General features: G+C 41.2%; 1 protein-coding gene across 1 annotated transcript; it reads left to right on the top strand.

Moving 5' to 3' along the window:
- Positions 1-97157: 97157 nt before the first annotated feature.
- On the top strand, positions 97158-243196 carry LRRC1 (leucine rich repeat containing 1). Its single transcript, XM_062187541.1, has 14 exons — positions 97158-97488; positions 162793-162910; positions 190570-190648; positions 193814-193903; positions 214043-214099; positions 214395-214458; positions 214850-214924; positions 217319-217463; positions 219492-219610; positions 221123-221206; positions 231071-231186; positions 238891-239063; positions 240045-240181; positions 241725-243196. The coding sequence occupies exons 1-14, from the start codon at positions 97330-97332 to the stop codon at positions 241881-241883; spliced, it is 1575 nt and encodes a 524-aa protein (XP_062043525.1). The 5' UTR covers positions 97158-97329; the 3' UTR covers positions 241884-243196.
- The last annotated feature ends 4148 nt before the right edge of the window (positions 243197-247344 follow it).

Raw genomic sequence — 247344 nt, forward strand, 5'->3', positions numbered from 1 at the left:
ACAGCCTCCAAGCCACTGGCTGCTCCAAGGGCAGCACCCTATCTACCGTGACCTAGAACACTGATTTTAATAGCAGCTTCAGTGCAGGGCCACATGAAAGGCAAAGAAAAGATCTTGTAAGGCAGATCTGAGAGTCTCATTTAGCCAGGATTCCCGAGGCTGCTCCACAAAAATTCAGCATAAGGAACCTTGTTGGGCTGGACTTCCCAAAAGTCAAGTATAGGGAAAAAAACCCAAAGCGCCTTTCCTAGAATGTGTGATGGGAGCCAGCTCCCAAGCAGACTACAATACAGGAACCCCATGTCCAAGAGGGCTCATGCCTAACATTTCTTAGTTCCAAAGAAAGCACCCAGAAGTTCGATTGGCAAAGACATGAACATTACTTACAGGAGGGCCAGATGCCAGTTGGTTGATCAGTAGTCCACACTGCCTGGCCACATTAGTGTTAAATAGTAAACAAGCACAATTGGCTCCACATGGCTACCAACTCACAGCCACAGCTGTACTGGGCTTACACTCACCCTCCCCACCAGACTCTAGTTAAGAGGGCCACCTGGAAGGGAGAGGCCTATCACAGAGGCCTCCCCCAGATCACGGGCTGCTCTTTTTTGTAGGGGGAGGGTTGCATTGTGAGCCTTCCCTACAGGGCTCTAACTCACACTGCATAGTCCTCCACAATCCCAAGCCAAGAATGTGGATAGTCGTACCAGGCAGGCAGCACCCCTACCATAACGGCCCTGGCCGAACACAAATCCACTTTTGAGAAACCACCACCAACCCAGGCATCAAAGTCTAAGCTTACACAATCAAGTTATTATTAAAACAAAACAAAATGGAAAAAAGGTCCTAACTGTCAGTTAGCTGAGATAATCTGTTAATCTGGTCTACAAAGACTTCTGATATTAAAGACAACTAAAAATAATCTGCGTGGGTGGGCTGAACAACTGATAGGGCATAAAGAGCTGGACGTTATCTGAAAAAAATTACAGACTCCTATACAAGATAAATGGAAACTATTACAGGTTAAAAAAAAAAAAGAGAGAGACCTAAAACGATCTGGAAGGAGAGAGAAGGAAATGGGGAGAGGACACCAGCTAAGAATTTTCCAGAAGAGAGGACACTCATGGTGTGATGTGATAGCCCATAGATTCAAGAAGCTCTCAGGCCCATGAACAAAATTTAAAAAACTCACTGAGGCAAGCACATCTCAGTCGCATTTTCTATCACCAACGATCAAGAAAAACCTTTAAAAAGCTGGAAAGCCAGTTACTTACAGAGAACACTGGTGGACTTCAGGGTCTGACTCCTGTGCGGAGAGTCAGCCATCAGCTCTCCTTATTCCCCCAGGACTGTACAGAGGGCCTCGAGTGTGCCCAGCGGTGCCACTCACACACAACAGAATGACACGGATGTCATCACGTTTCAGAGGAGAGTAACTGGGTCCAGCTCGTGTCTCCCCTAGAAGTCCGAGCTGAAAGGCCGGTATAAGCCGACTCTAGTACCCTCTGCTTTCCCAACAGGCTTGGCTAATGGAGATCCCTGGAGGAGCAGGAGGGAGGGAAGAGACAAAGTGAGCATTCTTACCCCTTCTTTCTCCAGCGCCATGCAGCATCTGGGGCTGGTTGCAACCCATGTCAAGCTCCTCACTCGCTGGCCTTCTCGGCATACCTGTCTCCTTCCTGGTCCCCTTAGTTTGGGGGCCCTCCTGTGGCCCTAGAGGCATGGAGTAGCAACAGCTCTGCGTTCCTTTGCGCACCATCCCCCGAGCGGCCCCTACTCCTTGCCGGTGTGTTCCTAAATGAGCCTTCCCTGAATGAGCGTCACCTGGGAGGCCTGTGCCTCCCACTGGGACTCTGACGGAAACCCTTTCCGGCTTCTCCAGCACTCTGGAAACTCTGAGAGTTAGTTTCCTTGGTTTTGATTCTCTCTTGTAGTGCTCTGTGTTCAGGGGAGAAAGTCAACAGAGGCTGATGGGAAAGCCAGCATTGTGAAACGGGAATACACAATGTGTGCTCACTAAAGGCCCTTTGTGAACAGATGGGGCTGAGCCACACTCGCCCTTACTGGAGATGTTGTCTGTGTGGACCACGCACACCTGGTTTCCTGGGCCAGCTCGCAGGTGAACCACATCGTCTGTTTCCTCCTAGAGTCTGCATGAAATCAGTGGAAGCATAGGAAGGGGGGAGGGTTTCCCAAGATTTAAGGAGGCCAGAGTGGCTCTTGAGCAGCTCACATGATCCCCGATGTGGATGTGAACTTCGTCTCTACCAGGTAACCATTGTTTCTCATGGCCTTGAAAGTCCCTTTTCTTTAAAGAAGCTGCTGACATGTCCCCTCCACGAAATCCCATGGTTAAGTTTTGCCTTTAGTGTCTATCTGTCTCCTGGAAAAATTCCGAAGCAAACTTCCTTTCCAGATACTTCACTCTATGTTAACAGTTCACGCCGCGCCTTGAGCTGCTTCAACCCTGAGCTGCCCCAATCTTGCATTGAACTGCGTCTCTGTGTTGTCCTCTAGCGGCTTAAAGGCACCATAGCAGCGGGTCTTCTGCCTGCCAGCTGCCCCAGGCTGCCTTTGAGGAGCCCTTCAAGCCCACTGTTTCTCAGCCTCTTCCATCCTGTCCATAGAGTTCTTGCATGGTGCAGCTTTCTGGCCAGAAGAGGATGAACTGTAATAGACAGCAGCTGTCTTCAGCATGGGTTTGATTCAGAGTGCCCAAAACACACAGCATCCTGTGTTGTGGAGAATGGCACTTTAGGGCACTTGGAGTCGCGGGGCTCTGCCCTCTGCCGTCAGTGTCCAGCTCAGCGCACCAGAGGAAAGAGTGCAGGCTGCCATGGAGCAGTGCCAGGCTTGACCCACTGCCTCTCAGATCTTTCTCCATCTCTTGCTACCTATGGACATGTGTTAGGCTAACAGGGAGAGGAAGCAAGCGGTGGGAAGACCTCAATGCCGCCTGTTCCACGTGCAGTGCAAGGTCCACAATGGAGGCACAAGGGAGTATCAGACTCTGGCACATCTCTCTCTGCTCAGAGATGAGGCTGGGCTGTCGAAAGGGCAGAGTGGTACCCAGGGGGTTCTGAAAGGAGAAAAAAGAAAACGACCAAAAGGAGGAAACTTCACATGCCCGTCTCAGGGGGCTCTTCAGAAATCACAAGTGGAGGGGCCAGGCATCGCAGCTCATCGAGTTAAGCCGCTGTCTGTGATATCAGAGCCCATATGAGCCACCGTCATGGCCATCTGGGGAGTGAACCAGCAGATGGAAGATCTCCCTCTCTGTCGCTCACTCTGTCTTTTCAATAATAAAATGAAGCCTTTTTTAAAAATCAAAAGCTAGTTCATGAGAAAACTGAGAATAAATACTTTGCAACACTTTCCACATTTTGTATATTCATTTTTTTACCTCCATACTATTTTCCTTTTTTTTTTTTTTTTTTTTTGACAGGCAGAGTGGACAGTGAGAGAGAGACAGAGAGAAAGGTCTTCCTTTTTGCCATTGGTTCACCCTCCAATGGCTGCCGCGGCCAGCGCACCATGCTCATCCAAAGCCAGGTGCTTCTCCTGGTCTCCCATGCGGGTGCAGGGCCCAAGCACTTGGGCCATCCTCCACTGCACTCCCGGCCATAGCAGAGAGCTGGCCTGGAAGAGGGGCAACTGGGACAGAATCTGGCGCCCCGACCAGGACTAGAACCCGGTGAGCTGGCACTGCAGGCGGAGGATTAGCTTGTTGAGCCACGGGGCTGGCCAATATACTATTTTCTTTGAATGGTGGATTTTATCCACAATTTGAAAGCACATGTGAAAGTTACATAGAAGAAGGAAGTCCAGTTCCTTCCTGGAGCTAAGAAAATGATGTTGCTCATCTCTGCAACTGGCATCTTATGTTCCCCCTAGGAAATATCTTCAGTGTACAACTCAATGGGCCTCAATCCCAACTGCCTTTTAAAGCAGCAGAGTTTCAACCAATGACTTAGGGAGGTGGAGAGAGAGCTGGCGTCTTATGTTTCTCAGAAGCTCTCAGAAGTGATTCACACAGTGCAGTGAAGTTCGCAGGTGGAGGGACTTCAGGGCAAACATTCTGTGGAGCAGTTTGCCAGCCCATTCTTCAAGGTAAGGAGAAAGCCCTCGAAATCTGAACCGGTCTTCTCCGCCCTCTAGTGGTGGCCATGCTGCAGAACACCTTTTACGTTTCACTGGGGACTATTACTACGGAAAAGCTCTGTAGAATGGTATTGAAATGCTAGTTTGTATGATAACCTGCGTCTTACTTATCCTGCTGTTATTTCTGCTTTATTTTTCCTTATTTTCTGTAATATGTTTATAGTCAGCAAAAACACCTCCGCAGGTTTACATTCAGCAGAAACACCTCCGCAGAAGAGGATCTGTGTATTTAAGAACAGCGTCTTTAGGAGGTACTTTTCTCTGAAGGGAGGAGAGAACTTCCACTTTGCCTATGACCCTGTCGGAATAAGATCGAAGTCTGCGAACCCTAAAGGCTTCCATAGCCTTGGCAACTCATGACTAGAGCCTAGGGAGATTACTGACGCCATAAACAAGAGTGTCAAATTGTTAAGTCAACAACAGGAGTCACTGTGTACTTACTTCTCATGTGGGATCTGTCCTTAATGTGTTGTCCAATGTGAAGTAATGCTATAACTAGTACTGAAACAGTATTTTTACACTTTGTGTTTCTGTGTGGGTGCAAACTGATGAAATCTTTACTTAGTATATACTGAATCGATCTTCTGTACATAAAGGTAATTGAAAATGAAAAAAAAAAAGCTTGCTTTTAAATTGGAAATTGCATAGAAAATTAATCAATTTTTTAAAAAAGGCTGGCGCCGTGGCTTAACAGGCTAATCCTCTGCCTTGCGGCACCAGCACACCGGGTTCTAGTCCTGGTTGGGGCGCCGGATTCTATCCCGGTTGCCCCTCTTCCAGGCTAGCTCTCTGCTATGGCCCGGGAAGGCAGTGGGCCCAAGTGCTTGGGCCCTGCATCTGCATGGGAGACCAGGAGAAGCACCTGGCTCCTGGCTTCGGATCAGCACGATGCACCAGCTGCAGCGGCCATTGGAGGGTGAACCAATGGCAAAAAGGAAGACCTTTCTCTCTGTCTCTCACTATCCACTCTGCCTGTCAAAAAAAAAATTATAAAAAAAATATCATGTAGGATCTCTGTCCTTAATGTGCAGTACACTGTTATTTAATGCTATAACTAGTACTCCAACAGTATTTTTCACTTGGTGTTGCTATGTGGGGGCAAACTGTTGAAATCTTTACTTAATATATACTAAACTGATCTTCTGTTTATAAAGAGAATTGAAAATGAATCTTGATGTGAATGGAAGGGGAGAGGGAGCGGGAAAGGGGAGAGTTGCGGGTGGGAGGGAAGTTATGGGGGGGGAAGCCATTGTAATCCATAAGCTGTACTTTGGAAATTTATATTCATTAAATAAAAATTAAAAAAAAAAAGCAGCGTCTTTACCGCGCTAAATCTTGGCCAGACTTCCTGCCAGCATCCCTTTGGCCATGTGAAATGTATTCTTTCTCTTATACCCTCAATGTTTGCCATATGGTTTTGGAACACCTGAGCAGATCAGGGCTCAGTGTGGCCCAGTGGTAGGGCAAGTTCTTGGTTCTTTGTTGGGTTTTTAAATCAATCATGACAACAGAAAGCTTTTGTTGCGGCTTAGAGGAAGCCATGATTACATAATCTAGAATCTCACGGAAGCCAGCAACTATTTGGAACCTTCCACTTGAGATTGGTTATAAGAGGTAAAGCATTCTCATGCTGATTCTGATCTGACCTTGCTGTTTGTTTAGATAGTGTAAATGTGAATGGAGAGGGAAAGGAGGGAGAAGAGCACCTTGCCCCCATCACCTGTGAACACCACTGTCTCCTATGGACTGTATTTGCCTTGGCAAATTGCAGACAGTGTCTCCTAATTGTAGGCACATTTTGAGTTGTGGTACAGAAAACAATTTGTAGTCCCCAGTTCCTTTACAAAATAATTATGCTTAAGAATTTCTGTAAATAGGTCCCAGAAAAATAGTATTTATTCTGTGAGCAGCAGGGGAGCCTGCACGTCTGAGTTTTAATGGACCCAGTGGTGCATTTCACTAATGCCAGGCATCCCTGGTACATTAAAGCAGCTGCCCAGGTGGTGAGTGGAAAGGACTTCACAGAAGCCGTTCACCTGGACAAACGTTGATGGCAATCTCTGCCCTAACCTAATCCGAGGTAATGTATCCATCTCTCTGTAAACCCACGTGGAAGGAAGTGGAAATTTTCTCAACAACTGTGTACAGTAAGGTTTCTAGAAATGTGCACGTTTTCAGATACAAATACTAGACCATGCGTGGTGCATAAATACAAACAGCAGCAAGGCTTAAGAGAGAAAACTCTGTTTGCAGTGCTAGATCACAGCCAAGTTCACAGAGCACTGGGAAGCTAGAATCCAAAGAGGTGGAAGCCAGCTGTCTTGCTCCACCTTGTGCTCTCTTGCAGGTTCTGGCTCCAAGGCTAACTGTAAAAAACACCTTGGCAGCCTGTGGTTTTGACCTTGTCCCAGGCCTAGGGAGATGAAAATGGTATGACAGTAACAAAAGACAACTTCACTTTGTACCTCCAAGTTGAGGGCTGAAGTCGAAAATTAACCTAAGTCACTCCAATGTGTCAGAAATGCTACAAATTCCACCTGCCCGAGTGCCCCCAGCAGTTCTTGGTAACACATTAAGCACACACACACACACACACACATTCTAAACACTTCCAGTCTTTCTAGCAGGTCATGCTTGCTTTTTGAGGGAGGCAGGTAGAGCAGAAAAAGGATTAACTTAGTGTTACTGGTCACAGAGGGGAGGGTGGTTTCTGGAACAAGTCTCATGGGTTCTTTTCCTCAGCTTAATATAGAAATAAAAAGCCAGGAAACAATTTGCAAAGAGGCAGAAACTTTTATTTGATTGGCAAGGAACAGAGAAAGTATCTGGTCCGAGAGCAGACTAGGCAGGGTGCCCAAGCAGGACACTGGCTTTGAGAAGTTCTTAAGGTGTTACTATCTGTTCATTGGGTCGTCTTATTGGGGGTGCCCATTGGAAAGGGGTTTCACATACATGTTGATTGGATTGGGGTTCATGGAGATAGTGGGGGTCTCCTGGAGGCTGTCTCCTTAGGGGTTCAGCCCCCTCCTCTGCTAGCTCTGGGTGGAAGATTGCAACTAACTTGAAGGCATGGTTTAAAACCACAAGGCCACACAAGATAGCCAGGGTCTCCTGGAGCCGGTCTGATTCTCCCCAGATGCTCAGCCCCTTCCCTTGGCCAGCTTTTAGTGAAAGCTTGCACCTACCCTGAATGTGTGAGTTAAAGCTTCAAGGTCACACACACAGCACAAGAAGCTGTAAGTGGGCAAGATGCCAGTTGGTCTGGAGACAGGCTTTCCAGCCACAGCTGGCAGTCTGTTTGTGAAGGACATTCTACCTATGTCTGAGGGACCCACAGACTCCCAGCCCCACTGGCGGGCCTCACTCAGTCGATGAAATTGACCATATTTCAGAACATCCACTCCTTTGTCAAAGGCTATAGCTAGATATTGGATAGCTCTGACATCAGTAAGTGTAGACACAAACTCAAAGTAAAGGCACTCTGAGCCCTTTGCTTCCTCTCCTTCCTGCCCTCCTTCATTACCTCCTTTGATCTCCAACCTTTACTTTCTTCTCCTTGTAGGAGAGCTGACAGTGGATCATCATCCTTCTCTGTTGGCTCTCTTAGCTTTGTGACTGCTAAGAAAGGGCTGGGGAAAGTATCACATGGATACTATAGCTTTGTGTTTGAGAGACTATAATGCAGTTGTCTGGTGCTAGTCAAAGAATCTCAAAAGATTCCCTGCCTGCCTACTTAATCTTGCCATGAAGTAAGGGAAGATCAAATGTGGGACTCCCATTTTAAAATGTGAAGTATTAAGTTTGGCAATCTACACATTCAGCCCTAAGCATTTGTTATCTCCCTTCACCTCTCAGCTTCTTCTCTACCCTCCCTACTCCACCCTTCAATTCCTTTTCTTTCCTTGCTTATTTGGTACAGTCTTCCAGGAGCAAATTCTCGGCTAGCTCTCTGTCCTACTACCATTTTTCACTCCTTCAACTGATCACCAACAAAGTCTTGAGGCACGCTGCATTTTAACAAGGGAGTTTTGCTGCTTTAATTCCTAGCAATGGCAAGCTCCTTGGCATCATGCCCCAGTAGAGGCTCCCTAGAGGTGAGTATGGTCACAGTCTCTAAAGCCCTGTTGTAGGCCTCAGCTCCATCAACAGTATAACCTGCCAAGGGTGGATTTTCTTTAAACAGAAGACAGATCGTAGTTACCTTCAGAGTCATCTCTTGTTGCTCTAATTAAGTAGCAGTTGTTTTCATGAAACACAACACTTTCTTTTTTCATATTAACAATTCCCCATCCCCTCCCCAGATTGGTTTGGGAAAAGCCCAGGGATACAAATGTCTGAGCTCTCATTCTATAGCTGCAACTGGGGCTATGTGGCCTTGAGCGAGTCTCATCCATTCATTTTACAAACGTGACATTACCTGCTTTGTGCTAGGCACTGGGATGCAACATGAGGAAAGCAGAGAAGACCCAAGAAGCAGACCCTTACAATTTGCCCTCAAGGAAGTTTGTCCACAACCCCACAACAAAGAGGAAAGAACCTGTAGGCCTGTTTGCAGGATGGTAGGGCTTTCCCCCAAATCAAGAAGAACTTCAGCTCCAGTGCTGCAAAATATGTTGCTAACTGTCCTACACTACAGCTTTTCTCAGGGTGCCTGATTCTTACTTTTTTTTAAGAAAAGATTTATTTTTATTTATTTGAAAGGCAAAGCAACAGAGAGAAGGAGAGACAGAGAGAGACATCTTTCATTCACTGGTTCAGTCCCCAAATGACTGCAACAGCCAGAGCTGGGAAGGATAGGCTGAAGCTAGGAGCCAGGAATTGCATCTGGATCTTCCACTTAGGTTTCGGGAGCCCAAGCACTAGGGCCATCATCCACTGCTTTCTCAGGCACATTAACAAGGATCTAGATCGGAAGTGGAGCACCTGGGACTTGAACCAGCACTCTGATATGGGATGCTGATGTCTCAGGTGAAGGCTTATTCCACTGGACCACAACACCAGCCTCTTAAGGCATCTGACTAATATTAAAATAGTATGTTTCATTCCTATTAGTGAGGATCCTTACCATCTGATCATGCACATGCGATCTTCAAGGTCTGAAGTTTACAAATCTACCTACCTTCCAAATAGCAGAAAGACTTTAGCACATTTCCAGACAGTAATCACCTTCATCTTGTTTTAATTGCATCCCATTTATAACCCCAAACTCACTATTATGTTGCTTCATATAATCAAGTCCCATTAGAATTATCTCTTTTACAAATTTATTTGCTTTTGTACCTCATTCTTTCCTGAGTTCAACTTTGTTCTTCCTGAATTGCATCCATTAGTAGGGTCTCTTAGGAGTCTATTATTATTATTATTACTATAATTATTGTAATTATTTTTAATGATAGTGTAGTTGGGCATAGAATTTTAGATTGATAACTATCTTCTTAACACCTTGTGCTGTCTTCTGGCCTAGTGTTTTTTTTTTTTTTACATCAATATAATTATTGTTCATTTTGGGTAAGGTCACTTTTGCTTGTTAAGATCTTTGTCTTTCATAATATATAGCTTCACTACAGTTTATGAAAGGGTTTATTTTTATTTATCTTGATCAGGACTTTTTGACCTTTCTGAATCCGATGATTTATGCGTTTCAAAAATTTAAGAAAATTCTTATGTCTTGAAATACTGACTCTTGCCCATTTTCTCCATGTTTTCCTTCTGGGCCTTCTGGTAGATATATGCCATCTGAGTATCAGTATCTCTTTATCCCTCGTCATACTTTTGATCTCTTGTCCTCTCTGTGATTAGGTTCAGATTATCCCCTAGTTTGCTAAAGCTCACTTTGGTCTCACTAATCTTTCTACTGAATTTTCAAAGCCAGTGAATGTCTTTTTCATTTCTAAGCATTGTATTTGTTTACTTTTTCAGTCATCTTTGCTGTTCTATTTTTCTCCAGATTTTTAGTTTTATTTATTTAATCATTGAGATCTAGCTATTTTGTAGTCTGTATATGACCCACCTGAAGCTTATAGACATCCAATCATGCTGCTTGTGCTATCTGCTAACTCGTGTTCATTGTAGCTTTCTTTATGAATGCAAAATTGTATACCGTGAGGAAAGCTTCCTCTGTGGGCCCTGGAATGGTGATGGGGTCCTTTGCACGGTTTTACACCTGCCTCTGTCAAATGGCCTAGGGATAAAATACTGGGATCCATCTTTACATGCACTGTCCAGATTGAGAAATCTTTTTAAAATTTTATTTATGTGAAAGGGAGGGATGGAAGGAGGGAGACACACACACACACAGTCGGGGGGCAGGAGACAAAGAGACAGAGATCTAGAGATCTCCCCCAACTGGTTCCTTCTCCTAATGCTCAAATGTCTGCAGCCTAGGCTGGGCCAGGATAGCCTGAAGCAAGGATCCAGGAACTCAATCTGAGTCTCCTACATGGGTGGCAGTGACCCAGGTACTTGAGTCATCTTCTGCATTAACAGAAAGTTAGAATCCAAAGCAGAGCCTGAACTTGAACCCAAGCACTTCAGCATGGGAGGCAGTACCCTACGTGATGTCTTGACCGCTTCATCAAATGACAACTCCACATTGGGAGGTCTTGAGCCCAAATCCATGTGAGAGCAGATCTTATTATGAATTATCAGTGAAGACATTTTTTTGTCCTCACTCAGAACCCAAACTGCAATAAACAAACCACCTGGATATCACCCTGTTAGTAGGTGGATTCATTTAAGGACCTCTCAGTCATTGAAAATCAAGTCCATTAAGGACTCCTTGCAAGAGACTCCATTCCAGTGCTCAGCATTGTGTGGAGCTGGGCCTCATCTCCTGACTCCTGGTGTCGCTGAAACGCCAGGCTCTGAACGACCGAGATGGCGATCCTTCCTGTTCCCTGCCTCTTTCCCAGGATATCACATATTTAGCTCCTCCACGCTGCAGTGGTTTCAATTTCCCTTTGTTTCAGCTCCTGAACATTTCTCATACTACCACGCAAACCCAACTATGCATTTAAATGCTTGCTTGATAGAATTGATCTATCACATGTTCTATAAAGGGAGGCACTTCAATTTGCTGTATTGTTAGAAATGTACATTCCTATCTACATTTTGAAGAAACAGACCACAAAGGATTCTTAACCAGGTTAAATCCTTTTGTTTTGTTAAAAGGTGGCCATCTTAGCTGGATAACATACTAAAGATAATTAGCCATGGATAACATATTATTAGCTTAAAAATTGGTGACAGGATGCAACAAACGCATTTTGAGGGAATAAATTATCAAGCAGAAAATAGTACAACTGAAGGAGACCTTGGAAATTAATGTTTGTTCATTCATCAGTTACTTAAAAAAAATACTTCCTTTACACTTAGTTTCTAGATTTATTTATTTGACAGGCAGAGTGACAGACACACACACACAGGAAGTGAGAGGGAGGGAGAGAGAGAAAGACCTTCCATCTACTGGCTCAGTCCCCAAGTGGCTACAATGGCTAGGACTAAGCCAGGCTGAAGCCAGAAGCCTGGAACTCCATCTAAGTCTTCTACATGGGTGGCAGAGGCGCAAGCACTGCTATCTTCCACTGCTTTCCCAGGCATATCGGCAGGAAGCAGGATCAGAAGCAGAGCATCTAGGACTCAAACTGGCTCTCAGATATGGGATGGCAGTGTCATAAGCAGAGGCTTAACCTGCTGCTCCACAACACTGGCCCCTGTCAGTTATTTATGTATGCTTTTTTGACCCAGAAACTTTGAGGGATGCAGATCCTTCTCTTCTAAAGCTCGCCTACTGCAACACCATGAACAGTGAAGAAATGATTAAGTAACATAGTTGTAGATGGTGATAAATGCCACAGAAAAATTTTAATGGTTTACAAGATAGAGACTGGGAGGGATCAACTTCCATGACGAAGTAACCATCGAGCTGAGTCCTAAACAGGTGAGGGTAGGGGGGAGGAGCCAGCATGCAGGAAGATGCTGCAATCCCAGGGAGAAGAAGGCAGGGAACTGGAGTGAAAAATCAGAGAAGTCCCAGGATCCCAAAAACATAGAAGCCCACCCTGCCAGAATTACCCTGGTTGGGGATCTAATCACACTTTCTCTTTTCTCCAGTTGCCAGCCCTCCACATACCACTAATCTTCTAGCCAACTGTCCTGATCAGACTTATCTTGAAGCAGGCTGCCATGCACCACATCAAATACTTCTAAGAGCCCACATGAGCCACAAGAATACCCAGAACACCTGCTCCAAGGGGTATTTTGGGCCTTTTGCTCCAAATCCTCAGGGATGCTGTAATTAGGGAGTCTGTGAGTTTTTGCACCTGTTGTTTTGATGCAGTTTCATGTGTGCTCACTCAGATAACCACTAATTATGCTCTGGTATAATAAAAAATTTGCTTTTAGAGTTTTAAAAAACAAAGAAAGTGCTTGCTACATTGATAGAAAAATCTCCAGCCTTAATTATACAATTTTCATATATTTTGTTGTTTGTATGCTGATACAAGATCTGCTCTGCAAGTTAAAAGTAATAAATGCACACATGTATGTGGTTATATGATAATCTTAGAAGAAAAACTGAAATTTCATTGTATCTTCCTTCCATTATTGGTTAATAATTGTAAACTCAATAGTTTCAAAATTGTCATTAACTTGATTTTACTTTATTTTCATAATAATCATATAAAGTTAGACGCATTGTTTCCGTTCTTTTACAGATGTTTTGAAAATCGACTCTAAAAATGGTACCAAGGTATCCAGGATGTTGCAACAGAATACATTAAGGGTAAAATATGCACATTAAGGGTAAAATAGCCATGTCTGTTCTAAGTAAACAATACCAACATTTGTACCTTAATTTGCATTAATTCAATATTTTAAATTGCTATCTAATTTCCTGCCATTAGTAGGAAAGCTGATGTGCATTCTTTTATTTTAAAATAAACTTTCATTGACCAAGGTTCATTTTTGAACATAATGTCAAAATTAAATTTCCATTTTTATATTTAGGTATATATGGTTTTGCTGTCTTCACTTTCTTGCTTTGAAGATCTTTCTAAAGGCAGTCAGTGCCTTCTATGAATTTTAGGATGGAATATATTTCTGAGACATTACAATAGATGGAGTTATTTTCATTAATTTTTTTGAATAGCAACTGAAAATAACCTAGAGATGAGTGTTGAAAAGATTAAGCTCTGTCATAAAAAACATTCAGTGGGAGGATCGTAGCATGGTTTATGTTTTCCTGGGGCACTGTCTAATTTAATCTCAGGGCTGCAAATGGAGCAGCTCTTTGCAATATTAGGATTTGCTGAGTGACTTTTCTCAGTAATGGTGCCTTATGCTGTCACCCTCTCATCTACCCCATCAAAGTCTTTTGGTACATACTTAAGGACAAGTTAGAACACAAACTGGGAGCTGAAAAGCTTTCTGATCTGCCTGTGGTGCATTTCATGATTTGTTCGACTTGTTTGAGTTAAGTCTCTTTACTTCTAATCCTTGATGGCCATATATTCGGGTCAATGCCAGTTACCTGCAAAATACAACAGCCAGGAAATAATCTGCTGTAGAACCACACATATCTGATTTCTAACCATGCCTTAAATAGCAAAGCTTTCGGAGGAGAAAAATCAAAGTGAAAGGAAAAATAGCCCTTCGAAGCAAAATACTCATAACAATCAGAAACATAAGTTCCCTTCTTCAGCCTTGCCTTGCTTTTAAAGTTTTAGGTGTCACAGAGCCTCATCACACTCATAGCAACCATTGCCACATTGCTGCTTGACTGAACAAAATTTTTGAAGCAGAGAAAATTCCTGTCACAAAGAAATTGGGGAAAGCAAAAGATAGTATAATTACTAGGTTGGATTGAGTGGGAAAACCAATATCCCTACTTAAACGTTTTCTCCCTTGGGATAGAATTTTGAATCTTTAACAAGGGATTAATCCTATAGAATTAAGGAATCACCTACATTAACAATAGCTAATGTTCCCTATGTGACAAGTTATATATCAAATACTTTGTGTGCAGTGTCTCATCTAATCCTCACAAGCATGACAGGAGCTGGTACCTCTATCAGCCTCTTTTCACGGGTAAGGAGCAGAGGTGGAGAGATGGTTAAGTGCCTGTCCAGCATCATTGAATCAGGAAAATATAGAGCAAGACTGGAACCCAGACATTTTCATCCTAGGGCCTGAGAGCTAAAGTACCAATAAATGGAATGTTGCTTGTCCATTAAGTATAAAAGTATAAAAGTATCTCTGAGTCTGTCTTTAGGCATCATATATTCCAGTAAGAAATAAGTCAAGAGTCTGGGAAAAGGAGACTTGATGAAAGTATGAAATCTTTGCCTAGTCCTCATGGCCATTTTGTGATTCAACTTATTTGTCTTGCCCAATCACCTAGCACCTGCCATTTTCTCTTGCATCCTATCCTCACTGTGATGTGTCTAGAGAAGCCCCCACCTTCACAACTCCATGCCCTTGTATACTTGACTATAATACATTCTTTTCCACCCCATGCAAATTAGTTTTATTTTTTAATTTGTATGTATATTGTAAATACAACATTATGAACATAGTAGTTCTTCCCACTGTATCTGACCTCCCACCCATCCTCTCCCTGCCTTCCTGCTCACTCTGTTTTATCTAAGAAAAAAGAACAAATGGAGTAAAAAACTAAGAAAACTGTTCCTCAACAGTCTATACATGGGCTGTTCTATGTTATTGCTTCTCAAAGGTGATTTCACTTTTTTCCCCCTTCCTTCTTTCTCTTCCTTCCTCACCCTTCTTTCCTTTTAGAAATTGTCTTTAAAGAAGAACCTAAGAATGATACATCTTTTGTGAGCTTAGACATAACTATAACTTATGAGGCATAATAATACTCTCCATTTAATACACTAAAAGAAAATAATTCTTGAGAACAACTTTTTCTATTAAGTTTCATGGTACAACTCTGGGGACAGAGGTCCTGTGAGGGAAGTTAGTGCAGAGTGACCCCTGTTGTTTATTTAACAAATCACACTCTTATGTATGACATCAGTAATCAAAGATCTTGACATGATCTGCATTGGCTATGGAAGCCTTTTGGACCCACTAGTTCAACAAAGCCATAAGCAAAGTGGATTGAATTGAGCTGTGATAAATATGGAGGTACAGATAGCTGTTTCATATGCTGATTGCAGTTCCTTTAGGTAGATTCCCAGGAGTGGGATGGCTGGGTCATATGGTAGGTCTATGTTCAGATCTCTGAGGTGTCTCCACAATATCTTCCATAGTGGCTTTATCAGTTTACATTCCCACCAACAGTGGATTAGGGTACCTTTTCCCTCACCTCCTCATCAACATTTATTGTTTATTGATTATGGTATGAAAGCCATTCTAACTGGGGTGAGGTGAAACCTAATGGTGGTTTTGATCTGCATTTCTCTGATGGCTAGTGATCCTGAATAATTTTTTATATTTCTGTTGACCAAATGAATTCCTCTTTTGAAAAATGTCTATGTCTTTTGCCCATTTCTTAACAGGATTGTTTGTTTTGTTGTTGTTGAGTTTCTTTTTTTATAAAGATTTATTTATTTATTTGAAAGTCATTGTTACACAGAGAGAGAGAGGTCTTCCATCTGATGGTTCACTCCCCAATTGGCTGCAACAGCCAGAGCTGTGCCGATCCGCAGCCAGGAGCCAGGAGCTTCCTCTGGGTCTCCAACATGGGTGCAGGGGCCCAAGGACTTGGTCCATCTTCTACTACTTTTCCAGGCCATAGCAGAGAGCTGGATTGGAAGAGGAGCAGCTGGGACTAGAACCGGTGCCCATATGAGATGCTGGCACTTCAAGCCAGGGCATTAACTTGCTGCACCACAGCGCCAGCCTCTTTGTTGTTGAGTTTCTTGATCTCATCATATATTCTGATTATTAATCCTTTATCAGTTGTATAGTTTACAAATATTTTCTCCCATCTTTCAGGTGTCTCTTAACTTTGCTGATTGTTTCTTTTGCAGTGTAGAAGCTTCTCAATTTGATGTAATCGCACTTGTCAATTTTGGCTTTGATTGCATGTGCCTCTGGGATCTTTTCCAAGAACTCTTTGTCTACACCAATGTCTTGTAGGGTTTCCCCAATGTTCTCTAATAAACTGATGGTGTCAGGACATAGATTTAGGTCTTTAGTCCATTTTGAGTGGATTTTGGTGAAGGTGTCAGATAGAGGTCTTGCTGCATGCTTCTGCATGTGGCAATCCAGTTTATCCAGCATCATTTGTTGAAGAGACTGTCCTTGTTCCAGGGGTTGATTTTAGCTCCTTTGTTGAAGATTGGTTGGTTGTAGATGTTTGCATTGATTTCTGATATTTCTATTCTATTCCATTGATCTGTCCATCTGTTTTTGTACCAGTACCAGGCTGTTTTAACTGCCTTGTAGAATGTCTTGAAATCTGGTATTGTGATGCCTCCAGTTTTGTTTTTGTTGTATAAGATTGATTTGGCTATTTGAGATCTTCTGTGCCTCCATATGAACTTCAGTATCATTTTTCTCTACATCTGAGAAGAATGTCTTGGTATTTTTGATTGGTATCACATTGAATCTGTAAATTGCTTTTGGAAATTGGACATTTTGATGCTATTGATTCTTCCAACTCATGAACATGGAAGATTTTTCCATTTTTTTGTATCTTCTATTTCTTTCTTTAACGTTTTGTAATTCTCATTGAGGAGATCTTTCACATCCTTGATTAAATTTATTCCAAGGTATTTGATTGCTTTTGTAGCTATTGTGAATGAGATTGATCTTAGAAGCTCTTTCTTAGCTGTGGCATTGTCTGCATATACAAAGGCTGTTGATTTTTGTGTGTTGATTTTATATCTTGCTACATTTCCAAATACTTCTATGAGTTCTAATAGTCTCTTAGAAGAGTCTTTGGATCCCCTATGTATAGTATCATGTCATCTGCAAATAGGATAGTTTGACTTCCTCCTTCCTGGTTTGAATCCCTTTGATTTCTTTTTCATATCTAATGGTTCTGTCTAAAACTTTCAGGACTATATTTAAAAGCAGCGGTGAGAGTGGGCACCCTTGTGTGGTTCCAGATCTCAGTGGGATTGCTTCCAACTTTTCCCCATTCAGTAGGGCACTGGAAGTGGGTTTGTCATATATTGCTTTGATTGTGTTGAGAAATCTCCTTTCTATTCCCAATTTGCTTAAAGTTTTCATCATGAAAGTGTGTTGTGTTTTGTCAAATGCTTTCTCTGCATCTATTGAGATAATCATATGGTTTTTGTTCAGCAGTTTGTTAATGTGAAGTATTGCATTGATTGATTTGGAAATGTTGAACCATCCCTGCATACCAGGAATAAATCCCACTTGTGGGTAGATCATCTTTCTGATGTGTTGTTGGGTTCAATTGGCTTGTAATTTGCTGAGGATTTTTGCATGTATGTTCATCAGAGATATTGGTCTACAACTCTCTTTCTCTGTTGTCTTTTTCAGATTTAGGGATTAAGGTGATGCTGGCTTCACCAGACAAAGAATTATGGAGGATTCCCTCCCTTTGAATTGTTTTGAATAGCTTGAGAACAATTGGAATTAGTTCTTTAAATATTTGGTAGAATTCAGTGGTAAAGCCATCCGGTCCTGGGCTCTTCTTTGTTGAGAGGGTCTTCATTACTGATTTGAGTTCTGTCTTGGTTATTGATCTGTTTAGGTTTTCTATGTCTTCATGGCTCAATTTAGGTAGGTCATAACTGTCAAAGAGTCTATCAATTTCTTCTAGGTTTCCCATTTTATTGGTGTACAGCTCTTTGTAGTAATTTCTGATGATTCTTTTTATTTTTATGATGCCCCTTGTTACATTTCCTTTTTCATCTCTAATTTTATCAATGTGGGTCTTCTATCTCCTTTTCTTTGATTAGCTGAACCAATGGTTTGTCAATTTTTTTTTTTAATAACCAGCCCATTGTCTTGCTGATCTTTTGGATTTTTTTTTTGGATTCAATTTTATTAATTTATTCTCTAATTTTATTTCTTTCCTCCTACTAGTTTTGGGTTTGGTTTGCTGTTGAGATGCATTTATAGCTCATTGATTTGGTGCATTTCCAATTTCTTGATGTAGGCTCCAATTGCTATAAATGTTCCTGTTAACACTGATTTAGCCTTATCACATAATTTTTGATATGTAGTATTGACATCTTCATTTGTTTCCAGAAATTTGTTTTTATTTCTCTTTTGATTTATTCAGTGATCCACTGTTCATTCGGGAGTATATTGTTCATTCTCCTTATGTTTGCATTTGTTCTGGGAATTCCTTGGTTGTTGATTACCAACTTCATTCTATTGTGGTCAGAGAATATGCTTGGTATGATTTTGATTTTTTTGAATTTGCTGAGACTTGCTTTATGGCCCAGCATGTGGTCTATCCTAGAGAAAGTTCCATACAGTGGTGAGAAGAATGTGTATTCTGTGGCTGTCAGGTGGAAAGCTCTGTAGATATCTGTTAGGTCCATTTGTTCTATAGTTTCAATTAACTCTGTTGTTTCCTTGCTGATTTTCTGTCTGTTTGATCTGTCCATTGCTGAAAGTGGAGTGTTGATGTTCCCCATTACTATTGTTTTAGAGTCTGTTTAGATCCATTAACATTTCTTTTAAATAGCCAGGTGCCCTGTAATTAGGTGCATATACATTTATAATAGTCACATCTTCCTGTTGAATTGATCCCTTAATCATTATAAAATGCCCTTCTTTATCTATTTTAATAGTTTTTGTGTTAAAGTCTATTTTGTCTGATATTAGGATGGGTACACAACCTCTTTTTTGGTTTCTGTTATCATGGATTATCTTTTTCCATCCTTTCACTTTCAGTCTGCATGCCATCTTTGTTGGTCAGATGTGTTTCTTGTAGGCAGCAAATAAATGAGTTTTCTTCTTTTTTCTTTGAACTTCAAATGATTCTTACTTATTTGTTCCTAAAGCAGCCAAATTGCTAGCAATATTATCATGTTGTATCCAAATACAAAACATCTTTCTAAAAATATTAGAGTAATAAACAAATTAACAAACTAGAGTTTGTTATAAAATACAGTGGCAGAAAACAGAGGAAATTAATGAAGCACACCATAGCTGAACTTGAATGATTGAGACTTTTAATAAAATCTCCCAAATCCCAGAAAATAATAATTCTTTATTATGTATCTTTACTTCCTACTCTTGAGGTTATAATCTAGATTCCAAAGCTATCTGAACTAGAATTGTATATACTCATCCATAGAGAGACATTTTGTCATCTGTAACAGCCAAAGTTACTGAACTGTCTTTGTTTAGACTCCAATCATGTCCTACCTCCAAAGTGACCTAAGAGACACAATGAGAACCAGGTTATCAAGGCAGTGATTCACTCACAGCTATAAAATAGCAACAATCCCAAAAGAAAGGCAAAGGATCTGAGCAGACATTTTTCAAGAGAGAAAATTCAAATGACCAATAGATACATGAAAAAATGCTCAGGATCACTAGCAATCAGGGAAATGCAAATAAAAACCACAGTGAGATTTCACCTCACCCCCATTAGAATGTCTTTCATTCAGAAATCAACAAACAATTGCTGGCAAGCATGTGGGGAGAAGGGTACTTTAATCCATCATTGGTGGAAATGTAAACCACTGTGGAAGACAAAATGGAGATATCTCAGAAAGCCAAATATAGACTTACCATATGACCCAGCCATCCCACTCCTGGGAATCTATCCATAGGAAATGAAATCAGCATATGAAAGAATGATCGGTACCCCAATATTCATTTCAGCTCAATTTACAATAGCTGAGATATGGAATCAACCCAGATGTCCATCAACTGAAGACTGGATAAAGAAATTATGGTATATATACACTATGGAATACTACACAGTGGTAAAAACATGAAGTCCTGTCATTTGCAACAAAATGGATGCAACTGGAAACCATTATACTTCATGAAATAAGTCAGTCACAAAAAGACAAATACCATATGATCTCTCTGATCTGTGGTAACTAATAGAGTACTTAACAGGTAATCTATAAGAATGAAACTGACACTTTGAGATGTGATGATTTTGAACAGCCCTTGCTTTTTTTTTTAACATTTTTAAATTTTTTTTTTTTATTTTTGACAGGCAGAGTGGACAGTGAGAGAGAGAGACAGAGAGAAAGGTCTTCCTTTGCCGTTGGTTCACCCTCCAATGGCCGCCACGGCTGGTGTGCTGCGGCTGGCGCACCGCGCTGATCCGATGGCAGGAGCCAGGTGCTTATCCTGGTCTCCCATGGGGTGCAGGACCCAAGTACTTGGGCCATCCTCCACTGCACTCCCTGGCCACAGCAGAGAGCTGGCCTGGAAGAGGGGCAACCGGGACTAGAACCTGGTGTACTGGCGCCGCAAGGCGGAGGATTAGCCTATTGAGCCGCGGCGCCGGCCCTACCCTTGCTTTTTTTTTTAAGCACTCAAACCGTTATTCACTTACTGACATAATGTTAAGAGGCAATGATGTAGGAAGCGGGATACACAGCAGACTCATAGAATGGCAGATGTCCTAAACAACACTCTGGCCTCAGAATCAGCCCTTAAGGCATTTGGATCTGGCTGAAGAGCCCAAGAGAGTATGTTAGGCATAGAAATCCAAGACACTCTGGGAAAAAAAAATAAAGAGGACCTAAATGAAAGATCTCTATGAGTGAGATCCCAGTGGAAAGAATGGGGCCATCAAAGAAGGAGGTACCTTTCTCTGAAGGGAGGAGAGAACTTCCACTTTGACTATGATCTTGTCTAAATAAGATCAGAGTTGGTGAACTTAAAAGGCTTCCATAGCCTTGGCAACTCATGACAAGAGCCTAGGGTGATCACTGACACCATAAACAAGACCGTAAACAAGAGTTTCAATTTGTTAAGTCAGCCGGAGTCACTGTGCACTTACTCCCCATGTAGGATCTCTGTCCTTAATGTGTTGTACAATGTGAATTAATGCTATAACTAGTACTCAAACAGTACTTTACACTTTGTGTTTCTGTGTGGCTGCAAACTGTTGAAATCTTTACTTAATATATACTAAATTGATCTTCTGTATATAAAGATAATTGAAAATGAATTTTGATGTGAATGGAATGGGAGAGGGAGCAGGGGATGGGAGGGGTGCGGGTGGGAGGGAAAAAGCCACTGTAATCCATAAGCTGTACTTTGGAAATTTATATTTGTTAAATAAAAGTTTAAAAAAAATCAGAACAAAAAAAAAGATTCATGCATACAAGAGGTTTTCAAAAAGTTCATGGAAAAGGGAAGTAGGCAAGATGGCGGAATAGGCAGGGAGCACACTTAGTCCGGGGGCAGAGAAAGTTCAATATAAGTGGAGATACTGCAGGGTCAAGGAAGAGTAGGGGATGAAACAGCAGAGGAAACTCTTCCGGAACTAGTGATTCACAGTGGACCTGCGTGGAGAGCGTGGGAGCCCAAGTTCGGGACACCAGCAGCAGACTCAACGCACCAGCGCTGGAACGCGAGGTGAGCCGAACCTCCATAGCCCGAGATACCAGCGGGCAAGCGGAAAGAGGAGGCTAGAGGGAACGAGGCTTGAAACTCCGTGGGGAAAAGTTCACCAGGCTAACTAGAAGAGAGAGAAAAAAAATAAAAAAAGTGACTGATACGGACACAAGTTTCTCTCTCTCCGCTCACTTCTCAAAGGCGAGCAAGACAGAGCAGGCGCCATTTTGGACATACGTCATAAGCAGGGCGACCTCAGGTCTGCACCAGCCCTGAGCCTAGCAGAAAAACCTGACTCTGTGGGGAGGGGTGAAATAACAGGAGATTAGCATCTAACTTGGCAACCCAGTGGGAGACTGCAGGAGAATTGGAGCCCACACTGAGGGCAGCACAGATTCCCTGTGTGGTCCTTGGGAAAGAGCTTCCGATCTCTGGCTCCTGTGGGTATATCATTTGTCTGCTAACTACCTCCAATTACATTCAGCTGTGCGGAATTACTTCCCTTTTAAATCAAAAAAAGAAAGAGAGATTTACCACACCTAACCTGGGAGTGTCATCTTGACACACCCTCAACCCTGAGGAACCAAACACAGCTCTCAGTCCACACTCATCTCAAGCCTCTAAGGCTCCACTGAAAGCAGACAGTCCACTTAATATAGAGCCATAGTGTAACAAGAAAAAACACCACAGTGAAGAAACCAAATATCTCCAACATGCCAAACAACAAACGCAAAAACCAAGCTAACAAGAACAAGGAAGACACTATGACGCCCCCAAATGAAAAAGACACCCCAACTCAAGATTATGAAGATGATGAGATCGAAGAAATGCAAGAAGCGGATCTCAAAAAATTGATAAGAACATTAAGAAGTTCTCAAAAACAAATTCTTGAACTACAGAAATCCTTCATGGACAAGATAGAAAATCTCTCTTGTGAAAGTGAAATATTAAGGAGGAATCAAAATGAAATGAAACAACTAGTGGAACAAGAAACTCTGATAGTGACGAGAAATCATAATGAAATGAAGAATTCAATAGATCAAATGACAAACACATTAGAGAGCCTTAAAAACAGAATGGGCGAAGCAGAAGAGAGAATATCAGACTTAGAAGACAGAGAACAGGAAAGGAAACAGGCAAACCAAAGAAAAGAAGAAGAAATTAGAAATCTAAAAAATATTGTCGGGAATCTACAGGATACTATTAAAAAACCCAACATTCGGGTTCTAGGAGTTCCTGAAGGCATGGAGAAGGAGAAAGGATTAGAAGGCATTTTCAGTGAGATACTAGCAGAAAATTTCCCAGGTTTGGAGAAGGACAGAGGCATCTTAGTACAGGAAGCTTATAGAACCCCTAATAAACATGACCAAAAGAGATCCTCACCACGACATGTTGTAATCAAACTCACCACAGTGAAACATAAAGAAAAGATCCTAAAAGGTGCAAGAGAGAAACGTCAGATCACTCTCAGAGGATCTCCAATTAGACTCACAGCAGACTTCTCATCAGAAACCCTACAAGCTAGAAGGGAATGGCGAGACATAGCCCAGGTACTAAGAGAGAAAAACTGCCAGCCCAGAATATTATATCCTGCAAAGCTCTCATTTGTGAATGAAGGTGAAATTAAGACTTTTCATAGCAAACAGAAACTGAAAGAATTTGTTGCCACTCATCCTGCCCTGCAAAAGATGCTTAAAGATGTGTTACACACAGAAACACAGAAACATGGTCACCAATATGAAAGAAGGTAAAGGAAGGAAACCTCACAGCAAAAGATCCCAGGAAGCTCAATTTCTCTTTGACATAGAATTAAACTCTGATGCTCTGTTAAAGCAATGTGTTAAAGTAATCTATTATGTTCTCTTGATGTCTGTTAAATTCTAATTGTTCAAAAACAGCTGAATTTTTATTAAGAGCTATGGGTTATTTAAATATGTGCTTTTTTCAAAAATTTGATTAATCACCTTGTAACAATGATCAAATTTGGTCTATGTTATGTCATGATTTTAAGAAATCTTATTTCAACCAGATATTTTGGATTTTGAGCCTTCTTGGCATTCTTGACAGGCATTCAAAAAATCAAAGTTTCAAACAATCTGGTCTCTAAAATTTCCAGTAAATCCTGGACTTTGGTTTTTCCAGTTTGGGCCCAACTGAAAAAATCGAAGGACCTATGTCTCTCATCTTATAGAGACACCAACTAATCAGTCTATTTGGAGTATATTAGAAGGACTGTCAAGATGTGATGTGGTACCAGACTTTAAGTTTCTATAATGGAAAATGCTATTAATACAAATGTTTGAGAATTAAAAAGTCTAATGATCTTGTGTTACTAGACATGATAGTTATCTTAATGAGAAAGCCCCAGAGGCTTAAAGGGTTAAATACTTGTAAAATCCTACAGGTGCTTTCAAAAATACTGTGAAGTAAGCAAGTGCCTCTTGTTGGTTGATGAGTTTATAATTTTAAACATGGCGACTTAAAGTCTTTTGTCATCCACAGTTATATATGATGTGCTGCTCATAAAACTAAAGCGTTGTTGGTTCTGTGTTTAGCTGTCCTCCTATAGGTTCCTATGGACTTTTTCCAGCCACTTTTATTGTATTCAGTACTTTGGGATGGCTCTGTAAACAGATGAAGCCAATAATGTATTAAGAGTACCAACTGAGAGAAAGTATGGTTAACTGAGGTTACTAAAAACAAAAAGCAATTCAAATCAATTGGCAATCTACAAAAAGAGTTAAAGATTTTAAAAGCTATTATTAAAATTGCTATATTGGTCTATTATGCTATATTATATGTGTGTACATATTGTATGTCCACATGGGGAAATTTTATTAAGAGTTTTATTTTAAATGGCTTATAGATAAGATTGTCCATAAATTTAAGCTGCTAAAATCAATCAAAGATACATTTTAATTTGTGGGACCTGAATCTGTGTATCATATGTTTTAGACTTGTTGGTAGAAAGAAACTAAAAACATTTTATATGGTTGTGCTTAAGTTTACAGGCTAAACAAACTACACCATGTTAGATATTTAAGAGGTGTTTTCAAATACATGATTCTTAAAATTTATAGAAGGCATTGGACCTTCTGGTAAATGTTTTCTTAAGTTGTTATCTAATGGTTGAAACGGTTTGCTAAGTATTCATGTGATATTGCTATTGTCAGCAAGCGATCTAGGACTTGCTCCCTCATTTCTCTATTCTAAGCCCAACTTGTTCTTTCATTTCTCTATTCTCTTCAAGGTAGGAAACTAATTCTATTATGAAGGAATCTGTAGGACGCACAATTTAATCTTTAGACCTTATAAAAGAGATGGCTAACATTTTTCTGCAATAGCATAGCCAAAATAAGAACTCAAATAATAATCTCATAGCTAGATTCACTTCGCCATCAGCGAAGTATACAGTAAGTAGAAAAAACCTCCCTTTCAGACCAAAGGGAAAGAAAGTTTTAAAGTGAGAATATAATTTTCCTCATGGGCATTGTCTACCTTAGAAAAACTACTACAGAACATGCCTGTGACTATTGACTTGTAGTTCAGGCCACCGAAGATTAGAGATGGGAAACGGGCACTCCCTTGACTTGCATCCTCTGGTCTGCTTTAACACAAACCAGGAGGAAAAGAAAGCTCGGCATCAGAAGCAATGGGTGGCAGGCCTATTCATGGCTGATCTGTACAGTGATCTGCCCTCAAGGAGACCCAACAGGCCAGTCCACTGCAGTGGCTTTCAATGTGGTAAGCCTGGGCTTCAGCAGAAGTCAGCTTGTGAAGAGCCCTGGCAGCTCTGCCAAGAGTTGGATCACTGGAAATGGACCTGCCCTGGAGTCGAAGGATGCCCAGGTCAGAGCCACAGATCTTATTGGCTCTAAGCTGAAAAGCCCTTCACTCAGCCCAACTTCCAAAGTGACCACTGCAGCTGAGGGGATGGTCAAGTAGGGTCAGCAACATTGCAGGCAGAACTGTAAATTTCTTGTTAGAGATGCCACCTGCCTTTACCAGGCCAGCTCTCCTCCCAGGCCAGCCAAGTAATGAAAGTCAACAGAGTGCCTTCCCCTAGGAGATTCACACCTCCCTTAGGATATACCCCATGTGAAGAGATAGATAGGTCTGGGCCTCTGAATTTACAAGGCCTAAAGCCCACCAGATTATTATCAAGCCCCTTCTATCAGGTTCTATTTGCCTCTCAAGCAGAAAACTTAATTGTAGCTTAGACAGCACCTTTCTTAGCTCCTCTAATAATGACTCTGTCCTTTGTTCTAGGCCCTGTCTAGTGCACTTGGGCCTCATTCCTTTGTAATCATAACCTCTACTCTACCACCAATGGCTCTACTCCCAACCTGTGTGTACTGATGGTCCTCTTCCCCACTTAATGCTGTATAATTGTTCAGACCTGGTAAATGCCACTCTTAGGATCACTGGTTACTATCCTCACTCTGTCTTTTATGACCTTGTCTAAATATGATCAGAGTCGGCAAACTTGGAAGGCTTCCATAGCCTTGGCAACTCATGACGACAGCCTAGGATGGTTACTGGCGCCATAAACTAGAGTGTCAATTTGTTGGGTCAACAACAGGAGCCACTGTGCACTTGCTCCTCATGTGGGATCTCTGTCCTTAATGTGCTGTACATTGTGATTTAATGCTATAACTAGTACTCAAACAGTATGTTTCACTTTGTGTTTCTATGTGGGTGCAAACTGTTGAAATCTTTATACTAAATTGATCTTCTGTATATAAAGAGAATTGAAAATGAATCTTGATGCAAATGGAAGGGGAGAGGGAGCGGGAGAGGGGAGGGTTGCGGGTGGGAGGGAAGTTATGGGGGGGGGGAAGCCATTGTAATCCATAAGCTGTACACTGGAAATTTATATTCATTAAATAAAAGTTAAAAAAAATGTTCATGGAAAATATATATCTTGAAAACAGTATGCATGGGCTTAAATTTTTTTCCACTAAAATAAACATTTCATTTTTTCCACAAAAAAAGAGGCAGTGATGAAGATGCTGGCTCCCCAATGTCCATTTACTTTGCCATGGAACAGCACCAGATCAGGACTAGGAATCCTCTCATTGCCCAGGAGCTTCAAACAAAATCCTCCTGCTGTTTATGGACCTGGGAGGCCAGGAAGAAGGAGAAGGGGAAGCCTAAGCATGGAAAAGTGCTGAGTCAAAGTGGATAAAAGTGTTCATAACAACAGACAACAGCCAGGCACTGCTTGTCCACCAAGTCTTGTGTGCAGAGAGCAGCTACTTGAATGAGGTCTGTGTAGCCCTTGCTTTGATTGTTGAGGACCAATGTTTTTCGTCTTTGTTTAGTTTTGTTCTTCTTTTCTTTACTTCATACTAATCGGTGAACTCTCTACTTAATGTAGGGTTAATCTCATGAGTATAAAAATTAACTGAAAATTGATCTCTGTTAAAAATAAGAATGGGAAAGGCAGAGGGAGGAGGAAGAAAGGCAAGAGTATGGGTCGGAGAGCGGTAGGTGGGGAAGAACCATCTCCTTCCCAAATCTGTATATATTAAGTTCATGAAATTGTATTCTTTAAACAAAATTTTAAAAATTCAAAACATTGGCCGGCATCGTGGCTTAACAGGCTAATCCTCCGCCTTGCAGCGCCGGCACACTGGGTTCTAGTCCCGGTTGGGGTGCCGGATTCTATCCCGGTGGCCCCTCTTCCAGTCCAGCTCTCTACTATGACCCGGGAAGGCAGTGGAGGATGGCCCAAGTACTTGGGCCCTGCACCCCATGGGAGACCAGGAGAAGCATCTGGCTCCTGCCTTCGGAGCAGCGAGATGTGCCAGCCGCAGCGGCCATTGGAGGGTGAACCAACAGCAAAAAGGAAGACCTTTCTCTCTGTCTCTCTCTCTCTCACTATCCACTCTGCCTATCAAAAAAAAAATTCAAAACATTTTTGATTTCCTAATATTTTGTTGACAATTTTTGCATCTATGTGCATCAGGAATACTGGTCTGTAGTTCTCATTCTCTTTTTTTAAGATTTATTTACTTATTTGAAATTCATAGTTACACAGAGTGAGAAAAAGAAGCAGAGAGAGAGAGGTCTTCCATCTGCTGATTCACTCCCAACTGGCCGCAACAGCCAGAGCTGTGCCGATCCAAAGCTAGGAGCCAGGAGCCAGGAGCTTCTTCTGGGTCTCCCACGTGGGTGCAGGGGTCCAAGGACTTGGTCCATCTTCTACTGCTTTCCCAGGCCATAGCAGAGAGCTGTATCAGAAGTGGAGCAGCTGGGACTCAAACTGGCCACCCATATGGGATGCCGGACTGGGGCTTTAACCCACTTCACCACAGTGCCAGCCCCTATAGTTCTCTTTTTTGTTTTGTTTTGTTTTATCTCTGTTTGGTTTTGGAGTAAGGTAATGATGGCCTCATAGAATGAATTTAGAAGGGTTCCCTCCATCTCAATTTTTAAAATAGTTTTAGGAGAACTGGTATAGTGCTTACTTAAAAGTTTAATAGGGGTTGCGGTTGGGAGGGAAGTTATGGGAGGGGGAAGCCATTGTAATCCATAAGCTGTACATTGGAAATTTATATTCATTAAATAAAAGTTTTTTTAAAAAAAGTTTAATAGAATTCAGTACTGAAGCCATCCAGTCCAGGGCTGTTACCTGTTATGAGGCTCTTTATAACTGATTGAATCTCAGTCTTGCTCATTGGTCTATTCCAGTTATTTATGTATCTGTGCTTCAATTTTGTTAAATCATATGTGTCTCAAAATCTTTCTACTTCCCTAGATTTTCCAATTTGTTGGCAGATATCTGTTTATAAGAATTCCTGCGGGAGGAGTGGCAAGATGGCGGAATAGGAAGGGAGCACATTGATATTCTTCGGCAAGACACAGGTTAATAAAAGTGGAGATACTGCAGGGTCAAGGAAGAGTAGGGGATGAAACAGCAGAGGAAACTCTTCCGGAACTAGTGATTCACAGTGGACCTGCGTGGAGAGCGTGGGAGCCCAAGTTCGGGACACCAGCAGCAGACTCAACGCACCAGCGCTGGAACGCGAGGTGAGCCGAACCTCCATAGCCCGAGATACCAGCGGGCAAGCGGAAAGAGGAGGCTAGAGGGAACGAGGCTTGAAACTCCGTGGGGAAAAGTTCACCAGGCTAACTAGAAGAGAGAGAAAAAAAATAAAAAAAGTGACTGATACGGACACAAGTTTCTCTCTCTCCGCTCACTTCTCAAAGGCGAGCAAGACAGAGCAGGCGCCATTTTGGACATACGTCATAAGCAGGGCGACCTCAGGTCTGCATCGGCCCTGAGCCTAGCAGAAAAACCTGACTCTGGGGGGAGGGGTGAAATAACAGGAGATTAGGATCTAACTTGGCAACCCAGTGGGAGACTGCAGGAGAATTGGAGCCCACACTGAGGGCAGCACAGATTCCCTGTGTGGTCCTTGGGAAAGAGCTTCCGATCTCTGGCTCCTGTGGGTATATCATTTGTCTGCTAACTACCTCCAATTATGTTCAGCTGTGTGGAATTACGTCCCTTTTGAATCAAAAAAAAAAAAAAAAGAAAGAAAGAGAGATTTACCACACCTAACCTGGGAGTGTCATCTTGACACACCCTCAACCCTGAGGAACCAAACAGAGCTCTCAGTCCACACTCATCTCAAGCCTCTAAGGCTCCACTGAAAGCAGACAGTCCACTTAATCTAGAGTCATAGTATAACAAGAAAAAAAAAAACACCACAGTGAAGAAACCAAATATCTCCAACATGCCATACAACAAACGCAAAAACCAAGCTAACAAGAACAAGGAAGACACTATGACGCCCCCAAATGAAAAAGACACCCCAACTCAAGATTATGAAGATGATGAGATCGAAGAAATGCAAGAAGCAGGTCTCAAAAAATTGATAAGAACATTAAGAAGTTCTCAAAAACAAATTCTTGAACTACAGAAATCCTTCATGGACAAGATAGAAAATCTCTCTTGTGAAAGTGAAATATTAAGGAGGAATCAAAATGAAATGAAACAACTAGTGGAACAAGAAACTCTGATAGTGACGAGAAATCATAATGAAATGAAGAATTCAATAGATCAAATGACAAACACATTAGAGAGCCTTAAAAACAGAATGGGCGAAGCAGAAGAGAGAATATCAGACTTAGAAGACAGAGAACAGGAAAGGAAACAGGCAAACCAAAGAAAAGAAGAAGAAATTAGAAATCTAAAAAATATTGTCGGAATCTACAGGATACTATTAAAAAATCTAACATTCGGGTTCTAGGAGTTCCTGAAGGCATGGAGAGGGAGAAAGGATTAGAAGGCATTTTCAGTGAGATACTAGCAGAAAATTTCCCAGGTTTGGAGGACAGAGGCACCTTAGTACAGGAAGCTTATAGAACCCCTAATAAACATGACCAAAAGAGATCCTCACCACGACACGTCATAATCAAACTCACCACAGTGAAACATAAAGAAAAGATTCTAAAAGGTGCAAGAGAGAAACGTCAGATCACTCTCAGAGGATCTCCAATTAGACTCACAGCAGACTTCTCATCAGAAACCCTACAAGCTAGAAGGGAATGGCGAGACATAGCCCAGGTACTAAGAGAGAAAAACTGCCAGCCCAGAATATTATATCCTGCAAAGCTCTCATTTGTGAATGAAGGTGAAATTAAGACTTTTCATAGCAAACAGAAACTGAAAGAATTTATTGCCACTCATCCTGCCCTGCAAAAGATGCTTAAAGATGTCTTACACACAGAAACACAGAAACATGGTCACCAATATGAAAGAAGGTAAAGGAAGGAAACCTCACAGCAAAAGATCCCAGGAAGCTCAATTTCTCTTTGACATAGAATTAAACTCTGATGCACTGTTAGAGCAATGTGTTAAAGTAATCTATTATGTTCTCTTGATGTCTGTTCAATTCTAATTGTTCAAAAACAGCTGAATTTTTATTAAGAGCTATGGGTTATTTAACTATGTGCTTATTTTCAAAGACTTGAATAATCACCTTGTAACAATGATCAAATTTGGTCTATGTTATGTCATGATTTTAAGGATTCTTATTTCAACCAGATATTTTGGATTTTGATATTGGTCTATTATGCTATGTTATATGTGCGTACATATTGTATGTCCACATGGGGAAATTTTATTAAGAGTTTTATTTTAAATTGCTTTTAGATAAGATTGTCCATAAATTTAAGCTGCTAAAATCAATCAAAGATACATTTTAATTTGTGGGACCTGAATCTGTGTATCATATGTTTTAGACTTGTTGGTAGAAAGAAACTAAAAACATTTTATATGGTTGTGCTTAAGTTTACTGGTTAAACAGACTACACCATCTTAGATATTTAAGAGGTGTTTTCAAATACATGATTCTTAAAATTTATAGAAGGCATTGGACCTTCTGGTAAATGTTTTCTTAAGTTGTTATCTAAGGGTTGAAACGGTTTGCTAAGTATTCATGTAATATTGCTATTGTCAGCAAGTGATCTAGGACTTGCTCCCTCATTTCTCTATTCTAAGCCCAACTTGTTCTTTCATTTCTCTATTCTCTTCAAGGTAGGGAACTAATGCTATTATGAAGGAATCTGTAGGACGCACAATTTAATCTTTAGACCTTATAAGAGATGGCTAACATTTTTCTGTAATAGCATAGCCAAAATAAGAACTTAACTAATAATCTCATAGCTAGATTCTCTTCGCCATCAGCGAAGTATACAGTAAGTAGAAAAAACAACCTCCCTTTCAGACCAAAGGGAAAGAAAGTTTTAAAGTGAGAATATAATTTTCCTCATGGGCATTGTCTACCTTAGAAAAACTACTACAGAACATGCCTGTGACTATTGACTTGTAGTTCAGGCCACCGAAGATTAGAGATGGGAAACGGGCACTCCCTTGACTTGCATCCTCTGGTCTGTTTTAACACAAACCAGGAGGAAAAGAAAGCTAGGCATCAGAAGCAATGGGTGGCAGGCCTATTCATGGCTGATCTGTACAGTGATCTGCCCTCAAGGAGACCCAACAGGCCAGTCCACTGCAGTGGCTTTCAATGTGGTAAGCCTGGGCTTCAGCAGAAGTCAGCTTGTGAAGAGCCCTGGCAGCTCTGCCAAGAGTTGGATCACTGGAAATGGACCTGCCCTGGAGTCGAAGGATGCCCAGGTCAGAGCCACAGATCTTATTGGCTCTAAGCTGAAAAGCCCTTCACTCAGCCCAACTTCCAAAGTGACCACTGCAGCTGAGGGGATGGTCAAGTAGGGTCAGCAACATTGCAGGCAGAACTGTAAATTTCTTGTTAGAGATGCCACCTGCCTTCACCTGGCCAGCTCTCCTCCCAGGCCAGCCAAGTAATGAAAGTCAACAGAGTGCCTTCCCCTAGGAGGTTCACACCTCCCTTAGGATATACCCCATGTGAAGAGATAGATAGGTCTGGGCCTCTTAACTTACAAGGCCTAAAGCCCAACAGATTATTATCAAGCCCCTTCTATCAGGTTCTATTTGCCTCTCAATCAGAAAACTTAATTGTAGCTTAGACAGCACCTTTCTTAGCTCCTCTAATAATGACTCTGTCCTTTGTTCTAGGCCCTGTCTAGTGCACTTGGGCCTCATTCCTTTGTAATCATAACCTCTACTCTACCACCAATGGCTCTACTCCCAACCTGTGTGTACTGATGGTCCTCTTCCCCACTTAATGCTGTATAATTGTTCAAACCTGGTTAAGGCCACTCTTAGGTTCATTGGTTACTATCCTCACCCTGTCTTTTATGACCTTGTCTAAATATGATCAGAGTCGGGGAACTTGGAAGGCTTTCATAGCCTTGGCAACTCATGACGACAGCCTAGGGCGGTTACTGGTGCCATAAACTAGAGTGTCAATTTGTTGGGTCAACAACAGGAGCCACTGTGCGCTTGCTCCTCATGTGGGATCTCTGTCCTTAATGTACTGTACATTTTGATTTAATGCTATAACTAGTACTCAAACAGTATGTTTCACTTTGTGTTTCTATGTGGGTGCAAACTGTTGAAATCTTTATACTAAATTGATCTTCTGTATATAAATAGAATTGAAAATGAATCTTGATGCAAATGGAAGGGGAGAGGGAGCGGGAGAGGGGAGGGTTGCGGGTGGGAGGGAAATTATGGGAAGGGGAAGCCATTGTAATCCATAAGCTGTATACTAGAAATTTATATTCATTAAATAAAAGTTTAAAAAAAAAAGAATTCCTAATGATTCCCTGAATTTCTGTGGTATCGGTTGTAGCATCTCCTTTTTCATCTCTGATTTTATTAATTTGAATCTTCTTTTTTTTTCTGCAACAGTGGTTTATCACTTTTGTTTATTTTTCAAAAACTAGCTTTTAATTTCACTGATTATTTGTTAATGTTTTTAAATTTTGTTTATTTGTTCTCCACTTTTTATTATGTCTTTCCTTCTACTAATTTTGGGTTTGTTGTTCTTGCATTTGGTTTGTCCTTGAGATGCATTGTTGGATCATTTATTTGATACCTTTCTAATTTTTGATGCAGGCTCTTACTGCTATAAGATCTCCTCTTAACACTGCTTTTTCTGTATCCCATATATTTTATATATGTGTTTTCATTTTCATTCATTTTAAGGAAGTTTTTGATTTCTCTTTATTAACATTTCTTTTTTAAAAAAATTATTTATTTATTTTGGAAGCAGAGTTACAGAGAGAGGGAGAGATAGAGAGAGGTCTTCTATCCACTAGTTCACTCCCCAAACAGCCACCTCAGCCGGAGCTAAATTGATCCAAAGTTGGGAACCAGAAGCCTCCTTCAGACCTTCCACTTGGGTACAGGGGCCCAAGCACTTGAGCCATCTTCCGCTGCTTTCCCAGGCCATCAGCAGAGAGCTAGATAGGAAGAGAAGCATCTGGGACACAAACCCATGCCCATATGGGATGCTGGTGCTGCAGCTGGAGGCTTAGCCCACTGTGCCACAGCGCTGGCCCTTTGATTTCCTTTTGGATATCTGCTATGATCCACAGTTCATTCAGAAGCATGTTGTTCACTCTCCATGTGTTTTTATAGTTCCCAGAGGTTCCTTTGTTGTTAATTTCAAGCTTCATTCCATGTGGTAATGAAAGATATATGATATGATTTATTTATTTTTTTAATTTCTTGAGACTTTTTTATGGCCTAGTATATGGTCTATCATAGACAATTTTCCATGCACTGATGAAAAGAATGTGTATTCTACAGCTGTGGGATGGAATGGTCTATTGATATCCATTAGGTCCATTTGGTCTATAGTGTAGATTAGCTCTGTTGTTTTTTTGATTTTTTTATCTGCTTTGATGAAATTGGGGGTGTTAAGTCCCAATTATTCTTGTATTGCATTTATGTCTGTCTTTAGATCCATTAATATTTGTTTTATAAAACTGGGTACCCTATCATGGGGCACATATATATTTTTAAAAGATTTTATTTGTTTATTTGAGAGGTAAAGTTACAGACACTGAGACAATGAGAGGGAGAGACAGAGAGAAAAGTATACCTTCCATTGGTTCACTCCCCAAGTGGCCACAACGGCTGGAGCTATGCTGATCCGAAGCCAGGAGCCAGGTGTTTTTTCCTGGTCTCACGTGGGGGGCACAGCACTTGGGCTGTCTTCTACTGCTTTCCCAGGCCACAGCAGAGAGCTGGATTGGGAGAGGAGCAGCTGGGACTAGAACTGGCGCCCATATGGGATGCTGGCACCGCAGGCGGAGGATTAACCTACTGCCCCGCAGCACTGGCCCCAGGTGCATATACATTTACTATAGTCACATCTTCCTGTTGAACTGATCTCTTAATCATTACATAATGACCTTCTTTGTCTCTTTGAGCAGTTTTTGTCCTAAAATCTCTTTTATCTGATATAGCTACTCCTGCTTGTTTTTGGTTTCCATTTGAATGGAATATCTTTTTATACCCTTTCACTTTCTGTTTGTGTGTATCTTTTTTTTTTAAGATTATTTATTCATTTCAAAGTCAGAGTTACACAAAGAGAGAATGGGGGGGAGGGGAGGAGAGGGAGAGAGGGAGATCTTCCATCCATTGGTTCACTCCCCACTCTCCGTTGTTTTCTGGCCTTCCTAGCCTGTAGGGCTTCTTTTGACAAATCTGCTTCAATCTAATGGGGTTCCTTCAAAGTTGATCTGGTATTTCTCTCTTGCAAATTTTAGGATATTCTCTGCATGTTTCTCTTTTGAAAGTTGGACTATTCCACTGCAGTGGCTTTCAATGTGGTAAGCCTGGGCTTCAGCAGAAGTCAGCTTGTGAAGAGCCCTGGCAGCTCTGCCAAGAGTTGGATCACTGGAAATGGACCTGCCCTGGAGTCGAAGGATGCCCAGGTCAGAGCCACAGATATTATTGGCTCTAAGCTGAAAAGCCCTTCACTCAGCCCAACTTCCAAAGTGACCACTGCAGCTGAGGGGATGGTCAAGTAGGGTCAGCAACATTACAGGCAGAACTGTAAATTTCTTGTTAGAGATGCCCCCTGCCTTCACCTGGCCAGCTCTCCTCCCAGGCCAGCCAAGTAATGAAAGTCAACAGAGTGCCTTCCCCTAGGAGGTTCACACCTCCCTTAGGATATACCCCATGTGAAGAGATAGATAGGTCTGGGCCTCTGAATTTACAAGGCCTAAAGCCCACCAGATTATTATCAAGCCCCTTCTATCAGGTTCTATTTGCCTCTCAAGCAGAAAACTTAATTGTAGCTTAGACAGCACCTTTCTTAGCTCCTCTAATAATGACTCTGTCCTTTGTTCTAGGCCCTGTCTAGTGCACTTGGGCCTCATTCCTTTGTAATCATAACCTCTACTCTACCACCAATGGCTCTACTCCCAACATGTGTGTACTGATGGTCCTCTTCCCCACTTAATGCTGTATAATTGTTCAGACCTGGTAAATGCCACTCTTAGGATCATTGGTTACTATCCTCACTCTGTCTTTTATGACCTTGTCTAAATATGATCAGAGTCGGCGAACTTGGAAGGCTTCCATAGCCTTGGCAACTCATGACGACAGCCTAGGATGGTTACTGGCGCCATAAACTAGAGTGTCAATTTGTTGGGTCAACAACAGGAGCCACTGTGCACTTGCTCCTCAGGTGGGATCTCTGTCCTTAATGTGCTGTACATTGTGATTTAATGCTGTAACTAGTACTCAAACAGTATGTTTCACTTTGTGTTTCTATGTGGGTGCAAACTGTTGAAATCTTTATACTAAATTGATCTTCTGTATATAAAGAGAATTGAAAGTGAATCTTGATGCAAATGGAAGGGGAGAGGGAGCGGGAGAGGGGAGGGTTGTGGGTGGGAGGGAAGTTATGGGGGGGGGAGCCATTGTAATCCATAAGCTGTACACTGGAAATTTATATTCATTAAATAAAAGTTTAAAAAAAAAAAAAAAAAAAAGAAAGTTGGACTATAATGTGTCTTGGTAAGGATCTTTACTGAGCATTCCTATTTGGGATTCCATATACTTCCTGTATTTGGATGTCCATATATTTCTCCAAATTTGGGAAATTTCCTGCTATTATTTAACTGAATTTGTTTTCTAAGCTTTTTTCCCTATACCTTCAGAAATCCCAGGACTCATATATTTGGTCATTTTTTTTAGAATCTCATGGATCCCAATCACTGCTTTTTGATCTTGCTAACAAAATAATCTTTTCTTTTCTTTTTTTTTTTTTGGTCTGATTGAGTTATATCAAAAGACTGTCTTCTAGATCTGATATTCTTTCTTCTGCCCCACCAATTTTGTTGTTAAGGCTTTCCTCTGTATTTTTTAAATTGAATTATTGAATTATTCATTTCTAGTATTTCTTTAGAAAGAGACAATATGTCTCTTAATTGACTTTCTAATCCGTACCATGTACTGATTTTTAAATGTCATTTAGCTGTTTCTCTGTGTTTTTGAGTAACCTTGCAATTGTTCTCGTGAATTGTTTTTAGGTATTTCAGCAATCTCAGCTCCCTCACAGTCCAATATTAACATATTATTGTGTTCCTTTTGAGGAGTCCTATTGCCTTCCTTGTTCACACTGCTTGTGTTTCTATGGCACTTTTAGTGCAACTGGGGGGATCTCTTGTTTCTATCTCTTCTGGAGGAGAAACACACACACACACACACACTGATTGAGGGCTTTATTCCTGAAAATGTGCCACTGGGACTTGGTGGAGCACTTAAGGCTTTCACTTGAGCTCCAGGGGTGTGTGCTGGGTGGGTGGTGCCAGGGAACTGTGGCCACTTTTTTTTGGGGTGGAGCAAGAGCCAAGAGTGAAACCCAAGATGGACACGGTATAGTGCCTCTGGCTACAGTCAGTGGGGGAAAGGGATGTTGGTGCCAACTGGAGTGTTTACAGTCCCAGCTTTTCTCCATGCCAGTGTGAACTTCTGATTCCAGCTTAGAGTGAGCTCACGGTACCAGCCCACTTCATCCACTCAGGCATGTGCACTGTCCAGAGCACCAGCTCAGTCTCCCCTGACCCTACTGTGAGATACTTGGCTAATGTGCAGGGAGACTCAGTGCTCTGCAGTCAGATTGGGCGGGTACCCAGGAACTCAGCTGCAACCTGAAATCTTCTTAGCTCTCTGGTTTATTCTCAGAACTCCCACAGCCAAAGGATACATACAGGGTCAGCTTTCTGCCTTGCAAGGTGGCCTGTTCCTGGCTCTTGTGGCCTCTGGAAGCAGCAGGACTGCTTGCTGTCTCCCAGTCAGAACAGAGTTCAACAATGGCTCCACCACAGCAAACTGAGTCTGGTGCTTTGTTGGGGGGTGAAGAGGAAGGAAGCAATGTGGCCTCCCTTTACAGAGCAAAGTAGGAACTCAGACCACTGTCAGCTTCCCAGGCTGCAATTGAAGCCAGTGAGGACTATGGAATTGTTCCTCAGTCAAAGCTGCCAGTGGCATGGGCTGTGACAGCTTTTTCCTACCTTTTCTTGGCAAGATGGCATTTCCCAGCTGGGAGCTTGTCAGGTAGACACAGGGGCGGCTGGAGGTACAACTGTTGACAGCATGTCTGTCTTCTCCCCTCATTGCTCCATGGAGTCTCTGTTCTGTGCTGTCCAATCTAAACTGAAAATCTCTCTCAATCATTCCCCTGGAAATATGGTCCCTTCTTTGTTTTCTGGAATCTTTCTGTGGCTAATGTCAGTTAACTTCTCACTATCCAGCCATCTTGGATCTACCCCATCTGGACTTCTTATATGGAAATATGGGTATCCCAAGAGTGCAAAAGTGGAAGTATTGTGGCCTCCTTAATGCTTATATCCAGAACTAGCATGATGTTACTTCTGCTGCATTCTAGTAGTTAAAACAAGTCACACAGTTCATCCAGCGTTAAGGTGGGAGAGGACTGCAGAAGGGCACCTGTATGAGGAGATGTGGTTCACCGGGAGCCATCTTTGGAGATGAGCTATATAGTCCACCTTCTGTTCTTCAATGACTCCCATTTTTTTCAGGAGTAATATGCTTATTCATACTTCCCTCTAGACTCTGAATGTCTTATTTCATATGGCATCAGCTCCAAGTCTAACATCTTGTCAATTAAATTATGTTCAAATTCAGACAGGACTTTTTAGCTGTGTTCCCTCCAGTACAGTTCTTCAGATGTGGTCCCTTGGGTATAGAGGCTGAATTGGAAGATGGTGAATTAAAAGCATAAAGTATCTCCCCAATCCTATTCCCACCGCACATACACACATACCTCTATTCTGAACTTGTATTCATAAGATAGAAATGGTGTAAACAAAATAAATACTTGTTAAAGGGGGCAGTGAATACAAGGCAAGGAGCAATCCCTGATGTATAGCAATTTCCAAATCCACAGGGCCCCCACTTTCTGCCCTGGTCTATGGATGTGGCTATCCATGCTGTTGGCTCCTCCCTCAAGGCTCTTGTCTCTGTCTTCTGACATCTTTCTCATTAGAAATGACCCATGTTTACAGCTGACACAGTTTTCTTAACATCCTTTCCCTCCAGAGGAATTTGAGGGCCCAGAGGCATTTCCTTATTTTTGATAGTTTCAGTCTCCTTCAGCCTGAGCTAATGAAATCATTTTCAAAAATTGTGGGTTTCTGATAACTTAAATGATACATCAACTCCTTTAGATAAAAGTCCCTGTCTACTCTTCTACTTCATTTATTTATTGTTCTGGAAAAAATTCCCAACATAAGTGGCTAAAAATAACAATTTAATTTTGTGATTCTATTGATTTTCTGGAAAATGCTGATAAATTAGACTATATTAAAAGATAAAGAACTCCTAGAATATCCATGAGATATAGGAAATTTAATAAAAAAGGTAGGGAAGATATAAATAAGCACTTCAGAAAACAGGCTATCTGAAAGTTAATAAATATATAAATAATGCTCAATCCTGTTAGTCATAAAAGAAATTCAAATTAAATACATCATGTGGCATGACAACATAAAAAGCTAATTATTAGCAAAATGGCTGGTAGAAGTATGCATTGGTGCAATCAATATATGATCCAGCAATTCTACTTATAGCTATACATCCAAAAGAAATGCATACAGATATGTATCAAAAGACATGTGTGTGAATGTTCCTATCAGTGTTATTTATAATGCCCCATGGTGGAAACAATCTTAAATATCCATGTATAATAAAAAATTGGTATAGTCATAAATGATGTACTGATATACTATACAGCAATGAAAATGAATGCACTCATGTATACAACATGAACAAATCTTGTGAATATAACATTAAGCAAAAGAAACCTGACAGAAACTGTGCATACCATATAATTTGATTTATATGCAATACCAAAAATTAACAAGGCAAAACGAGTCAGTGGGGAGGGTTGGTGGTTATGCTCTACTTGTTGACCAGGGTGGTGGTTACACCAATAGTTCTTGTTATAATAATTCACTGAACTATGCAGCTTGAATCAACGTTTGTTTTACAAAGGAGGAAGTGTTTTAAAATGCTGAATTTAGTAGAACACAGAAAGGAGAATAACCTGTTCTCACTGTGAAAGGCTTGACAGCAGAGTTATGAGCAGGGAGGAGATGTGCACCAGGCCACCCAGGGGCAAGATGGGATCCTGGGAGTAGGAAGCATCTAGAGGCAGGGAATGAAAATGTGAAACAGTTTGCCACAACACAGGGCCCTCCAAGCAATTTTGTATGATGGGACAGGAGGATGGAAGGGCTAGCTGAAGTGAAATAGGTATAAAAGTCCATGACAAGTGTCTCCAATTTTATTATGCTTTAGGAAGATATGCAGAAGTTTTAAGCACTGGAGGTATAGTTTCTGTTTTGCATTAAAAAAAATCCCTCTGGCCAATTGCAGCATGGGTTGGAAGGGGATGCTGGGTTAATCATGCCCACCTCCACACTCTTTATTTCAGGTTCTCCTTTCATCACTTCCAAAGGCTGAGAGAATGAGAGGTCAACCGATGGAAAACAATGAAGCTCACAAAGCTCTCTCAGCTTCACTCTGGCCCTTGATCTCATTAACACCAGAAAATCATTGGATGATCACAACTGGGTAATAGGTACAACATTCTCATTGAAAACTGCTGCACTGAGGTGTCTTAATGGTGATGACTGAATGATTGTCCAAAACCCAAAATGCCAGGAAACACCCATATACACTAAGTACCTGCCTGTGAATCGATTTGCTACAACTAGCTTTTCCTGTCCTGTATCAAGTCAAAACTAGCTGTTCCTGGCTTTTTGCTCTTCAAAACCAGTTAAACCTGTTCTAATACCTTACCTCCTATAGCTAGATTTTTAAAGACATGTTTTCCTCAAGCATGCACATTGAGAAATCTATCTTGTTTAAGTCAGACAATCGAGAATGTAATAAGCATTTAAATAGGTGTTCAATCTTACTGCTAATCAGAGAAATGCTAATTAAAATGAAGTAATATTGTATAGTTATCATATCGAGAAAGATTTAAAAGTCTGATCATGCAACTATGGGAAAATGAAAACTCTTACACACTGCAAATGAAATTGAAAATGGGTCTGACCATTCTGGAGCGCAATTTTCTATAAGTTTAAGAGTTAAAAACGCACCCGTTCATTAATTCAGAAATTCTACTTCAGGCAGCACATGGGGCAGTCAGGAAGTCCTTGGCCACGGCAAGTTGGCACCTCAGTGCTGCACTGCTGGCTGGGGTGCTGGGGGTGGGGCAGGGGCAGTTGTAGCCACTTTGCCTCTTTGACCCCTAGAGGCACCCGGATACCGCTTAGGTCCCTGGCACCCCTGAAGGTCAACACGTCTTTGACCACCCATGGGAAACCGTTACAACAGCTGCAATGCAAAAATACCCAAATCTGATGAACCCACATATGGTTGGACTGAATATACTGGACAGACACACAGACTGCACTGAAAAGTTCTATAGCCACAGACTTCTCAGCACTGAGTGGGGACTGCCTTCTATTGTGAACTCTCTTATTGGTGCAGAAAGAATCAAAATATACGTGTGAGAACATTCTGAAGTTGATCCTGTAGGTAGAACAGTGGAACTACTAATGAATCTACTAATATTTCATTTATAAATATGGTTTCAGTGGAGGAGAGACTTACATACAAATCACATCCTCAGGAGCCAGAAAAAAAAACTGTTTTAACTCAAGAAGCCATGATCACTGTGAAAGGAATCAGCCTCAGTAGTTCACCTTAAGGGATTGATGGCAAGTACAATATCTCCAAATGTTACTAAAGGTCGAGAAGCAATGGAGTGGGTAATTTATAAGTTAAATGCTGAGATTAAAGAACAGACAGCATCGGCAAGAGGAAAGATAAGGGCACTGATGGCAGAAGCAGCATTTGTAAAGAAATGATAGGACAGTCTGTATTCTCCCCCAGTTCTCAAGGTCCATCTATTTACTTATTTAAAAAGTACAACTATATTTTAGGTAAATTTTAATAAGCTGGAGTAAGACTACGTGATTTTGAACAAAATAAAAAGGTGTCAGGCTTCTAAATCAAAAGGACTATCTGAAATTAGTGTTCTCTGATATGAGTATCTTAATTCTCCTCAGGTAGAATTGAAAGATTTTCACACATTGGACCTCTACCTGGCTTTTGACCAACCCTAGAATGAAACATAGCTACCTCTTCCATACACACATTGTGCTACTACTGTAGAATTCAACAGCTTACATTAGAGAATTCACAGTAAAAGGAGAAACTGTACAGTTTTAAGACATTAATTTGTGTAAAATAACTTGCTGTGCTGAAAACCACAGTGTTTTGATTTGGCACTTAAATGATATATTTGGAGTGAACATTGAACACTATAAGAATATATGATTTTGATACATTAAAGAGTACTGTATTGATTTGCCAAAGTTTTGTAACTTAGTAAAGGTATTCCCTTTCTTAGGGAAAAAAAAAAGAAAGAAATCCTACTTGGAAGAAACCGTGCAGAGAATCTCAAACTGTCTATAATAATGAATCAAGTGTTATTTCAAAATTTCCAGGCTGCTGCAGATGGACAGTTTTATAAAATACAATAAGTATGAATTGGGATTTTTGCTGTGGATTCATTCTGAGAGGAGGAGCGCGGTGGGGGCAAGAGGTGCAGAATCACCACACAGATCCCGGGAGTCAGGTGAAAGCAGGCCAGAGGTGAGCAGCCTGCAGACTCATTTATTTCAGTTGGTACAGCATCTTATATAGCCAAGCAGCCAATCTGGTCAAGGGGCAGTCTATGCCCTGACCAATCACAGCCTGTTGCCAGGCAGTTTCTGAAGCCATCCAATCATAGCCTATTGCCAGGCAGGCTCCGTTGCCATGTGGTTTCTGAAGCCATCCAATCACAACCTGTTGCCAGTCCAGTTCCATTGTTAGTGGCCATCTTGGCATGACCTTCACATTCCACCACATTTCTCCCTTTTCATTTATTTTTGAGTAATGGGAGGCATGATTCTTGGCCATACCATTGTTGACCCCATTTCCATGTGGTCTCCATATGCAGCTGTGCCTGTCTTAGGTTTTCCCCCAGGGGATCTTACGCATTGTTGACTAACCAGCACTCAAAATGGGAGATCACAGGAGTTCTTGCTCAGATAGGGGTAGGAATGAGAAACAATGGTAATCAGGAATGGCATGACTGCATACAGGCTATGGGCCATTCGAGTGGCTGACCAGAGCTAGTGGGGTATAAAGCAGTAATGGATGTGGCTATGGGCAGTTCCTCAGGGTAGGATGATAGGGCAGGTGCATCCGCTAACAAGGTGGACTCTGTCTTGTTCAGCTGGTTCTGGTTGACTGTCAGTTGCAGGTTTGATGTTTCTGGCTGGTACCCAAATGGGCTGTCCTGCATGCTCTGGAAAGACACAAGCATATCCTTGGCCCTTGGTTAGCAGAAGCCTTTTTACAGGCATTGGAATCCAGGGCCTGAATTTTGTGTCCACTTCGACATTAAAAGCAAACATGCAGGTGGGATGGGGTCTAGTGGCTGCCCTGAGAGCCTGGGGTGCCTGGGGACTGCCACAAATGTGGGGATCCTCACTGGGTGCAGGTGGGATAACCTCACATGGGTTATTGCCTCTAGGTCATCTAAGTTCATCCTACAGATATTTGGGGGGTGGCTGAATAGGCATTGCTGCGTTGTCTGCTGTCATGTCATTTTCACTGTTGGAGCTCTCTCTCTCTAAGTCATCAACTGTTACTTGTGAGGCAGAGCCCTGGAGTGACAGGCTCTTATCACTCACAGATTCATTATGTTTGGTAATCTGTGTGGGTTTCTGAGAGGGGGGTATCTTTCCCATGTTTGAGTACTTAAGATCAGCATGCCACGCCAAATCTAGCCAAAGGAAAGATACCCACAGCACTGCCGCCATAACAAAGCAAATTCCTAGCACCTCAGCGGCTGACAGCATTATGCAGGGGTTTCCCTACATTAGACGAACAGACAGTGGTGTATCAGATTGTTAAGTATGTCCTGTGCTTAGTGGGGGACTTCTTTGATTTGTTAGGTCAAGGCCGTATGCCCACACGATGTCTCTGGAGCATCACCTCTCTCGAGTGAGGGAAGATGACTTGGTTCCGAATTCTGGGATGATCAGTCCCTTATGTGAATTTGCAGGGCGAACCAAAAGTAAAAGGAGGAGCCGAGAAGTGGCGTTACGCTTCTTGGTGGTGTGTACCTAACCTGGATTCACTTAGAGTGAGGACAAGAACAAGAAAAGGGGTGTAGGATGGGGATCTATACTCGCCCTCACAGAACCGAACAGCACACAAAACACCAAGGGGCCTACTTGCCGAAATCCAGAAGGGACCTCACCAAGTCCGACACGCTGTCTCTCTCTGTCACCAGATGTTGAGGTTGATGCATTCTAATAGGAGGAATGTGGTGGGGGCAAGAGGTGCAGAATCACCACACAGATCCCGGGAGTCAGGTGAAAGCAGGCCAGAGGCAAGCAGCCTGCAGACTCATTTATTTCAGTTGGTACAGCATCTTATATAGCCAAGCAGCCAATCTGGTCAAGGGGCAGTCTATACCCTGACCAATCACAGCCTGTTGCCAGGCAGTTTCTGAAGCCATCCAATCACAGCCTATTGCCAGGCAGGCTCTGTTGTCATGTGGTTTCTGAAACTATCCAATCACAGCTTGTTGCCAGTCTGGTTCTGTTTTCAGTGGCCATCTTGGCATGGCCTTCTCATTCCACCACATGGGATTACATCAAATTAGAAATTTCTGTACTGCAAAAGAAACAGGAAAGTGAAGAGGCAACCGACAGAATGGGAGAAAATATTTTCAAATTATGCAACTTATAAAGGGTTAATAACTAGAATTACAAGGAGATCAAGAAACTCCACAATAACAAAACAAACAACCCACTTAAGAGATGGGCCAAGGACTTAAATAGACATTTTTCAAAAAAAGGAAATCCAAACGGCCAACAGACACATGAAAAAATGTTCAGGATCACTAGCCATCAGGGAAATGCAAATCAAAACCACAATGAGGTTTCACCTCATCCAGATTAGAGTGGTTATGTACAGAAATTAACTAACAACAGATGCTGGTGAAGACGTGGGAAAAAAGGCACACTAATCCAACTGATGATGGAAATACAAATTGGTAAAGCCAGTATGCAAGTCAGTTTGGAGATTCCTCAGAAAGCTGAATATAGCCCTACCACATGACCCAGGCATCCCACTCCTCAGAATTTACCCAAGGGAAATTAAATTGGCAAATAAAAGAGCTATCTGCACCTCAATGTTTATTGCAGCTCAATTTACAATAACCAAGACATGGAATAAACCTAAATGTCCATCAACAGAAGACTGGATAAAGAAATTATGAGTTATGTACTCTATAGAATACTACATAGCAGTTTAAAAAAATGAAACCCAGTCATTTGCAACAAGATGGAGGAATCTGGAAAACATCATGCTGAGCAAAATAAGCCCATCCCAAAGGACAAATATCATATTTTCTCCCTGATATGTGACAACTGAGCAACTAAAAGGAAACCTGTAGAAGTGAAACTGACACTATGAGAAACAATGACTTGATCAGCCCTTGTCCTGACTGTGGAGGAACAGCTTACTATCTTATTCTTTTTAGTATTTTCTTTTTCTACTTCATACTGTTGGTTGAACTCTTTAATGCACAATTATCCTTAGGTGTTTAAATTCAACTGAAAATTGATCCCTGTTAAAAATAAGAGTGGGAATAAGAGAGGGAGGAGATGTGCAGTTCGGCACACACTCACTTGGACTTACCCTTAATGGTAAATCTAGAAACATGCCATAGGACTCCAAATCCCGTTAAGTTGGCAGGTACCAATACCATCTTGTGGGGGAGGCTGAATCCTGAGAGGCCTAGAGGAACTTCCTAAGCCTGCCTCAAGTTTGAAGACCTGTCTTTAAGTTTCAAATCCCTGGCAGCAAACAACCCAGCCCCAGGGTGCTTTTGCCTAATGATCACTGAGGTGGTATAATAGGATTGGCTAAAACTCTTTTGCGTCACATCAGCCCACCCCTTGCCTGCATCCGCTCTGTACAGCAGCTTTATAAACACCTCCCTTTTACAATAAAGTGAGATCCTCTTTGACTCGACTCCCCACCACATTTGATTGTCCCCTGGGTTCAGGGAGGCTGAGTGGCAGGTGGTGCACTTCCCCTCCTCAGCCAAGTCAGGCTGCAGGCAGCCTGCCTAATTCTCTAGCGGTAAAAAGGGAGAGTCACCGCACCATCTTACTTGTTAAAGTGATAAGTTTAAATTCATAATGGATTATAAAGATAGGATTAAGTGTCAAAGGGATCACATATATAAGATCAGTGTCTGCTAATAATAATCAATATAATTAAAAAGGAGAGAATGATCTAATATGGGAAGTGGGATAAACAGCAGACTCATAGAATGGCAGATGTCCTAAACAGCACTCTGGTCTCAGAATTAGCCCTTAAGTCATTCAGATCCAGCTAAAAAGCCCATGAGAGTTTCTCAGGCATGGAAAGCCAAGACACTGTGGCAAAAAAATGACCTAAATGAAAGATCTCTGAGAGTGAGATCCCAGGGGAAAGAACAGGCCAGCAAAGAAGGAGGTACCTTTCTCTGAAGGGAGGAGAGAACTTCCACTTTGACTATGGCCTTGTCTAAATAAGGTCAGAGTTTGTGAACTCAAGAGGCTTCCATAGCCTTGGCTGCTCACGACAAGAGCCTCAGGTGATTACTGACGTCATAAATAAGAGTGTCAGTTTTTAACAATAGGAGTCACTGTGCATTTATTTCCCATGCAGGATCTCTGTCCTTAATGTGTTGTACTATGAGAATTAAAGGTAAAACTAGTCTTCAAACAGTACTTCACACTTTGTGTGTCTGTGTGGGTGCAAACTGTTGAAATCTTTACTTAGTATATACTAAATTGATCTTCTGTATATAAAGATAATTGAAAATGAATCGTGATGAAGAATGGGATGGGAGAGGGAGTAGGATATGGGATGGTTTGTGGGTGGGAGGGTGGTTGTGGGTGGAAAAACTGATATAATTCAAAAGTTGTACTTTCAAAATTTATATTTATTAAAAATTTTCTAAAAAATACAGTAAGTATGAGTTAAATAAAATGTTTAAGTAGGCATTCAAAATACAAATGAATATTCTTTGCTAAGCTCAATAGACATAAAAAGATTCATTGAATTGCTGCTAAAGTTTCTAAGAACAGGTACTTAGCATAGTGGTTAAGATGCTTGCATCTCATATCCAAATACATGGGTTCAATTCCCAGTTCCAACTCCTGACTCCACCTTCCTGCTAAATCAGATGCTAGAAAGCAGAGATGATAGTTCAATAGGTGGATTCCTGCCACCCACATGGGTGAGCTGTATTGTGTCCTTGCCTCCCAGATTTGGCCTGGACCCAGTCCTGGCCATTACTGGCATTTAGGGAGAAAATCAGCAGAAGAGACTGCTCTCCCTGTCTTGGTATCTCCCTACCTCAGTCTCTCAAATAAGTGTCATAGTTTACTTGGTTAGAATACACGTAGTTGTAGAATGAGAAGCAATCATTTACTTCTGGTTTCAAAATTCTGTCTTAGAACTGGACTACATCACAGACTTAGTAAGAGCAGTGGGAAAAGCTGCCTCCTTGGGAACACAGAAAACCCCCATCCCAGTCCCAGCTTGCCAGGTCAACAAGCCTCAAGTTGCACAGGGGAACTAGGCAGTCACCTACTGTAGCTTCCTCATTAAAAACGAAACTAGCTCAGAGAGAGGTGAGCTGACCAAGGTGCATAGTCACTATTTGTGGAACTAAGAATAGGTTAGAACTTTTCTCCATTAAAAAGGGTCAAATTGGCTGGTGCCGCGGCTCACTTGACTAATCCTCCGCCTGCGGTGCCGGCACCTGGGTTCTAGTCCCGGTCGGGGCGCCGGATTCTGTCCCAGTTGCTCCTCTTCCAGTCCAGCTCTCTGCTGTGGCCCAGGAAGGCAGTGGAGGATGGCCCAAGTCCTTGGGCCCTGCACCCGCGTGGGAGACCAGGAGGAAGCACCTGGCTCCTGGTTTTAGATTGGCGCAGCGCCGGCCACAATGTGCCGGCCATAGCGGCCATTTGGGGGGTAAACCAACGGAAAAGGAAGACCTTTCTCTCTCTGTCTCTCTCTCTCTCATTGTCTAGCTCTGCCTGTCAAAAAAAAAATCACCCACAAACAAATTAACAAATAAGAACCAATGGTATTAGATTGCTGCTCTTTGTTTCTACAAGTCTTGTTTTCAGACATTTACTACAAGGAGCCCACATGGCTACTTCTTTTATTTTCTATTTTTTATTAAGATTTATTTAATTTGCTTGAAAGGTAGAATGACAGAGAGGGGGAGAGAAACAGAGAGACAGACAGACAGAGAGAGAGAGAGAGAGATCATTCAATGGCTGGTTCTCTCCCCAGATGGCCTCTAGAACTTCATCCAGGTCTCCCACAAGGATGGCAGGGGCCCAAGCATTTGGGCCATCTTCCTTAACAGGGAGCTGGATCGAAAATCGAGCAACTGGGACTCAAATTGGTGTTCATATGGGATGCATTGTAGGTGGTGGCTTCACTCACTGTGCCATGACACCCGCTCCTCACCACTTCTTTGAAAGCCAGCTGCGGGATCTTCTGGCTCCTGAAGGGCAAGAGATAAGTAACGGCTTTGAAGTCATGCAGGTCTTGGTCTGGATTCCAGTCTTGCTCTGTGCTGTGAGCTCTGTGACCTTAGTCTCTGTAAGTAAGGAGAATAAATTATAAATTGCATATGGCGTTCCTGGCACATGAGGAACATAATGGGGGGCTATAAATGTGATTGTCTTTCACTCCATCACAGAACCCAAGATGACTGCATGTTCACCTTGAGGTGGTAAGACAGACAGGTACAAATAATTGTATAATATGGACCAACCTAAATACATTCAGAGTACTCCGAGATAATTGAGTAAACAGCAAGTAACTGTTAACACTATACCCTATTGCCATTTCATATGTTTCCACTTATTCTCCTGTAAAATGATCCTATTCTTAGAAAAGGGAGGGCATTACAACAAAGTAGGTGCTCAGTGTGACTCAAAAGACCATACAAATATGAGGCATCAATACCATGTGGCAGGCTGAACAACAGCCTTTCAAAATGTCCACTTCCCAGTCCCCAGAATTAGTGAACATGTTGTATGGCCTGTAGAGCAGGAATTAAGTTAGCTAACCAGTTGTTCTTAAAATAAGGAGATCATCCTGGGTTGTGTGGGGTGGCCCAGTGGGGTCCTTTAGATGTGGAAGAGGGAATCATAGTTCAGAATCAAAGAAAGATTGGAAGACGCTACACTGCTGGTTTTGAAGTCAGAGGAAGGGACCCTGTGCCAAGGAATGCAGGTGCCTCTGGTGGCTGAAACAGGCAAGGACACAGGTTTTTCCCCCTAGTTTCTGAAGGGAATTCAGCCATGCTGACAGCTTGATGTTAGCCCATACGACCCAGGCTCTTGGCCCCCAGACCTGTAAAGTAACAAATGAGTGTTGTTAGCCACTGTTTGCGGGAGTTTGTTCATACAGGCAATAGAAACCTAATGTAAACCACAACCTCAACAGTTTGAAAATAGCAGCATGAAGAACTGATTAATGCAAAAGAAACCATAGAGTGTAAATCCTGTTTTGATTTTTTTTTAAAGTGTCATGTCATTATAACAGTGACCCATGAATTGTCAATCAGAGCTTAGATACAGCAGCATGTGGGCTTTCACTAACCTTTCTCTAGCTCTACCAAGCTTTGGTGTTAATAAGGCTGTGCTCCTCTTCATACACTAATGGACCTGCTATGTTCCATGACAGACACTGAACATGGTGCTCATAGACCAGCTCCATTCCTTCAGGACATTTCCTTTAGGCCAATACTGTGCCCTGATGTTTCTTTCTCCCTCCTGATCTTATATTTTGGAATTTTTGATCTACCTGATAAACTTCCAATTATCCCTCAGGATATATATTGAGAACACTGTCCTGTGGTAAATTAAATTTTGGGTCCTAATTCTTTACTTCCTTCAAGTACCATCCATACACGCACATGGCCTAATGATAAGTGGAGTGCCCATCGCTTGACTTTGGGCATGGCTGTTATTGGCTTTGACCAATGCAGCTTTAATAACCACAGCAAGAGCAGACTGTAGCTGTTTTTTGCATAGTGGGGCTCTTTTGGACATTAAAGACCCACTTTAGCACATACTAGCTCCAGGGGAGGTTGCTTGAGAGCCATGTGGAAAAGATCTTACTCCATTCTGCAGCTTAAATCCTAGAGTCTAAAGCCTAGTATCAAGCACAGCCCAGTGGATTGGTTGTTGGCTTGAAGACCATGAGCCTGAGGATTATTGTTTTAAGTTACTAAGTCTTTGAGTGAGTGAGTGCATAGCATTATTGTGGCAAGAGCTAACGGGTAAACCTCTGGGACAAAAGTTTTTTGAGACATCTTCTCCCAGGGAAACTAACCACATCCTCCTTTGTGCCATTGCACTGTTCCAATGTCTCCCTGACTAGATTTAAGTGCCTGGAGGATAGGTACCAGGTGTTATTTGTCTTTGTATTAATGACTCATGCATATAGTAGACACTTAATACATTCTTAAAATTTATTTTTATTTAGGGGCTGGCTCTGTGGCATAGTGGGTAAAGCCACCGCCTGCAGTGCCGGCATCCCATATGTGCGCCGGTTCAAGATCTGGCTGCTCCATTTCCAATCCAGCTCTCTGCTACGGCCTGGGAAAGCAGTACAAGATGGTCCAAGTCCTTGGGCCCTTGCACCAGCATGGGAAGAGTTTCCTGGCTCCTGGCTTCGGATCAGCACAGATCCGACCATTACAGACAACTGGAGAATGAACCAGTGGATGGAAGACCTCTCTCTCTCTCTGCCTCTCCTTCTCTCTCTGTGTGTAACTCTGACTTTCAAATAAATAAATAAAATCTTTAAAATGTGTATTTTTATTTATTTGAAAGAGAGAGAGAGAAGGGAGAGGGGGAGAGGGAGAGGGAGAGAGAGAGAGAGAGAGAGAGAGAGAGATATTTTCCATCCACTGGTTCATTTCACAAATATCCACAACAACCAGAGCTGAACCAGGCCAAAGTCAGGAACCAGGAACACCGTCTGGGTCTCTCATGAGGATGGCAAGGTCCCACTTAAGTCTTTATGTGCTGCTTCCTATGATATGTACTAGCAGGAAGCTGGATCAGAAGCAGAGGCAGGACCCTGTCCAAGGCTCTCCAATATGGCATACGGGTGTCCCAAGTAGTGGCTTAACCCACTCTGCATGTGCCTAAACACATTTTTTTTAATGAAAAGAAATAATTGAACAAATGAACAAATAAAGGAATACAAGGAACACATTATTTCCAGCCTTGAGGTGGGGACTGAGGGGGAGTGGCAAATCACCAATTTTTGAGTTGCTGCAAATGTTATCAAATACACATGGGCCAAGGTTTGTTGAGTTGGTCGAATAAATCATATTTTTCAAATCCACATATCTTTTTTTAGGTGTCTATAAATACTATTGCAATGAATGAAACAATCTGATTTATTTCAAAGTAATAACAAACTTAGAGCTGATTTTCATCATTGTGCATTTCCTTAAATGAGAGACATGAAAAACTCGTCTCAAGTGAGAAATAAGATTTGACATTGAAAATAGGCCACTTTGTTCCAAAATGTTGGGAAGAACTGTATAAGACTATTCCTTTTTTTTTTTAATATTTATTTATTCTACTTGAAAGTCAGAGTTACACAGAGAGAGAAGGAGAGGCAGAGAAAGAGACATCTTCCATCCACTGGTTCACTCCCCAATTGGCCACAATGGCCAGAGCTGTGCCGATTGGAAGCCAGGAACCAGGAGCTTCCTCTGGGTCTCCAATGCTGGTGCAGGGGCCCCACGGCCTGGGCCATCCTCCACTGCCTTCCCAGGCCACAGCAGTGATCTGGATAGGAAGTGGAGCAGCTGGGACTAGAACTGGCACCCACATGGGATGCTGGCATTGCAGGCGGTGGCCTTACCCACTAAGCCATTGCGCTGGCCCCAAGATTATTCCTTTTAAAGAAGTCATAGGGAATTCAGCATCACATCAAGTCTGTCTTGCTTGTTAACTGGTGGTCCATGCAGCAGTAACCTGACATGTCTTTCTGGTTTACTCTCTTCTGAAACTCCAGGTCATTGCACATTTACATCACATGGGCAGGGCTGCTTCAAGACACCTTAAAGAAAATTATAAGCTTTCGTTCTTTCTCCACCCTTCCTATCACAAAAGCTGTCACATCAGTGCATTTTCCAGCTCAGCCTTGGGTTGTAATTATAGTTGTTACCATAAGATTTCTTTCAAAAGAGAAGCTTATTTAATGGGAAGAAGCTCACATACACAAAAGAAGAGACTGTCAGCCTAGGAGTAATGATGGAACATTGATAGCTTAAAATGTAAAAACTAAACATTGAACATGGCAGGGAGTTTTAAAACCTGTGTCTTCCTGCCCTAAATATTTATAGTAGCAAAGAGGCGATTGTGCAACTGCTGAAGTTCTTTCATTGTCTTTAAATGGGTCTTCCCTCCCCTCATTTTAATTCATTTAAAGGATGACAGCTGTAATCTCTGGCTGGAATACGATGCAGAAAGATCAAAGCATTTGAAGGCACACTGTGAGGACTGGGAGTGGAGGTGAGGGAAAGGGAAGTGATAGACCCCTGGTAACTTTACTTAGGATCTTTATTTAGTCGCAGGCAATTTTCAGGGTCTTGACTTAGGCCACGACCCAGGCACAGTTCCCTGGGACTAATAGGAGACCCTGCAAAGGATATCTGATCACTGTTTGTTGATGGAATATGTGAGTATGTGAATGAATGAATGAATGAATGAGGAGTGTTTCAACCTAACCCTTTGCTTTCCTGCTCCCTTAATCATCCTCTCTTGAACACCCTGGGCTCCTGTGGCAGTCAGCTGCTTTCCATTTTTCCAAACATTTCACTTCCCTTTTCTGTAACTTCTGGGATCCTTTATTTCCTTGTGTAGCTCACCAGGCTCATCAAGTTCCTATTCAATTTTCAAGTTAAAATTTAAGCTTCTGTGGCTCCTTGCTCCAGCAATTCTTTATACATATGTAATGGCTCCAAACTCATTATGTTATAATTTTCTCAGCTCAAGCACAGAACTTGTGCATTTTAATCACTGCAGTCTAAGTAACTGGCTTGGTGCCTGCTACGTTATAGGTATTTGATAACTGGTCACTGAAACACCTTTATGCAATTGGATCCTCCCCACATCTTCCAAAAGCAGCCTTTAAGTTGCTACATTGCAGGATGATCTCTTCTACAATTCTCTATTTATGTGTCCCACTTCCCTAGTATATACCAGTCCTTCACTCTACCCCAGAACTGATCAAGCAGCACAGTGACCAAGACATAGTTCTAAACACTGGGAGAAACAGGATGGAGAGGAAACCCTTGGAAGACTTTTAGCTGGGGATGACATCATCAAGTTTACCTGAGAGAAAGAAACTTAATAGGTTAGAAAGAATGACATTTCAAAGTAGACAAGGAGATCATTGTAATAGTCCTGGAGAAAGCAATTACAGGTCTTAATAGGATCAGGGCACTAGAAAGAGAGAGTTGGGGACACCATTATGTATTTCAGAGATAGCACTCAAAGGATTTGCAGAGGAGGGAAGGAGTCTAAGATTACTCCCAACAGACTTTGCTTGGGCAGATTGTTTGCCACTTCAATGAGGAACAGGAGGAATAGTTCACCACCAGAAAGGAGGAGAGCTCTGAGGAAAGTGTGACTTTTATCCCAAGTGAGGAACTCGTGGGACATCCAGAAGATAATTGTCCACTAGCTGACAGCTGTTTTGGAGCTCGGCAGAGCAGGGTGCAGCTTTCAAAGTCATTGGCAAAGGGGTAGAAGTCAAAATTCATTCTGTGACTTATTTGACCTAGGAGTATTACATGGAGCAGAAGTTCTGGAGGCCTGATTAGAAAGGGGTTACTTGGGAATTTCTCTTCCTGAAAAAGACAGCGGGTTGACTTAAACCACTTACCTTCTAAGTACTCGGGCCTTCCATGGCTGAACACGTGCAGTAGCAGCTTTTAAAAAGTGAATTATTGAGAGTCTTGCATTCTGTTTCTGGGGGTGACTATATAATATGAAAAGCTTCCTCTGCATTCTGATAATCTTGAGAACCACTGTTGAAAATACTTCTGTAATCACACTTCAGTTATGGATTTACAGAGTTGACTCTCCTAAAATATTCTGTACTACTTGAGGGCAAATCTATGCCCCCAGTGTCTGGCACACAAATATTCAAACGTTTTCTGAGTTAAATGAGCTCATTTATCATTGACTGCATGACATTTTAAACATGAGGAAACCCAGGAGGCCCTACCAAATGAAGCCACTTGGTCATACCCCAGAGCTTGCATGTGATTTGGCCAACACCTGCCCCAGGGGCAGTGCAGTGTCTCTCCACTTTAGCACATTGCCTCTGCTCATCCCCAGATCTGCCACCACCATGAAAAAGCAAGATGGGAAGACTACTTAGCAATTGGCTGTAGCATTTCTGGAAGGCTCTGCTAAATTAAACCCAGAGCACCTCCGAGATTTATGCACAGTGCCTTCTCACTCCCTCCTTATAGAGTTCTTGAAGAAGCAGGCAAAAAGCACATGGAGAGAGAGGCTATTTCCTATTGGATTCACTGTAGAGAGATACTCAGTGGGAAAAGAGAAGAAATGATTAACTGAAGAAGTGTGTCATCATTCTTGATAAGCTTCTCCCTTCTTATCTGATTAAACAAGGAGTTTGTTTTCACATGTTTCTGGCATGAATAATATGATTTTTCAAGCAGGGAATTAAAACCTTGGCTACACTCTTGGTTTCTCCTTAACCAAAAAAACTGGCATGTGGATTCTGTATTTAATAAATAGAACATTGAAGAAATAGAGGAAAATGATAATAAAGGAATAGTGACTAGAGAGGGCAATATTTGGAAATTCTACTTCTTTTGTGTTTTCTGAACAAATAATCCATGACTTGTAAACACCTATTACCTCCAAGATAAGCTCAGGCATTGGCTGGTCAGCACTCTTCCAGGAAAGATTTTGTGGAAACCCCTGCAGTTTCCAGAGAATCTCTGGATCTAAGAGTACAGAAGGAAAGGCCCTCAAAGGCCAGGGAGATGGAGGGAGCTAGCTGAAGGAGCACATTCCATGGGGGATGTGGGGTGACTCTGACTACAGCCTTGTCTTGATGAAAGGTAACACTTCAGCAAGACCGAGGTACAGGGCAAAGGTGCTCAAAAGTGATTAGCATGAGTATAATTGGTTTGGTTTCTAACAAACCTTTGTGTTTCCAAAGGTAGGGATGTCAGGCTGGGGAAAGCATGACCCATCCTTCCTGTTTCTCCAAGCCGGGGAATGTGGACGACTTAAGTACAGGATAGAAAAGACAGAGACAGCATGGGGCAAGAGAGGGTTCCTAAAGAAATCTGGGCATCTGAGACCAAATTTGCCTAATAAAACATGTGCTGAGGGCACCAGGAGAGGAGAGGATCTGCCCTTTCTCTCTGCCACAGCCTAGACACCTTCTCTGGGCTTCCTTGGCAGGAACTCTTCTTCCCTTCCCTGTGCTGCATGGTTCTTTGTGTGTCTTTTGCCTGTGATACCTTTTCTTTATGCATCCTTTGCCTTATGATCCATGGATTTAAACCCTGAGAGGGAAATCACATTCAACATTAAGCAAATGTATTGGCTACTTTAAAATTGTGCTTTCATTTAATTTTGTAACAAGCCTGTATGACAAGCATTATTATTATCCCCAGAAAGCTAAGGCTTTAGAAAGTTAAATATTTTAAAATTCACAAGGAGAATAATTGAAGTTTAAATCCAGGTCTCTCTCAATCTAGAATCTTCCCTCCAGACCTTCCCTGTCTTTCGGAATCACATCTCCCACTTATCTTTCCCCTGTGGTACTGAGCATGGTAACTTGGCTATGGGAAGAGCCTTCCATACATATTTGCTACTTTGATTTTGATTTTGGTTTTCCTTGGGGGGTGCCCATCTTTATTGACTTCAAAGTATTATTGTTTAGGGAGGACATATGTTATTGTGGAAGTATCAGGCATAAGCCTGGTCTGCCTTCTCAGAGTCTCTCCATTGCCTCCTTCCACTCCCTTCACAGGGGTCTCACCCACACATCCACACTCCACTCCACAGTTAGGTGAAAAGCCACATTTCAGGCCTTGGAGCTGGTGTCCTGGGAACTTCTGAAGGACCAGATGACACGGTGCTGTAATGTGAGGGAATCAGGTCAGAAGCATGAAACTCAGCGAAGGGTAAGCGAGCCAGGCAGATATACTCTCCATCCTTTCTTTACTTGAAACCTTTGTGGTGAAAGTCCTTATAGAGAACATATCTATGCCCAACAAAGTGCTATGTCTGTTTATTTCTTTTGAAAAAAGATTTATTTTTAAGTAGATAGGTAGGGGGCAGAGCCAAGATGGCAGAATAGTGAGGGAGTGCACCAATAGTCCAGGAAAAGATAGTTTAATAAAAGTGGAGTTAGTGTAGCCTCAGGAAAAGGCTCAGGAAAACACTGCAGAGGAAACTCTTCCAGATCTAGTGGATGTGACACAGAGGACCTACAAGGAGAGCAAGGTTGCCCACCGCGTGGAAGCCCAGCTGCAGAGTCTGCGCGCCAGCATTGGAAGGGGAGGAGAGAAAAACCTCGGTAACCTGAGACATTGGCGGGGAAAGGCAGAACGAGGCCTGAGGCCCCACTGGGGAACCTTCACCAGGCTGACTGGAGGAGAGAAAAAAACGAATAAATAAGGGGAACTGGCACGGACACTAGCCTCTCTCTCCACTCACCTTACAAAGCTGAGCAGGCACCATTTTACGTATGTAAAGTGGCACCCGCCATTAGCGAAGCAGAAAAACCTGACTCTGGTGGGGAGAAATAACAGGAGGTTAGGATCTAGTGAAAGTGTGGAGCTAACGAACTGAGACTGTGAAAATCTGAGGGGGGGGGGGCGAGAGAACTCATCGAGTACACAAACTCGGTAACCTTGGCAACCCGGTGAGAGACTGCGGAGAAATTTGAGACCACACTGAGGGCTGCATAAACTCTTTGTGTGGTCCCAAGGGTAGATCAGACGAATACCCACAGGGGCCAGATTTCATACATCAACTACCCTCAATTCCACTCTGCTGTGTGGAATTACTTCCCAACTGAGTCAAAAAAAAAAAAAGAGAGAGAGAAAGAGAGAGAGAGAGAGAGAGAGAGAGAGAACAAGCGAGCAAGCAAGAGAACAATCTGGGTGAGTCATCTCTGGCACACCCTTAACCCTGAAGAACCAAACAGAGCTCTCTGGCCACACCCATCACAGCCTCTAAGGATCCATCAAAAGCAGACAGTCCACTTAATCTAGAGTCATAGTATTACGAGAGAAAGCACCACAGCAAAGAAACCAAAGACTATCTCCAATATGCCAAACAAACATAGAAACCAAGGTAACAAGAACAAGGAAGACACTATAATGCCCCCAAATGAAAAAGATACCCAATTCAAGATTATGAAGATGATGAGATAGAAGAAATGCAAGAAGCGGATCTCAAAAAATTAATAAGAACATTAAGAAGTTCTCAAAAACAAATTCTTGAACTACAGAAATCCTTAATGGACAAGATAGAAAATCTCTCTTGTTGCTGACTTAACAATTTGACACTCTTGTTTATGGTGTCAGTAATCTCCCTAGGCTCTAGTCATGAGTTGCCATGGCTATGGAAGCCTTTAGAGTTCGCTGACTTTGATCTTATTCCGATAGAGTCATAGTCAAAGTGGAAGTTCTCTCCTCCCTTCGGAGAAAGGTACCTCCTTCTTTGATGGCCCCATTCTTTCCACTGGGATCTCACTCACAGAGATCTTTCATTTAGGTCTTTTTTTTTTCCATGATATCTTGGCTTTCCATGCCTACTATACTCTCATGGGCTCTTCAGCCAGATCCGATTGCCTTGAGGGCTTATTCTGAGGCCAGAGTGTTGTTTAGGACATCTGCCATTCTAGGAGTCTGCTGTGTATCCCGCTTCCCATGTTGGATCTTTCTTTCCCTTTTTGATTCTATCAGTTAGTTTTAGCAGACACTTGTCTTGTTTGTGTGATCCCTTTGACTCTTAGACCTATCAGAGCCATCAATTGTGAGCTGAAATTGATCACTTGGACTAGTGCGATGGCATTGGTAGATGCCACCTTGATGGGATTGTGTTGGAATCCCCTGGCACATTTCTAACTCCACCATTTGCAGCAAGTCCGATTGAGCATGTTCCAAATTGTACATCTCCTCCCTCTCTTTTTCCACTCTTAAATTTAACAGGAATCACTTTTCAGTTAAAATTTAAACACCTAAGAATAATTGTTAATTACAGAGTTCAACCACTAGTACTAGAACAACAACAACAACAACAAATAATAAAAAGGATAAAGTATTACATTGTACATCTAAAGTCAGGACAAGAGCTGATCAGGTCATTGTTTCTTATAGTGTCCATTTCACTTAACAGGTTTCCCCTTTGGTGCTCAGTTGTCACCGATCAGGGAAAACAAATGATATTTGTCTCTTTGGGACTGGCTTAATTCACTCAGCATGATGTTTTCCAGATTGCTCCATCTTGTTGCAAATGATCGGGTTTCGTTGTTTCTTACTGCTGTATAGTATTCTATGGAGTACATGTCCCATAATTTCTTTATCCAGTCTACTGTTGATGGGCATTTGGGTTGGTTCCAGGTCAGCAACAGGAGTCATGGTGTGCTTACACCCCATGTGGGATCTGTCCTTAATGTGTTGTCTAATGTGAAGTGATGCTATAACTAGTACTGAAACAGTATTTTTATACTTTGTGTTTTTGTGTGGGTACAAACTGATGAGGTCTTCACGAATTATATACTGAATCGATCTTCTGTATATAAAGAGAATTGGAAATGAAAAAAAAACAACCTGGTGTTAAATTGGAAATGGCATAGAAATTAATTATTTTTTTTAAAAAAACTATTATGTAGGATCTCTGTCTTTAATGTGCTGTACATTGTTATTTAATGCTATAATTAGTACTCCAATGGTAGTTTTTTCACTTTATGTTGCTATATGGGCAAACTGTTGAAATCTTTACCTAATATGTACTAAACTGATCTTCTGTATATAAAGATAATTGAAAATGAATCTTTATGTGAATGGAAGGGGAAAGGAAGCGGGAAAGGGGAGGGTTGCGGGTGGGAGGGAAGTTATGGGAGGGGGGAAGCCATTGTAACCCATAAGCTGTACTTTGGAAATTTATATTCATTAAATAAAAGTTTAAAAAAAAGAAAATCTCTCTTGTGAAAATGAAATATTAAGGAGGAATCAAAATGAAATGAAACAACTAGTAGAACATGAAACTGTGATAATATTGAGAAATGATAATGAAATGAAGAATTCAATAGATCAAATGACAAACACGTTAGAGAGTCTTAAAAACAGAATGGGTGAAGCAGAAGAGAGAATATCAGACTTAGAAGACAGAGAACAGCAAAGTATACAGTCAAACAAAAGAAAAGGAGAGGAAAATAGAAATCTAGAAAATATTGTCGGGAATCTACAGGATACTATTAAAAAACCCAAAATTTGGGTTCTAGGAGTTCCTGAAGGCATGGAGAGGGAGAAAGGAGTAGAAGGCCTTTTTAGTGAGATACTAGTAGAAAATTTCCCAGGTTTGGAGAAGGACAGAGACATCCTGGTACAGGAAGCTCATAGAATCCCTAGGAAACATGAACAAAAGAGATCCTCACCACGACACGTTGTAATTAAACTCACCACAGTGAAACATAAAGAAAAGATCCTAAAATGTGCAAGAGAGAAACGTCAGATTACTCTCAGAGGATCTCCAATTAGACTCACAGTTGACTTCTCATCAGAAACCCTACAAGCTAGGAGGGAATGGCGAAAAATAGCACAGGTACTAAGAGAGAAAAACTGCCAGCCCAGAATATTATATCCTGCAAAGCTCTCATTTGTGAATGAAGGTGAAATAAAGCCCTTTCACAGCAAACAGAAATTGAAAGAATTTGTTGCCACTCATCCTGCCCTGTAAAAGATGCCTAAAGATGTGTTACACACAGAAACACAGAAACACGGCCATCAATATGAAAGAAGGTAAAGGAAGGAAACCTCACAGCAAAAAATCACAGGGAATTCAAAGCATATATTAGAAAATATCTTTGGCAAATGGCAGAGCAAAGTTACTCCTTATCAATAGTCACATTGAACGTTAATGGCCTGAACTGTCCAGTTAAAAGAAACTGATTGGCTGATTGGGTTAAGGAATAAAACCCATCTATTTGCTGCTTACAAGAAACACATCTTTCTAACAAAGATATATACAGACTGAAAGTGAAAGGCTGGAAAAAGATATACCATACCAACAGAAATGAAAAAAGAGCGGGCCTGACTATCTTAATTTCGGACAACATAAACTTTAACACAAAAACTGTTAAGAGAGACAAAGAGGGGCACTATATAATGATTAAGGGATCAATTCAACAGGAAGATATAATGATTATCGATGTATAAACACCTAGTTACAGGGCACTGGTTTATTTAGAAGATTTGTTAAGGGACTTAAAGTGAGACTTAGACACCAATACAATAGTACTGGGGGACTTCAATACTCCACTCTCAGAAATAGACAGATCAACAGGACAGAAGATCAACAAGGAGACAGTAGATTTAAATGACACTATAGCCCAAATGGATCTAACAGATATCTACAGAGTTTTCATCCTTCACATAAAGCATTTACATTTTTCTCAGCGGTACATGGAATCTTCTCTAGGATTGACCACATACTAGGCCATAAAGCAAGACTCAGCAAATTCAAATAAATTCGAATCCTACCATGCAGCTTCTCAGACCATAAAGGAATGAAGTTGGAAATTAGCGACTCAGGAATCCCTAGATCATATGCAAACACATGGAGATTGAACAACATGCTCAGGAATGAAAAGTGGGTCATAGAAGAAATAAAAAGAGAAATCAAAAATTTTCTGGAAGTAAATGAGGATAACAGCACAACATCCCAAAACTTATGGGATACAGCAAAAGCAGTGTTAAGAGGAAAGTTTATATCAGTAGGTGCCTACATCAAGAAATTGGAAAGGCACCAAATAGATGAGCTTTCAAGTCATCTCAAGGATCTAGAAAATCTGCAGCAAACCAGACCCAAATCTAGTAGGAGAAGAGAAATAATTAAAATCAGAGAAGAAATCAATAGGATTGAATCCAAAAAAAACATTACAAAAAAGTCAGCCAAACGAGGAGCAGGTTTTTTGAAAAAATAAACAAAATTGACACCACATTGACCCAACTAACTAAAAAAAGAGAAAAGACCCAAATCAATAAAATCAGAGATGAAAAAGGAAATGTAACAACAGACACCACAGAAATAAAAAGAATCATCAGAAATTACTACAAGGACTTGTATGCCAGCAAACAGGGAAATCTATCAGAAATGGATAGATTCCTGGACACATGCAACCTACCTAAATTGAACCAGGAAGACACAGAAGACCTAAACAAACCCATAACTGAGACAGAAATTGAAACAGTAATAAAGGCCCTCCCAACAAAGAAAAGCCCAGGAACAGATGGATTCACTGCTGAGTTTTACCAGACATTTAAAGAAGAACTAACTGCAATTCTTCTCAAACTATTCAGAACAATCGAAAAAGAGGGAATCCTCCCAAATTCTTTCTATGAAGCCAGCATCACCTTAATTCCTAAGCCGGAAAAAGATGCAGCATTGAAAGAGAATTACAGACCAATATCCCTGATGAACATAGATGCAAAAATACTCAATAAAATTCTGGCCAATAGAATGCAACAACACATCAGAAAGATCATCCACCCAGACCAAGTGGGATTTATCCCAGGTATGCAGGGATGGTTCAATGTTCACAAAACAATCAACGTGATACACCACATTAACAAACTGCAGAAGAAAACCATATGATTCTCTCAGTAGACACAGAGAAAGCATTTGATAAAATACAACACCCTTTCATGATGAAAACTCTAAGCAAACTGGGTATGGAAGGAACATTCCTCAATACAATCAAAGCAATTTATGAAAAACCCACGGCCAACATCCTATTGAATGGGGAAAAGTTGGAAGCATTTCCGCTGAGATCTGGTACCAGACAGGGATGCCCACTCTCACCACAGCTCTTCAATATATTTCTGGAAGTTTTAGAAAGAGCTATTAGGCAAGAAAAAGAAATTAAAGGGATACAAATTGGGAAGGAAGAACTCAAACTATCCCTCTTTGCAGATGATATGATTCTATATTTAGGGGACCCAAAGAACTCTTCTAAGAGACTACTGGAACTCATCGAAGAGTTTGGAAAAGTAGCAGGATATAAAATCAATGCACAAAAATCAATAGCCTTTGTATACACAGGCAATGCCACAGCTGAGGAAGAACTTCTAAGATCAATCCCATTCACAATAGCTACAAAAACAAATACCTTGGAATAAACTTAACCAAGGACATTAAAGATCACTACGATGAAAACTACAAAACCTTACAGAAAGAAATAGAAGAGGATACCAAAAAATGGAGAAATCTTCCATGCTCATGGATTGGAAGAATCAATATCATCAAAATGTTCATTCTCCCAAAAGCAATTTATACATTCAATGCATTATCAATCAATATACCAAAGACCTTCTTCTCAGATCTGGAAAAAAAGATGCTGAAATTCATATGGAGACACAGGAGACCTCGAACAGCTAAAGCAATCTTGTACAACAAAAACAAAACAGGAGGCATCACAATACCAGATTTCAGGACATACTAGGGAGCAGTTGTTATCATAACAGCATGGTACTGGTACAGAAACAGATGGAAAGACCAATGGAACAGAATAGAAACACCAGAAGTCAATGCAAACATCTACAGCCAACTTATATTTGATCAAGGATCCAAAACCAATCCCTGGTGTAAACACAGTCTATTCAATAAATGGTGCTGGGAAAATTGGATTTCCACGTGCAGAAGCTTGAAGCAAGACCCATACCTTTCACCTTACACAAAAATTCACTCAACATGGATTAAAGACTTAAATCTACGACCCAACACCATCAAATTATTAGAGAGCATTGGAGAAACCCTGCAAGATATAGGTACAGGCAAAGACTTCTTGGAAAAGACCCCAGAAGCACAGGCAGTCAAAGCCAAAATTAACAACTGAGATTGCATCAAATTGAGAAGTTTCTATACTTCAAAAGATACAGTCAGGAAAGTGAAGAGGCAACCGACAGAATGGGAAAAAATATTTGCAAACTATGCAACAGATAAAGGGTTGATAACCAGAATCTACAAAGACATCAAGAAACTCACAACATCAAAACAAACAACCCACTTAAGAGGACCTCAATAGACATTTTTCCAAAGAGGAAATCCAAATGGCCAACAGACACATGAAAAAATGTTCAAGATCACTAGCAATCAGAGAAATGCAAATCAAAACCACAATGAGGTTTCACCTCACCCCGGTGAGAATGGCTCACATTCAGAAATCTACCAACAATAGATGCTGGAGAGGATGTGGGGGAAAAGGGACAGTAACCCACTCTGGTGGGAATGCAAACTGGTTAAGCCACTATGGAAGTCAGTCTGGAGATTCCTCAAAAACCTGAATATAACCCTACCATACAAACCAGCTATACCACTTCTTGGAATTTACCCAAAGGAAATTAAATTGGCAAACAAAAAAGCCGTCTGCACATTAATGGTTATTGCAGCTCAATTCATAATAGCTAAGACCTGGAATCAACACAAATGCCCATCAACAGTAGACTGGATAAAGAAATTATGGGACATGTACTCTATAGAATACTATACACCAGTCAAAAATAATGAAATCTGGTCATTTGCAACAAAATGGAGGAATCTGGAAAACATTATGCTGAGTGAAATAAGCCAGTCCCAAAGGAACAAATATCATCTGTTCTCCCTGATCGGCGACAACTAACTGAACACCAAAGGAGAAACCTGTTGAAGTGAAGTGGACTCTATGAGAAACAGTGACTTGATCAGCTCTTGTCCTGACTGTTGATGTACAATGCAATACTTTATCTATTGTAGTATTTTTTTTCTAGTACTATTGTTGAACTCTGTAATTAACACACAATTATTCTTAGGTGTTTAACTTTTTAACTGAGAAGTGATCCCATTTAAATATAAGAGTGGGAAAAAGAAAAAAAAATAAAAAAAGAGTGGGAAAAAGAGAGGGAGGAGATGTATAACTTGGGACATGCTCAATCAGACCTGCCCCAAATGGTGGAGTTAGAAACATGCCAGGGGATTCCAGTAGAATCCCATCAAGGTGGCATGTACCAATGCCATCTCACTAGTCCAAGTGATCAAGTTCAGTTCACAATTGATGGCTCTGATAGGTCTAAGAGTCAAAGGGATCACACAAACAAGACTAGTGTCTGCTAATACTAACTGATAGAATCAAAAAGGGAGAGAAAGATCCAACATGGGAAGTGGGATACACAGCAGACTCCTAGAATGGCAGATGTCCTAAACAACACTCTGGCCTCAGAATAAGCCCTTAAGGCATTCGGATCTGGCTGAAGAGCCCATGAGAGTATTGTAGGCATGGAAAGCCAAGACACTCTGGGAAAAAAAGAAGACCTAAATGAAAGATCTCTGCAAGTGAGATCCCAGTGGAAAGAATGGGGCCATCAAAGAAGGAGGTACCTTTCTCCGAAGGGAGGAGAGAACTTCCACTTTGCCTATGACCCTATCGGAATAAGATTGAAGTTGGCGAACTCAAAAGGCTTCCATAGCCTTGGCAACTCATGACTAGAGCCTAGGGAGATTACTGACGCCATAAACAAGAGTGTCAAATTGTTAAGTCAACAACAGGAGTCACTGTGTACTTATGTCTCATGTGGGATCTGTCCTTAATGTGTTGTCCAATGTGCAGTGATGCTATAAGTAGTACTGAAACAGTATTTTTACACCTTGTGTTTCTGTGTGGGTACAAACTTATGAAATCTTTACTTAGTATATACTGAATCAATCTTCTGTATATAAAGATAATTGAAAATGAAAAAAAAAACTTGCTTTTAAATCGGACATTGCATAGAAAATTAATCAATTTTTAAAAAATATCATGTAGGATCTCTGTCTTTAATGTGCTGTACATTGTGATTTAATGCTGTAACTAGTACTCCAACAGTATTTTTTCACTTTGTGTTGCTATGTGGGGGCAACCTGTTGAAATCTTTACTTAATATATACTAAACTGATCTTCTGTATATAAAGAGAATTGAAAATGAATCTTGATGTGAATGGAAGGGGAGAGGGAGTGGGAAAGGGGAGGGTTGCGGGTGGGAGGGATGTTATGGGGGGGAGGGAAGCCATTGTAACCCATAAGCTGTACTTTGGAAATTTATATTCATTAAATAAAAGTTTAAAAAAAGATTTATTTATTTGAAATGCAGAGAGAGAGAGAGAGAGGGAGAGAGAGAGAGAGAGAACCTTCCACCTGATTCACTCCCCAGATGCTCTCAATAGCCAGGTCTGGACCAGGCTTGAAGCCAGGAGCCTGGAACTCCATTTGGGTGTCCCACACTGGTAGTAGAGCCCAAACACTTGGGCCAGCTTCCACTGCTTTCCCAGGTGTATCAGTAGGGAGCTGGAGCAGCTGGACTCCAATCTGTGCTCATGGAGGATATCAGCAACACAGGCAGCAATTTAACCTGCTACAATGCAATGCCAGCCCTGCCAGTCTGGGATTTTTGGGCTGAAGCTCTACCCAAAGAATAAGCAGAGAGCTGATAGTTATTCCAATACTAACTTTTACTTTATTTTTGCTGACTTTTGGTGATATAAGATTTTATTGCAAGTTGCACACAGAATCTGTCCCTATCAGAGTCAGGATAGAGAGAGACCAGGTCATGACAGTTCAGATAACCATTTGCAGTGAATAAAATGAACATGTTCCCTCCTGGCCTCTTTGAGATTTATGCTGAATGACTTGATGCTATAATGTGCCTAACTCTTGGCTGTACAGAAATTGAAGATTTTTTTTTTTTTGTATTTTTTATGAGGTCTTCTTTTCAACAATGCAGGAGGCATTTCCATTCTAGTTTCACATGAATTAGAGACTTATTTTTGTTTTTGGAAATTGAAAACATATTCATTGTTTTGCCTTCATAAAATTCAATACTACTAACAAGTAGTAGCCATGATGTCTTAACAGTTCTTGAATCTCACATATACAAAACATATAACATAGAGTTTTAAACTTCTGTTCCATCTCATCATTTTCCCATTTATTTTTCACCTAGCTGATTTTCTTATTTCTTTATTTTCTTTGTTGACACACATATTTATAGAATCTATATCTTCTTTGCAGTAAAACAGCACATAAATAAATCAAGATTATTATTTTATTATTCCCCCAATACTTAGGTGACTCAAACAGGCAAAGCCAGCACAACTGTAGAAAATGTTTTCATTGTCAGTGTAAACTAAATTGGATTTCTGGGCCAAACCCAATTTCTAGACCCTTCCAATCCCATTCCTGGGCTCATTTATAACAGTGATACTTGACAGCATGCTCTTTCCTCCTTTGTCATCTTTGTCTCATTAACAGAGCTGATTGCCTGAGTGCAGAGTCCTTGCAAGCGACCTTTTTGATTTCTTTTTTCTAGACAGACTGCTCAATCTATTTTAGACCAGGCCTGGATATTTGTGGTATCATGTGCATGATTCTCATGTTCTACTAAAGTCTAGGGGCTGGCACTATGGCATAGCAGTAAATCCATCGTCTTTGTTACCAGCATCACATATGGGTGCTGGTTCGAGTCCTGGCTGCTCTGCTTCCAATCCAACTCTCTGCTATGGCCTGGGAAAGCAGTGGAAGATGGCCCAAGTGCTTGGGCCCCTGCACCCATGTGGGAGTCCCAGAAGAAGCTCCTGGCTTCTGGCCTCAGATAGGCATAGCTCTGGCTGTTGTGGCCATTTGAGGAGTGGACCAGCAGCTGGAAGACCTCTCTCCCTCTCTCCCTTTCTCCCTCCCCCCCTCTCTCTCTGCCTCTGCCTCTCTTTAACTCTATAGTTCAAATAACTAAATCTTTTAAAAAATAAAAATGTAACAGTCATAGTCATTCTAGACCATAGGTGTATTTAAAGTTTAAAAACAGTTGCTAAAGATGTTCACAGTATGAATACAGAAGAAAACCAAGTGCTAGTCAAAACACTTCCTTGCGACTTGAGCATAAAGGTCTAAATAAAACAACTTTGCCATGTCCTTGCGAATCTATTTTCAGTTTAATCTTTTAATTGAAATTTCTTTTTTTAAAGTTATTTCATTTATTTGAAAGAGAGAGAGAGAGAGAGAGGTCTTCCATCCCCTGGCTCACTCCTCAAATGGCTGCAATGGCTGGAGTTGCGCCAATCCAAAGCCAGGAGCCAGGAGCTTCTTCTGGGTCTCTCATGTGGGTGCAGGAGTCCAAGGACTTGGGCCATCTTCTACTGCTTTCCCAGGTCATTAGCAGGGAACTTGATCAGAAGTGGAATAGCCGGAACTCAAACTAGTGCCCATATGTGATGTTAGCACCATGGGCAGTGGATTTACCTGTTAAGCCACAGCACTGGCCCCTTACTTGAACTTTTATCAGTCCATTTAAAAAATTCTACTTCACCTCTATCTCTATTGAAGATGAAGGAAAGTCATATATATACCCTAATATTTCAGTGATGACCTAAGTTTATATAAAACCTAAGTTTTATCTGACGTGGACATAGGGAGTCCATGTGGGCCACAAAATACTGTATTGCAGAAGTTTTAAGGATGGAAAGATGGTCCTTAACTTTCATTAGATTCTTGGAGGGATCTGACACCTACTAGAGGACTAGCAGCTCTGAAAGCAATTATATGCTCTTTGGTGCAAACAATAAAGCATGCTATCCTCTGACACTGACCCAGCAATACACTCAATAGTTCTTAACTTCCCTCAATGTGCAAAGCACTATTAGGTCAGAGAAACAAGGGTGGGTCTGGTCTAGTCCAGGACTTCCAGGAGCTGCAGTCTGGAGAGGGAGAGAGGCAAGTGTGTCTCAAATTTTAATGTGCACGGGACTCAACCAAGAATCTTACTCAGTTGCAGATTCTGATCCACTTATTGTGGAAGGGGACCCCAAATTCCCAATTTTCTTACATACAGAGAAAGAATAATTAGTACTTGTTATCAAATACTCATGTGCTTTACACAAAGAAATATAATGTTGGCAAATCAGGGTTCATTAAACAGGATGCTATGATTTGCTGCATTAAGGAATGTGCCATTTAGTACCTTGGTTCCCATGGTTGCAGCACATTGGGAATCTTTACAAACTACTGCTTCCTAGCTCCCACCCGCAGGCATGCTGATTTGATTGGTAAAGGCTGCAACCTGAGCAGGACACAGGGAGCTTTACAAGCTCCAAGGTGATTCTAATGTGCAGCAAAATTTATAAACCACTGGCCTAGTAGCTACCATCATTGTCTTTGGTCTCACAACATCTGAAAATGATTAGCAAAGTTATGATAGAAAACTTGATCTGCCTGAGCCCTGAGCCTTTCCTTAGGAAAACTTTTGAGTTTTCAACTTGGACACCATATACTAATTTTCTGTTTCTCTGTAATCTTTCCTAAGACCTGACTGTTACATTTTATTCCTATGAAAAGGGCCAATAATTCAGCATAGTTACAAGCTAACAAAATCTGTACTGTAAGTATAATTCCTAACTAGTGTAGAAAGAAAGAGTAATTCAAAATAGCAGTAAAATCTGCTTTGGAAAGCAAATAAATAAGGACACATTTCTATAAAAATCTATAGGGTCCATATGAAAATAATAATAAAACTTTATTGATATAGAAGAATGGAAAAATATAGCATGTTCCTGGATAGAAGGACTAGAAATATAGTTAACTAGAAGGGTAAGAAGACATGTTCCTGTTTGATTCTCAGATCTTGTATTAACTTTAAAAAAAGATATTTGAGAGAGAGAGTTCCCATCCAATGGTTCCCACCCCAAATGCCTGGAACTGGGCCAGGGCTAGAGCCAGAAGCCAGGAGCCAGGAGGCAGGAAATCAATCCAAGTCTCCTGCCAGGGTGGCAGAAACACACCTGAGCCATAACTGCTGCTTGCCAGAGTCCGCATTAGCAGGAGGCTGGGGTTAAAAGTTGGAGCTGGGATTCAAACCCAAGTACTCCAATGTGGAACATGGGCGTCTTAACTGGTGCCTTAATCCCTAGGCCAAATGCCTAACCCTGACTAACTTCTTGAAGTTGGGCCATGCAAATACAGCGAACACAGTACACCCTGAGGCCTCACATAGGCAGAAGGAAGGTTGTTCTGTACCCAGCACAACTATAGCTTCTACATCTTTAACAGCAAAGCTTCCCAAACTCTAATGTGCCAGTTGCCTGGTGGTCTTGTTGAAATTCAGAATGTGATTCATTAGGTCTGGAGTTGGCCTGAGATTCTGCACAAGCTTGTGATGAGGCTGCTGATCTGCAGATTACACTTTGAGTGAAAAGATCTAGATTTCTCAGCTGGGACAGTTACAGCTCCCTCTTCCGGTGTACTGCCAGTGCCATGGTTTTTCTGTGTCTCTGTATGTTTCCATGTATTTATAGCTTCTGTTCCACTTCAGTCTTAATTACAAACCTCACAAAGGAAAAAAGTCAAATTGATTTATCTCAGGGCAGTGGAAATATTCAACAAAAAATTACTCTTTCTTACCTTCTGGATGGTCCGTTCCTGGCTAGTGTTACTTATGTATTATCAGAGAAAAACATTATTTTCTGCTCTTACAATGAGCAACATTTTCCCTTGGGCTGCCTCATATGCAATGCTGGCCAAACATAAGCCCTTCGGACACCCAAGGAGCTGCAGAACCCAGGGCAGTAAAAAGTACACATCTGGAGGACACAGCCAACACCCATGGAAGGAATGACTATATTCTAGAGGGGCCAGAAAACTGAATTGAACAGGAAGAGCCCTGCTCTCCTGGACAAGCGGAACTGCTAGAGCTCTTAGGTTTCACTGAGGCCGAACCCAAACTACAGTTCTGTGGGCTCACCAGGGAGGTGTGGGAGAGCTCTGCCATTCATGTTCCTACCATCTGTGACTGCTTCCTTCTTGAGCCAAGCTTGCGATGATACTGCTGCCAGCCACACAAGGTCCTTTGTTAACTGAACACAGTGAAGAGAAGCAAAAGTGGCTTCCTTGAGCTAAAAATGGGACTGTGGGTAACAACAGTCTAATGCAATATTTCCTCAGATTTTCACTAAACACCAGCTTGGATTCAAACAGCACAACAGTGGTAGGTTTTGCCAGCCTTTCTATTTTGAACTAATGTAACTTTGTTGGAGGAATAAGTGCCAAATATAAATATAGCAGGGTGCAAACCACCATGCACCCTCCCACTCTGTGCAAGGCTCCAGGGTTTGACTACTCGATAAACTGATCCAAAGACCTCCCTGGGCCTCTTAGTGGTTCAGGGCTGCAGGATGGTCCCACTCTTGCAAAGTTTCTGTATCTCTTTCAGTAAAAGACAGGGACTCACCTCAGTGGAGGCTCAGCCCCTCAGCATGGCATTAGCCTTCAATACTAGTAGCAGCTGCATATGACCCAAGAGGTACAGGACTGTTTTCTGGACCCATCAGCTGGGAAATGAGCTGATCCTGCCCCATATTGATCTTATTGATCCTTACTTCCCAGCTTACCTCAGGTGAAACTTGCACCCAACCCATTACAACTTCTCCCATCAGGGTAATGAAAATGAAAACCACAATGAAGTTTCACTGCACCCTTGTTAGAATGGTTTTCACACAGAAATCAACAAACAAACAAATCCTTGTTAACAAGGATGTGGGGGAAAAGGTACTTTAATCCACTATTGATATGAATGTAAACTGGTGTAGTCACTGTGGAAGACAGTATGGAGACACCTCGGAAATCTGAATATAGACCTACCGTACTACCTAGCTATCCCACTCCTGGGAATTTGCCCAAGGGAAATGCAATCAGTATATAAAAGAGATACCTGTTACCCCCATGTTTGTTGCAGCTTAATTCACTGCAGCTAAGATATGGAATCAACCAAATTGTCCATCACCTGAAGATTGGATAAAGAAATTATGGGATTTGTACACCATGGCATACTACACAGTGGTAAAAAAAAATGAAATCCTGTCATTTGCAACACAATGGATGAAACTGGAAAACATCATACTTAGTGAAATAAGCCAGTCCCAAAAAGACAAATATCATATATTCTCTCTGATCTGCGGTAACTAACAGAGCACATAAAAGGTAATCTATAGAAGTGAAATTGACAATTTGAGATGTGATGACTTTGAATAGCTCTTGTCTTGTCTGTTGAGGAACAGTTTTTCTTTTCATAGTATTTGTTGTACTCTTTACTTAGTATAAATTTAATCTTATGTGTACAAAGTTAATTGAAAATAGATTTTAGTAAAAAATAAGAATGGGAATAGGAGAGGAAGGAGGAAGAAGGGTGGATGTGCAGGTGGAAGGGTGGGTACAGTGGGAAGGATCACTATGTTCCTAAAGTTCTTACATTTATGAAATGCATGTAGTTTATATACCTTAAGTAAAGGTTTCTGGGGAAAAAAACTCCTCTGCCCATATTTTTCCAAGGGAAGGCAACCCTTCCTTTTGCTCCTCAAAGGGTTCTGCCAGCCAAAGCTCTAATTTTCTTGCTGGAAATGTGCAGGCCACACACGTGCTGCTGGTAACATTTTATGAGCTGCTGAGGGTTTCAGACAGGTAGGCACATACATCATGAATTCAGCACTGGAATTGTTTGTCCATGATGTGGGCATTATCCTGTTGTGTAATTTGAACCAACTGATAAGTACAGATATTTATAATTTGTCAACATGAATAGTTTTCTGGGCAGATTTTGCCAGCATTCCTGTTTTATTCCTGAAAAACTTTTGAGATGCCAGCCGGTCCTCTTTGATGTTTTAAAGACTTTCTATTGTGGATTCAGGATGTTTAGTTCCTTTTCCTAAGCATTGTTACAGTGGTTCAAAGAAATCAGAATAGAAAAAAGAGGAAATTCAGTGTGTTAGGAAATGTACACACTCATGGAAAAGCTGAAGAATGACTTCCGGATGATAGTGTCTAGTGGGTAATTATTTAAATGTTCACTGAAGATGTATGATGTAAAATTCCTCGGCAATTCATCCTTAAAATTACTAGTAGACTGTATGGTATTAGTGATTTTGTGTGAGTGGAATGTTTAAGTACAAAGGGACTTTGTTACTGAAATATGGGATCAAAAGCTATTTGTTTTGGTCAAAAAAATTCAAAATCTATGCATTCTCATATATGGATATTTGCTGTGTTCTATATTTTGGTGGATGTAAAGAAAACACAAAGACAGCATTCCTGGATCCAGGAGCTGGGAGATGGGGCCTTGGATGTATTTGTCTTGTGGGGCACTTTGGGGAAGCAGTACTCACATTGAGGAAGAGGCAACAGTTACTCCCTAAAATTCTGCCCTTCTTAGTCTGTATAATCATCCTTGATGATCCTACATTAAGGGTCATTTAAAGTACATGTGGATTATGCTTTTATCTGTAGCTATCAAAAAAGGTATAGAACATCTCCTTTATGCATGGCTAAGATTTTATTCTTGCTCTGGGATCTCCTATATTCTAGTAATAGGGAAGATGAAACCAAATACAAAGATAAGAGTTGAGTCAGCATATGCTAATTATGGCATGAAGATTGCAGAAAATTTGTGAGAAACAGTAGTCCCATCAGGTGCTCTGTGGCAAGTGTCCTGTGATCAATTAAGTAGGGAAAACACTGTCCTATACTATTCTATTTCCTTGGAGATTCTCCAAGCATATTAATGTATTAAAGGCTCAGAGAGTTTCTGCCACAATAAAACTTGCATACTTTTTGTTAATTCTGACTTCTCTGTTTACATATTAGGACATGGATACCAAGTTTGTGAAACATCTATTAATATTCCAAGAAAATGAGGACAATTCTGTTGTAGAACATACAAGTGAAGGATTTCAAGAGGGAAGGCATCACCCTGGCCTGGGATTACTCTACTAGGGACACATTTCAAGATGACCAAGGAAAATCAGCACAGCCTTATGAACTATGCAACATTTTGACAAGCAGAGCCATGGTGCAAGGGGAATGCCTGGGACAATGATCTTCCTTGCCACCAAGGAAAAAGAGGACTAAATGTACGGATTGACTAGGGGCTGAAGAGAACCATGCCAGTTCATCTGAAGAGAGGTTACTTTGACCACACGCCTGCTCACAAACTACAGTGTGTCTTGTTTCCACCATGACATGGAATTCCAAAATTCCTTGAGTTTTGACATTGGGGCTCTCTCCTTTCAGGCATCTCACTAGTTCCCTACCAAAATGAGTTGATTCTCTGAACACATGCAAATCTTTACCCTTTGTTTGTGCTGCTTATTCCTCCTCATTAATTCCTTATGACTAGTGTGTATTTTTTTAATTTTTAAAATTTTTTAAAAGATTTTATTTATTAATTTTAGAGGTAGAATTACAGACAGTGAGAGGGAGAGACAAAGAGAAAGGTCTTCCTTCCATTGGTTCACTCCCTAGATGGCCGCAAAGGCTGGAGCTGTGCTGATCCAAAGCCAGGAGCCACGAGCTTCTTCTGGGTATCCCTCGCAGGTGCAGGGGCCCAAGGAATTGGGCCTTCTTCTACTGCTTTCCCAGGCCACAGCAGAGAGCTGGATTGGAAGAGGAGCAGCCGGGTCTTGAACTGGCGCCCATAGGGGATGCCAGTGCCGCAGGCAGAGGATTAACTTACTGCGCCATAGTGCCGGCCCCAATAGTGTGTATTTTTTCTTAAAATAGTTCCAAACGGCCCTTCTACAAACTAACAATAATGGTAATAATAGTATGAATAGTATTTACAAAGTGTTTACATGCTAGGCACTGAGTGATTCTGTGTTAGCTCATTTAATGTTTGCCCTGTGAGGCAGGGACTGTTATTGCACGGATGAGGAGGTTGAGGCCTGGAGAGGTCTTGTATCTGGTCCCAGGTCACACTGAGGGCACCTGGTTCTATCTGAACCCAAACCTGTGATCTCTTGCCTCCCTGACTAGAAACCTTAGATTTTTGCTTATAATTCAAACTTATCTTCTGCTTTATATTCTTTCTATTTACACATTTATTTGAATTTTATTAGTTTGAAAGTACCTGATGTTCAGGAATAGTTTCTGATTTACCTTTGCATCTTCTTCTGATGGTAGCATTTTTTTTAAGATATTTATTTATTTACTTGAAAGGCAGAGTTACAGAGAGGTAGAGGCAGAGAGGGAGAGAGAGAGAGAGAGAGAGAGAGAGAGAGAGGGAGAGAGAGAGAGAGAGAGAGAGAGAGAGATAGATACAGGTCTTCCATTTGCTGGTTCACTCCACAGATGGCCTCAATGGCCAGAACTATACCAATCCAAAGCCAGGAACCAGGAGCTTCCTTCTGGTCTCCTATGCAGGTGCAAGGGTCCAAGAACTTGGGCCATCTTCTACTGCTTTCCCAGGCCAAAGCAGAGAGCTGGATCAGAAGTTGTGCAGCCGGGACTCCACCCGGCGCCCATATGGGATGCCAGCACTGCACGTGGTGGCTTTATCTGCTATGTCACAGTGCCAGCCTCTGTAGCATGTTTTTGATGTATATAACAGGCTTCCTATAAATTCTGTGGTAGAAGAGAAATGAGTTGTCAGTGCTTCTTAGCACTGGTCATGAAAGAGAAGAAGAGCAAAGAGCAACAGCCATCTACCTTGTTGTATTTTATGATGAGTGCCAACCAGACTTGGTTCTGGATGGATTCAGCACCCTACCCATTAGGGCCAGGGCAACATCAGCATTGCCTGGGAGATGCTGGGTAGAAATGCAGAGTTCCAGGCACCATTCCAGACCTACTGAATCACAATCTGAATTTTCACAAGACCCTTAGGTGATTCCTATGTACACTGTAATTTGAGAAGCTCTGATACAGGCCTTTAATATCCGTTGGTGTCTTGGATTAATTCCAGGTCATTGATAAAGTGAAAATATTAAGAAGTAGCTCCAGAATCCCCAAGAGTTCTGGGTTAAAGATCTCCTGGACCAATGAAGAACTCCAAAGTTGCCTTATTATCCAGAGACACCCTTGGAAGCTTCTTCTGAATCCTTAAAGTCTTTGACAAAACAAGAGAGGCTTCCAGGAACTGAACCTATGCTGGTTGTTCGAGTGAGGGAAATCAAGAACCAATCTCTGTGGAGTCTATCTTGGCAATTGAGAGAACCTCTTCTTGCTTGTCTTCCTCTGTCTTTTAGCATCTGCACTGGTAACTCTGTTGTTTACCTAACAAGTATTTCTTGAAAACTGGCTGTATCCCAATCACCATGCTAGACACAGAATGACATTTACAGTGGACTCCCAAATACAAATAAAGCTGCTTTATGAGAATGGGAGAGGGTGAGCTTGTGCCAAATTGCAAAATAACAGACATAGACTCTGTGGCATGTTGTATCCTCTCATTACCCCTTTTGGCATGAACCCCACCTTTCTTCAAAAACCTTTGGCTTTCACGGCTGTTGCCTGGATTCATGAATCAGATAGTATGTTGAGTAGAAAAAGCCACTGTATCAGAGCTCAGAGGACCTTACTTGATCCTGCCACTGTACTCCTTGGTCAAACTGCTTTACCGCAACGGGTTTCAGTGTCCATAGCTGTAAATGAGAAATTGTGTTGAGAGTGCCTGGAAGATCCCATCAACTTTTATCAATGTACAAATTCATAGGCCTTGGAATACTCATTCTAGAGGGAACCTTTGAAATAAACTAGTCTTTATGGTAGAAGAATTGCGAATTGCTTAGTTAAAGTTTCCAAAATATTTTACTTTTCGAAGAAAGCCAACGGAAAGCAAATAAGTTCATATTCTTTTTCAATTTAATTTATACCAGTTTGAAAGCACCTCAAGGCAGGAAAGTTTCTGGTTTATCTTTGTATCTTTGAAAGTTTCTAGCATTTTTAAGTCAGTCATTGTGGATGAGTTGGCATTGTTTATTATAAAGAATAAAAGCATTCTCATCTCCATCCCCTCTTTAGTTGTTTGAACTCATTTCAAGAACTCTAGAAAAATAAGTTGGATTAAGAACTTTATGTTTGAAGCCAGTGCTGTGGCATAGCAGGTTAAGCAGCTGCCTGAGACATGGGCATCCCATATGGGTACTGGTTTGAGCTCAGCTGCTCCATTTCCAATCCAGCTCCCTACTGATTTGTCTAGGAAAGCAGCAGAAGATGGTCCAAATCTGCACCTACGTGGAAGACCTGGAAGTAGCTCCTGGATCCTGGCTCCAGCCCTGCCCCACCCTGGCCTGTAACTCTGCCTTTCGAATAAATAAATAAATGTTAAAAAATATTTCTATTAGACATTAACACTCCATGAAACTTTTAAAGGAAAGCACCAAAAACGAAATATATGTCACTAACCTGAACACGATCTAGAGCGATATTTTCTCATTTGAGCAGTGATTCAACTGGAGGCAATTTGGGCCCCTAGAAGACATTTGGTAAAAGCTGGAGATATTTTTGGTGTTCCTAACAGCTAGTGGATAAAGTCAAGGACACTGCTAAACATCCTACAGTGCACAGAATAGCCCCTCACCCTTCACCTCCAATAAAGAGTTATTGGAGATGCTAATAAACAAAATGCTAATAATGCCAAGGTTGAAAGCCCTTGGTTTAGAGATTCAGACATGGTGGTTCAAACCTGTCATTGAAAAGCATCACAGATATACAGCCTGAGTTCTTGTTAAAATCCAACAAAAATAAAAGTCACTATATGGAGCCTCTCTGAATTTCCTTGGGATAGAGGTGGTGGCATTCAGTTGATGGTAATGTAATTACCACTTCTGTCTTGTCTTGGGATTGCAGAGCTTAATTATATGAGACAGCACCCATAGTGAGAAGAGAAAATTGTCATGATGGCACAAGAAAAAAATAACCACCTCCAAAAGTCCTGGAAAAGTTTTAGCAACAACAGTGGTAGCCTGGGGAGATGGAAGCAGACAACTTTCACCTTGTTCCTAACCCAGCTGAACCCTCCTGGGGCAACTGCCATCAACCATGCTATGTCAAAGGGACCTTGTCAAGTAAAGGCTGTAACTGCCAACAGGTTCCCTGGGAAAGAGCAGAAGAGACAGAACTGAAAAATTTTCCATCCCCGTGAACATAGCACAGAGGGGAGGAGGACTTGACAGCCTGAAAGTAGACAGTTGCTCTAGGTGAGCCAGGAATAGAGTGGCCCTGCAGATGCTTAATGAGCCTGGAAGAGGACACTTTGCTCCGCTCCACTAGATCTAGACTGTTTTCACCAAGAAGCACTGGTGTGCAAATGTTTTTGAGTAAGATGTCCTGTAATTTCTCTTGGTTGCCTATCAAAACATTGCAAAATGTGCAGCATTGACAGTCTGTTAGAAGCATATGATACAGAAATTAGTGGTAGATATGGTTTACTCCTGCCTGGGGCAGAAGAGACAAGATCCTGCTATGTGGTGAGTGTAGGAAACATCAGAATTCTTAGGATCAGTGACTGTCAAGTACCTTCTATTTCTTCCTCCACATCAGAATACATCCTGAACTGTTTACAAGGTTGCCCCAAGGCTCTTCCAGGAGCTGTTCAGGATTGCAGGTATCAAGCTAAGAAGTAGGTCAATGTTCAGGTGGATCAGAGTTTTGGAAAGAAGGGAACATCTAGGGAACAGAACAGATCCTACAACAGTCTCCAGATGCTGATTTCCAAGGTTCCAAGGTCAGCGCTCAGAGAGGAGGGCACATACATATCTGAGCCGCTGGTCCCAAATAACTCTGTGTGAATTTGAAAAGGTGACCCATACGCATGACATTTTCCTTCTGTCTTGGAAAACTGTCATAATTTTATATAAGTCTGCCAGGCTACTATGTCTATGCAATCACTACTCCCTCTACCCACAGTCTGTGAAAGAACAGTCTTCAAAACCATTTAGGGACACTCTGATAAAAATACAAATGGTCACAAAAGCTGAAGTTTTCAGATTTTGTGGCCCTAGGTCCCCAGAGGGAAAGCTCTTCTGCATACCAGAATGCCAGCTAACAAATCTAATACGACCAGAAAAAGCATCATTTTTGCAGTTCCATTGAAATAAATGATGCAGGCAAGGATAATCAATAAACCCTAAAACTCTTAAGTGAAAGGTGATTACAGAACAGAATATTATGTATAAGTATCATCATACAAATCACTTGTTTTTTTAGGCAATAAATATGTCCTTACCAGGGAGGGAGATTGTGGTCACCATTTTAGGCAAATAACCACGTTTAGTATCATGAGCTCCAAAAGAGGTAAAATGAAGAAAACAGCATCACTTTTGTAGGATGCTTACCAAGAATGGTTAATCTGAATCCAATCAAGCCTTGTCTTAGTCTGGTGTTCCAGATTATAGCAAAATAACTGACACTGAGTAATTTATAACAATGGGAATTTATGTTTAACATCCCCTGAGTCTGGAAGTTCACAGTTAAGGCATTAGCAGGTTCAGTGTTCAATGGGAGGATGGCTGCTGTTTCCAATGGGGCTCCTTGTTGCAAACATGGAAGTGGACAGTTGCTGGTAGAGGAGATGGAAGGGCAGAAGGACTAACAGCTTCCTGGCACCTCTTTTGCACAGGGCTGTTAATCCCATTCATGATGGCAGGCCTGTTTGATGGGATTCCCCCTTGAGCATCTAAAGACTCAACCACCTCTCTATATCTTAATATCATGATCTCATTCGTGGTTAAGTTTCTTTTGTTTGTTTTTTAAAGAATTTTTTATTTATTATGCAGAGTTAGAGAGAGAGAGAGAGAGAGAGAGAGAAATTCCATCCAGTGGTTCACCCCCCATATAGCCCCAATGGCTGGAGCTGGGCTGATCTGAACCAAAGCCAAGAGTTGAGAGCTTTTTCTGCATTTCCCATGTGGGTGCAGGCGCCCAAGGACCTGGCCATCTTCTGCTGCTTTCCCAGGTTGTTAGGGAGCTGGATAGGAAGTAGAGCAGCTGGGACTCCATCTGGTGTCCATAAAGCATGTTGATGTCACAGGCAGTGGCTTCACCTGCTACATCAAAGGGCCAGTCCCGGTGATTAAATTTCAACATATGAATTTTGTGGGACCATATTTGGGTCACAGCAAGCCTTACATTTTTATAGGAAATACAAAATATAAAGAAACAAATAAAATAATACTACAAGGAAAGTGTCAGATCCTGAACATAGGTCTGATCTCTGACAAAGTCATTGTCACGAAATAACAGTAACAACAAGTTAACCTCTTTTTTTTTTTCCACAACAGCCAAGTCTCCCATGTGGGTGGCAGGGGCCCAAGTACTTTAGCCGTATTCCACTACTTTCCCAAGTGCATTATTAGAAAGCTGGATTGAAGCGAAGTGGCTGGGACTTGAGCCTGGCATTCAAAGATGGGATGCCAGCATCACAATTGGTGGTTTAACCCACTGCACCACCAACTGGCCCCTGGCTAATTTTTTCTTGATTCTTTTTTCATATCTCAAAATAATGTTTATAGTACAGTTTCTCAATTTGAGAAAATTTACCTCCTACTATGAGAAATGAGAATTTTTCTCTCTTACATTCATAGCTCATCTCTCTTATCTTCCAATACATCATCATTTTCTTACATCATCATTTTTAGTTGACTTAATTTTAGAAAATTCCACGTAAATATTCCACAACCAGGTAGGAGGCCATGATTACACACTTTTATGTGTGCCTTCTGCTTTTTTCTCATCTTTCTAAGCATCTTTCCTTTTTATTTTTAATCTTTTCCCTATAATAATTATCCTGTTTTGTTGGTGAGCTGTTTTTTGGGTTTGTGTATTTTGTCTTATTTTTCAAAAAAAATCCCTATATTTATTTGGCACCACTATTTTTTCAGAGGGACTCTTACAGAACTCTCAAAGCAAAGCTGCCACAAAGCTCTTAGCCCACCTCTCGACCTGCCTGGTGGAATGATCCTGGAGGATCTCCTGAATTCATGTCTTTTACTCTTGTGCTGTCCTATCCTGTTTTGTGTAGCAGACTTCCTGGAAACTACCTAAGACAGGAAAAACAATTTCTGAGACTTTGCATGTTGGAAAATGTCTTTGTGTTACTTCCACACTTGAATGATGTCTTGCTGAAAGCAGACTATGAGATAAGGAATTATTTTTTTGATATTTGGAAAGCTTTGCTCCACTGTTAGGCATTATTTAATTTTCAGTTTATTACAAGAGTTTAAAAATAAAATAGATTTTTATAGACTGGTTTTGTAAACTGGAACCTTGCATTTATTAGTTATAATAGTTTTTAAGTGGATTCCTTAGGATTATTGATATACAAAATTGTGTCATTTGTAAGTATAAATGGTTTTATTTTTTCCTTTCCAACATTTCTTTTTCTTGCCTAATTCCCCAGCAAGAATCTCTAGCATAATGTGACAAGAGTGGACCTCCTTGTCTTATTCCTGATCTTGGTGGGAGTGCAATATGGGAACATTCACTCCTTCATCACTAAGTATGATGTGCAGTGTGGATATTTCACAGATGTCCTTAATCATGTTGAGCAAGTCCCTACTTTACGTGGTTTTATCATAAAGGGGTGCTACCTTCATCCAAACACCACAGATTCTTGCTTTTCTTATGGAGTTTTATTAGGTTTTCTTGAATAAATATTTCATTTTCTGTATGTTTTTAAGACAATTTCCAGAGACTGTAAATGGTTGAGTGTATATGTAGATAGATAAATGATAGATAGATAGATAGATAGATGATAGATAGATAGATAATTTGGTCTTTACAGGTATGTTGGGCAGCAGGTCTATGGAACCTTTTTTGTGCTGCACCAGAAATGAAACTCCATTTCTCTTCCTCTCTTATCTACTCTATTTTTTCCTAGGATCTCTATTTAACATACAAGGCATTCCTGAAATATCTTGTGATCCTTGGTTATTCACGCATATTTAAAATTTAAGCACTGTGTCTTAGCCTGTTCAGGCTGCTCTAACAACCTATCTTATACTGGATATCGTATAAATGACAGCTATTTATCAGTATAGCTGTGGAGGCTGGGAAGTCCAGAATCAAGACACTGGAACTTTCAGTGCCTGGGGAGAACCCATTCCTCAGAGTTAGGAGGTCTATGTGCCCTCACATGGGCCAAAGGACAGAAAAATGGGCTGGGCAGCTCTCTAGGGCCTCCTTTATAAGAGCTCTAATCCCATTCATGAGGGCTCCATCCTCATGACCTAATTACCTCCCAAAGGTCCCACCTTCATTCCATCACTTTGGGGGTTAACACTTCTACACATGAATTTGAGGGAATGCTGACATTCAAACCAAAAGGCTAATTGCTCTATAGCAGGAAGGCCAGCAATAGACAGTTCAATAGGAGCCAATTACAGAATCAAGCCTAGGTTACTGGTCAAATATGATATCAGAATAGCATATAACACCACAAAAAGTTGTAAGTCAGTGGAAAGATAGCTATGCTCATCAGATCATCTTTCCTTGGTGGAGCAAATCAAGTTTAAACTAACATTCTCCAAACTTGAATAATTTTAATCATAATTTTTCTTTAATTTTGGAAAGATCCTTTTGGAATCAATAAATTTTGGATAAAAAATATTTACCAAAAGTTCAGTGATTTCTTTAATTTCTCTCTGATTTTCTTTGGTTAAACTTAAAAGCAGAATCAGGTTTAAATATGTTTCTTTCAAAAGTCATGTTTAGTATTATCCTATCTTTATAAAATAATTTTTATTCATACCTGTTCCTCTGGTTACTTATTATTTTATAAACAATCTACCAACCTTCTCTCTCTCTTTATATATACCTATATATGTATATATATATATATACACATATATATGCACACACATGCAGAAGAAGATGTCTTCCAGTTGCTAATGCTAATGATGTTTTCCAGTTGCTAATGCTGCTCATTTCTGGGTGGTAAGAATTTGGGTCTTTTATTACTTTCTTCTTTTTAATTTATTTTTATTGATTGATGTTTTAAATAATAACTATGGGTTATAAAAAGCATTACAAGGCAAAGCAAATCTCATCCAACTGGTTCAGCCAACCACCAATCAATCAGGGCTGGGACTGAGGTGCCTAGGGGACAACATTTAAGGAGGCATTGCTTCTCAGGGCCCTGCAAGTACAGCTTAGATTTCCTTGCTCATCTCTCTGTAGTTCCAGGCAGCCCTGCAAACATTACAGGGGGAAGGCAGGTAAATACAGGTGAAGAACAGCTTGGTTGGAATTCTGGCTAGATATGTAAAGCATACTCCTCCTCCACGTAAATGATTCTTAGCAGTTTTTGACTGTCTCCAAAAGTATCCGTGAGTAAACACCTAGTTTTCCCATTCCTTTCTCTCAATGTAACACATGCTGAATATGTCACATGCTTTAGCCAAGGAAGGCACAGAAGGGGATGTGCTGTGGTCTTCTCCAGCATATCTTCCTCCCTCAGTTAGGACTTTACCGATGGCCTCAGCTGAACAGTACAGCACCTCCTTCATCTTTCCAGCCCCTTTTTAATATCTGCCTGGAAGTGATCTGTTTGCAAATGTACCCACGTTTTGTATATGTGATTTTATTTTGTACATTACCTGTTGACTGCTTGTCTTGCCTCATTAGAAAATAAGCTGGGGCCAGTGCTGTGGCACTGTCGTGCAGCGGGTTAAAGCCCCAGCCTGCAGTGCCAGCATCCCATGTGGGATGTTCCAGTCCCAGCTGCTCCTCTTCGGATTGATTCAGCTCTCTGCTGTGGCCTGGGAAAACAGTGGAGGATGGCCCAACTCCTTGAGCCCCTGCACCTGTGTGGGAGACCCAGCGGGAGGCTCCCGGCTTCTGGCTTCGGATCAGCTCTGGCCTTGCGGTCATTTGGGGAGTGAACCAGTGGAATGGAAGGCCTTGCGGTCATTTGGGGAGTGAACCAGTGGAATGGAAGACCTCTCTCTCTCTAGTTCTATCTCTCTCTGTAACTCTGTCTTTCGAATAAATCTTTAAAGGAAAAAAAATGTAGAAATTAAGCTCTGCAGAGCTGCCCTCTTGGAAGCAAGAGGGAACACACTAGGTTTCCGTTAGTATTTGTGGAACAGCAGAATGAATGGGTTCAGTGAATGACTGTGGATCTGGTTCTATTCATTGACAATATAAGCATGAATAAAATGCCATCTTTGCTCCCTAAAGAGTCCCTGTGCCAGACTCCCTCCCCCTCTGCCTCTGCTCCCAGCTACTTATTTGCCTCACACAATCATTATCTCAGAAATCCATACCTTTGGGTTTCTATTCCCTTTCATTTTATGCCTCAACTCTTGCCCAATCATCAGGAAAATACTTTTTCCATTCCTTAAGAAAAATATTCACTCTGACTGATCAGCATGAGAGGTGGTGCTAGTGATTACACACTTATCAAGAGAAAATTAATCTTAAAAATAGCAACAACTGCGGGGCTAGAGCTGTGGCATAGTTGGTAAAGCCACCCCCTGCAGTGCCGGCATCTCATATGGGCACTGGTTCGAGTCCTGGCTGTTCTACTTCCTATCCAGCTCTCTGTTATGGCCTGTGAAAGCAGTGGAAGATGGCCCAAGCCTTTGGGTCCCTGCATCCATGTGGGAGACCTAGAAGAAGTTCCTGGCTCCTAGCTTTGGATAGGCGCAGCTCCAGCCATTGCAGCCACCTGGGGAGTGAACCAGTGGATGGAAAACCTCTCTCTCTCTCTCTCTCTCTCTCTCTCTCTCTCTCTACCTCTCTGTAACTCTGCCTTTAAAATAAATAAATAAACCTTTTAAAAAAATAGCAACAACGGTACCATTAACTGTGAATATCCATTAAATGTTTGCTATATACCCAACTATGCCAAGCAATTATAAGCACTGCCCAATTTAATCAGTGCAGGTAAGGGAACCAAGGCAACAAAAAGTAAGTTGTCCTGGTCACAGAGCTGGTAACTAGTCTGTACCCATGTTAGCCGAGTTCTAGAGCTGGGCTCTCCTGGAGGTAACAGAGGGTTTGCTGCTAATTTCCAACATAATCTACTCTATGGGATTTTCTCTCCATTCTCCTTCAAACAATAGGCAGAAGGAGACATTGCTGTCTTTACATTCCTAGTGTTCTGCACATAGAATGTCAGGGATGTCACAAAAGGTTCAGCTGGGTATGTTTTCAATCGTTACCAGTGTTAGAAAGTATTTTATCTGCTTTTTTAAAAATTGTAATTGGGGTTGCAATAGAAGCAGGGGCTTCAGATTTAGATCATCCATAGTTCAAAATCTAGCATCTTTTACTGTGTAATGCTAGGCCAATTATTTAAGTCTTCTGAATCCTAGGTTACTCTTGTGCAGCAAGAGGATAATGGCATCAGTGTAATGAGAATAACCTGTGTTTGTAAGGGGCCTGCATAGTCTTGTTTATCATAGGTATTCGGTGAGCACCTTTCTCTTCATCTCTTTACTGCCCACCTTCACTTTGACTCTCCACTGTACCTCACACACATTTTAGCTACACTGTGTATATGCTATCTGCGTTAGTTTTGTATTGCTGCTCAATAACTATCTTGTGATTTAGCAGCAAACTTTTTTTATTTTTATTTATTTATTTTTTTGACAGGCAGAGTGGACAGTGAGAGAGAAAGACACAGAGAAAGGTCTTCCTTTTTCCGTTGGTTCACCCTCCAATGGCCGCTGCAGCTGGCGCACTGCGGCCGGCGTACCACGCTGATCCAAAGGCAGGAGCCAGGTGCTTCTCCTGGTCTCCCATGGGGTGCAGGGCCCAAGCACTTGGGCCATCCTCCACTGCACTCCCAGGCCATAGCAGAGAGCTGGCCTGGAAGAGGAGCAACTGGGACAGAATCTAGCGCCCCGAACGGGACTAGAACCCTGTGTGCCGGCGCTGCAGGTGGAGGATTAGCCTATTGAGCCACGGCGCCGGCCACAGCAAACATTTATTATCTCAAATTTTCTGTGGGTCAAGGATCTGGAAACAGCGTAGCCGGGTGATTTGGATCCAGACTCTCATGGAGATGTCAGAGGTGCTGCAGTCATTTTCAGCTCAACTTGGGGGAATCATCTCCCAAGCTCATATGGCTGTTGACATGCTTGCAGAGAACTGCTGCTCAGCTTGCTCATGTGGACCTCTCCACAGCACTGTTAGGACCTGGCCTCTTGCTTGTCCCAGAGCAAGCAACACTGATAAGACTGAGAGGGATGCTAAAGTGGGAAGCTGTTGGCTTTTAAAATCTAACCTTGTAAGTAACATACACACAAGTCAGCAAGTCCAGCTAACACTCGAGGGAAGCAAATATTTCAAGAGCATGAATACCAAGAGGTGGAGATCATTTGGACTACATTAAAGTCTGCCTATATCACATATTTTTAATTCTTATTGTTGATTTGAAAGAGGAAGAAAAAGAGAGAGGAGAGTCAGCAAGCTTCCAGTTGCTGATTACTCTCCAAATGACTCAAAAGCTGGGATGGGCTAGACGAAAGCCAGGAGTCTGGAACTTAATCCAGGTCACCCACTTGGGTTAGAAAGACCCCACTACTTTTTTTTTTAAAGATTTATTTATTTTTCTTGAAAGTCACAGTTACACAGAGAGAGGAGATGCAGAGAGAGAGAGAGAGAGAAAGAGAGAGGGGGGGGGGGGTCTTCCATCCGCTAGTTCACTCTCCAGATGGCCACAACGGCCGGAGCTGTGCCAATCTGAAGCCAGGAGCTTCTTCTGGGTCTCTCATGTAGGTGCAATGGCCCAAGGACTTGGGCCATCTTCTGCTTTCCCAGGCCATAGCAGAGAGCTGGATCAGAAGTGGAGCAGCCGGGTCTTGAACCAGCGCCCATATGGGATGCCGGCGCTGCAGGCAGTAGCTTTACCCACTACACCACAGCCATCACCTGCTGCTTCCCAGGGTGCATATTAGCAGGAAGCTGAAATTGGAAGTGAAGCTGGGACTCAAACTCAGGCCCTTTGATGTGGGGTAAGGTTGTCCCAAGCAATGTCTTAATCACTGCACTAAACACCTGCCCCTACATATTTTTAAATAGTTTACAGAGTTAGCCTAGGGATATGATCTATACTTTCTTATTTTATCACTTCATAGAGAAAGGTCAATCTTGCCTTTATACAAAGGGTTTACATATTTCAGGAGTATAAATATTGTTAAGTTGGTTTGGGGCTTCTACCATAGAGCTTCAACAGAATCGGCAAAATAATAATAATGACTTATTTTGCATAGTCTCACAGGTTATCACATCATCTGCATTCCATTCCCATTCTATGCAGTTATATTTTTCCTCCAGGTTCAGTTTGTTTTTTCTTTAAAACCATTTCCCCTTTGGCTGTCCCCTTGGTACATTTTCCACTTCCTTCTCTTTGGTCTACAGATGCACACAACCCAATTTCCTTCCTCTGGGAGTGCCAAAGATCAGGTAGCTAGTCATGGGGAAACACAAACACTACTCCCAGCTCACACTTGGAGGGCAACTTATTTATTATTCTTAACTAAGTCTTAACAGTGTGCTTAAACAGTGTTCTTAAACAGTGTGCTTCAGCCACCTCCAGAGAGTGTCCTGCCATGGACAGATTTGTCTTCTTCCTCTTTATTCTGCTGGTCACCTTTAGTTACGGCAATGACTAGTCACATTAGCCTTCCAAGAGGGGATAAGTGGATCAAATAAATTTATACCCATTCAGATTTAAAACAAAGATGATATATACTATATAGTTTGTGTAAGTGGTAAAACATCATAGATGTTAAATATGATTAGAAATATTAAAATTTTAATGTATAAATATTAAAACATATATTTCATACAAATATTGCCTGCTGTGACATTTGAAGGTCTATCTAACAGTGGAATCTGACATTTTATGTTCTTTAGTTTTTATGAACTACTGAGAGGGCCTATTAAATTAGAGAAATTATTTATTTGTTGTGTTGTTTATAACTGCCAACCACTCTTAACAAGTCTGCTTTTGCATTTTTTCCAAGTAAAGAGAGAGAAAGAGACAGATGAATTTTTTAAAGATTTATTTATTTATTATTTGAAAGGCAGAGTTAAAGAGGCAGAGGCAGAGAGAGAAAGAGAGAGAGATCTTCCATCTGTTGGTTCACTCCCCAAATGGCCACAACAGCAGGAGCTGCGCCGATCTGAAGCTAGGAGCCAAAGGCCTCCTTTAGTCCCTCACTTGGATTCAGGGGCCCAAGGATTTGGGCCATCTTCTATTGCTTTCCCAAGCCATAGCAGAGAGCTGGATTGGAAGTGGAGCAGCCAGGACTCAAACCGGCGCCCATGTACTTCAGGCGGAGGTTTTATGCACTATGCCACAGCGCTGGCCCCATGGATGAATATTTAAAGAAAGGAGGATACGGAGCTCTGGGTAGGAGAGACTACTAACTGGGTAACATGTTGATAGTTACTTTGGGAAGTGGGAAATAAAAAACTACATTGGAAAAATGGAGGTTCACAAAACCAAGAGCCTGGGACTGACGTTGTGGTGTAATGGGTAGAGCCACTCACTGTGATGTCAGCACCCCATATGGGCAATGGTTTGAATCTTGGCTGCTCTACTTCCAATCCAGTTCCCTGCTAATGGCCTGAGAAAAGCAGCAAAAGATGACCCAAGTGTTTGGCCCTTGCCATCCATATGGGAGACCCAGATGAAGCCTCTGGCTCATGGCTTTGGCCTAGCCCAGCCCGGCTGTTGCAGCCATCTGGGGGAGTGAACCAGTAAATGGAAGATCTCTCTCTGTCTCTCCTATGTAACTCTGGCTTTCAAATAAATATCTTAAAAAAGAAAAAAACATGAAACAAGAACCTGATAGGATAACTTATGATGGCTGAATTTCAACCATTTATTTGTGCTAACGGTATTCTTAGGAGGACATTTTGAAGAAGAGGAAAAATTATGGTCCTTTTAGAGTTGTTAGGGACCTTATACTCATCTGCTCTGGTTGGAGGTGAGAAGCTGAGTCAGAATAGGGGTGAATCTTTTGACTTCCAATGCTATTTTGTTGAAGAGCCACGGTAGAGACTCACTGAATTCTTTTTTTTTAAGAAAAAACGTTGATAAATATAAATTTCAAAAGTACAGCTTTTGGATTATAGCAGCTTTCCCCCCATAACCTCCGTCCCACCCACAACCATCCCATCTCCCACTCTCTCTTCCATCCCATTCTTCATCAACCGGGGATTTCTAGTAATAACTGTACTTACATCTGCTGTAAGAGAATTGATTAACTTTTTAACTTAAAATATGAAGCTTCTTATTTTTTGTCTCACTTAAGACATTTAAAAATCTGAAATAAGCCTATCAAGTAAATATTCCCTATACTCAATCTGTATATAGATCTTTAGCAAAGTATATGTTATAAATGAATTTTCTCCAATTCTAGTTACACAGCATGTCTGAGAGAGGTTAAAACTATCTGATGGGTTCACATTGCTCAGAACTTAAAGAACACTTTTTTCACAGGTGTTTGTTGGTTCAACTGTTTTAAAGCAATATAATATCATAGTCAAGACAAATATATTAAGCTTTGTGCATTAGATGTGTACCCACAAAATTGTCTGCAACTTCATTTTCCTCATAAACAAAATTTTTCAATTGTATTAAAATCCATTTAACATTAAGATCCATTTAACCCTTTGAGTAAATTCTTTTATTTTTATTTTTATTTTTTGACAGGCAGAGTGGACAGTGTGAGAGAGAGACAAAAGGTCTTCCTTTTCCGTTGGTTCACCCCCTAATGGCCGCTGCGGCCGAAGGCAGGAGCCAGGTGCTTCTCCTGGTCTCCCATGCAGGTGCAGGGCCCAAGCACTTGGGCCATCCTCCACTGCCTTCCTGGGCAACAGCAGAGAGCTGGCTTGGAAGAGGGGCAACCGGGACAGAATCCGGCGCCCCAACTGGGACTAGAACTCGGTGTGCCGGCGCTGCAGGTGGAGGATTAGCCTATTGAGCCAAGGTGCTGGCCTGAGTAAATTCTTTTGACAAAGCAGCAAATCCTGGGAAAGTAGAAACCACTGTCCCTTTGAAATTTGCTATAAGATTAGGTAGCCTTGTGTTTGATTTTCTTAAAGCAGAGCCTTTCTTTAAACTGGCTCAGCTTATACCAATGATAGATTTTTAATAATATCAGATCCTGGTATTTCTACTGAAACTAATTTTTGCCTCTTTTAAGGTATTACAAAAACAAAAGAAATGTATTTGTCACAAGCCACACACATATTAAGAAAATAAAAATTTTTACAACAAACAGATACTCTCTTAAAAACATTTTTGCCTTGTATTTTGTGGAAAGAAAATGGAATCTTAATTAACTCAATTAAGGAAATAGGAAATAGTGGTAGGAAATAATATGAACAAATTAGAATCAAGTAGATCACTGGTTCCTAATGTAAATAAACATGACTGAATAAAACCTTATCTTATTACAAATACAATTGGGAGATGAAAAATAAGCTGTCTCTGATACTCATAACAGTTTAAATTTTTTAAAAACTGTCAGTCTTGAGTCCATCATTGTGGTGTAGTGGGTAAAGCTGCCGCCAGCGATGCCAGCATTCTACATGGGTGCTGATTTGAGTCCCTCCTGCTCCATTTCTGATCCAACTCTCTGCTAATGTGCCTGGGAGGGCAGTGCAAGATGGCCTAAGTCCTTGGGCCCCTGCACATACTTGGGAGACCCAGATGAAGCTCCTGGCTCCTGCCTTCGGCCTGGTTCAGCCCTAGATATTGTGGCCATTTGGAGTGTGAATCACTGGGCAGAAGATATATCTCTCTCTTTCTCTCCTTCTCTAACTCTGCCTTTCAAATAAATACAAATAAATCTTTACAAAAATTGTCAGTCCGGAAGTTGAGTCTTTTTTTTTTCTATTGAAGACAACTCTATCATTACCATCATAATACTATAAGCTGACTTGCTCTAAAGGTGATCTATTTTCCAATCACGTTAGCAACAATTTAATGGGCGGTATAAACCTGACTGGAGAAATACGATATCCTTCAGGCTTATTTTAGTTAACTGATCAACATGTTTTTATTACTAGGGTTCTTGGAATTATTTGAATGGCACTGTTTATTAGAAATAGCAGTTTTGCTATAGATCTCTTTTTCTCTTATTATTATGAATTAGACCTAGTAAAAACTGTCCACATTAATTTAATTTGTATTTTAGGAACTGTAAGCTTAGAGCAAAATGAGAAACACTGATCTACATGACTTTCTTACATCTTTTGTGGATCAGGACAGAAAATAAATGAGGGTTCTGTATTTAAATGAGAAAAACATACCTTTTGATCAAGTGAGGTATTGCATGCAACCGTGTTCTTTTAAACTTTAAAGCATTAAACAAATGGAAAGCATTGCCACAACCCAAGGAAAGGCTGCTTGGGAGCTGCCTCTAGGCTTCACCCTATATGTCCCTGTTTAAATGGAGAAGACCATGACGCTGATGCAGAGGCCTAGAAAAAGACAGAAACAGGGGTGGGTGCAAGTTTTGATTGGGTCTTTTGATGCAACTCTTTCCTGTTGAAATACTTCACAGTCCCATATCTACTGATCTGTAATTTATGTCTTGTTTATCCAAATTAAACCCTCAGATGGTAAGCTGTCTTTTGGCTGGTAAATGGCAGAGTACTGACAATGATAGCACCTCATGTTTAGGGTTCTGCAGTATACAAGGTCTTTCTAATACATTAACCCACAATCATCTGAACAGTCCTTTGAAGGTGGCATTTATAATATCCTTTGTAGAACCAAAAAAATGAATATTAGAGTTAAATATGTGTCACCCAAAATCTCATGCCTCGTAGTGGCAGATGGAAAAATTCGATGCAAAAGCATGAGTTCTTCATAACACCCTCGCAGCAGATAGCATCTGGCCCATTTCTACCATAGCAAAATGTTGTTCAATATTTGACTTATCATCAGCACATTTATTAGGGATTGAGGAAAAATAGAAACGAAAATGAAGCTTAAATTGCTCATTTGTAACTTCTCTGGAGAAGTGTATTGTAATCTTCATAGTGTGAAAATTTGGATTGTCCATATAGTGTTACAATCTGTGAAGCTAAATAAATATATGAATGTAACTTATAAAAAGCAAGAGAGAGTTTTATTTTTTTTTTTGCAGCAACAACTGAGTGGTTGCTATAAGACCAACCTTCCCACAGAAAGCAATAATGCTGACAAAATATAGAGATCACCAATTATAGGTACTGGAGAGTGGCCAAAACCAAGAAGAAACTGAGGAGTCTATGCCGGGAAGAAGGGTGAATTGTTCATTTTTTTTCTTGGTTTTGTCAAGTATACACAAGGCTCCACTACAAATATCAACTAAAGTTCATGCTTAGAGCAGTCTACTGGCTTGAGGTACCAAAGATCAGTGCTGGGGTAACTATGGCAGCTGGAAAATCAGGGGAGTGTAGATCTCTGGAGGGATTCAGTAAGAAAAGAAGCTCCAAATTCTGCACATATATTTGCTGGTTGACCCTTCACTTCTGCATGACCAGTCCAGAGCCAAGTAGCCTAATTCATAAAATATCTAAGGGGTAGGCATTGGATACATGAATTAAGATGTCATTTCGAATGCCTGCATCTCATATCAGAGGGCCTGGGTACAAATCCTGGCTCTGCTCTTGATTTGAGCTTCCTGCTAATATGTGCCCTGAAGGCAGTAGGTAACAGCTTAAGTACCTGGGCCCCTGCCACCTATATGGAGGACCCAGTGGAGTTCCTGACTCCTGACTTTGACCTGGCCTAGCCCCAACTGTTGCAGTCACTTAGGGAGTAACCGAAAGGATGAGATCTCTCTCTCCCTATCTCTCTCTGCCTTTCAAATAAATAAGTGTACACACACACACACACACTCACAATAACAAATAACAACACAAATTTCAGCTGTCATTCACCACAGAAAAAATGAGAGTTTGCAATTTTATGTTATTTAGCCTAACTGCCTGCTAAAATGAAACAAACAAACAACTTCCTGTTGGAAACAATTGCCAGTATACTATTTTAAAGATTAATTTTGATAGGTTGGTGTTGTGGTGTAGTGGATTAAACCTCTGCCTACAGTTCCAGCATCCCTTATGGGCTCTGGGTCAAGTCCTGGGGGCTCTACTTCCAATTCAGCCCCTGGTAATGTGCCTGGGAAAGCAGTGGAGGATGGCCCAAATGCTTGGGCCCCAGCCCCGGTGTGGGAGTCCCTTAAGAAACTTCTGGCTCCTGCCTTGGCCTGGCCAGCCCTGGCCATTGTAGCCATTTGGGGAGTGAACCAGTGGAATGAAGACCTCTCTCTCTCTTTTTCTGTAACTCCACCTTTCAAGTAAAAAAATTAATTTTGATACATAAATTTTATATAAAAGTTTCTTTTTTAGTATATAGTTTGATGAGTTCAATAAATGTTTGCATCATTGTAACTACTACCACATTCAAGATACATATTTCTATTACCCCAAAAAATTCCCTCATGCCATTTGCTATCAATCTTTCTCCCCAGATTATCTCTCAAAACCCAAGTACACTCTGATCTAGGTTGTGTCACTTTATGTTAATATACATTTTCTAGAATTTTACATAAATTGAATCATATAGTATGCACACAGCATATGGCTTCTTTTAATCAACATATTTTTGAGATTTATCCACATTATTGCATATGCTACAAAGCAGTTGGATCCTTTTTATTGCTAAATAGTATTCCATCCTTTCAATGTACTAAAATACTTTATCTGTTGATGAATATTTGGGGGTCCAGTTTTTGTCAACTATTAAATTTGCAAACAACTCCAGAATAGTCATATGTTTTCATTTTTCTTGTGTAAATAACTAGGAACAGATTGGCCCTATCATTAGGGTAAGAATATTCTTACAAGAAACTTCCAAACTGTTTTATAAAGCAGTTTTACTATTTTATACTCCCCCTAGTAATGCATGAGTTCCAGTTGCCCCAAATTTTCAGTAACATTTGGGATTTTCAGGCTTTTTTCTTTTTCTTTTCTTAAGTCATCATAGTAGAAAGGTTATAATATCTCATTTCAAAATTCACCTGCTCAAACATCTGAATTCTTTTCTGCCTCTATCGTATCAGCTACTACTTTGGATTTTCACTTAAAAAATTAATGATAAAACCACAAAACCAAACTATTAATTCAGAATTCATCATTCTCCTAACTTTAGAATATAAGCTTTGTGAGGTTAATACTCTTCTTGTTCTTTGTTGTATTTTTAGTGTTTAGCAGAATGCCTGTTATGTAGTATGTACATTTATTAGTTATTTGTTACTATGTAATAAATTACCCCAAATGTTATCAGCTTAAAGCAATTAACATTTATCATCTGTTTCTCAGGGTAAAGACTGGGGAGCAGATTAGTTGAGTGGTCCTAGGCCATGATCTACCAAGAGATTTCCATCAAGCTACCAGTTGGTGTGCCCATCCTGTGAAGGCTTGACTGGGCTGCAGGATTGGATTTTTTTTTTAAGATTTATTTATACATTTGAAAATTAGAGTTACACACAGAGAGAAAGAGAGGCAAAGGGAGAGGTCTTCTATACACTGGTTCATTCCCCAAATGGTCACAATGGCTGGAGCTGTGATCGGTGCCCATATGGGATGCTGGCATTGTTTTACCCACTATGCCACAGTGCCAGCCCTAGGATTGGCTTTTAACACAATTCTACACAGAGCTAGTGGCACAAAGCCTTAGCTCCTTGGCAGCTGTTGTGAGCAGTCCTCAATTATGTGCCACATGGACCCCTCCACTGGACTGTTTAACATGATAGGTGGCTTTCCTAGTGAATGATCTGAGAGAAAAAGAAACTGGTGACTCAGACCAACCAGGTGATATGGGTTGTTGGGACCTCCCTGGAGGCTGGCTACCCTATTGTATTTGTTGATTAGACTGATGTGTGTCTGAGATATTGCCATTTTGTATATATTAGACACATAATTATACATAGATAATTTTATTTAACCCTAACAACAATCCCATGAGCCACTGTCCTCACTAGAGAGACAATAAAACTGAAGCTCATAAAAGTAACCTAAGGCTGGCACTGTGGCATAGCAGGGGAAGCTGCTGCCTGCAGTGAGGGCATCTCATATGGGTGAAGTTTTGAGACCTGGCTTCTCCATTTCCAGTCTAGCTCTCTGCTATGGTCTAGGAGAGCAGTAAAGGATGGCCTAAATGCTTGGGTCCCTGCACCCATGTAGGAGACCTGGAAGAAGCTCCTGGCTCTTGGGTTTGGATGGGCCCAACTCCGGCCTTTGTGGCCATTTGGGGAGTAAACCAGTGGATGGAAGATTTCTTTCTCTGCCTTTCTGTAACTGTGCCTTTCAAATAAATAAATACATCTTTTTTTTTTTTTTAAAAGTAACCTGTCCAATTCTACAAAGCTATTATGTGGCATGGCCAGAACTCAAACACAGATCTCTTTACCCTCAAAGGCTGTGAAAATATGGTTCACAGTAAAAATGAATGAGTGAATTACATTAATCCAATAAGAAACTGATTTATATGAACTTTTTAAAGATTCATTTATTTATTTAAGAGGCAGAGTTACAGAGAGAGAGAGAAGGAGAGACAGAGAGAAAGGTCTTCCATCTGCTGGTTTACTCCCCAAATGGCTACAAAGGCTAAAGCTAGGCTGATCCGAAGCTAGGAGCCAGGATCTTCCTCTGGGTCTCCCACATGGGCGCAGGGGCCCAAGCACTTGGGCCATCTTCCACTGCTTTCCCAGGTCATAGCAGCAAGCTAAATTGGAAGAGGAGGCAGCATGGGACTTGAACTGGTGCCCATATGGGATGCCAGCACCGCAGGTGGAGGTGCCACAGAGCTGCCCTCTAGATGGACTTCTAATATTTATTGAATCAGACTCATTTGTATATAGAAATTATATCAGGAAAAAAGAAATTCCAAACTCTTCAGGTAAATAGAAACCTAATTGGTGGGGGCCAGTGCTGTGGCTTAAGGAGTAAAGCAGTTGCCTGTGGTGGTGCTATCCCATATGGGCACTGGTTCAAGTCTCCACTTCTGATCCAGCTCTTTGCTATGGACTGGGAAAGCAGTAGAAGATGCCCTTAGTCCTTGGGCGAGAAGAAGCTCCTGGCTCCTGGCTTCAGATCGGCCCAGCTCTGGCTGTTGCAGCCATTTGTGGAGTGAACAAGCAGATGGAAGACCTCTCTGTTCCTCCTCTATAACTGCTTTTTATATAAATAAATAAATCTTTTTTTAAAAAAGACAGACCTAACTGATTTCCTATTCTATGTTTGACAAGTGTTGATTTCATTTTTTTCTCTCTTTTGCCAAGACTGTCCCAAATTCTAATCCTCGGAAACAAGGAAAGTCAAGAATTCTTCCACTGACTGCTCAATTCTATAGATTTTGTGGATCATTTAGTGAGCATAGGGCACTGTAGGCAGCTTCCTGGGTCTACAAAGCAAGTCACACAGTGTCTTTGGGACCAAGGTGATACAAAAATAATCATAACACAGAAGTGTTAGCACCTTGGAGAGGCACACAGGGAATGCAGTCTGAGGTTGGACTTTTTAAAAAGACCAGACACATCCTTAAAAAACATTTGGCATTTATTAAAATAATCTAGTGTGACAGTCTCTGGAAATCAACACTAGATAACAGAGCAAGTCAGCCTGATTTAAAAGCAGTTAGAAAACTTGCAAAAAAAAAAAAAAAAGACTTGTTTATCTTTCTGGACATCTTTCAGCCAGGAACCAGTTTTCCAAGAAAGGTGGCAGAAAAGGGGCTTTATACACGTTTCCAGAATGCAAGAATGAGGGAGGAGGAGTGGCGGTTCAAAGTCCAGGTAGCCTTCCCTGAGAATGCAGGAATCAAATCAGGACAGACAAAAAGAGAGGGTGAAGTGGGTAGGGTAGCAGGAGCTTGGGGATTGACTGGAATGAGACTTGAGGTGATAACGGTGGGGTTGAAACGAAAGCCGAACCCCTCCTCACCCGTCGGGAAGAAAGGCACGCTTCTAGTACATTCCAAAGGATTCAGCGCTGCCTCCTAAACCGCTTCACCGCCGAACTGACAGGAAAGTTTGCAAACTAGTTTCAGGGCAAACTTGGCCATTGAGCATGCTCGGCGTTTTCAGTCTTCTGCAGAATTGGGAATTCCCTGGCTCCAGATTTTAGCTATAGCAGCTCTGCGGCTGAGCGAGTGTGAGAGAGCCAGCCTGGCGACGCAGCAGGGGCCACAGGTGGAACTTTGAGTATACTTTAGGACAGGGGCTAGCCAGGCTGGGAGTCCGAAGAGACCTACCCACCCCCACCCCAAAACGATGCATTCATGCGACTGGCCTTGCCTGGTAACCCTTTGGGAAGAAGCGAGTTTGGTTATTCGGAGATGGGGATAGTGGTGTAGACGGTTACAGAATAAGGGCAGTTCAGGGTTCCGGTCCGGGGCCAGAGAATGGTAGTAGCGAGCTTGCCAGATGCTCCCCAGCGACTCCTAGGGCTGCCTTTTGCCCTCGTAAGAAGCGGCTGTCAACGCAGAAAGGCAGGAGCCGGGCGGAGGATGCTCACTCGGCACCCTCTCCCTCCGCCCCAGCCCAGGCGCGTCGCCAGGCGCCAACGTCTGGCTGGGCTGACCTCGGCTCGCAGCCTCACCTTCGGCGGCGCGTTTCCGCACGTGGGCTCCTGGCGGACAATCGCACTCTCCGACTCCCACGCTCCTGGTGGCACGGACAGGGCGATTTCCTGGTGTCGTGCCAAGGGTGCAGAAGACCGGCTCCCCGGGCCGCGGAGTCTGCAGGCGGGGCCCGAGCCCCGGGGTGGGGACGTGGCCCGCTCGCCCCTCCGAGGCTGCGGTGAGCCGCGAGTACACGAGTGCCTCAGCGGCAGGTGAGCCACCCGAACGCCGCACCTCGCGGCGCCCAATGTCCGCGTGGGGTGCCCCGTTCTGACCCCGGAAGGGAAAGTTGTTGTGGGGAAGGGAGGTGAGAAGACAGCGAGCTGAGTGAAACTAAAAATCAAAGTTGTCCTCCTCCCCTCAGGCCGCCTCAACTTTGCCTCGAGCCCCTGCAGAGACTCCCTGGCTCAAAAAAGCCCGACGCTGCCCTAAGTCCGGGCCGGAGTCTGGGGACAGCCCTGCGGCCGACCCACAGGTTTCCCGACCCCCTCCAGACCCAGGTCTCTAGGAAAACCCGGAGCGGAGCATCCCCGGGAGGGGAGACGCCCTCGGCGCGCGCCCCGCAGCGCGCATGCGCAAGGCGCGCGGCGGCTGCGAGTCGGAAGCTTCGCGCGGTGGCGGCGGCTGCGGCGGCGACTGGGGGGTGGGAGGGGACGCACCGGCTGGCTGGCGGGCGGGGGCGCCCGGCCAGGGTTCCTCGGAGCGTCTCGTACTGCGGAACCCGGCGCGGGGAGTGAGCGAGCCTGAGAGCCAACAACGAGCGAGCGCGGAGCGGGCAGCGGGCGGAGCGGAGCGGAGCCGCCGGGGAGAGCGGGCTCGGAGCCCCCGGGTCTGCGCGGCTCGGGACCTGGCGGTGGTGGGGGCGGCGATGTTCCACTGCATCCCCCTGTGGCGGTGCAACCGTCATGTGGAGACCATCGACAAGCGCCACTGCTCCCTGGTCTACGTCCCGGAGGAGATCTACCGCTACGCCCGGAGCCTGGAGGAGCTGCTGCTGGACGCCAACCAGCTCCGCGAGCTGCCTGAGGTGAGTGTCCGGCCTCACCTGCGCGGAGCGCGGCCGGCCCTGGCCCGCTCCTCTCCCTCCTCCTCCCGTCCGGCGCCCTCTCCCGCCTGCAGACCCCGGCCTGCCCTCGGGGCGTGCAGGAACCCTCTCCTGCATTCACCTGCTCCTTTTCCCCCCTGGCGTCTCTACGCCCATCCTTCCCGCAATGAAAGTTCTTTTCCGTTTTTATACGGAGCTGCTCGATGTTTTCCGAGTCGTCACTTAGAGCCTGTGCGATCGGAGAAACGTTTTGGTGGGCTATCAAGTAGCTTGGATACCCGTCTAGGTCTTAACACCCGGCACTGGTGTCCGGGCAGGTGAGAAGCCTGGTGGTTGGGGCAGTTTCCAGCTAGCCGGAGGCTACCGAGCGCCACATCTCGTCCTCGGGGGCGGGCCTCTTCGCCCCGATGTGCCCGACCCCTTGCCGGGGCGCGCCTCCCCTTTGGCCAAGTAAATCCTAGAGGACCTTGAGACCTGGGCAGCGCGCAGGTGAGCCGCACTATCTCGGCATCTGGGGAGGAATGTGCTCCCGGGCCTTATCGCGGGTGGGCTGTGCTCAGGAGAGCGGTAGCTGGGCCGGCCTGCCGTGGTCCGGAGGACGCGACGTAAGGGGGCAGGGGCAGAGCCGGGCCTGGGGAACTGCGGGCAGGTAGGTGCCCCCGATGCCCGCCGCTCGGGGCCTGCCTGCGTGGACCTGTTGCGTGCTAGGAGCGGCGATGAACGTCAGCCGAGAGGCTCTGCCCGCAGCTTCTCCTGGAGCAGCCACGTTCAGCCTGCTGGCTTGTGTCCTGGCAGCGATGCGTTACCTCGTCGGAGTTGTTTTACCGCTCTACCGCGGCCCAACCTGTTGAGGGGACCTATGCTGGTTGTGGTGTTCAAGAGGGCCAGGGGACTGCGGACTTCTGAGTTTGACTGGGGACCGAGGCTTTACTAACCCTTAAGGAGGAAGGTAGTGTGTGCAGGAAGTCAGCGTGTAGAAAGTAACTGAAAGGTGTGCAGGAAGTAGGGAGGCTTCTGGGAGTCGGGGAGGGGATCTGAAAGGCCCGAACTAAACATGTTGCTTGTCTTTTAGTTAACACAATCCAAGCCGTTTTCACAGACAGGAGTTGTTCGTTCTGGCAGGTTAGAGTGACCTGACATGTTCTTCAGCGCTGACAGTGTGTGAAAAGTCAGCACTGTGTGTTTTTCCTCATCGTTTCAAGTATTGTTGCTGTTCTTGGATTAACTTTCCTTGGTTCATGTGGAATTGATTGGATGGTTTGCTCTGTGTAATCACAGAGATTATCCTCACTAGGATCTTTGCAAACCACCTCTCCCGCCCCTCTACCGGGCTTTATTTATTTTAGAAGCAGAAAAGCCATCCAGTTCCCTCAGGCATTTATTATTTTGCAGACATTTTCAGACACATGGTTTTCACTGGCCTTTTGCTTCTATAAGTTTTACTTAAGTCCTAAGCTCACTCAACTGCTTTACGTTGTGTAATTTTAGGCATTGAAATATAGAACGTGTAATTTAATACTTTTTAAGGGTTTCAGCATGAAGTTATTAAAGATCGAGTATGTTATTCAGCTAGAGATGTTTCCATGCTGGTTGTGGTATTTGTTTGTTTTCTTTTGTGGAACTGGAGGATTTCCTTTGACTGGATTAGCCTTTCTTTCCTTTCTGCAATTGCTGGGTTTTCTTGTAGTGTTGGGGAATTCAATTTGGCATGGGAAATTTGGGGTTTTGGAAGTGCCAGGTATTTCTACCGATTGTAAATAGAAACTTCTCAAAGACTCAGAATACAGTCTGATGGCACTCTGTAAAAACAGTAAATAAGCAAGCTTTTCAAAGGCTAGAGATGGTCTTGTTTGGGGAGTAATTACTACTTTCACAGCTCTTAAATTAGTATTAACATTTTTAGGTTGTGTAAAGTCTACCTGCTTTTCCCCCGTCTGAGTGCCTGGGTGTGTACATGCCAGACACCTTGCAATCACAGTTGCTCCTTCCATTCACATTGTTTTCAAGAGCTATCTGTTGTTTTGGCTCTGAGGTCAGTTGTTGTAATGCACTACCACTGCTCATCACTCTCCTGCCACTTTCCCAAACACATTTCCTTACCTGCCCCATCACCTGTGAGTCTCTCTTGCTGACAGACGGCCGTACCAGCTGTGTGTTCTCCTCTCTATAATTTGTGTGGAAGCACAGTCAAGGCGGAAGCCTGCACCCCCTACCTTGCCCGACAGCAAAGTCAGATCCTCTCCCCAAGGCCAGGAAAATGACAGCTACGTTCTTTCCTCTGAAAGTCTGCAACCTCTGATTTCCTCCAGTATCCTCATTTCATAAATTAAGACTCAGAGTTGAAATAACTTTCTCACTGCTAGCCAGTCAGTTAGGTGCAGGTGCTGGTCACCTTGTGCATTCAATTGCCAGCCAACTGGTATTGATCCCAATAAACACCTAGAAGAAATCTGGCCTATTCCTTTTCTTACACTCATCAAACCTTCAGTTCTTTAGCTCCTTCAATTTTACTTAGGTGATTAAGACTTGGCATCATCAAATGTTTATTTGTCCTCCTCTATTTGCTAGTTACTGGGAATAGAGAGATTAGGTGTGATTCCCATGAGCTGTTCACAGCTGTGTGGGGAGGCAGATGACTCTAATACAGATGTAGTGCTTGTGGGGTGGAGAGGGCAGCACAGTTAATCAGACTGCTCACAGGGAGTGATGGTTACTTATCCAATCTAATCTTTGTGCTTTATCATGCTCACTGGTGGCTCAGGCTTGTGACAGCTTCTCTACTGCTGTCCTGCAGAAAGAGCTTCTCGACTCTCGACTCTCATTTTTAGCTTGGCCACAGGGTGATAGCATCACCATCCCATTGCCCTGCTTCCTGCAGTTGGATCCTTTTGAGACCTGCACTGGTAGAGACAGTCTCACTCCAACCTGCTTGAAGTTCCGGCTTGTTTGTATTCTCTCTTGTGAGCACATAGACTGGCATCAGTACGTCTTGTTTAATAAACAGTTATTTATGTCTTGAGTGATTGTTGCTGCAGCTTATAAAAAAAAAAAGTCTTCTTCCTCTGCTTTTTTCTCTTCCTATGAGCATGCCACTGCTCCAGCATCCATCCTTTTCCAGCATAGTCACAATATTCCAGTTGGAAGGGATTCAGAAATAGATATCATCTGTATGATGAAGTTGTTTTGTTTTGCCTGCCCTACAGGCTCCTTGGCTTTCCATCTACTTCTTCATTGCTTCCAATGCCATTGGCTGTCTCCTTGGTATATACTAATTCGCAGCTACTTTGAATAAGTCTGTTTTCATTGTGAGCTCTGTAGCTCCAAGAAAGTGCTTAGTGTCTTAGGCAGCAGACAGTTTTAATGTGCCCAAGGCTTCATAGCTTAAAACAGTTTCATCTTGTCACCTCTTAGAGTTCTCCAGATAACGTTATCTCGAATACTTTTCTTCTCCCATCATTCCTCATTCTCATATCCTGCTTAATTTTCTCTCCTATCCTCTAGATCATGTGCTGCCACCTAATTTTGGACTAAATACAGGAGTGAGGTGGTCTTTGAGAAGCCCATGGAAAATGCATATTAGGAAAAAACTTCATAGATTTCAAAATTTCTTGCACCAAAGGGAATGGATTTTTTTATTTCCATTTTGCCACAACCTGGAAGTCCCCTCATACTTGCTTATTTGCTCTGTTCCCCCTACTGCAATGTCAACTCCATGAAGGTGGGGGGTTCATGGCTGAATTCAGGATAGTACTGGTATAGTACAGGCACTCAAATGCTGTTGCGTGAATGAGTCGTCACGCGTATTGTCAAGGGGAGGCTGCCCTTGTTTCTTAGTCATTGTAATTCTCCCTGCTGTGGTCTGAGTTTTGTATACAAGTCTGTTGAAACTAGAGAGGACACAGAGTCTTCTTTTAGAATTCAGTGCCTCATCTACCAGTCTTTGTTCTCTGGCCCTTCTGTGCTGGGCAACTTTGACCGCCTTATCTCTGAAATCTTTTTTTTTTTTTAATGCATTGTAAGCATATTGTCTACATATTGTCTACAATCGCCGACTGTGATCTGTTAAGAGGATGTCCATCCCCACTTGGAATAAGTCCCTTTTGTCTCAAATTCACCACGTTTCAATTTAGGTCTTGTCTTCCTAACTGGCTTCTCTTCCCATCATTTCTGTGAAGGGTTATTCTTCCTGTCTCACAGGTCCAGGGACTTAGCTTTGATCCTTCCTTCTGTCTGTGGATCCTGTCACCATATCTTGACTTCTTTCAAAATGCTGCCTTTCGTCTGTCAGTCTCCCTCACCAACTTGCTTGGTTTGCCTGGACTCATATTGACCATGGCTGGATGCCTTCTGCCAGAGCTCTTCAGGACCCCCACCCCAACTTAAAAAAAAAAACAACAACTAACTTTAAGGTATACAAATTTCATGCATTTCATAAATATACATTAGGAACATAGTGATTCTTCCCATAGGACTTGTCTTGACGGGGCAGAGAGCAGAGGTTCTGGTTTCAGACAGTTCAAAATGCTGTCCCATTACCGCACACTTTCTTTGACCTGTGGTTTCCTTAGGTTTTAGAGTTTAGTTACCTTATAGGATTATTCTAGAGATTCAACCAATTTTGTGCATAAAGCACTCGAAACGTCAGCACAGAGTTAGATCTGAGATATCTTCAGTTCTATATATACACTGTAACAACAGCCCTTACTACATACCAAAAGGGTTTCTTAAACTTGGATTTGAAGACATTTTCCTGAGAGATTAAGTTTTCTTTTTAAACCAAAATTAAATTTTAATGCTTATTTCATTAATAATTTAAAAATTACAATGTGTAACATATCATTAAGATTTTATTGCCTATGTTTGAACACTCTTAATTGTCTAGTCTAGCTGATGAGGGAAGAACAGAAATGAACATATTATAAAGATAATGTGCTAGGGTGAGATGATGGCTGGAAGTTTTGTGAACAAAGGTTTTCTGAAAGTTGTTAGAGAAAAGTGATGGGTAGCTGAAGGGTCACAGAGCCCATGTGGCAGAGGCATGCAGAAGGCAAAGGCAAGGGGCCCGTGCCGTGTTTTGCTTAATACATTCTGACCAACCAGGCGGTGGTATGCAGAATTGCGTCTTCATTATTTGTCATGGTAAATTAACTTTGAGTTCTCTTTAATTTTTATTACACTTTAAAAATGTTTACAGTTTTATAAAGTATAGGGAAGGGCATACATAGTTTATATTTGGACATACTTTTATAACATTATAATAAAAGATCAATTATTTTTAAAAACATTTTATTTAGTTTTTAACAGTTTCAATGTGACTTGTAGATACAATCCTAAGAACATAATGACATGCCCTTCTCTCCCCTTTCCTTCCCTCTGCCTTTCTTCCTTCTCTTTCTTTTTTTTTTTTTTTAGTTTTTGAGATGACATATTTTAAGTTTACATTACAGTAAAAAAAGGCTTAAACTTCACCGAATAAGAATTTTAACAAGTAAAAAGCAAAAAGACCCTAGTTTAGTAGCAATATAGAGAGCAGCTGTAAACAGTAATTGAATGGAAAAATGACCACTTCATCCATATACAGTAAATTTTAAAGTAATCACAGATCTTAAAAACTATAGTAGTATAACTTTAAAAAATTTTTTTTTTTTTACTTGAAAGGCAGAGTTACAGAGAGAGAGAAAGAGAAAAAGAGGTAGGTGTCTTCCATCTGCTCATTCAATCCCCAAGTGGCCCCAGTGGCTGGAGCTGGGCTGATCTGAAGCCAAGAGCCTGGAGCTTCTTTCAGGTCTCCCATGTGGGTGCAGGGGTCCAAGCACTTGGTCTGTCTTTTACTGCTTTCCCAGGCCATAGCAGGGAGCTGGATTGGAAGAGGAATAGCCGGGTCTCAAATTGACGCCCATGTGGGATGCCGGCCCTGCAGGCAGTGGCTTACTTGCTACACCACAGTGCTGGCCCCTATAACATTTTTTTAAAGGTTTATTTATTTGAGAGGCAGAGTTACAGAGAGAGAGAGGAGAGAGAGAGAGAGAGAGAGGGAGATACAGGGAGAGAGGTGTTCTTTCTGCTGGTTGATTCCCCAGATAGCCACAATGGCTGGAGCTGGGCCGATCTGAATCCAGGAGCCAGGAGCTTCTTCTAGGTCTCCCACATAGGTGCAGGGGTCCAAGTATTTGGGCCATCTTCCAATACTTTCCCAGGACATTAGCAGGGAACTATATTGGAACTAGAGCAGCTGGATTCCAACTGGTGCCCTTATGGGATACTGGCACTGCAGGCAGAGGCTTAACTTACTATGCCACAGCGCTGGCCCTAGCAGTATAACATGCTTAACCATTGGTTTGACAAAGTTATAAAACTAAGTTTATAAAACTGTATTTGTAGCAATACTGATACACACAGACTTTTTTTCTTTTTGTTTTTTAAATTTTAGCACCCACATACAAGGGAGAACAGGCAGTGTTTGTCTTTCTGGATCCGGATTATTTCACTAATATGGTGTCCTCTGGTTGTGTTCATTTTGCTGCAAATGGTAGAATTTTGTTCGTTTTTATAGCTAAATATTCCATTGTTTGTATATACTACATTTTCTTTATCCATTCATCTGATGATGGACACCCTGGTTGATAACAAATGTTGGCTATTGTGAACAGTGCTGCTGTAAACATGGTGGTGCAGGTATCCCTTTGATACATTATGTTCAAGTAAAAGATCAATTATTAAAAAAAAAAGTCTAGGGGAAGTTAGTTAAAACAAAATTGCTTAGGGGAAAGGGAGTCCAGTGGATAATTTTCCCTTTAAGGTGCTTATGTATTCATTTCTCCAGGTAGGAACACAGTTCTCCTTTCTTAGCTATCCTGTTGCTGTTTAAGTTTAGCTCTTCATTGTTTTCTGTGTTGGTCCAAGCTCCTTTCTTCTTCCCCTACCTCATCCCCAGCACTTAAAGGTGAGAAAACTGAGACTTAGAACAAATGTAATTTGCTCTGGGTTAGTGGAGATTAGAGGACTTTGATCAAGAAACGTTTAGTGAATATCTGTGGCATATTAATCAAAATAGCCACGACTTATTAAGATGTAACTGCACTCCAAACATTGCTTTAAGGGCTTTGCCTATATCAGTTCTCTAACACTAACAACCCACTTTAGCTATTTTAAATCCAGTTTTGCCAGTGTAGAAATGGAGAGTGAAGTAAACTTGTGCGAGAGGGCTGTTGAAGAGGCTTAGTGTAGGTTATTCTGGAGAGAGCATTTGACTGCTGCCTCCTGTGGGCGTTTCCTGCTGTGCTGCCTTGCCTGCCTGGGAGCCTGGCTGTGACACTGAGGAGGCTGCCTCTGCAGAATTCAGTGTTGAGGCACAGCACACCCTCTGAGGAGCAGAGGGGAAGGTTTTAGCGTTGGTGATATGTAAACCAGACGGGAAGGAGGAAAAAGCACGTCATTGTCATTGTTACCCAAAGCCATGGTATCCAGGCATAGAGGTTGGGGAGTGCCTGAGTGGTTAGGAAACTGGAGAAGGGCCTACAGCCAGATCCTGGGGACAGGGCCCATTTTTCCTGAGGCAGTGAACTCCATCTCTTAGCTGGGGGTGGCTCCTGGAAGACGTCTAAGCAAGAGAGGCAGTACAGCCAGGTCTTTGGGAAGGTAAGTCTGGGGCATAGGAGAGGGTAGAGTGGTGGAGACCAGGCAAGAGCCGCTAGTAGAGGTCTAGTCTAGAGAAAGCCATAGAGTGCCTGTGGGATGAAAAGGTAGTTGGCTTCACCAAAGGTTTTAATACTAGGGTCTCTTTGCCCTTCCATATGATTCTCTTTCTGATGTGCCATATGCTGCCCTCTATGTGGTGCTTCGTAAATACTTTTGGGATACCAGGTACAGGGCATTTGCCTCCTTTCTGTGAACACATTTTCCTTGACTATGGCCTGTGCCTGTGTGCAGTTTGTAAATTTCTCGTTAAAACATGGCAAGCTTTGTGTAGAGGGATTGGCTTGGGGGAAAGATGGACAGACAGCTAGGTGTGTTATGGGTGTATTTGTTCAGCAAAATGTGACCAGCAATTTATAAAAAAAAAAAAACTATAAAAAATGTAGTCAGAGTGATAGTAGTATCTCTGTAGGCACTATTTTCCAGAGTAATATGAATAAACTTATGTGTGTACCATATGATAAATGTTAGTTTCATCATCCTCTGATGCTTCAAAAAGACTAATACTTGGGGGAATATTTATTATTCTAGAGTAACTCGGAAGTGAACTGATTGCTGACAGTGCTTTTTTAAAAAGTAGCTCACATATTTAAGAAGTAAAACAACTTACTTAATGAAACTCTTCTAGAATTGTCGATTACTGAGTCATGCTTTCAGTGTGGTAAAACTGCAAAATGAACCTGCATCTGTGTGCAGTCTACACTCCCTTCTTCCCAGTACCTTCCAGAGAGAGGCAAACACCTTGAACCCACCTCAGCCTTCTAACTGGTTATCCTCTCTGCCAGAATTTGTAGACCTTCTCAACTGCTTGTGATCAGCAGGTACTTGGGATTTCCTTAAAATGAACACTTTATCACAGGCATGAAATTTTGGGGGTGAGGCAATGCTGATATTTACACCAGAATATAAGAAACAACAGTGTAGACCTTTGTTTGCAGGGATGATGAATCCCAAACTTGGTCCTGCTGTGCTGTGGAGCAGAGACATTGCATTCTGTTGTTCTGGACTGCGGTGCATCCTGCAGGTTCCTGCTCACAGAAGGCGGGGGAAGTCCAGCTGTTCTAGACTCCCACAGCTCATGGCTAGAAATGCTTGTCCTCTGCTTCCTAATATCGTTATTAAGGAGGATGGGATCATGGAGGGCTACATCATGGTAAATGCATAGATGAAGCATCTGGCTGTCCATGAACTCTCTTGGGTGCTATTTAATGGACAGGAATGGTAAATTTCAGTAGCATGTGATATTTAGAAGGTCTAATGGCATTTGCATGTACAGCATCAAGTATTTTAGACTCCTAGAAATAAGATGAAATATTTAAATTTCTTCCTACAACATTACTTTGGAGAGTTTCCTTATTGAGACTTTCACTTGTAGATCCCAGGGAATTTGTCTCAGTTGGAAGAAATCTGGTATTTTTGTTTCCAAGAACCCCAAGGAATGGATTTATTTCGTGTATGTGGAAGGAGGTGTCACACCTAATTACAGCGTGCTCTTGGCTGATTCCCTTGTGGCCAGATAGGGAGGACCCTGTCTGCCCTGGCCACTGAGGCCACCTTCCTTTCTACAGCCCACACCCGCTTCTTGGGAACAGATGATCAGGAAGGGCTGTCAGCTGGTTTGTGGGCACCAGGAGATGGAGTCAGATGAGCAGTTGTGAGGGCCAGAAAGTGGCTTCCAAACCCTTCAGCATGTGACTTGGGCTCTGACTGCTTTTCTTGACTTAGAGATGCTGAATAAATACCTCCAGGCTCCTGCTCTTAGTGCCACCGGCCTGACCTTGGGCTGCAGTGTCACCTTTTGTTTTTATCTGATTACAGGAGTAGTATGTATTAGATGCTTAAAATAATTCAAAGAAAGAAACCAAGAAGTTTCCCTGAATTCTCTGAAAGTGTTGCTCTGAGGATTCTGGCAGAGAGGATGATGTCCCAGAAGGCTGAGGTGCTCCCTACCCCATGGGAGTCCCTGCAGACAGGAGAGTGTGAGCTGTGGGTGCAGATTCATTTTGCTGTTTTACCACACTGAAACATTAATTTTACTTAAAAAATTAAAATTTTGTTTTTGCTGACATTACACAGAGTTATGGGTGACGTTTTTGATACATGTATACAATATAGAATGAGAAAATAAGGTTGATTAACATACCCATCACCTCACATACTCATCATTTGTTTCTTTTATTGTTTTTAAGATTTTATTTATTTATTTGAGAGGCAGAGTTACAGACAGAGGGAGAGACAGAGATAAAGGTCATCCTTCCACTGATTCACTCCCCGAATGGGTGCAACAGCCATAGCTGGGGCCCATATGGGATGCCGGCACTGTAGGCAGAGGCCTAGCCTATTGTGCCACAGCACTGGCTCCCTCATCATTTCTTTGTGGTGAGAACAGTTAAGATATTCTTTTCTTTCTTTCTCTTCTTCTTCTTCTTTTTTTTTTTTTTAAATATTTATTTATTTGTTGGAAAAGCAGAGCATCAGAGAAAGAGGGAGTGAGAGAAAGAGATCTTCAATCTGCTGGTTCATTCTCCAAAGAGCAGCAGCAGCTGGAGCTGGACCAGACTAAAGCCAGGAGCTAGGAATTCCATCACGGTCTTTGTGTCAGAGACCCAGCACTTGGACCATCTTCTTCTGCTTTCCCAGGAAAGTTAGCAGGTAGCTGGATCAGAAATGTAACAGCCAGGACTCAACCCTATGCTCTGTATGGAATGTTGGCTTCATGAATGGGGACTTAACTCACTGCCTCACAACATCAGCCCCACAAACATTCTTCTAAAATAATGTATAATAGGGATTTATACATCTCATATGTTTATTATTATTAAAATTAAAAGGATTCTATGTGAATTGCTTTGCTGCTTGCTGTTACTGAACAGTGTATCTTGGACATTTTTCCATTCAGTGTTTAGAGATGTATTATTGGTTGGCGTCGTGGCTTAACAGGCTAATCCTCTGCCTTGCGGTGCCGGCACACTGGGTTCTAGTCCCGGTTGGGGCGCCGGATTCTATCCCGGTTGCCCCTCTTCCAGGCCAGCTCTCTGCTGTGGCCCGAGAAGGCAATGGAGGATGGCCCAAGTCCTTGGGCCCTGCACTCGCATGGGAGGCCAGGAGAAGCACCTGGCTCCTGGCTTCGGATCAGCGCAATGAGCCGGCCACAGCAGCCATTGGAGGGTGAACCAGTAGCAAAAAGGAAGACCTTTCTCTCTGTCTCTCTCACTATCCACTCTGCCTGTTTTAAAAAAAAAAAGATGTATTATTATGCAGGGCGAAGTGTTCTTGTACATACTACTTTGAACAGTTGGGTTCCTTATTGATTTACTTATTTCAGGGGCTGGGAGGAAAGAACAAGCAAGTGCACACACTGCTAACTTTGGTTTACTCCTCCAAATAATGCACAATATGTCAAAGCCAGAGCCAGGAACTGGGAACTCAGTTCAGGTCTCTCATGTGAATGGCAAGAACTCAAATTACTCAAGTCATCACTGCTGCTTCCCAGGATCTACATTAGGAGAAGGCTGGAGTAAGGAGCCAGAGCCAGTTATGGAAGCCAGGTACTGCAATGTGGAATGCAGGTGCCTTAACCACTAGGCTAAATGCCCCCTACTGCCAAATGTTTCTTTAAGATGAATTTCAAGATGCCTGATTGCTAGATTTTTTAAAGAGTATTATGAGATTTAATAATTTTAATGGATACTGGTAAGTTGTCAACATTGCTTTTTTTTTTTTTTTTTTAATTCGAGTGGAATGGAGGCCTTAAGATGGTAGAAATCTAGCCACTTGACAGTTGAGAAAACTTAAGAGATAAAGTGATGTGTCAAAGGAGAATGATGATATGGGCCGCACATGGCCAACTTCTGATTCAAGTCCTGTGATCCTTGAGAGGGCTGGGAGAATAGCCTTTGTACTGGCTCTTGTTATCTGTGGCCTGCAGTTCTTTTCCACTGGCCTAGAAAAGTCTTTTGGCAGGCTTTGGTCAGTTGCTCAGGAATTTATGCCAGGTCTCGGGAAGGCTGATCTGTAATTTCTGCCTTCAGGTAGCCTGCAGTCTTTATTCAGAGTTGAGCATTCTGGAATCTTTAATCAGTTGCCACTCGGGTGCACAAACCCAGCTTGCAGTAAGTCCGGGCGACTCCATGCAGTTGAGGTATAGGGAAGCAGGACTCTGGCTTTCACAGCAGCCGGGCCCTGATGGGCTGGGGAGGGTGAGGGCGTTGCACACAGTCAGCTTTGGCAAGGTGACACAATGCTGTGTTATGGCACATAGACTCTCTGGGATTACTTAGTCCTGTTTCTGCAGCAGGAGGGCAGGTGATGTGGCCCCAAAGCCTGAGCATTAGCTTCTCCCCCTCTTCCATCTCTTCTACTGAAGAATGCTTGAAGAGGCATAGTGGTTAGTTTTGACATCTTGGTTAATTAATTGGCCCTCAATGTGCCTTAGTTTGCTCAGCAACACAAAGAAGGTGGTAATAACCCCCACCTCATGAGATAGTGAGGAGATTAAATGTGTTACTGTGTATACAATGTGGAGAACTGTGCCTGGCAGAAAGCACCCTGTACAATCTGAGCATGTTGTTATTAGTATTGAGTGTTCATGACAGAGACACAAGTTCCTTCATCTTTGCCTCCTTCAAATCCTTTCCCACCGAGTGGCCAGAGTGCTCCAAGACACACAGATGATGAGAGATTGTGGCAGTGGCTTCCGGACACCTACAGGGTACAATTTGGCAACATTCTTGCCCTGTGTCAATCCCTCCCACTTTATCTCCTGTCTTTCCAGTTTGAATTTTGTGTTTCAGCAAGTGTTAACTGCCCTTAGTTTCTTAGCTGTAGACTATTCATTGCTTCCAAGTCTTCATTTTTACTATTCTACCAGCAGTATTGTGCTCTCCCCAATTTCTTTGCCTTTACTGCTCTTCATCTTCCTGGACAGCACTGAGACATTCTTGAGGAAGCCTTTTTGTCAGTGTTCTGGGGTCTCTGGGAACACCTCTGAGGTTACTCTTGCCTCTTTGCAATTGTCTGTGTCCCTCATCAGAAAGCTAGTTCCTTAAACCCACGCATCGTTTTCTTCTTTGCCTTCTGGCTGCCTGATGGGTGGATGCCGCCCAGTAGATTTTGAATACATATTTGAAAGGCATTCTTGGGGACCTTTTCAAAGCCCTTGGGAGAGTAGATTTAGAAATGGGTTTGGACCAGATCTGTAGGCAAGAGCTTGACGACTACACCAAGAGGAACTGGGCTGTCTGCAGTCCTGTGTGTCTGGATGGCACAGTGAGGGAGTAAAAACATCAGTGGCTTGGGAGTCAGCCCTGGGTTCTCCTACTTGCCCAACTCCCTTATCTGAGTGATGAAGGGAGGGTGTGAGTGAAGTGACCTTCTCACATGCTAATTTTATGACTGGATGCCCCAGTGCAGACTTGGGGGCGGGGGTGGGAGGTGGGGGACCCCCCCCCCCACAGTCATGCACATGCTCTGTGAGGTTGTGTGGTGAGGTTTGGTAGAACCGCAAGTCCAGGTTTAATCATTATAATCAAGGATTTGATAATATGGAGAAGCTGTTCCAAATACTTAACTCTCCTGTGGTCAGTTGTTAATTCCCAGAACCAATTAAAGGGAGGAAGATCAGCAGATTTTTTTTTTTTTTTTTTTAGTTAAAGCACACGTAACACCCCCAACAACCTTTGAACACTGAATTCTTTTCATCTGTGTGTTCCTGGCTTTTTAGAAGGAAGGTGAAATGGGCAATTTGGCTGGGATTTTTTCTGATGTTATCAAGTAAGTAATTCATTGTGGTTGTTTCCTTTGGGTTGATTTGTGTACTTGAATTTTAGAAAAGTTAGTCTGGGGACTGACCATTAAGAATATCTGTGGGTCAATGTCAGACTGTGGTGGCTTTGCAAGGGGTATGTGAGAATGGAAGGCGACAGCAGGAGAGATGGCTTCTCTGGCATGGCATTAGTGTCAGGCTTCAGAGTCAGCTCATTTCAGGAATGGGGGCTGAGGACAGGTCTTGGCTGGATCCTGATGGACCCTCCCTCCTCCTGCCCACATACGCTCCATGTGTTCATTGATTGCTGGCTGAGCTTCAGGCACTGTTCCACCTAGCCAGGCAGATAGCATCTCAGCCCTCTGAAGCATCCAGAATCAGGAAGGGCAATAGCCTGGATGCAGATAAGCCATACAAATTTCAGCGAGAGATAAAAACTAGAAAGAAAACCAAACAGGGGAATGTAGTGGCCAGTGCTATGAATGGAGGTTTCCATTTAAACCCAAGAGGGCCTCTCCAAGGAGGTGCCATTTGCACCAGAGTGAGTGAGGCGGCCATGTGAATAAGAAGTGAGTGCTGGAAAAGACTTGGGGATGAGACTGCTGAGTTTATGGGCAGAAAGGAGGCGCCTGTGGCTGCCGCACTTGGTGTGACAGGGAGGGCAGTAGGAAACCATTGGGAAGATGTTTGTCGGGTCTGAAGACCCTGACTAGGATTTTGGATGGATTTTCGTATCAGTTGAAGTATGGCTCATCGGAAGCCTGTAACAGAACTGATTTATGTTAGAGATCACTGTGCTTGCTGGTTGGAGATTAGACTGAAGGGGGCGGGACAAAAGAAGTGGGGAGACTGGGAGAAGAGGCTTTTATTAAAAGATTCCAGATAGTGACTTGGACCAGGGTGGTAGCAGTAAGCAGTGAGGTATTTCTTGGGAGTAAAGTGGACGATACCTGCAGAATGTAGATTGTATCAGCCTAGGGGGTTGGCAGAACCACTTACTGATTTACGGAGAACTGGAAGAGGGATTATAGCAGTGTAGGAATTAAGTACTTGAGTTGGTCACGGTGGAAGTTTTTATGAGATCTGGAATTGAGGAGAGGAAGCCTGGGTAATGAGAATTACAATAAAGACATCCAACATTTTTGGCAGTGTGCCTCAGTCTGTTCTAAGCACTTCCCATGATTAGCTCATTTAATCCTCACAACAGCCATGGCCTCCTTCTACATAACTGGCTTTGTTTTACTGATGAGGACACCATCATACAGAAATGTTAAGTAACTCACCATAGACATATGGCTAGGATTTGAACTGATACAGTCTGGCTCAAGGGCTGGTGACCACTAGGTTTTTCTGCTTTGAGGTCAAATGTGGTTTCTCTACCACCCACAGCCACCTGAGGAGCCAGGAGTTGCATCTGTTCTGTGAAGGAGAAAATAAGATACTCATGACCCCCAGGTTATTTTTGCATCATTAGGAAAAAGCACTGAGCTGAAATATCATTTTAAGAATCAGGTCACCAAATACTAATGAACTCATCCAAGCATAGTCTTGGTGAGATTAGTAGCACTCATCTTTTGGTGCTGTACTTGTTACCATCAGGAAGTGGCTTACAATTGAATCCTTAAACATTCTTAAAGTAAAACCACATCTATTTGGGAAAATGGTAGAAGTTTTGAAGAACATCAAGATCACTGGTTTTACTATTATAATCCAGCTCATAATTACTTAGTTATTATACTGTTTGCTCCTGTTCTTGAAGCGTGATATCAAGTGATTAGCCAATAAGGCATGTTTTAGTCTTGGTCATACACATCAATATTATAAAGAGGTTCTAATGTACTTTCTAGAACTGTAAATACTCCAGTATTGATACAAATGAATGCTAATAAGAGTTAATAGAAAATATTCATTTTGCAATATACCCATGTATCCTAATAGCATGTTATACTTATTCACATACCTTGATTAAAAAAAATAAAAAATTATTTATTTGAAAAACAGAGACAGAGAGGAGGGAAGGAGACAGGGAGAGAATTATCCCATCAGCTTGCAACAGCTGGGGCTGGGCCAGACAAAAGTCAGGAGCTGAGAACTCATTTTGGATCTCACATGTGGGTGGGATGGACTCAACTACTTGAGCCATTACCATTGCCTTCCAGGGTGTACATTAGCAGGAAACTGGAATCAGAAGTAGAGCCAGAATTCAAACCTGGGCACTCTGCTATGGGGTGTGGGAATTCCAAATGATATCTTTACCATTGCACCAAATGCCTGCCCCCATACCTTGATTTTTGATAACTTCATCCTGAAGTGGCAAGAGGTGGGCAGGGGTATGTCCCATGTCTCTGGTGACTGTAGTGATTTGCTGAAATGATTTAGGAGTCAGGAGCAAAGATAATCAGACTCTTACTCTTCAACTTTAGCCCATTTTTTATTGAAAAATAAAAAACTGTGTAAAGATGTTTTTGAAAGTTACATATAACCAAGAACATTTTAAAAAATATGTCTTAAAATTATTTTTCATTGAGAGGGAGAGAGAGAATGGGAACACAAGCATGCAATCCCATCTACTGGTTCACTCTCCAAATGCCTGCAATAGCCAGAGGTTGGCCTGGAGTTGGAGCCAGGATGAGGAATGCAATCCTATGTGGGTGACACCAACACAACTACTTGATCCATCACTGCCGCCTCCCAGAGTCTGCATTGGCAGGAAGCTGGAGTCAGGAGCCAGAGCTAGGAATTGAACCTACATACTCCAGTGTGAGATGTGGGTATCTCATCTGCTAGGTTAGGATGTAGGTATCTTAACTGTTCCCAGATATTTGCTCTTTAGGTAGTCTTTAAAAATTTGTTCATATTCTACAGTGTTTTATTTCAATTTTCAGGTTTGGTCCAAGATAATTCTGGTACAAGAGGAAGCTGCAGCTACCTTCTTTGGTTTCAGTTCACTCTTAGTTTCCTCTTATTGGAAGGTCAGGGCCCTGGACAAACCGAGTGTACTTGGGATACTTGGGACTGTAAATAACAACAATCCTGACCTTCAGTGAAAGGGACAGTTCATTATCTCCCACATCAGGAGCCTGAAGGCAGGTGGTTTTAGGGTTGGTTCAGCAGCTGGGCAGTGGTGGGTCTTCTCTGTGCTGCAGGGCCTTCTCCTGCCATGGCTGCCTGCATGGTCATGCCAAGGAGAGAGGAAAGGCATAGACAGAATCAGAGGGCCGTTCTGGCCACAGGTGAGGCCAGGCTTCACAGTGTGTTTGTTTTCTCCTCTACAGTGGGCAGTGGGAATGGGTGAGGGGTGAGCATTCTGCAGTGATTGTTGCAGGTGGGCAGAGAGAACCTGCTGCATGCTTGCCAGACACCTTTCCCTCTCGTTGGTAGAGGTTAAGTGTCTCCTTTAACCCCATGTCTTCTGCCAAAAACACAGGGACCATCTGCTCAGAAAAACCCTTTAGCAGAAATTATTTCTGTCTCAAAGTTTTTTTTTTTTTAAACCTTATACTGCATTCTCCCTAGATTTTATTTTCACTACATGTATGAACAGATTTTGTGAGATAACAAAAGCCGAAGTAAACAAGGTATTACAAAAATTAAAATGGCTATTGCACTAAACTTGTTTAATTTTTGTGATCCAGCTTTTCAGGCCCCCATGCCTTTATCAGTGCTGTGCGCTGTGCTTGGAATACTCTATTCCCAAGCAGATGTCACCTCCTCTGTGAAGCCTTCCCAGGTCTACCATCCATCCATCCATCCATGTCTTTCTGCTTCCCCAGGCTTTCAGGGTGCACATCTCTCCAGACATTCATCAGGGTGGGGACTTTGCTGTGCATCTGTTTCCTGTCACTTTGTCATTAGCAACTTATTTCATGTATGTGCCAGACATTGAGAAATTGAGTGCCTTAATCACATGAAATGCCCCCCAAAGCATCTGCTGCATTGAAAACATTTGTGTGTGTCTGGAGTCATGGAGATACATCAAACTCAGACCTTTCCACATTCTCCCTGTGGCTCTCCACTCCCTCCTGGTGCCGCAGTGTGGCTAGTTATTCCAAGGGCTGATGGTGCCACGAGGGCAGGGGAGGAGATCCTTGTGGGTAGCCCCAGTCCTGTGTGTTAGCATTTGTTTGCCCTCTACCTGAGAGGGTGGTGTGGGCTGAGTCAGCAGTCCTGCTGGCAGAGAGCACGTCATTAGTCCTGTTGACAGAAGCTGGCTTCCTCTCCCCCTTGCCTGTTAGTGGAAGTGTTAATGAGGAGTAAAATGGCCAACAGGCTGGAAAGTGTTTCTGAAGCCCAGGGCCTGAGCTGCCCATACATTCCCTATAGGGCCAGTTGACTAAAACCTCAGTCCCAGTGTTTACAGAACAATGGCAGTTCTTTGTCAGCTCCCCACATTAGTCCAGATGCACTGATAAGTGCTTACACAGATTTTGTTTAGTTGTTATATTAGCCAAATGTGGATGGTTTTCTTTCCTTTTTTTTTTTTTTTTTTTTTTTGTTTAAAGTTGTCTTTTACAGATGGGAAAACTGAGGTTGAACACTTGTTAAGGAAAAAGACGGCTGGGGTTCAGTCCAGGTCGACCAGCCTCTAAAGGCTGGGACTTTTTCATGCCATATACTCATGTATCAGACCCTGTCTGGTGTTGGCCTTGAGAGCTTCCTGCAGCTCACATGCATAGAATGCCTGCTGTGTGTCATGAGTTATTAGGCACTTGAGATGCAGAAGTGGGTGTGTAGACCTTGCCTTTGGGGCCAGAGTTCAGCGATGGAATCAGATACCTGAGCAAATAAGAGATCATGATGAGACCTGGGCTGTGGGACTAGCAACAGAATCCTGTCAGGAAGTACAGCAGAGCAAAATATTGTTGGAGGCATGGAGTTTAAGGAGAGGACATCGATGTTGGGTAGGAGCCCCATCACAGGTGGCCTTGTATGCAGGTTAAGGAGTTGGGCTTTTATTTTGAGGGTGGAGGAATGTTTTTTTTTCAGGCATTACAGAGCTGACCCTGTTGGCAGCTTATGAATGCATTTAAGGGAACAAAACTGAAGGTGGAGTGATATTTAGAAGGCAAAAGGGTAGCATTTGGTGACTGGAGTTGAAGTGGAGAGTCCAGTGGTTGGGGCATCAAGCATAAAAGCTGGATTTTCAGTTTCAGTAACGGGGGACCACTCTGAGAATCTGAGCAAAGAGGGGAAGGATGCATGTGAATAAATCAAACCTGGTGACTTTAGCTTCTTAGTTCTGGGTGAGATAGGGTAGTGTGCTGGGGTCAGGGAGGTGGAAGTTGAGTATGGCTGCTTTTGGGGTGGGAAAGGTGGACGAGAAGGACAGGCAGAGGGAGTTAATGGGCATTGGTGGTATTTGCATGGGTTTTTGGTGGTGCCACCCATCCCGCCCAATAGTGTCTTTATTTATTCATTTTTTTCTCAGAGTACTTAACCATATGGGGCTAGGAGAAAAGGGTGGCTCTAGGAGCTGGATAAGAGGGTATAAGGCCATTGAGGAGTCTGACGAAAAGGTATTTGGGATGCTGCTCATGCTGGGCAGAGAAGGCAGGTATGTTCTAGCCAGGGATGAGTAGTCAGAAAATGGAACAGCCATTAATAATGGGAGTGAGGCCATGGGAGAGGTCATGGCCAGATCCAGGATATTGGAGTTGAAAATTCGAGAAAGGAAGCAGCTCTGGGTGAGGCCAGTATTCCAGGGTGTGGCCAGAAGTGGATGGTGACAAGCTGTTGGGTGTGGCGATTGTTGCCCTTAAGGAAGCCCTGGTGTTGCTATGCTTGCTCCTTGGGTGGATCGGCCCCATTAGGAGCCACACATTCAAACTGCCATGGCAGGGCCAAGTTGGCACATTGCCAGAGGGGGCGGTCCAGCTATAGATAAACCGGTGGCAAACCAAAAAACACATGCCCTTTAAGCTACAGAGGACAGCTGCCCCTGTGGCACTGCTAGGTTACTTTCTGTCAGTGCTGTTCTATTTTTCTCCTTTTCCTGGAAATCAGTATTTATGTGAAGTTGCCTGATTTCTAAGTGTTCAACAATTAAAAAAACAAAACAAAACAAAACAAAACAAAAACAACTACATACTGTGGGCTATGTGAGTCAAGGATTTAGTTGGGTTTGGCTGTGTGGGCTGCCTGTTTGATACCCTTGGATCTGAGATACCTTCCCGGTCCCGAGGCCTGGGGTGGGAGGTAGAGTGGAGAGTGCTTGTGAACTGGATGCCCTTACCACCTTGGTCATCCCAGCTGCTTGGAGGTTCTAAAGATAAGGAACTAAGTAAGTAGCTAATTAGTTTTTCAGTGGGAGCTAATAGGTGATGATAGTAATCTGAAGCCTGTGGCTCAAGGGAGCTTCAGGTTGTGGTAGAAAACTTGCCAGCTCCTTGGAAAACCCTTTCATGCCTCCCCTCACCCCTGGGTGCAGTGTGCCTCCTTGGCTGGGGTGAATGTTTTTTGATTAGTATTTCCTCTTTTGCTTATCCATATCATTTATTTCCCTTACCCCCTTTTTTCTTTTATTTATCCACTTATTTTTCCATTTCTGATTCATTTTCTTACAAGGTTCAGCTCAGGTTAGTTTGCTAAAATAATGTGTGCATCAAAAAATATTTTTGTATTGACAGTAAAATTTATATTCTGTTTTCTTAGTTTTAACCTCAGTGAATTAACTATGAGTTATGATGATGTAACCATGAGACTTTTTAAATTAGTAGATAAGAAGGCATTTACACATCCAAATGCATGTTTTGCCCTTCAGATTACTCACTTTGTGGGTTTTACTCAAATTTCAAAACTGCATTCTAATCCTTTGGGGATTGTCCTCATGCCACCTTTGTTTTTTGCACATCTTTCTTTCAAGGTACATTTGATGGCTGAGAATGACTAAAAGCTAAGTCTCAAGTATAAGAAACATGTCATAGTTGTGAGAAAATGAGAGTTGGCTGTGAAGTACTGATGTAACATTTGTTGTCCCGCTCAGTAATGAGCGCCTGAGGTTGTTGCATGCAAGGAGGTATACAGGTGATTGCATAGCGTGACCTGGATGGAGTATGTGCCACAGATTTCCTGTGCATTTGGCACAGTCTTAAAAATTTGTCTCCAGGCGTTGTGGTGCAGTAGGTTAAACTGCTGCCTGCCATACCAGCATTCCATATCAGAGTGCCAGTTCCAGTCCTGGCTGCTCTGCTTTCAATCCGGCCCCCTGCTAATGCCCCTGGGAAAGCACCAGTAGATAGATCAAGGGCTAGGGTGCCTGCCACCCATGAGGGAGACCAGGATGGGGTTCCAGGCCCGTGGCTTTGGCCTGGCCCAGCCCTGGATGTTGTGGAGTTAACCAGTGGATGGAAGATCTCTCTCTCTCTCTCTCTCTCCCTCTCTCTCCCTCTCTCTCCCTCCCTCCCTCCCTCCCCCTCCCTCCCTCTCTCTTCCTCTCTCTCTGTTTCTTCCTCTCTTTGCATCATTGTGCCTTTTAAATAAAAAAAATTTTAAATATTTGCTTCCAGACATGCTGTGTTTATTAATGGGCTACCAGTTAAAATTTTCCCATTTCCCAGGATATTTTAATTAGACCCTTAGTTAATCTTTTGGAGGTGATTGTACAATTTATTTCTATTGGCCTCTGAGAAGCTAACGTAGACTTTGAATCCTGCCATTATTTTCTTTCTGAGCCAGTTGAGCTCTGGAAACTCTGGATGAGGAACCACTGGGGTGTGAGTCCCTTAAGTGACAATTTATACAGAACGATGTGCATGTTTGGCAGCTAATGGTTGAATGGTGCCGACACATGAATCAGGCTCATAGCCATACCTCTTGTGTATCCATTAAATAAAGAACTGGGCAGCCTTTCTCTGTATTATTGGCAGGCTGATTCTTGATCAGAAGCATCTGGGGAGCTCTTCCCAAAAATTAATTAACTAAGGATTCTAGAGCTCCATGTCCAGTATTTCCCTTTACATGGGAGTGGGGATGGCAGGTGGGTTCAGGAATCTGAACTGTTCGCAAGTGCCCCAGATGATTGATGCCTTTGGTTCTGGGGCCACCCTATGGGAAACACTGGTATAGTGGGCTTTGGGGTTGAATGGACCCTGTAACGTTCATACGAGTTTTCAGAGTTACCATCACTGAGCTTCAGTTTTTTTCATGCTTTAGATGTCTCCAACAGGAGCATTGTGAGGAGACCAGTGGATATAGATGAAGCACCCAGCTCTGTGTGACACAGACTAACATGTTAGTTACCTGTGATTGGAAATACAGGCCCTTGACCCTGCTAGGAATCTCTGACATGTCTGTCAGAGGGAATGTAATTAACCCTTGATGACAAGGATCACATGTTTTTTTATGTGTTCCCTGGTGTTTAGTACTGTGTGGGGCACGCAGGTGGTGGGGTCCTTTTTGTTCTGCGAGTATTTAACACTGGTGTTAAAGAGTGGCATTGCACATTGTTTCAAGGCTTCAGTCTAGCATGGATCACTACCTGAGAATGTGCTTTTCTCCTATTGTCTTTTGTACTCTGCCTTCCAGGCTCATCCTCCCCATGCTTGCATGTGTATACACATATGTGAAGATCAACACATGAATACAAACACATGAACACACACACAAATGCAGCTGAGTGTGTCTTGAGTGGCTGTATTGGAGGTGTAGTTCAGGTCGGCCCTCTCCAGCTAATTAATAAATATAGCATGTCTGGGATATTGAAACATGCTGACTCTTGTTTACAGTCTTGACGTGCCAAGGTCAGGGAACTCTCAGGCAGCACGATTTGGCTGCTGCCTATCATGTATGTAGGGAAATTAGGGCATCGGTTTTCAGTGGACAAACTTAGGTGAGTTTCCCTTCTCCTGTGCCCACAGTCACGTGAAGGTAGGACTCAATGTGTACAGATGTCAACTCTGGGACACTTTTCTCTTTGACCAGTGTTATCCTAATGCTCTTGACAGACAAGCAGGCCAGTTTATTTTAAAAAATGTTATTTTTATTTCCTTTTAATGCTAGCAGTGAAAAATAATTCTTTGGTTTTGGCCCAAGGTGCTGTGAAAACACAGTGCTTCCTGTTTCCAGGATATAAGCAGGTTGAACAAGTACCCAAGCAAGTTGCTGCTTTTCATTTTCATCTCCCCTTTGTAACTTTTGAAGTGGAATAACTCTGCATTCTTTTCTTCCTAATCATTTAAAATTCTAATAGAAAGATTTGCTTTTATAACATGAGCTTTTTTGGCAAATGCGTGAACGTGTGTCTAAGGTAATTTCGGTTTCAGAAGCAGTTTTTAAGTAAAAAGAGATTTTAACCTTCAGTGCCTTTGATACCAGGTTATTTGTTAGATATTTTTTAGCATGTAAATCATGGTCCCAAAGGGTACATTTTTTTCCTTGTTTGGTATATTTCCTCATTCTTGGCTTGGTAATTATATTCAGAATAATTAGTTTCGGGCTACCACATACATGTTGGGTCTGTGTTCTCTGCTTCTTATGCAGTGATCATTCTTGATCATTACCTGATAGAATACATGGGAAGATTTTCAGATTGGAATCAATCCCCCTGTATCGCTCCCAACAGGCTCTTGAATTTTGTAGAACGGAAACATGTGAGGAAAGAGAAATGACTCTGCTGGAATTGCTAAGTGACTGGTGACTATAGAAATCTGTAAAAAATCCTTTGTGTTTATTTTGAGTTACCATTGGTGCTAAATTTGTAGTTATTGCATTTATTACCATTAGAATATGTAAATTATATGTTAAAGTTACTTAAGATTTTATGCATTTTCTGAGATACTTTGTAAATGCAGTATTTTCTTTTTTTGTAAGGAACCCCATGAGGCCTATAGGGAAGGACAGAGAGGCTATGGATAACACCTCTTTCCTGCTCTCAGATTTTCCTACTGTTTCTTGTGAATGCTTTAATGTATGCCTCAAAATCTGGCTCTCTTTCCCTTTAAAATCATCTCAGTATATCGGCTTCATGTAAGACAAAGAAGATTCAACTTTAAAAAAATTTTTTATTTAAAATTTTAATTAGGTCTTTACAGATTCTATGTGATTTGTTGATATAATTCTAAGAAAAAAATAATAATATTCTCTTCCTTTCTCCCTCCTTCCTTCTTCTCTCCTTCCTTTTCCCTCTTTTTTTTTTTTTAGCTTTTGAGGTAACATATTTTAAATTTACATTACAGTAAAAAGACTTAATACTTCACCAGATAAGAATTTTAATAAGTAAAAAACAAGAAGACCCTAGTTTAGTGGGAATATAGATGATAGATATAAATAATAGTTGAGTGGGAAAATGACCATTTCACCCTAGTACAGTAAATTTTTAGCAGATCATTAAAACAGTAGTAGTATAACATTCTTAGCCATTGGTTTCACAAAGGTATAAAACAAAGTTTTACAAAACTATATTTGCTGTCCTAAACAGCACTTTGGCCTCAGAATCAGCCCTCAGGGCATTCAGATCTGGCTAAAAAGCTCATGAGAGTTTCTCAGGCATGGAAAGCCAAGACACTGTGGGAAAAAAAAAATGACCTAAATGAAAGATCTCTGTGAGTGAGATCTCAGTGGAAAGAATGGGCCATCAAAGGATGTACCTTTCTCTGAAGGGAGGAGAGAACTTCCACTTTGACTGTGGCCTTGTCTAAATAAGGTTGGAGTTTGTGAACTCAAGAGGCTTCCATAGCCTTGGCAGCTCATGACAAGAGCCTTGGGTGATTACTGACATCATAAATAAGAGTGTCAATTGTTAAATCAACAACGGGAGTCACTGTGCACTTAACTCCTCATGTGGGACCTCTGTCCTTAATGTGTTGTACTATGCAAATTAATGGTAAAACTAGTCTTTAAACAGTACTTTTACACTTTGTGTGTCTGTGTGGGTGCAATCTGTTGAAATCTTTACTTAGTATATACAAAGTTGATCTTCTGTATATAAAGATAATTAAAAGTGAATCTTAATAAAGAATGGGATGGGAGAGGGAGTAGGATATGGGATGGTTTGTGGGTGGGAAGGTGGTTATGGGGTGAAAAACCACTACAATCCAAAAGTTGTACTTTGGAAATTTATTAAATAAAAGTTTTCTAAAAAAATTCATCTTAAGTGTTAAGGTGATCATATTAAGTGTTAAGGTGAAAATATAGATAGAATTAAGTATTAAAGTGAGCATATAAATAGGATCATGTGTCTGGTAATAATAATAGACAATTAAAAAGGAGAGAATTTTCTAATATGGGAAGCAGTCACACAGCAGACTTACAGAATGATAATTGCTTTAAGTAGCTTTCTGGCCTCAGAATCAGCCCTTATGGCTTTCTGGTCTTGCTGAAAAGCCCGTGAGTGCATTTCAGGCATGGAAAGCCAAGACACTGTAGCAAAAAATGTTCTACATAAAGGATCTCTGTTAGTGAGATCCCAGTGGAAAGAAGTGGCTATCAAAGAAGGCTGTACTTTTCTCTAAAGGGAGGAGAGAACTTCTAGTTTGCTTATGGCCTTTTTAAATACTGATAGAGTTTTTGGATTCAAAATGCTTTGATAGTCTAGGCAGCGCATATCCATTTTGCTATAATAGGTAGAATTTCATTCGTTTTTATAGCCGAATAATATTCTGTTGTGTATATACACCACATTTTCTTTATCCATTCATCTGATGATGGATACTTTGGTTGATTCCAAGAGTTGGCTATTGTGAACAGTGCTGCTATGAACATGGTGGTGCAGAGATCTCTTGGATACAATGTGTTCACATCTTTTAAGTGTTTACCCAGTAGTAGCATTATTGGGTCATATGGTAAGTCTGTTTCTGGTTTTTAAAGAAGTCTCCACACTGTTTTCTACAGTGTCTACTGACTTATATTCCTATCAACTGTATAAGTGTTCCCTTTTCTCCACTTCCTCACCAGCATTTGTTAATCTTCGTGTTTTGGATTTTAGCCCTTCTGGGTGAGGTGCTATCTCATTGTGGTTTTGATTTGCATTTCCTTGATGGCTAGTGATGTTGAGTATTTTCTCATATATTTGATGGCCATTTGTATTTCTTCTTTTGAGAACTGTCTGTTGAAGTCTTTTGCCCATTTCTAAACTAGATTGTTTTTTTTTTTAATTTTTGAGTTTTTTAATTTGCTGATATTTTGGGGGTCTTAATCCTTTGTCAGAGAAATGGTTTGCAAATTTTTTTCTCTTTCTGTTGGATGTCTCTTAACTCTATTGATTGTTTCCTTTGTCGTGCAAAAGCTTCTGAGTTTGATATAGTCCCAATTGTTTAGTTTTGCTTTTGCTGCTGTGCTTTGGGGGTCTTAACTGAGAAGTCATCTCCTACACCAATATCTTGGAGTGTTACCCCTATGTTTTCTTCTAGCAACTTCATAGTCTTACGTCTTAAATTTAGATCTTTGATCCATTTTGAGTTGATTTTTGTATATAATGAAAGATATGGATCTAATTTCATTCTTCTACATATATACATCCAGTTTTGCCAGCACCATTTGTTGAAGAGCATCGTATTTTTTTTTTTTTTTTTTGACAGGTAGAGTTATAGAGAGAGCGAGAGATACAGAGAGAAAGGTCTTCCTTCCGTTGGTTCACTCCCCAAATGGCCGCTACGGCTGGCACTGCGCCGATCCGAAGCCAGGAGCCAGGTGCTTCTTCCTGGTCTCCCATGCAGGTGCAGGGCCCAAGCACTTGGGCCATCCTCCACTGCCCTCCCAGACCACAGCAGAGAGCTGGATTGGAAGAGGAGCAACTGGGACTAGAACCCGGCACTCATATGGGATGCCAGTGCTGCAGGTAGAGGATTAACCAAGTGAGCCACAGCATCAGCCCTGAAGATTATCCTTACTCCAGTTTATGTTCTGAGCACTTAAGAATCACTGTGTCCTAAATTTGTATGTATGAAATGCATGAAGTTTGTATACCTTAAATAAAAGCTAAAAAAAAGAAAATCAGTTGATTATATGTATGTGGAATAATTTCTGGGCTCTCTATTCTATTCCATTGATCCATGTATCAGTTTTTATGCGAGTATCAAGCTGTTTTAATTATAATATTTTTGTAGTATGCTTTGAAGTCAGGTATTGGGATGTGCCCAGGTTGGTTTTTCTTGCTCAGAATCACTTTGGCTATTCGGGGTCTTTTGTGATTCCATATAAATTTTAGGATTGCTTTTTCTAACTCTAAACAATGCCATTGATATTTTGATAGAGATTGCATTGAATCTGTACATTGCTTTAGATATTATAGACTTTTTAAGGATATTGATTCTTCTGATCTGTGAGCAAGGAATATCTTTCAAATTTTTGTGTATGATGATTTCTTTCATCAGTATTTGGTAATTTTCATTGTACAGAGACTCTTACTTTTGGATTATATTTATTCCTAAACATTTGATTTTTTTTTTTTTTTTGTGAATGGAATTTCTTTCTTGATTTCTCTCTCTGGGAGTTCATCATTAGCATACAAAAAAGCTACATTTGTGTGTGTTTATTTTGTAACCTGCAACTACACTGAATTGGTTTTTCAATTCTAGCAGTTTTCTTGTGGTATCTCTAGGTTTTTTCATGTACAACATCATGTCATCTATAGACATCGATAGTTTGACTTCATTTTTTCCAATTTTGATGCCTCTTTTTCTTCTCCCTAATTGCTCTTCCTAAAACTTACAGTACAGTATTGAGTAAGAGTGGTGGATGTAGACATCCTTGTCTTGTTCCAGATCTGAGGGAAACTGCTTTCAGTTTTTCTGCATTCAGTATGATATTGGCTGTTGGTTTATGATATATAGCCTTTATAATTTTGAGGGATGTTCTTTGCATATCTGTTTTGTGGAGTTTTTTTTTTTTTTCAATCATGAATGGTTTCTTTTCTTTGACAGGCAGAGTGGACAGTGAGAGAGAGAGACAGAGAGAAAGGTCTTCCTTTTTCTGTTGGTTCACCCCACAATGGCCGCTGTGGCCAGCGCACCGTGTTGATCCGAAGCTAGGAGCCAGGTGCTTCTCCTGGTCTCCCATGCGGGTGCAGGGCCCAAGCACTTGGGCCATCCTCCACTGCACTCCCTGGCCACAGCAGAGAGCTGGCCTGGAAGAGGAGCAACCGGGACAGAATCTGGCGCCCCAATCGGGACTAGAACCTGGTGTGTCGGCGCCGCAGGTGGAGGATTAGCCTATTGAGCTGTGGCTCGCCGGCCATGAATGGGTTTTTAATCTTATCAAATGCTTTCTCTGTATCCATTTTTTTAAAAAGATTTATTTATTTATTTGAAAGGCAGAGTTACAGAGAGACAGAGGTAGAGAGAGATCTTTCATCTGATGACTCCCCAAATGACCGCAATGGCTGGAGCTGCACCGATCCGAAGCCAGCAGCTAGGAGTTTCCTCTGGGTCTCCCATGTGAGTTCAGGCTTGGGCCATCTTCTGCTCCTTTCTCAGTCCATAGCAGAGAGCTGGATTGGAAGTGGGGCAGCCTAGTCTCAAACTGGCACTCATATGGGGTGCAGGCACTGCAGGCAGTAGCTTTTTATAGATTTTTACCTGCTACACTACAGTGTATCTTTTGTGTCTATTGTATCTTTGTACCTATTGAGATGACCATTTTATTTATTTTAAAGTCAGAGTTACACACACTCAGAGAGAGAAAGAGATAGAGAGAGAGGGAGGGAGGGAGGGAGGGAGGTCTTCCATCTGCTGGTTCACTCCCCAATTGGCTGCAACAGCCGTAGCTGAGCCAATCCGAAGTCAGGAGCTTCCTCAGGGTCTCCCATGTGGGTGCAGGGGCCCAAGGACTTGGGCCATCCTCCACTGATTTCTACAGCAGAGAGCTGGATCGGAAGTGGAGCAGCTGGGACTTGAACTGGTGCCCATGTGGGCATTGCAGGTGGCGCCTTTACCTGCTGAGCCACAGCGCCGGCCCCGTTCTCATTCACTTTTAAAGCATAGCTTCACTGGGTATAATATTCTTGGTTGAAAGTTTTTTTCTTTTAAGAGCTTGAATATATCATCCCACTTTCTTCTGGCCTGTAGAGTTTTCTCTGAGAAGTCTGATGTACATCTAACTGGTTTTCCTTTATATATAACTTGACACTTTTCTCTTATTGTCTTTAGGATTCTCTCCTTGTGTTTAACTTTTGGCAATTTGACAGCAGTATACCTTGGAACCTTTTTGATTGAGTCTGCTTGGGATTGTTTGAGATTCTTATATTGGAGTGTCCATGTCTATTTGAAAACCTGGGGAATTTTCAACTATTACTTCATTTAGCAGGTTCTCAAGATCAGAAATTCTTTTTTAAAATGTTTTTAAAGAATTTTTTATTTAGTTATTTATTTTAAAGGCAAAGAGAGAGAAGTCTTCCATCCACTGGTTCATTTTACAGATGGCCACAGTGGCTGGAGCTGCGCCAATCCAAAGGCAGAAGCCAGGAACTTCTGCTGGATCTCCCACATGGGTGCAGGGGCCCAATGACTTGGGCTATCTTCTGCTTTCCAAGGCCATAGCAGGGAGCTGGATTGGAGAGGAGCAGCTGGGACTTGAACCAGCACCAGTATTGGGATGCCAACATTGCAGGTGGTGGGTTTACTCGCTACGCCATAGTGCCAGCCCCAGAGGTCAGAAATTCTTTTCTGCACTTTTTCTGTTCTGCTGTTAAAGCTCTCAGTCATATTGTTTATTTCACTGATTGAAAATTCCATCTTTTTCTATTCAGTTCTTTTTAATGAGTTCTATCTCTTTAGTAATGTTTTAATTCATGTCATTCATTGATTTCCTTGTTTCTGTCTTTCTGTGTTGTCTTGCATCTCATTGAGTGTCCTTACAGTCACTATTTTGAATTCTATGTCATTTCATAGATTTTATGCATAATCTAATTCTAAAATAGTATTGTGTTCTTTTGGAGGCATCATGCTACCTTGCTTCATCTTGTCTCCTGTGTCCCTTCATTGACATCTGTCCATCTGGTATACTCATCCCTTCTTGTTTGTGGAGTAGGTTTTATTGTGAAAGAGTTTGGTTTAGCTGGAATGCAGGATATCATTTGGCTTGTTGCTTTGGCTTTGATTCTAGGTGAGACCACGTGTGTAGTGTCTGTGTGATTTCTTTTGTTTTCTTAATCAATGTCAGCTGTGTCTATAAGTGACACAGTGGACTAGTCTGCTGCAGTTCATAAAGATCAAAGTGTGGCTTTGAGATGGATAAGGGTTTCCTTGGGTGTATATCTTTGGTCCACAGAGAGTTCAATGTCAGTGTCACTGGCAAATGTGATAGCCTGGGCTTTGCTCTTGGTGCAGAGAGAGACAAGAGTGGCTACACCCTTGTGTTCCTGGCAGACCTGAGTGATGTCAGGGCTTGCTTGTGGCACCAACTGCTGTGACTCTAGGAATGTGTGATATGAGTGGACGTTTCCTCAGGTCCTGCTAAGAGAGTCCAGCTGGTGCTGTGGCTTATAATATGGCTTATAATACCAACAACCCTAGTCCTAGGACTAGGGGACATGAATGGGACCCTGTTCCAGTCCTACCTGGTGACTACAAGGTTTACAGGAGATTTTAGTCAGGAGGGAATGAGTCCAGAGAGGTGGAATAGTAGGTAGGTTCTTCCTTGTATCCATCAGGTGGGCTTTGGTGGTTTGGAGAAATTGAGTATAAATTGTTACAGTCCTTGTGTTGCAGGGTATAGTGGGGTTATTACCCAGATCTCATAGGATGGGAGCAGATTTTTTATGGGCTACTTCCGGTGTTAGCACCCAAAAGCTAAGGTGAATCTCCCTTGCTCATGTAGAGTGTGTGAGCAAAGCTCTGAGGCTAATGTCCAAAAACTCCCACAGTTGCAGGATGCAGAGGATCTGCCCTTTGCCCCACACATTGCCCTGACTCAGACTATGACACTGGTAGGAGAACAGAGGCGCTGTGTGATTGTTTTTTTTTTTTTTTTTTTTTTTTTTTTTTTTTTTTTTTTTTTGCTATGGAGTATGGTGCACTGTGGGAGTATGGGAAAGGAAGGAAGCAAGGTGATTTCCCTGCTCCAAGCCCAGCAGTTGCTCAGACCCCAGTCAGTTCTCCAGGCTGAAATAAAAGTGAGTAACTGATTGTGGAACTCCCTCTCAGCTAAAACTGGGAGTTGCAGGACATGTGGCAATTTCTTCCTATCTTGGCGTGATAAGGTGGTGGCTCACAGCTGGCAGCTGGCTACGCCATGCAACTTGCTGCAGTGGTGTCTCTGTCTTTTCTCCTCTTGTCCCATGGAATTTTTTTTTTTCACCACTGAAAATTTCCATCAATCAGACCATTGGAAACATAGTTCTTCCTTTGTCCTTTTCAATCCCAGAGAAGCTTAATTTAGTGGATCATTCAGAAGATTCAACTTTTAAACTATCATTTGGGTTGATTTTTTTTTTAAGATTTATTTTATTTATTTAAAAGGCATAATTAGAGAGGGACAGAGAGAAAGATGTCTTTCATCTGCTGGTTTGCTCTCCAGATGGCCTCTAAAACCTGGGTTGGGCCAGGTCAAAACCAGGAGCCTAGAACTCCATCCAAGGGCCTGCTGCTTTCCTAGGTGCTTTAGCAGGGAGCTGGATTGGAAGTGAAACATCTGGGACTCAAATTGGCACTCCACTGTGGAATGCTGACATCCCAGACTGCAGTTCAGCCTGTTGTATCACAACACTGGCCCTAGGTTTGATATTTTAGAAGGAGGGTTCTTTTTTTTTTTTCTCTTCTTCCCTTGAGTAAATAATATTGATGCCCATTTTAGAAAGCTTGACCAGTACAGAATGTTTACAGAGGCAGAAGAAGAAAATTGCTTCTGTTTCCCTTAGGACTCCAGCTCCAAGTTTCAGAAGTGCTTCACCTGCACACCAACCAGGTGACTGCCAGCTGGCTTGGAGGGCATCTCTCATCCCAGCAGCACAGCTGCTGCCGGCTTTGTGAGTGTGTGTGCAGCTCGTTTGCTTGATAGGATTCTGGGCTCCTTGAGGAAAGGGGCTGTCTTAACTAGTGTATCCCCAGAATCTGTCATACCACGGGTACCAAAAACGATTAAGAGAAAATCTATGCAGCTTAAAGTTTGGGTTATTTCATTGCATAAAACTGAGGCTGTCTGTGTTCTATAGTTGGTGTTTGTTTTTTGAAATATTTACAGATATATTAAAGATTATTTTGAATGTAATGTGTAATGTATGGATATGGTAAACTATGAAGAAAGCTTAAGAGGGTGTAGGTCGGAAAGGTGAGCATCCCTTTCATCCACTTCTGGTTTCTACTCTTCCCTTCTGAGGGAAAAACTTTTTGTTTATTAGTTTGTATCTTTCCAGGGTTGACCCATGTATATACAAACCTTGGTACAAATTACCTTTTTTTTTTTTTTTTTTTTAAGATTCTATTTATTTGAGAGAGAGTTAGAGACAGAGGGAGGGAGAGACAGATAGTTCTTCTGTCCATTGGTTCATTCCCCAAATGGCTGCAAGGGCCAAAGCTGAGCCGATCTGAAGTCAGGAGCCAGGAACTTCTTCCATGTCTCCCTTGTGGGTACCTGGGCCCAAGCACTTGGACCATCTTCTACCCAGAAGCTGCTGCTGGCTTCGGGTTGGCCTAGCTCCAACTGTTGGCAGCCATTTGGTAGTGAACCAGTGGATGGAAGCTTGATCTCTCTCTTTGTCTCCCTCTTTCTCTGCTACTCTGCCTTTCAAATAAATAAATATTTTTTAAACCTGCCTTTAGGATGTAGTGGAGTGGGGACATGTGAATAATACCTTTTGTTTGGGAGTCATTCTGGCGGGGCCTGCTAAAATTGAAAATCTAGCCCCTGCAATTCCAGTTCTGGCATTCTGTTTTAAATATAGAAATACAGTGTGTTAGAGGCTTTTATCAATGCATTTTTTGTGGTGGAAAAAAGAAAAGAATGGGGTGGGGGGTAGGAAAGAAAAAAAGTGAAATAAATGCCTGTCAGTGAGATTGCTGAATAAATGGTGTTGCATTCATACAAGGGCTGTGCTTCAGCCCTTACAAAGATGAAACACAGCTTTATTAATTAGTTCTCAAGAGGAACTTTCTTGATATATCTGTGTGTGTTAAAGATCTAGATAAGATTGTATAATAGCTTGTTTATATCAAACAGCGATAAGCTCTGTAACTATATGTAGCGTGCATTTATGTGTGAGTGTGGAGGAAGATACAGTGGGAGGAATTAAGTTAAAATGCTTTCTAAGTTAGTTTTTAAAAAACGTGTCCTTGAGTCTTTCCTGGAAGAGGCATCAAGGTCATTGAAGTGATTTGTCAAATCGACTTCCTTTCACTTCTAGGAAATGGAAGCAGATACTTAAATCCTCCTTTTATCTCACTTCATAAATGCTTTTTGTGTGTGTGTATGTGTCAGCCAAGGCAAAGCAAGTGAACTCACGTAGAACAGCTCAGTGCTTTGGTAAGTGAGTGAGTGTTAGATTTCAAGTTGTCCAGGAGGGCGGTGACTCTCATAGCAGTTAAGGCCAGGAACGTGAGCACGGGGCACAGTTAGCAGTACTGCAGACTGAGAGACTGCAGAGGTGCAGCAGTGACCCATGTTGGGGATGATCAGAGCCTGGGTTAAAGCTCCATAGGATCAGAAACAAGTAACGCCAGGAGCTGTTTTAAGAGAGAGGCAATTATGGGTCATATGGTACCTGGAGTGTCTTGCCAAGAAAAGTGAGTTGAGTGGCACAATGTTGCGATGAGGAAGGTTAAAAGTGGAAAGGCATTTTGAAGAAGTGATTTTCAGATGTTTTCTTGGGTTTGCAAGTAAAGCAGCCCTTCATTACCATCAGATTTGTCTGATTATCCTTCTCTGGGTTTGTTCCTCTGGTTGGTACAACTGGGATGAAGGAGAATGTAGATGCCATTCAAGGGGCTTTGAACAAGTGCCCAAGCACTTACTCTTCAAACAAGTACCCAAGCACTTACTAAGTAAATATTTAGGAGACATGGATTTCAAACTTTTTTTGTGCCAAAATAAACAATCTTTCAGTCGATTTTTTCATTAATTTTTTGAAATACCCTCATTATATAGAAATCCTTAGGGAAAATGTCAGTTTTTTTGTCATTGGATCTGTAAATTATTTAGTTTTGGATTGAAGAGGTACTTTGGGTACCTGTAAAGAAGCAGGAAACCTCCACTCAGTGGACCAAAGAAATTTAAAGCCAAACAGGAAGGAAAGAGGGTACTGTGTAGATGCTACCTGTGTTTGAAGAAATATATGCCTCTCCTCTGCCCTTGAACCCATTGTACCTCCTCCCTGCCTTATAAACTCCTTTTCAATTAACTCATTATGTCCCAGCAACCTATATATAGGATATCCCTAAAGACTTAAATTGAGCAACAAATTCACCACTCATGGTAATTTTGAGATAAATACTATGTTCTTGAAATATTCACGGAATTGAAAACTTGGGGTTTAATGGGTTAAATAGTTTTCTGGCTATGCTTCTATAGAGATGTTATGTTTCACCTGATGCAATGCCCTGAAAGAGATTTGTCAGCCAGGCTAGAGAACCATTGTGCTCCCCCCACTCCCATCCTGGGCGTAAAACATTTATGAATGCAGCCTTAGAACATATCAGTACATATATAACTGTTGAATTCATATTGAGTCGATGGTTGAGTTAGTATGTATAGTTTATGTATAGTTTGGCCATGTAAATCTTGGGCTTATATTGAACTTATAATGTAATCCACTACCCGTTCTTATTCATGCATGCTTCAGGCCAGGGCTCCATTATTCTGTACTGAGAATGTTTATTGGATCTAAATGCAAGACTTCATATTTCTCAGGGCTAAACTTAATCTCATTAGATTAACACAATAGCTTTACTGCAGCTGCCTTTAAAAAGATTTTTTTTCCCCACCTGATTTTCATACATGTCCCTAGCTAGTTTTAGGAACCCTGGGAATGAGATAAATGCATCATGAGATGGAAATAAAGTAGGAGCTGGAGACTAAGTTTAGACTTCTGTTTTGCTGTTTGCCAGTTGTGTGACCTTCAGCAAATTATTTAACCTCTTTGAGCTTCCATCCCAATACTTTCCTAGGAATGCAATGGAAAAATCTCCTAGGCTTGCTATAAAGATGAGTCAGTGTGTATGTGATACATCTGTTACAGTTTTGCAAATGGTAGACACACTGCTGATCAATAGCGGTGTCCTGAATTCTTTAGTAGTGTAGAACCCTGCATCATACCCTCATAGTCTTCACTATAGGCAGATAATGAACCTCCTGATAAAACGTTCTTTGAATTGACTTTGATTATTCAACTGGATTTTAATCTTCCTCTCCCACCTGCATCTATCTTTCTTTCTTTCTTTCTTTCTTTCTTTCTTTCTTTCTTTCTTTCTTTCTTTCTTTCTTTCTTTCTTTCTTATTTATTTATTTGACAGGTAGAGTTACAGACAATGAGAAAGGTCTTCCATCCTCTGGTCCCCCCCGCCCCCCCCCCCCACACACAAATGGCCATTACGACCGGAGCTACACTGATCCAAAGCCAGGAGCCAGGTGCTTCTTCCTGGTCTCCCATGCAAGAGCAGGGGCCCAAGGACTTGGGCCATCCTCCACTGCCTTCCCGGGCCACAGCAGAGAGCTGGACTGGAAGAGGAGCAGCCAGTATTAGAACTGGCGCCCATATGGGATGCCGATGCCACAGGTGGAGGATTAACCAAGTGAGCCATGGCGTTGGTCCCCCCACCTGCATTTTGTCCCTGATCCCATGTTTCTGTTTTCTCCCGAATATCATAAAAGAGGTGTTATCACATACCTTAGTGAATTTCTTATTCCCTACTTAAGGACATAGGGAATTATTTGTTATGCTGTGATGTATGAAAAAGGCAAGACACTGAGGCGAACGTGTAGTAAACTCAAAACTTTGTAAATATTTTCTTAAAAAATGAAGTAGACATGACTGAGAAGAAAGAATAAAGTAACATACTAGAAGGTCAACACTTGTTACAGGGGCACTAGAATATTAACACTTGTTGGGGAAACTCAGCGGGCTACCTCTCTTTTGTATCCCATATTACCAACCCCATAGAAGGACTTACTCCTTACCAGTATATTCATTTACATTTTTGATTTTAAAAAGAATGAAAACATTTTTCAGGGTCCTTAAAAGTATCATGGTCTAATCTGCTTAATGGCTGAGTGGCCCAGCTTGGTGTCAGTAGTGCCTGTCATTTAGAACCCCCTCTGCTTGTTGAAGTTCATGTGATTTATGATGGTGGCACTTCTGCATTTAATCCTCATTTACTCTGAGAATATTGAATGGTCATGTTTATCACTTGTAGAAGAATCATTTGCCCATTCTGTTTTTAATATATTCTCTCCTCCTTCCCTGGTTATTGTTTTGTGGTAGCCTTTCTCAAGTTCTTAGAACTCAACCCTATTAAAGATGTCAGTAAGGGAACCTTTTTTTTTGTTGTTGTTGTTTTAAGATTTATGTATTTATTTGAAAGGCAGAGTTCACCGAGAGGCAGAAGCAGAGAGCGAGAGCGAGAGTGAGAGAGAGTGAGAGAGAGAGAGAGAGAGAAAGGTCTTCCATCTGCTGGTTCACTCCCCAAATGGCCGCATTGGCCGGAGCTGCATTGATCCGAAACCAGGAGCCAGGAGCTTCTTCCCGGTCTCCCACGTGGGCGCAGGGACCCAAGGGCTTGGGCTGTCTTCCACTGCTTTCCCAGGCCATAGCAGAGAGTTGGATAAGAAGTGGAACAGCTGGGACTCAAACTGGCGTCCATATGGGATACCGGTACTGCAGGTGGCGGCTTTACCCCTGTGCCACAGTGTCAGCTCCGGTAACTTTTTTCAGTAATTTCTCTAGGCCATGATGTTGATGTTCATTGTGAGACTGAACGAATTAAAGGTTAATGTTTTGCTATCTAATGCTAGTTTTTTTCTAATGTTGTGAGATTGTTGTTTTTTGCTCTTAAAATGGGGCCATTGAAAAACATTTAAGCTTTGTCAGTGATGATTTTGAAATAAAACTTGCTAAAGAAAATATAATTCCTGCACTTATCATGTGTTGGGAGACCTATTCTCTTTGTTCTTCCCCTAGCTGGGTACTTCTAGGTCTTGTAAGAATAATTCCTCCACTGTTGAATGGTCAGGTGGCCAATAAGGAGTACAGATTTGTGACAAGAAGAACATGGCAATCAAAGGAGGAAAATTGCAGAGGAGTTGGGGAGGACACAGCAATAGCAAAGGTTCAGATGCCAGAGACAGATCAAGGAATGTGTTTTGAATTGCCTCTCTACTGTCTAAATAAACAGGCAACTCTACAAGGTCCATAAGCAGATAGAGAAAGCAGATTTTAGTGGAGAAATGAGGTTTATTCCATCTGTATTGCTGTAGCTTGACCCAGGATGGTAGCCTTAGTAATTTGAGAGCTAGGAAAGTTGTTGGCATTTCCATTCTCTTCATAAGTAAGTGACTTGCAGCAATGAAAGCCTGTCTTACTGAAGGTTGATAGGCCAGGCAACTTTCCAGTGCTCATATAGTTACTGGGCAGTAGGCCAGCTCCTGCTAGACACATGGACAGTGAAGCCATTGGTTCATGCTTTAACTGTGGTTCACTCAGGATTATCAGGCAAAAGGCTGCCTCATCTGTTGCTGGGAACATATTGAAATCCCATTGACCATAACTCAATTTGCTCCCCCTCCATTTTTTCCTTGTGGAATAGGCTTCCTCATAGCATGGAGGCAGAATGCACAAAGAACTCCCTCTCTGTGAATTCTCAGACATTTAACCCACGTGTGTGTTCTTGGGAGACACCAGCACATACCCATGAGTGAGGAAAGCTGATCCCAGCTAAGGTTGAGCCCTCCTGTGTGCTAGAAAGGGCTGTTAGAGCAAATACTGTCATATAAAACCTTCTGGCTATTTCACATCAGCCACCATAAATACATAGAAATAGTTTAAATGCTGTTTTTCAGGTTTTCCAAATTCTCCATTTCCTGCTGGTCTTCAATGTGATTCCAGTGTTGGAGCTGGAGCCATCTGCTCTGAGTTCACAACGCTTTACTCAGATGTGTCATTCTCAGTCTTCATCAGTGAGGTTTGCTTTTTAAATTTAAGAATGTAAGAAGCTTTTGTTATCACAGAAACTCTTTATGGAGTTACTTAAAATTCCCTATTCTAAAATTCTTTGTGGGTGGGCATTCGGTGCAGGCATGGAAGACCCAGACTGAGTTCCAGGCTTCTTGCTTTGGCATGGCCATCGCTGGTTTCTATATTGGGGAGTGAACCAGAGAATGGAAGTTATCTCTGTGTGTCTCTGCCTTTCAAATAAATATTTTAAAAAATTCTTTGTTACTCACAAGGAGAGGACACACATTCTTTCATGAAGAACCAACAGTGCAACATATATCCTTGCAAAGAAGCCAAGTTGATGATGATTGTCCAGCAAAATCAGTCTTTGCTCCTTCCTTCCAGTACTCATGAAAAGTACTGCTTTTTTCTTTTCAATATCTAAATTGTTCAGTGCTTGCTTTCTTTTTCTTCTCATTTACCAGGGAGTGTGACATCATGTCCTAATCTGAATTTTGGATGCTGTCTTACTATCCCAGATAAACTATAGATTGCTGCTTCTTGAAGATGCTATACTTGTGCTAGTTATAGACCAAAGTGTGTATCACATGCTGTTGTTTAAGTACCTTGGTAAGTTTTGAGTGTGAGAAAGATAAGTGTGGAAACAGCTTGCAGAATCCTAGGGGTCAGGAAGGCATTTTGTAGATCAACTTTCTATATGGTTTTTTAGTACCCTTCATACAACAGGACCAAGTGGTCATCTGGCTTGTGCTTGATTAGAGAACTCACTGAATCCCTAGAGGTTACTACTGGGTTAACTCAATATATAAATATTTTTTTTTCCTTTACTTTTTCTTCTGTTGGTTCATAACAAGCATGTCAGTTCATTTACCTTGTGACAAGCCACAGGCCATTTGCTGACCTGAAAATCTCCTCTACCAGTCCCCTTTCAGTTTCTCATGGGGCATGACCACAGCTTATCAGTAGCCTCACTCTCCTGGTTCCTCTGGACTGAGTAGTCCCAGTATGCTACTCATGATTACCTGTAAGCCATACACGGAGAAAGAACGTGAACTTTTCCTTGGAAATGTAGTACATGTGTTGCTCAGGTACTCTTTATTTATTTTTTTATGAAGATTTTATTTATTTATTTGAGAGGTAGAGATGCAGACAGAGAGGAAGAGACAAAGAGAAAGGTCTTCCTTCCATTGGTTCACTCCCCAAATGGCTACAATGGCAGGAGCTACACTGATCTGAAGCCAGGAGCCAGGAGCTTCTTCCAGGTCTCCTACATGGGTGCAGGGGCCCAAGCACTTAGGCCATCTTCTATTGCTTTCCCAGGCCATAGCAGAGAGCTGGATTGGAAGAGGAGCAGCCGGGACTAGAACCAACGCCCATATGGGATGCTGGCAACTCAGGTGGAGGATTAACCCACTGTGCCATGGCACCAGCCCTTCGGTACTCTGTAATGGCAGTAGGCACCAACTCTTGACTCTGGGATTGGGTAGGGGCATGAATGCACTTTGGATGTGGAGTTCTGTGGATCTGTGAAGAGGAAGAAATCTTCAGTGAGTGGATTCTAATTTTTGACTGCCTTAAAAATGTCATTGTAGAGGAGCCTTCTAAGCTGGGCAGGCAGTCATTCCTCAGGCTGAATGTTAGCCTGCCCCTCTGGTGTTGAGTGAACTCTCTCAAGTATCACTGTTTTGAAATTAACATTGTGGGGGCTGGCACTGTGGCGCAGTACATTAATCCTCCTGTGGCACTAGCATCCCATATGGGCACCAGTTCTAGTCCTGGCTGTTCCTCTTCCAGTCCAGCTCTCTGCTATGGCTTGGGAAAGCACTTGGAAGATGACCCATGTGCTTGGGCCCCTACACCCATGTAGGAGACCTGGAAGAAGCTCCTGGCTCCTGGCTTCAGATCGGTGTAGCTCCTGCCATTGTAGCCATTTGGGGAGTGAACCAATGGAAGGAAGACCTTTCTCCGTGTCTCTTCCTCTCACTGTCTTTAACTCTGCATCTCAAATAAGTAAATAAAATTTTTAAAAACATTAACAAAAAAGAAAGTAACAGTGGGAATTTACAGACATGTCACTGATGTGGAACACAGGGCGTCTTATCAACATTGGAGGTGTGCTTTCAGTTCCCGGACTTGGAGAAACAGAGGAGGAAGGGCACTCTCCAGTGCCGGCTTCAGAAAGAAGAGGTGATTTGATTTTTTTTTTTTTTTCAAATAAAGCTAGAAATCATTCTGTGTTGACACTCAGAAATAGTGTGGCAGTTGCTGAGGAGCTGGGAGGCCTTCATGTGACAGGGAAGCATGCCAGATGGCTGTTTCTATGCGGTCTTCCACCCAGCAAGCTTCCATGGCTGTAAATCCAGGTCTAGCACTATGTCTCCCAGACTTGGCTGCTCACCAGGGTCACCTGGGGACTTTATAAACCACAGCGCGTGGCTGCACTACAGATCTGCGGAACCCAGCTTTCTGTGGGTGGCACCTAGGAATGATGATGATTGTACAGCAGACGAACTGGTTGGCAGGAGGCAAGTGGGGGACAGGGCTCTGACCAGCTTTTAGAGCCATAGACTAGATGTCATCTGGGTTGGAAATTATAACCTTTTTGTTCTTTTGGTTCTACATTCTATATTTTTATAGTGAATACTTTTTTTTTAAGGTGCCTTCCTCTTGTATTGCTGTATTGTTTTATTTTCCTTCTATACTATTGTTGGCTTCTTTTTAATACTTGAGTAGCTTCCTGCCTGAGTGCCCTGAAAGATGTTTTTATATAAAGAGGAATGGCATGACCACGGTTCCCTTGTCCCACCTTGCTGGCTGTGGCAGCCATTCTCTCCATTAGTCTCAGAAGAATGTGACAGGCCAAGGCAACATTTCTCTGGGACTCTTGGGCTCCCAGCCCCTCCTACTGACACTCTGCCTACAGGTGCACCTGCTCCGGTGTGATCTTTATATATTTCCCCTCTAGTTTACACATCTTTCTTTCTTATGGATTCTGGCCATGAGAAATGGGTTTGGATTTTTTTTTTAATATTTTTGTTTATTTGTTTAAAAGATTTATTCATTCATTTGAAAGGCAGTGCTACAGAGAGAGAGGGAGAGGCACAGAAAGAGATCTTCCATCTCTTGATTGATTCCCTTGATGGCTACAATGGCCAGAGCTGGACCAGGTTGAAGCCAGGAGCTGAAAGCTTCAACCAGGTCTCCCTCATGGGGTCAGAGGCCCAAGTGTTTGGACCATCTTTTTCTGCTTTCTCAGGTGCATTAGAAGCAAGCTGAATGGAAAGTGAAGCAGCCGGGCCGGGACTTGAATGAGCGCCCATATGGGATGCCGGTGCTGCAGGTGGTGGGCCACAGTGCTGATCTCTAATTTTTTTTTAAAGATTTATTTTATTTATTTGACAGAGTTACAGAGAGAGGTAGAGACAGAGAGAGAGGTCTTCCATCCATTGGTTAACTCCCCAGATGTCCGCAATGGCTGGAGCTGAGCCTATCCAAAGCCAGAAGCCAGGAGCCAGGAGCTTCTTCCAGGTCTCCCATGTGGGTGCAGGGGCCCATGGACTTGGGCCATCTTCCACTGCTTTCCCAAGCCATAGCAGAGAGCTGGATCAGAAGAGGAGCAGCCAGGACTAGAACCGGCGTCCGTATTAGATGTCGGCACCCGAGGCCAGGCTTTAACCTGCTGTGCCACAGTGACAGCCCTGGTCCCTAACATTTTAACCCTAAATAGATCACACCATTTCCAGCTTCAGTTTGGTTTTTGTTCATGATACAGGAACCTCCTCAGTCCTTCCAAGCCAGCTTCATATTAGAAGAGATGTCCCACCACACTCTGACTCAGAGGTGCAAAAAGAATAAAGAGCCTCTGCCACTTGCCATGGATAACACATTAGGAGCTTGTGCTTGGTAATGTGAACTCTTGGTAATGTGACGCTCCCACATTCAAGTCCGTTTCAGCTTGGCCTACTCTTCAGCATGTCTTTACTCCAATTAGATCAACTGTGAGATGAATGTATGGGGTGAGAGAAATCCTTGTTTATGCAAATATACAGAGTGATTCACTTTATTCATCACCTTACTCTGTATTCCTCAGCCCATATCTTCAGCATCTCAGAAGTTAGACTCTGAAGGTCTAATTTCAAATTAGTGTTACATACAATGCTACTTTTTACCCCAGCCTTTTTACTTTTATTTAAAAATTGTTCCCTCCATCATGAAAATTTAATACCAAAGATGTCCTGTATATATCCCATGTCCCATTGAACAACCAGAAACCATTGTTAACAGCTAAGATTTTATATCTTCCCTTACCCTCATCAGTTTTGTCCTCCAGGGAGACTATATTGCCTGTGTCATGCATACATGCTTTAACACGTCTGCCCAACCCTGGCCCTGTCTCAGGTAAGGTATACCTGGCTTCTGGGTAATTCCAATAGGCCTCCAAGGTTGGGATCCAGTGATCTAACCCTGTATTTCCAAAACTTGCTTGATCATATGGATTAACTGGGAACACTTGTGCCTTAACAGGTAGGTCTAGGAATCTGCGTGTAATGATTGCTCCAGCAGTTCCTGAAATTTGGCATACTTGTTTTCATTCCTAACATAAAAGCTGCCTCTCCTCATTTTTCTGACAAAGTGTTGTGAGGTAGGCTGCTTACAAAACATAGATACACCCTAAATATCCTGAGTTGGAACTTATAATAATGCATTTTCAGATAAACGCTTTAATAAAAAGACAGTCAAAATAGTGTCATGTTACTTCACTGGACACCTAGGCCTTGAATATGTACCTAGTAGCAGAAGTATGGTAGGTTCCTATGATGCAGTTTATTACCATAAAGAGATTATTAATCTAGTGGAGAGAAGCAGTTTCAGTTTTGTCCAGGTAATGGGGTAAAGGCTTCAGTGAGGTCATGGCATTTAAGGATGAGTAAGATGATGATAGCTGGTGAAAGGTTGTTAGGAACAGCAAAATCATGATTCACTGGGACTGGAGCATGGTGTGCATAGGCCTATGGGTGTGGAAACTGAAGTTAGAAAGGCCATTGGGCCGGCCCCATGGCTCACTTGGCTAATCTTCCGCCAGTGGCGCCAGCACCCTGGGTTCTAGTCCCGATTGGGGTGCCGGATTCTGTCCCGGTTGCTCCTCTTCCAGTCCAGCTCTCTACTGTGGCCCGGGAAGGCAGTGGAGGATAGCCCAGGTGTTTGGGCTCCTGCATCCGCATGGGAGACCTGCGCTCCTGGCTTCGGATCGGCGCAGCACCGGCTGTAGCTGCCATTTGGGGAGTGAACCGTTAGAAGGAGACCTTTCTCTCTCTGTCTCACTAACTCTGCCTGTCCAAAAAAAAAAAAAAAAAAAAAAGTCATTGGGGCAGTTGTGGGGCTGAAGTTAGGAAGGACATTGGACTTGCAGTCTCAGAGACTGTAAGGCGTGGCCCTTGCTTTACATGTCTGTATAGCCTTAGCCTTTCTAAAGTTCAATGTGTAACAACTGATTGCTTACTGGGCAGTTGTGTTGGTGGCATCAGATACTCATATCTGATGAGTAAGCATTTTCTAAGCTCTCAAAACCTATAGAAGTATTATTGATGTTATTAGAATGTTAGGTTAGGAGAGCCTTGGATAGGAAGCTAAGCCATTTGTACTTTGTTCTGTAAATAGTGGACAGCCATTGAAGAACTTTGAGAAGACATGCTCACACCTGTTTATGCTGCACTAGGGGTCAGATAGACTTTTATAGACTCATTTGAAAACTTAGTCACAATATTTCACGCCCCCACATGTGCGGAAATGCATTCTGAGTTCCCAGCTCCGACCCATAAGTGAAGGTCTGGAATGGAACCTTTAGAGAGTTGGAGACTCAAAGGTTGACTTAAAAAAAAAAAAAAAGGGTCATTAGGTCATCTTTTCTACCTGCTTTCCTTCCTTTCCACAGTCTGTTGGCACTGGAAGGAACCCAGAGGTCTAGTTGAGTCCATTTGCTATCTTGAGTGTTCCTGGCTTTGCTGCTTGGTATTTCCAAAGCCAGACCTGAGGCAGAGGAGCCCTGTCCCCAAGCAGCACCCTTGTGGCTCTGAGCGAGGCAGGCCATCACCTGAGGGGCTGGCTAACCACAGCTGTCTCCGTCTTCTGTGTGCACAGCTCTTTTCCTGGGCCTCCCCTCTCACCTGCATTCCTTTTGTGCCCTGCGTAGGTCCATCCTTCATTCAGTCATGACCAACTTTGTCACTGAAAAGCCTTTAGTCCGTTTGAGTATGTTTCAGTTCACATTTTGCCTTGTTTTGTTTTTGAAAATTTGATTAGTATGATTTTTTAAGTTTACTTGCTATACTGGGATAGTAGCTCAAGTACTTGGAAGACTGTGGGTTACTGGACTTAATTAGTATTTAAGTTTTTTCTTGAGACCATTTAAGCATTTGGTCCCAGCAGTCTGTTGATTTCTGCATATAATGATTTTTTTATGTGTGTGGTCCTTCTCTGCTTTTGAGAATGAAAGAGGTCTTAAAATGTATTGGTATGATTCTTGTTTAGCACTTAACCCCAGCCTAACAGTTGTTCTCTGAGGGTTGCAAGATGTAACAATTGAATCTAAGACTCTTAAACTTGAAATGTTTTAGCAACTTGCATACTTGGTGTTAATGATAGCTAACACATTTATTAAGCATTTCTCAGGTAGGCATTCTTCTGAATTATTTTCTCTGAATTCACTCTTGTAATTGCCACTGCAATTGGATAAGGCATAGGTATCACTGTTATCCCTTTATACAGGTGAAAAAGGTAAGGCACGGAGAGCTTAAACCACTTGCAGGTATGATGTCACACAGACAACCAGTAAATTGGATTTGGGATTCCACAATGCATCTTCTATTCCCTGCTGTTTATTGTAGAGAAGCGTGGATTTATCCTGAATCCAGGCACAGAAATACCTGTTTAATCCGGGCCCAGGTGTGTAGCCTCTCTGTGCTTCAGTCTTATCATTTGTGAAATCAGAGTAGCTGCCTGGTTCAGGATAGTTTTTAGGATTAAATAAGATTATGTATTCAGAGCCCCTGGCACGTTAGAGGCAGTCTCATGATTTTAGAGCCGCTTTTGTAAAAAGTAGTGTTATAACATTTTGAAATTAGACTTTCAGAGTCTATTCTAGTAATGAATCATTCGAATTTTAAATTGCTTTTGTCCATTTATATGAGATGATCCTCCTCACAGAAGTTGTTGATGGGTCATGGGCCTCAAATACCAGGCTGTAGAAGGTGCTTTCCAAAGAGAAAAGGAGGGTCCCTGTTGGGTACTGCTGATGTGAGCCAGTAAGCCATGATGTGGGAGATCCCGTTTCCTTTTATTAATATGGGAAAAGGGTAAAAAGCTGGACTCTCAGCTGGAGACAGGAGCCTGGGAAAGTTGTAGCAGAAAAGTTTTCGACGCCATTGAGCCACCTCAGAAAATTGCCCTGGGTAGTTTGAATGTGACACACCATTTTGTGTGGACACCAAGGAGCTGTTAACTTATTTCCTGGAAATCCAGGACCTGAAGAATACTATTGTCTCTTCTGTTTTACTTTGGAATTAGGTTTGGGGATATCTTTTAAAATACCTCTATTCTCTTTCTCTTCAACATTATTTTTGATCACCTGTCACAAAGAAAGATTTCTAACCTGGAACTCTCAAGGTGGTATGCTAATAAGTACCATAGTAGGTTGTGTTTGTACAGAGGAATGAGTTGGTCAACAGATGCAACCAGAGAGCCAGAACTGAACTGTGTCCTCCCATGGATGCGGTGGTAATGGGGTGGCTCACATGTGACCTGCGAGCCACCTCTGGCATCTCTGCACATTCTCATGTCAAACAAGCACTAGGGACGTTTTGGCCTGGCAAAGTAAAATTTCAAGAACATCAAAAAGGGCAGCTTTTCATGAAAAGTGGCACTGGCAGGGCTTTGCCTTTTCTCGTTACAAAGAAAGCAGACTTGTTATTTAGCATTTAATCAGACATCACTGCAGCACATGGGAGCTGAACTGAATCTGGTGGATACTAATGGCTTCTCTTGTTCCTTCAACAGTGAGGCAATTCAAAAAGTTTTCAGTTAGGTCTTGTGTTTGTGGTTCTTCATCTGGATTAATATTAGAATTTAATGTTTCATTCAGTTTGAGGAGTTAAAATGTGGCGATTAGCATGAGACCAGTTTTGTTTTGGCATAACTGTTAGTGAGTTGCTAGGGAATATACTCTCAGTTTTTTCCATTTTCCTTTTTCACTTAACTGTTTTGGTCAAGGGTAGAAAACTGTGAATTTATATGTGTGAAAAATTTAAACATCTTAGAGGATTTATTTTGAAGATGCAAGGCAGCCTGTGTAAACACTTTGGAATGTATGCCTATCTGGGTGGAGAGAAACCCTTATAATACAGGTACATGATTTTCATCCTGAATTGTGACTGTAGAAATGCCAGTGTATGTTGTGGCTCATGTGTGTTAAGAATATGTTGGAAAGTGTTTGGGGGCAAGTTATGTGCTTTTCCACTATTCAACTATACAGTTTTACAAGTAGATTATTATGTTTCTGAATGCCTGAAGCCTAGGTAGAGCCTAACAATATGAATAAGCAACATTGCACAATTAATCCAACTCACAAAATTTTTACTAAATGCCAAAACCAAATTGTACATTTAAGTTGATTGGAGTCTTGTGGGACTTGGTATGGATACTTCGAGTGCTTAGGTTATTTGTTCTTTTAGTGTTTGCTGTATTTTATTGCTTGATGACACTCCCTTCCTTCTTTTGGAAAAGTATTTTGGCAATTCCTTGAAAGAAACTTTCCAAAATAAATATGGCAACGTGATGGCTACCATTGCAGGGCTTAATCTGTTTTGCAGTTTAAGAGATGAGTCTTTGGCTGCTACATCTTGAATTAACTGGTTATTCAGGTCCCTCCCTAACCCTTAACAATCTCTGTTTTAATAATGGTTTATAAATTTGGTCAACTCAAGTATAATCGACAATAAGAGACAAAGTAATTCTCTTTCACCTTTATTTATAATTTGTCCACACTAAAAGTACCATTAAATGTTATCTTGGAAGATTATGGTCCATTCTTGAGGGATTATAATCTGTTCAGTCCGATTAATTTTTTAAATACTTTTTCAGTGGCTGAGTCCTTCATTTCTTGCTGGCTGTCCAGAAAGATCAAATCCTGGCTGGGAGAAATGTCAATTTGTTACTTCAGGAGATGAAAGAATGTTAACTAGTCTGTGATACTAAGGTTTTCTGTTCATCCAAGTTAAGGACTCATCAGCGTTGCCGTTCAGAAGACAGGGCGCTGACCTGTTTGTGTGTGCACTTGAGAACACTAAGCAAGAATCTTCCTGACACAGTCTGAGTACTCCAGCCTTACTTGATGCCTCATTGGAATCTTTGATCCCTTTGGTGTAGTGTGACTGATGAGAAAATAGCCTAATTGACCTTTTTTTTTTTTTTCTGCAAAGAAGCACACAGATATAATCTATGATGACAAGAGACATATCCTTTTATAGCAGTTTGTGCCTCATTTATTATGATTTTCATGTTTTACCTTGTATTTTAATTACTGATCCATATATCCTGTGTGATCTCCTGGGTGTTTCTTAGGTGTAGGGGCTACTTATTTGAATATCTTCACCTTCACTTCAACACCCTGTGTGTAGTAGGCCTATTAAACATTGAGTGTTTTTGTTACTGCTATTAGCCTGAATAAGTCATACTGAATCCATGACACAATGCCTTCTAAACAGAATTTCATTCTGTTTGAGTCATATAAAGTTTTCTCAATACAATGTGTGAAAAATTCAACATTACTGAAAATTTTATGTCAAAATGTAAGATCACTTTACCAAACTTTATCAAATATTTTTAGTACTATAGAGAGAATAGATTTTGAGTAGTTCACAGCTATAAGAATATAATGCTTCCTTCTCTCCATTCCTTTCTCCTTCCTTCCTTCTTTTATAATAATAATAAGTTTGACTTCTTATTAGAACCCTTTTTCTGCTCTGGAAGCTGATTATAGTCTTCTCTTCTCATCTAAAGGGGATACATCCCAAGACCCCTTTAGAAACCTGAAATTGCAGATAGTGCCAAATTCTACATAGGTTGTGTTATTTTCCTATTGAGAACTTTCACCTTTTAACTTAATGGAAGCACTTTATGTCTTCTCTTTGGCATATGTGAATTACCAGTATCACTATTCGTGTGTATTGGGACCATTATTTGGTTAAACAAGGGCACTTGAAAATAAGCACTGCAATACCAGGACAGCTGATCTGATAACCAGGAAAGCTGCTGAGTAACTACTGTAGATACATCTACAGCATGGATACTACACTGAGCAAAGGGATGGTTCACATACCCAGGGCCGGGCAGTGTGAGATTTCATCAGGCTAGTCAGAATGGCTGGAAGTTTAGAACTTATAAGCTGCTTATTTTTTGGAATTTTCCGTTGAGTTATTTTTGGACTGTGGTTGACCATGGGTAATTGAAACTGCCACTGTGGATAAGGGGGTAACCACTGTATACATTCATCTTTTCACATTTTGCTTGGCGATACAATTGGTTAAAATGTGGAGGGAAACAAACTTTTCTACAGATAAATAGAAGCTTTGGTTTTCTTTGGTACAAAACATCAATATCAAAAAATTGAATCAGACTCAACCATTTGGTTTAGGCTTTTTTTTTTTTTTTTTGTAGATTTACCATTTTTAAGGAGCATTTTCCTAAAATTACATTGACATCTGTTAACAAAATAGGGATTGTATGGGATATTCAATTATGTAGGATACTTCAAAAAGTTCATGGAAAAATAGAATTAAAAGATACTTGTATTTTGGTACCCCAAGTTTTGAAATCCAGGCATAATTTTTTTCATAATATATGTTTGAACTTTTTAAAAGTCTTTCATTTCCTTGGATTTTGAAAATTTTGCACAGAAATATCTTTTAATTCCGCTTTCCATGACCTTTTTGAAGTACCCTTATATGCAATTTTATGTCATTTCCCCCAATAATCATATTATTAAATATTTCCCTGAAACTTGATTTTTTAATAGCCATATCATGGTTAATTGTTTGAGTTTACCATCCTGTATTTAATCATCACCTATTGTTAGCATTTCAGGTTGAGGTTGTTTGTTCCCCTGTCATAGTTGATACTTCTCTGTGCCTTGCCAGCCCTGCTAATCCAGCTCTTGTCAGTTCTGTCTGTGGCATCAATCACTTCCTCCCATGTCCAACAGTATGTCCCTCCTTTGGTTCCCAGTAAAGTAATGCTATCCTAATGTGTATCTAACTTGTGATTAAAGTTTTACTAGCAGCCTTATTCACTCTTCTGTTTGTAGCATAAATAGACATTCTTGGCTTCATGATTTTCAGAGTGATTTAACCTTGAGTGGTATTAGTTATAAGGGAGCAGGGAAATGTTGGGGCATTTCCATTTTTGTTGAGCTTCATTTATGGTGACAGCTTGATAATGTGAGAACACCTTGAAATCATTAAAATAAACCAGGTAAGGAGAGGATAAAATGACTAGTGGAGGCCAGAAAATAGAAAAATTAGAGAATTATTTTGAGCAAAGTAAAGGGAAGTACCTTTTTTATAAATGCTCAAGTAAGCACATGCTAACACTCAGTGGGATATTATTTCTCTGAAATTTGGTTAACCTGTGACTTTTTAGGGCTGTGGAAGGAAAGGACTCAACTCTCATTGATGCCAAAGAAAAAGGTATTTATGTCTCTGAAATATGGACCTATTAAAAAGTTATTTCTTTTAGAGCAGGAAGGGCTTTCTTCCTGTGACTTATTTAGCTTATTTGTACTATAGGCAAATAAATGGGCAATGGAAATCATATTTTTCCCTATTTCAGATTGTAAAGAAAATGTTTTATTGAGAGATCAAAACCTTTATCTCATTTTGTATTGATTATCTACTCCCTGGCCCAGTAATGCATGATTATAGCTTTCTGTTTTCTGAATCAGTATTTCAAATTCTTTTGATTATAAATTGATAATTTACAATTGTATCAATTTATAGGGTACAAAGTAATGCCATGAACTGTGCAAATAATATGGAATAATGAAATTAAGCTAGTTAACATTTATCAATCCAACTATAGCACTTTTTGTGGTAAGAACATTTGAAATTTAGCGATTTTGAAATATACAATGCTATTAACTATATTCACCATGGTGTGCAGTAGAGCTAAAAAATAATCTTATATAACTGAAATTTTGTACCCTTTTCCCCTTGTCTCCTCATTCTCCCATCTTCCCACTTGTGTAGTGAGGACTCTGCTCCTATGAGTTTGGTTGTTTTAGATTCCGTATGTGAATATCTGTGAGAACATGCAGTATTTGTTACTCTGTGCCTGGCTTTTCTCAATTCTCGTTATGTTCTCCAATTCCGTCTATGTTGTCAAAAATGACAACATAGTATTTCTTTGTAAAGAATGTGCTTCATTGTAAAGACTGAATAGTATTTCATTATGTGTATTTGCTACATTTTCTTTATTCATCTATTGATGGAAACTTAGACTGATTCCATAACTTGGCTATTGTGAATAGTGTTGCAGTTATCATGGGCATACATACACATCCTCCTTTTAAATCTTGATGAATATTCAGAAGTGTTACAGCTGGATTATGTGGTAGTTCTACTTTTTAGTTGTTAGAGGAACCCCCATATAGTTTCCATAATGGCTGTATTAATGTATTTTCTCACCAGCAATCTGTAAGGGTTCCCTTTTCTCTACAACACTTTTTAAAGATGTATTTATTTACTTGAAAGAGTTACAGAGAGGTGAAGGCAGAGAGAGGGGGTGAAGAGAGAGGAGCCTTCCATATGCTGGTTTACACCCCAAATGGCCCCAATGGCTGGAGCTGAGCCAATCTGAAGCCAGGAGCCAGGAGCTTCTTCCAAGTCTCCCATGTGGGTGCAGGGGCCCAGGGACTTGGGCCATCCTCTACTGCCCTCTTAGGTCATAGCAGAGAGCTGGATCAGCAGTGAAGCAACTGAGACTCGAACTGGCACCCATTTGGGATACTGGCACTGCAGGTGGTGGCTTTACCTGCTACGCCACAGGTCTGGCCCCCACAACACTTAAAAAAATTTTATTTATTTATTTGAAAAGCAGAGTTAGAGAAGGAGAGACAGAGAGATCTTCCATCTGCTAGCTCACAACCCCAGATGACCTAAATGGCCGTGGCTGTGCCAGGCCAGTACCAGGCCAAAGCCAGAAGCCTGAAGCTTCTTCTGGGTTTCTCATGCGGGTGCAGGGGCCCAAGCACTTGGGCCATCTTCCACTGCTTTCCCAGGCACATTAGCAGGAGCTGGATGGAAAGTGGAGCAGTCAGTACTCAAACTGCACCCATATGGGATGCCAGCACTGCAGGCAGTGGCTTTATCTGCTATGCCACAGCACTGGCCCTCTCCACAACACTTCTTAATCTTATGTCTTTTTGATAATAGCCTTCTGATAGGTGTGAGATGATATCTCACTGTGATTTTAATGTACTTTGCCCTATCTTAAAATTTTTATGTTTGTATTTATTTACTTATTTGAGTCCACCTTAGCTGGGCTGGGGCTTAAGCTGGGAACTTAAAAAACCAGTTCTCCAGGTGAATGGCTGGAACCCAGTGACTTGAGCCACCATGCTTCCTTGCTGTGTCTGGCATTAGCAGGCAGTTGGAGCCAGGAGCTGGAGAGAAAGACTAACATAGGCACTGCAGTGTGGGACATGGGTGTCCTAACTAGCATGTTAATTGCTAAGCCAAATGCCTGCCCCTAAACGTACCTTTTAATTCCATATTCCCATGAAGTTTTTGACGTACCCTTGTATTCCTACTCTTTCATTTTTGTTATTGGAAGAGTTTAAAATCTTGATGAAGAGTGGGATGGGAGAGTGAGTGGGAGATGGGTTGGCTGCGGGTGGGAGGGAGGTTGTGGGGGAAAAAGCCACAACAATGCTAAAGTCGTACTTTGTAAATTTACATGTATTAAATTAAAAAAAAGAAAGAAAAATTGGTATTATTTCTTTGTTAAATTTGTTAGAATTCAACTGTGAAACCATCAGGTCCCAGGTTTTTCTTTGGTGGGAGATAATTTATTACAGACTCAATCTTACTACTGATCCATTTAGATTCTCTGTTTCTTGGTAATTTGATCTTAGTATGTTGTATATGTCTAGGAATTTATCCGATTCTTCTAGGTAATCTAGTTTGTTGGTATGTAATTGTTCTTAGTTGTGTCCTATGATCCTTTGTGTTTTTGTGTTACTAGTTGTAATCTCTCTTCTTTGACTTCTGATTTTGTGTCCTTTTTTTTCTTAATCTAGCTAAAGGTTGTCAATTTATTTTTTAAAAAAATAGCCTGGTACTGGTACAGAAACAGATGGATAGACCAATGGAACAGAATAGAAACACCAGAAATCAATCCAAACATCTACAGCCAACTTATATTTGACCAAAGATCCAAATCTAATCCCTGGAATAAGGACAGTCTATTCAATAAATGGTGCTGGGAAAATTGGATTTCCACATGCAGAAGCTTGAAGCAAGACCCATATCTATCACCTTACACAAAAATTCACTCAACATGGATTAAAGACTTAAATCTACGACCCGAAACCATCAAATTATTAGAGAGCATTGGAGAAACCCTGCAAGATATAGGCACAGGCAAAGACTTCCTGGAAAATACTCCAACAGCACAGGCAGTCAAAACCAAAATTAACATTTGGGATTGCATCAAATTGAGAAGTTTCTGTACTTCAAAAGAAACAGTCAGGAAAGTGAAGAGGCAGCCAACAGAATGGGAAAAAATATTCGCAAACTATACTACAGATAAAGGATTGATAACCAGAATCTACAAAGAAATCAAGAAAATCCACAACAACAAAACAAACAACCCACTTAAGAGATGGGCCAAGGACCTCAATAGACATTTTTCAAAAGAGGAAATCCAAATGGCCAACAGACACATGAAAAAATGTTCAAGCTCACTAGCAATCAGAGAAATGCAAATCAAAACCACAATGAGGTTCCATCTCACCCCGGTGAGAATGGCTCACATTCAGAAATCTACCAACAACAGATGCTGGAGAGGATGTGGGGAAAAAGGGACACTAACCCACTGTTGGTGGGAATGCAAACTGGTTAAGCCACTATGGAAGTCTGTCTGGAGATTCCTCAGAAACCTGAACATAACCCTACCATACAACCCAGCCATCCCACTCCTTGGAATTTACCCAAAGGAAATTCATTTGGCAAATAAAAAAGCCATCTGCACATTAATGTTTATTGCAGCTCAATTCACAATAGCTAAGACCTGGAACCAACCCAAATGCCCATCAACAGTAGACTGGATAAAGAAATTATGGGACATGTACTCCATAGAATACTATACAGCAGTAAGAAACAACGAAACCCAGTCATTTGCAACAAGATGGAGCAATCTGGAAAACATCATGCTGAATGAATTAAGCCAGTCCCAAAGAGAAAAATATCATTTGTTTTCCCTGATCGGTGACAACTGAGCGCCAAAGGGGAAACCTGTTAAGTGAAATGGACACTATAAGCAACAATGAACTGATCAGCTCTTGTCCTGACTGTTGATGTACAATGTAATACTTTATCCTTTTTAGTATTTGTTGTTGTTGTTGTTCTAGTACTATTGGTTGAACTCAGTAATTAACACACAATTATTCTTAGGTGTTTAAATTTTAACTGAAAAGTGATCCCTGTTAAATCTAAGAGTGGAAAAAGAGAGGGAGGAGATGAACAATTTGGAACATGCTCAATCGGACTGGCCGCAAATGGGTACCTACTTCTTTGATGGTACCCTTCTCCGAAGGGAGGAGAGAACTTCCACTTTGACTATGACCCTATCGCAATAAGATCAAAGTCAGCGAACTCTAAAGGCTTCCATAGCCCTGGCAACTCATGACTAGAGCCTAGGGAGATTACTGACGCCATGAACAGGAGTGTCAAATTGTTAAATCAGCAACAGGAGTCACTGTGTACTTACACCCCATGTGGGATCTATCCCTAATGTGTCGTCTAAAGCCAAGTGATGCTATAACTAGTACTGAAACAGTATTTTTATACTTTGCGTTTCTGTGTGGGCACAAACTGATGAGGTCTTTACTAATTATATACTGAAGTGATCTTCTGTATATAAAGAGAATTGGAAATGAAAAAAAAAAAACAACCTGGTGTTAAAATGGAAATGGCATAGAAAATTAATTAATTTGAAAAAAAATTATGTAGGATCTCTGTCTTTAATGTGCTGTACATTGCTATTTAATGCTATAATTAGTAATCCAATGGTAGTTTTTTCACTTTATGTTGCTATATGGGCAAAATGTTGAAATCTTTACCTAATATATACTAAACTGATCTTCTGTATACAAAGAGAATTGAAAATGAATCTTTACATGAATGGAAGGGGAAAGGGAGCGGGAAAGGGGAGGGTTGCGGGCGGGAGGGAAGTTATGGGAGGGGGGAAGTCATTGTAACCCATAAGCTATACTTTGGAAATTTATATTCATTAAATAAAAGTTTAAAAAAAAAAACCTTAGTTTCATTGATCTTTCCTATTTTTTTAAAGATTTATTTATTTATTTATTTGAAAGGCAGAGTTACAGAGAGGCAGAGGCAGAGAGAGAGAGTGGTCTTTCATCCTCTGGTTCATTCCCCAAGTGGCTGCAAAGGCCAGAGCTGTGTTGATCCGTAGCCAGTACCTGGAGCTTCTTGAGAGTCTCACACGCGGGTACAGGGGCCCAAGGATTTGGGCCATCTTCCTCTGCTTTCCCAGGCCACAGCAGAGAGCTGGATTGGAAGTGGAGCAGCTGGGACTTGAACTGGCATCCATATGGGATGAAGGTACTGCAGGCAGCAGCTTTAGCTGCTGTGCCACAGTACTGGCCCCATACTATTATCTTTGTAGTCTATCTAACTTATTTGTGGCCAGATCTTTATATTTTCCTTCCATCTGCTAAGATTGGGCTTGGTGTGTTTTTCTACTTCCATGAGGTGTCACATTAGGTTATTTATTTGAGATCTTTCTGTTTTCTCATTTAGAGGTTTATTGTTAAAAGCTTCCCTCTTAGAAATGCTTTTGCTACATCCTGTAAATCTTACTTGGTTGTGTTTCCATTTTGATTTGTCTTGAGAGATTTTTAAATCTCCTTTTCATTTCTTCATTGATCCAGTGGTTGTTCAGGAGCATTTTATATAATTTCCATCTGTTTGTGGATTTCTGAGCTGCCTCTGGTTATTGATTAGTTTATTCCATTGTGGCTGGAAAGGAAATTGATACAGTTTCTGTCTTCAATTTGCTGAGGCTTGTTTGATTGCCTACTGTGTGATCTATTTTGGCTAATATGCTATGTACATTTGAGAAGCATATGTATTCCATTAATGGTGGATTGATGTCCTATTTGTGTTTTTTTTTATGTATTTTTTAAAGATTTATTTTATTTATTTGAAAGAGTTACAGAGAGGTAGACAGAGAGAGGTCTTCCATCTTCTGGTTCACTCCCCAGATGGCTGCAATGGCCACAGCTGCACCAACGGAAGCCAGGAGGCAGGAGCTTCTTCCGGGTCTCCCACATGGGCGCAGGGGCCCAAGGACTTGGGCCATCTTCTGCTGCTTTCCCAGGCAATAGCAGAGAGCTATGAGATAGAGATCTCATAGGAGAGATCGGAAGAGGAGCAGCTGGGACTAGAACCGGTGCCCATATGGAATGCCAGTGCTTCAGGCCAAGGCTTTAACCTGCTGCACCACAGCGCTGGCCCCTGTATGTGTTTATCTTGTCTAAGACATTGGTCATGTCCAGTGTTTATTTACTCTCTGGATGATCTATTCACTATTGAAAGTGCAGTGTGTCAATGTATCTCTCTCTTCAGAGCTTTACTATTTTTAAAATATATTTAGATGCTCCAATGTTGGATGCATATATACATATTAAATGTGTTATAATCCTCTTAATGATTTAACCCTTTTATTATTGTATAATGTCCTTCTTTGTCTCTTTTTTTCAGTTTTTGACTTAAAGACTATTTGTCCCAGTACAGATATTTTTGCTCAATTGTGGTTTCCATCAATATTTAAGTACTGTGATTATTTTTTGAATTTCATTCTGTGTCTCAAGTTGTACAACATTATCAACAAGTTCTAATTTCCAGTTGAATAGACAGTTGTCCTTTTTGAGTTTTACCAGGACTTCTCTGCTGCTTAGGGATACCTCCTTTTTTGGCTCTAAGATCTAGACCAACCTTTTTTTTTTCCTTTTATGCTCTTTTGCTTTCTCATATTATAGGCATACAAATATAAAATTCTGTCATCTGTTTTCCCTGTCTCTTTGAGCCTTACCCTTGCCCAAGGCTCTATCTGGATGTTATTATGTACGCCCACGATCCTCTGGAAATTGATTCATTTGCTTATCTGTGTAGATTTCTGTACTTTCATGTCTACTCTCTGACTGGATTACATTGACAGTGATGCCATTTATATGCTCTCACATGCAGGTTTCATTAGCAGAACCTTTCTTCTCACATCTCATTAACCAAGATGAAATACAGCATTGGCATAATTTAGTAGTTACCCTTTTCCCAGCTAAAATTTTTTCTCCTAGATGCTTAGTTTTCCTTAGGTAATTAGAATATAATTTCACAAATGTGTTTCATTTGCTGCATAATTACTTGAGGGTTTGTGCTCTGTGATCTTCCTACATGGTTCTATTTTGGAATTTTTCTCAAAAAATGTTATTAACTGGTGTGCAGTGCCAAGGAAGCTGCTAAGTGTTCCTGGACCTCCATCTCCTTTTCTGTTAATTGGAGATTAAAAAGATTTTTCCTCACTGGTGGTGAAAGGGATTCTAGTAGATAAAAGTACCTCCATGTCCCTGGTTTGGTCTTTTGTTATTACAAGGGATTTGTTCTTCATTGATGTCTGCATGGTTTTTTTTTGTTCTTTATTGGGATAATAATTCATATACCAAACAACATACTCACTTAAGGTGTGAAGTTGCAGGGTTTTAATGTAGTCACAGTTGTACTTACCATTACAGTCAATATTAGAACATTTTTATCTCCCCAAAAGAAGCTGCATACCCATTAGCAGTCATTTCCAATTTCCAAGGGAACTGGTAATCTGCTTTCTGTACTTTTATGCATTTTAACTCCATGCTTAGTATTATATTGTGTGCTAGTAGGAATTTTGTTGTCTTTTTTTAAATTGCATTGAAGATAGTTTTTGAAAATAATCCTATAACTTTTAGAACTAAAAAGTGTTATTTGATCATTTAATGCTTATTTTTTACACAAAACAGAGGACAAGAAAAGTCAAATGATTCACCTGGAGAGATTCTTATTCTATATTTCTTTATCAAAACATACTGAAAAAGGTCTTATTAACACTTATTAATAGTCCTTTTTTTGTGAAATATTTATTTATTTGAAAGGCAGAATTAGGGAGAGAGGGAGAAGAAGAGCGAGAGAGAGGGGGACAGATCTTCATCCACTAGTTCACTTGTCAGTTGGCTGCAGAGGCTGGAGCTTGGCTGATCTGAAGCCAGGAACTAGGAGCTTCTTCTGGGTCTCTCATGTGGGTGCAAGGTCTTCTGCTTTTCCAGGCACATTAGCTGGGAGCTGGATCAGAAGTGGAGCAGCCAGGACTCAATCTGGTGACCATATAGGATGCCAGCACTACAGGTGGTGGCTTTACCCATTAAACCACAGCACCAACCTCATTAGTTATTTTTTTAAGTGTTTACTAATATGCTTTCAAATGCTAATTCTAGATATGAGATATTGTTGAGCTTTCTTCCTTAAACCAACTGGTTCTGTGACTATTTCTTTGGTTGTTCCTGTTGTCTATAACTTGCACATATATGAAAATAGCTTAGCTTAGCCAAACTTTATTATTTTCTCGTTCAGTTTGCTTTGGAAAAGCCATCAGTCTGTAGTCAGCCATAGAATGTTGTAGCATACCCTCTTTGTTTTTCATATGTGTTCTTCTGCAGCACATTTGATGTTCCTATGTCATTTTGTGCTGGGTTACTTAATCTATCACATTTTTTCTACCAAAACATCATTTCCATGTGATTTCTACTTTTCCTTCCATCTACAAGAAGAGGCTATTTCTCTAAACTCCCCTTAACATGGAACATGGGTCAACTTTATGACTTGGTTTGAGCAGTAGAATGTGGCAGAAATGACACGTGTATTTCAAGGCTTTGGCTGCAAGAGTCCTTGCAGCCTTGCCTTACCCTTTTGGAATGCTGTCTCCAAGCTTCATGTAAAAAAGTCACTCTAGCTTACTGGAAGAAGAGCAGAGAAGCTCCAGCAGATAGCTTGGCACTCCCTGCCAGATGTAACAGTGAGACCAGGGTGAGTCTTCCAGCCTTTCTGACACTTAGCTGAATGTAATTGTCACCTCACCCCCAATATGAGGAATTAAGACAAAAATCCATGTTGATTTGAGTCACTAAATTTGGGGAGTTTTATCTTGCAACAAAGGCTCACTGATACATGTATTAGCATTGTAGCAACTATGAGATGATTAAAGAATGTGATCCATGTAAAGTCCTTCACTCACTTTTATGTTTATTAGTTATGGGCACTCTGTTCTCCCCAGCCCCCATGTAATACCTTTGCTTTCCATTATCACTAACTCTGATGAATTAAAATAATTTGATATTCTTGGTGCAAATTGGCATTTTCATTCTTGATTAGTAAGTGGTTGAGAGCTTAATTTTTTTTTTTTTTTTTTTTTGCTGTGAAATAAGTCATATGTAGTCATCCTACTGTATCTATAGGGGGAGTTGTTCCAGGACCTCCTGCTGATACCAAAATCTGTAGATACTCATACCCTTTTTATAGAATAGTGTATTATTTGTTTATAATCTTCCAAATACTTTAGATCATCTCTAGATTACTTAAAATGCTTAATGCAATGTATAAACATTTGCTTTACTATATTGTTTAGCAAATAATGACAAGAAAAAATCTGTACATGTTTAATAATTACATAAGTTTTTTTTTTTTTTTTTTTTTGACAGGCAGAGTGGATAGTGAGAGAGAGAGACAGAGAGAAAGGTCTTCCTTTTTCTGTTGGTTCACCCCACAATGGCCGCCGTGGTTGGCGCGCTGCGGCCGGCGCACCGCGCTGATCCGATGGCAGGAGCCAGGTGCTTCACCTGGTCTCCCATGCGGGTGCAGGGCCCATTTGGCCATCCCCCACTGCACTCCCTGGCCACAGCAGAGAGCTGGCCTGGAAGAGGGGCAACCGGGACAGAATCTATGCCCCGACCGGGACTAGAACCCGGTGTGCCGGCGCTGCAAGGTGGAGGATTAGCCTAGTGAGCCGCGGCGCCGGCCTAATTACATAAGTTTTGTATAAAATGTTCAGTTCATGATTTGTTGACTCCTGTGTATAGAAAATGCTTAATGCATAAATGCAATTGTAATAGCAAACTATAAAGAGGACACTTGCAACTGCCACTCAGATTGAGAAATTGAATATGGCTGGGAATGCCAAAGCCTTCTGCATGCTCTTCCTGATCATAATCCTCTCCCTCAGCCTACCGGTAGTCACTAACTTGATTCTACAGTGTTCACTTCTTATCTTTTTTTTTTTTTCTTTTTTGTATAGATTTTTACCACTGTAGTATGCAACTGTAAACAAAATGGTTTGGTCTGGGTGATTTTTTCCAACATTTTTGTAATGGAATATTATAGTCTGCATTATTTTGTGTCTGGTTCCAATTACTGAATGTTATCTCATATTTATCCATATTATAGTTAATGGTTTTCATTTTCCTTGTAAGGATATACCTATATTAGAATACTATTGATGGATTATTTAGAGTTTTGGTTTGTTATGAATTATTTTGTCAAGCAATTTCTCATATGTATTCTGGAAAAAGATCTATAGGAGTTTTTTTTTAAGGTACCCATATATTCATATATGGAGGAGTATAATTTCTGTATAATAAAGTTAGTTACTTTTTGTAAGTCTCAGAGAAAAGATCAACTCCAGATAATGCCAGTGCTAACAATGCATACTGTGTTGAGTGTTAATCTTAACTATTTATTGGTTTACTGTGTCTTTGTAGGTAATTGGTCAAAAAGGCAGTCTAGAGGGGGACAGGAGTGGGTTGTGAGAGTTGTGTAGGATGGAAAGGGGTCAGGATTTAGGTGGAGTTAGAATGCTTCCAAAGGGAAATCTATGAGTAAATTTTGTCATTATTGTTTGAAATCACACAGTTTTTTGAGAGTGTGTAACATTCTTTATAGTATTATCCCCCACATGAATCTATAAAAGTGGTTTACATTTTGTCTACATTATGGAGGAGAGGTTTCGGTGGTCCAAGGCAATTGATTGATCCTTGGCCATATAGAAATAAAAAGGGACACAGCTCTTTTAGGACTGAGATTTCCTTTGTTTCTTTCTCACAAGCAGAAGGAAGGTTCTAACACTCTGCCTAAAGAGAAGGAAAAAGAATCTTTTCAAAAATAGAGTGGGAAAAAACCATTTTTTTTTTTTTTTAGCCAAATTAAAGACTCTGTATCTACTAAAATCAATGGTGGTATAAGAAGACTGGGGTAGTTTAACAACCAAGGCAATTTGGGTTTCTTTGCATATAATTGTACAGAATGTGCTCTAAGTGGGTCAGTGAGCTATAATCAAACATGGTGGAGCTGAAGAATGGTGTCTGTGTGTTCTATCACATGATTGCACTGTGCCAGGGCACCCTGCCAATACAGCTACATGAATTGTTCTTCATGTGCCCTGGCTGATGGCAAAAACAAGGCAAGGAAGTTTACAGCTTATTGAATTCTTTCCCTATCTGTGGAAGTCAAACATTTGAGATTTAATAGAATTTTAGTGATACTGTGTCAGTCTTGTTGGAAAGTAGTAAATTTAAAGCATTTGGACACTATATTCATTCAGATTATATCAGGACAATGAAGGAAGGACTGAAGAATGACTGGTTTCATTTCAGGATCACGTCTGATAGTTTTTTTTTTTTTAAAAAAAAACATGCGATCTGTGCTCTAAAGTTGAATAAACTAGTACTTGTGACAGGCTTTAGTTGAGGATGCTTTTAACATGTAGAACAAAACCTTAACTACTTGCTATTATGACTGCTGCTGGATGTGGGGATTTGCAGGCTGGTGTTTCTACAGCCATAAAGCTGTCTCATTATTCACTGTAGATCTAAGTACTCTATTGATTTGATTTTTTTTTTTTTTTATTTCTGAGTGGTTCCTGAATGTACGGAATTGGTGATGGTTTTTGTACTTTTGCTATTATGCCTTTCTTGGAAAACAAAGTAAGCTTTTCATGCTTGAGTAAACACATTGATGTATTATGAAACTGTCAGACTCTCTGAACAATTGGCATAAGCTCAATTATTCAAATATGTGACTCTTTTGAATGGCTTTTGTATTAGCTGATGCTTTAGCACAGCCAGCATTAAGAAATTCAGTACCTTTCCTTAATAAATTAAATCTCAACAGTATAAGTAAAGAAATTGAAAGGATTAGTCCTATTATGGAGCACTTTCTTCATTATCATATATAGCTAATTGGTTGTGATCATTTCTTCAGACTCCTGGTTCATTTTATTTTCAAATATATTTAAAAAAAATTTGAAGCTGTTTATGGATTATCCTTACCAATTTACATGGTTATTTCCACGCCACCCACCCCCCGTGTTCTCTTCCTGTCAGTACATAAGCACTTATATTCTGTTGCCTAGTGTACCTGAGTTTTGTTTCTTGTTATGTTTCTGTTGTAAATCCTTTACAAAGTTCTGTGGTCTTTATAATAATTTTATTGTTTGTGTTATAGTAAATCATTTATCAACGTGATAATCATTTATTTGAAATATTTAGTTTCTAGTTTTTTATTTTTACTGATAGTAATGCAAATATATATATTTGCAATGTTGTTTTTAAATTTTTCAATTATATTATAAGAAATGACACCCAGAAATATGTCAGCAGACTTGAAAACTTGCCCAATGACTTTCCAAAAGGCAATGTCTTTTTATATGATTATATAAATATACAATCATTTTTACCAGTTAAAAAGACAAAGCCTGGCCGATGCTGTGACTCACTAGGCTAATCCTCCGCCTGTGGCGCCAGCACTACAGGATCTAGGCCCAGTTGGGGCTCTGGATTCTGTGGTTGCTGCTCTTCCAGTCCAGCTTCCTGCTATGGCCCGGGGAGGCAGTGGAGAATGGCCCAAGTGCTTGGGCCCTGCAACCTGCATGGGAGACCAGGAGGAAGCACCTGGCTCCTGGCTTGGGATCGGCGCAGCGTGTCGGGCATAGCGGCCATTTGGGGGGTGAACCAACGGAAGGAAGACCTTTCTCTTTCTCTCTCACTGTCTAACTGTCTCACTGTCTCACTAACTCTTCCTGTCAAAAATAAATAAATAAATAAAAAAGACAAAGCCTATTAAATGATAGCAGCATCCTACAAAATTATCATTTGGACCGTTCTGTAATATTAATATAGGCTTCCATTTGTTAATTTAGTTTCTATTTGTAGAAGAGTAATATATGCAAATAGTTTTTAAAAACCCAGTAAGCTCTGTAGTGTGACAGTGAAAAACAGCAGCCTCTTTCGTTTCCTTCCCCACTCCCAAGTCTGGCTTTTGAGAACTTGTAACCCATGGCTATTTTTACTAGTATCTGCCTCCTTGTTGCTAAATGGCTTTTACTATTGGATTCCAGCCTCTCTGTCCCCATATTTTACAGTTATCAGTTGATTTTTCATATGGAAGATGAGGCTTCCATACTCTCAGTATTTATATAATAAAAATTTTGGTTTTATCAATATAGATACTGTAATGTTATGACTGTTAGTATTGTTCTTATTAGAATCTTACATTCATATTATTGCTTTTTCTTATACTTTTTTTTTCTTGAAATTTATAACTCCTTTCCTGTTTGCTTGCTTTCTTTTCTCTTTCTGGTTCTGTTTTATTACTACACATTCTGACCAAATTGTAAATCTCCTCTTGATACTCCCAGATGCATCAGATAACCCGTCAGATGCATTTTTATTTATTGTTTTTTTTTTTTTTTTTCAAAAATTCCCTCTAGGATCCTTCACAATTTTTTCCTGTGTGGACAGGTTGCTCTGCAGGAATGTGCCCAGCTGACATCTTAGAATTCCCTTCATGATTTCATCCTGGGAGTTTCTTTCTTTCTCAGATCCTCTTTCTTTTTTAAAAATAAATTTTTAAATTTATTCATTTCCATTTTATTTGAAAGGGAGATAGACAGAAATAGAGATAGAGGAAGTGAGCTTCCTTCCACTGGTTTGCTACCCTAATGACTGCAACATCCAAGACTGGGCCAGGTTGAAACCAGGAGCCTGGAACTCAACCTGGGTTTCTTACAAAGGTGGCAGAGACCCAAGTACTGGAAACACTGTTACTTACTAGTGTGTGCATCAGCAGGAAGCTGCATCAGAAGTGGAGGAGCTGGGACTCAGTGGGGGATTCAAACAAGCAGCCCAAATGCTTTGACATGGATATAGGCATCCAAGTGGAAGCTTAGCTGCTGCTCCAAAGCCCACTCCTAGATCTTCTTTGTTTTAAATTTACATTCACATTTTTGTTGGTTTCTGAGCTAGATGGAAGGAAGATAAGTTTGAGACCATTCATGTCTTAAAGTGTCTTCATTCAGTTTATCATGTTTGATTGATAGCTTGGGTGTGTTGTTTTAGATTGGTAATTATGTTTTACTGGAATTTTGAAGACATTCTTTCGTTGTCTTCTCTTTTCCCTGCTGAGTCCAGTGGTGGTCTGATATCCAGTTCTTTGTTGTGACCTTGTCCCTTTGATTTCCAGTCTCTGTAAGCTTTTCAAATCTTATTTCTGGAGTTTTGACATTTTATAGTATTCCTTGGTAGGTGTCTTTTTTCATTAGTTTGATAGGCCACATGGTGAACCCTCTCAAGCCAGAAAAGCATGCTCTGTAGCCCTCTTTGTTTTCTCTCTGAGATGCATGTTATTTTGATGTAGTACCTTATGGATTGATCCTTCATTTTTTCCTGTTTTTCTTTTTATTTCCCTAAGTTCATTGTCTTTTTATTCTCCCTTCTGAGGAATTTTATAAACTTTGTTTTCCATTATTTTATTGTTGCTGTGATTTTTTTTTTAATTTCTAAGAGTTGATTCCTGTTTCTTGCAGTTTTGCTTTTTATGGTATCATGCCACTGCTTCTTCTCTGATTACTCTGAGAATATTAATTATATTTCATGTTTAATGAAGCTTTTTTCTGCTCCCTGAGTCATGTTTGTTTCCTCTGAGGATTTGTGTGCATACTCTTTTTTCTTTTTTGCACTTTTTGGGCTTATCCTAAGTATCCAGAGAACCTTGGTTCTGTTTAAATATGCAGGACCTGAGGTGTGTGGTGTGGTGTGGTGGGTGAGATGGGCATATTTGGGAAGCTCTGGGTGAAAGAGTAGAACTTGTAACTTGGGGCATGTCTATAGGATAATTGCTGTCTGTAAGTAAGTGTATGCTTGTGCCAGGGTTTGGGCGGTGGGAGCTGAGGGGAGAAGACTTCAACTTGGTCCCTTGTTTTCAGTAGGATTAACTTACCCCTGCCTGCAGCCATGCTCAGGGGTGCTTGCAACCATCTCTTAAAGAGAGAGAGTTCCAGTTTCCTGCCTGTTTATGGGGGGTAGAGACAAGAATATGGGGATTTATTATTTTTTAAAAATCTATGTATTTATTTGAGAGGTGGAGTTATAGACAGAGGGAGAGACAGAGAGAGAGAGGTCTTTCATCTGCTGGTTCACTCCCTAAATGGCTACAACAGCCAGAACTGAGCCGATCCAAAGCCAGGAGCCAGGAGCTTCTTCCAGGTCTCTCCCACATTGATCCCAGGGCCCAAGCACTTGGGTCATTTTCCACTGCCTTCCCAGATCATTAGGGAGCTGGGAGTCCTAATCAGGACTCGAACGATGTCCATATGGGATGCCAGCACTGAAGGCGGAAGCTTAACCTACTACACCACAGTGCCAGCCCTTAACTGTTTTCTCGTTCAACCAGCTTTTTCTGTCAGAAGTACCTGGACCTGTTGTCTTATTGGCTGTTTACACCAAGGGCTTGCATTCAGCTTTATTTGGATTCTTTTCACTACTTAGCATGTGTCCTGCACATCTAGTGTCTGTGTTGTTTTATTGTGTGTTTTTATATTTATGTTCATCCATGTGTCATTTGAGTACGTTATACAAGGCCTGGGGAAAAACTGTGTGTTTAGTCTGCCACGGCCGAGGGAAGTACTCCATGCGTACACCTCTGGATTAGTTGAAAATATTCTTTTTGTCTGCATGCATTTGTGGGATGTTTATTATACTTCCTGTCATATAGTATTTCCTTTAAAAAAGTCTTATATAATACTTATGTTTATTTAATGCTACATATTTAACATCAGTTTTTCAAAGTACTGTAGTTTTAATTAGTGATTACTAGTCTCATTAAATTGGTCATTAATTTTTAAGAACCTTGTATTTTGAAGTAATTTTAGATTGATGCCAAATTAACAGATAGTACCCAGAGGTCTTTTGTACCTAGTTTTATCCCAATTATGACATTGTCTGACTGCAATATGCTATCAAAATCAGAAAATTGACATCAGTACAGTCTTCATTATTTTTAAAAGGCGTATTATTTCAAATTTCATATTATTCACAAAGTTTATGATGCAAATATATGTGAAATATATGTAAAACCATTTTGTCTTTCAGCAATTTTTCCAGCTAGTCAAATTACGAAAGCTCGGACTTAGTGATAATGAAATTCAGCGGCTCCCTCCAGAAATAGCCAACTTCATGCAGCTGGTGGAACTTGATGTGTCCCGAAATGGTAAGATGATGACTCTGCTTGGGTTGTCTGACTGTCTCTCCTGATGCTGGAGGTGTTTTTAGTGTATATATAGCTGAAGAGATGTTATTGGAGGTACTTTTCCTGATAGTTAGGGAAAGTCACATATAAACATGTAGTGGGGGAAATTAGCACTGTTCTGAATAGTTCAGTAAACTCATAGAGATGTACAAGAAAACCCCTGTGTAACAACACAATGTTTACAAGACAGCAGTTTCAATACATGTTCAGTCTGGTTCCTAGAGCTGCAGTTGGGCTGGGAAGTGGTAGCCAAGTGCATCACTGAACATGACAGTTTATCCAGAGCTTGGGTGCTGCTGAGGCCTGGGGACATCTGCCCTGGGAAGGGGTGACTTTTCTTGGCTGTGGCTCTATGCTGCTTGGTGTGCTTCACCTGTAGTGGACAGACCTGCTCACTGTTCAGGCATCTTCTGTCATTTTGATTTGTTTCTAATTAGGCTGGTGGTGGTTCTACCCATTTGAGTTTGCCTGCTGTTTGTGGGTTTGTTCTGATCTCCAGGCATCACTATTACATTGTTTCCTTTTCATTGAGCATTTGAGTAGAGTATTTATATACAACCACCTTTCACTTTTAACTGGATCCCCTGGGGTAATCCTGTGATTCATGCCCTTCAGAGCACTCCCCAAGTGGGCTGGCACCCCTGCTTGTTATAGTGTATTTGATGAGCTAAGTTAAAGTGACAGCTTCTGGTGGTCCTGGTTACTGATGGAATTTAGACTTTGTAAGGAACCTGGTAAAATTTCTTCAGGGTGGGCCCAGATAATATCTGGATGATTTAGAAAAAAAATTATCCTTTTATTTCTTTCACACCACATCACTTGTGTTCCTTTTGTTTCTCTATAAAAATTTGTAAATACGTTTCTTCTCCTTGAGCTTAGGTCTGTGTATTTCAGTCTGATGACTTTGATAGAAACCCTGGTGCCCAGATATTGCATCCTTATGTAGATCATTGTTATCATGTAGCAGTGAGAGTCAGCACTGAATAGAAAGATGATGGAGAAAAATGATGCTTCACTTAACTTTAACATCTTTTACATGACTGTCATCTATCAGATCCCCTAAACTGGAAACTCTGTTTTGGCTAAGCTATATATGTGTGTGTGTGTGTGTATATATATATGAATGAATATATATAAATATAAGAATATATATACATACATATATGTATGTGTGTATATATATATATATATATATATATATATATATATGTTCTTAATGTAGCCGCCTCTTTTGTTTTTCCTGAAATTGATTTCTTATCTTGAAGGTACTGGAAAAAGTAAAAAAACAAAACTGTGTTGGTTTCTTTTGACTCGCTTTGGAGTTTCTTACTTGGTTGTAGGGAATCCCAATTTGCTTAGGTAAAGTGAATTTGATTGTAAGGCTGGGGGAGGAACTGGCATGCTCAACGCATCCATGCCACAGTCACATTTGACACCACCTTGCAGGTGTCATGGCCTCTGTTTTATCCTGTGTCTGCTGCTATTTGTGGGTGATGTGTTCTTCCCTCCCCCACTGACCTGCTGTCTTGGAACTGGCTTGCAATGGCTTCTCCAGATCCAGAGCATTGTGGCTTTTCTGTGCACTGTTTTGACCTCTGCCTCTGCTGTAGCATTTGTTTGCTAATGACAGATTTCTAAGTAAGGAATGGTTGGCCCAAGTTATCTTTTTATACCAACCATAAGGCACAGATTCAGGTGACTGGCCGCCATGAAGATTGGCTGCTCTTGCAGGGGGTGGAAAGCAGGACAGAATGTACCCCTGCCCCTGAGCACAGAAGCTGTGGTGGGCAGCTCCTCTGACACTGAAGCTTGGGGTAGAGCAGGCCTGGGAGGCCTGACCTGGCCAGCACTGCCTCCAAGACCATGATGAAGAGTAGCTATCTGAGGTCTACATGGTAGAAACGACTCTCTTGTCTTAGCCAGTATTTCAGTGATAAAATTGACCTGCTGTTAACTCTACAATGAAGCTGTAACTTTGTAAATGGACAAGGAAATCACTCAATCTGAAACAATAACAATTTTGCAATTGCATTAGAAAGGACAATAAAGAGGACTGTAGAAATACTAGAGAAGAAGTGTTGGCTTTCATTATTTTGGGAGCAGGGAAAACTTGGAGCTTGAAAGTTTCTAGCCCTGTTACTAGCTCTGACAGGATGCTCCATGGGAAGTTGATGGTGATCAGCTGCCAGTGTTACTAGTTCCCAAATGAGCTCTTCCTCTTCAAACATTCATAGCTAGGAAGAAGGGCTACATATCTCTTCTCATGTGCCCAGTCTAACTTCCAGCATGCTGATCAAAGAAGCTAAGCTTTCTCTGAAGTCAGTGTCAGGTTGGGACACCTATCCTACCCCTTTCTTCATTTTTTTTTTTAAAGATTTACTTATTTATTTGAAAGAGCTACACAGAGAGAGGAGAGGCAGAGAGGGGTCAGCTGGTCTTCCATCCGATGGTTCACTCCCCAACTGGCCGTGACAGCCAGAGCTGCGCCAATCTGAAGCAGGAGCCAGGAGCTTCTTCCAGGTCTCCCACATGGGTGCAGGGGCCAGAGGACTTGAGCCATCTTCTACTGCTTTCCCAGGCCACAGCAGAGAGCTGGATTGGAAATGGAGCAACTGCGACTAGAACCGGCCCCCATATGGGATGCCGGCGCTTCAGGCCAGGGCACTAATCAGCTGCGCCACAGCGCCAGCCCCATCCCTTTCCTCATTTTCACCCTTTCCTTCTGCAAGTGCTGGAATTTAAATGTTGGGGGTTGGGGCAGAGTGCATGGTTAATAATCCTTGTTCTCTATTGGTAGAGCTTGGCTCTGGCTCTGGCTCAGTAGCATGGAGGTGTGTGTATGTGAGGGTGGCAGGGAAGAGGGGAAGACAGCATGGAGTATGACCAGGTTCAGGGTTTTCTTTGAGGTTGTAAAAAAAATGCACAGCAAATAACCTCAGGACAAGGTCACTGTTTACTGTAACCAACAGGAACAGAACAAGGGTCTTGGGCCATTTCCAGTTTAGACTAATCTCACTGTGCTTCCTCTTTTGGGGGGAGTGGGAGTAGGTAAAATCACATTAATGTGACTTTCTTGAGCTGCTGAGTAGTTCAGTAAATCTCTGAGGTGCAGCCTTAGAGGCAGTGTGAGCCCCCTACTTGGTTCAGATGCAAGTGTTTGTGAGGTTCGGGCTGCTGTCTGGAGGTTTGCCCTGGCCTCTGCTCTTCTGTCGTCCTGACTGAGGCTGCCTGCTCCCATCAGAGGCATTTCCTCTAGGTCCCTGACCAGCCGTGGAAACTCTCACCATAGCACCCACACCGGCTCCTTCAGTTCCTCATCCTCCTGGCCACTGTCTCTGTAGCACCTACACTGGCTCCTTTAGTTCCTCATTCTCCAAAAAGCATTACTTTGTGGAGGAGGAAGACAAATCTATTAGATTATTGTTTGTCAGAGTTGAGTGTGCAGTGAGTTTTGTGAAAATTTTGTTCACATGGAGATTCTGATGCAGGAGCCATGGAGTGGGCCTGGAGATTGTGTTGCTGCACAGCTCTGGGAGGAGGCCCACCCTGCGGATCTGTGGCTTCTCTGGGCAGCAGGATCTCACTTGTCTCCACCCACAGGCCTGCTGCTGACTTTTCCTCTGCAGCTGCACGTAGCTATGGCCGCAAGCCCAAGTAGGCTCTGCTGCTGGCACCCTTTACCTTCCCGCATGGAAGGTGGGAAATCTGTAGGATGTTTCAGGTTAAAGGGTAACATGCTAGGGCCAACTGAAGCTCGAGTTTACTTTGATTCCAAGAACAAAATTAAGCCTTTCCTAATGTTTCCTTTCTCAGTGGAGGGAGAAAAGAAAAGTTTTGTGTTTCTCTCCATAAAAAGTCTAAATGAGAAGGAGAGTTTTCATAGGCTCATTTCCTGGGCCAAGAAGAACTGCCAGGACCTCCGATCACTGACTTCTGTGGGCTTGTTTTGTGCTATTTCAGGCACAAAGTCAAGGAGAGTGTGTGCTGTGACAGAACGGCGAGGACAAGAGCGAGTGTAAAGGAAGGAGGGCAGCACTGTGGATTATCTCGCTCTGGGTATCTTGAGGTTTAGATGAGCACAGTGCCTGTGGTACCACAACCCTGGAATGACTACCATGCTCAGCAGAGTACTGAGCCAGCACCCCACCTCAGCCATCAGCATCTGGGCAACTTTGGAAAGGCTCCTTCCAATCCTACTGAGCTCAGTTTTGTGAAGGGATGAGACAGACCCTGCGTGCTTGCAAGCCAGTGAAGGCTGGGGGGAATGACATGGTTCTCATATCCTAACATGTGGGTTATTAGTATTTTTAAATAGGTAAATGACTAGAATGTATATAGGGTTGAGAAAGGACTAGGTGTTTTTCCTGAATACAAGTTAAAGGATGACTGGGATGTGTGAAATTGGTATCTGAATATGCTATTAAAATTCTGTCTACATGAAGCATGTGGGGTTTAGAAGGAAGGTTTGAAGCAGTTTTCTACACTGAAATGCATATGCCTCTAGGCCATAGCTTTGTTTCTGTTTTTTTTTTTGTTTTTAAGATTTATTTATTTGAAAAACAGATTTACAGAGCAAGAGAGAGAGAGAGAGAGAAAGAGAAGGTGGGCTTCCATTCGTTGGTTCACTTCCCAGATGCTGCAATGGCTGGAGCTAAACCAATCCGAAATCAGGAGCCAGGAGCTTCTTCTGGGTCTCCCATGTGGGTGCAGGGGCCCATGGACTTGGGCCATCTTCCACTGCTTTCCCAGGCCATAGCAGAGAGCTGGATCGGCAGTGCCACAGCTGGGACTCTAACTGGTGCCCACGTGGGATGGCGGCACTGCAGGCGGCGGCTTTACTCACTGTGCCACAATGCCAGCCCTGTTTCTTGTTTTTTTTTTTCCCTGCTCTCCAGTTCTTAACCATGTAAAGAACATGACCTCTGGTTATGTGAGAAAAGGTGTTACACCATAGTGGGACCTTGCTATCCAAGAATCCTGGGCAGACTTCCTTAATGCATCATGAATCCTTCCCCAAGGGTTAGTAATTTGAGTTTTATAGTGTAATTTGGCTTACATCACAGTCTGGTATCATTATCCATTTAGTCCCATTTTCCCCAAAGTGTAAGGTGTACACCATGGGTGCTGCTAGAGATAATTTTCAGGAACAGCAGTTTTTAGTGTTGAGCCATGGTGAGCAAGTGATTTTTTTTTTCTTTTAATTTTATTCCTTTTGAGTTGTCTTCTGTATCATTTGGTGACTTATTTGTGTTAAATTTGTCTTTTGTAACTGGTGGTAGTAATAACTTTGTATTCATGTTAGTGATTTAAATAATCTACTACTTCCTTTAAAGTGAGTGTTATTTAAATTTTAAAAGTCAACTTGAAAGAATGAGGCAAATAATAAAGAATACAGAGGCTATTCCAGTATGACAAAAATTGAGTGTGATAGATGGTTGAGGTTGAGGAAGCACTAATTCATACTATGCCAAATAGGTCATGTGTTTCTTTCTCTTATGGGGTAAGTAGTTCTGTGTAGAGAATAGTGTGGCCAGGGAGTGCATATTCTGGGTAATTATTTTGCAAACTTGAATTAACAAGAACTTGAAGATGGTTTCAGTATAAATCATTACTGGCACTAGCACAGCCTTTGACAAGTAAGCAGACTGCCTTTCTGCAGAGTTCTCACCCACTGTCTTCTAGAGGCCAGACTTTGGATAAATGCGTGAGTTACCTATGTTTTGTCCAACCAGGGCTGGCTGATCAGTGTCTATGGTTTGCAGCTTTGAGTTTGTTTAATGGAACCTAAAACCAAGCTTGAAACATGCTGAAATGACCTTGTGTAGCATCAAATCTTGGTGCTTCTGATTACACCCTGAAAAATAGCTTTTTCTGGCAAGCAGTAAGTCAAGTGTGCCTAGAAGTCCTCCTACTCAGTTAAGAACAATTAGCCACTCCCCACTTTTTTGTGTAATGACTACATACACCCACAGCATAAGTGTGACAGAAGCCAGTCTTGACCCAGGTAGACTCCAGACTTGCCACAGTGAAGCCCTTGTTCTCTTCTTTCTTGCTGCCCATTTGGGCCCAAGTTCAGCACTCTATGGAGCACACTGCCCTGGTTTCTGAGTATAGCACAGTAGGAGAGTTCCCTTGTCACCATCACTGTTGAAGTATTACAGGAGGCATCTGTTGAGGGGAAGCATGTCCCTGTATGGTCTCTCTAAGAACTCAGCAGTGTCCAACCCAGAGCTAGCCTTCCTGGCTTTCTTCTGCTCTCCTGTCATGACCCTTCTCTGTGCCTTAACCTGTACCTTCTCTTTTGTTAAGAAGGAAAACATAATTGCCATCTACTCAAATTTTAATTCTAGGTTATTATTTATTTTTAAAGAGAAGATATTTGGCTCCAGTAAAGTTCGCTACTCATCTTTGTAAGCTACAGTGTTCTTCAGGGGGCATTGTTTAATGTGAGGATTTCTAGAAACTACTTCAAACACTGAAAATGTTGGGATACATTTCGTGAGCAGATTATTTTTGACGAAGATAATTTATAATTCTTGCTTGTTTTTTCTTGCCACTTCCCTACTCCTTTTTGCTCCAATGTAGGAAGTTATCATTGGGTGCTTGCCTTCCAAGTATTTTGGCAGAATGTACAAATGGAAGAGGAAGCTGCTGTTACCCTCTATTCTGTTAATATGGTTAATTTTCTAAAATCATGAAGGTTGTGACTGTATTGAATACGTTATAGGGTTATATAACTTTCTTGCTTTCCTTCTCTTTTAAATTTGCAGGTCTGAAATAGATCTGACATTGAGAACAACACCTCTGAATATGTTTTTTAGGTCAACAAGCTCTTTGTTTACACACAGGTTCTCTAGTGTTCATTTTAAGTAGCTCCTCACCTACCTGGCTCCCTCCCTCCCTAACTCATTCATTCAGTCTTTACATGTGATGCTCTGTGGTAGCTCTTGAACCTCCCAGAATAGTGATGGATTTATAACCAATGGGCTAAATTACAAAAACAAAAAATAATTATGGGGCCGACATCGTGGCTCACTTGGCTAATCCTCTGCCTGTGGCGCTGGCACCCCAGGTTCTAGTCCTGGTTGAGGCGCCGGGTACTAGTCCCGGTTGCTCCTCTTCCAGTCCAGCTCTCTGCTGTGACCCAGGAAGGCAGTGGAAGATGGCCCAAGTGCTTGGGTCCCTGCACCTGCGTGGGAGACTGGGAGGAAGCACCCGCTCCTGGCTTTGGATTGGCACAGCGCCGGCCATGGCGCCCATTAAGGGAGTGAACCAACAGAAGCAAGACCTTTCTGTCTCTCCCTCTCAGTGTCTAACTCTGCCTGTCCCCAAAAAAAAAAAAAAAAAAAAAAAACCAACCAAAACACAAAAACAATTGCAACAGTTTCTCCTGCAAGAAACAAAATGCCAACATATGTGATGATAGTTTCTGCTCATTTTTCAATTAGGCAGTTTCGGTAGGCATTGAGTTGATCGCTTCCAGCTCTAAAAGGGATCAAGAATGAGAGCCACACTGCTTGCTTCATTTTGTTTTGAGGTCATCTCTTTTGCCATGTGAGCCTGACTGAGCCAAGTGGTGCTCAACCTCCAGGCAGCTGTGGGCCGGATGGCATCTCTCTCTGTCAGGATGGTGACAGCAGCCTGCTTTGTTCCCTCCACTGCACACAGTGCTCTCCACTTGTTAAGCTGAAAGGAACTAAATAGATGAGAGGGAAATGAGAGGCAATATTAAGAACTGCAACTTGAGGATTAAATACCAAACGATTTGATTTTGAAATTAGCTTTGCAAGTGTTATGGGTTCTCAGTCAAAGCCCATAATGAAGATTTTGGATTCTTTTCACTTTGAGTGACAGAGTGCAGATGGGAGGGCCCTTCCATTCGCCAGTTCATTCTCCAAATGTCTTTCATGACAGGACTGGTCAGGCCTAACCCTGGAGCCTGGAACTCCATCCTGATTGCCCATGTGGGTGGAAAGGGCCCAAGTACTTGAGTCATCTTCTGATGTCTTCCTGGGCTCATTAACAGGGAACTGGAAAGGAAGTTGAATAGCCAGGGTTCCAACTGGCACCCCCAACATGGGATGCTTGCATGGCAGGAGACACCTTAATCTGCTGTGCCACAATCCTGACCTCAACTTATATTTTGTTTTACAGCTGACTACAATTTTGCAAAGGGTTTGTGCTCTGCCTGGTGAAACACTAAACTGTGTGTTGGCATGGACTAACTATTGATAATTCTCAGTGGTTCAACACAATTAAGATTTGTATTGCCCTGTTTACAGTTCTTATGTGTGGGGAAGGAGTAATATAAGGAAATAGGTAGTAAGAGGTCATGTTCCATGCAATCACTCAGGGATCCAGGCTTCTTCTTGTGCCACATCTTCATTCAAGAACATGGTCCTTGTAGGAGAGAGAAAATAGAGGATTGTGTATGGAAAATTTAAAAGCAAAATAGAACGAGCAAGCGAGTACAAGCAAGAGTAAGCATGTTCCCTTCTGCTGGTTGACTTCCAACTGCTGGCTGACTTCCAATTGCTTGCAATAGCCCGGGCTAGGCCAGACCAAAACTGGGAACTGGGAACTCAATCAGAGTCTCTCACGTGGGTGGCAGTGACCCAAGTGCTTGAGCCATCACTGCTGCCCCTGAGGTGTACAGTACCAAGAAGCTAGAATTGGATCAGAGCTGACACTTTAACCCAAGCACTCTAATGGGATGCAGGTGTCCCAAATGACATCTTAGTCATTAGGCCAGATGACCACCCCGTGTGTGAAATAGCTTCACAGGCAATGGTAAGAAATAGTAGAAATAATTCTCTCTTCCTTCTACCAGCCAATTGTATGTCTGTAACTTAACTGAAAGGAGTTGGGAGATGTCCTTAGCTAGAACAAGTGGAGAAGCATGGTGAGCACTGAATCACCCAGCACACCTGGCATCTAAGAGAATGCTGGCATTGTATGGTTTTATACCACTGATCACACTGTGACCCGGTGTATTAGGGCACTCCAGAAAAACAGAGCCAGTGGGAACCAACATGTATAAATGGAGAGATTTATCAGGAGAAATTGGCTCATGTGGTTATGCAGGTTGAGAAGTTGAAGTCTGCCTTCTGCAAGCTGGCGATGCAGAAAAGCCAGTGGTGTAATTCCAGTCTAGGGCAGGTGAAGACTAGTGTCCCATCAAGCAGGCAGACAGGAAACAAAGGGGCTAATTCCTTCTTCCTGTATTTTTTTTTTTTTTTTTTTTTTTTTTTTGCTTTTTGGGCCTTTAGCAGATTGGATAGTACCCAGCACACTGTGGGAGAGCAATCTCTTTTAGTGAATCCAACAACTAAAATGCTTATTTCATCTGGAAACACACTCATAGGCACACTCAGAAATAATGTTTCAGGGGCCAGCGCTGTGTTGTCACAGGTAAAGCTGCTGCCTGCAGTGCTGGCATCCCATATGGGTACCGGTTCAAGTCCTGGCTGGGCTGTTCCTCTTCCTATCCAGCTCTCTGCATTGATCTGGGAAAGCAGTAGAAGATGGCCCAAATCCTTGGGCCCCTGCACCTGCATGGGAGACCCAGAAGAACCTCATGACTCCTGGCTTCAGATTGGCACAGCTCCAGCTGAAGGCAGCCATCTGGGGAGTGAACCAGAGGATGGAATACCTCTCTCTGCCTCTGCCTCTCTATAACTCTGCCTTTCAAATAAATAAATAAGTCTTTTAAAAAGAGAAATAATGTTTCAGTTAGCACTCAGGGCCACAGTCAAGTTAACACATAAAATTAACCTAACAAACACACAGATATGCCCTTATACACACGTGCACACATGCGTGCGTGAACACACATGATCCCATTTCACTCCCCATGAGTGGCACATTTATAGGGAATTCAGATGAATGTCATAGAGAACAGGGTAGCCTTCCTTCCCTTGTCTGTGCAGGGATGTGTAAATCCAAGCAGAGGTTAACATGATTAACAGCTACTGACTAGTAGTGTAAAACCTATAGGAGTGTGTGGCTTTCAAAACCACATTTTAAGTAATTAAAAAACTTAGAATTATATGATTTTAAATATTAGAATTTTACGATTGAGGAATCCTGGGGATATTAGTAGGCAGTTTGGAATCACTGAATTTTTGAGTCAGAAATTATTACCTTGGACAAGTTACTTAACCTCTTTGTGCCTCATTGTCTTCATCTATAATATGAAGATTGTAATAGGACCTACTCTTATGGAGGTTTTTTTGACACATAAAGCAGGCTGTGTATGTAAAAGGTTTAGAGTAGAGTCTTGTATGGAGTAGAAACTCAGTGTTAGGTGCTATAATTAATCCAGTTATGTTTAATTTTGAGTCATAAAGATCTGAGCTGGGGCTGTGAGGGTAAGGATGCAAAGTGAAGGGTGAAAACAGAGTTTGAAGGATACAGTGATTTAGGTGAGGGCACCGTATGCCAGGCATTTTGTTGCTTTGTCGTGTCACTTGATCTAACCCCACACCTTTCTGTGAGATGTGGGTATTAACATCCCAGTTTGTCTAATGAGGAAACTGAGGTTTGAAGAGGTTGTGATGGGCCCCAAATCATACTCCTAGGTACTGGTGGAGCTGAAATAAGGAACCCAGGAGGAATGGTACTTGTCACTATTTTTGGAGCATATTGAAGATAATAAAGACCAAGTTGTTTATTCTGTCTTGAGAGAAAGGGTGCAGATAATATTTAGACTGGGTAACCCCAGATATTGAGATTAAAAATTGGAAAAAGTCTTCCTGAGACTTTTAAACCTGCAAAAATATATGCAGTGAATGAACTTAACCTCTTGGAGAAACGGCTCACCCTAAAGGGTAGCATCTTAGTCTATTCTGTTGCCATAGCAAAATAGCCTAGATTGAGTAATTTATAAACCACATAAACTTACTGCTCACAGTTTTAGAAGCTGCTGAGTCCAAGAACAGAGTGCTGGCAGATTGAATGTCTAGTGAAGACTTGCTTACTAGCTTCAGAGATAGTGCCTTGTTGCTGTGTACTCCCATGGTAGCAGGGACAAGGGAGCTCATTGGAGCCTCTTTTATAATGAATACTATTCATTAGCAGGAAGCTTGGATCAGAAGTGGAGCTGGGACTTGAACGCAGGCACTCAGTGTGGGATGTAGGCATTCCAAGCAACATCTTACCTGCTGTACCAAATGCTTAACCCTTCCCATGCTCTTTCCTCAGGTATAGGTATTCAGTAAGCATTCTCTAGAATTTGGATGTCAGGAGAGGTGATGTGCAGACATGATGACACCAGTACCTAGCTTCATTGGTACTCAGATTGATCACCTTTATTTTCTGCTATCCCAGGCCACAGCAGAGAGCTTGATTGGAAATGGAGCAGCCGGGACTCGAACCGGTGCCCATATGGAATGCCTGTGCTTCAGGCCAGGACGTTAACCCGCAGCGCCTCAGCGCCGACCCCCTCACATCCTCTTTACAGATGAGTCTCCAGTTAAACACTATCTCTGATTGTGTAACTTGTGAGTGGTAGAACTGGTATTTGATCTCAGGTTTATTGGACTCTTAAAAACCACGATCTGTTTCCCAAGTATAAAAATTTTGTATTTTACTACCCAGAAATAGTCATCATTAATGTTTTTGTGTATCTTATTTGTCCTTTTTTGTTACCTACTTTACAAAATTGGGATCATTCTGCAAATACTTCTGTCTTATTTTTATTCACTTGACATAGGTTGTGAACTTTCCCATACTGTTATTTGCACTTATTGTTAAATACTTAAGTGTTTTTAAAAAGGCAGATTGATCAATAACTCTTGGCTTTTGCTTTTCATTGTTCTAGAGAATATGTCAACACACCAACAGGAAGCTATAGGTTTCAGAGAGGAATCTGGGATAGGATATAGAAAACCCCCAAGTCAGAGGAATTTTCAGAAGTTTAGAATAAGTTAAAAACCAACCAGACAGAGTGAAGAGAGAGGTGAATAATCAGTTTAGGAGTCTGTGCTTGATTTTAAGATTCTTGTGTTGAAATAAGGCAGGGAAGTACAATTGTACCCCGGGGCCATGTAGTTACACAGGTACACAGGGAAAGAATGTGGGCAGAAACAGACCAAGCTTAAATGTGCAGCGGCTTTTTTTTGTTTGTTTTAAAATGTACTGTAAAGCAATCAGTGCTGTGTTTACCTAATGTATATTTTGTTTGTGAAGGTACTTGGTGGAAGTGCCATATACATAATAGTTAATGTTTTGGAGTATTTAACTTTGTTGTTCAACCTGTGTTTGACAGTGTTGCAAAATACTGAAGGGTAGGCCCACTTGTTCAGCAAGGCTGAGGAGTGCTTGGTAAAGATGAATAAGTGGGACTGAGCAAATTAGGCAAAACTGGAAGAACTCAACACTGACAACTTGCCACACCTCCAACACCCAAATCTGCCCAGAGCCAGCTCAGAAACCCAGGTGGCACCAGAGGGGCTGGTGGTGGCTGGGGAGGGGAGAGGTGGAGACTAAGATCCCTCTCTCCATGCCCAAAGTCTGCAGGGCAGGAGGCATCTCAGGGAACTGACTGGGTTGTTGATGTTCCCCACTTCCACATCTGACAAGGAATGAGTTACCTGCTTTGTGGCCTGTTTCACTGACTGGGAACCAGCAGGACACAACATGGCAGGGTCCTTTGCCTCTTTGAAGGCACCTGTAAATTGAGTCCAAGGTCACAGAAATGTGCGTTATCAACCACAGAGAGTGTCCTTGCTTTAAGAAGCCCTGCCTCACCCCCATTCCCCCCTTTCTAGATCCTTGCTCTGTTTGGGAGTTTTTCTTGTTGATCAATAGAGGGAAAAGAGAACTACCTCTGCTCTTCCTCTAGCTCAGAGCCCTGTCCTTTGGCTCTTGTCACAGGCAGGTCAGCCTTTAGCCTCTAGGTTTAAGCATGGTGAGATCTCCTCCTTGCATCTTGTTGGCATTTTCTGAGCAGGTGTTTCGGCATTCTGGAGCCTGTTTCTACTGCCAGTCAAATTCACTCTTATCTTCTAAACCCCTCTGCTCTATGGGCACCTGTTCCCTCTTCAGAGATTCAAAAGGGAAGAGAGAAACTTAAAAAAAAAAAAAAGTTCCAAATAAGGGTAGTGTACTTTATTACATATAATAGCACAAAAAAGCACTAGTGAAATTCTTGGCTACAGCCTCTGCTTCCCCGAAATAAAGGGCATAGGGATAGGAACAGGTATTTAGAATGAGTTTTGTTCATTTCTTGAATATTTAACCAGCACCAAGAAATGGGTTCTGTGATGAGAGCTTAAGATAAGGCAGTTTTGTGATGGCTCTGGAGGGATGTAGGGCAGAATGTCCCTGATGATGGAAAAGTATGGAAAGTTCCGTGTGAGAGGTGTGAAGGAACCCAGGGTGGGAGGTGGTATCTCTGTCATTTTGAGTTCCTGGTTCCTGGCTTTGGACTGGCTCAGCCATGGATGTTGCAGGCATTTGGGGAGTGAGCCAGCAGATGAAACTTTTGTTTCTCTCTCTTTCTTCCTCCTCCGCATGCCCCTCTCCTTCACAAGTAAAATTCAAGAATTATAGACATTTGAGAAAGAGACTAGGAGGGAAAAAAATAAAAAAAAAAATAGAGAAACAAGGTGAATAATGGAGCTTCATCATGGATCCAAGATGAGGAAGCACTTCCAGGAGGGCTCTGGTGTAAAGTGGGGTGCAATGGTGAAATGTATACTGGGAAGTTTCTAATGGATTTGTCATATAGGAGGCCATCTAAGACAGCCCAAGCAATGTCAGAATGGTTGACAGCACTCATGGCTGCTTGTTTAATGCTTTTTCCCTTGACTCCTTTTGAGAGATCGTAGGAAGGTGTGAAAAATATGAGCAATTACTATTTCCTGGAGGAAAAGCAGCCGTCAGTGTTCCCTATTTCTGCCAGTTCTAAGGAACGTGTGTGGTTGTGATGCTGGTGTGTGTCTTGGACAGCTAATGATATATTTGATGGAGGAGTTTCATAACATAGTTCATAATGTATGCATGTTTGATCAGTGTCTGGTGTGGGAGTTGTCCAGGCATTGCTGCCACAATGAGGTAGAACCAGAGGCAAATGGAGGCGCGGGGGGGGGGGGGGGGGGAACCAGTCACCAGTATTCTCTTTTTAGAGTCTGGTCATTGGCTATAGTTGGTACCATAGATGGGTCTAGTCACTTTACGCTTCTTATTCTAAATTATGGACCACAGACAAATTGTGTTCTCTCCTTCTAAGACCCTTTAATAATTGCATTTATCCCAAGATGTTTCCAAGTATTATTTCACTTTGGAATTTTTTACAATAAGAAAAGCAGTATATGGTCATTACAGAAAGTCAGTGGAAGCAGAAAAGGAAAAGTCAATAACCTTCCCTTCCCTCTTTCAGACTCTCTCCATCCTGGCCGAGGTTGCCAGTGCTGAGTGTCCCACTATATTGGGCTTGCTTTTGTGATAACCTCCCCTCTATGTTAGGAAATACAGTCAGCAGAGACCATGCCTCTCTTGAGTCATCTCTGTTGCCTTACCCTCTGACATCAATAATCATGGCCCATTAAATATTTATTGCATAAATAAATAGATAAATGAACAAATAAGTGAATAGGGTGATCTATTAGAGTATAACCTTGAGATCATCTTTTTCATTGCTTCAACTGAGAAACTGGGTGTGAAAGGAGAGCACCATGTTTATCACTGTGTGATTTGTAGGAGAACTTCTTATGTGAATGGCACTGTGTAACAAAGTACAGGGTCTACAGCCCCCTATAGCCAGCCAAGAGGTACATATTTCTTTGATTTTATAGAGTTAATAGATTCTGGTCAATGACTAGTAGAGGAGAAATCAAAGGTGACAGGCTTGGTGCTTCAATGGAATTGTAAGGTGTGATATTTATAATGCATTTTAAGTTCTTAAAAGGAAGCATGTCAGAACTTCTAGATTAAGTTCAGACAGTCTAGAAACTTTTTCTGTGTGTTCTCTGTAAGTTAGGCACTGGGGTTTTACCATGCATATAGCAGAAGGAAGAATCCTGTTCAAGATAGGAGATAGGACAGGATGCAGTCTATCCCCAGAGATATTCAATCTGTGTTGGCCAAATCACATTTGTATTTAGAAGGAAAGATGGAGAAAAATATTTCCAAGGTCAACAATTCCTAAAGCACTCTTCATAGTCAGACCTCAGAGGACAGGGCTTTCAGGAATGAAGAGAGCAAGAACTCTTTCCACCTAGAAAGTTAGGCTTTGATTATGTCTGTCTGCCTTCACTTGGAGCAGTTGTTTTCTCTAGGTGGGTTCTGGGACCACCCACATAGAACCCTGGTTAAAATTGCATATTTCTACCTTACCCTAGGACTGTGCAGTCAGAATTTCCAGAGCAGGATCCCAGAGTCTACATTTTAATTTGCAAGAAAATTCATGCAGCTCTAAATTGAAGCTCAGAGTCATTCATGTAAGAATCTAACAGAACCTAAGCAGATCCAGCCTGGGTCAAGATTTTAAATAGCATTCAAACCCAAAGGATGTCTTTAAGACCTGACCTTTCTCATCTTTAGCTAACAAATCCATTGACCCATGCCTTAACTAAGTATAGAAAAAGATTTTTGCCTAGTTCTAGTCCCAATTTCAAGCATTTATTATAATTCCCTGAATTACCCTTGGCAGAAACAAGCACTTCACCTCCCTTCTCCTTTTTTGTCCTAAACCCAAGTGGGGTACCTGTGAGGATTGCCTAGGACATTTAAATTGATCTAACAAGTGGCAGTAACTCTTCTTCTTGTTGAGAGTCAGCTAAATGACACTGTATATTTTGTTCTGATTCTGTCTTAAATTTTCTATATTCCATAGAAATAGCACTGTTTCTGCAAAATTTTCTTGTAATGTTAAGTTATTAGAAAGACTCATTGTAATTCTAGAAGAGGACTCCCCAGGCTCTTGGATACTCACTAGGTTATGTTCGTCCTGGTTTAGGGTTATACTTTGGGAAATCCTAGCGAGATGGCGGAGAATCTGTGGCCTGGCTGGCTTCTCTGTGCCACTTGGCCTCTCCCTGTGCTTTGGAGAGCTGTGTTCTCTCCTGGCCCTGCACCCAATCCACTCTGTGTATTACCCAGAGAACTGCTCATCCAGCCTGTGAGTGAGTCTCTCAGTTGATGGTTTGCATGGTGTGGCGATGTGAGGGCTCACAGTTTAGCAGGGTGTTTGTCCCCATGGGGAAGAATCACAGATCCCAGCTGTAGAGATAAGGGATGCCTAGACTGGTAATGTGAGGGGCTGTGGAGATGGGCACCAAATTGTTCAGGCCAAAGGAGCAAGCTTGACCCATAGAGCTTACTTGCAGTTCAGAGCGGGGAAAGAACCTCATGGTGCAAGGAGTTTGCACAAGAGCCTGGGGGAAAATTTTGAAGATTTCATTTCTCTAGAGAATTTTGATGTATAAATGCCAGAAATTTTAATTTTGTCCTTTAAACGTGGGAATAATTAGCATGAGCTTTAACTTTGAGTAAAATACGAAGTAGCTGGTAAATAAAACTTTTTCTTCTTTAAGCTTTGATATTTAGTTGCTGTTTTCTTGAAGTACAAGGAAGTCTCCAAGAAGTTCGTGGAGATATTCATGTTCTGCAAAATATGCATGGATTTCAAAAATGTTTCACATCCAAATAAACTTTTAATTCCATGTTTCCATGAACCTTTTGAAATCCCTTCATATAAATAGTCACTAATCAGAATCAGGTATATTTCTTGTTTTGGAAGGAGGCAAAGAATGACAAATTGTCCATGTTTTTTCCCTTGACATTATTCCATGTGAAATCTAATATTTCATCTTCTGCACCTCTTTATTACTGTGTATGTGTGTGTGAGTGAGAGAATATCAATGTTTTATACCTCAAAATGTCTTTGTGCATACTTAAGCCAACTCTGCAGGGGAGCAAAGGCTGAGGTAGAGAGGTTATTTTGGCAATTGTGGCTAGAACTGGGTGAAAATCTTCAGGGTGGGGACTTTTTTTTTGGCAACACAATCACCGAGACATGTACAAAATATGAATTTCCCAAGGCTCCTTTCCTGTCCTGCCTTTGCTTCTGCTCTGTGCAGAGGCCTGGTCTGACATCATGTGTACTGGAGAGGCTGCTTGGAGTGATGGCTGTGTCTTGGAGTCTGACTGCCTCCTGGGCAAGTCCGTGGTGATTAGAATAGTACGATAAACAAGATGCAAAAAATTCTCCATTTAGCGTTTTCCACCTCGCCCCATCCCCGCCCCTCTACTGGCACACCCATAACAGCTGTGGCAGCAAATGCAGACTTGGATCAAGCGTTCATATTTAGCCATGTTTGACAATCCCAGATATTTATATTTTTAAGCAGGATTGAGTCAGGCAGCCACAGCATAGCATTCAAACTGTCTTTACCAGCCAGCTTGCTTGGCACACAGGGACCTTGTTTTATCCTAGTAGTAAATAGTCCTAAATGAAGCAATATGATGGACCGAATGTGCCCCAAGTCACAGTGCTCAGTAGTTCCCCATGGCTGTCAGTGTCTCTTTTTACACACTTGTTCTGCTCACTGCTGGTTGTATTACTCCTTGTTTTTTGAATTCTGTCTCTGCCCAGGTCTTGACTCATGGCTTTCATATATAACAGGACCCGATGTTCTGTGCCAGTGTGGCCTGCCTTTTTCTTCCTCCCGCCTTCCCTGCAGCACTGCCAAAGAGATAGCAGCACTCATTTTTTGCCACAGGGTTTCTTATTATGGTGACTCATTTCCTCCTTAATATCATTTGTCTTTCTTCTGGATTGGTGGACCTTACCCTGTGAGCCTGCCCTCCAACTGTGCGGTTTTCTTGCACCATTGCCAGGCCTACTGCTCCCGTCTGTATCTTCCATATAAATGGATTCTGAAGTCTGCACATTCAAGTCTTCCTTTCATACTGTGTGGCTGCCCTCCCCGTTGCCTTTTGAAAAAGACTTCTGTCCACTTGTTTGCTGATTGTCCAGAGTTTTCAAGTAAACAGAGCATACTCAAACATATTAAAATGTGCTTTCCCTTGACCTTTGTTTTCTACTCAAGCTATACCCTCTTCCCTAATTGTTAAGCATTTTGAAAGCATCCTCCACTCCAGGTTCTCAGACACAGAGATTTAATAGAGCAGTGTACTTTTTTCAAATGGGATTCAACACAGGATTGCTGATGCTTTGTTTTGATAAGAACAACTATAACCATCATTTAGTAAAAGCAAAGACATTTGAAGCCATTAGGATGTAATCTCAAAGTAAACAACAGTTGTTTTAAATAAATAAATTTAGCTTTATGATCAGAAAACCTTACCCCATTCTTATCCTTTTTCTCATGTTGCTAACCATTGATTTCTGTGTCTTGGACTAGAATTTGGCAGCTACTGTTCACACTCCATTTGCTTCTTCTTTGCTGGCTTGCCAGCCTTCACAGTTGGACTTTTCTTCAAAGTACTCTGCTCCTGCGCTCACAAGCAGGACAGCAAGCAAAGATGTTCAGCTTAGTAATGAGGACTCCTGTATCTCTGTCATAGTGCTTATACTTGACTCTGAGCTCCATTCCTGACTCCAGCTTCCTCCCAGTGCAGACCCTGGGAGGCAGTGGTGATGAAGGCTCAAGTAATTGGGTGCTAGCCACCCAATTGAGAGACGCAGATTGAGTTCCTGGCTTGGACCCCAATACGGCCCCAGCTGTTGCCAACATTTGGGGCTCGTGTCCCTTCCTGTGGCATCCCTAATGCTTGCAGCATAACTGGAGCAGATCAGATCTTACTCTCCAGATTTGCAACTGCTACTTTGCAGCCTTCCTCTGCTATGGGGCAGAGAGAGTGGGATTTCAAAGCCCTGCTGTTCTACATGTCAACAGAGTGACCCTTGAATATTTAACATTTCCCAGCATCTGTCAGTGGTACTCCTACTGGCTGTCTCACTATTAGTCTCAAGGATTAGAGATGGTCCCTACAAAATACCAGTCATGATACCAGATAAATAACAAGTCCTCAAAAACGGCAGTTATTCTTGTTTAGGGTCGCAGACTCAAGTGAACTTGGACGGAAGTACTTCCTTTTTTCAGAGTCATGACTGTCACTTTACTTGTTCTGAGCCTGTCCCTTGCTGTTGTCCCAGGACCCAGGACTTAGCACTTGTGTCTGAGGTGGCAGTGACAGCAGCTGTTAGGCCAGGAGCTCCAATGGAGGCCTCTGTGGGCAATAGATAGGTGGGTAGCAATATGAAATTTTAATGTAAAATAAAGTGTCCATATGGCTGAGAGGAGGAAATTATGTGTGAGCTAGAGCTCACCAGTCAGCCAAGTACCAACCAAGGTGAGCCGCAGTACCTACTTTCTTAGTAGAAGTTGCTCCAGCATTTTGAGAACTCACTTTATCAGCAAGAATGTTAATCCATTACAGCACATCAATTCCTCTTCCTTGTAGGGAGGGACTGTGTTGGATAGGAACCACTTCTTTAACTTGTAACTTGCTCCTGCATCATTCATAGCAATCTTAATGTTGTTAAATATGGAAGATGCTAGATACAAATGTTAATAGTTTCTATGAGAAGAAAAGCCCAAAGTACTCACCTATACATCTGATACAGTTTCCGTTTGTAGTCTGAAAACACAAGTGTAACTGGACTCTGACAAGGAAATTGTTCATAGTGAGTAAGCCTTTTGAGGTGACTTAAAGGATGTTGATGGGGAAGGTTGGCAATCTCTGGTACCAATGTGCTCATCTTTGAATTGTTGATGCTTGCTAGGATTGCCTCTGCTTCTGGGCATCTTTGCAGGGAAGCTCATGGGGACAGGTTTATTTGTGATGGTACCAGAGTTTATGCTCTATTATTGCTGTTTGTCTTGGATTTCACTTTATCATCAGTGATGTGATTTTGAAGCACTGTCTTCAGATTCTTGAGAATTGGAATATGCAGTGATGCATTTCTTTAAGGTTGGATTCTGGGGGCTGGCATTGTGGTATAGTGGGTAACACTGCCATCTGCAATCCCGGCATCCATATGGATGCTGGTTAGAGTCCTGGCTGCTTCACTTCTGATCCAGTTCCCTGTAGATGTGCCTGGAAAGGCAGCGGAAGATGGCCCAAGTCCTTATGCTCTTGCCACCCACTTGGGAGACCTGGAAGTGAGCCAGGAAGATGTGTGTGTGTGTGTGTGTGTGTCCCTCTCTCACTGCAAACCTTGTTTCATATAAATAATTTTTTTTTTTAATTCTGATGAAAAAACACTTGTTTAGAAGCTCTCCTCTTTTGATGTGGTCAGAGTTCTCGTATTTTCTCCCCTCTGGTCTGTGTGTGTCCAGGGTGAGAGGAGGGGAACACAGTGACTCAGACCCCAGTAGTTGATACAGAAAGTAATCCACACTTCAAACCAGCCCAGGTCACTCATGGGACTTTGCCTTCTTCTCCTGTCATTTAGTCCTTTGCACTGTGGACTGCACCAAGTTACCATGTATACGATCTTGTGAGGTGGATGAGACAGGGAGTCCTAAATCCCTTTCACGAGGAAGCAGGAGCCCAGTGTGGCTCAAGTTTCCCTGTGATCCATGAGATGCCATGGAATGTTTCCTCCGATTCCAGACCCTGTGGGGTTAGACTGTAAGAGTTGTTGAATGCCTGCCAGCATCCCTCATTGAAGGGAAGGAAGGGACGCAGTAGAGAACAATACAGTTCTGGTCATTGATCTTGTGGAGGATGCATCTAGTGGGAAAGTTGTTGGATGCATCTTTATAGTCACTATCCAGACAGATGCTTCAAATGAAAGGGATTGGGCCCTGAGAAGCCTAATCTGTACATTTGTGGGATTCATTGAAAATTTAATTGAAATTGTAAGATGCTATATTGCCTTTTTGTCAGTAGAGATACTTTTTTTTTTTGGTTCTTTTAAAAATTTTTTTAATTATACAGTTTCATTTGTTTCATATATACAGATTTAGGAACATAGGGATACTTTCCACCCCACCATCCCTTACACTCATGTTCCAACCTTCTTCCTCTTCCCTCTCCCACTCCCACTCTTAATTTTTACCAAGATCTACTTTAAGTTTACTTAATGACCATAAAGTTAACCCTACACTAAGTACAAGATTTCAACAAATACTATGAAGGAAAAAAACACTGTTCTTCAATGGAAGAGACAAGGGCTGTAAATGATCATCGAATCTTAAAATGTCCATTTCACTCCAATACATTACATTCTTAGTACTCTATTAGTTATCTTAGGGAAAATATATGATATCTGTATTTTTGGGATTGCCTTATTTCACTAAGTATAATGGTTTCTGTTTGTGTCCATTTTGCTGCAAAAGATAGATTTATTTATTTTTTTTACAGCTGAGTAGTTCTCCAGAGTGTTTATAAATCTTAATTTCTTTGTCCAGTCAACAGTAGATGGACATCTAGGTTGATTCCACATCTTAGCTATTGTGAGTGTGCTGCAGTGAACAAAGGGGTACAGATAACTTTCAGATACTGATTTCTTTTTGTTTGAGTAAATTCTCAGGAGTGGGATGGCTGGATCATATGGTAGGTCTGTATTCAGATTTCTGGGGTATCTGCATACTGTCTTCCACAGTGGTTGCAGCGGTTTACATTCCCACCAACAGTGGATTAGGCTACCTTTCCCCTACATCTTTGTCAGCATTTGTTTTTTGTTGATTTCTGTATGAGAGCCATTCTAACTGTAGTGAGGTGAAACCTCATTGTGGTTTGATTTTATTTTTCCCTGATGGCTAGTGATCCTGCACATTTTTTCATGTATTTGTTGGCCATTTGAATTTCCTTTTGAAAAATGCCTATTCAAGTCCTGTGCCCATTTCCTAACTGAATTGTTTGTTTTGTTGTTGAATTTTTTGAGTTCTTTATAGATTCTGGATATTAAACCTTTATTGGGGCTGGTACTGTGGTGTAGTGGGTAAAACTGCCACCTGCAGTGCCAACATCCCATATGGGTGCCAGTTCAAGTCTCGGCTGTTCCACTTCTGATCCAGCTCTCTGCTATGGCCTGGAAAAGCAGTAGAAGATGGTCCAAGTCCTTGCGTCCCTGCACCCGTGTGGGAGACCCAGAAGAAGCTCCTGCCACCTGGCTTCTGATCAGCACAGCTCTGGCCGTTGAAACCATTTGAGGAGTGAACCAGTGAATGGAAGAAACTTTGTGTCTCTCTCTCTCTGCCTCCGCCTCTCTGTAACTCTGAATTTCAAGTAAAATAAAATAAATCTTATAAAAAAACAAAAACAAAAAACCCTTTGTCAGTTTCATGGTTTCTCTCATTCTATCAGTTGCCTCTTCACTTTGCTGGTTGTTTCTTTTGCAGTGCAGAAGCTTCTCAGCTTGATGTGATCAGTAGGGTTACATCGAGCCAGAAGTAATTATGAAACATTTTAGTTTCATGTACCTTATCAAATACTATACTTAATTTTAATACTTTTTCAAATAAAAAATTGAAGAAGATTGTACCAAACAGTTAAGTAGGGGTAGAATGTCTTTTCAAGTTTCTTCTTTGTTCCTTTGATGTTTTTACTGTGTATCTTGAAAATGAATTTTGACTTGGCTTGTTTCATCATCAGAATTAGATAAAGAAAAAATTTAAATCTTTTCTAAGTCAGATCGGATGATGCAGTTCTGCTGATTGCCTTAGATTAAGCTGCTTGAAGATTTGGGTATCATGATAGTTAGATGTGGCGTGTGCCCCTGTGCCCTCATTCATTCTTTTTGGAGACAAGATAGTGCATGGCAAGGTTCTGGACTCTGGTTTGAGATGGCCTAGGTCAAATCCTGGCCTTCCCACTTGCTAGCTGTTTAAACTTGGGCAAGGCCCTTATGCTTTTCTCACCTCAGTTTCCTGATGCAGAGAATGATGATAACAGTGCCTGCCTTAGAGTTCATCTGTGCAGTGTTTGTTGGCATGGTGCCTGACACTTGGTGAACTCTCAGCCAGACTCTGCAGTGGCTTGTGTAATGATCACAGCTTGGAGGTAAAGCCTCCTCTGAGTGCAGTGAGGCTGGAATGAAGAGAAAGAAACTGGCCTCCACTTGGAGGGAGTCCAGGACCCTGGCCTTGTTAGCACCTTGTGCTAATTAAGCTAGCACAGCCACTTTACTGTGAGGAGAATAATGTTGACACGATAAATGTACATGGTTACTGACTTGATTTTTGCTGCATTTAAAAAAAAATTAATTTGATAAAAGTACAACTTATTAACTTACATACAGTGTATCCTGAGATTTGAAATGTTATATTCTTGTGTGATTTTATAAAAATAAAAATTAATTGATAGAGGTAATAGTTTGCTTTCTTTAGGCAATTTTATTCCCCTTTAGCTTTTTATTTGCAAGCAACATCAGTACGAATTAGACAGTCTTAGAGAATGGTCACAAAAATATATTAGGCTTAAGTTTTATTTTGCTTTGTATTACATGATATTTGCAGTGGAAGGAACCTAGTATTATAACTTACTGATATCATATAGCTCTTTAACCCAAGAAGGGACACTATTCATACAGAACAAAAAGAAATGCCAGTCAGTGATTAATTTATTCAGAAAGAAGTTTTTTGTGCTATGGCAGACAGGAGAACTGTCTGCTCACAATGTGCCATGGTATGAAATGCCCAGGAATTTCTAAAATCATATATACTTAGAGGGAACCTGATGTGCACCCAACATGGTGATAGATTTTCGGGAAGGGTCGTGGTTCACCTTCATTGTTCTGGGGGTGTGGGAAGAAAGCTCCGATTTCTTAGATAAGAATACTGACTAAGCTTGTGCACTGCTGGCAGGGTGAGGAGGAGTGAGGTCTCAGCTTGGTGTGTTAACACTGGATGCTGAGAGAAGAATGAGTGCTGGCAAGCACAGGAAATGTCATTTTGAATCCCGTTGTCAATGGCAGTATCTGTTGTAAAAGCTATATTCTGTGTCAGAAGCTCGGGGGCAGCTGCTGCCAGGCTTGTGGTCTGCCCGTTGGTGAAGAAGACTGCACTGATGCAGCCTAGGGCTGGTTGTGAATGTCCTATTTATGGGCTGCAGAAATGGCTGTGTTTGGGTTTTATTGTTAATGTACAACCAGATCTCACCTATTCAAATTCAGAAATGATGACAGAGTAGATCCAAGTTAAAGGTTAGTTTATGAAGGATGTAGGGAAGAGATTAATTTTATAGTCATTCCTAGACATTTTGTAGAGATCAATTTTTATGCTTTTATTTTTGGTTGTGTTTGGCACAGGGCTAGTTTGGATTAATGAAAAGTAAGACTTAAAGTTTTTTTTTGTTGTTGTTGTAGTTTCTCCTTACATAGAAGCTTGAAGTGAGTGTTGGCCAATAGAAGCTTTGGGTCACAATTGTTAGTGACTAGAGAAAAATCCCATGAATAAATCTAAGTAATACTAATTATATAATAAGCTAAGTTAATGATAATAAGTATTTCTAATACTTGCCTGTATATAGCAGCTTAGTCAGGGTTTAATCATTATTGCTTTCAAATAGTTAAAAGAAAAAAAAAACTAGATCTTATCTCTGCTCTTCAAATTATTTGACCTTGAATAGAAAACAGTAGTCATCTCTGTTGGTCCCCCAACCGGTATTATAGTGTGCCATGTGCTTTTATTGATGTTGTATACTGCCCCCCCACCCAGTCCTTATAACAACCCTACAAAGGGGGTCTGATTATATCCCCTCTTTATACAATAGGGGACTTTGTCTAGCAAATTATTGTAAACAACTCAACCTGACATATGGTAATCTTCTATGAACAGATCTTTCTAGCCTTCTCTGTCTCTATGCTCCCAATTTGCTCTCCTGAAGCTCAAGCAAACCAAGCTGTCCATCATTCCCCAGGGCACACCCTCTCCTCACTTTGCATCACATATCACGTTCATGTTTGTGCTTTCTCTCTGCCATTATTTATTTGGTTCAAAGCATAACAGTGTCTTCCTTTGTCTATTTCTCTCTTTTCTCAGAACTTCTTCAGCCTTTAAAATGTGATATGCTGGCATTATTTTAAAATACCGGTTGATGATCCATTTTACAAATAAGGAGGTTGAGGCACAGATGGATTAAGTAATTTGCCCAAGGGAACAAACCTAATAAACTTAGAAAACAGGAGCAAGTAGGAATATTGCTGTTAGGATTGTTTGGATTTGATGGAGGACACATTGGATACAGAGAGATACCACTTAAGAAGATGTTGTGCTTATCTAGATGACTGAGGCCTGAAATAAGCTGATTGAATAGTAGGAGTAGACTGAAAAAGAAAACTGGAAAAAATAGATTAATAGCAAAATACTTGGAAATTGGATGTGAGTGTCTCAGTGGGGGAATTCAAACTAAGTAATAAATGAGGTAGGTGTCAGGCTAGGCATCATTAAGAGTGTTTTCTCCCTCCCATACATTCTCTTTTCAGATAATTTTAATTTATAATAATTGTGCATGTCAATGTGGTACAGTTTGGTATTCCAATACATGTATACAATGTGCATTGATCTAATCAGTGTAATGTGCATTTCTAGTTCCTTATCATTTGTTTGAAAATTTTAGATTCCCCCTCTTATTTATTTTGAAATAAAAGGTCCTCAGAGAGTTTGTGGAAAATACACACACTCTTTGTTTTTTAAAGCACAGCTGACTTAAAGTTCTGAAATTTTTTTTTTTTTGAGATTTATTTATTTGACAGGAAGAGTGAGAGTGTGAGAGAGAGGGAAAGAGAGAGAGAGAGAGAGAGAGAGAGAGAGAGAGAGAGAGAGAGAGATCCTCTATCTACTGGTTCACTCCTCAAATTTCCATAACAGCTGGAGCTGAGCTAATCAGGAGCCAGGAGCTTCTGGGTCTTCCACCTGGGTGCAGGAGCCTAAGTACTTGGGCCATCTTCCATGGCCGAAGCAGAGAGCAGGATTGGAAGAGGAGCAGCCAGGACATGAACTGGCTCCAGCTTAGCCTACTATGCCACAGTGCTGGCCCTGTAGTAGGCTTTTAAATATGAACCTAAATCCTTCATATGGCATCATTTTGAGGTTGTGTTCCATCAAGGCATGCGTATATTTCTCTATTTCCCCCTTCTCTTCACTGCTCCCAATCTAGAAATATTAAATATGTTTGGCTCAAGTTGCACGTGTTGAAGTGGTGGAAGAAACAGCTTGGGGCAAGGAGAACCTTTTTTATCTTAGCTCTTCTCAGTGTTCATATGTCCAAAATGGACAGCTTCTTGAAATTACTTATCATTTAAAGCCCTAAAAACTGTCAGATTTTGAACCAAGAGAAAGAAGAATTTAAAATAGTTTTGGTCATTGTAAAATCACAGCGCTCAATGGCTAGTAGACAAGGGTAAAATAATCTCACTAGCAACTAAAGGAGAAGGAAATAAAAAAGTTGGCTTTTTTTAATGTAAAAAGAGGAGGAGAGATGTTGAACTGGGCATGTTGTACAAGCTGATGGAAGTAAAAATAGATATAGCCTGCCCTCTCCAGTAAAGTAATTTAACAGTATTTATCAAGTGCTCCAGATATGTTAATGCCTCTGACACAGTAATTCCTGTTCTGGGAACTTAGCCTAAGGAAATAATCAAAAATGCTCATAAATGCAATTATAACAACAGGAACTTGGAAATAACCTAAATGTCCAACAATGGGGGATTGATTAAATGAGGCATGAAAATATATGCAGTATGCCATTAAAAATGGCCATCTATTTGGAAAGATAATGACAGTGAAAAAAGTTTGTAAAATAATGTGAAGTGAAGGGGGCCAGCACTGTGGCATAGCGGGTAAAGCCACCGCCTGTAGTGCCTGCATCCCATATGGGCCCCAGTTTGAGTCCTGGCTGCTCCTCTTCCGATCCAGTTCCCTGCTATGGCCTGGGAAAGCACTAGTAGATGGGCCAGGTCCTTGGGTCCCGGCACCCGTGTGGGAGACTGGGAAGAAGCTCCTGGCCCCTGCTTTTGGATTGGCACAGCTCTGGCTGTTGTGGCCAGTTGGGGAACTACCGGATGGAAGGCCTCTCTCTCTCTTCCTCTCCTTCTCTCTCTATGTAACTCTGACTTTCAAATAAAGAAATAAATCTTTTTAAAAAATGTGAAGTGAAAAAAAACGAATCCTGAACCTAAAATTTGAAGCATAATCTCGTTATACATACACACTGTGTGCATGTATGTGTGAGTAACAATTAAAAATTTATCCCTGCATGATGAAAGTGTTGGTTTTTATTTTCTTCTTTGTAGCTTTATTTTCTAAATTCTTATGTTTATTCTCAGAAAACATTCCATCGTTTGAAAATGTACTACTCTCTAGTATCTGGCACTGAGAAATCCATAGGAAAACATAAGGGAAACAAGTCTAGTGGAAATTATAATAGAAAGTCATCAGTGACTTTTGAGTAGGGTGTTGGGATTTGGTGGTGGGAGTGTTGCTGTTTTTAATATTTTTCTTTAACATGATTCTGCTAAGAATATATTTCCTACTATGGAGATAAATATAAGGTAAATGGAAAAATATTTTAGAAATTCATGCCATAATTGAATGGAGATAGTAATTTCCTGATATTCTCTTGTGACTGCAGGCACATTTTGAGAAAGATGAAATGTTAACGATGGAAGTATATGATAGATGATTTCTTTACTTCCACAGATATTCCTGAGATTCCAGAAAGCATCTCATTCTGTAAAGCACTGCAAATAGCCGACTTCAGTGGAAACCCGTTGACTAGGTAAGTCACCTTTCTGCTTACTTTCTATCTGTTGTACTGAGGATATCTTTTTGGAGAGCCAAGGAAACAACCCAACCAAGTTACCCATCCTCAAGGTATTTAAATGGATCATAACATATCTAACATAGTTGGTTGACTTGTACAATAAAAGGTACACTGTGCTACCATTGATAGAATCACTGGATGGAGTAGATGTATTAGGGAGTAGAGTGTGCAAAACAGGAGTAAGGCAAACTCTGCCCTACTCCCTGCAGCTGCCCCCCCCCCTTTTTTTTGAATGTAGGAAAATTGAGATTAAACTAACACTTATGATTCATCTCACTCACTTCAAAATTTCCTGAGATTTAGTGGGTACAGAGTGCTGGGCAATGCCCTATTTAGCTGTCTTCCTAAAACCTGGATCCCCCTTTCCCTACACGACAAAATCAGAGCTCCTTGATGTGCTGTGTTAGTGCCTGCTCCTCCTTGTCTCCCTCTCCACCCTCAGGGTCTGTATCATACTTTGCTGTCTGCTGAAATCTGTAGTCCGTTGATTTCACGCCTCTCTCTTCTTAACTACAGCAGTCCTTTCACCCACCTTTAAGGTGCAGCTCAATTGTTACACATCTTCTGGAAGCGTTTTCTGAATACTCCCCCCATGGACCTCTCCTTTGGTCTTCTGCAACCCTCTCTCTGTCCTTTTCTTCCTTTAACACTTGAAATTTACACTAAAGTTATCCCTTTGACTGCAACCCTCCAAGTAGACCTAGTAAGTTGTGTATATTGCTATATTATTTATTATTATACCTCCAAAACTACCATAATTTCTGGGATGAATAAGTACTCAGTAAATGTTCATTAAACTGAGTTAAGCTTAAGACAGTTTGAGGATTAAGCAAGCTGGAAAATACTCGGTATGCTGCTGTTGAGTTTTGTTTTTTTCTTTTTTTGCTTTAACTACTCAGTTGCCTAATCCCTCTTTCTATTTCTTTACTTTTCCCTTTCTAATGTCTACTGACAATTGACTTCACCATAAGCTTAAGACTTTCTCAACCAGAACACACCCAGATTATATGAAGATTTCCTTGTTTTTAATCCTGGCCTCTTATTTAGCAGGTTTTCAGATGTACTGGTTTTAAGAATTAAGACCGTGTCTGTGTGTTGAAGCAACCTTAAGTTATTTAGCTTGGCCCACTTATTTTTTGAACGAAGAAACCGAGACTTGAGTTAGGTGACTGCTTAAGATCTTGCAGCTAGGGAGTGGGAAGCTTGGGCTACAGTTCATTTCTCCTGCCCTGAATCTATGCTGCCTCATCACATCATTCTAATTTGGCTCTTAAGGTGAGCAGCCAGGTGAAAGCAAGCCAGCCATTTAAAACACTTTCTTTGTGTTTAAGAACATTATAGTTTAAAAAAGTTATTTACATGATTGATTTGAAAGGCATAGACAGACACACACAAATACACACACACACACAGTATATCTGCTGGTTCACTCTCCAAATGTACGCAATAGTCAGGGCGAGGCTAAGCCAAAAGCCTGGAGCTGGGAACTTAATCCAGGTCTCCACGTGAGAGGCAGGGACCTAACTGCTTAAAGCAACAACTGCTGCATCTCAGGATGCCCGTTAGCAGAAAGCTGGAATCAGTAGTGGAGTTAAAAGATTTGAATCAAGGCACCCTGATATGGGATGTGGGTATTCTTACAAGCATCCTAACTGTTCCAAATGCCTGCTCCCATTTTTTGGAAAAAAAATTATTTGCAAGAGAGATGGGCAGATGGGCAGACAGAGATCCCATCTTTCAGTTCACTTCTTGGATGCCTTCAATAACTGTGGTTGGACCGGCCTAAAGCTGGAAGTCCAGAATTCTATCCAGGTCTCCCACATGGGTGGCAGGGACCCAACTACTTGAGCCACTACTTTCTGACTTCCAGGGTCTGTATTGTCAGGAAGCTGGAATTGAAAACTGAGTTGGGATTTGAACCTGGGTACTCCAATATAGGATTGCTAGACTAAATGCCTACTCTTAGAACTATTTTTTAAATTATAAAATGATATATACTTTCTGGCAAGAACTCAGGCAGAAAAGATTAGTTGCATCTTTTGTAAGTAAAAAAAAAAATCTTTGGTAATCAGTTCACTGTTCCTAAGAATATATTTAAATGAATTTAAACATTAGTTAATTTCCTCATCTTGTGGGTCTGGATTTCTTTTTTAAGTTTGATTTTAGCCTATATTAAATGTCAAGTAATATAGGATTTCCTTTTTTAAAAGGTGTAACCTAGAGAGAAAAAAAATATGAAATCGTTTAATCTGTAGACTATCACTAAAGGCAGAATTCTCACCCTTGCTGGAAAAAGTGACAGTTAGATGTTCTTTTGTCTGTGCTAGCAGATTTGTGTGTCTGTGTTGCATCTCATTGTGGATGCAATGAGATTTTTTTGCCTTTAGTCAGGACTTTTCTTCCTTGGGTACTGGTAACCATAGAAATATTAAAACTAAAATTCTTTGTAAATTTTAAATAATGATTTTATTTTTAAGCTTTGCCATTCTGTAGAGTTTAGGGACATATAAAACCTTTCCTTTTGTGTAGAACACAGTGAAACACAAAATTATCTTAAATGATTGGCATCTGAAGTCAAATTAAAAGAAATAACGTTCTGAAAGTAGTGATTGACTGTCAGCTGATCAGTTCTAAATTATCCATAGCTTTGCTCTGAATGTCACGAGCAATAGGAAGAAAAAATTATTCAGTAGCTGTCCTGTGTTTTATTATTACCTTGTGGGCTGATGAAATTTTCTCTTTATTTTTCTACTAACCAAAAGTGTTTTCACTGAGGCTCTTGTAGCTGCAATAACTGTTTATCATTTGCTTTCACAAAGTAATAAGTACTACCACAAATTATTCCCCATCTTATTCTTAGAATTCACATGTCTTTCCTTATTAATTATTTCTAGATTTATCATACCTGTGTACTTCTATTAGGGAGATTAAGTGTTTGTTTTTTCCTTACAGGTGTGTTATAAAAAGGAATACATGCTGTTATAGAAAGGGCAGACATTGCATTTGCTGAAATTTGGGGGAGGTTATTTCAGTTAGCGTGTATAAGAACTCATTATATGCATGCTTACTACATATCATGCACACTCTTTTTTAAATAACAATGTTTTTGTTTTGTTTTAGGTTACCGGAAAGCTTTCCTGAATTACAGAATTTAACATGTCTTTCTGTAAATGACATCTCATTACAATCTCTGCCTGAAAATATTGGCAAGTAAGTATTTATGTGGATTTGGGGATATCTTGGGATAAAGAGATATTCATGTCATCATTTCCACCCTCATTCTCTTTTATAGGTCTTATTTTTCTGCTCCAAAAACTGTTTACCTATTAGTCAATGTAAGTGAAATAGCTAATTTGCTTACTAGCAGTAAATATTTTGGGAATTATCACTGAGTAATTTTTTCAAAAGATTTATTTCACTTACTTGAAAGGAAGAGCATCAAAGGGAGAAGGAGAGGCCAAGAGAGAGATTTCCATCCACTGGTTCACTCTGCAAAAGGCCACAACAGCCAGGGCTGGGCCAGGCCAAAGCCAGAAGCATGGCACTCCATCCAGATCTCCCAACATGGGTGGCAAAGGCCCAGATATTTGGGCCATCTTCCACTGCTTTTCTATGTGCATTAACAGGGAGCTGGATCAGAAGTGGAGCAGCTGGGACTTGAAATGGCTCTCATAAGGGATACCAGTGTCACCATGATGGCTTTACCCACTGTGCCACACTCAATAATTTTTATCCATATTGAGGAGAGCCAATAGACAAATCCTCTGAAAACTTAAATGTGTGTCCCTGAGTCCCAGCTATGTCTGACAGCATTTGTGAGCTGCATACCTGAGAGTAGGGAGTGCCAGTGTGGAACTGGGAGAGGGATGGAATGGGGTGGGCACATTTCCATGTTGCTAGCTTAGAGGTCATGTAGGAATTAGCTATGACAAGAAATAAAATCTTTGAAGAAAATGTGCACTGGTGAAGAAATATTGTGTTGTACTTTCCCACAGATGGATTAATTGAATTAACTTAGCATACTCTCTTGTTTCTCTAGGACATACAGTGGGTCAAATCAGGTGATGCAGTGGCTCATGCTTAACCCCTTAAAATAGAACTTCATCTTGCCTAAGCTGGTGGACCAGCATTTTGTGGCGTGGTAGATGATTTCCCTTGTGTCTGCCTCTCCTGCTGAAGCTGTAGGACAAGATAGTAACCTACTGTTTGAGAAACAGTAAATAGTTGAGTGCAGCTATCCGACTATCAGTGCTACCAGGGCTTTCTCCAGAGGTTTGTAGGACATGCTTTCCCTTCTCCTTTCCCTCTTGTGGAGCCCCCAGTACACCCTGAGTTGACGTTAACAGTTATAGAAGCAACAACAGCCTTCTCTTGTGGGTTTCATGCACTTACAGTTTACCCTTTCTCTATCAAGTTGCATATATTTATAATTTAAAAAGCCTTAAATGTGGTAGCCATTTAGACATGTAAATTGACACTCTCCCCTTGTTCCTCAGGATCTCTGATATTTAGCCCCCTCTCTGCCCTCCATCCCATTCACTCTCAGCCTGCTGCTGCCCAGATGTCACCCCTGCTTACCCCTGACTTATGCTCCTCCTCCTTTTTCCTGTTCTATACCTGTTTGGAAAGGTTTAATGCTTTGACAGAAAATTATATTCTTTTTTTTTTTTATTTGACAGGCAGAGTTAGAGAGAGAGAGAGAGAGAGAAAGGTCTTCCTTCCGTTGGTTCACCCCCCAAGTGGCCGCTACGCCCGACATGCTGCGCCGATCCCAAGCCAGGAGCCAGGAGCCAGGTGCTTCCTCCTGGTCTCCCATGCGGGTGCAGGGGCCCAAGCACTTGGGCCATTCTCCACTGCCCTCCCCGGCCACAGCAGAGAGCTGGACTGGAAGAGGAGCAACCAGGACTAGAACCGGCGCCCATATGGGATGCTGGCACCTCAGGCAGAGGATTAACCTAGTGAGCCACGGCACCAGCCCCAACAGAAAATTATATTCTTATTAAATCAGAGTACCCCCTGACTCCATACTGCACTGTTTTAATGGAAAGTGTTACGTAATAATCATTTCGGAATAAATTATATTCCATATCCCATTTTTTTCTGTTAATATCTGTACCTGTTTTTGTCAGCCTTCAGGATTCCTTATGCATCTATACTTCCTATTAGTAATAAGTGGAGTGCGTTTTGTTTTGTTTTAGATGTCCTCAGCCTGTTGTTACTATTGTAGCATTATGCAGACTGTTTCCAAAATAAAAAGCCATTTTAAGCTTGAAACTAAATGATTAATATTAGGTCAGTTTGTGAAGTTAAATGAAGAATACAGAGTTTCCTTTCTCAGTTGTTTATTTTCATAGCAAGAAACTATGATTTCTTACCATTGGATTTAAGATTTTTGCATGCTCACCTGTTCTCACTCAGTAGAAAGAAAATCAAATAACAGCTCTGTGGAGACAATTGGGCTACCCTGGCATCCTACACCTTACTGAAAGGAGGGAGGAAGGGAATGTTATTATGTTCTTAGAATTGTGTCTACAAATGACATTGAATCTGTTAAAAACTAATTTAAAATTAAAATAAAAATAAAACAAGCACCTGAATGAGCTGAGATAATGAACGGTTGGGGAAATCGCTTGTTTATGTCTAAATATACAGCATTTTAAGCAAATCATTATTTGAAACTTGTGAATTTCCTTCATGGGAAAAATTCTCCAGTTTCTCAAAGTCACCCCAAATGGTTTCATTAGAGCATTTGCTGTATTTAGTTAATCGAATACTTAGTAACCAATACCATTTCTCAGAGTAAGGTTTTATAAAGAAAGCACGTCTATTCAGTATTCCCCCAAATTTAAAAAGGGCATAGAATGGCCATTTGAATGGATGATACTCACTGTTGTGTTTGTGGGGGTTTTCACATAAAGCCATCCCTGCTAATGTGGTAGTGAGTAAGCTGTGTTGGTGTTGGCCTCCTGAGCATCAGTGAAGACTGGGCCTCTGTGTTTTCTCCATGAATTTGGCATTAACCAGGAAAGCTATGGATTTCGCAGGATAGGGGGCCTCCTCAGAATGGGAAGGAGTAGGGAGGAAGGACTGAAGCCTTTATCTAGGACAAGCAGACTTGCAGGCCCTTGAGCTCAAGCAAGCATCTCTCCCATCCTGCTTGCTTTGTTCAGGGTTGGTTAACTTGAAGAGTTTGGAAAGTTGGTGGCAGAAATGGAACTGGAATATGGTTCTCCTGGTCCTGTTCCTGTGTTTTTCCACTACTTCGCTGTCTATCACTAATAGGCCTATTAGTTGTCAGAGCCCTTAGGAACTCAGTAACTTTTTCTTAGTGCTCCTAGAAACACCTAACAGTTTCATGTATTAAGTAGTTAGTTCCAAACAGTGCATATTTATATTCTAGCATCCTAGCAGCTGTTTGAAGAAAATGCATGTAAATTGAAAGAATAAATATTCTTATTTTATTCTCAAGTGTACCTAATTATTTACTATGAGATGTACCTGTTGAGCACAGCTCAGCTTTTTTAACCACTGCCTCATTTCCTCTTCCCCACTGAGTCTCACCCAGTACTTGTATTGTTATCACAACCATCAGTAAAAACCCAGCTTTGCACAGATAAGATGTCCTCAGAGGACACCTTCGGTACTACCTAATGTTGAGACTGAGCTACCTGGAGCTTGTCGTTTACATGGTGTGTAACAGAGGTTGAGTATTCCTGTATTGTTCCCAGACTTGAAATATTCTGTGGTACGCCCTGAGTTTGCTGCTGCTTCCCTGGGTGCCTCAATGCACAATAACTGTAAGTTGTTGCTATCTTTACTACTTGGGGAGTACATAGTGTCACCCCATGGTACAGGGGAAGAGACTTATTTTTTTTCTTGAATTTATCTAGTTTTTTTGAAAATTTTATTTAAGGAATACAAACTTCATGCATTTCATGTGTACAAATTTAGGAACATGATGATTCTTCCCACCCTACTTCCCTCCCGCCCATACTCCCACCCTTCTTCTTCCTCCCTTTCCCATTCCCATTTGTTATTTTTTTTTAATCTTAAAAATCCAGAAAGAAATGATGTCATGTAGGTATTGGTCCCCACTCAGTCCCTGTGTCACCTGCAGTCACTGGTGCTATCTCGGGAAGGCCTCTTGTGAGGAGATGGAGCATCCCACGAGCTGAGGGGGCCGAGTGCTATGCTGGTGGGTGTGCTTCTGGGGCAATGCAAAGCATTCCAGTTCCTGTCCTACAATGCAGGCAAGTCCCAGTGTGGTTAGTTTGAGAAGGGAAGTGTTTTGAATCACAGAATCTTTATAATACTTTGTAATGAGATGAGGAGTGATTGTGAGCATTTTTTAACTCATATGGAGGTACATTGGCTACTTCTTGTAAAATTACATAATTTCCTTTTACTACCATAAGTGTCCCAGACTTGCTGGTCCTTTTCTGTGATGTCAGATTGTGTAAAGCACATCAATATATTACTCAATTCTGCAAAGTAGAGGTGATGCTTAATGAGTAAGAAACTAACTCACCTTCAGTGAGTTTTTTAAAACCCTTTTGTTGTAAACAAAAATACAAGAATACACTTTGTGATTAATCTTCATAAACAGTTAGTTGACATCAGGGAAGAAGATGACAGTTTATTAGATCTCAACAAAGACTTTTCTGTAATCTGAAAAACTCTTAAAAGTTACTATGACTTAATAAATGCAGCTGATGATGCAATTCTTATTGGATCAACATTACTTTGCAAAGTATCTTTTTCTTGGGGCCGACATTGTGGTGCTGTGGGTTAAGCCTGCAATAGTGGCATCCCATATGAGTGTCAGTTTGTGTACCAGCTGCTCCATTTCTAGTTCATTTCCCTGTTAATGCACCTGGGAAAGAAATGGAAGATGGCCCAAGTACTTGCGCCCCTGCTGCCCACATGGGGGACCCTGATGGAATTCAAGGTTTCTGGCTTTGGCTTGGCCTAGCCCCAGACATTTTGGGGAGTGAAACAGCAAGAGCTCTTTCTATCTCTTTGTCTCTCCTCTCTCCTTATTTACTTTTCAAATAAGCAAATCTTTATTTTTTTAAATATCTTTTTCTTTTAGCATAGCCATTATTAAGTGCAAAAACAAACTTGGAACCAGTTGTTTAACCAGCAAATATAAAGCTGACAAATTAACAAATACTAAAGCATTTTAATTGTGTTGCTTTCACTAATGAGTTGAAATTATATTTACATCTTTAATGTACTATTTCAAAACATTTTTCTTTTTCTATAAAATTTTTAAATCTTATGTGTATTTTATAGGTAATATACATAGAATGTTTATATATTTAAAAATACAAGGTTATGAAGGTATACTCTTTCAGTGTGTAGAGACCACAATTCCAGAACAGAATGTTTTGGGTTATTTAAGCTCTAGAAGAGTGGTTCTCATACTCTGCTATGCCAGGCCCCTAGTGTTCCACTGAAGTCTCTCCAGGGTGTTGTGAGGAGTGAGAACCAGTACCCTAGTGTGTGGTCTCTGTTGGTCTCTGCTTGTGCCAGAGCAGCTCTATTGTTAGCTTTCTAATTTCTTGTATGGAGGTTTCAAATGATATTTGCTTTAAAAAAAAAAAAGTCTGCCACAAATATTTTTCTAGTTATGTTTGGAGACCAGAGTTTCAGATGCTTGGTAAAAATTGTTTATTGTAGCAGCACGCCTTGGGACATGGGTCCCAACAAGCTATCCCCAGACCAAACAGAAAGCTGCAAATTCTTTGATGAAAGAGAACTTTAAACTTTTTTACCTGCCTCTTTTCTTTATAAACTAGCTAAGGTTTTTCATCAGTTAATGGTTAAAATTCTGCTTCTTGTTGTACACCTTCCCCCAGTGATTAAAAGAGCTGAAGTAGACCCCCAACTAGCAGTTTTTTTGACCTACGTTTTACTCTCCACACAGTGAGCACTTGTCCTTCATGTGTAAACAGAAGTCCCATTTTCAGTGTTTAATTGTATGTATATAGTGAGAATATATACCTGCATCACCTTGTACACTTGATACAATAGGGGTCTTTGTTGTTCAACTCTTTATGTCCCTACCTATGCCAGCATTCTTCTTATGTATCAAATACACAGGATAAGGCACGTGGTGTCACCTCCCTCATTCTTCTCATTTCCGACATGATGTTACAGGAACCAACTTAGAAATTTGGAAGCTTTGTGCTAGGACCACATTAAACTCTTCCTTCACTATCACTTTTTTAATGTAACACTATTTACTCAGTTTCTATTAAAAATTATTACAAAGAAGCAACCAATAAGAATACAGCTGCCATTGCTCTAAAACTTACTAATGACGAGTAATCTGCCTATTAATATTGCTTAATTTCTCTGATAGAAGGAGCCATTAAGGACAGAGCTAGTTGTTAGGGGAAAAAAATTCCTTACAGAAAGAATAGTAAGCTTCTTCCTTTTTAATAACAGTTCTGAAATTTATCACATTTGCTTTTCTGCCTTTATTCTCAGAAAGCTTACAGCTAATTCTGATGACAGTTGCATTAATTTCTGTATGATGAAGGGAACTAAGGAATGATGAAGGGTGCTTTGTTAGGCGCATATACTGTCTCATTGCAGCCTTTGCTCATAAGGCTAGTATCAACTGTCCAAAATTTGCTTAGCTTTGTCTATAAAATGGGGGTGATAGTCTGCCCAGGTTTGCCTTGTTGCTGGGTGGTAGAGCTGTCATTTGATCTAAATTTCTTCCTGAAAAATGCAGTATTTTCTTTATACCATGCTGCTGACATGAATATATGAGTTTTCTTCTTCCTTTTCATGACTCTTACCATGTATTTCATGAACCCTTTTTTTATATTTGCAATCTTTAAAGACTTCTCTAAATCCACTTTGGAAAATCTTTGGGGTAAAATTAAGTAAGTAACTTTTTGTATTACTAAAAATGACAGCATGGAAAAGTAACAGTGGAAAAGAAGAGAGGCCTGCAGTAGGGATCTTAGAGTTCCAAGTCTTGGAGAAAACCTCTTGAATAAAAAGTTTCCTAACTTAGATATTCCCTTGAAGACAGTGCCTTAGTAAGCATGGCTTTTTACTTTGCTGTTATTAAGAATACTTAGATGATTCTACTGCTAAAGCCAGGAAGGGTAAAGTCACAGTAATCAGGACTCTGTGATCCTAACTTAAGGATAGATATACTGATGAATAAATTAATTGGGAATTCAGGAGCAAACCCACACATTTATGGTAGAATGATTTTTGACAGAAGTGCCAAGATGATTAAATGGGGGAAGGAATAGTCTTGTCAACAAATACTGTTGGGACAAATGAGTATCCATGTCCAAAAGAATGAAGGTACACCTCTACCTCATGCCAGAGGAAAAAATTATAGTACCAGATATGTAAGAGCTACAACTGTAAAACTTTAATAAGGAGACATCAGGATATTTTTTGGCATTGAGTTAGGCAGTAGTTTTTCACATGGGACACCAAAAGTCTGTACAACAAGAAGAAATTTAGAATATGCATCAAAGGACACCATAAAGAAAGTGGAGGGCCGGCGCCACGGCTCAATAGGCTAATCCTCCGTCTAGCGGCGCCGGCACACTGGGTTCTAGTCCTGGTCAGGGCACCGGATTCTGTCTCAGTTGCCCCTCTTCCAGGCCAGCTCTCTGCTGTGGCCCGGGAGTGCAGTGGAGGATGGCCCAGGTACTTGGGCCCTGCACCCCATGGGAGACCAGGATAAGCACCTGGCTCCTGCCATCGGATTAGCGTGGTGCGCCAACCGCAGCACGCCAGCCGTGGCGGCCATTGGAGGGTGAACCAACAGCAAAGGAAGACCTTTCTCTCTGTCTCTCTCACTGTCCACTCTGCCTGTCAAAAAAAAAAAAAAAAAAGAAAAGAAAAGAAAGTGGAAAGCCAACACACAGAATGAGAGGAAGTACTTGCAAATAATAAGGTTCTCATTTCTAAAATATGTAAGGAACTCTTAACATCACAACAATAAAAAGATAATCCAATTTATAAATGTGCAAAATATCTGAATGGACATTTTCTCAAAGAAGATATACAAATGACAAATAAGCATATGAAAAGACACTCAACATCATTAATCATCAGGAAAATATAACTGAAACCACAGTGAAATACCATTTCATGTCCACTAAGGTGATTATGATCAAAAAGATATGTGTTAGGTTGTTTATTTGATACATTTCCTTTTTTCTAAATGTAGGCACTTATTGCTATAAACTTTTCTCTTGACAGTGCTTTTGCTGTGTCCCATAAGTTTTGTTATGTTATATTTTTGTTTTATTATTCTGTGACCCACTGTTCATTCAGGAGCATGTTGTTCAGTCTCCATGTATTTCTATAATTTCTAGAAGTTCTTTGGCAATTTCCAATTTGATCAGAAAAGATATATGTTATGATTTTTTTTAAAACTTTTTAAGACTTGTTTTAGAGCCTGGAATATCATCTATCCTAAAGAATGTTATATGTACTAATGAAAGGAATATGTGTTCTGCAGCTGTGGGAAGGAATGTTCTATAGAAGTCTATGAGATCCATTTGTTCTGAAATGTAGATAACTCTGTCATTTCTGTATTGATTTTTTTGGTGTGCTTTTGCTGTCCATTGATGAAAGTGGGGGTTTAAAGTCCCCAGTATTAATTGTATTGGAGCATATGTCTCACTTTAGATCCATTAACATTTGTTTTATAAAATGGGATGTGCTAGCATTAGGTGCATATACATTTACAATAACAATGCATCTTAAGTACTAGAAAAATAAGATCCAACCAAACCCCAATTTATAGAAGAAAAGAAATAATAAAAATTAGAGTAGAAATTTTTTAAAAATACAAAAACAAATCAATGAGATGAACAGCTTTTTTAAATTTTTATTTAATTTTTTTGGTGATTCATTTAGGGGCTGGTGCTGTGGTGTAGCAGGTAAAGCCAGTTCAAGTCCTGGCTGCTCCACTTTTGATATAGCTCTCTGCTATGGCCTGGGAAAGCAGTAGAAGATGACCCAAGTCCTTGAGCCCCTGCACCCACGTGGGAGACCTGGAAGAAATTCCTGGCTTCTGGCTTTGGATCGGCTCAGCTCCAGCCATTGAGGCCAATTGGGGAGTGAACCAGTGGATAGAAGACTTTTCTCTCTCTCTCTCTCTCTCTCTCTCTCTCTCTCTCTCTGTGTGTGTGTGTGTGTGTGTGTGTCTGCCTCTGCCTCTGCCTCTCTGTAACTCTGCCTTTCAAATAAATGAATAAAGCTTTTTTTTAAAAAAAAACTTTATAGAAAAGCTTTATTTATTTATTTGTAAAGAAGAGTTGGAAGGAGGGAGAGAAAGAGAGGTCTTCCATTTGCTTGTTCACTCCCCAAATGGCTGCAACATCTAGGGCTGCGCCAAACCAAAGCCAGGATCCTGGAAGTCCATCTGGGTCTCCTGTGTGGGTGGCAAGGGCTGAAGTATCTGGGACGTCTGCTACTTTCCCAGGTATAATAGCAGGGAGCTGGATCAGAAGTGGAGTAGCCAGGCCTCAAACCAGTGCCCATATGGGGTACTGGTGTCACAGGTGGTGGCTTAACCTCCTGTACCTTGTTTTTTTGGAATAATACAATTGGTAAACCATTAGCCCAAATAACCAATTAAATAAAGAAAATAACATCAGGGATGGAAAAGGTGATATTATAACTAATACCTTAGAAATACCAAGGGAATCATTAGGAATTATTAATGAACTGCTATATGCCAACAAATTGGAAAATCTAGAAGTAGATAGATTTCTGGATGTATATAATTTACTAAAATTGATGTATGAACCTGAACAGAACAGTAGCCAAGACTGAGATTGAATAAGTAATAAAGAGTTACACAACAAGCCGGCGCCATGGCTCAATAAGGCTAATCCTCCGCCTGCCGCGCCAGCACCCCGGGTTCTAGTCCTGGTTGGGGTGCCGGATTCTGTCCTGGTTGCTTCTCTTCCAGTCCAGCTCTCTGCTGTGGCCCAGGAGTGCAGTGGAGGATAGCCCAAGTCCTTGGGCCCTGCACCTGCATGGGAGACCAGGAGAAGCACCTTGCTCCTGGCTTCAGATCAGTGCGGTGCACCACTGCAGCGTGCCAGCAGCAGCGGCCATTGGGGGCTAAACCAATGGAAAAAGGAAGACCTTTCTCTCTGTTTCTCTCTCTCACTGTCCACTCTGCCTGTCAAAAAAAAAAAAAAAAAGAAGTTACATAACAAAGAAAAACCTGGAACCAAATGGCATCACTGCTAATTCTACCAAACTTTTAAGGAAGAACTAGCACCAGTTTTTCTCAAACTATTCTGAGCAACTGAAAAGGAGGGAATCCTTCCAAACTGATTCTATGAGGCCAACTTTACCTTAACTTCAAAACCAGACTAGTACACAAACAGAAAAGACCCATAGACTTAATATCCCTGATGAATGTAGATGTAGAAATCCTCCACTGAATACTAGCAAATCAAATGCAAATAACGTATCAAAAAGATCATCAGTGCTGACCAAGTGAGATTTATCCCAGGGATGCAGGGATGGTTTGACATATGCACATCAATAACTGTTATACATTACATCAACAAAATGAAGGATTAAAACTATGATTATTTCAATACATGCAGAGAAGACATTTCATAAAATACATTGTTTCATGATTAAAAGCATTAAACAATTAGGTGAAGAAGTAAACCTCAACACAAAAAGGCAATCTATGACAAGCCTACAACCAACATCATATTGAGCAGAGAAAAGCTAGAAACATTTCCCCTAAGATCTGGAACTAGACAAGGGTGCCCACTCTTACCACTTTTATTCAATATAATTCTGGAATTTTTAGCCAGAGCCATTAAGAAAGAAAAAGAAATCTAGGGCATACAGATTGGATAGGAGGAAGTCAAATTATCCCTGTTTGCAGATGGCATATTTCTTTATATATGGGAACCAAAAGACTTCACCAAGAGACTGCTAGAACTATAGGGGAATTTAGCAGAGCCGCAGTATATAAAATCAACACACAAATTCTTAAATACCCACAATGATCTTGCTGAGAAAGAACTTGCAAGATTAATCCTATTTCACAATAGTTACAAAAAATTTAAATAACTGGAATAAATTTAATCAAGGATGTGAAAGATCGTTACAATGAAAATTATGAAACATTAATGAAAGAAATAGAAGACCCCTCCAAATGTTAAAGTCCTCCGTGTTCATAGATTGGAAGAATTAATGTTATCAAGATATCTATACTATCCAAAGCAATTTGCATATTCAATACAATACCCATAAAAAATATAAGGACATTATTCACAGATCTAGAAAAGCAATCCTAAAATTCATATGTAAACCAAAGTTTGATTAAAAACAAGCCAGGGAGTCACAGTACCAGATTTCAAGACATACAACAGGGATACTATCATCAAAACAGCATGGTGCTGGCATAAAAATAGACATACAGGCCACAAAAATAAGTCCATGCGTCTACAACCAACTAATCTTTGACAAATGTGCTAAAAACATTCCCTAGATAAAGGACAGTTTCTTCAACAAATGGTGTTGGAAAAGTTGGATTTTCACATATAGAAATTTGAAAGAAGGCCTTGCATCCTTTATAAAAATCAACTCACAATGGACTATAGATCTAAACCTAAGGCCTAAAACCATGAAACTACTAGAAGAAATATAGGGGAAACACTTCAAAATATTGGGCTAGGCAAACACTTTTTGGATAAGACCTGAAAAGCACAGTTAATAAAAAGCAAAAGTTGATAAACAGGATTATACCAAGCTAAGAAGCTTCTGTACAGCAAAAGAAACAATTAGCAAAGTTAAGAGATACCAACAGAATGGGGGAGAAAATATTTGCAAGGCATGCATCCAATAAAGGATTACTATCCAGTATATGTAAGCAGCTCAAGAAACTCAATGGTGACAAAACAAACAATGCAGTTAAGAAATGGGCAAAGGATATGAATAGACATTTTTTTGAAAAAAGAAATATCAATAGATCCATGAAAAAATACTCAGGATCACTAACCATCAGGGAAATGCTAATTGAAACCATAGTGAGGTATCCTTATACTCCTGTCAGAATGGCTTTTACCCAAAAATGTAATGCTGGTGAGGTTATGGAGACAAGAGTACCCTAATACAATTGGTGATGGGAATGCAAATTAGTACCAACATTATGGGAACCCAGTATGGATGTTCTTCCAAAAACTAAAAACTGATCTATAGACCATATGACACAGCTATCCGATTTCTGGGAATAAAACCAAAGGAAGCAAAATTAGCATATAAAAGAGACACTTGCATTCACATGTTAATAGCAGTCCAATTCATGATAGCAAAGATACAGAATCAATCTAGATGTCTATCAACTGATGACTAGATAAAGGCAATGAGATGTATATATCCATGATGGAATACTACTTAGCTATAAAAAAAGAGTGAAACCCTGACATTTGCAACAAAATGGATAGATCTAGAGATAATTAGTGAAATAAGCCAGGCACAGAAACATAAATATCATGTGTTTCAATATTTGTGGAAATTAATATATATAATATAAAAGTTGTGGGAATGTCATATTATTTGGCACATTTCTTCATTGATTTATACCACATACATGACCATATACCTTTATCTCCTTTTGTGATCAGTCATGAATCCCAAATTTTACGACATTAATATCCCTGTTTTCAAGGAAAAGTTGTGTGTGTTATGTATGTAACATGTACATATGAAGTGAATATGACAGCATGTTAAAAATTATCTTAAATTTTTAAAAAATATCAATCATTGTTAAAAACAAAAGATTGTGATAACAAGTATTGTTGAGGATGTGCAGAAATTGAAAGCTTCGAGTGTTTTGGTGGGAATGTTAAATGGTGCAGTCTCTTTGTAAAACAGTTTGAGAAGGTCTTGCCTCAAGAATTTGCATAGACAGGACTGGCATTGTGGTGCAGCAGGTTAAAGCCACAGCCTATTGGGCTGGCATCCCATATGGGCACTGGTTCTAGTCCTGGCTGCTCCACTTCTGACCCAGCTCTCTCTCTCTCTTTTTTTTTTTTTTTGACAGGCAGAGTGGACAGTGAGAGAGAGAGACAGAGAGAAAGGTCTTCCTTTTCCGTTGGTTCACCCTCCAATGGCCACTGCTGCTGGCGCACCGTGCTGATCTTAATCCAGGAGCCAGGTGCTTCTCCTGGTCTTCCATGTGGGTGCAGGGCCCAAGCACTTGGGCCATCCTCCGCTGCACTCCCGGGCCACAGCAGGGAGCTGGACTGGAAGAGGAGCAACCGGGACAGAATCTGGCACCCCGACCGGGACTAGCACCTGGCGTGCCAGCGCCACAGGCGGAGGATTAGCCTAGTGAGCCGTGGTGCCGGCCTGACCCAGCTCTCTGCTATGGCCTGGGAAAGCAGTAGAAGATGGCCCAACTCCTTGGGCCCTTGCACCTGCTTGGGAAACCCAGAAGGAGCTCCTGGCTCCTGGCTTTGGATCAGCTCAGCTCTGGCTGTTGCAGCCATTTGGGGAGTAAACCAGCAGATGGAAGATGTCACTCTCTCTTTGTAACTCTGTCTTTCAAATAAATACAATAAATCTTTTTAAAAAAAAGAATTTGCATAGTCACTGTATGACCCAATCATTCTGATCCTTACCATAAATACCTACAAGAATTGAAAACATGTCCACACAAAAGCTTGCTTCATAACAGCATTACTCATAATAATCAAAAGGTAGAAACAACTCAGATTTTCACCAACGGGTTGAAAAAACAAAATTGGTATATTCATATCATGGAATATTATTTAACCATAAAGCAATGAATTACTCTCATATACTACAATATGAACCTTGAAAACATGTTAAGAAGCCAGATAAGAGTCATATGCAGTATGATTCTGTTTATACAAAATTTCTAAAAAAGTCATATCCACAGAGATAGCACTTTGTGATTGTAAAGATATGGGGAAGGATAAAGAATGAATTCCAGTGGATAAACATGTTCTTTTGGGTGATAAGCATTTTCTGGCATAAGATAGTAGTGATATTTTATACCTTCTAAATAAATATATTAAAATCCTTTAAATTTTATAGTTTTAAAAGATGAATTTGATAGTTTGCAAATTATAACTCAGTGAAAAAGAAAAACAATGGACCTTAGACTGGAGGATGATGCTATATGTAGGAAGCTGACCTAGTTTATTCTTATAGGAGGCGCTCAGTAATATAGCCCTATGGGTAGTGTGCTGATCAAGCAGGTGCACATAGCCAGGGTCTCCAGAACTTCAAGTCACGTGGAGTGGGAGCTGGAGGACACAAAACCCCATTGGGAACTAGGGACCAAGTTAAGGATCTGGAAAGCTACATTTCTCTCTGGGAGTATGCTACTTTGTCTTTGTTATGTAATTCTTCTGTTGAGATTCCATATCCTTTGCCATTAAAGAAACAAAAACCCTCTTTAAAAAAGATAGCTAAATATCTCTACACATATCTACTGCCTATTTAATTACATCTTCTCCCTCAAAAACTACATTTTTAGAGGAGAAGGAACCATGTGTAATGAACTAGTATAGTATCTAAAATGGTTGGTGGTCACTGAATGGTTATTATTAATAAACATTTAATTATGGAATTAGCTGATAGAAGTAGAGCAAGTGAGTAGTCCCTAGGTTCTTTGGTAGATTGAACTAGAGCTTGTGAGTCTGATTTTGTCTGCTGCCCTTGGGAATGTTGACCTTAATTTGGTGGGCTTGAACTGAGTCACATAGCTCTTGCTAACAAGGCTTGGCTTGGCTATATTGCATTAGGATTGTGTGCTACCTAAGAGGAGAAAAGCTTCTTTTCAAAAACATTTACCGTATTTAATGGTTTTTTTTTTTTTTTTTGAGGCCTAGGAATTACTATAAAATATTTGTTTCAGAAACAAAAAATAAAAAAAAAAATGTTTTCCAGATCAAAGCCACCATGAGGAAATTGTTTAAATACTGATTTGTTTTTTAAAGAGCAGAAATATTATGAATGTATAAGCGAGCTCACCACCACCGTATTGTTTTTCCCAATCAAATATTGTTGCCATAAGTGTTTGTAGATTTTCTATTTTAATGATTTATTGTGTACTGCCATTTGTTTCTGTGGCCTACCTTTATTTATTTTACTTTTCATTTTCTTAATGACTTTGGTCACCAAAATGGAAAGAAAAATCCAAAAGGATTTAAAAAGGGTTTTTAAAACATAGTGGAGAACAGATGTAAATTCCATAAAGTAACCACCAGTCCCTTAAATAGAATTCTAAAAATACAGTTGGCCTACATTGTGACTTACTAAAGAGCATCATATTTTCATCCCTGTTGTCATGAACTGTGTAACAATGAAGTACTGGTGTGCCAAGAAACACTTCATGCACCTGATTCCTTCATGGGCTCCTTAGGTATGGCTACCACTCCCTCCATACACATCTCTTTTAGTGGAAAAAGTAGTAGGAGTGACAAGAAGGGAGTACCAGCAGTCAATTTTTTTCTATAAGAGGAGGACAAAATCATTCCAAAAATATTACACTGAAACTTAATTTGTTAGAAAGTATTATTGGGGGGCTGGTGCTGTGGTTCACTTGGTTAATCCTCTGCCTGCAGCGCCGGCATCCCATATGGGCACTGGGTTCTAGTCCCCCCTAGTTCTAGTCTTGCTTCTCTTCCAGTCCAGCTCTCTGCTGTGGCCCGGGAGGGCAGTTGAGTGCTTGGGACCCTGAATCCGCATGGGGAGACCAGGTGAAGCACCTGGCTCCTGGCTTCAGATCGGCACAGCTCTGGCCGTGGGGGCCATTTGGGGAGTGAATCAACGGAAGGAAGACCTTTCTCTCTGTCTCTAACTCTACCTGTCAAATAAATTAAAAAAAAAAAATTATTGGAGGGTGAAATGCCTGATAATAGGAGATTAGTTTAAGATCATTGCAGATATTCACTGTTTTAAGTATTTTTTTTTTTTAATTTCTTACCTGTTGCATGCAGGTAAGAAATGAGACGAAAGTAAGGAAAGCAACATGCCAGATGTGTGTAAGTTGCCCCCATAGTAGGGAAAGAACAGAACTATATTTATATTTGCTTGTCTTTTCATAAAAGAAAAATATGGATGCATATGGGATTTCTACTAAAAAAAGTGATTTTTATCAGAATGGGAATTTGGATTGCCTGGGCATAAAGGCAGAAGGAAATATTTTCTTTTAAATATGTTGTTTTAAGTATATAAAAACATATTAGTTTTTCACAAAATTGACTTACCAACCAACCCAAGAGTGAGAGACAGCAGGACATGGCAGTTAAAAAGGCAGATTCCCAAGTGAATCCTAGCTTTTTTGTCAGTTGTGCAATCCCTAGTTCAAGTTCCCTCTCCTACCTTAGTTTTCTTAGCCATGAAGTTAATTCTTGTAAAACAGTTATAACAATATCTGTCCCATAGAAAGCTGCCAATATCACGGGTAGTACTATTAAAGACTAGTAACTCTCATATTGCATCTTAAATGTCCATTTTTTTTTATTGTGTTTGTGAAAGTAGTAGAAATGACTGATGCATTCTTGAGTCTCTGAGGTGTTACACTTTAACCAAATTAGCAGATAAATGCAAATAGAATTTGGGTGTCCTCACTTCTCTTGAGTGATCAAGACCTGTGCTTTGAGGTTCAGAGAAATAGGTTCAAACCCCCTTCCCAACACTTCTCAGCAGGGTGTTCTTTGTTAGGTGCTGTAAGAGATATGATCATGTTTGAGTTGAATAGAAGTGGTTGCCTTGCTGAGGACAGGCACCATCTTGTAGACTTGAAGATGCTGTTTTCTGAAAGACCAGGAAAGGGATCATTGGTTCATTCATTTTTATATCCGTGTCAGTGGTCCAGTTTTGCGTTAATCCTGTTTTATGTTGGCTGTTTCTATGACAATATGGAGCACCACATTATGGAGCAGGCTGGTGGGTATCTGCACTTTGGTCTAGGACTGGCCATAGTGGTCTGCTAAGAACATATGGTTTCATTCTAAATTCAGTTAATGGTATTCTGGACTGAGAATTACTTGCCCAGATTATACACTGAGGGTTGGGCTGATACAGGTCAGCTGTGGTCAAAGCTATTTCATTGTTTTTCTATTCCTTCTCAACCCACGGGTCGCCAGTTGTGGACAATATATGGTAAACTGAAAGCTGACCAGTGTTATTAACTCACCATCTGAAGGTTCTGTCAGTAAAGGTGGTTTTCAGTAGTAGGGATGGTGACTGTGGCTAATAGGCTCTTGTAGCAAGATTTCTGAGGGTCCTGACTTCAGGGCACCTTGCAATTTGGAAAGCACAAGGACTATCTCTGAAAAATAAGGTGAAAAACGAGCTATGTTAATTTGAAGGGAAAGTGTGTACTCGAATTGCTGTAATAGATGTGATTATGTTTATTTAAGGGAAAATTGAGATCCAGTAATGAAGCCCTTCAGGCAAATACAGCTAGTGAGTGAGGGAGAGGCCAGAACTCAGACCTGAACTGTGAGACTCACAGTCTTAAAGTGACTTTCATCATAGAGTTGGTTTCTTTTGGTTTCCAGTGTGTAAGCTTCCCTTTTTTAGATAGTGGGAAATGTTACTTAGTGAGGCTATCCTTTAAAAAAAAAAAAAAAAAGTGTGTGTGTTTTTATATGAAAGGCAGAGACAGATCTTCCATCCCCTATTTCACTCCCCAAATGCTGGCAATAGCTGGAGTTGGGCCAGGCCAATGCTAGGAGCTGGGAACTCATTGCAGGTCTCCCACATAGGTGGCAGGGGACCAAATTTGGATTGCCTGGGCATAAAGGCAGAAGGAAATATTTTCTTTTAAATGTGTTGTTTTAAGTATATAGAAGCATTAGTTTTCCACAAAATTGACTTACCAACCAACCCAAGAGTGAGAGGCAGCAAACATAGCAGTTAAAAAGGCAGATTCAGCCATTGCCTGCTGCCTTCTTACATACACATTAGCTGGGGACTCGAATGGAAAGCAGAGCCAGGACTCAAACTCAGACACTCTGATATGAGATGCAGGCATCCCAGTGGGGTCTTATCTGCCAAGTCGAATGCCCACTTCAAGACCATTTATTCTTTTATATATTTTAAGTTAATTTTTGGGTTTGAAAGTTTAAAGTATGACAGTTTTGTTGTTTGTGTTGTTCCCCACATCCACGTTTTCCATACTCTCCAGAAACAGCAAAAATACCAATGACCAATGTTTCTTGGCAAAGTTAAAAAGGTGTGATTTGTGTATGCATCTCAAATTGAGAGGTGTTTCTAAACTTAAATCAGAGAGTTTGAGAGAATGGAGGGCCCTGCAGATGCCTCAATCAGTATGTACTTGCGTGAGAGCAGGAGCCTTGGCTTTTGGCCAAGTTTGAATTGTGGCCTGCTGACCTCAGGCAAAGCTTCACTCTGTCACTGTGTGTCTTCAGTCGTCAGCATGCCTGGGTCCCTGGGTTGCTAGTGATCAAATGCATGGTCTGAGAATGAGCCCTGTGCCAGTCCTCTTGATTTGGTGGACAGCTTTCTCCTCTGAGGCTCAGGTGGGAGATGCTCCGGCTTTGGTGCCGAACTTAATATTGAGGCAGGTGTTGCTTTTCAGGATGCCCAAATAGGAGAGTTTTTGAAGCAAAAGAGAGCTTTTTCCTGCTTTTGTTAGAGGATGTCCTCAATTTGTCAAGATAGGTATGAAAGTAGTTTGTTGAATAGATAAAGTGACGTGCCTACCAGTGATTTTCAAGCTTCCAGTGGAAAATAGCCAGGGGATTCCTGCACCCTCAATAGAACTGGTTAGGAGTTATATGAAAATTTGAAACTGAAACCAAACCCTTTGATTTCCCTGTTACTTTTGGTGTGTTACTTTATCTCTATGATTTAAAGGTTCTGTTAGAAGAAGGTCCTGGTGATACATGTCTGAACCCTCTGTCCTTTCCCTGGTTGTTTTGTCTACAAAGACACTTGGTCATGAGAAAGTGGAACTAGGTAACTGCAGCTTCCCACCTAATTACATTTTATTAAAAGGATTTTGGTATGAAATCCATGATTATTACCAGGGATTTTAAAAAATATGTATTAAAGCAGTTTTCATTTGTTTTCTCTGGCTTTAATTTTTAAAACAATTGTTTTCTAAAATTGACAAAGATTCAGAATTTGTACACTTCTTAATACAGTTAAAATACATTTTCTGGTTTTATATATGTTTATATACTGTTAACTTAAATTTATTTTTTGCCGTGCTATGAAATCAGCATGATTTCTGCACATGACTCTGGCTTTTTGGTTGGAAGGAGGAGGGATAGAGGATTAAGGCAGATTAGAGCATTGGGATAATATCTGACTCTTTCTGTTCTAAATGCTTAGAAATAAAATTCCTCTCAAATCTGGATGTTACTATGGTGATTAGCAAAGCATGAAATTTCAGCTGCTTTAAGAGTTTAGTACAGTGCCTGTTGGGGTGATATGTAGTCACTTGTTTTCTGAATCAGTGTGTTGTGCTTTTGTCGACCTCATTCAGTGTGTGAGGGCTTCTGGGGACACAGCACTGCCACTGCCTGTCAAGATCTGACCCAAATAATCAGCAGCTAGGGGCAACATCTGTCTGCTTTTCCCATGTTTCTGGTAGTCAGGGTTAAACCTGACAAGCAGGAGGGCCTGCCGAAAAGAGCACCATTCTAGAGTTTACTAAGAATAAAATCAGTGTTATTACAGCTGCCATTTATAAAATCAGGCCTGTGTTCCAGAACCATGCAAGGTGCATTGTTACGTTATCCTTAATGCATTTTAGTGTAAGTTATTTGCCAGGGCTGCCACTGCTTACTCTGTGAATTTATGGTCTTGACTAGAGCACTTGAGCTTCTGGATAGAGATGCCCACTACTTGAAGTTAGGGAGGGCCTCTCACTGATGTTTGGAGGAAGAGCTCTGAGCCCTGTAAGATGAAAGGCATTACTGTTTTTATGGTAACAGCACATTTTTGACATTCTAATGTCTAGAAGCATGTATTCAGCTTCTATCTTGGTCCTGGGAGTGGTTGTCTGTTGATGGCTGGTGAGTTATTTCCACATAGCAAATGTACAAAGTATTTGAGTGAGGGTGCCGTATGGTCACGACACAGTACTCTTTTATTATTTTAATATCTTAATATTAGAATTGAGTAGTAGAGATTATTTTGTTTTAATAAGGGTAGGAGGTGGTGGCAGGAGATCTTTTGACCTTGACCAATGATGTACAAGGTTCATTAAGAGTTGCTACCTATTGAGTATGTGTGTGAGGGAGGAAAAGTAGGAAGAATCTCAGGAATTGCTCTAATTTTTTTTCTTCTGTTCATTTCTAGTCTGTATAACCTGGCTTCACTGGAACTGAGAGAGAATCTTCTTACCTATCTTCCTGAGTGAGTCTCTAGCAGTACTAAAATGGGTTTTATAATGAAATAATTTCAGTACTTTTTTTTTTTCATGACGTCAGTGTTGTATTATACCAAAAGAAGATTTTGTGTTCTTTGGGAATCTGGGGAGATGCCAGCTTTCTCCTGATAGTCCTTCCTGTGCAATATTTACTACATAAAGTCTCAATGCATATTATTTCTGGAAATTAGTTCAAGTGAGGAATACTCTATTGCACAGCATTTCTAAGCACTCACTTTGATTATCTTGGATTTTTTTTTTTTTTTTCCATTTCTTCAATAGCTCTCTTACTCAGCTACGGAGACTAGAAGAACTTGATTTAGGAAACAATGAAATCTATAACTTGGTAAGTCAATATCAGAGAAATATAAATTGAACTTTGTCCTTAAGCAGAGCATAGAGTATTCTGAGGAGGTCTGTAGAGATGGATGCTTATAAAGCAAGCATTTCCGTAGATGCAGCTTGGGAATGTTAAAGAACTCACTTCAGTCTGCACAGGTTAGTAATTGTGATGTAGCACTGGGGCAACACAAGACTAGAGATGTCCAGTGTAAGTGGAAACAACTGGAGTTCTTGTGGAAAGTTTGAGGCTCTTTCAGGAAGAAGGACTTGATGTTAGAGAATATCAAATGTCTGCTCTGGTAGCAGCTATTAACTGATGAGACACGATTCTTTCCTTCTTAACAGAAGCCTGAAATTGGGTCTCTATTGTGGTAACATTGTTTTTATTGTTTTAGCCAGAATCAATTGGAGCTCTTTTCCATCTAAAGGACCTCTGGTTAGATGGGAACCAGCTGTCAGAATTGCCTCAGGTGAGTGGTAATTTCACAGTATCTGTCCCAAAGCATGGGAAAACCCTGGCAATAAGCCTTACGTGTTGTATCTTCTAAAAAAAAAAAAAAAAAAAAAGGATCTTGAAAACCAAAACATGAATTGAAAAAGCATATTTGGAAAAACATATTGAGCTTTCATCATTGTACATTGCCATAGAAAAATGGAAATCCTCAGTCTATCATTTCTAAAGATGGTAAATATATCCTTTGGTTTGTGAAGTCTGTATTTTATTTCATCCTTGCTACTCAGATAGCTGACTTCAAGCCCAGCAGATTTGTAAATTATCAGGACCCATGGCTGTGTTGGAATATATTTCTGCCACTGTTTGTGATGTGCCAAGTCCTTTGGGATAATTCTGACCACGTTTTGCTTTGTGGTAGTTGATGTAAAAGCAGTGTTAGAAGCTTTTATTTCATTTTTCCCCCCAAGTATTGCTTAGGGTTTAGCTGGCATGTCATGGTGTTCAGGTTTTTCCCACTGATAGCAAATGTAAGAACCATGTTCTACTTGGAGCAGAGTCTTGTACAGACTTCTGATTGCACACTTTTTCCTCTGAGTGGAGTTCTGGCAAGCAGACCCACTGTTGAGAGAGACACTGAAACACTTAAAAATGTATCCACAAAAAACAACGGGGGCATCTCCTTACTTATTTATTTACTTACTTATTGAATTTTATCCTTTGGGTTGTTTGCAGGTGGTTTTAAAGTAAGAATATATTTCATGATGTAGGAGTTTGTATTTTAAATGTAGTTCAGTTGCTGTCTGCCCAGCTGTGTGAACCAGCCGTGCTAGGACTATGTCCTTTATTAGGAAGGAAATGCCACATCAGTGCCAGGAAGTCTGACACTAGAAGAAAGCACCTGAGTGAATTTTCAGTCATTGCAGTGATGGCACTGCAATTACAGTGATATCACTGGCTGGCTAACGGAACTAAAGAAGTAACTTGAGTCTTTTTCTGAGTTCTTGGCTGCAGTTAAAGAAAGGAGACAGATCAGCAAGTGATGTAGTTAAGGTTTGATTTGTACTTAGATTTTGCTAGGAAACACATGAGAAATCCTGGTTGCCAGGATATTAGTCAAATATTGGGAGAAAATACCATGAATTTATAAGGAATGTAACAAAACATTAACTATGGGACATGACAGTGAGGATTTGTATGTACAGTATGTGTAAGATGTGGTGTCATAAACACAAAGTTCCCTTAATCGTGCTGAAAATTTTTAAGGGTCTCATTTGCCCCTGTTATATAAACTGGGATTAAGTCAGAATTAAACACACCAAAAAGTCTCAGATAATCAGTATTGTTTACCTATTTTCATTGATGATGGAAAGAAAAGACTACAAAGATGGTATTAAAAGGAATTCATGAAAGGTAAAATAACTTCACAGATCTAGCCTGAGATTATTAGAAATATGGTCTGGTTTCCTACACATGAGAAATATAGGGACAGAATCATAAGGTATATGTTAGATCAGAGATAAGCTGGAAAACAGATAAGAAAAGTTAGATACAGATTGAGGAAATCACACGTATGTAGACATCAGGAAGCCAGCAGATATTTTTTTGAATGAAAGTGTGGTATGATTATATGACCAAAGGTAGCCATGTTTTCAGGATGGAAATTAGGAAGTGCAGGCTATAGAATGCCCTTGGGAAAAGGGAGTTGAGACTGAAGTTCAAGAGGCAGAGCTAATAGGCAAGGCAAGTGGATAATGAAAATAGGGATTTAATATAAGGAATTGGGAATGAAAAAGTGGAGACAGTTATGAGAGATAATATGCATTTGGGGGATGGAGAGTAAGAACTCTTGAATAGAATATTGGGGTCAATGTGCTTCTTTTCTCAATCCTGTATTGCCTGTTCTCATGAAGAATAGCATGCTTCTCTTTTTTGTTAACATTCAAGATATCAATGGAGCTGTAAGCTTGTTTCTGGGAAGCAGTTGCTTGTACTTGTACTACTCGTCCTAGAAGGAAATAAATGGGTAGGCATAAGCTGCTTCATGCTTGTTCATTCCAAACTTAGAGAACCAGATTCTAGGTTTTTTGTTTTTGTTTTTGTTTTTTTTTTTTTAACCACTAAGTGTGTCACCTTGTAGTCATTCTTTCTCTCTTGCTGCCGGTCTCTTCATCTTTTGAGAACAGTTCCTTGCCTGCTTGGCATCCTTCCTAGCCTCAGGCCTGTGATGCAGACAACTTCTCATTTTCACTGGGACGGATCTAGGAATTTACTCCTGCCTTCACTTTTGGATATGCGCTAAAGATGCATCCTCGCACCTTCTTTGGGATTTGCTTGTGAAAAAGCACTGTAACAGATTTCTCTGTAAGATGGCAGGTTTAAGCATGAGCTTCTTTTTCTGTCACTGATACAGGAAATAGGAAATCTGAAAAACCTGCTGTGCTTAGATGTCTCTGAAAACAGACTGGAAAGACTTCCTGAAGAAATCAGTGGACTGACTTCATTAACAGATTTAGTCATTTCCCAGAACTTACTAGAAATTATCCCTGATGGCATTGGTAAGTTTTGAAAGTCACTCACTGGGACTGGTGCTGCCCGCTGTTTTCTTGAACATCTGAACATGGCTCTGATTCTCTGCTTCCATTCCCAGGAGCTAGAGATGTGCTTCCTTAAGGTTTTTTTTTGTTTTTTGTAAAAAGAAAGCAGAGAATATTCAGTGTAATTCTCTTCGTATGAAATATTTCTGTCATCTGGTTTGATATCAGTTACAGGTCTTACTACTTTTAAAGCTTAACTCTTCATCTGCATTTTGTCTTAGTGATTTCATAGGGATCAGTACAAAGAGTAGCGCGTGTTTAAGACATCTGAGCAATCCTAAGAAATTGCTAAATCAGCATCCAAAAAGTTCGTGAGAAAATATGTTTGATCTTATTGCATGACCCAGAGGAGATTCTACTAAAGGACCATATTTTCCTTTAACCATTCTGTGCTATTTCCTTAAAAAACAGTCAGTCTAGACATTTTCTTTAAAGGAATTCAGTCCAGTGTCAAAATTAAACACAAAGAGAGAAGGTATAAACAGATGTGCATTGGTGGCTCCCCTGTAGCACAGCCTTGTAAAACTTATAAGGAATTTTGTTTAAGCATAAGGTGGCCATAGGATTGCTTTAATTCAAAACATAAGGGAAAGTTTGTGAAGATTTTCGATAGTTGGAGAAGTTATATGACAGCACCACTTCCTGTATGGCACTTGGTCAAGAGGTCAATGGTTACTGATCACAGCCACTCAGCGGGAGTACAGACACTGCATGTTGGTTAAAGCTGGTTGAAAAAAACTGATGGGAATATTGTCTATGTAGAGAAGTTCACTGAGATTCATGTATGGTATTTGAAAGCAGTTGTAAAAACCAGTCATGTTTTGTTACTTGGAAAAGGAACTCAGGCACGTGGAGCTCTGTAAAAGGAGATGTATCACATCTTCTAGTTCAGTGGGTGAAATGAAAGGATTGTGAATCTCAATCTCATTTAAGAAAGAAATTTTATTTTGAAAAAGAAGTTGTTACAAATTAATTCGGCCTGTTAGTGAAGACATGAGTACCCTATCACAAAAGCTATTCACGTAGAGGCTACAAGATATCTTGCCAGGAGCGTTGTTAAGGAGACTCTTCTGTTGAGCATGATGTTTCTGTGCCTGGTGTGTGATTCCGTGTACCCTGCACGTGGTGCTAGTATGTCATCTGGCGGTGAGGACATGTGGGAATCCTTTGGGGATAATGTTAGTAGGTTATTGATTATGCTAAATAAAGAGCTTACGTAGCTTTGTCCTGTGCTGCACTCAAGGCAAGGTAATCCTTTCAGCATTTCCCTTTTTTGAGCTTTATGTCTCTATTGGGATAGAGGGTGTTTTCTGACTTAATTGAGAAAGTTGCTTCCAGTGGATCATGAAGGGCATCTGCTCTGTGGGCTCAGTTCTCCAAAAATCTGAAAGATTCAAGATTGCCTTATCCCTGTGGGGATTCTGAGGCAGCTGTAGCAGGACTCTCCCGTGGCCTGTGGGCACAGCCAGCAAGTCAAGTCTTCTTGCCCTGAATAGAATAGACTCATTCTTTAATATGCTTTTCAGAAATTATTGCCTTATTCTGAATCTATAGAAAGACTTCGCTGAAAGCATCTTTACTGTGTTGTTTTCCTTCACTGGAGATTTAACGTATTCTACTTTATTGTTTTTAGTAAGGTTGATTCTTGGATTTAAATGGAAGTCTCTTCTGAACACAAAACATCTCCTGCTCTTTAAGATGCGCTCAGAGAGAGCCAGCTGTTTGTTTTCCTTTACATTTTCTGGCTTTGATATGATATTTTTAGGTAGTGCCTTTTAAAGTGAGTTGTTTCTAATTGCTGACTGTTCTTTGGTGTTCTGAGCAAATTGTTTTAACTCGCAACCTTTAGTAACCTAAATGGGAATGATCTAATTTCATAATGTGAAAAATAATTAACGGTTTAAGACAAAAAATAACAGCAAATAAGAAATATCAAATGGTGATTGGGAAAACAATTGAAACTAATTAGCTTAAATAATGCTTTAACAGGAAAACTAAAGAAGCTGTCAATCTTGAAGGTGGATCAGAACAGGCTCACCCAGTTGCCTGAAGCAGTTGGGGAGTGTGAAAGTCTTACTGAGTTAGTTCTTACAGAAAACCGGCTCCTGGTAAGTGTGGCTTGTGCCTTATCATAAAGACAGCCAGGGTCCATTCTCCTGATTTATCATTTAAGTGGACTAAATGGCAGTTTCCTTGTATTACATCTCATGCACAACAAATGGATGACATAAAGATGAGTAATGTGCTTAAGGGAGGAAGATGGTGTTCAGGTTCCTGTGTTGGACCTTGTGTCCCAGTTGTGTTGCTTGCACACAGGGATTGAACTGATAACTCACAGAGATCCCCCATTGAGCCCTGGGATAAGCCGCTGTCCCTGGGCATATTAATGTCTCTGCCTTGGTGTCCAGAGACTGTCATTGGAAGCCCTTGTCAGGGATTCTGCTGGCCTCTCTCTGGGTTCTTACAGCAAATGAGAAGAGCAGGAGAGAAGGGGAAGAACTAGGGGCTGGGAAGGAAAAGCTGCTTCAGAGGAGCGAGAGAATGGTACCTGATAGGCTTTGATCCAAGCAGCTTCCTGCTTCATCCCAGAAAGTGGGTGTCCCACACAAGGAGCAGACCTCCCCACCCAACCAAGGGTAGTGACAGCACATACACCGCCTGCCAAGGTTGGGTTAGCCCAGTGATGGAAGATCTGTTGTCTCCTCCCTTGCTGCTGCTTTTTCTGCTTTCGCCAGTCCTTCAGTTTTCACTGCATCCTCTCTGTCTTCCTCTCTTAGTTGTCCTGTAGCCACTGTCTTTTCTGCAGTTAACTTTCTTATCTTCCTCTTCTCTTTCTCCATCTTCGTCTTGTTACTTTAGATCTATTTTTACTACTTCCTTCCACTGTTTCAGAAGAAAGCAGAAAAGTACCATTGTAGGGATCAAGTACACAGATGCAGTCGGATGCCCAGGGCTGTCCTTCCTCAGGTGGCCCATGTAGCCACCCCCTAGCAGGTTATGGGGAGTTACCAGATCTTTCTGTCATTGTTTATCATTTTGGGCTTATGAATAATAATCATGACAATTGTGATGTAACATTCACCCCGAGATTCCTTTGGGGTGTTGAAGACTCCCACGTGGGCCAAGCATGGTTTCTGCAGGGCTGTGCTCACCTTTCTCCCATTCCCATACCACCTACTCTTCCCGCAGCCTCATGACACCCCTGCTAAGGGTGCTGACTCCCTGCCCCAGCACCCTGGCCTCCAGGCCATCTAAGCATACCAGTGTGGTCCTCGAAGGTGCAGACAGAGCAAGGTTGACACCTGAGGCTGCAGTTCTCGGTTACCAAACTGAAGACCATTCATTCCTCTTTACTGGCTGGGTCCTTGTTCCCACATCTCTACTTTTGACTTCATTACTCTGAAACAATACTGTCATTTCAACAACATGTCAAAATACCCAGCACCCTTGAGTGAACATGAACATTACATATACCTAGTATTCAGGAGGAAGTGTTGCTTCTCTTGAGGGAAGAGATTACATTCCAAAAGTCCTTACAACGACTGGGTTGGCTGTGAGCTGTGTTAAATACAAGTGTCAATCCATCACATTAAAAATTTTAAAAAATGTTATTTTCGCAGACCTTACCTAAGAGCATTGGAAAACTTAAGAAGTTGAGCAACTTGAATGCAGACAGAAATAAATTAGTGTCTTTACCAAAAGAGGTATGTACTTTCAATGAAATTCTATGATAGTAATTATAAAGAAACCAACATAATGACACACAAAGGACCAAAAATATCAAATACTTTAAAATGATTTGTGATTGAGAATTGTGAAACACGAATTGATAGTATTCCAAATGGAAGAAAGGGAGAGATTAATGTTGGGCTTGGTGTCATTGATAGAAATGGGTAATTTGGAAGTTTGGCAGAGGAAGTGGATGACTTTGGGTTTGATTGTTGAATTAAATGTGAAATTAGATGCTGTCTCCTAAGCCATAGGGTTTATAAAAGTAAATTTTGATGCCATCCTGTTTCTGGGTGGGGATTTACACTGGTCCACGTTCAAGTCCAGGACAAGAGGTCCAGGCATAGAGGAAGGTAAACTGGAGGCTAAAGCTCCCTAGAATTTTCTTTTGCTTATCAGCGTGCCAAGCAGGAGAACAGAGACAGTCACCATCTATCAGGAAGAGTTGCTATGTGGACTTAGAGGTGCATAAATTCTGTCCAGGGAGGTGGAGATGCTGATGAGGAGGATCCTGTGGCAGATCAAGCAAGGAAATGTTTAGTACCTTATTTACCTTTCATTGGGAGCTAGATTTCTTATTATTAAATATAGCCCAAAACTAAGTTTAACCTGCTACTCCCCACTCCCCACCTCTGCTACCAATGTCAAATGGGCTCTTGGGTGAGCCTTCCCCTTTGCAGCATCCTTACATGAACACAGGTGGTGCATCCTTGTAGGATGTGATCACCAGCTAGGTGCCATTTTCTTCAGATTTCTCTGTTTCAATCCCTTCCGACATCTGTCTTGAAATAATTTCAAAGCTGCTATACAACCAGCTGGGACTTGAGGGGATTCTTTTCTCCCGAGGGCCACTTCTCAGGGTGTCTGAGTCTGGTCAGGCATCCTGTTTTCTTCCTCCTGTGGGTGTTCTGCCTACAGCATCCACGTCCTCTCCTGGGTGAGAGGGCCAGCGCTTCTCAGTGGAAGTGTGAGGATATTTATTATAAATGTGACCCTATGCTGACACACCCCTAAGGGCCACCTAAGTATAACTGTTTCCAGCAGAATGACTGAAGTCAGTATCTCACCTAATCTGGGAAATGGCTGAAAGGTTCTGCCAACCTGCATAGTTTTGCTTCTATTCTCCAAGTGATAAACAAAAAGACAGTGTTGATGTTTCTGAACATTAATTTTCCTTTTCATGAATAGCACTATGGATGGGTGATGAATTGGATACACACACACACATACACACACACTTACTGAAAGAGAGAGAGAGAAAGAGAGAGAGAAAGAAAAAGTAGGAAAGATTTATTGCTTTCCCAATGGCATGTACTAAGTCAGGTGCTTTTGAGTATGTTTACTCATTGAATCCCCACAACTTTTGAAGTCCTGATTGTTTCCTCATTTTACAGATGAGGAAACTGAGGCTGGTGAGAAGTTTTCCTTATCAGGGTTCACATAGCTAGGAATTTGTAGAACTAGGCTCCCAATGGCCAGCCTGCTGCTCTTTGGCAAATAAAAACACAGCAACCCAGCTAATCCTGATTCAGTCCAGCCTTTTTAACTATGTGACCTTGAGGTAAGATAAGATCTTTGTTTTGGTAAAGAAAAAACCAAACTGTCTTTAGGGTGGACATATTAGAAAATTGAAATTCATATGTTTTACAAGTATTTTCAAAGCAAATGCTGAGGAGAGCATTTTTAAGTTCAGTGCTAATCTCCAGTAACACCTCCCACCCTCCCTCTTCCCTGTTCCCTCGTTGTCTTTTCACAGAAACACATTCTAAACAAGAACACTCCAAAAACTTACTTTCATGAAATTATCGTCATCATTTCAGCACAAGTCTCATTTTCACTGAAAAAGAATGAAACTTGTACTTAGTGTTTCTGATTAGAGGTTGTACCTGACATGTGCTCTGTGTCTGCTTGAATTTACTAGAACAGCTTTTCAGAATGTGAAGTTCTTTCTAACTTCAAAGTGCTTCAGCGATCACATTTTATCCATTTTCTGGGAAGCTGTGGTTGGTTTTCTGGCATTTAGAGTTGTATAAAGGAGTAAAGCCTGTGCCTTTTCCTTCAGCTACCCATTAAAGCGGAGGATGTTCATGTTCTTAGGAATCAGATAGCACACCTTCACTCCTGCTCACATGCATTCAGCTCCCAGAGGAGGAACACACTTGAGCACATGGCTCCAATTCTGCTGCGTGTCACAGTTTGCCACCCAGCAGAGCCTCCCAACCTCAAGTTGTGCCACACCGTCCTGTCATGAGTCTGTGCAGTGAGTGTGATAGGGCTGTGGCTGTGTGTGTGATAGGGCTGTGGCTGTGTGTGTGTGTGTGGGGGGGGTGGTTACAGGTATGAAAGGGAGCAAGCTCTCTACCTCCAAGCTTATACTGTTTGATCACATCCTGCACTTTCCTGATTGCGATTTTTCTTTCCAAAAGTTATTACTTTTTCTTGAACAATTACATTGCATATGTGATATAGCTAAATGGAAACACTGGACAATTCAATTTTTATGCCAAAAATCCATAGTTGTAAATATTGCCATTGGTTTGGTACACTATGCATTTCTTCCTATAGTTTGTCTTCTCTTTTTAATTTGATAGTATTGTATATTGTCAGTTTTATTGCACAGCTCCTCAGTCTGTAGCCGCATTTATTTGCATTTTTTTCCCAAATGGTTGAGGGGAAAATGTTTGTACTGTGTGGGTCACAATGATAGATTCTGTTTGTGTTTTGTGGTGTTATTTGTAGTAAACATTTGCAAATCAATGAATGTCTCTTGTTTTCTTAATTGTTAGCTGCTTGGGAATGTAGAAAAGTCAGGTAAACTTGTTCTCTTGTAAGTATTGTTCAGACCACAGTTGCATCTCTAACTTTTGTTTCTGAATTGCATGAAGATTCAAACTGGCTGATTGCTTTGTGTGTTCTTCATTGTAAAATATTGGACATTTCTTGTAATTTTTTTATTTAATTGCATGGCCTGAAACTTTATTATGTTATGTGTTTTCCAGATTCTATCTCAAAAGAATGCTTTTCTGTGAATTCCATTTTTAGTTATTCAGAAGTTCTGAAAGGCATCACTTGGCAACTCATCTATTTCACTAACTTAGAGTTTTCAGCACGATTCTGTCTTACTGGAAAGGCTAGACTTGCTTTGTTTGCTACATGTGGCATGCTTCTGATTTTGTCAGCCACTTATTTGTGCCTTTTATTTCTCATCCTGTTGCTTAAGTATTTATACTTCTGGGAAAAGGGGAGCCCCTTAAAAACTCATATTTTTGGTGGAGGGAAGAGTTAAGGGGAAGAGTCTGTCTAGGAGTATGACTGCTGGGTAGACAGGAGCTGGTGTATGTGTGACATAGGAATGATGAGTGAAAGATGGTAGCTTCACACTGTTCCCAGGCCAAATCCTACTTTTAAACAGCCTGGTCTGTGAAGAGTTTCTGGCTGGAAGAAATCAAACATACATCCAAGTTTAGAGTGTAACTTTTTTGTGTATCCGTTACATGAAAATGAAAATGACCCCAAATGCCTTACACCTATACAGTCCAGTGAGACAAGATAGAAATTACAGATCATTCATTGGCTGGCGCTGTGGCTCACTTGGCTAATCCTCTGCCTGTGGCGCCAGCACCCCGGGTTCTAGTCCCGGTTGCTCCTCTTCCAGTCCAGCTCTTTGCTGTGGCCCGAGAGGGCGGTGGAGGATAGCCCAAGTGCTTGGGTCCCTGCACCTACATGGGAAACCGGGTGGAACCACCTAGCTCCTGGCTTCAGATCAGTGTAGCGCTGGCTGTAGCGGCCATTTGGGGAGTGAACCAACGGAAGGAAGACCTTTCTCTCTGTCTCTCTCTCACTGTCTATAACTCTACCTGTCAAATAAAATAATTAAATTAAAAAATAAAAGAAATTACAGATCATTCATCAAAACTTTTCATTATCTGACAACCTGTCAGTATTAATTATACATATTGTTGTGATATTCAGAAATATGTATGTTGACAGAGTATTCATTTTGTGGATAGCTTTCTGCCTTCCTATTGCAGCTTAAAATTCTTTTAGTGTAAATTTCCATTATATTCTAAAATGAGTTATTAATATAACAGATAATATGAAAACTTGATGTGTTTGAATAAAAATAACCAATCATCAGATTTCAAGATGGTGAAGGCATTCCTAAACTTGAAAGAGTAAATCAGTCTTAAAGGAAACAGCCAATGGATTTGTCCACATGAAAATAGAGTTCTGATCTTCAAGAAGATGTCAGTCTTGGGGGGAGGAACAATTGACATCACACATGAAAAGCGCTCTTCCCTTAACACTATTAGAAATGTGTTCACATGGTTGGGAAAAGATAAACCTAACATAGGAAAGTAAACAAAAGAAAAATAGAAATGGCTACTAATGTGAAACAGTTTTCGGCCTCATCAGTATTCATAAAAATGATAAAGCTTTTTTAAAAAGGCCTATCTAATGTTCAAAGATTTTTAAAAAGATTTATTAATTTATTTGAAGGCAGAGTTACAGGGAGAGAGAATAGGAGAGACAGAGAGGTCTTCTATCTGCTGGTTCACTCCCCAGATTTCCACAATAGCCGGAGACAAACCGGTCTGAAACCACGAGTCAGGAGCTTCTTCCAGGTCTCCCTCATGGGTTGCATGTGGCTGGTGGCAGGGGCCCAAGGACTTGGGACATCATCCACTGTTTTTCTTCTGCCATTAGCAGGGAGCCGGATCAGAAGTGGAGCAGTGGGCACTTGAACCAGGGCCCATATGGTATGCCGATGCCACAGGGCTTGACCTGCTGTGCCACAGTGCTGGCCACTCAAGATTTTTTTAAAAAGTAATAACATAAAATGTTTGTAACTGTGTAGGAAAGTGTATATTATTATGTAATAATAAATCATTTACCTCTCTGGAAGAGAATTTTATTTAAAAAAGCAAAAAATCTACAAACCCTTTTGGCAGGTCTACTTGTAAGAATTTATCCTAGAAAGCATTCATGGATATGCACAAAGAATGATGCACAAGAGTATTTCTTGCTAGCATATCTCAGGCACCATCCCAGGCACACGCCAAGGCAGCTGACCATGCCAGTTCCTGGACCAAGGGCATTCATGACTATTCTTGTCTAATTTTCATGGCATTTCCATGAGATATAAGAAAATCATTATCAACATCTAGAACATTGTTTCACTGAGACTTAAAGAAATCAGATAACTTACCCAAGATCACACAACACAGAAGTGGCAGAAATAACAGTTTCTAACATGTGCAGTTTATTAAACAATTAATGATACATCTGTAGAAGAAATAATTATGTGGCCAATAAAGATACTCTTGGGAGCCAAATGACATGGGAAAATTTTCTTGACGTCGTATATGCCAAAGGTCATAGTGCTGGTCCCCATTTTGTTAATGTGCACGTGAACAGTCAGAAATGCATGGCAGTGATACTGGAAGATTGTATCTCACAATGTTAATACAGATGATCACTTTGTGGCAAGATTCGAGGTTTCTTTTTTAATGTGTTTTCCTGTGTATGTATGGTTTTTCTTTTCCAGTTAGTATAATTTACTTTATAATAATCAGAAAAAGAATGGAAAACTATTAGTGGATATCTTGATGTCAGTGGCCTGACCGTTCAGAGAATCCCAAAGCCACATGATATCTAAAATCTTTACAAAATAGGGAACATTTGACTAGTACACCACAGATGATGGTGGGATTCTAAAATTATATATTGCATTTTTTCTGTTCAAGTTGTATCTTACTTTATGTTTCCTTTTTGTCATTGAAATGTTGGTTCTGTTAATATTAAAAGGGAAAGACTGACGGAAAGTGAAAATTCTTTTGCATTCGGGGCAGGCATTTGCAAAGTGGTCTGTCAGTAGACAAAGGTGACTAGTGTAGATTTCCTCTTTGCGCCTTTGAACCATTGAATCTGTCTGATTATCTCCTCTAGGGTATTGTAATCTGCAGGCAATTATTATTTAGTGAAAGCTGAGAGTAAATGTTTGCTCAGTGATCCACTGGTCCTCCCTCCTTGAGGTGGACTAAATCAGTGCCAGGCAATTGAGGACAGTATCATTCTGAATTAAGATAGACACAAAACAGCTAAACAAAAATTCTCAGTTACATTCTGTAATTCTCAGAGAATCCGAGTCCAACCCCTTGTATTCTGGGAAGGTGCTATTATGTGGTTTAAGGGAGGTTTAAAAATATCAGCTTCCTACATAACTAGTAATAAGTCATTCAGACAGTAACTCTGCTTCCCAGAATTTCTAAGTGATAGAGACATTTTATCCTGATGACCACTAAGGAACCACTAAACTCTGCCTCCTAAACCCAAAAGGGAAAGCAAAAATAACGTATGAATGGTATGTATAATATGACACTGAACTAATATGTCAGTTTTTCATTATTAGTAGTACAAACTGTCACTGGACTACATTGTCAGGGAGACTGTTTCTTAACAGGTTGAGGTGAGCTCAGGAAGGAGATTGTCAGCATCAGCCAGCACAGTTCTGAGAGCACAGAACATGCTTGAGTGTTGATTGAATTCCTCATTTGCATGTGGGATTTTCACTTCTTGAATAAACAAGAGCAATCACCACACTTATTTGCCAACAGCCATAGGCCAGGTTCTATGATAGGCGCTAAATTATATATGTGGTTTTAATTTAGTCCTCATTGTTACTTTGGGGTAAAGTCAGATATCCAAACCCACAAAACATTTGACTGACCCTAAAATCTAACCCATGTCAGTATGGTCTCAAAGCATCTGTTTCCTCCCATGCACCACATCCCTCTCTGACGTCTGTAACAAACTGTATCTTGTGAATTACGGTTCCTACTGCTTAATAATCTTTTCTGAAAGGCAAATGTTTTATGCCATCTCTTCCTGGCTGATACGGAAAGAGGCCTGTATTTGTGAGTGTCTGCCAGGGACAGTGTGTACTTTTGCTGAGTGATTAAGGCACCCCTAACACACTCAGCAGCAACAACTTGTGCTCTTTGTTGGCATTGTTCTCCCCAAAGCATAGACAATAGAGATCAGGAGCCCACACTGCCTGTTGTGAGAACCCAGAAGGCCTAAGAGGCTGTTGAACACAATTACTTTCCAGCTCCCCCCACCCCCATGACATCTCAAATTGGGGGAAGAATGAGACTATAAAGACAGTGGACAGCTCACACTCCATTGAAAGTTTATACTATTTCCCCCCTCCAAATCCTTAAAGGATATTAAATAGTCCAGTAATTTTAGAGTAATTTCTGACCCATTTCAGTTAATTAACTTTTTACTACATTATATATGCACGTGATACAAATGAAAATATCCACATAGTATAGCTGTAGGGTACAAAGACAGAAATGACTGGAGTAGTAGACAGTGTAATGTGAGATGCCCTAGAATCACAGAGCAGATTTAGCCCCATATGCCCACCAGGAGCTTACGGTCCCTTGGGGCTTGATCATATGGTTAACCAATGTTATCTGCTTTGCTGGGGTAACAATAAATCTTGTCTCTGCTAGTTAGGCCAGGATGCTAGATGGTTGACATGTCTCCCTCTAGCCTCAGCCAGTTGCTGATGGGAAGAATTCCCTCCTGGAACCCAGGTCCACCGCTAAAGCTGGAATTCCTGAAGACACTTCTCCAGGTGGGGAAGGAGCCCAATGTGGACCTGAGGTGTTCCTTCCCATGAGTATCTTGGTTGGTACCATCTCAGTTCTTCAGAGAATGATCATCTCAATTCTCAAAAGAGCTGCGGTTTTGATTCCTTTGCTTCATGATATTCCTGGGCACCTAAAGTAAAACTTATGATTCCATCTTCAAAGAAGGAAGAAATTCCAAGTCTTATGAAGATCCAGTTGCACATCTCTTAGAGGATGCTATATTGGGCCCTGTATTTTTAACCCTAAGAGAGGCTACTCTGGGGGTTATTTGTAGAACAAAGAAGAATTATGTGGTCTCCACTACTACAAATAGAAGTTAGTAACTTTTAAGCAGCAATTTTACAAGTAAGTAAATAAATAATAAAGTACATAAACTTAATGAGAGGTGTGGTAGGTAGGTAAGGCTCCGTGGGGAGAGTAGATAGAATGGGTACTATACTTGCCATGCTGGTTATATGTCTACATATACATATAACACAGTTAACTCAGTCAAGTGATCTTGGGAATCTTAAGTATTTTGTGCTGCCAAGGGGGTTAGACTATAACTACAAAATATAATATATATACCAGATTGTTGTGAGAAGATTTTGGGCTTAGAGGACATGTAACTAATATTGCATGATTGGTTAAGATTAAAAAAAAAAAAACTGAGACAAGAAAAGAATTACTCTTAAGTAGTGGGACCAAAATACAAGGTATATTTTGGAGAGTGGTGGGTAACTAGTTTTTCTATGATTGGAAATGTGAATATATGTTTGTGTGTGTGTGTATTTGTGTGTGTGTACATATAATATGACTACTGAGAAACATAGAGGATAATCAAAGATTTACTGTGTATTCGGGTATTTACCACATGACCACAGACAACATTATTCTGTTTTCCTTTATGTTTATTTTTCTCTTATATTTAGATGGTTTGATACTATGGTTAAATATGTTATTTCATAATCTTTATTTTAGCACTAAACGAAAACATAAAAATATTGTACATTAAGGCAATGATGTAGCAATCTCAAAATAGGCTTTGTGTTTTTAGTATATTATATCCATATATTAAGCACATATATGAGTAGAAAAGGACAAAAGATACATTCATATCATTGAAAAGTCGAGTCTCTTGCTCTTCCTCAAGTAGGAGGCTCTGGAATAGTACTTTTCCGTGTGTCAGGGAGACATCAATAGGTCTTTCATGAACCTTTTCTAGCAAATGCTCTTAGTCAGGATAGCAAGCCTTAGAAGAATGTGGTACTTTATGGAGTCCTGCAGAATGTTGTGTCTGGAATCAAGTTATTTTTCTGCCCCCTTGGTTCAGCTTTCCCGACTGTGAAAACCACAGCCAGTTTTTTTTTTTCCAAGAGAATCATTGAACTCTTTTGTGTTTATGTTGTTTTGAAGACCAAACTCATATAAAGGTCAGTTACCTGTGTGTTCATCACTTAAAAAACAGTAACCAAGTTTGGTTTGGATGCAAGTATTGATTTATACATTTTGTTCAGCAGACCATACATGAGGAGATTAATATATGTATTTGCCAACTTCATTTTTTGTAAGGTATTACTGATTTTTGTACTCCTCAAAGGAAAGTGAATTACCAAATTAATTTGTGAATGCCTAAAGTCTATTAAAAGATGTATGACTGACATTAGTGTATTGTATCATCTTCCAGATAGCCTTCGTTTTTAAAAGAAAAATTAAACTGGAACACTGAGAATATTGAATTGAATATAATGGGCAGGTCTTAAAGTGTGTGTGTGTGTGTGTGTGATCTTTGGCCCAACTTTGAAACTAGAATCATTATACTCCCAAATTACTAAATATTGTTTGGACTTGATTAATTTGGGTAACATATTTAACAGATGTTTTTGCATTATATATTGGCAGTGGCAAATGACTTCCTTTGCAGAATAAAATTTTTGATTTGTATCATTTATTTTCTTGATTTAACTTAAAACATGTATGTTTAATGTTTTGCATAGATTTTTATGAGCCTTTGGGTCTGTGTTTTGTAGATTTTAAATTAATCATATTTGGCCATCAGTGAGACTTATTATTTGAGACTTATTTGACATAATTTATGCATCTTTGTCATGATGCTTCATAACCAAAGTACTCTAAACTCTGATTCCACCCCATGTCTCCCCAAATGGAAAAAAGAGTGTGTTTTCTTTCCCACTGTAGATCGGCGGATGCTGCAGCCTCACTGTGTTCTGCGTGCGTGACAACAGACTAACTCGGATACCTGCAGAGGTGTCACAGGCCACAGAACTTCACGTCCTGGATGTGGCAGGGAACAGGTAATCATATCCTTCTTTACTTTGTTTGAGAGACCAAATGTCCAGACACATTGATTTTTACTTGCAAAAATTGTTTTTGCATTATCTACAGTTTATAGAGTTGATGAATCAGATGACCCAGGCCCCATGCAATCCATAACCAGTGGAGTCGAGAATGTCAGGGACAACCTAAGCAGCAGCTGCTTTAAAGTTTATGTGGAGCCATCCATAGAAATGCTTCCAAGAATGTCAGCACAGTGATGAAGGGAAAGATTGCCAACCTGAGGATGGAGAAACATGTTTCATCTTGGCACTTTAAAAATTAACCGACTTATTCAAGAGGCAGAGACAGAAGGTGGCAGAATGAGCAATATCTCCTATCCTCTGGCTCACTACTCAGATACCCACAAAGCCTGACTCAGAGCCAGGAGCAAGAAGTTCAGTCCAGATCTCCCATGTGCATGGCAGAAACTCAACAACTTAAGCCATCACCTACTACCTCCCAGGACCTGCATTGGCAGGAAGCTGGAGTCAGTAGCTGGAGCTGGTTATCAAATCTGGGTACTCTGATAGAGGATGTGGGTGTCTTAAACACCGGACCCAGTGCCACTACCTACCTTGGCTTTTGTAACTAGCTTTTGTGAGTCTTCATGGGCCTCGTAGTTTCCTTGTCTCCAAAACAAAGTTGAATCAGTTTAATCTTCATTTTAACCAGGGGTTATGCTGGTTGCTATGTTCTGCTAGTGACTCTGAATCCCCTAAAATCATTTGGTAAAGCTGTATATTCAGGGGATCCACAGCTAATATCAGAATGCCCGCATGACTCAATGTCATAATCTTCATATCTGAATCAGTCTTCACTGATACCCCCAGGGTCACACAGTGCTGCCTGTCAAGGGCTGGGGCAGAGGCCGTCTGGGGCTGCTTGCCAGTTTCTGGAGCATGCCGCCTCTTCACCTTTGTGAAATATAGACTCCTTCAGCTGTTCCACCCCAATTTCAGCACTCTAAAGGTCACATGCACTTTCCTCCCCCAGAGCCTATGCAATCTGTTCTTTACCACCTGGAGCCCTTCCTGAAGGGCTCTTGCCCCTTCATGAAGCCTAGTACATAACAGGTGCCTTGTAAATATTTCCAGACTGAATGAAAGTGTAAATAGTTTTGCATAGTGAATAGCAGGCCACTGCACAATGTCTTATATCACAGATTTTCTCACCAGAAAGAATTTAATGTTTTTAGATGTGATATGGTTACATACCAAAGAACGTGTTTAACTAGAGGAAGAGAGCTGGTGATTCTTCAAAATCTTTTTAAAGGCCATCTGTGTGAAGAGTGCTTGGCAGACTGTCTCCAAGCACTGATTAGCTGGTCATTTAGGTCAGGCACAAGTTACCATTTTTCATTCCTGTAAATGGATTATAGACAGCAAGGCTAAATAAACAGCGGTAGTCAGCTGGAATCTGGAGGGGAGTTACGGCCTCAGAAAATGCTCACTTTTTTTTTTTTTTAAAGTTAATGCTGTCAGGATATCTCAGTAAGTAGATTCTTAGGGTCACTAACTGATTACTGGAAATTCAGGAGTAACTTGAATTGGAGTTGGATTTCAGGTAGACGAAGCATGCCCATGCCGTGAGCCTTTCAAGCTTGAGAAGGGCAGCGCTCTCCTGACCTCCCATTGCCAATGGTAGATACTCAGTGGCTCTGAATGGCTCCCTGGTTCTTTTCTCGCTGGTGACCATGAATTTGCATCATTAATTCTTGAACAAAAGGATGGCTCTGATGTCTGAAAACTGCTTTTCACAGGAGCGAAAGCCTCATTTTTCAGTTCTCAGAAGAAGGGAAAGTCAACATTTTATTATGCTTGGGCTAGGCTGGAGAAACCATAATTAAAAAGCCAAGTTACATAGCTGTCATCTGAGTCAGTTAAGTGTGTCATTTAGTCCTTTGTGTAAAGATTCTTAACCAAATTTTAAGCCTATTAAAATATTTAATCACTATTTTAAAGTATCCATATTGAAACTAATAAAAAATAAAATTAAAAAAAGAGTACCATGTTAGCCTTGCAGTTTGCAGAATATCACAGCATGGGAAATCACAGCAAATACAGCAGAGGTGTCTGCCTCTTCTCTCAGGCATATGACCACACAGGCAAGCAGGGAGACTGTGGGTTGGTTTCTAGAGACTTCCTTTATAGGTTAGATAGGATCCATCACAGCAAGAGTGACTACCGGGTGCTCCTTGGAAACTAGTTGCCAAACCCTCTGTGACAGTGAGGAGGAAAACATCTTGTATCATCAGCTGCCCATGGACAGAGAACACAAAAACTGATTTTTAGCAGAGTCTCTCCCATAAGAATATTACCACATATACAAAATTGGGCATTTGAGGATCTTGTAGTATTACTAGCACCAAATACTACAAATAGTGGCTATCAATGGAGCATTTGTATCTTTCAGTTTTGTAATTTATGAATTTTGTCCAGATCAGTAATTTAAAAATATTAAGACAATGCAACAGTATAGCCATATGATAGGATACTAAGTCAATAAAATGCTATGTGTCCCTGTGTGGGTTGAGACCCCAATCCTGGGTGAAGAGGGCAAGTGTCAAATAGCTTATCACACTCTTATTTTTAAATTTTTTTTTCTAAAACCAGCAACCTTACCTGTGTAGTTCACTGAACAAGTTGGTTCTTCTAGGGGTGGCATGGGGACTTGACAGCATAGGGGGCTTTTGTTTTACATATTTTGGTTTTGATTGAATGTTTCTGTTGATTATGTTTCAAATTATATTTTTTATTTAAAGATGTATTTTTATTTTTACTTGAAAGAGTTACAGAAAGGGATCAACAGAGAATCTTCCCCTCTGCTGGTTCACTACTCAAATGGCACAATGGCCAGGGCTGGCCAGGCCGAGGCCAGGAGTCTGGAACTCCATTTGGACCTTCCATGTGCGTGGCAAGGGCCCAAGCACTTAGGCCAACTTCCTCTGCTGTCCCGGCACATTAACAGGGAACTTTATTAGAAGTGGAGCAGCCAGGAATTGAACCTATGCTCATATGGGATGCCAGCATCACAAGCAGTGACTTAAACCACTCACCACAACAGCAGCCCCACAATTTATGTGTGTCTGTGTGTGTGTATTGTAACATTTTTGAAAGCTTTGCTTATGACTAAAAATTCTAGTAAGCAGTAACAAATAGATGAAACATTAAATTGTAAAATGTATTCTCCCATATGCTAGGTTAGTATTGCATTAATCAATTGACTGTGCTTAGTTATTAGATAAATGTCACCCCACAATTGCTGTGGTAATTCAGAAGCATCAAAGTCACCTCTGGCTGGGCTGGTCATGTATATAAAGGGGGACAAGAGGTCACAGTCGGTTCCTCACTTGCTTTTGTCTTGTACCATCAGTGTGAATAGAAAACATGTTTGTTGTTTTTTTTTTTTAAATTTCTGAGGAAATGTGGCCCTAAATAGAACATAGAGGTACATAAAAATGGGGCTGTGGTTTCTTGTGTTGATTCTGTTTGTACTGTAGTGTACAGAAGGTACTAGAGTAAACCAAAAGTGTATTCTTAGCTCCTCTGGAGAGCAGGACTGTATTTTTAATCTATTTGCGATGTGTAGCTGCAATGGTTTACCTAAGAGAAATAGAGGGGTGCACGAGTGTGTCTTTTTCCTGAGGCCACGGTGAACCTGGGAGAGGGTCAGGCCAGCCTGTGGACTGTGCCGACTGTTCAGGGAGCAGGGACTTTTTTTTTTTCTTCGTCTTCACTGGTAATGCTTATGTCCACAAGATGGTTGTGATCAAGCATCTGTGTGGCTTGGTCTTAGTCAGCAGCAGCCATGTACAGTCTGGCACTTGGATTCCTTGCAGGACAATTGACGCTGTAGACAACTCATTAATCTGAGTTGAAATACAATCAAAAGATCAGTTGTTGTGGAGTCTAGTAATTTACTGTAGCTTCTGTCATGTGCTTTGTCATTTATTACTGATGCTCTTTCTAGCCTTGTATATACCTTTGCTTTAGCATTCTGTTGGGAAGCCAGTTATTAGCCTGAGAAGTCACAATGACCATGTTTGAGTATCTGTGTTTTGTGCCAATTTCAAGTCTTGATTCTTTTTTTTTTTTTTCCTTTATGCTTTCATGATTAAGAGGGGTAGAGATGCTGACAATACGTTTCTTGCTGAAGACTTGAAACTTTAAACATTCTGGAGGATGTTTTAAAAGAAATAAGGAGAAAATTCAAAAGAAATTATCCATTTGCTCAATACAGTGAAAAAGTTTAATACACTTGAAACATTCACAATGGATAATGGATATTCTTAAAAAAAAATAATCCCACTCACAGTGCCTGAAAATACAAGGGCACTTCAAAACATTTGTGGAAAATAAAATTAAAAGATAACTTTTCGTGCAATAAAAATTTTGAAATTCATGCATAATTGTTTCACAATGTCCATTTTCATGAAATTTTTGAAGATTCTTGGTATGTATAAATTTCAATTTTTTTGTGCCAAAATAAAGTTATCTTTAATTCCATTTTCCACACTTTTTTTTTTTTTTTGGACAGGCAGAGTTAGACAGTGAGAGAGTGAGAGACAGAGAGAAAGGTCTTCCTTCTGTTGGTTCACCCCCCAAATGGCCGCTGTGGCCGGCGCTGTGCCGATCTGAAGCCAGGAGCAAGGTGCTTCCTCCTGGACTCCCATGTGGGTGCAGGGGCCCAAGCACTTGGGCCATCCTCCACTGCCTTCCTGGGCCACAGCAGAGAGCTGGACTGGAAGAGGAGCAACTGAGACAGAATCTGGTGCCCCAGCTGGGACTAGAACTTGGGGTGGTGACGCTGCAAGCTAAGGATCAGCCTAGTGAGCCGCAGCATCGGCCTCCACAGACTTTTAAAACAGATTTCTTTAACTTCTTTGCATTTGAGTAGATGTTCCTTTGGGTGGAAGGAGTAATAATTTTTATATAAGCACAATAGATTTCACTTTTTATTTTTATTTTTTGAAAGTCCACTGAGGGAGTAAGAAATCAGTATTGATCTTCCATCCACTGGTTCGCTCCCCAGATGACGGTAGCAAGCAGAGCTGAGCCAGGCCAAAGCCAGGAGCCAGGAGCTTCATCTGGGTCTCCCTTGTGGGTGACAGAGGCCCAAGTACTTGTGCCATCTTCCACTGCATTCCCAGGCCACTAGCAGGGAGCTGGATTGGAAATAGAGCAGCTGGGACATGACCTGGTGCCCACATGGGGTGCTATGTCATATGTGGTGGCTTTACCTAAGAGATTTCACTTTCTGTCCCATTTGATGAACAACTACTTCTGTGTATGAAGAAGTGTATTTGTGAATCTGCTATACCATCAGATTCCTTTGGATGTCCTTGTCATGGTATGTGCATGTAATTGCATTGGGAGGATGCTAGGATTGAAAAACACATACTTATCACCCTGCCTGGATCTCATTAGTGAAATAATGTAGTGTAAAATGTAGTCTTTTCCAGGGCACTTTAATAGTTCTCAGGGATGCACTGACTTTAGGACCTAAGACCCACGTAAATTACAATTCCCCTCTCCTTAGTACTGCAGCTGGTATGCATACATGCAATAGACTGGGCTTTACTGAACTGTTCAAGGAAAAGAAAATAGTTTGTCATCTCTGTAACTAATACATTGGCGCTCTTTTGCAAAACATAATTGTTTTTGTGAAAAGTTCATTAATGTCTTTGCTGTTTACATTCTCCTTGTGCTCTTTGATATTATTTCATTTATTAAATTGACTTAGCCAGTTTATGCCTACATTTTATTTGGATTAGTTTTATGGTGTTGGAATACAATTTTCATATTCCCATATAGAGTCCTAGTTTATTTCCCATAAGTTCTGTTAATTCAGAACGGTGTGTGTGTCTGATAATGCAATGTTAATCTCTTGGTAAGATGCATGTGTTAACTTGAAGTAGTTATATAGCTCTCTTATGAAGTCACTTCTGTGTTGGAGCTATACCTTAATAACATGGAGGCATCCTTATAGTGAAAATACAACAAAGTAACCTTCAGTTCCTTATATTCATAGAGGTTTGGTTGCTCTCAAAGTGAATTAGCTGGTGGGAAGCATTGGGTTTTAACTAAAATAGGGTTTTCACCCCTAGCCTTATTAGCATTTTGAACCAGGCAATTCTTTGTTGTATGGGCTGCCCTGCACCTTGTAGATGTTGGCAGCATTCCTGTCTTCTATCCTCTAGTTGCCAGTAGCTCACCTCCCTCCACCGGTTATGATAACCAGAAACGTCTTCATGATACCATCAGATGTCCCCCAGGGGCAAAATCACCCCTGAGTTCCACTGCACTCGAACAGTTTCTTGTAGTTATCAAATGATATGGTGCTTCAAAAAGCTCCTGGGAAAATGGAGTTAAAAGATAAGCTTGTTTTGCTGAAAAATTTAAATTCATGCTCTTTTTTTATAACAATTTCCATGAACTTTTGGAAAACCACTCATATGCATAGATATCAGATGTTTTCTTTATAGCACAATAAATTTATCTTCTAATTCCATATTCTGCACACATTCTAATTGTCCTTGTACACAGGATTTCTGGCTATGGGCTTTACTAAGTAGATGTGGCTACAGCCAGGATGTCAAATCTTCCAAAGCATAAATACAAAACCAGTCTTTAGGTGTCACATTATAACTTTTAAAGTGCTTTCATTTCTGCTACCTCATTTGAAACTGAAGCAACCTGATATGGAAATTAATTATCACCTAGGAGTCTGAGAAGCAGCTGAAAGATAAAAGTTTAAAATGGAATGCCTGTGATACTCTCCCTAGAGACAGCAGAAAGCGAATGGAGTCTGTGAGAAATGATTTTTATTCTTCATTTTCATGGCGGTTTAAGCTCTTAGGCATGGCAGGCATGTCCTTCCTCATATCCTGATCTTCCAGGTGCTCCTTGAATCAGGTAACCCTCACAGCCTCATCCCAGGCCTTGTCCATGAGGCTGCGGCCATTTGGGGGTAGTAAGAACTTTGATTTCTAGGTCCTTCCATAATTATGCTGACTTTTATTTTCTCTCTTTAAATTGAAGCAGTGTAAGACCTAATAATATATCCTGTAATTTCCTCATTTTTGGCCATGTGACCTTAAGGTCTTGTGGAGGAGATGACAACAGAGAAGGGAAGTTCAGTTAACCTACTGAACAATCTGCTTGCCAGGAGTAAATCTAGTATCTTGCGTGACACGAAACATCTGGGGCCAGCATTGTGGCACAGCGGGTTAAGCCCTGACTAGGGATGCCGGCATCCCATAACAGCGGTTCTGAGTCCTGGCTGCTCTGCTTCCCATCCTGCTTCCTGCTAACAAGCCTGGGGAGGCAGAAGAAGATGGCCCAAGTGCTTGGGCTCCTGCCACCCACGTGGGAGACCTGGATGGAGATCCAGGCTCCTGTCTTCCAGCTGGCTCAGCCCTGGCTGTTGTGGCCATTTGGGGAGTAAACCAACAGGTGGGAAATTTCTCTCTCTCTCTCTCTCTCTCTCTCCCTCTTTCTCATCACTCTGCCTTTTGAATATATAAATAAACCTTTGAAAAATAAATAAACATAACATCTTTCTTGACCTTGAACCCAATCTCAGAACTCTTCTTAGTTGTTTTTTTCCTGTTTTTTTTTCTTGACAGCTATTGATGTAATTATAGAATTTGAGGTTGGGCCGCTTTTTTTGTTTTGAATTAGGTTGCTGCATCTGCCTTTGTCCCTGACCACCTTGAAACTAAAGGCTTTGTGGTTGTCTGACAACCAGTCTCAGCCTCTGCTCACCTTCCAGACAGACACGGACCATGCCACAGGAGAGAAGATTCTAACCTGTGTCCTACTTCCTCAGCTGCCTTCTGAACCTCCTTGTCCAGGTGAGCCCGCAGGCCAGGTTCACATAGCCACTGTGGTGAGCAGGAGCTCACGTCTACCTGTTAGGCCTCCTACCCCCGACAAGTGCATGTGTTTTGTCTGCCCTGTACTAGTGTCTGCTAAGGTGAGGTCATCCTGGGACTCCTCTGGGAGGGGCCCCTAAGTCCTTGCAGGAGAAGAGCTGATCACACCTGTTTGCCGTGTCAGAAATTCCATAAACAGCCTTTTGATTTTGAATTATAGCTAACGTGGAGAATATAATACTCCTAAAAAAGGGCAGCAATCCCTTAAGATCCAAACTGATAATTCTGCGGATCAGTAGTTAACACCACTGGCGTACTGTTTCTAAGCCAATAAGTTATTTTGAGTCCTTGTATCTTTGTTTTGTAAATTGTGTGATTTAAAAAAAAATTCATACTGACATCAAAATGCTATTATAAATCCTTTGCTGAGCTGAGTTTGGAAGAGGAGACCTGGAGTGCCCTGGAGGAATGGGAGTCCCCCAAGTGGGAGGGCCTCCCGCTCCCTTGGCAGTCTCCACTGTGTCAAATGAGTTTTAAAGACCCTTCAAGAAAAATGTGCTAGAATGCATTACTAAGCAAAGTACTAGCACCCAACACATTCAGCCACAGCCCTGTCAGAAAAATATTTGAAGTTACTGTGTAACAGAGAATCACAAGAAAGGACTTTATAAATCATGGCATTCCAGAAGGAAATATTAAACATATTAGGCTGGCAGATATACATCATTAAAAAGAAAGGGCAGCTCCACCCCATGCCTTTTCTTCTTGATGTTGTTTTGTTTGTTTTTGTTTTTTAAAGCCAAGTCTTGGAGGTTGAGACAAAGCTCAGCCCTCCTTATTTCTGATGCCTTACGCCCCGGTGCCCCATATGCATTCTGCTTCGTCAGCCACGAGAGCACTATGTAGCAGTTGCCAGTCAAGCGAACTAGAGAGCCCTGCTGATAGATCCTGTCCCTACAGAGAACCTGCCTCGTTGTGGTGCACTGGAGAACCTGGTAAATGACGTCTCTGATGAAGCCTGGAATGAGCGGGCAGTAAACAGAGTCAGTGCAATCCGATTTTTGGAAGACGAAAAAGATGAAGAAGACAATGAAACGGTATGGAAACAGAGATTCTTTGTCTACAAGGAGTTCAAAATTCATTAAGGTTGAAAATCCTACTGAGGATTTTCCTTTATTTTCAAATTGTATGTTCACTACTTTTGATCCTGGTTGCATTGCCTTAAAATTTTTTTGTTTGGAAATTGGTTAGAGAGAGAAAGAGAGAACAAACGATCAAGAGCGCACTCTCATCTGCTGGTTCACTCCCCAAATGCCTGTGACAGCCAGGGTTGGGCCTGGCTGAAGAGCCAAAAAAACTGAATCCAGGTCTCCCACATGGGTGGCAGGGACCCAAGCACTTGAACCATCACCACGTCCTCCCAGGCTCTGCATGAGCAGAAAGCTGGGATTGAGAGCAGAGCCTGGAATTGAATCCAGGCACTCCAGTATGAGATGCAGACTTCCTAACTGGCGTCTTAATTGCTAGGGCAAATTCCCACCCTGTGAATGGATTTGCTAGTACTGGTCATGCTTACTTTCATCCATACTTGAAAATCTCTCATAGAAATCCAGTATCCTCAGGGGTCGTTGACAACACCTATTTCTTCCTGCCAGTTGACGTTGGCTTCTTACAAGTCCTTGAAATAATTGGGATTTTCATAAGCAGAGCTTGAAGTATATGCAACCCCCAAAACAAAGGGCAGGTTTTAAATTACTACCTATAGTCTGTTACTCCTGCTATCATCCAGTGGGATTTTAGGCATTTATGGTCGTAGAGTGAATTAGGGATGACAAAGTAACCTCAGCATCAGTGATGCCTTATTGCTTCCCTCAAGGCTTGCTGAAGTGAGATGACTTCATCCATTTCTTCATTGCCTCATTAGTGCCTTCCAGGATTTTGTTAACCTGGTTTGACTCCCCTGAAACTCTTAGAGTGTAATACTGTTCCTTGAGCTAAAGACCACACATCATATTGAATCCTGCAGTATTTTAAAGCCCATACCCTGTTTGTTCACATCCGGCCTTGCTGTCTGTCTGTATTAGATAAATGTGAACTTTCATCAGTAGGTCATGTAAATAGCACACACAACAGCAAAATAAGAAAAGACATCTCTCATGCCTCCCTTTTTCTTCAACTCCCGTGCCTTGAGGGTTGAAGGAAGCCAGAACCACTTTGGGAAATCATTATGGTGACTGTATTTTAGGATTTTCTATTTACTCCTTTACTTTTTCTTCCTCCACATCCCATGAATATATCTTCAGTGTGTTGTTTTTTTATTTTTTCTTAATGGTTATGGAATCTTATTTTTACTTGACACCAGTCTTGTAAGTTTAAATAGTATTATTTCATCCTCAAAGTCATCTTTCCGTCATGACTGTCTGGTGAGTTACGTGAGACACTTTTCATCTTCCATTAACTACGGGCAGGGAGCAGTTGATATATGCACACAGCTCCAAACAGAGCTCTTCCACACATTCTAATTCCATTCCAAAAAGGTAAGATTTGTATTGGAATGTGAATGCCTTGAAACTGCATATTTTGAAAAAGCCATGGAACAAAACAAAACAAAAAAACCTCACTCTGCTGTTTGTTTTTTAGAGGACACTTCTAAGGAGAGCCACTCCACACCCCGGGGAGTTAAGGAACATGAAAAAGACAGTGGAGAATTTACGGAATGATATGAATGCTGCTAAAGGACTGGATTCAAACAAAAACGAGGTCAATCACGCCATTGATAGAGTGACCACTTCTGTGTAGAGTTGCGCCTCCAGGTTTTACCTCCTGTGTCTCCCCCTGCTGTCTGAGGTGTTCCACTCTGCTCCTGAGGGCCTCACACAGCCCTTTGTGTTCACCGCACCTGCTAGCCGCCACCACCGCCGTCCTCGCCTGTGTCCAGTGTCAGGACACCATCTCCTCCAGGAAGTGCCTTACTCACCCCTCAGCCAGTGATTGCACAGTGATCTCCCTGCGCAGTTTTTTTTTTTTTTCTTTTAAAATTTTAGTTGTTTGTCATAAGTAGAATACACTACTGTAAACATCTGACCTTTGTTTTTGTCTTATGTTGGGGAAGGGAAAGCAGGATGGGGAATTTTTATCCTCCTCCCTTCCATTAAGTGCTGGGACATTTGAACCCAAGTTCTTTGGACCTACTGATGAGAGGTAGTTTTAACATGTGGGGAAAATTGATACTTTTTAAATCTCCTTTGGCAGCTCAGATGGTGTAAATTTTAAACTTTTGTATAGGTATTTCATAACAAAAATATGTATTTTGTTGTAATTTTATCTTGAAAACGGTACATATTTTAGTGTTTGTGCAGAAAAGCAGACGAGTCCTAACGTATTTTTTTTCGTGTGTCCCATCCACTGTGCCTTACTGTATCGTGTATCATGTCAAACCAGCTGTAAGCAGTGGCATCTTTGGGCAATGAGATGAAACTGGGTGTTTTTAAAGCAGTGTTGCATTTTAACCAGTAATCTACCTAGTGGATTTGTTTTTAACCAAAAAGATGAATTACCATCGATTTGTAAATTATATAAGTTGATTTTTTTCCAAAAAGATGAACCAAAGGATTAGGCTGCTTAATATTCCATTTCTTACACCTTACACAAGGAAGTCTCTTACAGTGAGTGCAGTGTCAAGACTGTGCCTACTCTGGAGATGTGCGCCATTTGTGTCATAAAGTAGAGCAGAAAAGCACAAAAAGAAGACTGGCTCAGAAATTCAGTGGATGAATGAATTATGTGCTGCAAAAGAAAGTATGATTTTTACTGAAGAAAGCTTTACAAGTTTTATATCCAGATGTAAGACCATAATAAAGCAAAATAACCTACTACCCTAAAAAATGTTGCTATCTTTAAGTGCAATTTAATTTGTAAATAGAGTTTGAATCAAAGTATAACAAAGTAGCTAATTTAAGGGGCCTGGGGACATGTGTTGGTATGTTTCTGTTGATTCCTTTTTTGTATGCTGTGATAAAAGAGAAATGAAATTGCCAGTCACTCTGTGGTGTCTGAGAAAATCATGTTGGTTTTTATTTCCCCTCCTCCTTGAAATAAACTCACTCTGAACATTGGCCACACAGCTTTTTAGAATTAATTATTATGCTGGATGTTCAAATGATAACAGGTATCAAAATTCCTTCAAAATGTGCTCCCATCCATTAAATACCAAAATCACAATTAGTTTTAAGTTAGCTCCTTTGGGACTTGTATTCACATGGGGAAGAACCCAGAATTGCCTTCACCTCTGGCTTGTTAAGCTTGGGTTGTGGCTGTCTGCTCAAGCGAACTCCTGGGAAACCTGTTTTCAGTGACCCTGATGGGATTTCTTTTACTTCTGTGCATTTACTTATTATTATTATATCACTTAGCTTTTTAGGGTGTGTATATGTATGCACTTTAAAAAAAATTATTTGTTTTGAAAGAGTTATATTGAGAGGGATACAGAGATCTTCCATCTGTTGGTTCACTCCTCAAGATGGCTGCAATGGGCATCCGTATGGGATGCTCATTTCTCAGGCTACAGGTTTACTAGCTACACCACAACCCTGGCCCCTACATGTATGTTTTTTTAAGACTATAGAGCTGAATTTTTGTGACTCTTAGGTGTGTTCAGCTGGTCAGTTTTGTTCTTTTTATTTTAAAGATTTATTTTATTTATTTGACAGAGTTACAGAGAGAGAGTGGGATTTTCTATCCACTGGTTCATTCCCCAGATGGCTGCAATGGCTGGAGTTGAACTGATCCAAAGCCAGGAGCCTCTTCCAGGTCTCCGATTTGGGTTCAGGGGGCCAAGAACTTGGGCCATCTTTTACTGCTTTCTCAGGCCATCAGCAGGGAGCTGATTTGAAGTGGAGCAGCCAGGACTCAAACCAGCACCCATATGGGATTCTGGCGTTGCACCACAGCACCAGCCCTTGTTCTTCTTAATCTGTGGATATCCATTTTCTTTTCTCCTCTAAGATTTTGACACACTCTTCTGTTTTAAGCTTATAATGGTGGTGTTACTACTCATACACTGGTACAGATCAGCAAATCAGTTTTAAGGAGACATGTATTAACACCTAAGAAAAAACAGAACTTGCATGTTGTTTCTGTGTTTGTTCATTTTCAAATAAAGCCCCCTCTTTTCTTTTTTTTTTTTTTATTTTTTGCCAGGCAGAATTAGACAGTGAGAGAGAGAGAGAGAGAGAGAGAAAGGTCTTCCTTCCATTGATTCACTCCCCTAAATGGCCACTATGGCTGGTGCTGCGCTGATCTGAAGCCAGGAGCCGGGTGCTTCCTCCTGGTTTCCCATGCGGGTGCAGGGACCCAAGTACTTGGGTCATCCTCCACTGCCCTCCTGGGCCACAGCAGAGAGCTGGACTGGAAGAGGAGCAACCAGGACTAGTACCCGGTGCCCCAACCAGGACTAGAACCTGGGGTGCCGGCGCCGCGGGTGGAGGATTAGCCAAGTGAGCCGCGGCACTGGCCATTAAGCCCCCTCTTTACATCTCAGTTTTTCATGACTCTGGTGGGAGTGTTTAAAATTTTCTAGTTAAGGAACATGAAAATTAGGTCTCAGGAACCTAATTATTTGTTTCCTTTAGCTGGTCTCCTTTATTTCACGTTCACCTGATTGGTTGGTTGACTGATTGGTTGGGTTGCATTTTGGTTTTCAGTCCTGGGATTCTGTTTCATGTTAATATTATATGTTCCTTGACACTGTAGTGCTCATGGACTTGAGGATGCTGGAGCCAAACTTAAGCATCACCATGGAAACAGCTTCAACAAAATAGTCCCAACTGGAGAACATAACAAACCTTTTTCAAGACAGCTTCTTTTATAGTTAAAAGAGAAACTTAATTATAAACACACACACACACATACACACACACAAAACCCTTTCCTTTGTGAGCCTTGTCAAGAGTTCCTGACCTCCTTCAGTGGACAAGGTTACATGGCACTGATAGCCACCGCCCCCTCTCTGTCTGCCCTTCCTTTAGGAAAGGGAGGAGTGCAGTGTCTGGCCTGCCTGTTTGTCTTGTGGGAGTGACAGATAAAACAGGAAAGGAGGTTAGTAGGACCTGTTTGCCCACTTTTCTTCTTAGCCTTTTATTTTCTTTTAAAAGGCAAATTATGCTTCAGTGGATAAAATAGACAAAGAAAGTTGAGGCGGAGAAATAAGTCATTGATTATGTGAAAGAGACCAATAAGAAATTACCAGACAATATTTTCCTGTAATTTGGTTTATTTCTGAAATGCTTGCAACAATGGGCCTGACAAACCCCATCTTCCTGTCTGAAAACCTCCTAAACGGGAGGGGAAGCAAGGTGGATAAACTCACACCAGCCTTGCACTGCAGTCCATTGGCCACTGCTTGTGAGGTTGGCCATACCCACAAAGACACACTTAATGAAGCAGTGGAAGCTGGGAAAAATATTTTCTGTGTCAGAAAGTTGGTCTGCACACCCAGTACTCCCCTTGTAATACCCACACTCTGCTCAGGGTGCACCAGCTGGTATGTGGTAAGACTGCACAAACACTTTTTAGCAAATTACTGTGTGTGCACTGGAAATGTTAATAGAAGGCAATCAGGGATATGGCAACTCAGTGATGTCTTCAGGGAGTTGAAATCTCACTTCACCAATTACTGTTGACTTCATCTAACTTTCCCAAGAGCCAATTAAAAAAAAATCAAAAGAACTTTTTATGAAGGAAAGTTCTAAACATGTGAATGTAGAATAATGGACCAGACACCATCAGTTACCAACAAAGACCCCCAAATTATGTCTTAAAATGTGAACACCCCTAAGAAGATGTCCACATGATTAAATAATTTACCACAAAGTTCCCAAGAATCAGAAAAAGTCTGCCCTTTAAAACAGCATTTCAGAGTTGAAATTTTAAAAAAAAATTTTAAATTATTTTCAAGATTGATTGATTTGAAAGACAGTGGCAGAGGCAGAGAGAGAGAGAACGTCTCCCATCTGCTGTTTCACTCCCCAAATGTCCTCAACAGCTGGAGCTGGCCAGATCTGAAGCCAGGAGCCTGGAGCTTCTTCCAGGTTGAAGCCAGGAACCTGAAGTTTTTTCCGGGTCTCCCACGTGGGCGCAGGAGCCTAGCACTTGGGCCATCTTCTGCTTTCCCAGGACATAGTAGAGAGCTGGATCAGAAGTAGAGAAGCCGGGAATTGAACTGGCGCCTTTTAGGGATGCCGGCATCGCAGGTCGCGGCTTTACCTGTTATGCCACAGAGCTGGCTCTCAGTTGAGATATTAGATATTCAACATAGCATGTCGTTGGAACCATTTGTATATGGATGTAGGTTTGAATCCTGGTCCTGCCACATGGGATTGAATAAGCTATTTAACTTCTCTGGGCCTGAAGTCTGTGAAATGGGGTAATAACACAATATGTCTTACCAGGTTAAAGTGAGGAGTAAGTAGGCCTCAGGAAGTGGATGGTTGCCGTTATTACAGGTCTTGTTGCTGTTACAGTCATGATAGTGTTACTGGCAGCTCTGCTGTTACTATTAGCCAACAGTTATGTAAGTAGATGGGCAGTGTTCTCAGGAATGAGGACACAAAATGTTTTTACCGTATTGTTTATATCAACCCATGGGTTATGTAATGGATGAGGGAAATATTAATTCGATAGACTTGCTCAGTGGTAAGGTTACCGGTGGTCTCATGTTAATCCCCTAATTTTAACTGGACTTCTGACAGCGATCTTCAAGGTAAAACTGGTTTCTACCAAGAAACCATTGAATAGCTAAGAAAAGAGACTCCTCCGCTCCATGCCCCCTTCTTTCTCATCTCCTCAGTCTTCTAGATTTTGGTGTATGGCGCTTACTTTCTGTCTATCACCTCAGAATGTCGTACCTTTCTCCTTTTTTACCTTTGCTGTGTTCTGCTTTCAGTCAAAGGGAGGCCGGTGAGGCCTTTTATGCATCAGGAGGAACAAGTAGGTATAGGATACCGGGAAATGTCCACAGAGAAAAAGCTACTGAAAAAAATGAAGTGCAACCTGACTTGGGGAGTGAAGACTGCATTGCCATTTTGCTGCTTTTTTTTTTTTTCTTTAAAAAGCAGAGAGCTGGCAGCAAAGGGAAACCAACCAGAAGAACCTGATCTGGGTACTTTTGTTCTGCAGGATGTGTGGAAGGTTGGGATGAATTTTTGTGCCTGCCAGTTGGACAGAAGGACAATGTACAGTTAAACTGTGAGAGGGGCAGTCA

Source organism: Lepus europaeus, chromosome 3 (genome assembly GCF_033115175.1).
Source record: "Lepus europaeus isolate LE1 chromosome 3, mLepTim1.pri, whole genome shotgun sequence".
Taxonomy (NCBI): Eukaryota; Metazoa; Chordata; class Mammalia; order Lagomorpha; family Leporidae; genus Lepus; species Lepus europaeus.

Bases quoted from the DNA above. Each gene is read 5' to 3' on its own strand.
- LRRC1 (XM_062187541.1), top strand. From the start codon at position 97,330: ATGTTCCACTGCATCCCCCTGTGGCGGTGCAACCGTCATGTGGAGACC. The intron at 97,489-162,792 runs GTGAGTGTCCGG...TTTGTCTTTCAG, and splicing joins AGCTCCGCGAGCTGCCTGAG to CAATTTTTCCAGCTAGTCAA. The intron at 190,649-193,813 runs GTAAGTCACCTT...GTTTTGTTTTAG, and splicing joins AGTGGAAACCCGTTGACTAG to GTTACCGGAAAGCTTTCCTG.